This window comes from Anser anser (assembly GCF_964211835.1).
Source record: "Anser anser genome assembly, chromosome: 12".
NCBI lineage: Eukaryota > Metazoa > Chordata > Aves > Anseriformes > Anatidae > Anser > Anser anser.
Genome location: NC_139733.1, coordinates 23,324,070 through 23,536,042, shown reverse-complemented (window position 1 = coordinate 23,536,042; position 211,973 = coordinate 23,324,070). Strand labels below are relative to the sequence as shown.

The 211,973-nt window shown below is 50.0% G+C and overlaps 2 protein-coding genes and 1 long non-coding RNA gene across 20 annotated transcripts; all 3 read left to right on the top strand.

Moving 5' to 3' along the window:
* The first annotated feature begins 8,642 nt into the window (after positions 1–8,642).
* SRGAP3 (SLIT-ROBO Rho GTPase activating protein 3) lies at positions 8,643–117,318 on the top strand. 14 transcript variants are annotated; one of them, XM_083795225.1, is made up of 23 exons: positions 8,682–8,803; positions 47,017–47,131; positions 56,574–56,766; positions 62,085–62,247; positions 71,141–71,203; positions 78,527–78,712; positions 79,489–79,617; positions 90,309–90,530; positions 91,016–91,117; positions 91,355–91,552; positions 92,926–93,010; positions 94,096–94,123; positions 97,794–97,896; positions 100,156–100,216; positions 100,641–100,718; positions 102,036–102,170; positions 105,508–105,613; positions 105,883–106,110; positions 106,785–106,864; positions 109,811–109,991; positions 110,370–110,519; positions 110,897–111,224; positions 113,386–117,318. In XM_083795225.1, exons 2-23 carry the CDS (start codon positions 47,110–47,112, stop codon positions 113,800–113,802), a joined length of 3,258 nt encoding a protein of 1,085 aa, XP_083651351.1. In that variant the 5' UTR covers positions 8,682–8,803; positions 47,017–47,109; the 3' UTR covers positions 113,803–117,318. The 14 variants fall into 14 exon arrangements, 12 of the variants coding, with proteins under 12 accessions (XP_083651352.1, XP_083651350.1, XP_083651351.1 ...); XM_083795222.1 differs by lacking the exons at positions 8,682–8,803; positions 47,017–47,131; positions 97,794–97,896 and adding exons at positions 33,626–34,012; positions 34,431–34,521; positions 99,434–99,464; XM_083795218.1 differs by lacking the exons at positions 8,682–8,803; positions 47,017–47,131 and adding exons at positions 33,628–34,012; positions 34,431–34,521.
* A 2,510-nt stretch (positions 117,319–119,828) lies between these two features.
* RAD18 (RAD18 E3 ubiquitin protein ligase) lies at positions 119,829–187,310 on the top strand. Of its 5 annotated transcripts, none has more exons than XM_083795231.1 (15): positions 119,837–120,362; positions 128,873–129,002; positions 133,756–133,864; positions 137,898–137,979; positions 141,870–141,931; positions 143,385–143,455; positions 151,377–151,732; positions 153,951–154,050; positions 156,750–156,934; positions 158,887–158,963; positions 159,676–159,736; positions 165,341–165,475; positions 168,748–168,907; positions 178,744–178,806; positions 186,400–187,310. In XM_083795231.1, exons 2-15 carry the CDS (start codon positions 128,881–128,883, stop codon positions 186,497–186,499), a joined length of 1,683 nt encoding a protein of 560 aa, XP_083651357.1. In that variant the 5' UTR covers positions 119,837–120,362; positions 128,873–128,880; the 3' UTR covers positions 186,500–187,310. The 5 variants fall into 5 exon arrangements, with proteins under 5 accessions (XP_083651360.1, XP_083651357.1, XP_083651356.1 ...); XM_083795230.1 differs by having other exon boundaries at positions 186,397–187,310; XM_083795233.1 differs by lacking the exons at positions 119,837–120,362; positions 128,873–129,002; positions 133,756–133,864 and adding an exon at positions 135,969–137,689.
* A 9,592-nt stretch (positions 187,311–196,902) lies between these two features.
* LOC310880153 lies at positions 196,903–206,024 on the top strand. Its single transcript, XR_014571486.1, has 4 exons — positions 196,903–198,191; positions 200,291–201,128; positions 202,716–204,796; positions 205,886–206,024. It is a non-coding gene; the product is annotated as an uncharacterized lncRNA (long non-coding RNA).
* The last annotated feature ends 5,949 nt before the right edge of the window (positions 206,025–211,973 follow it).

Below are 211,973 nucleotides of genomic sequence, written 5' to 3'. Positions count from 1 at the left end.
TTATTGTCCTAAGCAGCACAGCAAATTTTAACAGGATCCGAGTCTCCTCTGCCAGGTGAAATTTAGCTTAAACGGATAAGTGAGATCCTCTGTGATCAACCTTTCTCCAAGAAGAGATTTTTTTTTTTTAAAAAAAAGGGCAAAAGCCCTGACCGTTTTCCTTCCCCTCCTTTCGCACATTTGCAGCGCTGTGTGGTTGAGCCATGAAAGAGAGGAAGGGCTTCCTCCTCGGGCGTGTTTCACTGAGAAGGGGTGCTTCAAAAAAAAACCCCAAACTTTCCACTCTCATTTCAGGAAATGACACTGTCGTGCTGGAATTTACAATGAAGCTGTGAATGTAGCTGGAGCCCGGGGCTTCACCGGGAGAAGGCCCCTTTGGCTGGCTTTATTCAGCTCTAATGAGAGGGCTGAATTCTCCCTGAAAGGCGCGCTTTCCATTTGGCCCCCTTCCTCCATCAATTGCTGTCACTCCGAACAGAAGGCCCTGCGTGCCGCTTCCCTTCAGCCTGTGTGCCTCGCCGGGCTGCGCTCCGCAGAGGACACGCTGGCCTACTAAAACGCGGCTCTGAGCCGCGGACAATAGCGCTTTGTTGGGCGAAACACTGAAGTCGCAGTTTCCCAGGCTGTCCCTTTCTCCGCTGCCGCTGGAAGCCCCTGGCGACGCGGAGCTGCGCGGCCGGGCACCGAACAAAGGGGCGAGGCCTTGGGCGTCCCTGAGCGCCGGGCCCGGCCGTGGGTGCCCGCGGGGCGCTGCTGTGGGGCAGCGGAGCGGGGCCGGGGGCTGCTGCCTGCCAGGCCTCCGGCCGCGGCCATCCCCGCGCTGCCGGCACCGTGCCGCTGCCCCGCAGCGCTGCTCAGGGCTGCTGGCGGAGCCGGAGCGAGGGGTGACGGGGTGAAGTTAGAAAAAGAAGACAAATGTAGGGTGAATCTCTGAAAAAGTCACCGGTGCTGTGCCCTGCTGTGCAGCGGTGCCACGAATGCGGGAGCTCTCTCAGGTCGCGCTGGCCCGGCAGCAGCGCGAAGCTTTGCGCCGATGGGCGTGAGCGTGCCGCAGCGGGGCAGGAATTCCAGCGCCGTTTGCCAAGGAGCACGTGGGGTGTGCCCGGGGGCTCGGTGGCCCGGAGCAGAGCCACTTCCATCCCGGTGGCCCCGTGCCCAGCCACCCTCCTGCCCCAGGCCCCTCGCTGCTGCTGGACAAGCCCGGCCGTGGTGCGGTGCGGGGTCCTCAGCAGCCCCTGCTTCTGCGCCCTGCTGGCAAATACTGTCGAGCGAAACGCGCTGTGCCCGCAGTGGATTCAGGCGCAGCGAGCGGGAGCGTGTCACCGTGCGGGTCCCACGAGCTGCGAGGGGTCTGTCCCGCTGGTGGCAGGAGGGGCGCTGAGGGGCAGCTTCACCCCGTCCCCGCCCCCGTGCAGAGCTCCCAGTGGCTGCGGTGGGCACACGGCTGCAGGAGGCTGTGGTTATACGGTACGGATCCCAAAGCGCTTAAAAATACAATTAGTAAGTTTGCGTTCCAGATGGAGAAGTAGAGACGATGTGGGACTAAATTAATTGCAGACAATAAACAGCAGCGACCCAGATGTCAGAAAGCAAGTCGGTGCCCCACAGCCACTGACACGTGAGAGCATTTCTTTGGCTGCAGCTGGGCTCTGAGGCAAACCATTTCGAAAGGTCTGCGTGGCAGAATGAGCCCAGGAACTGCTGTCATCTGCTTTCCCATGCCTTGCTTTCATGAGCTACCATGCTGTCTGTCTCATCCAGAAGGAAAGTGGTAGGAAAAGCTGTTTCTTATTTATAGGATGCATAGTCACAAGCAGTCCTAATCTGCAAGGTGCAGAGCCAGTGGTGATGTAAATGGATCAAGGAATAGCTGCATCTTGCATGTGCTAAAAACGAGCTCAATCCTACAAAAGAAAATTGCTATCATACAACCTGCAGAAAGCAGCTGAAAACATAGCTCTTTGTATGATAGGCTTAATGTCTGCGGGATCTGGCCTTGTATCTGTAGTCATTGATACTGCTAAATGTGATTGATTGTTCATAAACAGTAATTCAGGGATGATAAAAAGACATTGTTAAAAGAGCAGCAAGCTCCTCCTCTACTGCAAGTTCTTTTTTTGGTCTGTTGCTACAGCAACTCTGTACTAAGAACAAAGATGACAGCAAGATATTAAATTTTGCAGCAACTCAATTGACTCTTGATTTGCCTTCTTTTTTGCCTTCAGTAACTGAATCCTACTCCACTAATTGTGTTAGATTGCAGATAGAAATCATGCCTTCCTGTGGCAAGAATTCCTGCGTTGCCTTTTCTTCCTTCCCCTTAGAAACCAATTAAATTGAATTAACTTACTTAAATCCAGTGGGTGATTATAAATGCTAGATTTCTTGGGTTTATTTCCTTTACATGTGGACATCACGTATTTTAAGCCACAACTCCTATTCTTTACCAAAACCTCCAAAGCCTTAATGTTCTTTACAGAGAAACAAGCAGTTCCTGGCAAGTCTGTTTTTGTCAGAGTACAATTCACGCCAATGCCACAGGTCACAGACGTATATTCAAAATCACTGCGACAGAGGTCATCTGACTTTGTGAGTGTTAAAATCGCCTTTAAAGGAATAGCGCATTTTTGTTCCATTTTCCCTACCCCACAACCTCCATTTCTTTCAGGGCAGACCATGAGAAGGTCATTCTCTGTACATTCTCTGTGTCTTTCTGGGTTCACTTCTGCACGTGCGAACCCACCAAACCCTGGCACGCTGCAGTATGACCACCGGCCCCCACAGTCCGCCGTGGAACTGCCATCTCCGGAGTCCCAGCCCTCAGCTGCCTGAGGCCAGGAACCTCTGCAAGCAGAGTGGTAAACCTGAGCCACTGGAGCAAATGTCCCGTCGCTCTGCATTTGAGTTCCCGTCAGCGGCGGTGCAACCCGCGAAGGGCGCTTCTCTGGGCAGGACTCCATGTGCTCGCTGCCGTGGCAAATGGACGCAGAGTGACGAGAGCTTGCTGGAGCTTGCCCTCGGTGACACAAAACTTGCACTGCTACTAAAACTCTGAGGGACTCCCGGGCACAAGTATCTGGCGGAGAATAATAGCAGCATGCAGTGTTGGCAAAGCATGGGTCAAATGCCGTCAAAACAACAAATTCAATCAAATTGCTTAGGTTTGTACCAAAGCCTTGAAGCCCGGGGCAGCCAGGCTGGCGTGCGGCGTACCCGTGCCACGTGCGTGTGGAAGCTGTCCCTGCCGTGCAGGTGTTTCTCCCGGGAATGCGGCCGTGGGATTCCTCACCGCATGGAGAGGAGAGAATGGGGCGGAAAGGAAGAACAGCAACATAAGGAGAAAGGGGTTGACCTTAGCACATTAAATGTAACATATTTACTTAACTATTAATTAGATAAATTATTAATAACAATAGAGCTCTGGCATCCTCAGGTTCATCCTGCTGTGCAGAGGAGTGACTAGCCCAGGCAGGGGTCTGTGCCACTGAAACTGGTGGGTTTAGTACGAGATTAAATCTAAGGAAGCAGAGCAATAGAATGTACTAGAAACAAGGTTCCTCTGTCCTTTCCTTGAAAGTTGTTGTGCAAAAGCACTTATTCGTAGGGTTAAACAGTACAGGGACAAGGACTCCCACCTGTCCCATGTGCAGGACTTAAATAGCTATGCGGATTTCAAGTGCACGCCTTGGGTATTAATTTGCAAATGGCAGTGTTGTACAGACGATGCCCTGCCTAGAGAGGCTGAGACAAGCAATGCTCTCATCTTCCGCTGGGACGCCTCTGAACATCCCGCCCAGGGAGGGATGGTGGGGTTGTTCTGAACGCTCACGCGAAGGGAGCAGACCTTCAGCCACCTCTCACTGCCGCCTGCCTCCTCTGCGCTCCGTGCGCCTGCTTCCCTGAGGAATAAACTCTGCATCGCCAACAGAATCTGCAGGTCGCAGCAGAGAAACGAAAGTGCAGCTTTGACCGCATGGTCTCTGTAATCTCCCTGAGGAAATGCGAGGTAACAGATCTTTTGCAGGAAACTGTTAGCAAGAGACCTTTCACAACGGCTTAAGCAACATGCAAGGCAACTTTGGCCTTGTATAGTTACGCCAAATTCTGCATACATTATGACTCAAGCACCTTTTACAGGAGAACTGTAGCTACTGGAAAGAATTGCTGTTGGCAAGTTGTTTATCATAACACCTCACGCTTTTAGTCACAAATAAATATTCTCCATTTCTTAGTGATTTGAATTATTGACCAGTGCAATGCTAAATTCTGCTGTTACTACAAAGGCTTAAAAATGGTAACAGTGAAAAACACAGGTACACAGGCGGGCTCATTTTTGGAGCTCTGTTTTGCTTCTCTGGATATTAATGTTTTTGAAGATGCTACACTCCTATATTTGAAGATATCCTTCTACTTCTCATTGAACTGTTGGAAGCCCCAAGGAAAAACAAAAACAAAACCCAAAACAAACTTCCGGGATGCTTTACCTGAAGAAGAACATATTGGCTCCCAGCTTACATCCTCCTACACAAGCTGTTTGGAAGGCAAAGAAGCCCTGCTCAGAGTCCCTAGTATAAATAGGCTTCTTACCAATGGACATTAGTGAAGGTAAAATGCAATTCATCTGGAGAGTAGCTGGTGCTAGCTGCTTATAATACTTTGCTGCAAGAAGTCTTGCTCGGTGCTGTCCACAGAAGGATTCCCAGCGCTGCCGACGCGCAGGCTCGCGGCCGTCGTCGCAGGGCACAGAACTCCAGCACAGGCCGGCCCTGACGGGACCGCCGGCCGTGGCAGCGTGGCTCGCGCCGAGCATTGCTCTCGGGACAGCTCGTAGGTCTGTGCTGGAAAAGCTGCAAGAAAGGCCATGATCGAAATGATAGCAATTGGCTTCTGGTTCTGTTTTTGTTTTGTTTTGTTCCTCCCTCATCTGAGCATCCCAAATGACTGAAGAACGTTTATAGCCTTGCAGCCTCCCAGAGTTTTCACGTGGAGAACCTAAGGCCTGTAGGAATCAGGATTTGTCTGCTTTTTTTCTTTTGTACGCAGCTATTTTGGGTACATCCATACAGCTATGTCAGTGCCAAGCTGCGATGGCACTCTACTACACAGATAAAAAAGGGCACGGAGAGAGGACTGGTTCTCTTACTTGTTAACATGACAAGATAACAGAACTTTGCTGGCAGAAAAGAGTACATAAGATTCTCAAAACCAAAGGTGATGTAGTGTGGTGCAAACAGCTTCCATACTGCCTGCCTCCAGCTGGTTTATTTTTACACTGGGAGATGTTTATACGGAATTTTTTCCAGTGGTATCGCCCTGCAGATATACGCGGAGCAGACAACCACCAGAGCTGGATTCTGGTTCCCTACTTGACATTTTGTAGATTTTATTCCACAGATGATCCCACTGACATCGGCGGTGTCCCTGCGTGAGCCGTGACGCCAGGCTGGGCTGCTCTCAGCAGGCTGGTGCCGGCCACGCGAGCCCAAGGACGAGCCCCATCTCCTAAACTGCAAGAGCTGCGGCTGCCGAGCCGGGGCCCACGGCGGCTTTCCGGACGGGTCTCGAAGGGCCCGGCAGCACGTGGGAGGTGAGGGCCGCCCCCTGCCCAAGCCCCCTCACGAGGATGAGGACGTAGCAGCGCATTCCGCCTCCCGGAGACCTCAGAAGGCAGGGAGAGCAAGGAAGCTGTGGGGCCACGCGGTGCGGCGGCCACGCGCTGGGACAGACAGCTGGCGGCAGCGAGCAGCTGTTGGTGGGTGCGAAATACGCAGAGGGTTCTCACAGACACGTTATCGTCTGGGGCAGCTCAGGCTCGGCCTGCCCTGCCCGCCTCGGCCTCGCTACGGCCGGCGCTGGCGTGGCCAGGGGTCGGCCCGAGTGCGGCAGGACTGCGTCCCCCGGGAGCGGCGTTCGCCTGCTGGTCTAAGGCAGCCGTGCACGCGGGGAGCGAAACACTTACAGTCCAGAGCTGGCAACAAAGAGTGCAAGGCAGCTTCTGCCTCAAGAATTTTCCTTAAATTAGGAATTGCTTTAAGCGAACATTACCTCTGCTTCCTGAGCACACACAAGGCTACTGCCCTGGAAATAATCTGCATTAGCCTTACTGGAGTGACCACGTTGCCATAGTTACTGCTGGTTTCTCCATACCTCGAGCTTGAAGTATTTACTGTGATTAAATCCCATCCCATTCTTTGTGTAAAAATTCTGCGCTGAAGGTGTCACAAAGTGAATTACAATCTAATCCGTCCTTTTAGAAAGCTGTTTTAAGTAAAATTTCCATAAACAATCTCAGACTGATATGTAGCAAAGATCATTGACTTCTGGCTGGATTATTTGTCTTCAGGCATTGGTGCTTCTTTATTTTTAGTGAGATTTAAATAACAGAAAATCATGACTAACCTAATTTCACGTTTGCTTTTTTCCTTACACCTTTGTATTGCAGATTATTTAGATAAAAGATGTTTAAGACCATAAGCTTGAACTAATCTGGCAAGAAAATCTGTCCAGTGACATAGCTCGGTGGTAGAAAATTTTGCTACTTACTCTCCTAGTAACTGTGAACGTTGCAGGGAAAAGTAACTGACACAGGGATGAATATTTAAAAAATGGCCCATACTTCTCTTTTCCTGCCTGGTTGTTTGTTTTTTGGAGGGGGCGGGGGAGGAGACAGAGCTCTGAACTTCAAGGTCCCGACCATACCAGCCTTTGCTGCAAAGGAACACAAAATGGTAGTCTTTGTACTAGAAAAACATGTAATTGTTATGTTACTTGGCTTTCCTTGCTTTGGGAAATTACATGGCATTGTTTCACACGGCAGACCCTCGTTTCACTTCCCACGTGCACTCCCCCCGGCGGCTCGGCGCTGCTGCAGGAGGGTGCCCTCACACCTCCCGGTGTCCTTGGGCGTCCCCTGCCCGGCCCCGTGCCAAGCAGCGCCCTGGGCGCCCTCTTCTCAGGCTAACCCCGGGCTGGGGCTCAGGCTTTGGCGGGGCAGCCCAGCCCCCCGCCAGGCTTCCCGGCAGGTAACGCAGCAGATGTTTGCTGCTCGCTCAGGTTTCTGCCTGCCCGGGACGGATGCCGGAGGCAGCCGTCGGTGTGGGGCGAGGGCCGGGCTCTGCCCCGCGAGCCCCCTGGGCCCGGGCGCTGGGAGCCTGCTCAGCGCCCCAGGACCGCCGCCGGTCCCGCCAAGCCCCACCGCCACAGGGCAGTGCCCCGCTTGCAAAATGCTTCCGATTATTCCTCTTTCTCGCTGGAGTCGTGCTGCCAAAGCCCATGTTTTTGTGTGGAGCAGGATTTACCGCCTAACTCGTGCTTTTGGAGCAGCAGACAAATGCTCCGTCTGAGCGGTGCCAAGGAGCAGCACATTAATGGTGGGGATCGTGCAGGTTCTCTGTAACAGACCGAGGTTTATCTCCTGAACCTTTGGCTTGGTACGTGATTTATTAGGGCCAGTAAAATGCCAGAGACACTCCCATTTTCTCCTTTCTTCAGCTGCAGTGTCTTAATACTTTCTCCTTTTCGTGTCTGCACCCAAACGCCCTAGAACCAGCTCAGATCCCTGCCCAGCCTCTGCTCCTGAGGTCCCTCACACATCTGGCTGTGGACAGAACCCACTAAACAGAAAGCCTTGCGGTGTTCCCATTTCGTACAAAATAGCGTTGCTTTTCTGTTTCCTTTATCACAGCCACTAGAAGCTTGGTAGATGTGATCTCTCTTCCATTTCTCCCACGTCAGCTGTCGTGTTTTGTTATACCAAAATTCGTCACCTGAGCCACGTGAGGTGAGCTGGAGATGGGTTCATCTCCCAGGCAGCTCCCAGCACAAAGCGCTTCGACTCCTTGTCCGGCTCCTGCGCTGTCTGGGGCTGCGAGCCGGGCGCCCGCCCCGTTACACGGTGACGCGCCGCGCTGCCGGCGGGCCTGTGCCCCGTCCCACGGCTCCCAGCGCCGCCGAACTGCTCAGAGCAAGGCGAGGTGCGCACGGCAGCCCGGCACCACACGCCGCGGCGGCCGGGCAGCGAGGCGAGCGCTCTCCTCCCGGTGCCGCAGACGCCGCGGCCCCCGGCCAGGTGCGGCTGCCCGGCCCCGCGGGGCCTCAGCGCCCTGCTCCTGCCGCGGGGCCTTCTGGGTCTGCCGCAGAGCCCGGAGCGCCGGCCGGGGCTCGCTGGGCGGTCCGTGCGGGGGCCGCTCCGGGCTTCGGGAGCCCGCAGGGCGCCCGCAGCCGCCCGGCCTCGCGCGTTCGCCGCGCGCCAGCCGCCAACGGAAGGGGCCTCGTGCGGGGCAGCGCTGCGCGAGCTGCCCCTGGGCAGAGGCGAGCAGCTGCTCCCGGCCCGGCCCTGCCCGGCGCTGCCCCACCCCGGCCCCGGGCCCCGCCGCGCGCTGCCCGCCCGTGACGGGAGCGTCCCCCGCGGGGGGGCGGGGCCGCAGGTGCGGGCGGGGCGGGGCGAACCGATTGGCCCCGCCCCCTCTCGGCCCCGCCCCGCCCCTCTCGGTGAGGGCGGGGCCGGCAGCCGGAGGAGGGGCGCGGCCGCCCCGCCCCGCCCCGCCCCGCCCCGCCCCGCGCGCGACCTGAGCGCCGCCAGGCCCCGCCCCCCGCCCCGCCCCGCCCCGCCCCGCGCCGCTCCCGGGGGCCGGCGGCGCCGCTGCGGGCAGGGGCTGGGGCCGGGGCCGGGGCCGGGGCCGGGGCTGGGCCGGTGGCGGCGGCGCGGCGCGGCGGGGCCGCTGGGCCTCCCGCAAGATGTCCTCGCAGGGCAGGTTCAAGAAGGACAAGGAGATCATCGCCGAGTACGAGGCGCAAGTCAAGGGTGAGCGCCGCCGCCGGGCCGGCCTTTGTGTGCGGGGCCGGGGGCCGGGGGCCGGGGGCTGGGGGCTGGGGGCTGCAGCCGGGGGCCGCTCGGGGCTGGCCGCGGGCAGCCGGCGGCGCGCTCCCGGCCGGGCAGCGGGGGCGGTCCCGTGCCGAGCCGTGCCGTGCCGTGCCGAGCCGTGCCGCGGGGCCGGCAGGTGCCCGGCGGGGGCGGCGGGGCCGCGGCTCGGGGCCCCCGGGTGCGGCTCCTCGGGCCTTGCCGCCGCCCCCCGCCCCGCTCCCCCCACCGCGGGGCCTGCTCCCCGCGGGCCCGCTGCGGGGCTCCGGGGCCACGCCGCGCGGGTCCCGCCCGCGGGGGGCCGCCGGCAGCGGGGCGCTTTGTGTCGGGGCGCGGGGGGCTGCGCGCCGAGCTCACGGCTGCGGGGGCCCCTCGCGCCCGGCGCCGGGCCCCGAACCCGTCCGTGCCGCAGCCGGAGCCGGCAGGGCCGGCCCGTGCCCCCGGCGGGGTCTCGCCGCCCGCGGTCCCGCAGGGCCGGTCGGGGTGTGCGGCCAGGCAGAGCAGCGAGCCCCGCGCTCCCCGCGCGGCGGATGCAGGGCTCGTATCAGCAGCAAGCCGCTGTCGCTGGCTGCCCTGCGATTTCATGGAGAGCTTCGGTTTGTGGCAGCAGTCGGTACCGTAACAGCCGGTAATTCTGGCAGCCGATGGCCGTTCACCTCCGTGTCCGGCGTGAGCACACCTGGCTGCCTGCTCAGCGCCTTTCCGTTACCGTGTCCCCTCCGGCTCCCCCCGCTGCTGCGTGGAGGGGGCTCCCGTGTCCTTTGGGTTGGTTGCTCCACAAAGGTATGTGGGCGCTACGCTGTTAGGTCTCTGGTTAAGACCAAATTAATGACAACTAAAAAACAGCTTTTCTGAACGTTAACCTGTGCATGCGTAAACTCAACTGCATTTTCTCTAGAGGTCACTTAGCGCGTTGGACCCCGAGCTCCATTCGGTGATGCCTTGTCTTCACGTACCCTGCTTTGGGGAAGCAGCTGCGTAAATCCTGCAGTGCAGTGCCAGATGGAAGGGTTTTGGGGAAGGGGCTGGTGTTGGTTTTGTGCCATTGTTTACTTCCTTGCGTTTCAGTCTTTTGTAGTTGGCTTTGAGGAATGATGTAACAGTCACAACACGCTCTGCTCAGTGCCAATTACCTTTCTGCTTGTGTATAATTTGGGCAAATTGATGTTATTGCACCCTGCAGTTAAGCAGATGAAATATTCTTTTAGGCTGCGGTGCTGCTCTGTGCTGTGGGAGGGGAGGGAAGTCGCCTGCTTGCGCTGCGCGGCCCCGCGTCGCCGCGCCGTCCGGGCCAGGTGTGCTTCCCGGCTGCAGGCGGGGCTGCGCCTGGTCTGTTCCAAAAGGTTTTGCTGCAGACGTCGCTGATAGTTTTTGTCTTGTTGTTTGTAACTGGGATACTCATTTGCCGTGGTTCTTGTTGGCCTGACATCTGTCGTGGCCTCATGGTTTCCATATGCTGGGTCCTTAATGCCGGGGGTATGGGTAAGCGTGGTTTATTGCACCGCGGCGATCGCACTTTGGGCCACTTCTCTGGGCAGCAGTAACACAGGCAGACTTTGCTGGTGGGATCGTAATAATCGTCTTGATGCTATTCTGTGACTAATTGCATCTCCAGAAACATCCACGTCTGAGGGCACCCGCTCTGCGTTTTCATCTGAGTAACAGTTGACTGAGGTGCGGACGGGGTTTTCCGGTGAGGCAGGAGCAGCTCTGTGCCCCGTCGGCTCGTGGCGAGGGGGCTCCGGTGCCCGAGGTCCCGCTGCCAGCCGGGCCAGCCCCCGCCTCCCCCCTCGCCCGGCTGTCGCGCTGGGGTAAACGCCGCGCTCCAGGCCCGCCGCAGCTCTGCCGTAGGCTGCGTTTCCTCCTCGAGGAGGCAAACGGAGCTGGGCAGAAACACAGAGCGAAACACCTCTGCCGGGCCGCTGCAGGGCCTGAGGAGCGGGGTTCCTTGCAGGGCCGTGCGCTGCGGGCGCTCGTGTGCCGCCAGCGTGACACGGCCGCCCGCGGTGTCGGCGGGGCTGGCGCAGGGCTGCTCGGCCTCCAGCCTCCCGGTGCCCCGCGTCGCTGCCCTTCGCCTGGCTCCGCCTGGGGATTCCCTGCGGGTCGCCGCTGTCCCGGCTGCCCTGTTTGGTTGCCCGGGGGTTTAGTCCCTGTTCTGGTCTTACCTAAGCCCGTAGTGCCCTGCTGAAGAGTTACGGACACCCGAATCTCCTGAGAACGGCTGAAAAGGAAAAGAAATGGGGGAGGGGGAGGAGTGAGAGTGAAGGAGGCCAGCGGAAACGAGATGTTGGCACAGAACAACTGACAGATGAAGATGATAAAAGATGAAAACTTGAGGAAGTGCTGTCTTGTAATGGGGGACGGGGCTGAAATCCCAGCACGGCGGCGCTCCCCATGGCGCGGCTGGGCGAAAAGCAGGGGGAAGCTGGAAAACCCCACACGTGAGCTGCGGGGAGCGCGTCTGCGTGGGTGCAGGTGAAAGCAGTTCGCAGTGGCGCTGCCTTTAAAAGGTGTCGGAGATAGAAATGGCTGGGTCCTGGCCTGCACGGTCTGCAGGGCACTCTGCAAGGTGTCCAGTGGCGTGCGGGGGGGTCTCGCGGGGCAGTAACCGCCTGGCAGTGCTGAAATGCAGAAAAACTGGGCTCTGCGGCTAAAGACCTGACAGGCAACTAGGCATAACATGGCAAAAACATATACATATATTGCTTAGAGTGATTTTTTGGGAAGTTCTGCTGAAAACCTTCCTGCTTGGGCTGTTGAAGAGCAGAGCAAAGGCCCCGAGCAGGGCGTGCAGAGCGTGTCGATAAGAGCGCGCAGCTGAGCCCTGCCCCGACCTCCTGCGCTCCGGGGCGCTGCAGTGCCAGTAAAAATCGATGAGTCCACACTTTGTGTGGGGAGCGCGATTGGCGTAAGTGGAATTTAACTGGTGAATAAGCGTCGTGCACAGGGGTGATTTATCAGCCATGATGACTCTGTATCTTCTTTCCCTCTCTGCAGAATCGTATCTGCTTTTCTCGTGGCGGGAAGGAGTCATCCTGAAAGTGCTTTGAGCAGATAAAGGGTGCGCGGCGTGTGTGCGTGCGCCTACGCGTGCACAGGGGTCGGGGCTCTGGTGGGGAGCGCTGCCTGCTGGGCACACCGCTGCTGGGGCTGAAAGCGCGGGCACGGCTGCGCGTGGCACGGGGCGAGGCAAGGCGCCCGAGGCTTTGGGCCGCTGCCTCTTCGTTTTAGGAGTGGAAATACCTAATCATTGCTGCCTGGGTGGCTGCTGCAGGCTGCCTGTCCTGCTGGCTCTCTGCAGCGTGTGCCATCTGTCTGCGGATGGGGACCTCTCTCCTCCACCCCTCCTGACTCCGTTCGCTGCCGACAGGCACGTTCCCGCGGCGCGCTCCCTGCTGTCAGCTGCGTCCCCGCTTTCCCTGCTGCTGCTGCTCTGCATCCTGCTTCAGCTCTCAGGAGGTGAGAGGGCTGGCAGCAGATGCTTGTGTGACGACACAAGAAAGAAGGCATTAAGTGTACTTTTTAGGAGGCAGGTTTTCTTATTTGTCTGTCTTAGATTCGTGGACAGGAATGGTTGCATTAAAAATAAATACTAATAAAGATGTGGCCACATATTTACAGCTACCTCGGTGAAGCTGCTTGTGGAGTATTGAGTACAGGAGATCCGTAGACGCGTGCTTTCAGACATACAATTTTAATTGGTCTATCTGGGCAGAGTGATAAACAAATGTCTTTTCTTCCTCATTACTGTCAAATGCATGATTTGTTGCTCTAAATACGGCAAAACTAACCAGTTTTAATTATGTAGACGGAACCGTCTATGGTAGAGCATAATAAATCTTGCAGAAAATGGGGCATCCTGTTGATTGTCTCTTAAATTTCATACTGCCTTCTGAAGCTATTTTTTTAACCCCAGCAAAATTCGGGTCGTTGTGCGATCTGTTTGGTTGTTGTGGGCAGGAAGGCTGCTGTGATTCAGTAGCACCCCGTTCTGTTGTACGGCTGGCAGGTGCAAAGCATCCGCGGTGATCCTCAAGACTGTAGGCTTCAAATGGCACGTCTGGCTGCAAAGTGGTAAAGAGAGTTTCTCGTGCGTTAAGGACTCTTAGTTGTTGTTTGAGTTGCGAGTAGATCTAGCGTTTTGATGGATTTAGCATGCAAAAATATTAAAAAGGTTTACAAACCCGGGGCCAAAGAGAACCAAAGTGGTTTTCTTCCCCATTTTCACAGGAGAACTGCAGGTTAGGTTAATTTATCATTGCTTGTTAGCTTCATTGTATCTTTCTATTGCAGCAGCTGCATCCTTTCTTTTATGTATATTCTCGTTTCCTACCTTATGGCCTCCCTCCATTTTGCTCAGAGAATTTTGGGAAAACTTCCGTACCAGCCTGTTTTCCGGGATTATGGCTTGCTTAGGTGGAAAGCTCGGTTGCGCTTGGAGAGGCATCGAGGCTTGAAACTCGACAGCCCAGATAACCTGGCAGTTCTGTGCAAAAGAGAGGTGAGTTCCACCCTCTGGACTGTCCTGTACATAACTGCTAAACGTTTGTGGAGCCTTACTTGGGGAGCCATCTGCAACAGACAGAAACGAGATCTGATTCATTAGAATCAGCCACGGGACTTCAGAATAAGCACTCGGCGTTGCTCCTTGTTCAGCCGATTGCAGTGCAGGTTTGCTTGTTGTTACCTGCCATTTATCCGTGGTGTTTCCTCACTGGGGTCTGATAGTGTGGTGCTGACAGATGGATTTCACACGGGACCCCACCCGCCAGGGCTGGGAAGGCCACGTCTGGAGAAGAGCAGAGACGAACGTGTATGCAATTTGTAATAAAGATTAATTGGTGGTCTCTAATGGGAACAGATTGAATCTATCAGGGATGTTTCCTGCTACGCTAACGTCCAGCGTGCATCGGCAGAAGCTGGGACAGTGCAGCTGAACAATCAGGCTCCTGCAGGAGACTGGAGCCGACAGCGGTGTGCATCTGCCTTGCCGAAAGGCTGTGGGGTTGGGCCTGCTCCGCGGTCACTGGGAGAAAGAGCCAGCGGCCCACGGGGCCTGGTTAGAGGTGTGTGTGTGGGGGTGCCTCGTATCTGTGTACCTGTCCGCATGTGGCCAGGTGCTCTCCCTGCCAGCTCAGAGCGTGGGGACAGTACTGGGTTAATTGGTTTTGAAGGAAAAGATGGACATCACTGAAGTGTTTTTTCCTTATCGTACACAGCTCTTCGGCACTAGCAGTTTTTGAAGCTCTTTAAGCAAATGCTGCAGAGTGCCCCTGGCAGGGTGAAACAGGGAAGCGTCGCTTTTGTTTTGAAGATGGAGGAGCTGGGGAAGGGACGGGCGATGAGTCCAGGTGCCCAGGTGTGCTGCGGGGCTGTGCTTCCTCTGCCCGCACCTCGTCGCTGCCCGCAGCCAGGTTATGTGCGCAGGGAGCGGAGGCTGGGCTTCTCGCCACGTCCTGAGCTGGAGGGGGAAACTGAAGCACTGGGTTAAAGCTCCGTAGTGTGGTCTGACCCATCGCAGCAGGGCAGGAGTGGCATTTAGCAGCGGGACCGAAGCCTCTCTGTGCATGGGGGATCCTGTCTGAAATGGAAGCAGGAAGCTGCGGGCCCTCGCTGGCTGGACGAGGGCTTTCCGCCATGCTCGGGCATGATGGTGTGTGGCTCTGTTGGCTTTTGGATTTTCTTTTCCTTTGGGTTAAAAAGAAATGTCTTGTACGGATATGGATTCTTCTGTCCTTCAGACCTTTGCCCACGGGAGCAGCCCGTCCCCGCGGTGGTGGCTGTGAGCTCCAGGATCAGCGCTTACTGCTGCGAAGGTCCCGCCTGGCCTGGTCTTTGTTCATGGGGGTCTGAGAGGAATTCCCCGTGTTCTGGCCGAGGTGGTGAAAATGATCCCTGGCAGAGACAGGGAGACCAGCACGGCCTCCGCAGGAGAGCTTGCATGCTTTCATTGCTTTCGCTGCCCTCCTCTCGCCGGGCTGTGGAGGGGGAAGCTGCATGTCCCCCGCGCCCCCGCTGGCCAGGGGCACACGGCGAGGCCGAAGTTTGGGGGGGCCCACCAGGCTCCTGCTGCCACGGCGTGGCCTGAGGCCTTCGTGTCCCTGGGCCCTCGCTCGGGCTGGGGTGGCCTCCGAGGGGGTCTGGGGGCAGATGGGGCTGTGGGGGCGAGACTGGGTGCTGCCGTCAGAGCCCTGCTGACTGCGGTCCGTTCAGCCTTCATGTCACTGACTTTCTTCTGAAGCTTGGGAAAAGTGAAATCCAGCACGGAGCCATGCCGTGGTGAAGAGGGCTCCCTTGGGCTTTATCCTGTTTAGGAGGCCTGCTTTATGCCCTTGAGCCCCTGCCTCGGGCTCAAGGCCTCGTGTGGAGCCAGGGGTGGGCGCACACACGCCTGGAGCACCCTCGGCAGCTCCTGCGAGGTGTGTGTGTGTGTGTGTCCTCGGGAAGGCGTCCGCGCCGCGAGCCTCCGCCCCGGCGGAGCACAAGCGCTGTGGTCCTGCGGCGCCTCTGCTCAGTGCCGTGCCCTGACAGCAAGCAAGGGTGTTCTGAGCTTGTAAACCCAGTCACTTTCTGTTTTAGTAACTGATGGGTGTCTGGGTGTAGTAGGTGTTACTTATCAGCCTGCCCTTCTTGTGATGGTAATGGAAACCTCTTGCAGCCCTTCCGCACGGCCTGCAGCTAGTCCTGGTCCCAGGCGAAGAGTTTTAAGGGCTGTAACAGTGCAGCACCGAGTGCGCTTCGGGCAGTTACCAGGCGTTTATAAGCCTCTGCAAGGGGTATATTTGAATTTCTGTGTGCACGGTTTCAACATCTGTTGAGAGCAGGATTTACTCCCATTCTGCTGGCCCATTGAAAGTGGGGGAAAAAACCCAACCCTTTGAACTCTTAAATTTTTGTTGCCTGAATTTGGCCTTGTGTCAGTAGCTGTTTTCCAGCACACCACCCAGCAGCGACATCAGTCACTCTCTGAAATGCATTTTCCGACTTCAGAGGCGTTCATGGACCTGACGTGGCCAGTGGCTGCGCGGCTCAGGCGAGTAACGCGTGGCTGCAGGCTGGGGGGGCAGCGACGGGGTGTGGGTCACTGCTCTCCTCCAGCAGGTAGTGTGGAGTGATCTCCCCCTTCTTACAGCCTGGATGCCAATTTAATCCTGAATGTTCGTTTAATCCCAGAAGGCTTTTGCTATGCTGCCAGCAAACCTTCCTCTTTAAAAAAGATGAGTGTTTCTTACTAATAAGCATTGTGCTGTTTGCCCCACCTCTGTGTATTTTATTAGTATGTATCATAGCAGCAAGGGAGGACATAGAAACGAATAAACAGTATGAGCCCACGCATTGACAGTGGTAATAATAGTTTATGGCTATCACTGATGACCTCCTTCGGGTTTCCAGTCTTCTCCCAGTGCGCCTGCTTCGTGCCTGCAGTTGTTGGATGCACTTTAAGCTGTTCACATCTCCCAGAGCCTGGCTCGTAAGCTGTTCTCTGGAAAACTGGCCCGAGCTGACTTATTTTGATGTCCCTTTTCTCACCTCTGGAAGGCAGCTGCAGTGGTTTGGGGAGAGGCAGCTCTGAGCAGCATATTGCAACACACAGTTTTAGGAGAGGAAGCGGAGTATCAAAATAAAATTGCTGGGGAAATTACAGGGTTGTAGCATTATTCCCCAGTCTGGGATGGAGTCGGTGTGACAGGAGTGGTGTGCTTCTGAGTGCCACAGTGCTGTGAGGTTGTGAGCGATGGCGAGCGCTCAGCACCTTGGTTTTAGAGTTCATGTGAAAAATGGCACCATCAGCAGCACAGCATCCCTCATGTGCCAGGCCGGGGGATATACAGCCTTGTTATTTATCCCAGCATTGTCGTTACTCATCAGTGAGGAGGCAGCTGTTAGGATCCCGTCCATGGCAGGGAGGGAGAGGCTTTAAATCATCCTCTTTGTTTTAAATCATGCACTTTCTGTTAAATCATCCTTTTTATTTTAAGTCTTAGCCTTTTTTTAAAAACAAAGATATGTAAAGAGGTGTAGTGTTACAATTCCAACGTGGAAATCGAAGCTTCTGTGGTCGTGCTTTCTGGAAGGCTGGGCCCCAGGTTTAGCTCTGCGGGCACAGCCTTGTCGGAGGGGAGCAGCAGCTGCGGGGCAGCTTCGCCTGTGCATGCAGGCGCTGGTGCTGGCGGGTTTGTTCGGGTGTGTGGAGCGGTGTCTGTCCGTCCGTACTGACGTGACTTCCACAGTTTGGGAGCCCCTGCTATGGGAGAGGTCAGGAGGCTCAGGGCTCTGGGAACTGGGAGAAGGGTACGGCTGCGAGATTCTTCTGCTTATGCATCTGGTGCTGCGGCGCTGCCTTAAAACATTGTGCCACCCTAATTGGTGGACACTAGTGACAAAACGGTTTCTGTTAACTTTACCGATGTCCTCCTCTGAGTGCTGAAGCCGTGCTGACATGCCGGGGAGGTGCTCCATGACAACACCGAGTGCTGCAGGCTCTTGGGCTGGGCGCTGAGAGTTTAGGAAAATTGCACAGCCAACAGCCCCGGGAAAGAATTTGCATTAGTGTCTGTTACTCTTCTTTCCTTTGGAGCTAAAGAATTGCTTTGAAGAGGGAGGGAAGAAAAAAAGGTTTTACTTTATCACCTAGGCCTTTGGGAGGATCTGTCATGCGTGCAGGGATTGCAGTCACTTGTGCATCTTACTGCGTAAAGAAGCTCTGTAAGGCATTGCTCTGTCTTGCAGGCAGCTCAGCTTTGCAGACGTTCTGACAGAAAAAGATGGAGCTTCCGTGCACGCACCATTCCTACAATTCCTTGCTTGTGTCTTCACTGGACAGGCACAGAGGAGAGGGGGTTGCTCCTTAGGAGAATCTCTTTGATTTTTAGGTTTGTTCCAGTGCCCTGGCCTCTGAGCATCAGGGGCCTGTGTACAAAACAAACGGCGAAGAGGGGATGCAGCTGTTTGGGACCGCTCAGGGCTGCAGCTCCTTAGGGCAAGGATTTTAACTGGGAAGCAGTTGGTTTGGTTATTATGTAGACAGCAAAGCTGGCTGATTAGGTGAGAGTCAGTGTTGTTTTACTGTCTGGTAAGATAAAATGCTTGAAAAGAAAGCGGAACACACATACACTGGAGTCCCCGCTTTCTGCTTTTCTTTCTTCAAGGACATTTAGCTCTGGTGCTATAATTTAATCACTGACGTTAGAGAACAACTTGTAAAAGAGTGAGAGCCAAGGGTGAAGCTGGTGGTGCCGTGGGTTCACGCCGGTGTTGCAGCATGGACGCGCGGTGGCTGCGGAGCCGGGTGGGGACGTCTGTTCTGCCCCGTCCCCGGGGTGCTCGGGCCGCTCGGCGGAGGCCTCGGGGCAGGAGGATGCGCTGACAGCTGGTGGAGACACATCAGGCCTCCCAGGAAAGCATTGCTGCGGGCAGCCGTTTCTGCCTCCGTGCCCCTGGGAGGATGTGGTATCTCCCCTGGGGGACAGCGTGCCCGACGTGACAGCGTAAGGGTGGGCAAGTCCCGCTCTTGCTAAGTGCTGTTTGGAAATGACTCGGCTGCTGCCGAGCACAGCTCCTCCCGGAGGGCTTGAGGCGAGTCCCCCCGCAGGGGTGAGCTGCCTCCCGTCAGTGCTGGCACGTGGTGCTCCGTGCCCTTGATCGCGTGCCAAAATCCTTGCCGGCAGGAGGAGTCACGCAGCGTACGCTGCGAGATTTGAAAACAGTCACAATGAATCCTTCGCCTTGCTGCTTGTACCGCGGTCACTGAAACGTCGGCCTCGGCCTCCATAAAGCCAAAGCGGGGAGTCTGGCAAGGGCCCCCTCCTCGGGGCTCCCCTTCCTGCGGTGGAAGGCCTCGCTGGCTGCCACGGAGAGCGGTGCTCCAGGGACAGCGCCGCGTACAGGAGTGCTGGTCCCTTGCTGCGAAATTGTTTGTACGTTGCTGCTCAGTAGGGTTCAATCTGCCGAGTGTAGGCTGGGGCATTGTGGTGTGTTGTGAGTTTGCAGTGCAGCCTAATGATTGTTTCTTTTTGGAGACGGGCACATTTTTAAAGGGCTGAGTACTTTTGCAGTCGATATTATGCACAGTTAAGCATGCTGAAGTCAGCACAATCAGACATCATGCTTCAGGGTTGGATGTGATTGCTGGAGAGATCAGAAAACAATTTCTGCTCCCGTGTAGAGCATTACACAATTGGCTGGATACGTTATAGCTTCCCCTGCAGCATCAGAGTGATGCTCCGAGAGAGGCCGCCGGATTAAATAACACCGGCGTTTCTGTAAATACCCATGTAATTGATTCAAAATACGTGCGAGCACCGAAGATTTGGTTCCCCTGCTTCGAGAGGCAGGCGGGAGCGCGGCGTCGAGCTCTGGGGCGAGGCGGCGGCGCGGGCTGGGGCAGGAGGGCAGCGCCGGGCGGCAGGAGCAGGAGCCGGCTCCTTGAGCTCTGCCTCGCGTCTGAGAGACGGAGGCTGCTCGGGTGCCGGCGGTTTGCTTCCCCCAGGTGCCCCCTGCAGTGCCCCGGCGGCCGGGTGCTGTGCGCGCTGTGGGATTTGCCTTCAACCTGCTGCCGGGGAGGTCTCTCAGCCCCCGGGCTGACGGCGGTGATGGGGCTCCCGGCGGCCCCGCCGCCCTCGCCGGTGAGCTGAGCGCTCCCAGCCGCCGCTTCCTGTTGTCGAGCGAGGGTGCAGGCCGGGGCGAGCGGCAGGGACGGGTCCTCAGCCCCGCCGCGCCGGGGACGTGTCAGCGGGTGCTCCGGGTTTGCCGCGGCTGCAGCCTGGGCGTAGACCCATCGCGGGCGGGGAGACGCGAGTTCTGTAGGTGCCGTACCGACACCCCGGTAATTCAGGACAGCCAGCCTTGCTCTGCTGGGAGCTGGGGCGTTTCACACCTCGGGGCAACCGGAGGGTGTTTTGTGGCTGGGGCTGCCTGTGTACATCCGCCAGAGGCACGGAGAAGAGGGTGCTCGTGTCGGTTTTCTGCAGCACGTGGCTCCCAAGCGTGCTGTGCGGGTGTCAGCACCTCCAGCGTGCCCAGAGAAGCTCGGGCAGTTGTCATCCCAGCGTCACGTCTCCGTGTGTGGGAACTCTTCGAAATGGCTGTAGCAGCCATATATAGAAACCCTGCAAGATGAACCTTTTACTCCGCTGGATTTTCCTTAGACCACTCTTTATTTTAGTTTCCACTGAATACAGCCCATGTTTTGTAGGGACTTTCATATTGCCCGTTTGTTTTACTACTGAAGTGAATGGAAATTCTACTGCTGTAATAAATGAAACTGGGAATTACGACAGAGGTTCTAAGTGTATTTTTGGGTAGTTAGGGAGAAACCTGAGGAGGTATGGTAAAAGCTGAAGAAAAATAAAATAGCAGTGTTGAAGCATTTTTAACTTAGAGCACACCGAGTGAATCGGGAATCACGGTCTCAGCAGCAGGTTCTTACAAAGCCTTTTTGTTTCTTCTAACACTCTACATGATGGCATTCCAAGTGATTCATGTTTTAAAAGCAGTTTTTCCTGTGCAGCACTTCTCTGCTCTTGACCTACTCCTGCTAAAATCCCTAAAGAGACAATAAGCAAACATACTGTAAGTGAAAATGTCATATTTATAAACCCCTGCAAGTGAAACCATAACACAAAAAGTATTTACATAGCCATTGTTCTTGCGGGATGGCAGTTGGAGGTACTCTGCTTCATACAAGAGGTCAGATCAAAACTAAGGGCGAGGAGAAGAAAAACACACGCGCCTTCTTTGCCTCTCCTATCGCAGGCAAGTTCTCGTCCATCTCGGGGCTGTGCTGTTGATGTGGTTCCCTACAGCTGCCGCGGAAAGGGGCCTGTGTGTCACTGCCGTGCAGATGCTTTCCAGCGCAGTGAGCCGGCTCCGGGTCGGGTGGGAGAGGACCGTACGCAGACGGCTTGCCTCTCCCGAGGGCTGGGGGCAGGAGATAACTTCGCAGGTCGCAAAAGCAGAGAATAACATCTTTAGGAATAAACTTCTATTGGGAATTTTAAAAAAATGTTCAAGAGGCCTTCTTGGGGATTACTTCACACAAATTCATAGATAGGAGTGCTTGTGTGCTGTTCGGGAGCACCTGGGGAAGGAGGTCAGCGATGCCGTCTCTGCAGAAGAGAGGTTTCATGAAGGGGGTAGGTAGTGCTCTGAGGGTTTAAGGCGTCGTATTAACGATGAGGCACGCCAGCAGAACTGGTTCCTTGGGTGAAAGGTGGTGAAACAGGGCTCTTTTCTCAGCCGCAGCAAGCTCCTGTGGAGGTAGTCCAGCTGCTCTGAGAGCTGGATTGCACAAAGCAGCGGCGATGAGCTCCGTGCGAGGGCAGCTGCTGGTCGGGGCAGTAGCCGTGGGACTTCCCTGGGTCCCGCCGCCGTGTGAGAGCAGGGCGCCGGCCTGGTCACCCAGCTGGTTCCCGGAGCACTGAGCCTCGCCAGCGTGCCGGGGGTTTGTCTGGAGGCTGGTCACGGCGCTGGTGAGAGCGGTCGCTGCAGCGGCCTTCTGCATGGTGTGGCTCGTGGTGACAATTAAAAAAAACAAAAGGCATTTATGGCCCCCGACCTAACTCCTAAGCCTGCAGAAATTCATGATAGCAATACGCCCTTGAAAGAAAGGAAAATCTCCAGTGAACACTTCCTCAGCTTTTTTCGGGCATTACCAGACTGCGCGTGCCCAGGACTCGCGGGAAGGAGCCCAGCTCCTCGTCCCCAGCCCCGTCCTTGTGTGCAGCCTCTCAGAGTTCCCGGTGTTTAACGCCCCCTGTAAGCCTGCCCCCAGGTGACTCGGTACCGGCCCGCGGAGGGACAGCGGCTTGGCAGGCTCTGGATGCCCAGCGTCTTTGCTGGGGCTCCCGTGGCGACTCGGGTGGGCGCGAGGCATCTGGGAGGGGGCAGAGGCCGCGCTCTGCTCCGCGGGCGCTCTGACGGCTCTTCCTGGCTCTTCCCTCTCCTGACGGCTCTGCCCGGGCCGCCCGGGGTGGAACCGCTCGTGTGCCGTCAGTGCCGCCCCCCGTGCCCTCCTCGGCTCTTGGCCTTGCCGTAAAACTCATTCAGACGCTCGTTGGGGGAGCTCGGCGCTCTTTAATCGTTGTTTGTCATCGGGGGAATTGCTTGTTCTAAAACCAATTACAACCTGACAAAACTGATCTGTCTTATTTACAAATACATCCATCTGGTCGGGGACTGCCTGCTAGCGCTGCCAGGACAGCGCAGGATAACACCGGGCCGCCGCCGCTGCTGAGCTGCTGGAGAGGGTGCCGGCACCGCCCAGAGCCGCACCGTGCCTTGTGCGCGTGGGGTTTGTGGGATAGAGGGAACTCATTTCTAAATTAATAACAAATTCTGTGTGACGTGAAAGTAGAGAGAACCTGGAGTGCCGGAGCTCACCGTCAGCTGGTGTGTGCGTTACGGCCGGGGCCGCTGATGCTGAAGGCGGCTCGTGGCTCCTCCGGGTGCCGGTACTGGGTGGGCCCCCCTGCGCGGCGCCTCGGGGCTGGCGGCGGCTGCTGGCCCCGGAGCAGCGCGTGCTGCGGGCTGGCCGGGGCTTCGCTGCGTGCTGGGGGCTGCTGCTGGAGCCAGGCTGCCTGCGTGGGACACGGCCGGGTCGTTCGGTCCTCGTTTTCCAGAGACCTGCTTGGTGATCGACGGAGGGCCGCAATCCTGCTTGCAGGCTGCAGCCTCCTGGCGGGCTTCGAGCACAACATGGGCAAGGGAAGCAGGCAGAAGTGTGAGGAGTGAGACTGCTGTGTCTGTCTGTGTGTGTGTGTCTGTGTGTCTGTGTCTGTGTGTGTCTGTGTGTGTCTGTCTGTGTGTGTCTGTCTGTCTGTGTGTGTCTGTCTGTGTGTCTGTGTGTGTCTGTGTGTGTCTGTCTGTCTGTGTGTGTGTCTGTGTGTCTGTGTGTCTCCGTGTTCCTGGAAATCAGGTTTGCAAAGGCTCAAAGAAAGGACAGAAATGGGTGACTGGTGTCAGGATGTTGGAACTTAAAAGCCATCACGACTGGTAGCCAAGGCAGTTTCAGGCTATTTTAGTTTTTCCGTGAGCGTTCGGTTACAGCTGAAGAGAGACGCGAGGCGCTGCGAACCAGCGCGGGTCTCGCCCTGCGGCCAGCAGCGTGCAGCCGGGCACGGCGCAGCTCAGCGGCGTTCCCTGAGCAGCTCTCCCTCGTTCGCTGTGCGCTGCCCGCAGAGGGTGGGAGGCAGGCTGGTGCGTGTAAACAGATGTGGCAGGAGGGAAAGGGGGAAGAGTTGCCCCCTAAGTTAAGTAATTAAAATCAACGTGAGGAGGTTGGAGGTCAGTTATTGTGAACAACGTCGATGTGACAGCCTCGGGCCCATTTTCGTTTGTGATGCATCTGGGGATGAGCTTTAATGCTCGTACTTATAAACCCCTTTTTGCCGGCCGGCTGAATAACTGCAGATCGGTAAACCAGCGCGAACTGTAATGCACAGCTAAATCTGCGTTTGGGAACCCGGTCCCCACGAGCTGGGGTTTTCTCCGTCACCACAGCAGCCCAGCGAGCTCTGCAGCAGCCCCTCCTCGCAGCACAGGGCCCTGGCGGTGCCCTGAGGCGGGGTGCTCTGGGGTTACGGGGTGCTCCGTGGTACGGGGTGCTCGGGGGTACGGGGTGCTCCGGGGGTACGGGGTGCTCGGGGTTATGGGGTGCTCGGGGTTACGGGGTGCTCCAGGGGTACGGGGTGCTCTGGGGGTACGGGGTGCTCGGGGGTACGGGGTGCTCGGGGTTACGGGGTGCTCCGGACACCATCAGCTCTGGGGCATGTCACTGCCCGGGGTTGCTGCTTGGGGTGACGCTTTGCTTGGCAGGGGTGTGGGCTGCAGCCCCCGGCCCCCCTCGGATCCTTTGGAAATTTGTATCGGATAAGGACGTACCGCTGGGTGGACAGCTAAAAGCAGGGGGGAAATGCAGAGGAGGACGCAGGATAGCGGCGGGGAAGGGGAACTTGCCAGCATCTCTCACAAGGCCAGCTTTCAGCGTGCGTCAGGGCTCAGCTCTTGGGGCTGAATAATACCGCATTTTCTGTTCCTTCTCTTCATGAGAAGCTGCGCATCCGAGGTGGCTGTGTCCCACGGGGTGGGTAACACCACAAGGTGGTCATGAAGATGTTGGCTAACCTCCTGTTTCTCTGCAGTGGATCAGCACGTTAGCTTTGGCTGAATCACCGCAGCCCTGCGAACGAGTGGGTCTGCTTGAACTTCCCCAAGCAGGCCAGAAGCGTGGAGGTACTCGGAGTAAGAGATTCTACACTTTAGCAGTGGGGGTTAGTTCTGTTCACTAGTTTTAAATCTAAATAGAAAACCATTTTCTTTGAAACGTAATTATATCTCTGTATAATACAGCTGTTCTTCATCCAGTAGTTATTTAAATATCCTAGCTGGAGGCAGCTTTTTGGACACTAATTTATGCGTAAAGGGATCTTGTGACATTTTTTGGTGGGAGAGAAAATAATCTATTAACACTTACGGTAAAATTGTTAGGGTAAAATCCAGACATTAAGAAAAAAGTCACTTTGCTTATAACTATTAATACAATCTCTGGCTAAATTTACTTTTGTATTTGCTTATGACTTGGCTGGACAGTTTCCCTACCTTGTTTATATTCAGCTTGTGTTTGAGTCACAAGACTCAAGTCAAAGGCTTCTGAAGTTAAAGGGAGATTTTTGACTGAATTCAAGGTTTTGGCATCAGTCCCTCAAAAGACGGATGCATAACATTTATACTTCTGTTATTCCAGGGAAACATTAATGCAGGACCTTCCACCTTTTCACTAACGTGACAGCATTTTTATTTATAACTTACATTTTAAAAACTTTTGAGAAAAGTCTAAATCTCTGTTTTGATCTCGAAATTACTTGACCAGTGTTAGAAGAACACGGTTGTTTGCAGAGGTCTCAGATGTTTTCCTTCATGCTCTTTGCCTCCCCGAGTTTATCTGTCCGTACCCTGCTGCCTTCCCCGGCTTCAGCATATTTGACTTAATTAGTTCCCCGAAGGCCATTATGTGCTATGTCTCCCCAGAAGGGAATGAGCACAAGGCCATCAAAATGATAAAGGCCTCGAGGCTGCTCTGGCTGTTGTTTTGCATTCACACAGGAAGGCGCGCTCCCTGGCTCCTGCCTCCTTGCCTTTATTCCCGGTGCGGGAGCAGCCCGCGGCTCGGGGGGAAGCTCCCTCGGCGGCCGCGTGCCCGGCCGGTGCCGGGCGTTATCGCCCTGCTCGCAGGGGGCTCCGGGGTGCGGGGCGAAGGCAGGCCTGGGGAGCCCCGAGCTCCGGGGCAGGTGGTGCTTGGCCCAGAGATTTCTCCCCACCCAGCTCCGCTATCCCGGCCGGCATTTGCCCCTCGGTTAACAGACCGTGCCTCGTTCCCCCAACAAACTCGCTCTCTGCTGCCTTCAGCATTTCCCAGCAGCTCAGACGTCTTTGTCAGATGTTCATCTAATCTATCAGTTAAAAACCTTCCGTGACGGGAGATCTAACAAACATCCTCCTCGGTTAGTCTCTTAACTCCTTCTGATTAGACCACTTTTTTTCCCAGAGTTTAAACTAAAACGTATTTTCTGAAAATGAAAGCTGGCTTCATGCGTTTCCCCGTGTGCTTGTGAAGAGCAGTTGGTTGGCCATCCTTGTAAAGCAGCACTGCGCTGCGCCTTACTGCCGTCCTGCCTTTCCCAGGCGAGCACGACTTTCCTCTGGAAAGGGAGCCGTGGACACCGGAGCCGTGTTTTTAGCACACTCTACTTTTACCAGCTAGGTACGACATGGATCTAAGCCGAGCATGTTTTATTTCTCCTGTAATTCAGATTGATGTGTGCTGAACAGAATAGACGTCCTCTGGGGAAAGAAACACAACACACGCACAAAAGCAGGTAGCTACATGGCTTAAAATGTTACTACTTTGATATTCAAAGAATTAAAAGGTGGTATAAATCTCCTTTTATACTCGTTACTATTCTGTGACCCAGGGGGGGAAATTTGAATCATTTTTGCTGGACCAGATGAGTAGGTTTCGCTGTGATGGATGATGGGCAATGCTTTCACAACTCATCATTCATGGAGGTGCACAAATGGAAACGCAGGAGTGCCTCGATTCATCAGCACGTGCATTTATCATCTCGTTTACAGCAGCATCATTAGTTGCATTGGCTGTTGTGCGCTGTGTGCTCTGGTGACTCGGTAAGAAGTGAAATGTGGCCTGGCCTCCGTGGCTGGAAGTTACACGATGATGAAAAACGAGCAGCTTTTGGAGTAAGCCTGCACTTGGAGAGGAAGGGCAGCTCAGGGGAGCACTGTGCCCCAGGGCGAAAATCGCTTCAGAGAGACCATTAAACTGTTATTAGAGTCCAGCCATATCCTAGGTGAAGCAAGCAAATACTTATGGTGATCCTCTACCCGAAATGTTTGACTGACACTTTGAGGGCTTTATGTTCTCGGGCAGGAGCAGCTGATAGACCAGCCGGTGCTGCCGGTCGGGGGGAGCTCACCCGCTGGAGAAATGGGCCAGCAGGAGCCCCGTGGTGCTGAGCAAAGGGAGGCCCCGTGTCGTGCGTGTGGCGAGGAACAACCCCAGGCCTCGGCACAGGCTGGGGAGACCAGCTGGAAAACGGCTCTCGAGAGGAGGACCCTGGGGCCGTGGCAGGAGGCTGACCACGGGCCAGCAGTCTGCCGTGGCGACAGGGCAGGCCGGCTCACCCGGCGCTGCGTTAGGGAGGCTCGTCGGGCAGGCCGAGGGAGGTGGCCGCGGGCCTTTCCCTCCGCTCAGTGCTCAGCACGGCGTCAGGTGATGACTGAACACGAAGGTGGCTGCCCGGAGGGGTTGTCGGGTCCCCGCCCGTGGGGACTGGGCCGGAGGGTCTGCGGGGACCCGCTGGTGACTCTGGAGGCCTGTGGGTGCTCCTGGCTGAGACGAGAACTCGTCGGGCTGCACGTAGCCAGGAGGGCACAGGTCTGAGCGGCTGCTGGCTCCCCCCGCACCTGCAGCCTCCTGCGCATGTGGAGCACGTTTCCTGCGGGGCCGGCGCTGTGCCTCCCCGCGCTGAGCGGGGTGCGCGGATCGGCTGCCGGGGGCCGCCGCGGCCCTTCCCCCTGCGTGTTGTGCCGCTTCAGTGTCGGGTCATCGTCTGGGAGCAGAAAACCACCAAGCTTCGTGGTGGAGGAGCCGTGGCACGCTGCTGGCTGCCTCCCCCCGCGCCCCTTCGCCTTCTCCCCCAGCACGCGCCACGCTGGGTGGCTGTCGGCAGCTTCGGGCCCGCCTCGCTGTTCTAGGGGAGATAGGGCAAAATTATGGTGCTGAATAGTTTCGAAGTACTTTAATGCGGCTTGGAGAACTCATGCTTGAAAAAAAGTCATGTGCCAAGAGCACCTTTTAACATGATAAAAACAGAAGCATTAAATCTCAGAGTGAGTGTGCGCCACAAAATCGGTTCAGTATGCACGGAGGATTAGAGGTGCATCTCCCAGTGCAGCAGGAAACTATATTTATGCCTGCCGCTGATAATCAGTTGTTCTTTCCTTAAAAAAATAGCTACAGATTACAAATGTAAACAATACTGAAATTGGTTTCCTGCTTGCTTATTTAAAGCATGATTGAAATTGTCAGTTCAAATCAGTCTGCTCAGATCCAGACTGTGACGTGGACACTCGCAGCTTTGTGGCTGAGGATGTTTTTAAGAGGTGATTTTAGAATTGGACCTTCGTAGGTGAGTGCCTGTTCCAGGCAGCTTCTGAGACCGTAGGCTTAGAGAGAGCGAGGTAGGCTCTGGCTCTTGGTTTTTAGGTGTGGGGGCATGTGTGGGGAGCGGGGGTGGTTTTACATGCTTAGTAACAGACAGAAGGAACAGCAGGGAGCATGATCTGAGGGTGTTTCAGCCTCTAATAAATTTAGTGAATAGTGTCTGATAAAAATTCATAGACAGACTTGAGTCTCTTTCTCCATCCTGCTTCCTGACGAGTTGACTTACTGTACCGTATTTATAATTCTATTTGGCAAGGAGATGTGCCTAGGCAGCGCAAATATGAAGGTCGTGTGTGGCTTTGGTTTTTTGTTTTCCTTTTTCAAAAGACAGGGGCAACAGTCCTTTTAGATGCATTATACCTTTATATGTTAAACTTTTTAACATGTGCACTAATAAACTGGTGATGGGCTGGGTTCCATCTGGATTTAAAACACTTTACAGAATTCACTAGTATTTGTCCTGTCGTGATGCCAGAACACGTGTCACGACTTTGGGGAGGGAGCAAGTGCAGTCTGGGGGGAGCTCCAAGCAAGATTCCCACATTTGTGGGTTGAATGAGATCTTTACTGGTGGAGCTTCCTACCATTGCTAAGGAGGCACTGAAATGTTTCTTCTTGTTCTTTTATGCCATTAAATCCAACCGGCGTGCTGCGGGTCCCTCTAAAACAGTGCTGTGTGAAGCTATCCAGTGTAACAACATTTGACGGAGGCTGCAAACGTTCAGCGCTCGCTGGTGGCGGCGCCGTGCCGTGCCGGGGCGGTGTGCGCAGGGCTCAGCCTGCGGCTCGAGCTCCTTCAGGCAGCTCCCGTCGGACACCGCACGCCGCGCTTCGTGGGCTGGACAAGGGGAGCTCTCCAGAGACCTTCTCCCCCAGCTGGTGCAGGGCCCCCCCTCGCTTCATGCAGCTTACGCCTGGCTCCTAGGAAAGGCAGACCTGGGCCAGAAATCCCGGCCGGCGGCAGCAGCGGGAGCTTGCCTTGTCTTGCTGCCGTGCTGTTTGTGCTCCAAAGCGGTAACCCCGTGTGAAACCGGAGGGGTTGGAAAATGCAGCCCACTTCGCCACTGGGGTCCCCAGCAAAGGCTGGCGGAGGCGCAGGCGTGCGCTGCCACCGAGGCAGCTGGGTGGCATGGGGGCCGGTGGGGTTACTGGGGAGAAAGTGTTGGTGGCTGCGCTCTGCAGGGCCGGTCTGCGCTCCTTGGGTGCAGGCGTGCTGCGGGGGGGTCTTGGCTCTGCTCCGCGAGTGGCGCTTGGTTACACCAACCTTGTGTCGGACAGCACCCACTGGCACCTGCGTCACGGAGTTACTGACGGATGTCTGCATGAGTGCAACCTTCCCTTTTCGTCCTCTGCCTGGAAATAGCCTCTTTTTCTTGGGGATGTCTGCTTCATTTTCTCGGTGATACCTTCTTCCTCTTTTTTGGTAATACTATGTATTTTTAATAATACATATTCTTACAGCATTTGGCTAACGGAAAAACAGTATTTCTTTGGCCACTGTAAGATCATGCTTCAGACAAGGAAGCAGGGACTGTGCTTCTGTCATTCTCTGCCGTATGGAGGAATTCGTCACGCTTGCAATAAGGACACAGCTGTCCTCTGGGTTTCTGTGCCAGTGCTCAGTAGATGCTCTTTTAGCAGAGAGGGTGTCATGAGGAGGAACTGTTAGTGGCAGTAAAACTTAGCATTTTGTCCTATTTTGCATTTATTAGCATGCACTAATTATTCATAGAGATAATTACCCTTTACCAGTTCACATTAATTTAGAGTGCTTCTGAAAAGCAATCAAGAGGAGCAGGGCATGATAATACATCAAAGTGAATAAGAATATGGCACAAAGGAAATATGGCGCATTTTAATGTAAGAGACCATGTCAAGTCACTGTCAGCCTTTTCCTTCAAACTGTAATTATTTGAGCTCAGTTTGATGGTTGGTGCTGAAGGCCACCAGTTAAAGGCATTCCCTGTTCCAGAAGTCCGTCCATGCTCTTCACCTCATGTGTGTCTTCAATAGGGAAAAATGTTATCTTACGGGGCCACAATATGGAGACGGACAAAGATGTGGTAGGTCATTCTGCCATTCAAACACTGCTTGCCTGTCCCTGAACAGGCGGGTTTGGATTCTGGGTTGCTTGTGTTGTCAGGAGCATCTGAAACTTGGGACTGCAACAGAGTCTTGCCTGCCTTAGGCCACGGGTGGGTGCTGAAGTCTCCTCTCCGCTGCCACGTCAGTACGGTTGTCTGTGGTGGTGCAAACAATGAGCAGCAGGTTTTGGCGCGACAGGCAGATCGGGGCGTTTTGTTTCGGGTGGTCAGACCTCACTAGGGGGCCGTTCGATGGTACCCTCCCTAGGTCATCGGTCTTTCCTGGCTTTGAACTGGGCAATGAACGTGAAAAACCTGGTGTCACATGAAACGTGTGTCCCAAAAATAAACACAGAGCTTTTTGCTCTGAGCTGCAGTGGGTAGGTGCTGTTCTGAAAGTCACATGCGATGTGATGTGATGAACCACCGAGGCAAGGAGGGCCTTGGTAGGCAGAGGAGGTGAGTGAATAATCCTTAGAGAAGGGCAGAAACGGCAAGATTACGTCTAGGTCAAAGGACAGCGTGAGCAAAGGTGTACGGATGGAGGCTTCAGTGCTCATACGCATTCTGGAAACAAAGAATAATGGCCTGATCCTGGCTTAGTGCTCAGTACGCTTCAGCAGGTAAAAGCTTTTCTCAGTTCAGTGAGATAAATCTCCTGTTTCTCCAGTGAGCTCGACGCTGTCCCAGTGAATGGCTGCTGCCAGCGTTCGGTGGGCTGGCGCCGCTCTGCAGGAGCGCCCGGGCAGCTTGCCGTGGCGTTGGTCAGTGCTGGCTGTTTGTAGCTGCACTGATTGCCCGTGAGTATGAGTGTCTGGGAGAAGGAACGGCTCTTGCGCAGAAAACAAATACCAGCGAGTTGTGTCGCGGATGGTTCCTGGATTGGTTTGCTGACATTAACAAAATCTTAGTAACTCCGAAGAGATCTCCGTCCGGGAGCCTCTGTCAGTGCGCTGGTCACACGCCTGCCGGGCGGGGAGGCCGCCGCGTGTCAGCCCGGTTTGTCTCAGAGGACGCGGTGCGGCAGCGGGCCGGGGCCGCTGTGCTCGGGCCGGGTTAGTGCGTGCTGCTGCAATTCGTTAGCAGGCGGTGGCACGTCCCACGTTCGTTATTGGTCTCTAAATAAGTAAGTACCGCCGGGGTATTGGTTCACTGCCTCATCTTTGTGCTGTGACATGCAAATAAGGATGCTGTCTGGAACGGTGTGCTATATCCGGAGATGTGCTGATCGTTCCGCCGCAGAGGCTGGTGTTAAGAGAAAATCACAGTTATTGTGCGATTACAGCCTTCTGTTTATTCCCAGCCTCGATGGCAGGATGTAATCATAAAATTAGGAATTCGTGTGAGGAACGCTCAGAGCGTGTTTTCATCTAGGTACAAAATTTTACATTAAAAAAAATAAATATCTGTATACAGCATAAGGATACGAGGGACCTTGGGTGACCTTGACATAAAGGCTTTCTCTTCAGTGTCCGTAGTGGTCTCCTGAGCCTTCCAGACTTCACCTTCCCAGCTCTTCACCGCTGCGGCAGCGGCGTGCAGGCCGGGGGCTCGCCGGTCACACCGAGCTGCCCGGGGCTGCCTGCCCGGGAGCGGACATGAGGGGCTGCAGCGCCTGAGGGGCCACGGGGCCGGGGCCGCGTGTGCCAGAAGGTGCCAGGAGCGGCGGGCAGAGCGCTGCGGGGGGGGAAGGAGGGCACGCTCCTGCGCTGCGAGCTGAGGGGACGGAGAGCAGATGGTGCAGGGGCGGGGAGGAAGCGTCCCCAGCTCGCGTGCTAAAATAACTCGCTGCGATGGCGAGCCCGCTCTGCGTCCCGATCCCAGCGGCACCCAGCCCGCTCTGCGTCCCGATCCCAGCAGCACCCAGCCCGCTCTGCGTCCCGATCCCGCCGGCACCCAGCCCGCTCTGCGTCCCGATCCCAGCAGCACCCAGCCCGCTCTGCGTCCCGATTCCACCGGCACCCAGCCCGCTCTGCGTCCCGATCCCAGCAGCACCCAGCCCGCTCTGCGTCCCGATCCCGCCGGCACCCAGCCCGCTCTGCGTCCCGATCCCACCGGCACCCAGCCCGCTCTGCGTCCCGATCCCGCCGGCACCCAGCCCGCTCTGCGTCCCGATCCCAGCGGCACCCAGCCCGCTCTGCGTCCCGATCCCAGCGGCACCCAGCCCGCTCTGCGTCCCGATCCCAGCGGCACCCAGCCCGCTCTGCGTCCCGATCCCAGCGGCACCCAGCCCGCTCTGCGTCCCGATCCCAGCGGCACCCAGCCCGCTCTGCGTCCCGATCCCGCCGGCACCCAGCCCGCTCTGCGTCCCGATCCCAGCGGCACCCAGCCCGCTCTGCGTCCCGATCCCGCCGGCACCCAGCCCGCTCTGCGTCCCGATCCCAGCGGCACCCAGCCCGCTCTGCGTCCCGATCCCAGCGGCACCCAGCCCGCTCTGCGTCCCGATCCCAGCGGCACCCAGCCCGCTCTGCGTCCCGATCCCGCCGGCACCCAGCCCGCTCTGCGTCCCGATCCCGCCGGCACCGCGCTGCTCGGGGCCAGCTCCCCGCTGCAGGAGAGGCGTCTGTACAGCAACCGTGTGGTGGGCCCGGGGCTTCGCCCGTAGGGCAGGCCAAGCTGTCAGGGGAAGAGATGGCACCACACAGATCTTAGTGACACGGATTTGGGCTAGTCGATGCATGGAAGAGCCGGAGTTACGTGCGGAGCAAAGTAAGGGGTGCTGGCCCAGCGAGGAGCTGGAGGATGCCCGTTTCTTGAGAGTTGGTCCAGGGTGGGGGCGATCAGCCCCTCGAGGGCAGAGGGGCACGGTGCTATGGAGCGAGCAGACGTGCCTGCTGCGAGAAGCGGGGTGAAGCCCGCTGTGATGCTGCTCGCCGGAATAAAAGGTGATGAAGTGATGTGCACAGAGAACTCGGGCTCCGGGAAGGAGAAGGGAGGTGAGATGGAGCCTGCCGGCGAGCAGCTGCTTGCTGGCTGGAGAGGGGTGCTCACAAAGAAGCTCTTGCGCCGAATTGTGCAGTTTTAGGATGGGTAAAGTTGTGGCTGATGCCTTCAAGACAAAAACCAGCTAGCGCAGGAAAGATAACGTGTTTGGAACTGAGAGTCTAATCTGAATAAATAAAATGGAATTTGGAATCTTTTAATTATTTCTGACAAATAGATGAGGTAAGTGGGATAGATGTCAGAGCAGCCTGTGCTGAATTCCAGCAAATGCTGTTTGCTCAGCTTGACCCGTGTGCTGGAGCAGCAGCGCTTGCAACAGAAGAGCTGGAAGTTGGGAAACCGAGGAGAACGCAGGAGGCGATGCCGAATGGGGGTGCTGAGGAGGGAGCTGGGAGGGCTGACCGACCTCCCGTGGGCTCAGCGGGGAAGAACCGGGGAGCAGACGGGTTTGGTACTGACTCTTCATGTTGCACTGCACTGAGAGCACCCCTGAGGCTGCCCATGCGAGCAGAGGTTGCAGGATCGAGTGTTGCCATCGTTTGCCTCGTTGCTGCAAGGCTCCTGTGAGAACCGCAGTTCGGTGCTCGCCTGTGGACCCTGGCACGCGGCCTGTGCGGTGCCCTACGGCCAGGGCAGCAGGGGTGGGAAACGTGCACATGGAAAGGGAGCAGAAGCCTTAAAAAAATAAATAATGAAAAGAGTCCTGAAGTTGGGGAGAGGACTGGGAGATCCCTGAAAGCAATCTTCAAAGTAAAGCACGGAGCAAAACAAGGAAGTACAGCGAACATTAGATAAATGGGAATATTTTGACTAATCCTCAAGGCTTGGGATTTGTGCTCGCACCAAGGAGGAGCGGGGGAGAAAGGAAGAGAGCTGTCTGCTCTCCTGAAAAAACTCATCGGGGAAGCTGGAGGCTGGGGATAAGGCATGGTACTGCTGTGATGTGTTTTGCAGCTGTCTGGGAGGTTGGAGCGCTGCCTTTGGGGACAGCTCAGATTTCCTGCCGTAGCTGGCTGGGGAGGCACATGAATGCTGAAATGTGGGCTTGTTTTTTGAAAGCGTTGCCTGGTCTTAAAAACAGTAATGCGTAGGGTCCGAGCAGCTATAGGCGTGCCGATACTTGCCAAGATTGCGGCAGCAGTGGTTTTAACGTTAAGTGGGCTGCCGGGGAGGTCGCTGCTGGGGAGGGCAGTGGCGCGGCGGGCGCGGCTAATGCGTGCCTAGAGAGCGCTTTCCTCCCTGGTGTGCTGAATGTTGGAGTTTCTAAGGACTCGTCCAGAGGAAGCACTTGCTTTTCTGTTACCCCTGCTTTACTTTAGGGCTTTTCCTTATGGTGAAAGCGTCTGCATCGCGTATTCTTCCCTTGTTGTGCTTTCGCTGGCCTACGTAAGTAAGCGCAGAAAGCCGGGCCGCCTGGTCGCGGCGCCCACGCGCAGGGCACGCAGCCCAGGTGTGCCGGCACCTCCCGGCCGTGGTGCTGCCCTGCCGAGCGCCGATGGCCCGAGTTCAGCGTGGGCGTCGGTCACCTCCCAGCCGCGCGTACGGCCACCCGTGTGCCCGCCGTGCGCGTGCCGCGGCTGTGCAGTCGGGAAGGCGTTCGGGTGGTTTACGCGCGCAGTTGCTCTCGCCGAAGGAGCAGCGTGCAGGTGTGACCGCACGTGTTCTGTGTGAGGCAGATAATTTGACAACGAAGGGCTTCCCGACCTCGCGCGTGAGTTTCTCCTGCCTCGCCGTGGTGGCAGGTCTCTGCTGGATGGGAGGTTGTAGCGTTTAATGACTGGGAAACATTTTGGTCCTCCTGCAGGGAGGTGCGTGGAGCAATCAGCGGCGTTCCTGTGCTTGGAAGCGGAGCTGGCTGGCAGCGATTTTGGAGCAGTGTGCCTTCGTGCTAAGTGGTGGGTGTGCGTTGAAGTTGTCACAATCGCAGCTGACAATTCAGGAAGATAAAGGGAAAACAGTGTTTTGATGTGCTTTGGCTATGGAAGATTATCTGGCGATACAGTCCTACAGTGTGCCGTGCGAGATGTTTGTTTGCGGCAAGCTTTGTTTACACATCCGCCTCTGCTGCTTGGGGCGGCCGTCTGCAGCCGCAACCTGCGGCGCGTGGCACAGCCCCGCGGCCAGCAGGTGGGCTTCCCTGCGGGGCTGTGCCACCGACGTGCCTCCCTGTGCTTCCCAACCTCGTTTCAGTGACGTGGGCTCCTGCACTTCCTTTTAGTCTTCATTTCCAGCACTGTTTCACCCTAGGTGAAACCCGTGGCTTTACAGAGAGCGGTGCCCGCGTGCCCCTGCAGCCTGCCAGCGCGTCGCGGGGACCAGGGGCGCTGCTCGGGGCGGCAGCAGGGCCGCGGGCAGTGCCAAGGGTGCTCAGAGCCCCCCGGCACTGGCTGATACAAGCCAGGGGTGTTCTGCCGCACGCGGGGCGCAGCCAGTTCGGCATCGGCGTGGGGTTCCTCCCTGCGCTCCCTGACCGTCGCTGGGTCCTCGAGGCTCCTCCGAACGCGGTTGCGCCGTGGCGCTGCGTGGTGCCCGCGCGGGGCTGGCCCCGGGTGGCAGCGGGACTGCGAGGGTCGCAGGCGGGGGGAGCCGTGCCCGCCTGCCGCTGCGTCTTGCTGAAGCTTGAATTCCAGGTGGGCGGGCAATTCATTAGTCCCTCTGCAGCATCGATGCAGATTGCAGCCTGAGCTTATTTTAGAAGAGCAGAAATCAGGAGCAATTAGCAATCTGCTTCGGAAGGAATTTATAAAAAGCAGACGCCGGCTATGTCGCATGCAGAGCGCGGGGCTCTTCGCTGACTTTCCGGCAGCGTATCCCCCCGAAGTCAGAATGGCATTTACGTGCTAGCGGCTCTGCCGACAGCCGGCAGCTGAAACAAAGCAATTGCAAATAACTAATATGGGAGTTCTGGGCTCGCTTTTTTTCTCGTGTGTTTTAGCTGCGAGGTGCAATTTCGCAGTCTGAGGTGCAAGAAGGGAGTTCTGGCAGCAGTGCTGCTCAGGTGTGTGCAGCCTGGGGCTCGAACAGGGCTGCACAAACAGCTGAAGGGCACGGGCTGCTTCAGGCTCTGCTGGGGTGCCTGTCCCCCGCGCTGCCCGGCACAGAGCTCGGGGGGAGTCAGGCAGTGGGAGTTCGGGTTGACACTGTGCAGGGTGTTTGAGCGAAGGCTAGATCTGCTTCTAGGTGGTTAGAAACAAAGGCTTCAAAGAAACAAATTAAAATCTTTATTTGCTTCACCCTGCTAGGATGGCACATTTTTTTTTCTCTTTAAAGGCAGTGTTATTTGATTTGTACCTCAGTCAACCTGAAGGCCCATTTTTTTTTTTGCTTTGAATGAAGGGATATGAATTCAAAGAATCCAAGACTTCTGCACATCTGAGTGTGAGCGGAAAAGAAGGAAGGTGTTTTCTTTTTTTCAACAGAAGGAATGCTTACATCCAAATCTTGTCTTCCTTGCAAGTGCGATGAAAGGACAGCATGGCAGGAGAGCCCTCCAGAGAGAGCACTGCAGACATTCGGGCTATGTGCATACCAAGTGGATACAGTAAAATATTTGAGGGATTATTTTCTAGAAGTGCCGGACACCTGCAGAGCCAGCTGACTTGAGCCAGAGCTGTAGCTGCTGGGAGCACACCCGCTTCCATGGTTCTTCAGGGAAACCCACGCCTGTTGGTGCACATCGGTTGCATGTGCCTGCTGACTCGCTGCCTCTTGTGAGCTGCCCTATTACCTGTGTAGCTTTAATGCCCTTTGTTGTTTTCCGGGTGGGAATTTAACACTTTCCTTTCGCTGCTGGCCTGGGGAGGGGTCCGCGGGAGCGCGCCCGTGCCCTGCAGTAGCTCGGGGATCTCTGCACGGCGAGGCAGTGCCAGGAAGAGGAAACGGGTGAAGAGTAAGTACAGAAGAACCAGCGTGGTGGGGGGGACAAAAGCACAGCGTGCATCCGTGCCATCTCCCTGGCGAAGACAAAACAGGCACGAGGCCGACCTGGGCGCTGCAGCGCTGGGGCGCGTTGGCCAGCTGGAGCTGAACTGACCTGGGTGCGGAGGCGTCTGTCCTGCTGGCGTCTGCTCTCCGCCGGCCCCTCCTCCTCTTGCTCTCGAGGATGCATTGTCTGGGAGGAGGAAGAGCTCTGTAGGGACAGGATATTTCTGTGTTTTCATTTGTATTGTTTATCTATCACCAGCTGGTTCTGTGCCCACTAATAAGTAAAGCCTGGGATGCTGGGGAAGATGGTGAGAGGAGACAATGTGCTTTAAGCTGATCTTCCTGTTGGAAGGAAGTAACGCGATCGCTTCGTGCCACAGGAGCTGATGACTTGCACAGAACTGAAGTGCTGAGGGTGATTATCCCTCTGCTTTGTGGGTGGCGGCTGCGCAAGCCAACGATCCCAACGCAGAGCACATTATTAGCCTCCAGTTGAGCCGTCTGCGGCCTGAAACATACTCAAGGTCTGTGGTAGATGATGGAGTCGTCATGAAACGGTGAAGTGTGTGTTTGGGATCCTGTCTGGCGTGGAAAGCCCTGGGCGGTGTGCTGGGACACGCTGCCTGTGCTGGGAGCCCCTAGGTGAAGACTGGAAGAGATCAGGGCCCCAGACCAAACCTGTGCTTCATTTGGTTTTACAAAGCCGAAAGTAAAGTCTGTTCACTCCTCATTCTTTCCCGACCAGTGCCTGCGCTCACAGGCTGAGGCTGAACATACAGGTGCTAGGGGAGGGCTGTGCCGGTTCTCTCCTCTCACAGAAAGGCACCGAGGATGAAATTCCTCCTTATCTTTGTGGTTCCTTTCTGCAGTTTCCAAGCTGGCTGGGCCTGAGGACAATGTTATTTTATTGGTCACGGCATGGTTTTCTCTTTCTTATTCCAACGTTACCTATTTTCCTGGAAAGGAGCAGGAGTGCAGAGGAGTGTCAGCCTTGGCCTGACGTCTGGCCGAGGCAGCAGGAGGAGGAGGAGGAGGAGGAGGAGGAGGAGGCACCGTCGGTTCCCCGGCAGCGGATGACTGCGCGTGGTCGCGTGTGCCGCAGGGAGGTCTGAAGGGCGCGTGCTGATCCAGGCAACAGGCAGCGTGCGATGTGTTTTTGCTAGAATCACACAGTGGGGATAATTCACCAAGAGGACGTGAAGGAAGAGCATTTCTAGGTGATAAGGACATGCTTCAAGTGAAGTACCCTCAGCCCCTGGCGGTGCACAGGATGTTTTGGAGCGGGGGCATGATCATCTTGCAGGGGTCACTCCGTGCCGCCTGCTTCCCCTCCGTGTGGGTCTGTGCTCAGCAGTTACGCTTCCTGGTGATTTGGTTTAATGCTCTTCCTGGAAGATACGCCCATTGCTTGAATTTCCTAGGAGTCTGCCTTGCAAACCTTCCTGCTCAGCGTTTCACTCGGAGGCTGCACAGGGAGGGTGCTTTAATCGCGGTTCCCACATAGGGCGCACGGGCGGCAGCCCCGCAGCGCGTGCTGCTCGATGGCCCGGCCGTCCCCGTCGGCAGCTTCCCTGCACGCCCGCGGCCTTGGGCAGCGGCTGTTGTCAGACATGGCAAGGTCTTCGTGCTCCTGAATTGGAGGCTACTGTTCCGCGGTTTGTTTTTACTTGTCATTTTCTGCGGCCTTCACAGATCGTGAGCCGTTTGGCCTTGGTGCGAGGCAGGAGCGCGTTTGCACGGCAGAATGGCACAGCTGGGGGCAGGAGCAGTGGCGAAGTGTGAGGAAACAATCTTTTACCGATCTGTAAAATTGGTGCAGTAACCCTTTCCTCCTCCTCAGAGGCTGTGCGAGGTTTGTATTGCTGCAGTTTGCAGGTTGCTTGGAGATGCTGGACGAAAAGTTCTCCGAGGAATTACTGCGTATTACTCATGTGTAGGCACAGAGGGGCACGGCGCTTGCCTCGACGAGGGTCGTTCCGGTGGATTCGCGGACGCGCAGAGCTCTCGGCTGCCACCGGCGCTGGGGTGACCGGCGCAGACGTGGGGGCTGCTCCGTGCTGGGGCTGCTCCGTGCTGGGGCCGCTCCGCCGGAGCCTCGCAGCGCCCCGCACACGGGCACCGCGGCGGGCACCAGCAGCCTGCCCCTGCTCGGCTGTGAAGTTTTCCCCGCCTGGATTAAGGAGTGCGAGGTGCTCGAACGAGCCATTTAATGATCTTCTTCTTTATTCCATCTCGGTGGCTGGGGCGTGATTCACATTCTTGTACAGCTCCCTTTCTTTCTCAGTTTAAATACGCTCTCTTTTGCATTTTAATAGCCCAAACCCCAGAGTTCTGGTGACGGCAGCGGGGGCATTCAGCGCATGAAAGGCGTCCTCCGTCTGAGCTGGCCGGGACAATGCCCCTGGACTGAATGCGCTGGGTTGTCAGCGGGGAAGAAGGGGCGGCGAAGCCTCGGAGCTGCTGCACCCCGCGAGGTTTGCGGCCAGAATGCCCCTTCCCTCCGGGGGAAGGCGCGCCATCTGCTTTTGTGGCACTTCCTTTTGTTCTTCTTAAATCTTGAACAAACACAACAACCAGGCTGTTTGGCTCCTTCTTTTTAATGCTTTAACCGGTTCTTATGGGTGTCTTGCTTCTTTCTTGTATTCCTACGAAGAAGAAGTAGAGGTGGAGGAGCCAGCTCCTCGGCTGTGCGGCTTTCCCCCTCCCCTTCGTGTTCCTGTTCCCGCAGCCCTCACGCAGGAAAGCGCCTGACTTCGTAACCTGGCCTTGCTCCTGTCCAACAAACCGAGCCGTTCGTGTCCTCTGAAAACCGATGGGTCTTGTGGTTGTCGCTGTTTCTTTTGTCAGACTTGCACAGCAGCACAGGAACCTGTGCGCTGAAAAGCTGTGGCTAGATGCTAGATGCACCTACCCCAGCACAGATTTGGGGTTGTTCTTCACAAAGATCTTTGCAAATCTCTTCAAAACCTTTCAGCCGGGCCTGTTCTGACTCGTTCTCTGCCCCTTTGTAAACTCCACCGGTTTTTCCAAGGTGGCCAGAGGAATGTTTTCCTGTAGCTTTGGCCAGATCTGAATCAATGTCTCGAGCATTCCTGCTGCTGGATCTGTCTTCTTCTGGCTGCGTTTAGTAAGGGATCGGCCTAGCCTAGGCTGGGAAGTGTTTGCCTCGCCTTCTTTGCTGTGTTTATTTCGTTTTGTTTGTGCAGATTTGTGTTCTGTTAAGGTGCTGTTGTTGCTACATCAACACGCTTAAAAACTTTGGGGACTGTTTCCCCCCCCCGAAAGGCGGAGCTGCAGCGGGGCTCCCAGAATAAAACCCGCCTGGGAAGCAGGCTGGTGCGCTCGGACCGAACTCGCTGCGGTGCGCAGGTGCTGGTGCAGGCGGGGTCCTCTGAGGAAAGCACGGAGGGTGCTCAGGAGTGTCTGCAGGCCGGGGGCTCGGAGGTGACTGCTTTCTCCAGGGCTGGTGTCCGTGGGCTGGTAGGAGTTCGGCTTGTTTGGAAACAAGACAAGGCAGAACAATAGCCGTGTCTTGCATTGCCGAGTGTTTCCTTGGGCTCGTTCCATCCTCAGTCCCATAAATTGCAGCTCCCGGTATTTCAGCGTAATCAATGCAGGGCAGCGTAGCCCAGACAACAAAGTGTACCAGGGAGTAAATGAGATTTACGTCCTCCGCGTTGCTCATGGTCAGACAAAAGCGGAGACAGCTGTAGCCGATTCAGTCCGTGGGTAACTTCGCTGTAATTCACGGGGGTGCCTGGGCTGCCCCTGGACAAATGCGTGCCGTGCAGCTGCGTCCTCAGCGCAGTGTCCCTTGTCGTCAGGGAACGCTTTTCTCCTTCACGCAGGAAGTTCTTGTGCTGTGTCCTCACTGCTGGCTCTAGGAAGGAGAAGGAAAGGAAAGATGGAGACAATGGGTGGTTACAGGGGTGGTTCAGTAAAGGAAAGACGTGTCCGAGTCGAGCAGGATGATGAGAGGCGTGTTGGGGATGGGGCACCAGCAATCTCCTAGCTGGCAGCAGTAGGGCACTTGCTGACCGTGCTGGTGTGCTCAAGGTGTGACACAGCTGTGGAAGCCGGTACCCGTGTGTCAGCGGGGCTTGGTCGTTGCTGTCCGTGCCCACAAATCGCCTCCTGGTTCGTGGCCAGCCGGTCTGCTCGGGGGCGTGCGAGCCCAGCGTGCACAGCACACGAGTGATTTGTAAAGGCTTCGGCGTGACGTCGGGTGGGAGTCCCGGCTGCCCTGCAGTGAGGTGCTGCTCGTGGCCGTAAGGAAGCCCTGCGGTGCTTGGGCTTTGCCCGGTGCTCTGTTGTGAGAGCGGCCGACTGTCCTCCTCGGGCTCCTCCCGGCACGGCTCCGGCCGTGCGATCGCACCATTTCCATCCTCCTCCTGCAGTAACCGCCAGCTGCGAGGCGGGTGGCACGGGAGCTTGGTGGGGAGCACGGCCCCTCGCACGCTGGGGGCTGCTTCCTGAAAGAGTTTCCTTATTTTAAGTTCAGATTTGAATTTTGGGTTGAAAACGGAAGAAGGAGGGCAGAGGTGTTCTCCGTTTCTCCCCCACGATCCCGCTTGGCGTGTCCCTTTCCAGGGACACGGCCGGGTGCCGTGGGGGCAGTTGCTGGGACCCGGGCGCCCCACAGGCGTGGGGAGGGCGGGCAGCACCGGCAGTTTGTGTGTGTGTGAGTGGGCCCGCGCTGCCCTCCGGGGACGCTCCGAAAGGGAGAAACCATCGGCTGGGGGAGTGGGATGGCATTTTCAAGGAAAATGATGGAGTTCATCCTCAGTAACCGTGCTCACCTAAACTCTTCTGGCTGTGTAACAGCAGACCCGTTTCCTAAACACTGCTTATCTCTACGTTCAGGGAGACGTATGTTCTTGCTCCTGCTTTCTTTAAAAAGTAATAATTTAAAAACATAATCTGCAAGTCCTGTTCTTTACTGAGCTCCCACATTCATATCCCAGGCTTGGTGTCAGGGTCTGAGGTCCTTGTGCTCATTTTTACATTTTACAATACATTTATGTGAGCTTTGGCTGTGCTCTGTGAGGTACCAGACTAATCCTCCTTCTGGCTGGTCTCCTTACAAAGCAGGAGAAAACCTGAAAATACGTGCTTTAGCTGCCTAAATTTAGCCCCGAAAGCTTGTCTGGTCTCGGCAGCAGCTCATGGTAAACCACAGCTTGAAAGCGACGGTCAGCCGCACCTTCAGGATCTCCGAGGACGTGGGTGACTACCTGCTGAAGGGGCTCTGGTGGAGCTCATATTTCTCTTCCTGCAGAGAGGAAGGGAAAAGAACCAATTCAGGTTCATTTTTTAGTTTTCTGTGGTATGCAGTGAAATAAACCAGACCCTACTCTGGATGCCAGGCGGTCTCGGGAGTTACCCCAGGCTGGGTCTGAGGAAGCTGGCTGCGGTGCCATGCTAATAGCGCGAAGAGGGTAATGCTCTGGTGAAAAATCGCAGCGCATGCAGGTTCTGCTCTGTCGCTGCAGGTGTGATTTTTGGCCGGTGCAGCCTCCCCAGCCCTGGGTCCCCTCCGAGCACAAACGGGGGCTGGCCCGGTGCCTCCCGGCCATCTCGCCGCGGCACAGCCCGCGCGTGCTGCTCGGCGGGGCTGGGGTCCGGCCACAGCCCGGGCGGTTCCCGGAGCTGCTGTGTGTCACTGCTGGCCGGCGTCTCGGTGGGTTCCTTTGCGCTTTTGTCCGTTTCCATTTGAACGGTTGCATTGCCACTAATGTATGTCCCATATTGCCCAGGGACTGCTCCAAAAAGTAGCTGTATTGTAAGGCACCGTTTAAATGCCTTCTTGCTGTAGTCCCTTTGGGCCAGGCCCCACCTTCAGCAATCCTGGGGTACTCCCGGAGTATCGCTGGTGGTGCCCACAGGCTCGGCCCCTGCCAGCAGCCCCGGGGGTTGCAGTGCCCAGGGTGTGCAGGGAATGACGGCAGGGCATCGATCCCCCTGGGACGGGCAGCTGATGTGATGCACCGAGGTGGCACCTTCCCCTGCAAGAGTAAAGATTCATGGCTTTAAATATATATTGCCGGCTTCATCCGCTGCTGTGGGGGTTGTGTGTTTTGAACCCAAAGCACCGCTGGCATCCCTCCTGCTCTGGAGGAGGGGGCCTGGCCGTTGGGTGCTCCCTGCTGTCCCCGTCCTTCGCTGTGTCCCTCCCTTCGCCCTTCCCCACCGTGTTCCGGGTGTGCTGCCGGGCGTGCTCCTGGCGGGGCGTTGCGAGCCCTGTCCTGACCTCCCGGTGCAGCGCTTGTGCTTGCGTTGAGCTCTGCTCCGCGTGCCCTGTAGGGACCGGGCGTCTGGGCTTCTCGCTGCCGCCCGCAGAAGGGCGTGCGCGCCCGGGTGTGTATGCACACGTGCACACGCACCGACCCCTCTCCTGCTCGCTGCGTTACCGCCCGGTTTGGAGGTGTGCTTTCTGTGCCAGAAAGCTGTTGCAAAATCCTGAGTCATTTCTGACTGACATGGCAGTTATTGTTAAGAAAGAAGGAAAATTACTCTCCAGAAAGAATTCCTGACTACAAGAAGGAGGGTATCATACGGTTGGCTTTTCTGGACAGCTCACAAGTTTGGCCAAGGCTTGTTGGAGACTGTAATCAAAGAAAACTTCCTTATGGCGAAGGTAAACTCGATATTGTACAGACTGAAAACTGGACTTCTGAGAGCTGACGGGCAGCTGGGCCGTGAAGCAGGGGTTTTGCTGGTCTGCCCCGGTTCGTAGGTGGGACTGAGCTCGCTGGGATGAAGCACTGAGGAGTGACTCCCTGCTGGGGGAGGACAGAAAAAGCCTCTCTTGAGGGACTTCTGAAAGCTGCGGGATGCTGCCTATGTCTCTCAGAACAGCTCTGATCCCTGAATGCCTCTGGTGGGGAGTTTGGAGTCAGGTTTGTGCAGTTGGCTCCTCTTCGCATCAGGCCCTCCTGCCTCGTATTCCAATGGAAATGTCTGCAGTTACCTTGACAGAGCATGGATGTTTCTTCAGTTATTGGAAGAAAGGGTATAAAATGACTAAATTCCGCTTTATGTTTTTCCTCTCTTCTCTAATAATGCTGAACATCTTGCCAAGTTCTTTAGAAAACAGTGTAGTCATCAGCGCATTGGATTCATTAGGGGTTGGCATTTAGACGCTCAGTATGTGAGAGCTGCTGACGCCCCATGGAAAAATTTGCAGTACGTTCACTTGAGGACCAGTTTTGCTTACAGATTTATCTGGGTGTTTGTTTGTCTATGCTTGAATTCATTTTGAAATTTGAAATTCTGTTTCTGTTTTTAAATCAAACGTAATTGCAACACACCATTACATTTGTTGTCAGACAGTCCTGATCCGTGGAAAGTTTTGGTCTTGAGGCTAGGCTGGAGTTAAGAATAAAATACTTTTTTTTTTTCCCAGTTGCTGTCCAAGGGAAGCAGGCTTTCCAAGCAGGGTGAAGTGGTGTGCATTTGGGCATGCTGCATAATGGGAGAAAACCGGGTGCTTTGCTTCGCTCAAAACTTGTCCTGCATTTCTGCTGCACGGTGCCGTTGCAGCACGAGCAAGTCTGTTTCCAGCTGACAGTCGGCGTGCGAGGAAGGCGTGCTGTCGGTGACTGCTGCGGCTCTGCAAAGCCCCTGCCGAACGCCACCTCCCCGCCGGCCGAGCAAGCGCTGCCGCGTACGTGGTTCGCAAGCAGAGCAGGCCGTGAGCAGCAGCCTGCGAGATCCTCGGCCGTGGTCCTTCTCCGTGGGAGAGGTTTGACTCGTTTAAGTGCTTGACCGGCTTAATTACTTCAAGCCTCCATTGTCGCCACCTCAGCTTTGATCTGTGTTCCCCGGGAGCTGTCTGGAAGCTGCCCCGCTCTGCCTTTGTTCCGTACATGAAACGGGTGGTGCTGTGGGGAGCATCTCCCCGGCTGCGGAAGGGCTGAACGCCACCCGCCTGCTTCAGCAGGCCTGCAGCAAAGCGCCGCTCTTGTTGGGGGTAGGGAGCCCTGCCCGGGGGGGGGAGGCTGCTGGGAGTAGGCCTGCTGTACGTGAGGATTTCTTTCGCCCCGCTACCTGGAGCGGGGGAGAGGCGTGCTGGAGCACCTCCGGAGGCTCAGACAAGTCCGCTCGGCGTTTAAAGGCCCATCAGAGCAGTGCGACCTTGGGGGTGCTGTGACTGTCCCAGCACATCGTTTTGAGCAAAACCGTGTTTTTTTAGGACTGTTCCTACATCCCAAGTGATGGTGTTCCGATACAAGAACTGGGCATGTTCTGCTGTCAGTTGTCTTCTATTAGTACTTTAATTCATAAAATCATAACTGTATTTAGCTCCTGACAGGGGCGTTATGGAAGGGAAAGTGTAGAGCTCCAACTCTCATTTCAGCTCTGCCTTGTCAGAGACATCTGGCATGACGAGGACTTGCCCAGCCCTGACCCCATCCCCCCTTTTAAAAAAATTATTTTACAAAGCTTTCTTCAAGCCAGCAGTTTTCTTGTGCTCTGGTAAGAGTGCTTTGGTTTGAGGCAGCCAGTGGCTGCAGACCAAATGTGATGCTTTTTGGCACGTACAAAGCAGGAAAAGGATGATTGTTTTTCCTCCAGGATCCTCTCTCACTGGCAGCCTTTGCAGCAAGCTCAGTCAAACCTCTCCTTCCTGAAGTAATGCCATGAAACGGGGCTGGCATTTGGCTTTCTAACACTAACGTTGCAGAACACAGACACTGCAACGCATCTGCTGTGTGCGGGGGAGCGTTCGTTAGGAGGCTGACTAACGAAGTGCATCTCTGAAGCAGGAAGGACACAGTTGTACTGGGGCACTGGTGGTAGTTGCAAGAAGGTGTTACAGGCAAGGCGGTCTTAAATGTGCTTCTGAGCAGGAGGCCAGAAGTACAGCCCTGCGGTTCACTACCGTTCCCTTGTCACTTGAGCTTGGATATAAAAAAATAAAGTTTCTCTTTGTTCATCATTTGTTGTAGTGCTTATTTCCTTTCTGGCCTATAAAGAAGGCTAGTAGACGTGCTAGCGCAAAATGCTCTGAAATTCTTTGAAGGAAGAAACAATGATGAGAAAGAGATATTTTTAGTAAGATAAGGCGAACGTGAAGCTTCTTTTAACCAGAAAGAAACGAACGCAGTTTCCTGGAAGCTGGATCTGCCAAAGCAGCGTGATGCCGCTTTGTCTGTAGGAACAGTGACAATCACAGGTGGCTTTTACAAAATAAATCACTTTTTGCCCCAGATCTGTTCCCACCAACTTTTCTTTGGCGTAGAGCACTCCTGTCTGGCTTCCTGTGTGCCTGCAGATGGCCTCGGCTCGCATGCTGTTAGGCGCAGAGCCCGTGGCCTGCAGGGGAGTGGGAAGCGAGGTGGCTGCAGGCAACTGCTCTGGAGCTTCCTCGGCTCTGGGTGTTTCTCCAGATCGCCGTGCTGACCGCAGCTCTGGTCTCTCAGGGTGCCTGGTCTAGTTCCTGCAGGCTGGAGGGGAGGGGATAGGAAGAGGAGGCTGCGTGGCTGGCAGGGCTTTCTCTGCACGTGGCATTCCCTGTTACGGTGCCGCTGCCTGGGAGCTGGAAGGTCGCACGGGCAGACCTTTGGCTTCCGTCGCTTCGCAGAAAGCTGCTGCGTGCTGCCCCAGTGCAGAGGCGTCGGTGTCTCGGTCAGGGAAGGCACGGACGTCTCCCTGCGCCCTGCTGACCAGCGGTTGCTCGTGGGTGTGCGGAACCTGTTTGTACAGGGATGGAGGAGCAAACATCTCATGAAAATGGTAGCAGTGCCTGCCCCTGCCGTGCGCTCAGGAGGCGCCGGGCCCGCAGGGGTTATGCCAGGTCACCGTTTCGGGAGTGCAGTGCGACAGACAGAACGACACCCGTGGAAGGTGCCGGAAAGCCATTTTATGCCGACTTTTACCCATGCTCCACTTGGACCTCTCAAAGGTGATGCAGGCAGCGGGAGTTCGTGTAGCCGCTGGTACGACCGTCTGACTGCTGTGGTAGCTGTTAACAGAAAAAGCCTAACGATGGACAGTGAAACTCTGAACAGCAGGCCCTGCTATGCACGCGTGTACGTTGATGTCTGCGTGCATCCGTCAGCAGGGCTGCTGCTCCAGGAAGTGTGGCTGGTGGAAAAGAGCTGAGCTGGTTTATTTACCGGCTGGTTTGTCTGCGGAGGCGTTAGCTGTGCAGGGGAGTCTCATTAGAAACAAACCCGGTAGGTAACTGTGGAGAGCAGGGCGGAAAACGAGCCGTGAGCAGCAGCTGGAGAACCGCAGCCGCGTTGCTTCTGCGGGGAAGCCGTGTCCCAGGGCACGGCGGTGGCGCGGAGGCTTGCGGCACCACGCGGGAGGCACGCTCCTCGTGGCTGCGGCCTCGTCTGGGGACATGCTGTCCCCGGCCTCCCCGCGCCCCGCGGGGCCTGGAGGGCAGAGAGTTTCTTCTGAGGAGGAAACTACTCGATTTAAGATCTAATTTCACACGTTTTCACTTCCTTTTTCAGCAGTAACAAGCGAGGAGGTTACCTCAGAGCCCAGCACAAGGTGCCCCAAGAGCCCCCCGTGGGCAAGAAGGCACAAACCGGCTGCGTGATGTGATGGAGCCACCCTCCGTCGGAGGTGCGCCTGCCAGCAGCCTGTCTCCTGCTGCACCCGCCTAAACTGGGGATTAAAGAAATGCATGAAAAAAGTTGAACGAAAGACAGCCAATGCTATAGGAGCTGGTTTTGGACTTGAGCAGTGTTTTTCTTCCCTATTTTTAAATTATTTTTTAAAATCCGAAACTTCTAGCTTTAGATTAAAGGCATGTCTCTTTGTGTTGCTAAGAGCCAAATATCTTGGCTGCTTCTAGACAGGATTGCTAAGAGCAGCACGTGTGAGGAGGGAGGCATGTTTACTTGCCTGGAGCCATTTGCTCTGCTCCTTCCCTGAGTCTCTCAAGCGCATTCAGCACCAGGGCTGCTCCCGGCCGGCTCCGGGGCGCTGCAGGAGGAGGTGCAGCTGGCAGGGGTTTGGTGCAGGTGCTCCCGTCTGTGTAGCTCCAGTGGCCCCACTGGCATTTTAATTCTGAACCAGGCCTAGTGATGCGTTGGATCGTGCATGCAAGGGCTCTGCCGGGGGGAACGGTGCATATGGTTGACAAACAGGATGGCAAAGCGCTAGAAAGTATGTAAGAGGCGATTCTGTGTGGAAGAGGGTTGGGTGTTTAGTGAAAGAAAAACATGCGCAATCTGGAGGAGAAAATGAAAGAAGCTTGGAGTCAAGTAGCCCTTGCAGTGTGTTCCATATTTGTAGAAGAACTGGATTCTCCTTTGAGTCCAACTTGCCATATTATATTTGCAATAAACTATTGGGTCTAATCCCAGTGGTGGGGAAAATAATGGTTTTTGTTGCCAAGCATATTTTCTCACTTGTCTCGAATCAGTGGGGTGAAACATATGTTACGGGAATGACTCTCCTAGACTGTCCATTTTGAAGATCAGCTGAAGACATTGTTCTCCTGGACAGAGAGTTCAGCATCTTCTCAAGCACTAAATTTCCTTCAAAATCACCTATGTTCTTTGTGTTTATTGTTCAGGGCGGTAAATGCCGCAGCTCTCGGAGATCTCTGAGCCTTAGAGGCGGTTCTCTTTTTACAGTGTTTAAAAATAATATTGTAGGTATCTCTTTTTCTAATGCATTTCTGAGCTTTTTTGCAAGCGACCTGGCTGTCTCAGCTCTGGGCTGCGGAGGACGGTGTGGTGCAGGCCAGAAGAGGCCCGGTGCTGCCGCTGCTCTGCTCCTGCCCAGGGGACGGGGCCAGCAGCCAGGCCCAGGCCTGCTCCTGAAAACCCATCGGCGCTGAGTGCCGTCAGCTTGGTCCTGCCGCCGGAGGAGGAGGAGGTGCCTGGCAGCCTTCATCGCACCCCGTTGCTAGAGAAACCCCGCTTTTGTCCTCTGGCATCTGAGCAGCTGCCTGACGCCGAGCCTGGCGCTGGCGGGGCCCTGCCGCGGGGGCCCGCCGACAATGGGACCTCCTGGGGAAGGAGCGTGCTCGGCCTCCCGGCTGGCGAGGCTGACTCTGCTGGGAGGCCCCGCGGGGCGAGACAGAATCACAGACTTGTAGGGCTTGGAAGGGACCTCAAGGGATCGTCGGGTCCAACCCCCAAAGGACGGGCAGGTCGCTTCGGCTGCAGCATCGCTGCATGGCGGGGACCGGGCCGCTGGCCTCAGGCTTCCCTCCCGGCTTGTGCTGAACTGTTGTGGCCTCTCAGTTTCAGTTCAGGCAATCGACCCTCATGAGGTTTAACTTTCAGGCTTCTTCCACTGTAATTTTTTTACCTGCTTTTCCCTGTGTATGATTGGTTTTGCTTAATAAGCCTGTCCAAAACTTGTGATATGTTGCTCATTTGTGGACTTTGTAACAGGTCTGTTTTATTTCAGATAAATTCTGAATTACTACCGTAGTCAAATTCCTCATTAGAAATTTTGCGTAGATAAACTTTGTGAGAAATGCCTTCTTATCGCATTTCTGGGCCAGTGAGCGGTCTCTAGAACAGACAGAACTATTCAGGTATGATAACTCCTGCAGAACATAAAGCATTTCTGGAAGGTGAGGTGACCTGCCAGCACATGCTGGTAGCAGTTCACGTCTGGGGGGATTATTGCTTTTTTTTTTTTCAATTCACTTTTCTGCAGATGAAAGTTGCTCAGCCGCTGTGGAGGAGGGAGCAGTGTTTCTCTGCTTGGTGAGTCCATCACCAAGGTTGCCTTGGTTGGAATTTCCCTCGTTCTGCCCTTTGCAAATGCTCTAAGCCTTACTCAGGGGTGTTTCCTTCTGTGTTTCTTATTACCTCATCTCCCCGTGAGACCATTTTTTTTAACCCTGGATTCCTAAAGAAGCCAAGCACAGGCTGTTTCTCTGCATTCATGTGCAACGCCCACCAGTAGCCTTGGTGGCCAAAACCAGGGTTCTTGTATCTGTCTTATGTATGGGATATTCATGAGAAGATATGGCTGGGGAGGAACAAAATGTCTCAGCTTCCTCCACAAACCAGCACCAGGAATATCTCCCCCATGAGCTCACTCCTTACTAGACAACAGAGAGCTCATATGGGTCAGAACAATCTCGAGTGCCCCTGCCAGGGACAGCTCCAGGGGGCACCATCTGGAGGGGCTGGTCCTGCTCCAGTGCCCGTGCTGCTCCCTTTGGGCAGCAGGCTCTGTCGGGATCTGGCTGAATTTGTCGCACTGGGGTAAATGCATAGATCGTTGTAAAGGTGCGTTGTCAGGTTGCGAGCTTCGTGTTGAAGGTACAGCAACAGAAAGCGCTGCTATTCGTGTTATCTGGTTGTTTGCCCTAAGGTGAGATGAGGAAAAGTGCAATTACCAACAGTAATTCTGCTGTTTAGCTTACAGTTGTTTCACTCAAACTTATTTCATTTTTTTTGTCCAAGATTTTATAGTTTATGAAGAAACTAATTTTTAGAGTAGATGTCCATGGAAAAGTAGGGTGCTGATCAGCTTACAACCATAGCATCATTTAGGTTGGAAAAGACCCATAACATCATCAAGTCCACCCTGGATTTTGTGGATGTGTGTTTGTTTCCATTGTGGTTGATGTCAATTAAGGAGCCTGGCCTTTATCAGCGTTTGAGGTAAGAAGCATTGGAGCCAGGGGTTACTGGAAGAGGGAGAGACTTGCAGAATAACTTCTGGAGAACGTGGTTGTCTCATTTACTGCATTTGCTAGGATGAAATCCTAGCTGCATTGAAGTTTGTGGGAGTTTTGCCACAGTTTCAGCCATGGCCAGGATTTCAACATCATGTTTATGAATTTCTGAAACTCAGAGTTCTCTTGCCCAGGAGAATATATGAAATATATGAGAACACAGTAAGTGAATAATAACAGATACCACTGGTAAAAGTTGCATTAGACTAGCAGCACTCGTCTGGGGGTTTCATTGTTAGATTAAAAAAAAATAAAAAGGAAAATAACCTTCAGTAAACTGAGGGTGGAACCGGTGGAAGTAGCAACACGTTAATAATGAACTGGAACTGAGCGTACTGTGTTCATCTTGACCTCTCCACACAAGCATGTTACTTCTAATTTGAATGCTCAAATTGGCCACAGTTAGTCACAAAGAATTTTGTTCTTTGTAAAGCACTGCATCATCTGTGTTGTCAGAGGTATGTTATTTGAATGCGTGTAATCGCACTCTGGCTCTGTAAATCCTGCCAATATTGTCCTCACTGGGGAAGGGATGAGATGAGCAGTCTAGGATAGGAAAAAATGAGATTTAACCTGATCTACTGGCCAGCATGTCAGCATCAACCCAAGCAGCACTGTTCTGAAGCCTTGAAAAAGCTAGAGAAAGTGCCTTTTTTCATTGGCACGCCCGTGAATACCAGTTTCCAGCCCAAATGCAGAGCTCCCTCAAGATGGGAGGGTTGGGCTTACTGTGACGTAGTCGCGCTGGCTCCAGGATTTCTGAAGGCCCGTGTCAGAAGTCAAACACCAGTACCTCAGATTCAGTTTGTTGCATTGCTGGTGCGAGCTGCCCTCACCGAGGGCCGCCGCAGTAAGAGTGGGGCTCAGCCATCGTCGTGCTGCCGGCCCCGTGCGCCGTGGGGACAGGGAGCAGCCGCAGCCACCGGGGCCGGGCAGAGCATCGCTGTCTGCAGCTGGCGTGGAGAGAGCCACCGTGCCTGGGGCCGCTGGTAGCCAGAGAGAGCGCTCTTGAGACGGGCTGTGTCAGGAAAACAATGACAAAAACACTTTTCCCCAGAGATCTTTCTCCCACTTTGTGCAACGGACCTTGCTGTTGACATTGGTTGAGCTCTGCCTCTGCGCGCTGGCATTGCGGAGGCTGATGTCTGGCAGAAGATGTCTGAGCAGCTGTAAGTCCTCGTGTGGCAGCGTGGGAGCAGCGCCTAATGTTACAAAGGCCATATCAGAAAGGATTGCTTCCTCTGTGTAGCTCTTTGCAGTTGTCTGTATTAGCACAGTGTTCTGTTGCAAGCCATGCACAAGATTTCAGCCGGGTTCAGTTTTGTAACTGGGTTGTAATAATCGCAATGTCAAAATACAGCTCCCCCGAGCCCCCGGCCTCCTTCCATCCGCGTGTAGGCCTGCCGAGGACGTGCTGCCCAGACATCCAACCCAGCCGCTGGCCACGAGCAGCTTCACATCCCCACCGCGGTGTCATCGGCTGCCATCCTCAGAACAGCGACATCGCCTCCCACGCCTCCTGCTGCCTGACCTAGGACACTAAGATTTTTTGATTTCTAACCTGACTTTCTTCATGGCCAGTCTGTTCATCTCATGCTAGTACTCTGATTTAAATCACCGCTTTCTTGGGGCTGTTTCTACTCCCCTTGCTATATTTGTACCCTACAACTGTATACCCACTCAGCTGTCAGTTTTCTGAAAGGTTTTGAATAACTCCAAGTTTTTGGGTTGTAGATTTTTTTTGGGTTGCAATTTTTACTGTTGCCATTCATTTATAAACCCACCGAAGCTTAGATGTCCGAGGTTTTTCTTGTAATAAGATTTTCTGGTAATCTTGGATTGACCGTGCGATCTGTCATCCGGGCTCTGCAAGGGCCATAGTCCCCTGCCTGGGGAGATTCAAAAGTCTTGGAGGCTGAGGTTTTGCCAGGCTAAAACTGGGCGTGAAGACACCAGTGTTCCGTGCTGCCTGGTGGGGTGTCCTGTCCTGCCCCGTCCCGTCCCTTCCCGCTGGCTGCCCCTTGCGCCCGCAGCAGCCTGTCCTCGGGGAGGGCTGCGGGGCTGCCCTGCGTGCCCTCTGAAAACCCCGTCCCTGCTGGCATCTCCCGTGGCCGCGTGCGTGGCCTAGCAGTAACGAGCAGTCAGCGGGTGCGGAGTGGGGTAAGTAATTTGAAAATAGTTACCAAAGCCAAATCACCAGGACTTCTGAGTACAGATGTTCCGTGTCTCGGCTGGATTAGCAGTCCTGCCGTTCGTCTTAAGCATTGTTGCTGTGCCTTCGTTTGCCAAGGAATTTTGTTTTCTCCGATATCCCTGCCATTATATTTCAGAAGAGCTGAGGAAATAATTTGTCTTGCTTTTTCTGCCTCTGATTCTGCATTTTAAATAGCAGGACTGCTCACACTGCAAACTACTTTCTTATGAGCAGAACCAAACAAACTGGGGAGAAGAAGCAGCAAACGTGGAAAGCCGGTTGTTCAGCAGAGTTCAGGGGAACTCGGGGGGCTTTCTAGCACATTGTTGGTAGAACAGCTCATTTTGGCCTTCTTATTTGGCACTGTTTGTGATTTCATATATTATGTATCAAATTGTGGGATTATTTCAGACAAACTAGTGTGGAAATGTGACCAGCCACACAACTTTCTTAATGCTTTGCTTTCTGCTTTTTGGCAAACGCTTTTAGCTCTTCCTAAAGCAAAAGTTCCTGTAAATTTCATGTTCAAAAACACAAATTGTGAGGCAGCTATACTCCTGGTGGAGACTTGTGGTGTTTGTGTTTACGTCCTAATGGTGCTGGATAAAAGCCAGAGTTGGAGAGTTTTTGTAGTGAGGTTTGGTCGTCATGGCAAGGAGCCTTTTTTCATTCTAGCAGTGAAAGCCATAAGCGTGGGGTTTAAAATTAAATAAATAAATGTATTTTTTTGGAACCAAGACAGGGTCCAAGCCAAGCTTAGGCTGTGTCTTTGAGAAACGTTTAGCAATGCTTAGAAGGCCAGCCCGGGTACTGGCAGGAGGGGTGCTGTCGCGGCGAGCTGCGGGGTGGAGGGGACGGTCCCTGAGTGGCGGTGGGCACCCGACGGGCTTCCAGCAGCTCGGCTCCTGGTTTGTGGCCTTCGCTGTGCCTCGAGAACGTGAGCTGTCCTGTTCCCAGTTGCCTGTGCTTTGGGCTTGTCTCGCTCAGATCTCTTCTAAGAAACGTTTCTTCCGTGAGACAAGTCAGCCGAGTGCCTGAAGAGGGCTGCCTGCTGCCCAGTGACAGGAACGCAGTTAGCCGCCTCTTCCCGGGGGCGTCCCCGTCTCCCTAGCCCTGTCCCCCAGAGTTCAAGGCTTCGGGGTCAGGCACCGAAGAGACATTTGTCTGATGCTGAAAATACAGTTGGCCCTCGGTTGAAAATTGCAATTAAAGGGCTATTAATCCCCCCGTGGCAGACGGGACTGATGCAGCTTGCGGTATTGGTCAGAAAACGCTTGCGAGCAGCGCTGGGGGAGCCGGGGCAGTTTGAGGCCTGCACGCTCAGCTGGCGCCCGTCACGGCGCACCCGGGGCGCTGGGTTTTGCCTTCGCTGAGGATCTCGTCCTCCTGCCCGGCTCCTGGCCCCGAGGGAGGCCGCAGGGCATTGGGCGCCATCGGCGAGGCTGGGCCCCAGCTCCACCTCGAGGCAGGAGGAAACGGGTGTCCTCCGAGTGCGCTGTGTTCCCTAGGCAGCAGGCATGAAGGGTGGAAAAAGGCTTTTCTGCCGGCCTGGATTTTTCATTATTATCTGAAAAGGCTACTTAAAAGCAAGTGCATTTTAATTGAAACGAGGGTGCCTCACACATGCAGCAGAAAAGTAACTATGGAAGCCGGGGAGCAACAATGAAGGCTCTGTCAGGTGCTGTGCTCGTGAGCGACTGACTCACGGAGACCTCTGGAGCTCTGAAGAATGTCGTTTTCTGTGTTTTTGCTGCTGTCTTCTGCATTAACGATGCCAGTAACCCTTAATTTTGTTTTCTACTGCAAACCTTTTCCGTTTAAAATGCACCACAAGTCCTAAGGGTCAGTGGCCGTCTCCGCCTGTCTGTGTGACAGCTCAGAGCTGAGTGGCTGCGGGGTCACAGTTAATGGGCTCTCGGGGTCTGGAGGGGCCGCTCTCTGCCACTGTGTCCTGAGATGGCGCTGGCCTGGGTGAACTTGTGCAGGGGAGCTTGAAAATGTCACAGCAGTGCCTTACAGGAGTGGGGAAACAGCGAAAACTCCGCTGAAGACAGTCGAAATGTGCCTCTCTGATGCCCAGATGACCAAGAGCACCCTCGCTGCAGCCTCGCTGAGGTGCTGCTTGTCACTGGCATCTGAACTGCCGTGAATGACTGCTGCCAGAGACGAGGAGACATTGTCGTGTCAGACACAAAGATCAAATGGGCAGCAGAAGCTCAGATCTGGGAAAAAAATAGGGAGAGGCAGGGAACTGAAAAGATTGGAGAAGCGTTATTGATATTCTTTGTATTTCTGTGCATTGCCGTAATTGTTAAGAGCTGTTCTAGAAACCACCTCAGGCTGTAATCCTCTATGACGAGAGAACTAGAGACCAAATTTGTGTTTAAAAAAAAAAAAATCTATATCAAACTTGCTCAGCAAAGCAGAGAGCTGTAAAGCAAGTCCTGTGTTGGCACCAGCAGGGGTGGGAATGTAAAATCCATATGGGATGTAATGAAATTTTCACTGACCTTGTGTGGGAAGGAAACTCTTGTCAGCAGGGAAATGTGAAGGTTTTAAAAACGTTTTGTTACGAAACTGGTACCTTAGTATCCTGGAGGAACGTAGCAGAGATTTTTAGGAGGCTTAATCCACAGGCAGTTACCCTTTACCTCCCGAGCTCCGGTGAATGCCACCGCTCGCTGCCCAGGGCTTGGCTGCGGACGGGTGCGTGAGGAGCAGCGATGTGTAACCAGGCGTGCTTAGCCAGGGAAGCCATTTCCGAGGAGCTCTGCGGATGACAGCACCAGCTTGCCATCTCGCATCCTGTCCCTGCTCGGCTGGAAAGCTGGGGGCTGTAGGAAGCCACGGCTGCGTAGGTGGCCGTGAGGTGTCACAGCTCAGAGCAGGCTTTCTGATGACAGCAAAGCTGCAGTGCTGTGTACATGAGACCTTTCTGTAAAGCCTGGGCTGGTTTTCAGCAGCAATTGCAGTCCCAGCTACCAAGGACAGGACCAGCCTCCAGGTGTGACGACTGACTTCTGTGTTGCGGAGCCCAGCTTCCCCAGGCGTCGCGGTCCATCTCTGTAGCAATACCAGGGTTAATATTGCCCCGCGGCGTTAAAGCGCCCTTGCCCCCCACGTAGCAGAAGCAGCAGTGACGCGCTCCGGGTGCCCCTGTGCTGCTCCTGCAGAGGAGCCCTGCAGCACCACAAGTCGCGCGTGGGCCAGGCCGCGGGGCAAATCCCAAAGAGGTCGGCGTGTCCTCAGCACTGGCTCTGTGTGGGAGCCCAAGGGGATCCCACGGCAGGTGACTGATTAAATTTGGAGTTACCTTTCTGTTTTCAGCACACTCATTATTTCCAAGGAGCTTTTGCTTTTAGGTGACCTTCATGCAGCCTGCAGCCTCCGGTCCCGTTCGTGCCATTGCTAAATGAACCAGTAATGAGGTTGCTGCAGGTGTCCTTGTTCCTGCAGCTCTGAGCTCACCTGCCAGGCTCTGAGTGGCTCGGTGTTTGGTATGTGAAGGGATGCTGAAAAAGAACGCATTCTTACCACAGCAGTTTTAACCTCCTCCACGTGGGATCCTTGCAAATCTAAAGAGCTCGGAACTGTCCATAAATTGTTTATGATTTCAGTCAGTGCTCTGCATGGTTATTACGTAAAACTTTGTCAATTCAGCATCCAGCATGGAACAAGGATTGCTGATGTGCCACTGCAGCCACCAGCTCCGCAGGGCAGGGGGTGAGGAGGAGTGCCTTTATAGCACCGGCTTTCTGCAGTTTGTTGTCAGCTCCTCTGGAGATGTTCAGGTGAAAACCAACAGTGTGTTGGTTTGTAAGTGAAGAATTCAGAATTTCGGGTAGTAATAGATAAATTGAAGCATCGTTGTCTAGTTTCAAAAAGGTAGTTGAACACCTCTGAGGGTCTGTGTACTTATGCAGCTGTTTATTTTGACAAAGAACAAGTTTTTAATATGAGACTGGTGAATGAAATTCTTCAGCTCTCACTTGGAAAAAAAATCTGTTGACTTTATTAAGCCTTGAATTAAGTCTGAGGCGCGGGAGGGAGCCTGCTCTAGCAATGCCTGTGAGATTTCTTCTAAGACAAGACAGACAATCCTCCCGTGAGTGTTTGTTGCTTACGCTGTATTTTCTTTTCCTCTTGTGTGCATTCAGAAATCCGCACTCAGCTGGTGGAGCAGTTCAAATGCCTGGAGCAGCAGTCGGAGTCGCGCCTGCAGCTGCTGCAGGACCTGCAGGAGTTCTTCCGCAGGAAGGCTGAGATAGAGCTGGAGTACTCCAGGAGCCTGGAGAAGCTGGCTGAGCGGTTCTCCTCCAAGATACGCAGCTCCAGAGAGCACCAGTTCAAGTAAGGAGGCGCTTGCAGGAGCAGGGGGGTGCAAAAGGATGGGCCAGGACCTGGTTCAAGCGCTAGGTTTGATAGTTTTTCCAGGACTTTCGCTGCAGCAATACTGACCTGTGCTGCTTGAGTTGGACTTGCTAGGTACTTCTTTGAGCAGTAGAATAAAAAATATGAATTAGGGGCTTGGAAGGAGTCATGGCCCTTGTATTTTTTTTTAAAGGCTTGAATTCGGTCTCTGATTTGATTGTGTGAATAATGGTAGGGCCATTTCATAAACCCTGGTTTCTGTGCGCAGTCCAATCTTTCAGTGTCAGAACACTTCACACTGCACATAGATCTGCTTACAGGCTCAGACTTGGAAGCAGCTTCTGGAAATCTAATTTATTACAGTTTTTTTGAAAATGAAATATGTATGCTTTCCATGTAAATATTTTAAAACAAAGCTTTGAAATAGGACGTTTGAGTTGGATCTGGAATAGTGTGAAACTCAAACTGATGATGAAAATTATAAAATCCACGAATGTGTGAACGTGTGCAAGTTTTCAAAAGCAGCCTCTCTTCAGTGTAACCACACTTTAAAACTTGGCTAAAACGAGAGATCCAAAAAAAGGAAACTCGAGGCAGGATCTGAGCCTGGAGGTGAGCGGGTTTTGCAGTGAGGATCTGGAGTCTGTGCTGCTGGTGGCTGGGGCTCCCAGGCTCCCGGCCACGCCACGGTCCTCTCGGAGGAGCTGCTCCCTGCTCTCCTGCTCCCCCACGGGTGTGCCCCCCGGGGCCTGTCGGGCACGGCAGGCTGGGGTTGCAGGACGAGGCTCCGTGAACACACGTGCAGTTTAGCAGCCGTCAAGCTCTTTGTCGGAGCAGCTGGCCGCCTTCCTCGCGAGGACCGGCCCTCCCTGGCTCTTCTGCGGGCACGGGGCTCCTGCTGGCAGCGTGAGCGGTGCCCCCGTGCCCTGGCCGGTGGGGTCTGGGTGCCAGCACCACACAGCAGCGCCTGCAGCACGGAGGCTGGTGCTCCCTGTGGCTGGTTCCCCTGCAGCGCTTTGAAATTCCCTGCCTTTGTCTCCCTGCTGACAGCTGCATCCGTAAAGTATTCTTTCAACAGGGAGTGTGTCCTTTGCTGAAGATGAAACTGGTGTAATTCAACCCATTGGCCAACAACTACAGCCACTTTCCTAGAAAACAGATTTTTGCCTGTTGGATGCACTTAGCTTGCTAGCCCCTGGCACTTTACGATCTCTCTAACCTCCTGTGATTATTTTTTCCCATTTCAGCCACAACAGCAGCAATTTCTGCTGTTACATTACTGAATCCTATTTATTCCATATTACTAAATCCCATTTAATCTGTTTACTCGGTCTCTCTAGTGAGCAAGGATTTACTGTTGTCTTATGCATAAGTCTGCTCAAAACGAATTGCCGTTCAGGTTCTGTCTGTCCTTTTTGCAGCTGACTGCTGCTTGCCAGCTGTGTGCTGCTGTCTGGTACGTCAGGGATAATCCTGGGGAAGGAGCTGTTGGTTTTGGGCTCACAAAGTTGTTCTGCTTCGAAAGATGGGCACCTGCGAAGGCCACCTGTGTGTGTGCCTCCTGTCAGGTGAGAGCTGTATCAGGGCACTTCTGAGAGAGCTGGGGGCGTTGCTTATTTTAGGTAAGATGCTAGAAACGTGCTCTGTACCGTGCAGCATCTGCAGGTGACAGCGATTCTCCACTTCTATAAAACACGCAGGCCCCAGGGCCCAGTGCTTTGCAGTGGTATTGGTGGCGTTAATAGGGTCAGCTGGATTTGGGCACGCTTCTGCCCAGTCCTCGGATGCCTCGCTCCGTTTCAAGAGAGGGACACCAACATTTTCTTTCCAAACCTCTTTGTACCTACCTGTTAGTAGGTTCGTCTGCACTGTGGTCATCGCAGAGGAAGGCACTGCCCTGCCGCGGCACGCGCCCGCTTGTCTCGGAGCAGAGCCCGAGCACAGCACACCCCGTAGGAACACGTTGGTGTGACCGAGGGAAGCAGTGTAGGTGAAGTGTTGGCAATGACTCGTTTCAGCTGCCTTGTTTGGTGGGTCTCAGCGTGTCCCTGTCGCACAGGGGTGTTCTGCTTTGGTTGTATCATTTTTGGAAATTTTGATTTGCTTTAATACTAAATAAAATGCGTGGGAAAGCAGCGCAGGCTTGTTTTAGTGTTGTTGAAATGGAATGTGTCAAGATTAGTTGTTCTCCTTATGTGTGAAATACTCACGAAATTTCCCTCAGAGGAGAGTTTTTCTGACCACCTCTGGCTTCCAGGCAGGTCGGGGGCTCGGGTGCCCCTTGGATGCTCTCTCCCGGCAGAGCCAGGCGTGGACGTGCTCGCTCTCATGGCGCTCTGGCTCCGGGGCGCTTCTGGGTTTCCCAACCCGACATGTGCTGCAGTTCATGGAAGCCTTTGTTGTCTGCAGCGTGGGCTGGATTAACGCGTCGGTAAATATTCAGCATACATGAATATTTTCATGTTGTGCACAGACACTTCATGTTAGCATTGGATTTAAAACATTTTCTCCAGCACTGTTGAGCGGACTAAATGCGATGTAACAGATTGCGTGGCAAATGGGCTCTGTTCTGAACGGAAAGTGACAGCTGTATTAATAGCACGAAGCAGAAAGAAGAAGCAAAACTCCCCTCGCTGGCAAAGCGCTGAAGGGATTACTCTCTCCCGCTGACTTCACTGGTTTATCTTAGGGAAGAGGAAGGTTTCCCATCTCATCCAGACCAACGGATGGTGAGGAAAGGTGCGCTTCTGAATTACCAACTGGCTCTGCCAGGCTTTGGTTGCCTTCCAAGAGCCCTCCCTCTCCTAGTGGCCACTAAATGGCTTGCTGCTCTTCCCCGGCTGCTGCGAGCGGGCCCCTGCCAGAGGCACACCTGGGGCCAGGCTCCGCAGCGGGTGCTGCTCGGGGCCGCGGAGCTGCGCGGCCGCACGCGTGTTCTCCCTGGGCACCGAGCTCCGGGGCTGTCGGCCGTGCAGGGCAGCTCCACGGGCTGACACAGAGAGCGCGTCCCAGGCCATTTCTGCTGGACCCGTACCAAAACTGGGAGCGGTTCCAGGCACACCCGCCTCAGCGGCCGAGTTACAAGGTGGGTGCATTGCTGCAGGTCGGAGTTCACCTAGTCAGATGCAGCAGTGATCGAGACGTGAGGGTAAGCAGGTATTGCCCTTCAGCAAGGGCCAGCGAGAGTCACGGCGCTGGGGCAGGGGTGGGTTGGCTGGAGCCAGTTACGGGGTTCAGCTGATAGGCTGCAAGTCGTTATGCCAGGGTAATTAATTCACCTCCGGCTGGTGCCATATCAGTACTGTGGTTGGGACAAGTCCAGCGTTCAAAATAAAACTTGTCACAGTATTACAGATAAACGGGTGGCTGTAGTCTTACTTGTCTGAGATTCCAAAGGTTGGGGAGATTGTGGAACTGCTCTAAGACTTTGCTTTCTCCCAAACAGTTAGGGCAAGATCTAGCCACCTGGTTTAGTGACAATGATCGCATTGTCTTGTGTGTTTAACTTCAAGGCTGTTTACTTCTGGGATAACGCACAGCTTGCTGTATGCGTTCAGTTAGTCAGGATGCAACGTACTGCCTGATGTATTACCAGACCTTTCCCCTTCCGCTCGCAGTGTAAGCCTGCAGTTCAAGTTGCCTCATTCACGAGTTGTTGTTACTAACCAAGTGAAGCGTGAAGCTCAGGAAGGGTTCACACATCGCTGTTGTGCCTCCCCGGCACACAGATGCTGCTGGCTGCGTGCACGTACCGGGAGAGGGAGGAGACCCGAACGCAGGATCCGTGTGGTTGGGTGCCCCGGTGCTGGCCGCCCCTCTGCCCTGCGCGGCTGCCGGTGGCAGGGTGCTGGGGTGGCTGCCTGGGGCGCTGCCTGCAAGGGGCGGCGTCGGCTCCAGCCCCGCGCTCTGGTCCGGGACCGGCGGCGGTGTTCTTGCAGCAGGGTGCCACGTCCTGGCTCCCAGCCCGGCAGGAGTGGGTGACCGGTGCGTGTGTGATTTGGGGCTGACTCGCACGTTTTTCAGGTCCCCAGACCTGTTGCCCAAAGCACCCGCACCGTGTTGCTGTAACGTTGCCGGTCAGCCTTTTGCAGCCCGCGCCTTTTTAAAGCACGGTTCTGGAGCTGCGGAACAGAAAGCTCAGCAGGTGAGCGGGATCCCCTTTGCTGAGGTAGGGCAGATTGCATACAAAGATGCACATATTCCTTCCGTTGAGTGGGGTGAAGTGCAGGGCTGTGTCCAGGGTGAGCATCAGAGCATCCATCTCCTCTGCACAAAAGCCTCTGTCCTGCCCTGGAAGCCGAGGGAGGCTCGTAGGTAAGGATGAAGCCGTGGGAGGGGGAAGCCTAGGGCAGCAGGTGTGCATTCCTTGGCTTGATCGAAACCCTTGCGTGTTGTACTGAGAGTGGGGCAGTGCCTGCACGCCTCCCTGGGGCCCTGTGTCCCGCCTGAGCTGGGGAGGCTGCTCGGGAGCTTTGGTCCTGCAGTACTGCGAGGTGGGTGCTGGCAGAGAGCTGGTGCCTGCGAGGCGAGGCCCTGAGTTGGGCTTTGTGGGTGGGAGCCGCGCCGTGCAGCCTGCGCCGCAGGGAGCCGAGGGGCTGGCAGCCAGGGCGCAGGGGCTCGGGTGGAGACGCAGGGCTGCGCCTTGCAGCCGGTGTCGCCTCCGCTTTGCCGCGTGGTTTCTTTCTCTGCAGTGACGAACATGAGACTTGTGGTGCTGTTTTTTAATGAAAACTGCTTCTCTGCAACGTTTGTGTCTGGGAGATGGAGCTTGCAGAAAAACAGGATGGCCTGGGACTCGCAGTAGGACTGGTGGCTGGCAGCACGGTGTGGGATATCACGCAGCAGTGTGGTGGTGGTGGGGATGGGTCATTTCTGATCTGAGCAAATCTGAATAAACACAATGAGACGAGAGTCACCACTTTTTTCCGCCCGGTACATATTTACATTGTGGCTGTTACAATAAACCCCTGCACGCCGCTGAAGACCTCACACCGATACCACAAAAATACCTAGTAGTGAGCTCAGAGATCCAAACTATCGGCGTCTGATGCAGAAGAGCTGGAGGAGCGGGCAGGCATTGTGTCTGCTGCAGGGTCAAGTGCTTGGCCGTCTGCTGCAGTGGTTTCTGTGTGGGGAGACGAGAGGAGCTCACGCTTTTCTCTGGGGGCATGGTGAATTCTAGCAGCTCTGTGCTGTTGAAGAAGGCAATGTTAATATGCTGACAGCGTTCATTTGAAAATCGTGTGCCTTCTTGACTTGTCTGCTTGACATTTTTGCTTCTTTTCAAATTTCCCTAGGAAAGATCAGCACCTGCTTTCCCCTGTGAACTGCTGGTACCTGGTTCTGACACAGACCCGTCGAGAGAGCAGAGATCATGCCACCCTGAACGACATCTTCATGAACAATGTCATCGTCCGGCTGTCGCAGATCAGTGAGGATGTCATCAGGCTCTTTAAAAAGGTAACCCCAGCTGTGTTGGAGAGCCCTGCACAGGGAGGATATGTCCTTATGTTTTAGGTGTTTTTTTTTTTTAAAAAAGAAGTCTTTTGTGAACTTCTACACAAGTTGGAGACTTTTTTTTGAAGATGGAAAATGAATTTACTTACTGGGCATTTGAATTTTTGAGACTGCGTTTTCCCATATTTTTGGCATGGGAGTGTTTAACGTTATAAAACGCTTGGAGAAGTCCTAGAGAAAAGCCAGACTTGAGATCAGTTGGAGAATAGCTGTTTTTGATCGTGGTCCAGCAAGGCAGTGGGGATTAGTCAACAGAGAGGGAGTCAAAGTTGCACCCAAAGCTGCAGCCAGCAGTGTTGGTGTCCGGGCACAGCCTGTCCCCTCTGCCCAGCAATGGTATAAATGGGTATAAGGAAGCCAGCGTTGTTAAAAAACAGAGAAGGGTAATGAGACTTTTTAAGAAGTGTACGTCACCTCTGGTTTTCTCACTGATATAGGAATTTGAACTCTGTAACGTGAAAATGTAAAACCATAGTAAGGCAGGCCAAGTAAAATTCTCAGAGGCAACTTGCTGAAGAGATGGAGCAGGGCGAGCCCTGCGGGGTGTCTGACTCTGCACAGGAGAGGAGCTCTGAAGTCACTGGTTATCTTGAAATTTTAGCCCAGCTGGACACTAAATTTAATGTGATATTTTTGTGGCTAGTTTCCTCTAGTTTATGTATCTGACCTAGCAATTAAACTGCAAGGGCAGGTTTGGACTTCTTCTTCTGATATGGGATGTCGTCCCTTTTCCCGTCCTGGTTAGTTCTAAGCTGGTCTCAATCTCCCTCCCATTTGCATTTTACTCTGAACCCAGTTTTGAGATGTGTATTAAGACTATCCTTCCACTTCATAAGACTGTGATAGTGCATATTGTTTTAAACTGTAGGACAAATCCAGTCATCGCTTATACAAGGGCATAAAATGAAGTATTTTGACTGTGGTAAGTCAAGCTTCTCCCATGTCACGATGAAGGTATTTCATCCAGTCAGCAGGAGTATTTCTTTGTTTTTCCTCAGTCCTCTCCCTTCTTCCTCTTTTCTGATTTTAAATTTTAAGACGCAACACTTACATTGTGTGGAAGTTGTTGCTCCTTTTTCATCCCTCCCCCATCCTCTGCTAAGTGAGGTAAAGTAGCACCGACTTCATCTGCAGCCTGCAAAAGCCAGCCCCTGCTTTTAATCAAAGGGAGGCTTTGCAATTGGGTTGCGGGGATCAGTGATTTCACTTGCATTTGTCCCTTGAGGCTTAAATTGTAACAGGACTCACATGTCCCCAGGAATAATGATCAGCTAAATCATTGAAAAGGCTTATTTTGTGTCATCGCTTGCCCTTAATGTGGGTAGGAAGGTTGACATTTTTGGCGATATGAAGGTTATTTTTTTAACCTATTGCATACTGCGCCCAAAGTGGAATCGGGCAGCACTTTGCAGCAGTGCTTGGTGAGAAACGTGTGGGAATAAGAGCATCTTGATAAAAGGCTGTTTCAGGCATGCAGTCCAGCCCTGCAGCTGGTGTTAGATTGCTCAGAGCAGGCGTCTTTCAGTATTTTATCCAGTCTGGCTTTGAGTATAATGACTAAAGCTCATCAAGCGCTCCTCCTGGGGAGGCTGTGCCGCACGGGGCTGATAGGCAAATAAAGCACCACCAGAAGGGTTAAAGGCATCCGCGTTGTGGTTCAGCTGTTTGGTTTTGTTGCAGATTGCTTTGTGATGGTAAATTAGGGTAACGTTTTTTTCCAGAGATGTCACTCTTAATTCCTCCTATCTAGAATTTATTAATGGGTTGTGACATGCTGCGGGTGCGTGGAGGAACTGGAAGGTTTTGTGCGTTGTGCTTCCATTATGTAAATGTAAACAATCGCAGCAAAGCAGCAGCTACGGAATATCTGGGGTTTGAGGATGGGCATAATTGAGAAGCAATCGATCATCGCAGTGGTAATTTGCCAACAAAGGTGCTGAGTGCTGAGATGCTTCTCCCGTGATTTCCCCCGATCTGCTCGGTGCTGGTGTGGGCCCTTCATTAGTAAATTGGGCCTTTGTGTTTTGTTCAGCTCCACTCAAGCGTTGTGCCCTCCCAGTGACCTGCAGCGTACGGTCCCTTCCCTGCCCCTCATCCTGGCGTTCACCATTCATCGGCTGGACGCGCGTTTTGTGGTGAGCAGCCAGAAAGCCTTCTGGAACGACCCAAATCCAGGAGAGGAAGAAGTGTGAGCTCGTGGGGTTAGGTTTCCAGCGTGGGAGCTGGGGCTGGCTCAGTCAAGTGCCTACAGGCCTGACCCCGCTTCAGCTGCGCTCCGTGTGATGGTTGTGCCGGCCGCCGCTGGCCTTGCGGAAGGTGTAAGGTGATTATCGAACTCCAGAGGAGAAGGTGATGGCTTACGGTGCTCGGATCACTGGGGAATCCGTTCTTGCAGGCTGTGGCTGTGTCTGGCCAGCCGTGCAGGTCGTGTGGCTGCAGGTGCACCTCCGAGTTGCAGCGACAGTGGCTTTGCCCTGAAGGGAAGCTGCGAGCTCCTCTCAGCGTTGGAGAGAACACAGCTTCCCTTCCGAGCCGAAGGCTGCGGGTTTCTTCTGCGGAGGTTCAGCTCAGGCTGGTGACCTTGGCATCAGGGAGTTTGCCTGCTGCGTCCCTTCCATATTTTCCACTTCCTTCTTGGCTTAGTAAGTGACAACTTTGTTAGCTTTGAAAGTAAGGAGGAAGGCTTGTAGGGGAAAATGCAACCCCTCCTCTCATTGTTCGTTTCTTTTTAATATCACAGAGCATTGTGAAATAGAGGGAAAAAAAAAAAAAGACTACAGCCCCTGGGGAATCAAGTTAGACTGCAAGTTGTAGAAGTCCGCGGAGGACTCAGCAAGGACTGGTTTTTCAGGACGGCGACGAGGTTTAGGGTTTTGATGAGGTTTGGTGGGGTGGAACATGAGTGTTTTTCTGCAGCCAGAATTTGAAACTGCTCCTTCCTGAGCATTTTTACACAGAGTCAAAGAGAAATTATAAAACCAGATGTCATGTTGGTAAATCAGTGTACATCACTGAAATCAATGGACCCACTTTGTCCATGGGCACTGCAGGCAATATATACCCAGTGTTGTGGCTTTAAAGCATTTATGTTTTTAAGTTGTTAGTAAGGTGATCCTGATATGTGGAAATAGCTTTTATTATTATTATTATTTTAATTTTATTATTATTTAAATATATATATTTTTAAGTTGAAAATAAAAAAAGAAACTGCTGGCCCTAAGTCACACAAACACACACAAACAAAACAAAACAAACAAAAAGAAAACCATCAAAGCTAAGTAAAGCTTAACGAAAATAGAAAAATAGGTGGGGATTGAATTCCTAGAATTGGCAGATACGGTTAAGTATAGAAGCAACAACTTTTAAAAAAGAAGTGTGCACTAGTACAAAATACGTGCAAAAGTGCCCTCATTTCACATGCACACGTACGGTATGTGCATAAATGTATTTGTGTGTCTGTGTGTCTTTGTGTATTACAAAGAAGCACTGGGAAAAAGGAAGAAAGCCATGAAAAGTCGCTGATAAAACACGAAGGCACCACTTGATTCAGACAGCACCTGCGCTGTAAATTGCGAGGGGCAGAGGACGTGTTGGGTCGGTGCCTGTCAGGATGCATTTGCACTGCTTTCTTCCTCATCCCTGCTGTTGGGGAGGTGGGAGTGCCGTCCCCCAGGTCCAGCCCCTGCCCTTCTGCTCTGTGCCCGGTGGCATCAAGTGACGGAGCACGGCTCTGTTGTGACACCTGCATCAGTCCTGAGTGAGGCACGCTCGGCTGGGTGGTGGCAGACGGCAGCGACGCGTTTGCTTTGCAAGGACAGAGGCCTGCAAGTCCAGCGCCGTGGGTAGTACGTGGGGGGTCCGGCTGGCATCGGCTGCGTCGGGGCACAGAGGGCATCCCCTGGGGACGGGAGCTGCACGGGGGTTACTTCGGTCTGCGAGGGTGCTGTGTCCCCCCAGCTGCAGGTCTGGGAGCAGAGGCTTGGAGAACTCCAAGGAAGAACTCTGCCTGCCTGCAGGGGCTCCGTCGACACTGTTGGCACCATTTTTGTTTAAGCACAGTGATAAATGTCACGTAAGCAATCGTTAGCCCTTTTATTGGCCTTCCTGGTATTTTTGAATCACATCCGAAGAAATCCTAGTTTTAACTGTGGAAACTTGTCTCCTTCTTGTGCACGTGCAGAAAAAATGTACTGAACTGGGGGATTCATCCAGAGGTCGTCTCAGGGCTGGGCTTAGAGATGCCTGTAACTGGTACTGGTAAAGAGAGGAACCATGTGTGAAATGTGAGTTAGGTCCGGATTTGGACTTTAGTTTTGTTACAAAAGAGGCAGTTGTTCCCGTCTAGTGATTTTTTTCTTCTGCCTCTCCTGGTTGTGGAGGATAGGAATTCCTGTCCTTTGTGATCTGGGTGCGGGGTATGGCTTGGCTCATCCTTTGAGCTCATGTCACGCAGCTGAACCCCTGCAAACTGAAGCGTAGCAAATAGCAACTCACTTGGGCAAGTTTCCTTGGAGCTTCCAGTCCGAGTTGCGTTTCTGGTGCAGGAGGAGATTATTAAGGCAAATATTAGCGTAGCAATAGGCAGGCAATAAATGGAGATGGTGAGGCACGTAACCGCGGAGATCCGACTGAATCCCTCGCTGGACTGCATGGTGTCCCCACAAAGCCTTGCAGCACGTCCTCCTGGCGAGCCCTGGGCACGGGACGCGCAGCGGGGCCGGGCAGGCGTTCCCCCGTCCTGCCTCCTGCTGCGGCTGCTGCTTCCCGGCACAGGACAGAAAAATGCATGTTGGAGGCAGAGCATTGCTCTGTCCGAAATAACTGTGCCGCGGTATTCCCCAGCGTGAGATTTAATTACGTGCCATGACAGTGAATTTAATTACGTCCCGTACTGCGGTGCCCTGGATGGAGATTTAATGAAGAAGTGGTGTCTGTCTGGAAGGGAGTTCTTTTCTTCTTCTTTAACACAAGTATTCTTTGTTGTCCGTAGTCATGTTGCTTCTTCCTGTCACTGTGTCTGCAGCAGCAGGGATTTTAATAAACCTGCTAAACTGAAGGAATTGCTACCCCGCTAAGCGGCCGTGTTTTTTAGTGGGAATGGCAGGCATAAAGCAAACAGCTAAATTAGAGTTTGGGTTTGGTGAATGGTGCCAGGGAGCTTGAATGTGCTGCAGGACGTTTTGGCTTTGTCTCACAGAAATATACAAATGTAATTTGTCTGTTACAAAAAGGGTGGACAGCAAAATAGGAAGGGAGGTGAGTCTTTCGGCTTCTACCTGCCAGAGTTCAGGAGAGGCTCCAGCGCTAAGAGGCTGGATGCTGCTCTCCTGGGTGCTGGGGGGCTTTTGACCATGCCGAAGATCCCTGTGGTCCCCATCAGTGGCTTCCAGAGACCGGTTTACAGTGTCTATAAGCAAACAGGTCCTTAAATGTAGTACACACCTGTGGTCCCTCAATGGCAATGTGACTCATGCGCATGCCAACTGAGCCATTTTTTGTTACTCTATTTAAGAGTCCAAAATTAGGTTTGAAAATTACAGCTTTGTGGACTTCCCCACAGCCCTCCTGGACTGCCCCACAGGAAACCTGGGGCAGAGGCAAAAGCTGCAGCTGGCTCTGGGCCCTGGCTCTGGCCACAGGCCTGGCCTCCGCCGGCTTGGGGAAGGGCTTGGTTCAGGCCCCGGGGGCTTAAGTTTGTGCAGAGGGGTCAGTGGAAGGGCTAGGTGCGACTGCTCTGATCCCTTACAGCCGTGGGGTCTTCGGGTCCGAGAGCCCCATCTCTACAGACCCTTAACTAAACAAGTCGTATCCTGGAGGTCCCCTTTTGTCTGGGGGCGATGCGCGCTTCCGTTAGCGCTGTTGCTTATTAGCAAGCCACAAGTGAGACTCTCGAGATGAGCCAGTGAACGCTGGCTTTGGTGCGAGGGGAGAGGGGCTGGGCTCTCCTAGCAGATGAGGTTTCCAGATGGCTGGGGGTACTTAGCACCTCCTGCTAATTGGCATCTTCTTGGCACCTCACGCGAGTGTGAATGGGAGCAGCATGCATCAGTCCTGGCTTCTCAAGATCTGACTCTTCCAAGTACTCTGACACTAATTCACAGATAAACTATAATTACTGCATAATTCGCTGAATGCAGAGTGCTTCTAATCTTTGGTTTGCTCACTTCCCTCTTTGCATTAAATTCTAACTTTTAATAATCTAAGGTTAAACTTTTCATGTGTGTAGGTTGGCCAGACCTCTGGGTCATCACCTGTCCAATAAACCAGCCAGCTGGTTTTTCTGACTGCACAAAGACGTTTGAGCTTATTTGAGAAAAATCTGAAAGAAACTTTTTTTTTTAACTTTGTTTTGTGTTTTGGTGGGGATCTATACTTAGTTTAAACGCATCTTCAAGTTACAATTAATGTTTCCTCGCCAAGCAAATTCCACAGAGGGATTCGGGGTGTAATTACGAGGGAAGGCAGGAAGGCAGTGCATGCACATCTGCAGCAGCATCCAGTCACTGGGTCGCTGAGTAGGAGCTGGCTTGGTCTGCAGCCAGGCTCCAGTGAGCAGCAGCTCCCCCCGCTGTGGTTGCTCCCGTGCAATGCCGTGCCCGTGCTGCAGGAGGTAGGCGACGAGGTCTGCTCCGTCCTGCTGGGAAAAGGTGGCAGTGCGGCTTGACAAAGGTTGATAAAGGGATTTCAACAGAAAAGGGGGTGGAGGGAGGAGGATGCCATGGGCTTTTAATCTCGCAGTGAGCTTTATCCTAAGCTTGCTGAACTTCGGCTGTTGTGAAATTGGAAACTTCATTATATAACCGTGGCACGGTCATTTCATAATAGTGTCCTGCCTGAGAGAGGCTTTGGTTTGCTCAGGTCAGATTAGTGAAAATGAGCTACTGAAGACAAATAGAAGAGGGAGGTTAGGTCGTGGTCGAGGTGAAAGTCAAATGAAATACTCAGGCTAGGAAGCCCTGATAATCTTCATTCGGAAATACCAGAGTTGGTGGGAAATTGCAAGCCTAGCAGCAGGTGTCTTTAATAAACCTATCCAATCAAGATAGATTGACGGGTGGTGCTGGATGGCTGGAGGCTGTGAACAGAGATGATTAGTGTGCCCACGGATGTTTATGGTACGATTTAAGTTATACAGGAGGGTTCATCTAGTGCTAACACACAGCCAGCTCTGTGAGGAGAACGCGGCAGCCACTTAACCACGTTCAGTAGTGCAGATTTTGTTGGCAAATAGGCAAAGTCAAGCTGTAACACACTCTTCTGGCGGTAGAGAAGGCCCTGCTTTCGTGCGTGCTGCCAGTCTTCGTGTGAAACAGGTCACCGAAAGGGAGGAGAGTACACATGCTAGGGCCACACGGGGAGCTGACTGCGGACTGGAAATAAATTTTGCCAATGGAAGGGAAAAAAAAAGATTGCTTTCCAGTTTCATCCCTGTGTGCTTGCAGGATACATAAATTAAATTGTATGTGAGGTTCTGCATCATGGGCTCGGAAGCCCAGGTTGGGTGATGCGTGGACAAACGCAGACCACAAGTGAAAATGCAGCAATTCTGGAATAGCACGAGGGTTTGCCGTACTGCCTCTATTCGTGTTTGTAATTATGCATTTTAGTTTGAAAAGGATTTGTAGAAAATTAAAGGAAATCAAAATGCTGGTTTATTTCTAAACTTCACTGTCACAGGCAGATTGGAAGAAGAGGCCATCTGTATTTTGGTTTTAATGTTTAGAAATGGAAAAAACAGAGCCCAGATGTGGATTGGCAGCCCTATTGATGCTGTCTTTTCAGCTTCTGGAGCAGGAAGGATATTAGACAGGATTTGTGAAGTGTCGTAAATAAGGCCCCTGGGGCATTTCTCATGCTGCGGGGCTGTTTCATTAAAAAAAAAAAAGTCTGTAATTAAAATGTGCATAGTTTAGTTAACTCCAGTGCAGAGCAAGGAACAGAGAAGTCGTGTGTTTGCCAGGGGAGCCACGAGAGGGCAGGTCTCAGAGGGGCAGAGGGCATTTAAGGCAGGCATTACCAAAACCCAGTTGTGCTGCCAAGGTCCACCCACTGCATTGTAAACTGAAAGAAGGAAAGAAAAACCCTACAGGCATGAAAGCAATGTGAAAAATGCAGCTAGATAGTGGCGGCATAAATATGTTGCTGTGTTTTTGTTCTCTGTGGGATGGGTGTGAACGCATTTGCTGGGGATTACCAGGATTCTCTTGGACGCAGGAGCTGGCTGGGCTTGGAACAAACCCTTCTGGCTTCACAGGGATCGGCTTCGCCCTCGGTTTATGAAAGTCGGGGGAAAACAATTCCCCGCTTCCTGCCCGGCCAGCTTGCCAGCGTTCGCGGGCTGCGTGCCCGCTGCCGGTGCCGCGACGTGCCGCGACGTGCCGAGCCAGTGCTCTGCCAGCGCTCAGAGCCTCCCGCGCGCCTCTGCTCGTCTCGTCAGGAGAAAAGGCTGTCACCGTGCCTCCTCCCAGCCTGAGCCGCACACTTGTGTGGTTCCCGTTCCTCCTCTACGTGACTTCTGTCTGCCTCCGGAGTTTGTTGTGGCGCCCTTCAAGGGAAGTCCTCCTAGGCCTCGTTGTGCTGGGGCCGCGAGCCCGTCGCAGAGTGCCCGACCTGCGCGGGGCCCGGCGAGCGCCGGAGCGGGGCGTGGGCCGGTGGGGTCGGGCTGGCACAGCGGGGTGGTCCTTGGGAACCGTGCCGGGGGAACGGGATCTGGAGAGGTGCATGGGATGGTCGGAAGTCCTCTAGTTTTACTGCCTGCTCCAAAATGTGTTTTCCTTTCCAAAATGCACGTTGTGAGCATAACGGAGTCTCAACCTTTGCTCTTTTTGTCTTCCAGAGCAAGGAAATTGGCTTACAGATGCATGAAGAACTCTTGAAAGTCACCAATGAGCTTTACACGGTAAGTGATGAACTCATCCTACTCACGTCTAACCTGTGCAACGAGGGGAGCCCAGGAAATTGATTTGTTAGAACAAAATGTCTGTTAAGCATTACAGTTACTTTAGGAATCTCTCTCACCTTTGTGCCATCATGCAGTACAACACGCTTACTAGAAACATTTCGCTCTTCGCTGGTTTTGATGGAAGCAGAGAAATTCCCAGCTGTCCTGCAGTGAAGAGCTTCCATGTCTTCATCAGGCAGTGGATCATGCCATCTAACTGTGTCACTTGAGCACAAATAGAGATGTCTTGGGCATGATCCAGGATGATCCCTGGTGTCTGCAGTGTTCTCACCGGCTCTGCCTTCTACACAGTGTTGCCCCTTTCAATTTTCGCTTGCTTGGTGCCTTCTGCCAGGTGCTAATGGCTTTTGAGTTGTGCTCTGAGTTGTCAGTGCTAATTTGTGGCTGAAACTTGACCTGCTTATGAGTCTGGTAGCCTGTGGATGCTGGCTGAACATACCTTCTGCTGATGAATTCACAGAACTTCTAACTAGCATGTGCTCCCCTTCATCTCCCTGCTCTGAGGAGCGCTTTGGTGGCAACGCAGTCTGTGCCTCCAGATGAAATCACATGCCGTTATTCAGGACATCGCTCTTCAAGTAGGTTTTCATAGTAAAAATCTTTCTGTTGCTTCTGTCTCTTGCCCCATAGGATTTTGTTTTATTTTGTTTGTGCTTTAGGTTTAATGAAGCAATATAACATCTGTCTTATATAGGAAAGTTGAGATTATACATACCCGTTCTTCAGTTGTAACTGTTACTGGTACATAAATTACATTGTAGTAGGTTTACTCCTAAACAATGATCTTATTCCATCTTTTTGAAAAATAGGCCTAAACAACAGACCATGAGTGATCGTACTTGAAATTTCTGCCACAAATCTTCCTCTTAATAGTTTTTTTTCTGCACTGGTTGTTGAAGGACTCGGCTTTTGTGAGTCCTGCAGTGGGGGCGGACAGCCAGGTTGGATTAAAAAGCCTGCAGGAAGGTTGGGATTGCATTGTTGGTGGCTGAATGTCACAAGGTGTGTTAGCGCTAGTGACTAATCCAGATTAATTGCAGCAGCAGCATGGCAGGTGCAAAACAAAGTATAACGGGGTTGGGCTGACCTTGGTGCCTGTGGACCGGTGTCCTCGTAACCCACATGTGGGACAGGAGCATCGCTGGAAGCACACAGTTCAGTCAGTCTGAGCTGGGGGCTCAACTGCAGGAAAAGGAAACTGCAAGGAAAAGCTGAAAGTATAATTTTGGTCCTCTTGGGTCTGTGGCAAAACTCACCTTCAGAGGAACTGAATTTTCACTCCATTTACTGCTTTGCTCCCGCATGCAGAGCAGAATGTGTTTGAATGGTCAAACAGACTGGAATGGGTGGACGAGCTTTGTGTTTCTTTTGAGCTGACCTTGCTGCTGAGATAACAAAGCAGTTATGTCACAGAATCACAGAGTGGCTGAGGTTGGAAGGGACCTCTGAAGATCATCTGGTCCAACCCCCCTGCCAAGCAGGGTCACCTAGAGCACGTTGTGCAGGGTGGCGTCCGGGCAGGTTTTGAACATCTCCAGAGAAGGAGGCTCCACAGCCTCTGTGGGCCACCTGTCCCAGTGCTCTGTCACCCTCCCAGTAAGGAAGTGCCCTCTCATATTCTGGGTGCAGTACTCCGGGTGGGGCCTCATGAGGGCGGAGTAGAGGGGGACAGTCACCTGCTGAACGGCAGCACAGCCCTCTGGTGTACGTCATCCCGCTGGAAAGAGCGTGGGGAGAGACAAGCTGATTTCAGAAATCACGGTGAAATATGAAGGAAAGGAGGCCTTATCAGGCAACCAAGATCATCTTAAATCTCTTCAGTACAGACCAGCTCTCCTCCAGTCCATGTTTTTTTGTCCTTGAGATACCCGGTGGAAGAGGCCTAATTGCATGCTTGGCTTGCAGGTTGGTCCACTGTGGTAGTGCTGTTTTGGGACATCTTTGGGGCTGGACTGATGCTGGCATGTTCATCACAACATGTTGTGTACTCAGGAGCTGCACGTTCAATAACTGAGACTCCTGACAAAATCAGGTGCAGAATAAGGACAACTGGCTCAGAGATGCAAAGCTTATTCTTGTAAAATGTCATTCATCTGTAGGCCGCACAAGGAAACCATTTATCTCGCCTATGGCTGAGCCATGTATCCGTAGTACATTTGTGCCCTGGTTAGGCCGCTTTCTCGGGCTTTGAGAGGAGAACTCTGTGCAGCGTGTGGAAACAATATAATTTTTTACAGGCTTCTGAGGCATTCACTGTCTCAAACTTAAGCCAAAATAACTAAATTCATTTTAGTTCAGCCTCGTTGCTGTTTTGATGCAAGTCACCCTGCAGACTCTCTCTGTGGCAAGACATAAACCCCCCAAACCACCCTGATTTTAATTAAATAGGAAGCAGATGACTTTCATTCTGAAGTAGGAGTACCTGTGAGCAGTTTTGTACAGGAATAAGCTCTGAATTAAAGCCAGTTTCATTAATTTGATTCTTGTTTATAGACTCCTGCAGATCGGTTGTCAGGTTAGAGTCTGCAGAGGTCTGGTGTTCTTGTATGCCTCTGCTCAGGGGCCGCTTTCCCTATTGTAAGCGTTTGCGTTTGAAGAATTCAGGCCAAAATTAGGGTAAGAAGAAAAAAATGGCCCCACAGCAACGTTCTAGTAGTGTTTCGTGTAAGCTCTGTGTAACGATGTGCAATTTGATGTGTGGAAGTAACGACGTGCCATTTGATGTGTGGGACTCAGCCGTAATGCAGACAGGCTCTAGCTGAAGGCGGCACACTCAGGTTCGTGTCCACACTGTGATACGAACTGGGGTGATTCTTTGTCAGAAGGTATTACGGAAGGGGATTAATAGGTGTGAAATGAATTGTATTAATTAGAATAATATCTGCAGATTCCTTACCCAGGTTAAAAATAAGCCGTCAGTCTTTGTGTGCCAGCATGAACTGGCTGGTGGAGGTGTTCCCTTCCCGCAGCGAGCGCTGTGACGTGGCAGGCCGTGCCTCCCTGCTGGGCAGATATTTTCTGCAAGGGTCGTGCTGCAGAAGTCACTGACTGGCTCACACAGCAGAAATACAGTGGTACATCGTGCCCTGTTACACCACAGAAACCCACTGAAAAGGCCTTGATTTTCTTTCTTAAAAGAGTGGTACTGCTGCGTCGCGGGCAGGGAGGATGGCAGGCGGTGCCTGTCGGTCTGGTGGATGCGCCCCGTTCTTAGACCAGAGAAGAGGGGAGAGGGGTCTTGGGCTGGCTTTCCCGTACGGCTGTGCTCACCTCTGCCGTTTGGGGCCCCTTGGCCTCAGGAGGGCCCAGGGCTGCACTTAGCAGGGGTCAGGCAGCCTCTGGTCTGACTGCAGTTGTGGGTCAGGACCTAAGGATGAGCTGTTGGGAAAGATGAAGCGCCTCCAGCTGCAGACAGCAAGCAGTACCATTTATGGCTGGTATTTTGGCAGTGGCCTTTATTCAGAACTTGTTATTAACATTGGAAAACAACTTGTGTTGTTAAATAACTAATGAATATTGGAACATATTTTTCTCCTTCCACTGCAGCTAATTAACTTATTTGCAGAACAGATCCCAGGGACGCAGCTGTGGCAGTTTTTCTTTATGAGACAATAGCACAGGACAGGGGCAGCGTGACTTTGTTCCAGGCGCTGGGAAGGCATCAGGGAATTGCGGATCAAAGGGCTGATTGCTGCAGTGCGGGCAGACCTCATTCAACATTAAGGCAGATATTAAAACAACCAAAATATCCCCTGCATTTCCAAGCACGGGCTGCGCTACATGGCAGCAGACGAGGAGCGCGGTTGGCAGCGAGCTGTTCAAGGTGTCCGTGGCAGCAGTGTGAGCTCTGAGGTGTGAGGGGGGCGGTTTAGCCGACGGCCGTGCTCAGTCCTTCGCACTTTGTTAAAGAGACCTTCAGGGAAGCCGTGAGCGTGGCTCCCATGGTGCTTCTTCAGGGTCAGGCAGGGAGGAGGAGGAAGGGCCTCTGTGGAGTTCCTCTGGCCATCGCAGAGCCGCAGGGGCCTGCTTGGGGCTGCCGGGGCCCTGCGGGGCTCGGAGCCGGCGGCACGGCCTGGCCTTTGCCTCCCGGTGCGGGAGCCGGTCCCGTTGGGGGCAGCCGGGAGAGGGCTGTGACAGCGCGAAGGTCGGGGCTGCGGTGGCCTGGGGTGAGCGCAGGCAGCTGGTGAAGTAATTAGGCTTTTCTTGTTAGGTAACTGGGTCGTAACCTTGAGATTTCACAGAAATTGTGCAAATTGGTCCGTCGCCCAAACGCTGGGCTCTGCTGTTGTGTTGCCTTCTGGCCTCTCTGGGTGCTGGAGAAACCTTTCTCATTACTGCCAGGCTGTGCTGAAGTGCGGGGCTTCTCTACTTCGCTTTCCTCTGAGTTTTTCACAAAAAGGTGGTGGCAGATGATAAGGAGGTCTCAGGGAAGCCCTTCGGTCCTTCTCCTTAGGAAGAACCCAGAAAGTGCCTGTTTGATGTGTGTCCTGTGATGTTCGCTGCCAAATCTGCAGTTTGAAATATGTGGCTCGCATTTGCAGGATTTTGAAACTGACCATCTCAGAAATAAGGCACAGGCCTTTGCTTGCTATCCCTTGCAGTTGCCTAAAATTATAAATCCCAGAGCTGGCGCGTTTGTGCAGTCTTTGGTGTGGCATTTGGAGCTCATTTGTAGCTGACGTCTGTGCTTGGTGGGAGAGGCGATCCCATGTTTCAGCCTCAGCTTGTCCAGGCTGAAAGCACCGCAGTTTGTGCTGACAACCGCAGCTGAGGAGAACTCTGTTTTCTTCATCCAGGGTTGTGTGAAGTTGCTCTGCATTTGTGGGTTCGTGCTCCTTTTTAACTCGGGGGTCTCTGACCGTTCAAGGCTGCTCTGGCAGTCGTGGCGTTGCCGTGCGTTGCTGGGCTCGGTGCTGGGCCGCTCTTCTGGAGCCCAGGGAAACATCTGCCTTGCAGTGCTGACGCTCAGCCGACATCTGAGGGGAGCGTTTGCTGAGCGAGGAGGGCATCCTTTTAGTTCAGCTCTGCCTTCGGCTGTCTGCCGGCCGGCGCTGGGTGTGATGTGACCACACCGTGCCTTCTCTGCCCTCTAGCCGATGTGCCCCCTGCCCGTGGCACAGGCACAGTCGCTGTCATTGCGGTGTGACAGCACTTCTCTTGCAAGGGATCAGTGTTGTCCTGTTCCAGTCAGAGAAGGAGAAACGTTGAGGTGGAAAAGCTCATCAGAGGGCATGGTGCAAGGACGCTGCGTGCAGCCATGGGGGCACAGGCAGCGTCCTGGCCCCTCCGACGGCAGCCACAGCGGTTCTTCTTCCTGCAGCGCTTGGTCGCCTTCAGCGTGTTAAAGTCTGGGTCCTGTTGGCATCGTGGTAATCGGTAAAGGCAGAATGAAAGGTACAGTTCTGTAGTAGTTTGAACAATTTGATGTTGTTAAAGCCTTTGTGTAATGGTGCAGAAAGGGGAAGGAATCAGGATGTTTGCCTGTGGGGTTACCATCTGTCCTTAACCCTCATGGCAAGAGAAGTTATTTTGGTTTCAGTCCCATTTGCAGTCATCTTCCTTAAGGTGTTCTAGCAAACCCAGTTGGAGGCTTCAATTAATTTTGCATTGCTAGCTGCTTGTTTGCAGGGGTAAACGTCAGTGCTCTGGAATACCGTCAGTGTCTGGGGGTCTGCTTAACTAGCTTGAGTTTGGCTAAGTCCCTTTGAGAGGCGTTGGACCATTCTTTAAACCTCTCAGAGGGGCGCCATCAGTTGGTAACTGCCTGGTGGTCTTGCTCCCCTCTGATGCCTTCCTCGCTACGGTGACTAACGTGTAGGGTGAAATGTTCATAAACCTCGTTGATCTGAAGTTGTATTTAATCTTGGGCCATTTCAGGGGAATTCTTCTGTGAGATTAAGTCATATGATGCTACGGAGAAAGGGATGGAGTGTCTTCAGTAGATCAAACCCTATTACGGTGTCATTACTGTTTTAGACCTGATGGCAATGACCCACACCCTGCTGTGCAGGCTAGTAGGGCTGGGATAGGACACCTTCATGTGCGTGATCATGTTCGCAGCAGTGACTGTACGTGATAACTGGGAGAGCCCTCATCGCAGCTGTTGCCACAGCTCCCCTGTGCTGGGCAGAAGGCTCACCAAAAGGCAGGAGGCAGAGCCGTGACGTGCCCCAGCGAGGAAGCAGCAGCACCAGTAACAGCTGAGTTTGTGGAAGGGGAGGGGCACAGGGGGCTGCTGCGGTGGGCTGCCCTGCGCCTCTGCTCTGTCCAGCCATGGCATCCACACCTGGACCAGCCCCAGGCCCATTGCTGTCAGCGTCCAGGCACTTAGCATGAGACCGATCTTCAGCGAGAAGTCAGGCATCTCGAGCCTTGTCAAGGCAATGTGAAATAAGACATCCAGATCCTGAAGGGAGATGATAAAAGGGGACAATGTGACTAAAGGCATAAATGGAGAAGAGCAGATGCATTCCTCTTGCCGGCTCTATTAAAATGATCACAATGTGCCCTCTGGGCTTCTGTATCTGAAAGGAAATTCTGTAGTAGAAGTTGCCTTGCAGGAGTTTTCCTGGCAATAGATCAGTATCGTGTATCCAGTCACTGATGGCAAACTTGAATTTAGGGGAAGAGGCATTGCTGCCATCCACCCTGGCACTGACTGTGCTTACTGGCAGCAGTAAGATGGGAATTAAGTGATGATAAGAGACAAACTCCATTGCTGCTTGAAAACCGCAGCTCTTCCACCTTCAAGATGAGGTCTGTTGTCAGAACGGTAGAACAGGGATTTATTTACTCTATTACGTTGATGGGTTGGCTCAGTAAGTTCAGGTGTAGGAAGAGAGGAGATGGGCCAAAAGTAGCATCAGGGTGATTGTTGCCTCTTCACAGTCTCTTGTCATGGAGACTCTAGTCCCAGCTGCAAAGCGCTGGAGGTGATTTCTCATTTCCCCACAGGAAGGGGAACAGTGCTCTTTGAGTGCAGGTGTGTGCTGGAGTCATGTCCTAGTCTGTTCCTGCAGCAGGGACTGAGCGGGGTGTGGTGGTTCTTACACCAGCACTGTGCTGTTTCAAAATAGTGATGAGGTAGTTTTGTGATAGTTTTCTCCTCACCTTGTTGTTCCTTAATGCCAAAGTGACCTCAAACAGCCCTGGCAGAGCAGAGACTGTGCTCCACGCCACCCACGGCTGCTGTCCTCACCTCGCGCATTGATGCATCCTCTGGTCATGGAGGAGGTGACTCACAAAGTCTCGTTTCCTCAGGTGATGAAGACCTACCACATGTATCATGCGGAAAGCATCAGTGCTGAGAGCAAGCTGAAGGAGGCAGAGAAGCAGGAGGAAAAGCAGTTCAACAAGTCAGGGGACATCAGTGTGAATCTGCTGCGGCACGAGGACAGGCCTCAGCGGCGGAGCTCCGTCAAGAAGATTGAGAAGATGAAGGAGAAGGTGGGTGAGTGGGACGGGTGGGGGAGCCAGGCGGGGGCTGTCTGCGGGGCTCCCTGTGCAGTGGGGGGAGTTTGGCTCCGGCCCATTTCGTTTACAAGTAACACCACTCCAGCTTCTGCAAATCCTCCCGGATGTTGGAATCTCCAAAACTGTTTAATTCCTGTGTTAATTTCTGAGAATGAGTGATAGCTTCCTCAGCTGGGAAGCGTTCTCATGCGTGTTGACCCAGCACTGGCATTTTGTCCCCCAGCAAGCCTCTGTGAAGGGTTAATCTGTGCTAAACCTTTAGACTAGTGATCTTTCTGAACAAATGCCCCAGATCCAAGCACATCTGCTATTGTACAGAGTCTCGAATTCTGGGCCCTGTTCTAAATTCTGTAGCTTGGGCCTCTGGGCTGGATTCCACTTTGATACAGCTGCATAAATCTGGATTAAGTCCAGATGCATGTCAGCATATCTGGGAGGAAAATTTGGCCCTCTAATTTTGATTGATGCCAAAACCTCCATGAACGTACAGATAAGGAAGAACAGCTGTGCTTCGGATGCACGGGGTATGTCTGAGCAGAATGCACTTCTTGTGCATGGCTGATTGTGTCTGCGATGCTCAGATGTGCTCTCCTCCAGCCTGGCAAGGGTGTCTGTTATCACACCTGATACCAAATTTTATTAATTAACCTGTCACACCCAGGTTCTGGAATGCTGTGGGGCCCTGCAGGAAGAGAAGCTGTGTAAGGAGCATCCTATTTATGCTCTAATGCTCCGTTTTACTTTTTCAGAGACAAGCCAAATATTCTGAAAACAAGCTGAAGTGTACAAAAGCCAGGAATGACTACCTGCTGAACCTGGCAGCCACCAACGCAGCTGTCAGTAAATACTACATCCACGATGTCTCCGACCTCATTGATGTAAGTGCTTCCTCCCTCTGCATGCATCCTACTGTTTTTTTCTCCTGACAAGTGCACAGCTAAGTCTTAGGCATGGTTTGGTTCTCAGATGCACTCTCACTTAAATGCACTTTCACACGTACATGATGGTAATGAAGGGGGATTTGTCGGGGCTTTAAAATATGCTTAATTGAGGCCTGATAACGTGCTGTAAACTTGGAATTTTTTTCCCTGTGTTTTTTTCCCTTGCAGTTACACGCATGCATTTGACTTCCCCCTCAGCTGATATAGGCATATATGGGTAGAACTGGAGCTGCCATTATATGGGAGTCAGCCTTCTCTGAATTTTGTGGTGGCCACATGATCACACAACAAAGTAATTGATTTTTATTTGTGCTACGTAGAACCTTCTGTCATCAGTGTCTGGAAAAAAAAAAAGATGGAGTTTTTTTGTTATAACTGCATGGTATGAACTGGCATACATGCCAACACCTTTGTGAGTGCATAAGCAAGGAGTCCAGATTTGGATCCAACTCTGTGAGTCAGGCACCTGTAATACACAGTTACAAACTAGAAACTGCTTGAATGTTTTCTTCATCTTTCATGTCGTATCACAAGCATGTTGCGGTCTGGTTGTCAGTGTATATTGTATTGGTTCTTGCTTTGGGACCGTGTAGAAACAGTGCTTTCCTTCACATTAAAGTGACAGCTTCATATCTGTGGCTCTCACTGGGTAGGATTTCCTGCAGCTGTAGCTTTTCCAAGTTCAGAGTCTTTGGAGCAGAATTTGCCATGGGGCAAGCCAGGTGATCCTGAGGTTTCCACCTAGCACGTTGATTACTCTGCATTTCAAACAGATGCTCTCATGGAAATTGCATACATTTTCGTTTTTGTTGTTGAAAACAGAAAAAAAAAATCTTTCTGTTACACTATATGCAGTTTTTATCAGTTTGAATAGGTGCTCAGCACTCTTTAGCTTTGGAGGCAGTTAAGACGTGGTGGCACTTAAGCACACGTGGAAGTGCTTTCTTAGCTAGGGGCAGCACTTGCTGAGTTGAATCCAAGTGTTCCTTGCACAGCGTAGCCTCAGGGCAGTGACTCCTGGAAGCAAGTTTTGTAGTGATGACAGGAATTGAACCTGTGTGTTTATCAGTGACTCCTACAAGCTGCCTTTAAATGATTCAAGAGAAGGGTTTTCCATCTCTTCCTTTGATAGGTGTCTTCATGGTGGTATAGATTGCACTACGCAGTTTCTTCCTTCTGAAGTTGCTTCAGTGAGCACATAAATAACTAATCTTTAAGTACCGGGTTAGCCTTCTGGCTTCATCATTACCTAAATGTATAATTTAAAAATGTGCTGCAGTGTTTATTTTTTTTCCTAACCAACTAATGTATATTTATTCTTTCAATCATTAATTAAAATAAGTCTGCTGCAAACCCCCTGAGGAATATCAAGATTTTAAGATACAATAAAACATGTTCTTAGTATGTCCTTATTCTCTTTATTTAAGATGTGTTCAGCCATCTTAAAAAATACACTGAATAACTCAGTCGTGGAAACAGTTGAACAGCGAGGTATGATAACACCTTGATTTATTCATGGGGTTTCTGGTTTTTGTTGTGTATTTTCTCTCCCTCCACACACGTACCCTTCCCTCCTTCATTTTCTTTTTATTTAATTTTATTTTTGTGGAGTTTTCGAAACTTAGATTTCCTGGAGAGTTGATGAATTCCAGTTTAGTTCTGGCTGTTTATATTATTCCTCCCAACTTTATTTCCTTGTGCTGACACTTCCACTGGAGTCAGCATATGGCTTTTCTTCCGTGCTCCAGGAGTCCCTTCAGGGGACTTTAACTAAAGTATCTTCAACTGTGTGCAGCTAAATTCCCCCCAGTTACATATCCTCTTAACCAACAAAAACAAGATATTGTATGTGTGAGTGGTATGTGGGTGTCCTAATTTTAAATCCCCGAAGCGAGAGCGGTTTATTTGAACAGACTTCTATAGAAATTCACTATATTTTGCAAGAGCATGTCATGAAGGTTTTCAGCATGGTCCAGAAGAAGGGAATCCCCTTTAATGCATTCCACTAATACTGAAAGCAATGGAAAGAAAAGACAGCCATCAGAGCCAGCAACATTGCGCTTTCTGTAGGTGTGTAATGCATGTAAAGGAAAGTGGAGGAAAGAGGTGGTTTTAGCTGCGATTTTAAAGTTAGCATTTTAATCTTAGTACATTTAACAGTAAGAGGATAGTGCCTCTCACTCTGGAACCCCAGTGTTGCTTGCAAACATCAGGTCTGTGCCATTGGAGTATGCTGGGCGTGGGCCACCCGCCCTTTGGGGATGGTGTTCCCCACGAAGGATCCCCGATGATGTTCCCCACAAGGGATCCCCGACAGTGTTCCCCACAAAGGATCCCTGATGATGTTCCCCACAAAGGGTCCCCGATAGTGTTCCCCACGAAGGATCCCCGATGATGTTCCCCACGAAGGATCCCCCTGTTGTTCCGTGGGACGCAGCAGAGGGGCTGAGGGCAGGGAGGTGAACTTGGCCTTCGTGCCCGGAGCCAGCAGAGCGGCTTCGGCAGGGCTGAGCCCCGGTGCTGGGCGCTTTGCCCGAGGGGAGGAGCGAGTCTGGAAAAGGAGAGTGATTGTGAAGGTGCTTCAGGGTAGGAATATTGTTTTGTTTCAGATTGCAATCTGGCTGGCCGTGCTTTAATGGGATCCTAGCAGGGTCGGTGCGTTGCGGTTATGCTAATTCTCCCAGCTCCTCCAGCCTGCCTCGCCAAGAGGGATGATTAACGATGTAACGGGCTGTTGTTCTGGGACACAGGGGGTGATGGGGGCTCTTGCACACCCTTCACATCAAGCACAAATTGCCACGTGCAGTTTTTTGATTTGTACGCAAATCTGAACCGTCAGAACAGTGGAGCAGCTAATTTAGCAGCATTTTCCCCAAATCCCAGATGGCTTGGTGTCATCTATTAGGCACAGCCTTGACATTTCTTCTGCCCTCAACATCACCACAGAATAGTGACTTTTATAACAAAGCCTTTCTGCTAATCTCCTGCTCTGGTGAAAAACGAGGTCCCAGCTGCTCTGGGAGAGCAGAGAGTCCTCCCAGGGCTTCGGTTTTAATGAGAAATGTAAAACTCGATCAGAGGAACCGTGAAGTGGCACAGGGCGTGTCTGTCTCCTTCTGTCTCCAGCGGCCTTTTTGTTTCCTCCTTTAGAAAGGAGAAAAAGAATATGGAGACAGCTCAAATGAGACTTGTACTTAAAGTACACTGCTTGCCTCTTCCCTTGGAAGAAGCACGTTTATATCAAAACACCTGGGTTCTTCTCTCATTTCTGCCATTAACTACATGACCGAGTTAATCTCTTTGGTCGTGTATGTAAAGTGGAGATAAAGCTGTTACCCGTCTCTATGGGGCTCTGTGTGAAATAGCTGTAAAATATTTTGAAGTGTTCACACAAAAGATAACCCTGGATTTAGAAGGTACGCCGTAAGGATCGGTGTGAATACAAGCCGATCCACCACGCTAGTTCAGGCTCTGTTAAATCACTTTGAAACGCAGCTTGCCGCCCTGTAGGTCGGTGTATTTGCCATAGCTGAGACAAACAAGCAAGCAAAGGAAAGGAATTCTTAGGAATTTAATATTACTGCCAAATTTTTTGGACACTAGGAAAGTTAGCTGATGGCATCGCCATTTTTCTTACGGTCAGGTGCTGCTTAGCCCAGAGAGGAAACAGAAACGGCCGTCAGAATTGCTACGCCAGGAACCTTCAGTTGGGTTCACTTACATCACAGTAAAGCTTTGGGTAGTGCAACAACGTAGAGGCCAGAAAATGGAACAGAAAATACCTGTGTGTTGAAAAGAGAGAGTAGAAGGAAATGAAGGGGGCTGTCTGTCTCCAGCTACTGCTGGGGACTGCAGGGTTGGGTAAGGCTGCTGTCCCTGCGTGAGTGACGGGGCGGGTGGCAGGGCGGCTGGGCTGCTGGACACCCGGCTGCCCTCGTGCGCGTGGGCTGGCCTCCTGGGGAGAAGGGGTGCTCAGGGGTGCTGAGGCCAGGTGCCATTTCAGTAGGATCTATGTTTAGGCATCTCTTGCCGCTCTCCTTGTTGTCGTTTCCATCACCGGCTAACTGCTGGGGCACCTCTGTGCCTGCAGACGCAGCGCGGGCAGCAGCTCGGCTGGGCAGTGCTCGCCCCAGGTGGTGGCACGGGGACGGCTCCCCCTGCCTGGGGGCTGCACGCGCCTCCGCTGGCTTTAACAACGGCAACTGGCTTGTACGAGTGGAAGGTCTCTTCTGGGGGGGGCTTGAAGCCATTTTTCCAGCATAAAGAGCCTTTCAGTTGCACAGAGGTACAGAAGTGCTGCCTACGCTGTCCTTCGAGCAGGCTTTCTGCCAGGTGCTGGGCTGCTGCCAGGTGGGTTTGTCACGCAGGCGCCATGCGAGGCACAGCCGCCGCTGCACCGTCGCGTGGAGCAGCCTCTGTGGCTCAAACCTCTCCGAGGGACGAGTGCCTGTGCTGCAGCTTGATGTACGGTACGCCTGCAGCTGGGAGATCTGGCTTCAGGGCACCTTGAAATAGTCAACAGCGCAGCAATAAAGAGAATAAACAGCCGTCATCAGGAGGAACTGGCGATCTCAAAAGGCTCGGTGCACTTCACTGCTGTGTCCGTGCTACCCGGTTCCCTGCAGAGGAGGCCGTTTGGGAATGCTGCCGGTGCCCCATAGCACCCGAACCAGGTGCTGCGGCGAGTGGCGGTGACACACGCGGGCATCCCAGGGCACGTGCCGGGGGTGCAGGGCTCGCTGGGGTGCCTGATTTCCCGTGGTGCTGTGAGTCAGAGTCGAGAACAAAAATCTCAGCTGTTGTGGTTGCAGAGGTAACCTGTGAGCTTTAGTGCTGTGACAAAGCATGCCTGGCCTTTCGGAGAGCCCCAGGCAGCATCTCTGGAGCACGGATTGCCCAGCCAGGACAGAGGTTGCCAGTGGAAGCAGGTGATGAAATCGGAAATAACTGGTTTGTTAAGGGCTTTATGCATTGTAAGAGAATAAATGGTTAGGTACGTATGATCTCTGTCAAAACAGGGCTTGTGTGGATGAAGAGGAGGGGAAAGAGGTGTGCTTGCTTGATTTTCTTTCAGGAGTTTGGCATCTTTTGTTCGTATACTAGTACCCTGCTTTAGTGAACTTACATTCTAATTCTATATGCAGGTAATTAATAATAGCTGCCAGAGCTACCCATTTGTTAGGGGAACCGTAAATCACGGTACTCTAAGAACAATGTTTTTTTCTAAGCTGTTCTTAGAGCACTATATTAAACTAGCAGAATCCAACCAATACAGATCTCCTACGTTTTGTCTGTCCTGGCTTTACTAATATGGCAAATCTGCATTTTTTTGCAGACGTTTGCACCTAGTAACAATTTTTTCCTCATGTGGACACTGGACATTGAAATTGGCTTGCTAAATTAATTAAGCCCTTGTGCTGGTTGTTTTATGGCTTAGAAGTATCGTGCAGGCTGTCAGTTTTACTGCCTGAAGATAGTGAGCAGTCTTGTCCGATGGACCTTGCAGTTTGGTACAAAAAAGCAGCAACATTCCTTTGGAAAAAAGAATTCCCTCTCGATGCTTTTTGCTGCTGCTTTTCCCAGTAGCTTGAAAGAATAGCCTCGAGGTTTTAACGTCCTTTAAAAGATTAATTTACCAATGAGTTCATCTTGGAAAAAGAAACAAAACAACACACACACAAAAGCCCTAAGAAAATGTACACAGAAGAGGGGTTGCTATAGAGAGATTAAGGAGCAAAATAAAATGTAGGTTAAAAATCCTTCAGAAAGAAACCCGCTCCAGGGACCATAGAGTTAATTAACGATAGCTAGATTTTGAAAAGGACTACATAACGTTCGGCTCTGTAATATTTGTAGTTAAGGAACCTTTGATTAGCAGTAATCAAATCTCACGCTTCAGGGTGTGAGTTGATTACGGTGTGTCGGGAAGGATCCCGTCCTTCCCCTGCCCCCACCCCTCTACATACTCCGTTCACATTTGGCCAAGGATGAATGGGGTGTTCAGGGGGTTTTATGTCCCCGTGGCTGCCTCAGGCAAAGCATTGAACTCGATGGACCAAGACTGTTCCTTTGGAAGAGATTTACAGTAACTGCTGGTAGTTGCAGGCCCGGGCACGGCTCGCACTGGGGACGCGATCACCCAGTTCAGGACGCGTTTTAGAAGGACGTGTCAGTGGGCTGTGGCAGAAAGGCAGCCCGGTGCACAGGCCTCTTACTGCGAAAGCTTAAACGATGGGGTTAGTCTGGGGCCTGTTGCCTTTGTATTCAGAACAGGGTGCTTTCCAGGCCTGCCGCTGCTTTGCCGTGGCGGCCACCGCCCGCGGGCAGCCCGGGTGCCGCAGGGCTGTGGCGGGGCCCGGGGGCGCGCTCGGCTCGTGGCTCTGCTCAACGGCGAGCTGGCCAGCACACGGTGGGGGAAACATTCACCGGGGGCAGGCAGCCCTCCTGAGGGTTTGCTTCTTCCCATCTCTTCTGAGCAATTATTTGTGCCCGCTGGTGCGTCTCGCTGCTTTCTGCCTTCTGGCGCGGTTTGATTTCCAGTGCTGTCGGAGCCATCGTACAGCGTGCGGAGCCGGTTTGCTATGGGCAAGTGTTTCTGTGCAGACATCTGTCATCGTACCTTGACCAGGACACCTGTGTAACCGAGATTGTTTCAGTGCTGTGTTGCTTTGAGGGAAGTGCGGTGGCTGTAGGCTGCAGAGGTGCAGCTGTTCCCTTCTCTGCGTTGTTAATACCCGACAAGTAACCGTTCTCCACAGAAGTGACTGAGACAGAAGCAGCGTGTGCTCCCTTTGGACGCTCCTGCTGGGGTCTGAAGATGCTTTCAGGTGCAGTTAGGCTCTAGTGTGGTACCCGGCGTTATCATGGCCAAGGGCAAATGTTATCCTGGTAAAACGTGATTTCATGCTTTGCAACAGGCAGGTTAAATATCTTTTAACCAGTGAGAAAGAGATGGATGAACTGGTAACTTAGACAGCATTTCATTTTTTCTACCACTTCAGCCTTGCTTATACAAAAACCCTCATGGTTTGCCTGCCAGCAGAGCGATTTAGGGTCCCGCTAGCGTGGGGTTCGAGGCCCGCGTTCAGCGCCCTGCTTCTCACCGGCTTTCCTCCTGACCTTGGGCAAACCTGCCCATTTCCCTGAGCCCCAGAGGCACCGTGCGCGCCAGTGGCCGTGCCTCGCCTCGCCTCGGGGCCGCGCTGGGAGCGGGCACCCTAAGGGCGCGGGGCCGGGCGTTGGGCTGGGGAGCTGCCGGGAGGAGCGCGTGGAGGCAGGCGGCAAACTCGGGCCGAGTGTGCCCAGCTCCCGGGGCTGAGCTCCTCGCCTGGCCCCTGCTGGGCAGCTCTGCTGGGGCCGGGCTGGATTTGGCCGCGTTCACGGCAGTTTGACCGGAGCCAGCTTGCTTAACCTCCTGGGTCTCGCTTTGTTTCTTCGGTTGAACACTGTAATATTTCCAGCCCGTGCAGGGGTGTTACGAGACTTAATGAATTAATATATGAAGAGCTTTGAGCTCTTTAGATGAAAGGCACTGCAGAAGGGCTAAGGATTATTATTTGTGCTTCTAATTTATTTTCCATCAAAGGGAATGAGAGGGGTGAGAAGATGCCATTTGTTCTGGAGCTGGGAGCAGGAGTTTGAAGTCTTTTTTTTTTTTTTTTCTTTTTCTTCCCTACCCTTTGTGTGTTTCCCTGAGAATTGTGTGAAAGTCCGTGCTCTGCCTTTCCTTCTCTGGGCACCAGCGTGTGAAGCACCAGGCATGGAGCTAATCGCCAGAGACTTCAAGGGCTGCACCGTGCTAGTGGGGTGGCTGCCCTGCCCATCCGCAGCGGCTGAGTGCTGGGCATTGCCGACAGCTGCTAGCTTCAGCATGAGTCCTGCGTTCAAAGTAAAGGAAAGATTTCACATTGCATTTTTATTTTTTTTCTTCCAAAAGCATCTGACATTACCTTGAGCTCTGTCTCCTCAGACTCTGTGGCATCCAGTGATCTGCCTTTGTAGTAGCTCTCTTTCGGAGGCTCTGGAAACTCCCAGCCCGTGACAGTGGCAGGTATTTTCTCCTGGCTTTGTTTTCCAGGCGAGCAGCAATCATTTTCCAGGGAGCAGAAGAACGACCGGGGCAGGTTTGGAGGGGCGCTGAGAAACCTGTGCAGCCCCGTTCGGGGAGCAGGCCTGCAGTCGCCTGGTCCCGGCCTTTCTTCCGCCAGGGCAGGTCCTGGCCCTGGTGCCCTGCTCAGGACAGCTGCCCTGGGGCTGCTCCTCGGGGCACGCCGACGGTGGTAGAGCTGGGCAGGCGCGGTGCTGCATCGCCTCGGCTCCCGTCCGTGCCTGTGCGCTGCCCCAGGGCGGTCGAGCAGGAGTTCGTGCTAAAACTGTCCTGTGGGTGAGACTCACGGTGCTTTGGCTAGGTTTTGCCCCAGGTTCACCCCAATTCCCCAGGAGCTAGCTTTTTGTGTAGCTTGCTGCTTTATGAAGGCAGAGCTGTACTAGTCCTTAACTGTCCGTATTTTCAACTTATATAATTAGAAGTTAAACAGAGGCAGGATAACTAGTGGATTATGACCGTTCGATCATTCCTGCAGAAACCCCCATTGCTCCATACATGGCTTCAGCTGCTTTAAAAGACTGGATGAGGACAGGCAGGCCGTGTTCGTGTATCTGCAAGCAGTTGTCCGGTTTTGCTTTTACTGCTTGTTTTAGCACAGACTAAGCCAAGTACAACTCCGTGACTTGATCTGAGCTGAGGGTTGTCTCTTCAGATGGGCAGGAAGAACGAGATGACTTCTTTGGCTGGAGCTGCTTGTGGCACCAGCTGAGTTTTAGTATTTCACTTCAAGTTTATCAATACTGATGTTCTGATGCGGAGTCACTCTTTGTGCCTTTCTGCATTGGTTAAAAGTAATTCCTGTGGACGCTGCAGAGCTGGAAAAGGTGTCCCTGACACGGCAGCCCAGGACAGGGAGTCCTGTAGCATGAGATACGGCCCGGTGGGGTTTGGGAAGATGGCTTAATACTGCCAGAAGCAAAAGGGAACCTGGTAAACGATCCGGGTTCTAGGAGTGTTCGATTATAGCTCAGACAATGAGGATTTTCCACTTATTCTTTAATTTGTGTGGCAGCACAGCTTCATAGCTTCTCTAACAGAAGTTGTCCCGTGGCAGCTCTCGTGCCCTGGGCTGGCAGCGTCAGCGCGGTCCTGCTTGCCACGGGAGGTGTTTCTCGTGGGGTGCCTGTGTCAGCGGGTTTTCCCCTCTGTTCCTCCTGCGGACGTCTGCGGCCCGCACCCCTCCTGCGCTGGGATGCGTCTCTGCAGCCCGCAGCTGTGTGCGCAGCGCCAGGTCGGGAGCTGCCAGTTGGCTGCGCTGATGCGGGAGTGCGGCGCTGGGCTCTGCCGCTGGGCCTTGCTGCGCCGGGAGGCAGAAACAAGCGTCCTGGGGACATCTGATTATGAAACTGCTAGCGATGGATAAAGCCGTAACTGTCCAGCTTTGTCCTCTCCCGGGAGCTTCAGCCCTCTCTCACGTCCCAGAAATAGATGTGCTGTGTTTCTGGATCGCAGCCCTGTTGTTCCGCTGCAGTCTCCTTGCAGCCCCTCTCGCCCGGCTCGGTCTGATGCGTTCTCTCCTCCTACTCCCGGCCCTCCTGTCTGTCTCGCCGTGCCCCTCCTTTCCCTGCAGAGCCGCTGCTGGCATCCACATCCTGGGCGCTTCGCCGGGCCTGCCTGCGCCCCCGCTGCGGTGCCGCGGGCAGGGGCTGGGGGTCGCACCCAGCGGCGCGGGGGCTCACTGCCCGCGGCTCCCACACGGCTCCCTTGGGGACTGCGAGGAGAGCTGCTGAGGGGTGGGTTTTGCTCAGCTGTGATTATGCATTCATAGCAGCAAGTCCCCATGCTGTTGCTATACTTAGCATGCCAAACTCAATTATATTGAGAAGAGAGTTTAAAAGCAGGCTTTTGCTGCCAAAATACTGTACATTAGACAATTAGCTCAGAGTTTTATCATTTTCTCCAAGGTGAACATGAGGGTGATCAGTTATGCATGAGAAACTGCTCCATCGTGACAGGAAGGCAACTTGCTAGCCGGGACGGAAGGGCTTGCACGTACTGCAGGGCATTTCTCAGGGCCACCTTGCTTGAGCACCCGTCTGTATTCAATAACCTGGGAAATGGTTTCTTTGCGTAAAAAGTACCTGCAGGGCTGTTGCCAAGGTGAGAAGGGATGCCCTGGGACAGTCTGCGGTGTGGGTCCTCCAGCCCTTTCTTTTCTGGGGACCTCTGCAGGGCGCAGGAGAACCGTGCTTTTGCCTGATTTTTAACCCTCTCCTGCCTGAGCACCACCCGTGTCTTTCCCTGTAAAGCCAAGGACACTAAACGCTAGTGCTGCGGCGAAGGTCCTACGCAGGGTAGTTGCACCATCCGGCTGTTTGTGCCCCTGGTGCCTGTTCTCCCGCAGTCTTCTTTTCCTTGCCTTTTCATGTAGTATCGCAGTATGCAATTAAATATACCCCAGTACAACAGCGCTGATGTTTCCCTGGGCCATACGCTGCTTTCCTGTGTGTTTAATGTGCATGTGACCCTCCAGAACAGTGACGGCAGTACTTGTGTGATACCTGTGCTTGGTGTTTCTCAGTGCTGTGACCTGGGGTTCCATGCCAGCCTCGCTCGGACATTCAGGACTTACCTGTCTGCAGAGTATAACCTGGAAACCTCCCGCCACGAGGGCCTGGACATCATCGAGAATGCCGTGGACAACCTGGATGCGCGGAGTGACAAGCACACCATCATGGACATGTGCAACCAGGTCTTCTGTCCTCCGCTCAAGTTCGAGTTCCAGCCCCACATGGGGGACGAGGTACTGTGCTTGCTGCCCAGGGCTGTGGGGCTGCCTCGCAGCCTGGCCCGGGCTAGGTCTCTCTACCGTCACCATTACATTATTCCTTCCCTTTGTGTTCTGTCTTCACATGCTGCTATTCATGTTTCCTTTCTTAATGAGACATTTAGCTCGTTAGGGCTCCTCCTTTCAGTGTGCCTCTTGCTCCTTGCCTTTCCCAATTAGAATGCCTGTGGCTTGATCCTCAGCTGAACTGCCCAACAGATTTGTAAAGTGGGGCTTTGATTTACCTGCTGTAATTGGAAGACTTCAGAGCACAGCTTTAAAATGCTGGGTAGAAATGCTTTGTGCTGGCACAGGTCCAGGGCACTGCTGCTTAGAAACTGGGCCACGCTTCCCTGGGGGATGTGAGGAGCTGAGAGAATCGTTTAGGTATTAAATGCGTGCGTCTGGTGGATGCGTGACCCACTGAATCCTCTCCTGTCTCTGGCATGGCTCTGTCCCAGGTGTGTCAGGTCAGCGCCCAGCAGCCTGTGCAGACCGAGTTGCTGATGCGGTACCACCAGCTGCAGTCGCGACTGGCCACCCTCAAGATAGAGAACGAAGAGGTAAGGACTTGTCTGGGTCTCGTGAGCGGCCTCACAGGCAGCACTGCTCAGCCCGTGATGCAGGGGGTTTCCTGGTGGGGTCGGGTTTGGGATCCTTCGGTGGCGGCGCTGAGGGCTCCCTTTGCAGCTCATGCATGAGTGAGCCCAGTATGAGCTGCTTGTTGGCCAGTTGTTTTGTCTGAAGATGAGGTGTTTTCCAGTCTGCTTCAAGAACACGCTGTCTTCTATGTCTGATAGGTACGAAAAACTCTGGATGCCACAATGCAGACTTTGCAGGACATGCTGACAGTGGAAGATTTCGATGTTTCAGATGCCTTCCAGCATAGCCGCTCCACCGAGTCGGTCAAATCAGCTGCTTCAGAAACCTACATGAGTAAAATAAACATCGCCAAGAGGAGAGCCAACCAACAGGAAACTGAGATGTTCTATTTTACAGTGAGTCTCATCTCATGTGATACAGGACACAAAGCATTAATTGCTAGGGCTGAGTCCCGTTTTAAATGCTCATTAGTGAAGAGCAAGAACCAATTCAGTCTCTTCAAGTATTTGTCTTCTGTCTGATTTGGGATTGGAATGCAATTCACAGTGGCAGGGCAATGCATAGGGAATGACAATTCAGTGTCTGCCTTGATTTTGAAGGAGCAACTGGAGCAACCAGTTGTGACCAAAAGCTTACAGGAGTCAGCAGGAGTGGCTCAGAACTGGGCAGCAGGCTCCAGCCAGACTCAGAGTGCGTCGCCAGCCGATGGCCTTTCCTGGAGGCCTTCACTCTTTTGAACCATTAGTCAAACCTTGCTTCTCTGGTCTACACAGCTAAAATCTGCCCTTGGCCCTGGGGATGAACTAAACAGTTGTTTGCATCTCACACAAGTGCTGTAGGAAGCTGTGATAGCCTTGTTTTGCTGCTGTGTGTGTGTGCCAGGATAGAGGCAGCTGTGCTGTGTGTGCCCTGCAGCCTTGTCCAGTACTTCACAGCCATGCTGGTCCTAAGGTTCTCTGTTATAATACTTGAAGTATAAATAGTAAGACAGCAGCTCAGCAGAAGTACCCCTCATTTAAATGTGGTTACTAGGCTAACATTAATAGCATCCTGTGATAAATATGTATGCATAGGAAAGCTTCTAATTTCTCTAACAGTGCTATTATTCCAGTTTACGGGGGGGTGGGGGGGAATCATTGACATTTTTGAGTTGTGCTTGTTTTTGATTAATTTTGCAAGAATTTGTGATTTTTCCCATCTTTTTTGACTTTCATTTTCTACGTCTGATTCCCTTACTCCTCGTCCATAAAATTACTTGCTCTGGAGTGTTACTGGGCGTACAGCAGTCTGACAATGGCACGGGAAGCTGTGCTGCACAGTTTGTGTCACCCAGCTCACAGTGTCTGCCTGCCTGGGCTGGGCTGGGCTGGGCTCCCACACTGGGTGTGCTCGCTGCTGCATCGCTTGCGTGCACAAAGGCAAAGCCCCCGTCAGTGCAGGGAAAACCTCTTTGATTTTCCAGCCTGTTCTCAGAAGCCTGACAAAAGAAAGCTTGCTTTGAACTCTTTTCTTTGGAGCTCCTCGCGTTCCCATGCAGGAGGTGCAGCACCAAGGAGACTGGGCTAATAAGATCATCAGGACTGGGGCTTGGGCAATGAGAAGTGATTAGAGTGGGCTCCATCCTGCGGTGCATCTGACGCCTCGTTTGTTAGAGCCTGACAGCCTCTCGGAGTCCCTGTCAGTAGCCCCAGGCAAAAGTGTACATCAATTACAGATGATTTTTGCTGAGAGACTTAACCCACCTTGTTTGTTTTGTTCTTAATTCCAGAAATTTAAAGAGTATTTGAATGGCAGTAATCTTATCACGAAGCTCCAGGCTAAACACGACTTGCTGAAGCAGACTCTTGGGGAAGGTGAGTTGCGGAGTTAGGTTCAGAGAGAAATGTCCCATCAACTCTGGGAGTTGTGCAAAAGCAGCTGTGGAACGTTTTCACGTGGAAACTTTCTGAATTTCTTCCAGGTCATGGGATTGTCCTGCTATGTAGACATTCAGCAAATGCTTAGCCCAGAAATGCAGAATGCTGTGTTTCAGCATGAGCTGATTCTCCTTAGGAAAAAATCTGGGTTTGCAAAACACTTGTGTGGAATTCTTTGCTTTTTCAGCGAGGAATTGGCTGCAAGCTTGCTTTCTGCAGGTGCCAAGGGAGAACAGGAAGGAGGCATGTGAAGCCAAATGCTTGCTTTTATGTGCCTTAGAAAAAGGAAGAATAAATCAGCTTTCTTGGCCTTGGGAGAAATAAACAGCATGTGAAATGAGTTTAGTTTTTTCAGTGGATTGACAAATACTTTAAAAAATGAACAGATCTTATCACTGGTAATATGCTGCCATTTATATGAAATCCAAGCACTAAAAATACACGAAGGGAATGAGAATATTGACAGCCAGAAGAGCGTCTGCCTGATTATGATTAGATGGGCTGTTATCTCATAGGAAAAGCCAAGGAGCAGAATTACTCCGCTGTATTCAGATGCTATTAGTGGTCCTCCACGAGGCAGTTGGATAATCTCCGCAGCCTCCCCGGGGGCTTTAGCCCTTATCACACTCCCCCTTTCCTGTTTGAATTTGGCCAATCCCCAGCTAGTGTAAATGAGCACTTACTGCAGAGGACCTGTGGTGCATCTGGTTATTTTTTTAAAGATGAGCTTCATATTGCAAATAAACCTTTAATGTCAGTGGGAATAGAAGATGCTTTCCCTCCCTTGTGACTGAGCCTTGGACTTGTAATGTGCCTCTTAGAGGAAAGGGTTCGCATGGCAACCAGCTCGGCATCTCCTGCAACCTGCAGGGCTTTCAGGCTCATTCAGCTTTGCCACAAACAATTAACTCAGGGCTTACAGAACCAGAAGCAGGGGCGTGAATGCTTTTGCATCTGTGTTTTAACAGTGATTTTCTGGTGACTAATGTGCAGACTTGATGGAAACTTATGTTTTTTCATAGGTGAAAGAGCAGAATGCGGAACAACCAGGTGAGAAGTTTCTTCTATTTCATCTGCTTTTGGGAAGGACCTTTAGCTCGTGCTGGCAGGAGGAGGGTGGTTTTCTTTGCTGCTGATACGGCTTGGTGGGGTTAAGAGTCAGCTATCTTCTAGCTGCCCTGTGCTGGCAGGCTGGAGGGTGGGCAAACCCAGGCTCTCCAGATCGCTGACCTGCTTCTCGGCTGTATTGCCTAAAGTGGAGTAATTAGGGTGATGACAAACAGGCCCTTGTTTTTGCTGCAGTGTAATTTCTAGCTGGCTGGCTTGGAAGTGCCTGGAAGTGCTCTGTCAGCACGGTGCGCTGCAGTGTCTTGTCGGCACAGCTGAGGTTGTGTTGTGTTCAGACAGTGCAATACAAGTGTGCCCACCTGCTCCCTGCCATCGCTGTTCACTTAAGGACTTTGATACGTCTCCTGAAAACCTCTCCCAGCTCTGGCTTCTTTACCCAGGAGCACAGAGAGTGTTTTTATTCTTAGACTTTCATCCAGCTACAGCAGGAGATATTGCTAGGGGTGAATGTAGCAGGCAGGAGGCTTTGATCTGTGTCCAGTCCATAAAGCATCTCCACAGAGCTCTAGTGGCTTGCTCTGAGTGTGCTGGTTTCCGAACAGTAAGACACAGGCCAGCAAAGCCTGCAAAAATCTCCCCAGAACATTCAGAACCTCTTTTTGTGTCATCTTTTTACAATCCTATTTCAGCGTTTAATTAAATTTGCAATACCAGAAAAAAAAAAAAGAAAAGACATTCCATGTGAGAAATGCTGAAGCAGATGGTGATGACTCGATCTCTGGGCTGCCTTTCCAGGCAGGAAAGAGGCTGCCTGGGCAGAGGGCAGAGGCCAGCGGGTGCCTTGGTCTGCCGCCTTCTGGCTGGGGGTGGGCCGTGCTGCCGCTGCCAGGCTGAGAGCGGCGTCAGAGCCGGAGCCCGCTGGGGCTCCAACGCGAGGTAGGGAGGTGCCATTGGGACAGAGCGGCCTTTCGAGCCTGCAGTGGGCAAGAGAGTGGGGACACGGGCTGAGAAACCCAGACATCCTCATGTCTCGCCGCAGCAAGATGTTCCAAGGAGCTGCTCTTGAGCGTGCTAGGAGAGGTGCCTGCCTATGGCACTGCTGGGTGCCCTGGGCGGGCGGCTGGCTTTGTCCAGCCCGGTGCTCCAGGTCCCCTTCGGATCAGCAGTTACGGCAGCTGCTCCCTCCCTGCTGTCGCTGCCTCCCCGGGGGGCCCCAGCAGAGCCGCAGTGCGGGGCTCTCACGTCTTCAGCGCCCCAGTGTTCGCCTGTGCTTGGCTGGTGAGCTGAGCTCTGGTCCTCTGGATGCACCACGCAGGGTTGTCTGCAGAGCTGGCAGATGAAAGCACAGCGAAACAGCTAGGTAAAATCTCACAGAATTTGCTCTTGAGTACTTTCTCAGGAGTGGGTGCCCGTGGACTGGTGGTGTGTGTAGCAGGCCAAAACAATCAAAGGAATGAGTAACAGCCTCCTACATGAGGGATGATGGCACAACTCCCTGCTGCTTCTGTTTGCTTTTGTTTCAGTATTTGCTTTTACTTCACAAAGGAAAATAAACACGAGACAATCTCCTCCTTGTGCACGGCAGCACTGTAAGCGCGGTCAGAACAGCCTTCCCACCACACGCAGCCCGAGGCCGCGCTGCTCTGGCTGCCTGGCTCCAGGGCATCACCCAGCGAGAGGAGATTACACCGCAGCAAACGGCTCTGGGTCCCTTTAGTTTGCAGCACACGGCTGCTCAGCTGAGAGTCATGCGGGCGCTTCGCTGGGCAGTCATCATTTCTGCTCCTCAATTATCAAGAGCTGTGAAGTTGAAGGAATGGTTATAAGCTGTAGGAGTGTACAGTCAAATCCTTTATTTTAATTAAAGGCATCTGATTAAGGAACCAGAGGATTGCAATTGTCACCTTTGAATTGTAGCTCTGTGTAAATCGTATGTGTCCATTCAGCTCTGCAAGAACTTTTGCATGAAGGCTCCTAGCACTCGTTTTCATTTGCAGTCATGATCTGTCCTCTGCAGACGTTCATGTAGCCTGGGGATAGAGGACAGATCAGAAATCACTTAGAGAATTTATGCTATTTTTCTCCCTCTTCTAGATCTGTGTACTTGAGTCTTAATGTCCTTCGTTATCAGAAGAAGAAATCAAAATGTAATTATCATTAATGGAAGCAGCCCTCCAGACTCCTGATCGTAGCACTAAAATGTTACACGTTTCCATGGCTGCGTTACCAGAAGCTGTAGGTGTCCGTAACTCTTGCTGAAGTCAGGAGGGTCTCCGGGATCTGTTCCCTCAGACCGAGGCCCGCAGTCCCCAGCTGGTAGGGGTGGGGACACACCACTTCCCCATGTGGGTGCCTGCCCTTCTTGTTCCTACACAAGCGTGGGCGGGTTTGCTCTCGTGTGTTGTGTGTTGTCTGGGCTCACTGTCTTGCTTGTGTCCTGGATTCCTGGCAACTTCATGAATGCCTGCCAGAGGGACTAAAGACCATTCGCATTCCTGAGAATGTCTCCCAGACAAGTTAGCTACAGAGGTGTTCCCACTGACCTCTTTCGGACAATCTCTGAGCAGAACGAGGTCCATTTAGGAATAAGTGGGATTGTTGCAGGGTTTTCCAAGGCCTAACCGTGGTTTGTTTGGGATATATCAAGGAAGCAGCAGTTGAGCACTGTAGCTGCTCTTCGTGCTTTTTAAGGCTGACAGAGCGCTGAAGTGGTAGAAATAGAAGGCAGGTGTTAAAATTCCTGCTGAGCACCAACACCTTCATCTTTCTTCTAAAATGTCATCCCATGCACTAGCACAAACACTGAGCAGCAGTTGTAGCTGGCATCTCGGAGAGGGAGACCTGTGCCTGCCGGGTGTGGGTGCCGAGGGCAGTGCTGGCCAGCTGTGTTTAGCAGCTCCGTTATTCTCTTGCTTGAATGAAGCCAATTCTGCGTGAAGAAAATTCCTGATCCCTCGTCATTCATTCAGGCTGAGGTTGCTGGTCTGCTTACTGCTTTGTCACTGGAAACAATTGTTTTTTGTGGCATGATCTAGGAGCCTTCAGCACACCTGTAGAAATAGGCAATTAGATGCTGTGTGACTGCAGCAGAGGTCAGTGCCTGTCTAACAGGCAAACACCGGGAGATTACAGGGATGGAAAGTAACAGGCAGGTTGGCTTGTCGCTGTTAACTGTTTATATTATTGAGATTAATTTGAATGCATTCTTGAATGCAGTCCTGACCTTGACTTGAACGTATGCACAGCTTGTACTGAACAGCCCTGACTTTGCTCCGGGCTGCCTACACGTTAGCTCCGATGAACACTCGGGCACCTTCCAACCGTATCCAAGCTCAGCTTGGCCTTCGGGATCTGGAAAGCAAGGTCACCTGGCAGTGGGTCCGACGTTAGTTAGCACCAGGGCTGCCTGCCCTGGGCCGTGGCAGGGCTTCGGGGTAAGCAAAGGGCACGTCCCCAGGGTGACACCGAGCTCCTTGTGGTGTCAGCCGAAGGGAGAGTGGCCACAGAGTGCCTGGAGCCCGTGCCGAGTCCTCGCAGCGGGGGTTTTCTGTTTGGTTTATTTTTTGTTCTCAGTCATAACCGTTGAGATCTCACCCGTTCATTGCATTTATGTTGGTGTTTTGTTGATTTCTTTTGTTCCATTTTCTCCCAGGCCCCCATGTCTTCCCCCTAAGCCACAGAAAATGAGGAGACCTAGGCCTCTCTCAGTCTATAATCATAAACTCTTTAACGGCAATATGGAAACGTTCATTAAGGTACTCGCTGGCTGACAGTAAGAGTTTATGAACGCTGTGAATGTAATGGTGGCTTTCCTGTCCTATCTGCTGACTGCTTCCTTCCTCGGACGGGGCTTCCCGGTCCGCCTGCACCCACTCGGCGCGGCCAGCGTGCGCTTTGCCTCCGTGACGGTTTCTCCCCGTAGCCGTGCTCGCCCGCGGCACGCTCCTCACCCGACCTGTCCCGGGACACCCACCCTGGGACGGGGAGGCGGGGGGTCCCCTGGGGGCAGCGGTGGTCTGACCCGGGGGCGGCGGGCAGAGCTGCCCCCTCTGCCCCGAGCCCCCTCGGCACCGCCGGCAGCGGGAGGAGAAGCTCAGACAGCGAGAGGAACCCGGCCGGCCCTCAAGGCGCCGTGCCTCGAGGGCAGCGTGGAAGGGTGCAGGAAAAACGCCCTTTTAACCTCTGACAATCCTGTAGACCTGAGGTTGGGAAACCACTGATGATTAAACAGGTTTTTTGAGGTGGATTTCCCAGGGATGTGCCCATTACTTGCTCAGCTCCAGCCCCGCGTGGTCGGAGCTGGCAGGGAAGCGTAGGGTTGTCTTCCAGTGCTGGAGCAAAACGGCTGTCGGGTGGCTTCCTCCAAGCCATCTCTGATAGCATGCAGCCCCGGTAAATCTTGACCAGACAGTTTTCTGTATTTAAGTGGGGATGAACTCAGCCTGACTCAGCTGATCACAGCGCGGTCCCAGGGAAGGGGGCTTTTGGCCCTGCTTGTCCCAGGAAATTACCCAAAAGGAGAGGTTTGGGGAGAAAGATGAAGAGATTTGGCCCAAAGGATGCATCCAGTTGTCTAACCATTGGTCCTCTTGCACTTTGCTATTGTCTGGTTACTTGAAGGATTTCTGAAGGAAGCAGTGCCATTCCAATGTGCGGTTTTAAGCCTGCAGTGGGGGAAGTTTTAACGGCAGTACTGTAGGAGACAGCAGTACGAAAATGTTGGATTAGGTAAACTCGTAGGCATTGCCTGGCTCTGATTTATTCTTTCAGTGCAACCGTAAGCCTAAAAGCAGTATTTATAAGCAGTGCCCTGTCACAAGTAGTACACAGGCCAGTAATCCCGTTAACACTTGCAATGGTTCCATATTTGAACTGATTTCTCAAAAAGCATGCTCAAATCCCTGCTATTCAGTATCACCGAGGAGGAGTTAGCTGCAGTGGAAGGAAGCCCTGTGCCAGCTCCGGGGAGCCGCCGGCGAGGGGCACGGCCCCGGGCCCCGGCACGGGGCTGGGCGGCTGCTGGTGCCACCGGCGCTGGTCGTGGCGCGGCGCAGGCAGGGAGGAAATCCGAGAGGCCGCTCCTGGCCGCCGCCGGGCCTGGGTGCAGCGCGTTGCCCACGGGACTGGGGAGGGCGGGCGGGCGGGCAGCCCGAAGGCTGGGGCTGGACTTTGCTAAGCTGCCATTGCATTTGAGCGTTCATGGCCTCCGGAACAGATACTTACCTCTAACTGAACTCATCCTTGCTTAATCTTTTCTTTTCTTCCCGCTCTGCTGCTTTTTTGTGTTCTCAGAGGAAGGAGGAATGCGCGAACGAGAAATCAGGTATTTACTGGAGGCCCGTCTGTGAGACGGAGTAAATTAACCAGAGAGATGCAACTGTACTCTACTGGAAAAAACAGCCGAACAAAGCCCCTAAGGAAAATAAACATCCACTTATGAAGGCAGGCACAGCTCACGTTCCCCTTGGCTCCTTCCATGAGGGGCCTTGCGAGAAGCAGCTTTGAAAGAAAAGCCAAAACCCATTGTAGGTTCAGACCCAGGCAGTTCATTTCACACACTGTGGCGTTTTTTTTTTTCTTCTTTTTTTTTTTCAGCATCTGCTGACAATAGCTCTTCCTTCAGGTAGAAATACTGTTGTGAGCTCTGTTACTGGAAGCTTATTTCATCAGACAGGTGCAGTGCAAGTTTTATTTTGACTCAGCATTACACCTTTGAAATGGAATAGCTGTGATCCAGTTGCATCAGTCCCCTATCTCAACCAGATAGCGAGCAAGTCTTTGTCATACACTTTAGTGAAAGCTTTTTGTTGTGAGTAATTGAGCGCACCAAGTGTATTCAGCAGTTAGATGGCTTGATGTTTGTAACGCCTCCTTCTCTTGCCTCTTTCTCTTACTAAATTCAATGGCACTGATTTTTCAAATCTCTGTTTTTGCGATCTTTAATGCTTTTTCAGTGCAATGTTATCAATCCACCAGTAAATTTTTAAATTTTTACTTTTTTCTCTTTCCTGAAGGATTCAGGACAAGCTATTCCACTTGTAGTAGAAAGCTGCATTCGTTACATCAACTTGTATGGTAAGTTAATTCAGTAGTATCAACAGAGAAACGTCCTGCAAAGGTAATTAGGTACTTGCAGTTAGCAGTGAAATACAGAACAGATGCCCTCAGCCCTTGCTACGTGGGCTCAGGTTATAATTACAATGGTATTAACTGTGATGTAACATTGGATGACTGACAAATATTTAGGTCTTGTTAGTACTTATTCAGGTTAAATTGTTTGCTTAGGCCCCAGGCCAACAGGAGCTCTTCGGCACTTTGATACAGGTGGCCTTGGTTGGAGAACACGAGCAGAAATGCCTCTCGGTAGCCTGCTCGGTCCCCTTCTTGCTCTCGGAGCCTTTCTCTCTGAGAGCATCGACTTCTAGTTTCTGCTGTTCTTTACCAGAAAGTACTGTGTGGCAGTTAGGTAAAGCTTTTCAAACGAATTGTTCTTTTCCAGGCCTTCAACAACAGGGTATTTTTAGAGTTCCTGGCTCCCAGGTCGAAGTCAATGACATCAAGAATTCCTTTGAAAGAGGTGCGTTGGCAGGGAGTGTGGGTACAGCTGGGATGGCCGTGTCTGACCCCCCTGCCTGTGCCTCTGGGGGGCAGACGCTGTCGTGGGGGTGTCAGTGTGTGCTGACCTGGAGCACTGGATGTTTTGTAAATCCCATGCTAAAGACCTTTCTGTGAAGAGAAACTAGGAGGTTTTCTCTTCTCCTAGATACCCTAGCAATGTATCTCCAGCAATAGCAAAGAGTTACCTAGGGAAAGAACATCAGAAACAGGGAGGTGCAGAAATCCTTTCCCCAGCCTTTACTTAAAAGCATGGCAGCCTCAGATGAGAGCCATAAAATAGTTTGTTGAGGATCTGTTTTCAAGCAAGAGTATCAGAGAAGGTAGGAACATTATTTCTCTGCTTCTGAGCGTGTATTTAATGGTCCAACAATATTCATGTGGTATAATGACATCCACTGCTCTAGCTGGTGGAGTACAGTAATCACATGGGGGTTGCGTGGATTTTGCCTCCTTCCTGCAGTGGTTTATCACAGAAGGAGCAGCATTGCCACGTGTCTCTGGTGACGGTGTTAGTTACAGAACTCCTAATAATTCTGTTGGGAAAACACAATCAAAGGTGTAAGGCTGGCAAGTCAGAGCAGAGTGATCCTGCTGTCACCGAGGAAAGCTGAAGCTGTGAAATGGGTGTCCGAGTGAGGAGGGTAACGGCGTCTGTGGCGCTGAGCTTTCAGCAGCTTTGGAAGGATCAGATTGAAGGTGGCCAGGCCAGTGAAAAAGGTAGTGGTGGGATTTCCAAAGACTGGAGGATTTGCACATCCAGTTAGAGGAATCAGGATCCAAATCCTGTAGCTTTTGAAAGCCATTTATAGATTTAAGTTGATAAAGTGCTATCCAGAACTCTTCGGTCTATTCCAGAGGCACAACTGCATGCTCTAGGCAAGCCTGTCTTCTCGGGCTCACCTGCCATAACTTAGATCTATTCAGCTCTCCGAGCTGTTGTCTTAAATGCAAAAATGCACTGGGATGGAAGTGGTGAAATAGAACTGATGAATAATATCTGCACCTTCAGGAAAGGTTTAACATCTCCACAATAAACTACATACCCTGGCTTTGTATAGGTAAGGCTATCACATATCTTAGCATGATGCTGTGTAATGAAATACCTTACTAAACTCTTCTCTTGCTGGGAAAATGCAGTTACCATTCTACAGACAGGAGGGTTTTCTGAGCTGGGGAAATTTTGGTTTTCTACTGAATTAGGAAAAACCCTTGCTGTGTTAGTCCAACTTGACAGTAAAGCTGGAAATAAAAACTGTTTTTATTTATAACTGGGCAGGTGAAGATCCCCTTGCTGATGATCAAAATGAACGTGACATTAACTCAGTGGCTGGAGTCTTGAAGCTCTATTTCCGAGGACTGGAAAACCCCCTCTTTCCTAAGGAAAGGTTTCAAGATTTGATATCTACTATAAGTAAGTATATGTGACATGACTTCTTGAAGAATAGGTGGGACAAGGGAAGCTAGAAACAGGGGGCAAATACACCTGTGTTTTGCAGCATATGCTGTAAGAAGGGCTGTAGGACTTCAGTGGAAGTTGTGAGGAAAAGGCATTAAGGATGTGCACTAGCAGCGGCGAAGGTGAGCAAGAGGTAAAACACCTTGCTATGGCTCCTCTAAAGCCTTCCTAGTACCATGAAGATCACCCAAGAGTCACTCTCAGGCTTAGGTTGCTTGAGGGGTCATTAGTTGCTTGAACATAGCGGGCAGCTGGCTTCCTGCACAGCTCCCTCCGCATGTCCAACAGCTGGTCCTGTGCTCCCATCCTGCGCTCCCATCCTGTGCCATGCGGCTGTGTTTGCTGGGATCCAGCTGGGTTCTGCTGCTTTAGCTCAGTGTCTTCTGCTAAACAAAGTAGAGGTGAAATAGCCATCGGCTACTCAAAAAGCTTCTCTGTGGTGTGAGGTCTGCAAAATTGGTTTCAACCTCGCTCAGTCAGCTGTTCTCAAAGTATTTGCTGTTTGGTTTTCCTGTCCCAAGGAAAAACAGAAACTGCTTCGGGATGTGAACAGAGGTGGAAGTTGAGCTTTTTCATCATGAAATGTCTAGGGTTGATTTCAGGGGAGAGCCTGGTTTCTTGTTCTGTCCTGAATTCTGCTCCCAGCACCACTCATTTCTCTGCAACTGAAGAAACAAATATCCCAGCTGGGCTTTATTTCTCTCAGAATCTTGTAGCGATGACATTTATTTATTGGCAAGTCATGGAAATTGCTCCCCTAGGGCAAAGGAAAAAGGCAGAATGAATTCAATGCTTCAGAGATGATGGAAGAGGGTGTTGTGCGCTTTGGCCGCAGGATGACTCTGTGTTACAAGAGAGGTGCTGGGCTGTTTGGGGGTTCGAGTGTCGTTCTGGGGGTAGCTTGCGGGGGGAGGTGACTGGTGAACACGTGCTAAGTCCTTCGTTTGGCTTTCAGTGCTCCCTCCCACTTTTAATGTCAACGTGCATAATTACTAGGGACTTTAGCAACGTCAAAAAAGACAGATGATATCTGGAGGGGAATGACGCAAGGATGGGCTTGTTCCAGAAGGAGCAGAATGTGCTTTTATCTTTCAGGAACAGTTGTTTTATGTAGTAGCTTTAGGAAATTTGCTGTTGCCTTTCACTTTTGATGTGTAAAACAGCGCTGCACACCTGTAACGCGGCAAGCCAGGGAAGCTCGCTCTGCACTGGCTGCGTGCCCCAGACAAGGAGTTTCAGTCTGGCCGGTGAGGTGGCTCCGGCTGCCCACCCGAGGGACTCTGCAGCACCACGGAGAGGAGCCTGAGAGGGTGCCGTCCGCAGCGGGATGGGACGGGCCCCCTTCGGAGCCAGGAAGTGTGCCCGGTCCTCAGCCATGTGGCTATCTGTGTGCTCGCAGATAGGCTTGTGCTTTGGGGCCATCCCCGGGCCGTGAACATTTGCACAATTTGCTAAGCTCTTGGAAGCTTTTCATTGCAAACATAATCGGTTTACTTTCTGGGTAGTATTTTCTCCTACCATTTTTTTTTATTTTTTTTAAATTTATTTTAACTTTTCTTATGTTTCTTTTCCTTTTCTGCTGCTGTTGCTACGTTTAGATTAAGGATAGTTTTAAAATGCTTTAAGGTGCTGCGTTCCCACTAATCATCTGAGCTTAACTGCTTCTGGTTTTCTGTCACCCAAACACAGGCCGTGTGATAGGTGCCCAGCCGCTGCTTAGTGAAATGCCCTCCACGCTGTAAGATATTCTGTTTTGTTCTGTTCCTGGGGGGAAGGTTAAACTCAGCTGAGAGGTTTTATTGGACCAGGAAGCCAGCGTTGCTGATGACAATGAAAGACTGTTTTTTTCCTTTCACTTGACGGGAGACTGAGAGTTTACATGGAGACATTCCTCAAATGCACATGAGAAATAGATGGGTAGAAAAGGCACTTGGTTTGCAAAGGTTCACTCAGGGGTGTGCCTGTGTTATAAAGTGATTGATGGTTACTCCATTAATTCCTCTGAATTACAGCCAGTTGAAACATTTTGCGAAGTGAAAAAAGGCAAGTGCTTCAAGACAAGTTGTTCCTCTGGGTTTCAGAACAGATACCTATCGTAGTTTTTATCCAGTGTTTGTTAATGTGATTTTTTTAAACAAATGTATTCTTAAGTAAAACCAAACTGAAGAAATAGCAAGCCCAGTAAGCAGTAACAGGGGATAAATGCATTCTTCAAAAGGAAAAGATTTCCAGCGTGGACTTATAAAGATTGTTGAGCCGAAGCCCAATTTTGTTCAGAATTTTCAAAGAAATGGCAGCCCAGCTACATGTTGTCAGGGAATTTTATTTTGATGAGCAAATGTCAGAGTTTGAACCAGCACAGTGCAGTAAGCAGCTCTCCACTGGTGTGGTTTGTTCCACGCATCTGAGGCTGGTCTCAGGAAAGCTTTGGTACTCTGCCGGCTTCTTGTAAAACAGAAGCCAAAGAATTCAGTATCTAGATAGCATATTGAGCAGATACGGGCTTCAAAAAAAAGTGGCCTTGGGGGCCGTGTGGTGCCAGCACCTGCAGGAGCAGCGCCGAGCCCCCCGTGGTGGGAAGCGGGGCCGGGCCCTTGCAGCTCCTGGGGGCTGGCGGCTGCTGCGTGGCGGCTCCGGCGTGTGCTGGCGCGCTGCGTGCGAGGCTGGGGTGTGTGCAGAGGGCTCTGAGCGAGGGATCTGGCACTGAAAGCAAGACGGCTTAACGTCACCCTCCTTCCAGCTGAAGGAAGTTGTTTTCCTTTAGCAGCTTTGGGCTTTGTGCACTGCTGTGGAGGGGAGAAGAGAATCTTAAAGTGCCAACTCAGATTAAATCCCTATTAAAGCCAGTGGGAGACTTAAGCAGAAGAGCTGAGGAGGGCCTGATGGTTAAACCCATGAAGGAGTAAAGTTAATAAAAACCTAATTTTAAAATCTGGACTAGAACACCAAACAGGGCACCATTTTCCAGTGCCATATTTGACTGAAGCTTTTAAGAGATGGGGTAGTTGTTGAGGAATTAACTAAATGTATAAGCAGGCATTTTAAAAATGTAACCGTGGACATGTCTTTATTTGCTGTTTAAGCTAAATCTTGAACATACATATGAATTCACCTGTGGAAGAGCAGTATGATTCTCTACTTGCTCCTAGTGCCAAACCAGTGGATCAAATTGGGAAAAGTACTATTGTTTTCCTTGCATAGTAGGCTACTAGATCTGGAACAAGTCCCTCTGGTGCTGTGTTGTCTGGTCCTAGGAAGGTTTAAAGAAGTGCTTTCTATCCGTGTGTTCCAGAAATTGAGAATCCCACCGAGAGAGTGCATCAGATTCAGCAAATCATCATCACTCTGCCCCGGGCTGTCATCGTTGTCATGAGATACCTTTTTGCTTTCCTCAATCAGTGAGTCTCTTTCTTTTTACTCTCTTTCACTAAGTTGTTCATGTCTGCCTTTTTTCAGGGCTTCCCTTTCTTTGTTGCATGAATCATTTTGGTATTGCCATGGAGAATTGTATTTTGCTTCTTCCTCAGCCTTGCCTGACCGTGGCAGTGTGTTCAGGGGAGGTGTGCAACTCAGTGATGATTTTTGGGCGATGGGGAGTTTGGCGGGAGATTTTTCTGAGCTGACAGGGAAAGTGGGCACTGCACTTCCCTAACACTTGTTTTTGCAGCTTGTCACAGTACAGCGATGAGAACATGATGGATCCCTACAACCTGGCCATCTGCTTTGGGCCCACTCTGATGCACATTCCAGATGGGCAGGATCCGGTGTCCTGCCAAGCCCATGTCAATGAGGTCATCAAAACCATCATCATCAACCACGAGGGCATCTTCCCCAGCCACAGAGAGCTGGAAGGACCTGTCTACGAGAAGTGCATGACTGGAGGGGAGGAGTACTGGTAAGGAGTGGGGGCAGAACTTCATTGTTTGCAGAACTTAGCAAAGCCATCTCCCCTCCTTGGGGTTATCCTGCAATGTAAATTAAGAGTGAAGCTGTGACAAAATGCAGGGCTTTGCCTTGATTCCTTGTAGACAGAGAATTAACTCCAGCTCACATGAGTATAGGAGAAGGGTTCTGGGGATCCCTGAGAGGATGGTGTATCAAGAGGGCTTTGAGGAAGTTCAGACTTGATATTCGGGACATCTGAGCCCAGGCTGAGCACAGCACTGGGGGGAATTTTTCTCTCTGCAGAAGCAGCATGCCTTTTTACATGTATTTCTGTTAAACGTTATGAATTAGGTGTGCAAAAGTTGAGGATAAAATGCTAAAAATCATTGTGAATGAGTGAGTGGAAAATTTTACTTCTTATTTATGCTGATTTGTTTTTCCAAATATGAGTAAGATGCACAAGCAACAGAACATGAAGTTCTGGGCCTGAAGGTTGTGGTGCAAGTGTCTGCTGTTCTCAAAGCAAGTACAAAGATCTGCTGTGATTTAAAATGAGTATCTCAGTCCCACAAAAATGAAAAGCAGAACTCCTTGGGGCCAGATTTTCCCTCAGCTTAATTTTGCTAATTGTATTGAGAACAGAATCTCGTTCTTTCTTTTAAAGCACCGTGTATTTTATTTCAGTGACAGCCCCCACAGCGAGCCAGGCACAATTGACGAAGTTGACCATGACAATGGCACGGAGCCACACACCAGTGATGACGGTAAGCACAGACATCAGCAGCAGAGAATTGGGTCTGTGTTAGAAGAACTATGCATGCAGGAAAGCACCGTGCCCTTAATTGCATTCAACTGGACTGGTGCCTCTCAGCGTTAGTGGTGGATGATGCTTGTAGGTTTGGTTATGCATACTAACATTACTTGTAGGTTTTCGTCATAGGATGTGCATGGACCTTCCCTGCAGTCTGACTCCGTGGGAGGATACAGGGGTTGTTTTTATGCAGCTGTTCTATGAGATTCCATTAATACCATATACGACTTTTTTTTCTTCTCCTTGTCGTCTTTCCTTACATGCCGTGTGCTGGTAAGGACTGGCTGTGTGAAATGGCTCATGAGAGCCAGGGGGGAGCCAGGGGACTTACCTGTGCCTGGGGACCAACTCGGCTTGCTCTAGGCCCTGGGATGCCTTGTGGGAACAGAACTTCAGCTCAGCAGCCCCGTTTAGAGTCTGTTCAAGAGAGGGAGTCTGCTGACTTTGTCAGGCCGTGGATCATATCCTTTCAAACAGCCATCTTCTTGGCGAAACCAAAAAGAACCTGTGTTCAGATTGCGGCACCCTGCTTTTGTTCCCAGTCAGTTCTGTTTCCTTTGGTGCTTTGGCACCCATGTGCTCATTTTTGCTCATGTCAGACCTGTGGAGCTGGCTCTGGAGGGCAAAGCAGGACATGTTGCGAGCTGGGAGCATGCGGCTGGTTGCACCCAGCTGTGCATCCTCTGCGGCTGGGTGTATCAGTGTCTCACAGCACTCTGGAGAAGCTTCCTGCCCAGCTTTCTGTAAGCTGGTGTCTGCCCGCACGTCTGTGTAAACGAGCCATTTCATAGCTCTCGGTAAGCTCTGAAGCTCATGTTGATCACAAAGGTGAGCACGGAAATGGAGCGCTGGCAGTGTCGGACAAGAAGTGTGTTCGTTACAAAACGCGGTGCCGGGAGCAGAGGAAGGCGCCGGGCTGCCTTGCCCCTGGAGGAACCTGCAGCTCCGGCGCAGCGTGGGAGCAGCTGAGCTGGTGCTGCCGAGGGACAGCAAATGTGCAGCCACGTGGCAGCGTTTTGTCGTGGGGCCTTGCTGCTTGGACGGGTGCTGCGGAGCTGGACACCTCGTTGTGTGCCTCTCCTGATGGCTGCTGTTCCCTCGCCCCCCGCCCTTGACAAAACGCTGGCGCTGTCCTGAGGCTCGCCGGGGTGGCAGGAGGGCTGGCTGGCCAGCTACCACAGGGGGTCAGACAGCTCACGGCACAAAACGCCCTCCACGCTTTTGCATGCTAGGAACAAACGGGAGCCGTGAGGATGAGAAGATGAAGGGGGGAGAGCAAGCTGCTATTTAGCCAATTTTATGCTTGGGTGGTCACGTTAATAGCTCTGACTGGAGTTTCTGGGTGATTAACTGTAGTGCAAGTGTGGAGAAGAGGAGCTTTAGTTTGTGAATTTCCATATTCCTTCTTCTCCTCACCTCGTGCACCCTCCCTGCTGTGAAGCTCAATATCTTATCAGGGCTCTGAAAGCCCTTCACCGTGTGTCCTCGAGAGCGTTCTGCACTGATCCTGCGCTGGCAGTCCCGAGCACGGTGGGGTTTGCATTGGTGCAGACTCATATTTTAAGCTGAGGAAAACCTGTCTGCTGAAGCAACCTGTCCGATCTCAGACAGAGAAGGGAGTATGGTTCAGATCCAGTGTTTCCCGCGTCCTTTTCCAGTGGCTCCCCCTCTGCACATTTTGTGGCTGAGCAGAGCGGTGGGGTGCATCCTGATGCTGAGCCCATGGTTCAGCGATGAGGCAGATGTAACAGATCAGTTTTCCCTATTTTTAATGAGAGCATGGCAAATCTAAAGGAACTGGGCTAATTTGCTCTGTCTAGCAGGTGTCCCAGTCTCGTTAAGTCCCCATGAGGGTTAAAAGCAATCGGGTATCTCAAACAATGAAGTTAGACTGTTTGCGTGCCAGCTGTACTAGCTGTTAGAGCTAGCTGGGTGGGGGCAGCCTGCTTTTTTACTTCAGTCTTGGAAGGAAGTGAGCATAGATCTCTCCCTTCCCATCCAGAGGGAAATGCTTTCTGCCTCGCAGCCAGTCACTGCAGCCGTTCCTCTACGGTTCAGTGCTCCCAGCTGGAAACAGATCTGCAGAAGAGCTGTGCCCCTCCATGGGCAGCTAAAAGCAAACCAGGCACGTGCTGGGGCGTGCCAGCAGCTCCTGCTGTGACACCCTGGGCCAGGGGCTCGGAGCTCCCGATGTGCTCACTGACCTCCTAAAGCGAACTCCTGCCTCAGCCCGCTTGAAATTTAGGCCCTGAGCTCCCAATTTGTAAATCCTGCAAATTTGTAAAATTTTGGCATTTGGTAGAGTTTAAATCAGAAAAAAGTGTGAGGTAGAGTGCTGGGAAGGGTCTGCAGATGTGAATGAGTTTGTGGTGCTGAGCAGCTGCCCGGCCAGAGCCGGTATCACCGTTTCTGTGGGGATCCCCAAAAGGAGATTCATTATTCATCAATAATTCAGGCCAAACTGCCTCCAGGATAGGGGAGGGAATTGAAGAGAAGGTAAATGGGGCTTTGATTGCTGTATCTGACACAGCTTGACAAGTTCCCAATCCGGAAGATAATGGGATTCTGTAACCAAAGAAATTACTTTGTTGGAAGAAAATATGAATGCAGTTGAGGATGCCATATGCACACAGAGAAATTTCAGCTGCTCCCCATCTGGTCTGCAGCTTTTTGTGGTTGCCGGTAGTTTGTGAGTTTGAGAGAAATTCTGAGAAGGCTGGAAGAACAAAAGGAATTGATCAGTCTAAAAATAAGGTGGTTTGTGCTCCACGTAAGATGTTTTTGGAAAGCTAGGGCAGCAGGATTAGAGCTGTTCAGGTGAGGTGGCTGTTTCTGGGATTTATTGTGCCCTCATGATGGTTGTACCGAACTTTTCTGCTTGTGCTTCCCTCCTTTGCAGAAGTGGAGCAGATTGAAGCCATAGCAAAGTTTGACTACATTGGACGATCTCCACGAGAGCTGTCCTTTAAGAAGGGGGCCTCACTCCTCCTGTACCATCGGGCCTCAGAAGACTGGTGGGAAGGGAGACACAACGGCGTGGATGGTCTCATACCCCACCAGTACATCGTGGTGCAAGACATGTGAGTAAAGGCGGTGTGGAGACTCAGGATGTCAAAATCTCCTACCTACGCAGGGTCCATCTTTAGCTACCCAAATAGGTGGCCAGATTTTCCTGGGTTTAATGACTTCTGTGAGAAATCTGTGTCTGTTCCTGTATGCCTCTCCATGTATTGGCTGTAGATTGTCTGTAGTTCAAGCTGGTAAAGACAAAGACTAAATACTGTACTTCGTGTGCCTAGACCCCGTCTGTCATTGACTACTCAAAGCGGCTCGATGCAGACATAACATTGGTCTTAGCCTGTGCAAGTACCTGGCATTGTTCACTGCTTGCTCTGCCTCTAGGCAGGTTTCAGGGTCCTTTGCACATGCCAGCCTGAGAGGGTTCTCTTTTTCCCCAGGGATGATGCTTTCTCCGACAGCCTGAGTCAGAAGGCAGACAGTGAGGCGAGCAGCGGGCCTCTGCTGGATGACAAAGCCTCCTCAAAGAACGACATCCAGTCGCCGACAGATCATATTGTGGACTACGGCTTCGGCGGAGTAATGGGCCGGTAGGGAAACTCTCTTTTTCCTGCAAACACAGAGGTGGTCACGGTCACGTGCAGGGAGAAGTCAGTGTGTTGTGCAGGGCCAGACAGAAGGGAAAGCTCCACTGTGTTCTGTGGAATAATGTGAGCATGGAAGGGGTTTTCGTGTGGATTGCTAACGTAGATCTTAACAACTAAAAAAGGTACAATGCTGTCAATGCTGTCTCTTTCTTGGCACTGGCTAAAATGTCTGTCTCACCTCTTGCTTTAGCCTTCTGGAGCTGAAGGGCTTGAGTTCGGTTTGACCTGACTTTTCAGAGCTGAGAGATTGTCTTACAGCATGCAACCAGATGCTTCTATCTGACGGACGGTGACCTAGTCTTGTGATGAATTCTTTGCAGAGTGAGATTGAGGTCTGACGGCGCAGCTATCCCTCGCCGTCGAAGCGGGGGGGACACCCACAGCCCGCCCCGAGGGATGGGTCCTGGCATAGACACTCCTCCTCGAGCAGCTGCCTGCCCTAGCAGCCCCCACAAAATACCTCTAAACAGAGGCAGGATTGAGAGCCCCGAAAAGCGCAGAATGGCGACATTCGGCAGTGCAGGGAGCATCAATTTCCCAGACAGGAAGGCCTTGTCTGATGGCCACCCGCTGAGATCGACCTGTGGATCGACTAGACACAGTAGTCTCGGAGATCAGAAATCTCTAGAAGCAGAAGCGCTTGCTGAGGTAAGAGGGTTGTGAAGTGGCTCTCGGTGCCCAGGGATCCAGAGGTAAAATAAAAGTCACTGGGTGAACACTGCAGAGCCCCTTTCATCTCAAAGCACTTCAGAGTGATGGTGCTGTTGTAGCTGTGATGATTTAAAGACAAAAAAGAGCAGCCAACAGCCTTCCTGCTTTTTCAGCTGTATTGGTGTGTCTAATAAGAGGTACTGCCTCTTCCCACAAACCTTGTTGCTTTGAGACAACAGACAGCAGTGTTCGATCCACCACTGAGATGCGCTGGCAGCCCCTAGCTCCCCCAGGGAGGGAAGTGCATTATCTTCTTCAGGCACTTCATAAAGGGGAAAACCGGATCTGTCAGATCAGGATTTGGTAGATGCTCAGTGCATGGAGGAAAACATTTCAGGTTCATTACTGGCTGTTGGTAGCTAGGACCTCAAAACGTTATCCTAATCACAATAGGATGCCCCCAGCTATTCATCAGCAGCAGCAGCATTCGCCATCAGTTCCCCAGTGCTTGTTCCATGCATGTTACCTCAGCATAGCCTGCAGGCCTCCTCTACTCACTGCTCGCTGGGGGCCCTCAGCCAGGCTACACTAAACCTATTAACGTGTTGGAGTGTGGCCCTCCACGGAGCAGACTGCCGAATTTTCCGGTGTCTCAGTGTGGTGGGGCTGTGCAGAGCCCCCAGTTCCAGCATTTCCCAGGCTGCTGGCTTTGTGCCGCGCTCAGCCAGGAGCGACGGCGGTGGCACAGCCAGTGATGCCCACGTGGAGAAGGGCAGCTGCTGGGGACACCGCTGCCCACCACAGGGAAGGAGCTTGTGCGGGGTTTGGCAGGTTGTTATGTGTAGAATCAGCTGTTTTCAGTGGGGTAATTAATGGTAATCGCAGAAAGAAAGAACTTTTTACTGTCCTGTCTGCTTTTCCACCAGTCATGCTCCTTGTTCGCTTGCTCTGCAGCACGCTACCCAGCTTCTCTGTTTATCAAGAGCTTACACTTGGCATGAACAAAATTACAAAGTTCTGGTTGTAGCCTAGTGCATATCCCAAGTGGGGGTTCGAGCGGGGGCACCACGTCAGGTCTGGGGCAGCGTAACTGTGGGCACCGGTCCCTGGGGCTCGGCTGACGGGCAGCGGCCTCCCGCCCTGCAGCGGTGCCCGTGCTGGTGACTGCCCAGGGCCCTGTCTCCCCCCGGCGGGGCAGGGCAGGGCAGGGGGTGCCTCCGGAGGAATGGGCGAGTGTCCCGTTTTGTTCACTTCTCGGTTTTGTTTGTTGGTTTGGTTTGGTTTCGTTTTAGAGCTGCGGGAAGCATTCTCACCCAGCTGATGTAAATAAATATTTACCTTGAAGTCTGTAGGACCGCTGAACTTGGTAGTCCTAAGGCTTGGCTCTGGGAGTTTATTTCCACTCATTTTCTGCACAGTTTAATATAATTAATTGGAGCTAACTTGATAATTAATTTCCTTCTACTGAACATTACCTGAGGCTTACCAAGTATGCTGTATACGTTAGAAAAATGAAGGACTTGTCTACACAAGGACAGTGAGCAGAGTTAACTAGAGTTAACTTTTTAAATGATCGATTCAGTTGACTTCAGTCACTTTGCAGATGGTCTCTCTGAGTTAAAGTTGCCTTAATTCGGTTAAGGCTGAAATAGATGAAGGCAAATTAGGGTCTCTTTATTTCTGAATGAAAAGATCAGCACTACAGTTTTAGGCAATTTACCTAATTTGCTTTAAATTGACATTTTTCACTGAACTGGGCTCCCTTTCTGGCAGATCTCTTTGGGCAAACCCAGGGATGCTCTGCCCCAGGACCACGGCCCCGGTGGTTTGGGAGGTGCCACTGGGGGGGGCTGGTTCCTGCAGGGACCGGTGGGCAGGGTATCGGGGCTGGTGGCACAGCATCAGTCCTGGCACACAGCAGTTGCTGCTGTTGCAGCCGGTGACCAAACTGCCACTGACTTCAGTCAGTGGGTGCCTTTGTGCTGCCAGACTTTGGGCTCCGTATCTTCTTCACCAGCTCCTGCTTCGCCCAGCAGCCTGAGAGACCCCATCTTTGGTCAGCCCCCCAGCCACCCCCCAGACACGCAGACACTGGGACAGGGGCATCTCTGCGGGGCGGGCCGCGATGCTGACCTCCCTTTCTCGGTGGTGTTCGCAGGACATCGAGAAGACCATGAGCACAGCGCTGAACGAGCTGCGGGAGCTGGAGCGGCAGAACACGGCCAAGCAGGCTCCCGACGTGGTGCTGGACACGCTGGAGCCCATGAAGAACCCCCCGCTGGGCGCCGCCAACTCGGAGCCCGCCAGCCCCCTCCACACCATCCTGATCCGCGACCCCGATGCCGCCATGCGGCGCAGCAGCAGCTCCACCACGGAGATGATGACCACGTTCAAGCCGGCCCTGTCGGCCCGGCTGGCCGGCGCGCAGCTGCGGCCCCCGCCCATGCGGCCGGTGCGGCCGGTGGTGCAGCACCGCTCCAGCAGCAGCAGCAGCTCGGGGGTGGGCAGCCCCGCCGTCACCCCCACCGAGAAGCTCTTCCCCAGCGGCTCGGCGGATAAATCGGGCACCATGTAGGCTGGGCGCGGGGAGCGCCGCGGGGCGGGGGGAGCGGGGACGGCGCCTCCGCCCGGCCTCGCTCGGCCAAAGGGCGCGTCAGCATCGTGCTCACGAGCAGACTCCCCGGGGGAGTACCTGACTGGTGGCACGCCGAGGTACGTGTGTGTGTGCGCACGTGTGTACGCGCACACCCCCATCCGTGTGGAAACTCTTCCCAAGCTCGCAGCCCTGCGGCAGGAGACGGCAGGTCTACATGTTGTCACTGGAGAATACACATTATATGTAGAAGTATATATTACAGAAGTGTACAGAATTTGGTGACTTTTTTTTTAAAAGTAGATTTACCTCAGAAACTGGCTCTGAAACGTCCTCGCTAGAGATGCTGGGTTGTGTTTTTTTTGTTGTTGCTTTGTTTTTTTCCCCCCAGGCTATTTGCGTGTGCGTGCGTGGAAATACATTGCAACTGTGTGTCGAGCAATACAAGGCCAATCCTGAGAGTTATATTCTGCAACTCTTGGCATTCAATAAGAAAAAAAAGGAAGATACAATGGGTTTTATTCACTACTTGGCCTATGGAGAAGAGTTGAAAATACATAAATGACAGCAGTGTTCGTCAGGCCGGCTGGGAGTCTTCTCAAGCCGAGTCCTGAGACTCCTTCGTGCGCACCGTGACGGCCCGGCCGGCAGGACCGGGCGCTCCCCAGGCTCTGCAGGGCGAGGAGCGTCGCTGCTGCCCCAGTCACAGCGCAGCGCTGGGGGGGCGAGCGGGCTCCTCTGAACTGCAGTTTTCTTGAAGACTTCAAAATGAACAAGGACTGGTGACAGACCTGTGGTAAAGCATAGACAGAGTAACTTATACAGTTCCGAGATGCTTCATTTCACTTTCCCCATACACTTTTTTTTTTGGTTTTGTTTTTTAACTAACGAATATCTCAACAAATGGGACTAAACAGGCAAGGAGGCTTTGGTACAGTAACGTTCCTTTATTTAAAGTTGCACAGCAGTACACGAGGGTCTTGATTCAGATTGCGTCTTCTTGCATGAAAAGCATGAGCCATATTTGACCATATCAGATGCGTAACCGATCTGATGGGGTGATATTTTGCACTTTCTGTACTGTACTATATAATACAACAGTTTGAGTTTATGCAAAATAATTTACATTTTGTTTTTCCTCTAAACATTTAACCCAGAGAAAAAAAAATATGCAGAAAGAGCTGGGGATTGCATGGTATTTTGTCTGATAACCAAGTCTCTCTGTAATGCTGAAATCAAGACACTCTGTGCTTCTCCTGCAGTTTTTTTCTTCTTGTACAGATTTCCACGCAGTGACCTGTGCTTTAATTTGGTCCCTTCCACGTGATCACACGCAACCCCAGCGCGAAACAGGCCATCGTGAGTCTCAGCTGCACAGAAATCTGCGCTAACAGCTCCTTCATGTCCATGCCCTCCTCTCAGTATCTGACTTCTGTCTGTCCCTCAGCAAGCCCTCCTGCCTCATCCAGCGGTCATCTTCCCCCGTCCACAGCTTTTTTTCTCCCGTCAACCTCCTCTCCTCTCTCCGAGCCCGCGGGCCGATGCCGGGCTGTGCTGTCACAGCGCGCGGCGCCAGCCCCGCCGGGCAGGAGGGCTGCTGCTTTCTGTGTCCGGTGCACGAGCATGTGTCCCTGCCACACCTGCCTCTGCGGCTGTCTCTCGCCTGGTCCGGTCCGTTTATGTATCGCTGTACTTGCTTCAGTGCTGGAAAGTAACTGTTAAAATGTAAGCTGTACAAAATATAGGGTAAGATTAGATGAAAGCCAATGCCACTCACCAAATCTTTGCACTTAGTAGATAGATCAATGTAAAAAGTAATGTTAAAGAAATAAAAAACCAGAAACCTAACCTTTCAGTGTACAGTGTGGGGGAAAAAGTACTGTATGTAGTGGTTCTGTCATTGTTCCTCAGTATAATGCTATAAGGGGAAATGGTGTTTACGTACTTGTCTATTAACATAGTTGACATTTGTAATTACCGCAATTAGTTCATATTGATGTTTATTTTTCTTCATAGTTTTTCCCCCCCTTTCCTAAACTTAGACTAACCCCGAGGTCAACGCCTCTGTCATTATGGGCAGCAGATGTTCACACAGTCTGTTCTAGCAATGAACCAGCAAATGGGCTCTTAGGGGAGGGAAGAAACCCACTTGGCACGAGAGTTGTGTATTCGTTGCCAGTAACTTCTTTTTTTTTTCCATTTAGTTCTTGGAGAACATTCACTTTGCCAGTCGTCTGTTTTTTTTATATACTTTCAAATATGACTTGATAGCAAAACCATGTTTATTGGTTTTTTTTCCCCTTCTTTTAAAGATACGGTACAAATTCCAGTGTTTTTCTATTAAATTATTGCCTTTTGTTTTCCTTTGTTTTTTTTTGTTGTGGGTTTTTAATACAATTGTTTTCTTATCTTTAAGTGCCTTTTTGAGCACCAGAACAAATGCTTGGAATTAATGTACTTGGAGCTGTACACATCATGATTTCCTTTGTACAGTTACGTTGTGCTGTGGGTGATTGCTTTTAAAATCCTTTTAAATTTTTTTTAAAGAAAAGAAAAACCAAGACATTTTGTTGAAGAATAAACTACCCCTTTTTAATACGGTATTCCAATTGTAGTTTTAACTACTGTAAATTTAAGGGGGAAAAATGTATTTTTCTGTAACTTGGCACAAAATTTAAACACATTGTAGGAGTATCATAACTGGAACCCACTCACGTTTTATGAGTGACTTTATCCTGATCCTTGATACCTCTTTAAAGGCTCAAAGACTGTAGGCTTTAAGAGTTCCTAGAGCTGTTCACTCAAGCTGTGAAAATTTGCAGCCTAGCAGCGGTTAGGGGACGCCGGGCAAGCCCCGAGGAGGAAGAGGAGGGCAGCTCCACGGGGTTGTTTCTCTGCTGTGCAGAGCTGGTGCCACCCTCCCGGGGGTCCCTGCGGGTCACCCGGGACCGCGGCTGCCCCCGCCGAGCTGCTCCCGAGGCAGCTCCGCGCTCGGCCCAGGTGCCCGGGCCCGGCAGTGCCGCTGCAGGGCCGTCGTGCCCCGGCCCCTCTCTTCTCTGCGCTGGCTTTGGCGAGGAGTGCGAGCACGTCGGTCCCCGGGCGGTGACGGCAGCGCGCTTTCCTTCCTTAGGCTGAAGTACACCCGACAGATCACTTCTGTAAATCCTGGGCTGTGTTATTTAACTAGCAGTGTTGTGGTTTTCACGGTGCGGCACTAGGTGTCCCGAGTCTGATCTGCTTCTGAGTGGCTGGGTTGCGTAGTCTGAGGGGTTTTTTGGTTGTGCCAGGAAACCTTAGGACCCTGCTGGTTGGCTGCCCTTCCTAACGGTCGTCGTCCTCCCCTTGGGTGTTGTCTCTGTAACGTATGGTGAGATGCCGTTCAGCTAGAGTGTCTGATTGGGTCCTCTGTCCTGTATGCTGATGATGCCATGTAGATGGAGCCACTGGTTGGATGTGGACTCATCCTGTTGAATAAAACTGCTTAACTTTTCTCAAAAACACCCGTTGTGGTTTCAGAGTGTTCACCGCCTCGCTGCCGTCCCGGGAAGCCGCGTGTGGCTGGCGCCGTGTCCCTGTCCCTCCTTGGCGTGTCCCCGCCTGGTGCCGGTGGCTCTGCCAAGCTCTGCGTCTCCTCCCCGACCCCATGCTCGGAGCTGGGCCTCGGGGCTGGGCAGGGGCCCCGTGGCCTCCGGGCTGCTTCCCCTGCCCGTCCCGCAGGCAGGCCCGCTGTCGGTGACAGTGACTTACCTGACGGTGGGGTGCTTGTTTAGATGAACCGCTGAGAGAACAGATGGACGCTTTCCTTTCAGCTCTGGACATATGGTGAAAATACACAGGGAAGAAGATGTAGGCCAATTAAAAAAAAAAAAACACACCACAAACTCCATGTGGGTGTAAATTCGCACATTTCCATGGATGTGGGAGGACCTGTGCTGATTTACACCAGTATAGATGTACCCTGCATTCCTGAGCTCTCATTTCTTCTTTATTTAAAGTGCATTTCTGGAAAAAAAATACAAAAACCACCAAATGGGCACACTCCCTCTGTTACTTGACCCAATCTTTGCCTTGATGTTCCCTGCAGGAATTGGGGTGCAAGAAGGGGGGGCCCTGGGGATGCCGTGAGGCCGAGCTCAGCCCTGGGTGTGCGCCTCCAGCCCCCGCTCCCCCCCAGCACCGCCACGCGCCCCCTGAGACCCGGAGCTGGTGTGGGCTGGCTCATGTGACTGGGATGGGAAAGGAAAGAAATGGAGAAAGATCAACGAAATAAACCTGTTAATTAAAAGGCGCTGAACTGATGGCAGTTTAGGCTAAAGAACGTGTGCAGAGCATGGTGCAGCAGAACGTGTCCTGCTCAAGCTTGAGGCCTGAGCAGCCTCTGAGCGCTGGGACCAGACGCTGACTTCTCCCCGAGCGCTGGGGCCGTTCTGGCAGCAAGAGGAGTGCAGGGATTCATCAGGTTTTCATCACTGGCATTGAGTGTCACCTCCTCAGTCCTGGCCCAGATTTGAAGTCAGGCCGTTGTCCTGCCGATGGAAACACTGAATACATTCTGAAAGACACGGTGAGTCTCTAAGCCTGGGGGAGGAAGGCGATATTTAGGTGGCCTGTAAATGCTCAAAAACATCCTGCGCGGCCCACGTGGGGACGGGGATGTCGCTTGTGCCTGTCCCATGGGAGCACAGGGCCAAGCCACTGTCCCCATCAGGGCGCAGCATCCTGGGTGAGGAGACCTGGGCTGCAGAGAGGCAAAGGTGGGACACACAAGGAGCACTTTCTGGTTCCCTGTCCCAAACCATGGAGTTGAGTAGGGCTGTGCTGTTGTGCTGGGCCCAGAGCCCTGTCAGGGAGACGTTTGCCCCTGCCCCTGTGAGCAGGCTTTGTGCACGGGGGCATCCGCGCAGCGCTCCCCTGCTGCAGCCTCAGCATCAGCTGTGCCTCCCCCTGCTGCCACCTGATGTATTTTGGGGGGATCATGACTAGATCGCCTGTCGCTGCTCCTACGTTTTCCCCAAACACTTCACTCTGTAAGCACCTCTAAGCAGTTTAGCGCATTAGCACTCGCTTGTGTAGGAGTATGAGATTAGTATTTCTCTTGAAATGGAGAGAATTGCTTTGGCAGCGAAGCACTGAAAAGAGCAGGCTTGCTTTCCTTCTGAAAGCCGATTACGTGTGCAGTAATTATCCCCGGAGGGGCAGAGGGGGACGGCGGGACGTGCTCCCGAGCCCCTCCGGCCGCTGGGCTCGCTGGTGCCGGGTGGGCACCCGGAGCTCCGTGAGGGGCCGGTGGTCGGTGGGCCTCTGCCCGTGGGGCTGCCGCCGCCCTCAGCACGCGTACGGCTGAGGCCACGCGGGCCGCCCGTCCCGCCGCCGTGTTTCTGCCGTCGGGGCGGTCACTTCGTCAGCGCTCCGTGCCCAAACTCCTTGGTTTGGTGAGCTCGGGCACCGCCGGTGCCAGCGCTGCCTGTGCCCGGCTCCCCCGAGTGCCGCTGTGCAGCCCCCCGCCGAGCCCGGAGCCCCCTGTTGAGCCCAGACCCCCCCGCCGAGCCCAGACCCCCCGCCAGGCCCGCAGCCCCCCGCGAGGCCGGGGCCGGGGCCGAGCAGGCCGCCGAGGCCCGGCGCTGGCGGCTCCGCGCCCAGCAGGTGGCAGCGCGGCCACGGGCTGCGGCCGGCCGGCGGCCTTGGGCTGAAGATTAAATTAGCCCTCGTAAAGATTTATTAAAGCTCGGTGGCTGAGGCCGGGGAAGGTATTTGGATGTGGGCGGTGGCCCAGCTCCCTTCCCCGGGATTCGCGCTTCCCCTGAGAGGCGCCGCGAGCCGTGGCGGCGGGCGCAGGCCGGGCGTTGCGGCAGCGCTGACAGCGCCCTCGCCCCCAGAGAACAGCCCCCGGCAAACCCCGGGGCAGGGCCGCCTCCTGTGCTGGGCTTCTGAAGCACCTGAAGCCCATCAGCACACCTGGGCAGAGATCTGTTCCTGCGCTTGAAGGGAAGTCATTAAGGGAGGGCGGGGAGGGCCGAGGAGGGGGCTTCTGCCTTCGCAGCGTAGGTTGGTGTAAGTGCACCTGCTGTGGGCTCTTCAGTCCTGCACTGGGAGGTGAAGCCAAAACAGGGGGAAGCGAAAGCAGAAGAAAGGACGGCTCTGTGCAGTGCTTCGGGTGGTGGGAATGGCCGCCCAAACAGCGGGACATAACTCCAGGCCAGGCAGCACCCTGTGCATTTTTGCCCCCTCCTCTGGAGCGTGGTGCAAGCCCATAGCCTTCTGTCTTGAGCAAGAGCAGCTCCTGTCCTGTCTGGAAAAAAGCCAAGCGCAGATGCGGGCATGCGGGGAAAGGAGCTGAGCCTCCCAGAGGGGCTGTGCGGGGCTGTGCCCGCCATGGGGGGCAGGAGCCTGGCTCCTTGCACCGCAGCATTGCCGTGTCCCCGGCCAGCAATGCCCGCGTGGGCTGCGCTGTGTTCACCTGGCTCCGTCTGCCAGCTTCTGGCAGGCTTCCTGACCGTGCTGAGCAGGAGAAAGTGGACCCTGGAGCAAAGCCGTTCCTGCAGGTATGCTGTTGATGAGCTTTTTCCTTTTTCCTTGTTTTCCTTTTTCTTTTCTCCCCCTGGCAGTTCACAAAACAGAAAGGGTGCTGTAGGCACAGGGAAGGGCATTTGTGTGGGTGGGAGGCGATCACCTGGAAACCAGAGCATCGTTTTCAGATGGCATTTCAAGACTTGAAGTTGGTTGAATCGCTGGGGACCATTGAGGAAGAACTCATGTTATTTTTGGGAACAAATCCTTCAATCTGTCTCTTGACTGGAGCTGGTGACACTTTTATTTGAGAGAGGCAAGGCTTTAGATAAAGGTTTCAAAGCACTTCACAAATGAATTAAAACTGTTTTTGAAAGATGGGCATTTTTATCTGCATCACGTTGTAGACCCACTCAGTGGCTCCCATTACTGCCATTTGTACAAACACAAGAGATTACTCTGGGCCCAAAGAGTCTACGGGCACCAAAGCAGCAGGAGGCAGCTTGTCCAGGGCCACATGTGGTGACTCACGCCCACGGGAATTAATGTGATCAAGACTTGCAAGCCACAAGGGATCTAGAAAAAAGGGCAGTGTGGGGCAGAAACGGAGGTGTGAAGGAAGGGTGAGCTGGAGCAGCCAGGGTCAGGAAAGCTCTCGGGGCAGGGGCTGCAGAGGAGGGAGCCTCTTCTGGTTCTGTACGCAAGTTGTGCGCAGGAGGATGAACGGGGTCTGCGTGGACGGAGCGGTGCCATGGCTGCCGGGGTGCAAAGCAGCAAACATCAACAGCGGCCGCGCTGCCAGGGCCGCTGCTCCCTGCGGGGCTGGGGTCTCAGCGGGACAGCACCAGGCAGTGCGGGGACATCCCCGTGACATCCTGGGGACATCCCTGTGACATCCCTGTGGCACGGACACGGCCGCTGCTTGCAGGGGGGGAGCCGCAGCAGCACCGCACTTCCCTTCACTGCAGGGCTCGTGATACAACATGAGCCCGCTCTGAAGCACTGGAAGGAAATCTTGGCCTCCTCCACTGATCTTTTGGATAATTAATTGCCAAGAAACACTCTCAGGGTAATTTGCCTTTTATTTAGGTGGATCCAATCATTCAATATTTAGGTGGAGCCAATGGTCATTCACTGCATGTGCTTTAAAGACGCACCTAAGGGCAGCCTGTCAGTTGTAATGCTCATAGATAATGAATGAAAAGATGACACAGAAGTGAAATGGAGAAGAAATGGTGGTGGAAATTAGATTGATTAATGCTTTGAACCTGGACTCAGAGTGCGGCAAGTGCTTTCAGTCTTGCTGACTGAATTAAATAAGCCAAATTAGTAATATATTTAATTTTTTCCTCCTGTTTAAAGACATCAAAGTGCTTTTAGCAAATGAGGTGAAGAGTTTTCATCTATGTTTAGAGCAAAAATGGAGCAATGTGCTGTGGCACGTCCAGAGCCTGCGGTGATCTCATGGCACAGGGCCATGCATCCCATCCTGCCCTCTGTGTGGCCTTGCTGGTGATGCAGCCGTGAGCCGGGGTGGCCCCAAAATAGCTCTGTGGGTGCTGCTGATGGTGGCTACTGCACGCGGGGCGGCACACAGGATGTGTGGTGGCTGGGGGCGTTCACACTCAGTGGGTGCGCAGCCCCTGCGGGGCGGTGGGACGTGGTGAGCTGTCAGTGGCTGTGTCCTGCCCACGCCGCCCAGCTTTGCTGCCAGGTGGCTTGCTGTGTGTCGACAGGGATCCGTGTTAGTTGCACCCACATCACTTGTGGTGGGGACTCACCCGTTTCTCCCTGATGCCTTCCACGTGCAGCATGCTTTGCTTGCAGTGCTGCGGTCCCCAGCAGCAGCAGCCGGCGGAGTCCTTGGCATCGCGGGGTGGAGGCCGAGGCTGTCCTCTGCACCGCACGGCCTGGGGACATTCCCTGGGGGCACACGTTCACCCCACTGCGGAGAGGGGAAAGCATCTGACAGATGAGGTCGACTCTTGAAACTGGTAATGCGCTCTTCAGATGGCAAATTGCCCTGGGTTTGCCTGGAGACAGCTAGGCAGTGTGGGGAAAACCTGGCACCAGCTAGCACCGCTGTGGTTTGTGCTGGGTTTCAGCGCATTCTTTTTTGAGTTCGAATTGCTTTATTTTTCTTCAAACGTCTCCCTCCTGCTCTGGTGCGTGACCAGAACAGTGTCTCCCCAGGCTGCCTCCTTTCCCTCTGCCCTCCAGCCTGCCTGGCCACTGGGTCGGAGCTTGCCTGCTCCGGCAGGGAACTCGTCTGCTCCTCAGCTGGGCACTGCAGGGCGCACCCCTCTGCAAGCGAAAAGTAAGAGTTTTCCCCACTTCTGTTAAAATGAGAAAAGGAAAACAACAAAAAAATATTAATATACCCCTATAGACTCACTCTCTGTGGAGACATTGGAAACCAGATTTTAGCAAGCTTTAGGGATTGCAGCATTATCCATCTTCTGTAAATACTGCAGAGCTGTGGAGTTGGAAACGTGTTTATGATTGCGGCTAGGGCTGAAAGACTCATCAGCACTGATGGCACGCGGAATCGCTTCACTGGTTACCCAGCTGGCAGACAGCAGCTGTCCAAGCTTTCTGCTCTAAGTTTTTCCTGGGAGCAAAGCACAGGATATGGAATTTGCAGAAGTATTTAAACGCACATCGAGGTAAGGGTAGCTGTTGGAGGTAGAACAGCATTGCTGCCTGCCATAAAGACCCCTCCTCCCTCCCCAGAAATCCGAGACCCATGGTCGGAGTGCGTTGATGCTACTGAAGCCGTGGAGTTTGTGTCCTAGCATTGAAGCACCAGCAGTGGGGCAAAACTTATCCAGACCTTTAAAGCTAATAATGCATGTGGCCAGCACCCAAAGGCCAGGCACCCACCTGACTGCTAATTCTGACCCAGGCACCCACCTGACTGCTCAGTTTGCGGGGACACCAGGCCTGGGGCCTTGGGAGCAGCACGGCGAGGGTGTGAGGGAAGTACCAGCGGGACAGCACGTGCGGAGCTAACGGAGCTAGCAGCCCTGCGTTTGTTCCGTGGCTTACAGGCACTCTGCAGGGCTTGCAAACAGTGCTCAGCTTTTGGGACAGCAGCCGGCTGTCAGGAGGGAGACGTGCTGTCTCGGGGTTTCTCCAAGCGTTTTGCACCGGGGTGTGAGCTGGCTTCAGATGCGACCTGACGAGGTGCGAGCTGTCTCGAGGCCGATGCACGCTGCGATGCGATGCACCCGCGACGGAGCAGAGCCCCACGTCAGCCATTTCCTCCAGAGTCCCAAGGCTCTGTGACAACAAACAACCCAGGGCAAGGCGTCACTCAGGGAGCCTCCAGGGTGAGACGTAGTCTTTTTTTTAAGTAAAAGATTATTTATTTATTTATTTATTTATTTTTAAAGCCTTACATAAGTCAAAACATCTGCTAGTGCATGACTAATGCACCCCCTCCTCCCCCAGCGCGGTGACACAAGTTCACAGGAATTATATAAATGGCTGTTTCCTGTAAGAAGTTATACGTTGTTCATAGGTCTTTTGGGGACAAATCTCACATTCAACAGTCCATTAGCTTGCATTGTTTACAAATAGCTTTGAACCGAACTGATTAATGCACTCTGCTGCCCAGCCTGCGCTTCTGACAGGAGGTGAAAGGGACGAAGTCAAGCCCTGCTGCTGCCTGAGGTGGGCCGGCACGGCTGCGAGGCTGCTTTTCTTCCCACCAAAGCCAGCCTGCCCGGGACAGCACAGGTTTCTCAGACCATGGCCTGTGGGCACGCAGCTGGCAGGGCTGGGCTGCGCTGCCCGGGCACGGGAGCGCTGTGCTGGGGGTGCGGGCACCCTGCTGAGCTGCGCCTCTGCTGTGCCCCTGGGGGAGATGCTGAGTCTGGTGTTAACCAGGTCCAGCAGGGCCTTCGCTGCCGTAGCGGCTGCTTCTGGGCCCTGTGGTGCGTGTGGCCCTGCTGTGGCTGTGCTCTTGAGCGGGGTGCCGGGGCAACGGGCCTTCGCCAGCCGCCTCAGGGGTGCGGGGTGGCGGGGACGGGCCCCAGCACCGCCAGCCGGGAGGAGATGATGTAGCTGAGGGTTGCGTTGTTTTAGTTCAGGGATGTGTACTGGCGAGCGCCCAGAAAGCTCCGCTACAGTTCATTTGCCTTCTGGAAAGTGCAAGGAAGTAATTTAAAGAACTGCCAGCTAAACCGGCCGTGAGACGCGATTTCATTCAGGCTGGTGGAGGAGCAGGAGGAGGATGAGGGGGGCGCCAGGAGCAGGGTGCTGGGCTCTGTGGTGCTGGGTGCTGGTGCCCCACCTGCCCCCCACCGTGTCCTGCCCAAGCGCTGCCGCTGCCCTCTTGGGTGCCGTGGGGTGGAGGGCGGATCACTTCTGTGCTGGTTGTTAGCGGGCATCTTGCTGGGCCTTCTTCCTTGTTTCCCAGAGTGGATGCCACAATTCTGGTCATTCTGGGCCAGACCTTTGTTTAGATTAGTGCACGTTGACGTGTCGATGGCAGAAGGGTCAACTTCTGGACCTCTCAGAAGAATGGGCTTTAACTCCTGAGCGTTCTGTCCTTCAGCAGGGCACATCACCGTGGTGCGGTTCTGGCCGTCCGAACCACCCAGCGCCTTCCACGCAGGTGCAGGCCCGAAGGCTGCTGATGGCCGCGACACGTTCTCGACAGGACGTGCAGCGCTGGAGCCGAGCCACGGGCCCTCGTGGTTTTGTTGGCCAGATGGAGGGAGAAAAACAGAAACAGATGTTGCAGAGAATCCTAGTTGTTGTCGTCGGGTTTGCTCTCCCCCCATGAAGAGCAACCCAGCCGGGCCTGCGGTGCGCGAGGGAGCTGCAGCTGCTCCTCTGTCCATCGCTACCTCGCCACGGGCTGGGGAGGAGGCCGTACGGCACCGAGGGTGCCCAGCCGCCACAGCTGGCAGCGGGGTGCCAAGGAGCCCCCGAAGTGCCGGGGCGGCACTCTGCCAGCGCTTGCGCTGCGATGGGCTGGCCCCTGCCGGGTCACACGCCTGCTGGTTTGTTTAGCTGTGCACAGCGAATGAAGCCGGAGGCTTTGCAGAGTCTCCTCCTTGGATGTCTGTTTTAGGGAGCGGCTGACTTTGAGAAAGCACGAGTGGAGGCAAATTTCTGCATAAATGTCGTGGAATTACACCTACTTTTTTTTTTCTGACAATTTGGTCTCCGAATATTATTTTCTATGAGCTGTCTCTTCCATGTCCTTGAATATTGATCCCTGGGGATACTGATCCTCAGAACAAGGCAGCACTTCTGTAGTTTAATGTAAAGCTTTTCTTATGCAATGTGGCTTCATAAAAAAGTTTGGATCTCAGAGGCTTGAGGACTGATATCGCTCCATGAAGTTAAGACAGGTCTGCTTAGAGTTTGGCTTTGCGGCACACCTGTGGTTTGGTCAAGTGTTGTTCTCTTTACAGAGAGAGACTGGAGTTGTACCAAGAGTGCAGGATTTGAAGAGAGTTACCAAAGCTGTAGCAAAACTGGAGATGGAAAGTTATAACTTGAGAATCCTAGGCTAATGCCCTAAAAAGCCTTTCTCCTTTGGCAGTAGATAGTTCCTTAGATCTTACATCCAACCTTCGGTTTCCTTTATAATGTATTTCTGCTCTACAGATTTATGTGTGATGTTTTGATCTCTTTTTTTGTCTCCCTTATATCTTGGGATATTTTCCAAGTTGCTTCCTAATCAGACTTTTAAATTGTTTTTACTATATTAGCTGACAAATTCAGGCAAACTTGAAGGTTTGACATTTTTAGAGTTCTAAGTCTTATAATTTTTTAGTGAAAGCTGTGGAGTAATTCCCAAATTGTCTGGGTAAAAACTAAATATAATTTTATGGGAGTGACATTTTCAGGGGGATTAGGAGATTGAAGATAATCGAGAAAATGTTTTCAAATTGCAACGTTCAGTCTCTGCACAAAGCACTATCAGATTTAGAGTCTGGTTCTTGGAGCTTTGATTACCTCAAATAGCATTTTTCTTCAGGAGAAAAAAAAAAAAGGTTTCAGCGAGGCCTTTGCGGATGCCAGCGAGCGGATGGGACCGGCAGCAGGTGAGGGCGGCGGTTCTGGGCTGGGGCAGCAGCGAGGGCCCCTTTGTGGAAGCTGGAAATCCTCAGCTGACAATGGGCAGCGGAGTTCTCAGAGCCCTCCCGCATCAAGGACGGGCCGTGGGATGTAAGCTGTCGCCAGCAGAGATCTGCACGGTGGTAAACCCACCCTGTGAAACGACTCCGTCTTCTCCCATTTCCTCAATGTTAACGTAATCTAGTCTTTTCTTCATTTTCCTTTAGTGCTTACCACCTGTCATCCCTCTTCTTTTATCCCATTAGATGTTTGCCAGAGAACTGTGCTTTACTCAAAATAGTAGTAGAAAGACTAGAGTCACTCCCATTGCTTTTCTCTTTCAGCGCAGGACAGTAGGCAATGTTGTTTACTAGGCTCCGGTAGTTTGGCTTTTAGTCTATTTTGCAGTTATTCACCTGCATTTCTCAGTTTCTGACTGCTGTCAGCTGAGCCATGGAAAGAGCAGCTTCAGTGGTGAGGCTGATTAATGACGACAAATTATGCAATCTAGAAAATGTGTCAGCCACTGAGTGCAGGATGTCTGATGGGCGGAAAATCTCATTACTGATCCGAGGAGAATGGCCAGACACCATTTCATTCAAAATAAAAATGTGCAAATCAGCCACAGTGAAAGGCCGAGCTGTCTGAAACATGAGCTGTTTATATTTTATTACAAATATGAAAGCTGAACCCATTTGATTATAAATGATGTCACATCCTGGGGACTTGTCCTGGACGATGGTCTTACTTTTCCAATGGGAAATTCCTGCTTGTGGCTGTGAGAGTTGACAGTAGGGTGCATCAAGCTGAGCATTCTCCAGGTGCGAGCAGCCCTCCTCCGCCAGGCTGCCTCGGCTGGACCCGTGGGGGCTCCAGCAGCAGCACAAGGAGCTCTGCTGCAGAAAGCGATGCAGAAATTTTCCCGTTTGTTGGTCATAATTCTTCTCCTCCAAAGCTGGAGCTAATGGACTGGTTGAAGCCACCCATCTTGTCCTCGTTTCTGTGGACTCTGGCACTGGCAGTGACCCTGGTATAATTTAGAGCCAGCATTTAGGGTACTCACTGAAGAAGTATTTGAAAAAAAATAATACATGTGGCTTTTCTGGGCTTGGTTCTTTTTAGCAACTAATAAATTCACTCAGAAACAGCTTTTATTAGCCCCAAATTAGTTGTAAGTTCATTTCAATGACCCAGACAGCATTGGTTGGGGTTGGGGAAAAGAGGAAAAAAAAAAAAAGAGGGGGGGAAAAAAAAAAGGAAAAAGAAATGACCCATGCAGGTGATGTCTGCTTGCACAGGGTTTGAGAGGCTTTGTGCAGGTGCTGGCAGCTGCGCTTGGCTCCCAGCCCTGCCGAGGGGTTTCTCTTCCTCCTCCTCCTGCGTTCCCTGTGCCTGGGACGCCTCTGCTCTTTGTGCCTGAACTCCTCCTAAAAATTCTCCAAATAGTAGATTTTTCTCCCCCCCATAATTTTACATTTAATTCCCATTGAATCGGCACCTGGAAGCAGTCCTGGACTCTTAGATCTACCACGTGCAGGAAGTTTTCTGTGCAGGCTGAGTTACTGACATTTATCGTCATCCCGAAAGCAGCTCGCATGTTCGCTGCAAGTACCACAAAGTGGCCTGAGCTGTTTTTTCTGCAGGTGCTCTGGTTATAAATGGCTCTTTTTCTCCGTGTTCAGTTTCACTGCTAATATATAAATCTGGGCAGAGAAAGGCTAAGTTGACTGGGAGCCAAAATTGCCTGCTCATAGTTCTTGTGTTCTAGCTATTTTACAACCCCTTTATTTGATGAGCAGCAGTTAACCCAGTAAAATGAAGAGATAAATGCATTGTAGATGACATATACAGCTGCATTAGGAGCAGCGAGAGCCTTTGCCGAGGCACAGTAAGCAAAGCTGGGATTCAGGGAAATATATCTTCAGTAGCTGCTGGAGACTCATCAGCATCTTGGCGAGACGATGCTGGAAGCGCTGGGGACCGCTGCTGTTTACTAACTAGCGGGCTTGCCGGGGACAAATCACCGCTGGTGGCGGCGTGGGCTGTCAGGAGGGGCACGAGGGATTCATGTCCTCGGGGAAATCCAGGCAGAAAGTCCATAATGAGCTGTGCTCTTCGTGGGGAAAATTGTATTCCTAATTAAAGTCAGAGAGTGCTTCAGGGGGTAGGAGCCCGGTGAAAAGATAGTCACCGTCTTGCACTTCTTAGTAATCAGTGGTGGGAAAATAATCAAACGTGTGATGGAGCAGCAGCAGGTTGGGGAATGATGACTTATCCACGCGGAAAGTGGCCTCACGGCCACCTCCTTCCTGCTGCTGCGGAGCAGGGGAGGGGAAAGGTGTCTGGGCCGCTTCTTCTGCAACAGCCCCCGCTTGCTGCTGTGTGTGGCTGCTGTTTCTTTATTGTTCTTTTAAACACTGAAATTGCTTTGAATGAATTTCCTGACTTCTGCTACATCTGTTTCCAGGTGTGTGAATGAAGTTGGAGAAAGTCCTTCAGTACGCAGAACCACTGCTCAGACACGATCAACACCCAACTGCGGAAGTTTTGAACTGTCCAAGAAGTGAAGATTTTGGAAGTGGAGGTCTCCCCTTCTGGTATGTTAATCCCACACAGCATTTGGGACATTTTCTTGTCTTCCTCTGGAACACTGCATTTAGGTTACTGTAAGACAGAGGTAGGTGAGCCGCTGCTCTGCTCTGCTACGAGATCTGCTGCGTTCGCAAGGCGGCGTGGGCGCTTGGTGGCTGCTCTAAGTAGGCAAAACGTAGCTGTGTGGTAGAGAGAGGTTTCCATGGATTTTACCCCAGGAATTTACATGAATTTCAGTAAACCTGACCCTTGGCACCACTCTCCTCTCCCAGTTGCTGCCTAATGCACCACTGAACGTTTTGTTTCCTTGGTCTGGTGCTGCTCTTGGTGCCAGAGCAGGGAGTTCTTGCCCATGGCCGGGTGGGTGTGCTTGCCCCCAGGCACTGGGGATGGACCAGGGAGAGCTGTGCTGCCCCAGCACTGCGAACGCTGAGAAGGGCTTAGTATTCAGGAACAGGAAGGTGTTGATGCAGTAAGAAAGACAGCAGCAGAATGAACAAAGCATAGTCTTCAGCAAAAGGAGAAAGTCCCAGTGATGAGCATTTCAGTGGCTTATCAACAGATGCATGAGACCAGAGGCAAGGAATAATTTGTGTACAAACTGTGCTCATGCCAAGTCCTTCAGCTGAAAAAGGCTAAATCTATGCAGGAAAGCTGAAATGTCAACTGAGAAACACTTCAATTAACATATAGATGTTTTTATCTTCGTATTTTATTTATTTTGTCCATTTTTCCTCTGCATGAGCATGCAAAATGTTTTTTCCTGTTTGATAGCTACTGTCTGTTACCTTAATTGCAGCTCTTGCTGGGGTTGAATACAGAGCACTGAGCGTTATGCGCACACAGGGACATGTAACAGTTCCTAGGAAATCACTGAAAGAAATTTAGTACTGGAAAGTTAAGTAAGCTCATGCTGAGAAACAAAGGGTCTTAGCTCTGCCTTTCCTGGTGTTTGGATGCTAATTGTAAGGTCTTTCTGCTAGTACTATTTCTCAAAAGCATGCAGCAATCCTTGCTTTTCTATAAGTAGCTAAATTATTTTTGTTCAGCTCTTTTTTTTTTGGGGGGGGAGAGGAAGGACTTGCACCTAGGCTGGGAACTAAGCAGCCAAAATTATGCTCTCAAAAAGCTGGTAAAGCAATGAGCTGCTGGAGATGATCAACTGAGAACGAAAAAAGGACCTACCATCGGGTCTAGCTCTGTACGCAGCTTATCAGTTCTACAGTTGTTGTACTGCAGTAACTTGGAGCTAGTGAGATTACTTGTGATTTTCATAACAATTATTGGATCAGAATCAGTGTCTAAGGGGAGGTGACTGTGTGTGCTCAGACAACGGCTCGCTAACGTCAACGGGCATCTGCTGCGGCAGAAGACCAAAATCAGCAAGGGCTCGTTCCTAGCTCGTCTGTTATTTGAATTCACACCAGTCTCTGCGGTCAGAGCTGCGACGGGTTAATGTGCTGCCGGCTCTCTCCCCGAGCTGTCTGTTCCACAGCCACTGGCATTTCACGCTGCCCTTTGGCCCGATCCAGTTAGATCAGCATTGGTTTATTACGAAATGCCTGGAGTGATTTTACTCACTGTGTCTATCTCCTAACAGTTCAAGAGAAAGTTTAAATATTATTTCTGGCTGCTCCAGATGCTAACTCTAACAGCTTTGCAATGGAAGTTTCCACGCAGCTCTTTAGAGCTGTAACATTTTTTCCACTGATTTACATTGGCCCAATCCCACTGAAGGAGACGAACAGTTACATAAAAGAAAGGATTTCGTTTATGCTTTCGAGGCATTTCTGTGTGAAATGACCAGATATTCTTGGACCTGTGGCGTGGATAAACAGCAGTGAAATGGAGCTGAATGCAGCTCAGCGTGGTGCTACCTGCCAGTATAACCTCTGCCCAGGGGGATAAGGTATCTTTTGACACATGGGCAGTGAACACTGCGACTAATGAAAGGCGCTCCCCTGATGTCTTTGGGCTTGAAATGCACTGACCAAAACTCTCTGCACTGCTCCACCCGAGCTGGTGCAATTTGCTTGCCAGGGAAATGGTGGTGGGAATTGTCATTAAACTGGAGGCTGTTAGTCAACGGCAGGAAGAAAAAAATAGCACCTCTGAATCAGACTCGACTGCCAAGTGCTTTATAAGTGCTCATAAAAAATAGCAAACAAACATTTCAAGGCTGACTAAGCATCCCCTGCTCAACGACAATTTGATACTCTACCCACTGTGAAATCAAGATCAAGCCTGGCCGAGGTGGAGCTGTGCCGGATCTCTCCCTCGGGGAGCAGCAAAGGCACCCGAGCGGGGAGCACAGCCCTGCCTCCAGCCCCGTCTGCGTCCCCCGCAGTGTGTCCGTGCTGCCAGCCACGCGGCTTTCACCCCTTCATCGTGTGCTGCTGCCCACAGGTCTACCGTAATGCTCGCTTCCACACGTGAGAAGGATGTCCCCGCATAGTTGCTCGGGAAGGAAGGGCGCTGTGTGTCCCCGCAGCAGCCGAGCAAGCTGCCCGAGCTCTCTCGCAGCAGCCCGTGGACAGCCTGCGGTGGGCGCAGGAGCGAGCCCCGCGAGAGGCGCATCGATCGCTGCAGCTCCTGACCTTTCCCGAGCCCTGCCCGGGTGTCTGCTCCCCCACCTCCCTGGTAACCCGGTTAGCTCGGTCTGGGCATGGACACACTGCTGTTCCTGCTCAACAAGGGCTGAGAAAGGGGGAATTCATTGCTGCATATGGTTTAATTTGTTTGTTCCTCTTGCGAGGAAGAGGCAAGGTGTGATTAAAAGGAGCTTCCCCAGAGTTTAGGCCTTTGTGTCCTGTGCAGAGAAGGGATTCACTTGTTCGTGGTTGATGTGAATGGCCTGCGGTACGGATCGTAATCCAAAGGTGTAACTTGCCCGTTGCTCTCCAAGCAATGATCCGGCATTACAGCAGGTCGGGGGCAGCGCGCTGAGGCTGGCTGGGGGCAGGAGGTGCTGGGGCTGGCAGGGATGCCCGAGGTGCCCGCACCGCCTGCAGCTCCGGCTCCTGGCTGGCAAGGGCCGCACGGAAACGCAGAGGAGAGGAAAGGGGCTGGAGTGCACAAGTGTCGTGCAGTGTCGGTTCGAAATGTCGCCCATCGATTTGTAAACTGCCACGAAAGATGAATTGCAGTTTAAATTGGATTTTGTAAAAGCAGCCATAAAACATCTTGCTTTGCAATGCCATCTCCTTTATAAAGTGCCTCATTGTGCAAAACGGCCCCGATGCTGCGTGCTTCAGACCAGGCTGTGTATGGCTGCTCTCCGGGGATTCTTCAGTTTGCTCGCGGTACTCTAACCTGCCCAGGTCACAGTGCTCCATGGAAATGATGGGGAGGCAGAACACCCCATGTCAGCATCACGCCTCTAACCTCCGGCGGTCCTACTCGCTTCCTGGTGCAAGGCAAAGGTTGCTGCAGCCCAAGCCAGCACCCTTCTTCTGCTGCCCTGCCTGGCTCGGGATGCAGCGCGGCACTCCTGTGAGTGCCAAAAGATGCCGGGCTGCCCGGCGTCACAGTGCAGATCGCTGGGGCGCAGCCTGCAGAACGGAGGGACTTTTGGTCAGGCTGCCATACCCAACCCAACCGCGCTAAACATGTAGGACAGCACTGTTCCCTGACAGGCATTGCAAGGAAGCAAATAATTAGCATTCACAAAGTCTAACTTTCCATTCTGCCCCATTAATTGAAAGCTTAATTACACCATTTAGACAACATCGGATCAATCACAAGAATGGGCCGCAGCATTAGCTTAGCCAGCAGAACAGCCCCTTCTCTGTCTCTGCCACACCAGGAAGCTTGTTTGGTCAATATTCCCTTCGCCAAGCTTGCAATATGGGAACAATCAAGCTATTTAATCAGTGGTTAAAGGCTGTAAACATTTCATGAAAAGGCTTGTAATTTTTGGTCTAATATATTATCTCATTACAAGCCTTCTATTCATTTCAGAAGGAATTTAATATAGCGCTTGCTTAAATGAAGGAGGTCCACATTTGAGAAATGACCGTGTTAAAAGAAAAAAAGGAGTGCCAGCAGTGAATGAAATCATTGGCAAATCGGAAGCCCTGCGGTGTCCTGCCAGGGCACATCCTTGCCTCCCATGGGCGTGTGGCCAGGGCAGGTCCACGTGGAGGTGCCTGCGCTTCATCTGCGGGTGTGCGCCCGGGAGCAGCTTTTTGGACAGTCGCCTCTCCCCGGCTGCACCCCCAGCGGTCAGCTGTAGCTGAAGGCTTTGTTCTCCAGGCAGGAGATGCCTTTCCAGGGCGTCTGGCAGCCGGTATCGCTGCTGGGAAGGTCGTCCCTGGGGCAGCGTCCTGAGTTTCCCCGTGTGCTGCGGGGATGCTGCAGGCAGGGTGGCAGTTTCCAGCCTGCACCGCTGCCTCTGTGAGTGCAGCGCGACCAGTGAGGGGGCAAATCACGACGGCTGGGAGCCCTTTGCCACCCCTGCAGCTGGCAGAAAGGCTGACTGCCCTGGGAGCCCCCGCCAGTGGAGCCCTAGCGTGGCAGCTCCGTGCTGCTGTGCAAATTGCTCGTCCTGTGCCATTGTGCAAAGTCCCTTCTCTCGCAGGAATGACCCGTGTGGGACTTTCTGCAGAGCTCGAGGCCCTTCTGAGCTCGTGCATTTCATGCCCTTTGCTGCTGCTGCTAATGCTGTTAACTAGAAATGGTTCCTAGCCTCTTTCATGTGGAGTTCTTCTCTGATGAGCTTCTACCTCCACAAAATTTGTTCTCCTGCTTTCTCACCAGTCTTGAACCCGGCCGGTATTGCCACCAACCAGTATTTTCTTCCCTGGGTGAAAAGCACTTACGGGAACTCATTTGCTGTGTGCTGAGGACAAAGCATCTCGAGTTCACGGTAAGATACATCAACCTTGGGTTTTGCTATTTATGTATTTACTTCTTTTTTTTTTTTTTGGCTTTGCTTTCCTTAAATTAAAAAGATTGAGCAGGGTCTTTTACAACAATGTAAGCACACTTCATTCCACGCTGTTCTTCATCACATGCTGTTCTCAGCTAAAATACCAATAATTAAATGGCACACCTGCTGGACAGCGAGTCCTTACGGTGCTGGCAGGCCAGGCGGTGCCGCAGTGCCCACGCTGCCCAACATCACTTGTGTTCTTGCCATCGATCTGCCTGGGGGCTAAGCGCTGAGCGCTGCTTGGCTTCGCTGGGTGACTGACCAAGGCTGCTCCAGGTACTGAAAAAGTGTCACCTCCTTGCAATGAAGACTCCTTGAAGCAGAAATGCTAAAATTTCCTCAGTGCCTCCTGTCTCTGCAAAGGATATGATAGAAGACAATTTTGCATAATCTTGTTTGACTAATGCTCTTATTTTTAATGAACCGTTTCAGACTGCGCCTTGAAGGAAGAAGGCAACAAAGGAGAAAATTTCCCACTTCTGATAGCTCATTCTGTCTCAAAAAAGAGAAATTTGGCAAAAGTACTAGACATTTGCTAGGAATTAGATATTGACAGCGAGTATAGGAATGTCCCAGATTTCCTGCCTATAAAAACAGAAAATGCTGTCTCTGTTTAAGGAATATTAAGAAGATATACACATCGTATTAACGTAGTCCTTCAAATATTTATGTCCTAGTCTTGCAGATGTTAACACGTTGTGGTCTTGAGCAGATCCTGTGGAGGTCACAGAAAGGTGTTTGTACTCCTCCAAGAACTGTGGATGGAGAGCCCAGCATCTCTGCTTTTGTGGGAGTTAAGTTCTTAAAGCATAACAGGCCAGGCCCTAAATTTTCTGTCTTAACACCGAGTACCCTATTGTGGTATTTAAAAGCATAGATAAAGATTTAGCTTTGTAAAATGATACCATATTTCCAGGATGAACTTCTTAGTAATTTATGTGTCTCACTTAAATTCTTTTCTTCAGCTTCATGCCCGAGAATTCTCTCTGCATTTTTTTATAGTCAATAGAAGTTCTTAACTAACGGTGTGGGTGATAGTGACAATTAGTGGAAGATTAAGGCAGCCAAATTGAGTATACTCCAGAGAGACCTTGGAGCCCAGCTTTACACGCTTCTTTCCATATGAAACTTTAAACATCGGACTGTTAAGAAGCACTGGTACTGCGCTTCAGAAGGGGGGTGTCTAAAACAGAAGTGCAGCTCTCACAACTGGAGTTACTCTGCTAATTCCTTCTGATTCTGACGTTGTAGAGTGAGTAGGTAGGTGCTCTTTTTTTTGCTTAAAAAGCTTGCACATAGCATGGATGGAGCAGGGGAAAATGAGCCCGTACTAGAAGGGCTGATTTAGAAGGAAATAGATTGCAGATTCCTGAAAAAAACATGCTTAGTGTTATGGGTTACTAATGTAATAAATGTCACAGAGAGGTTATGTTTTACTTGAAGCATAAAAGTAGGGTAGAAATGCCTTGCTGGACACTGAAAACACATCCTTCTACCTCTGGTTGTGCTTCTGAACTATGGCGTTTGTATTTAAGTCTTCTGTGTTCAAACCTTTGTGACTTGCTACATGACGAAGGTTGTTCGTATTGATTAAATATATATACGTGGATTTGTATCTCATAATCTCAATTGCTTACAAGACTTTGCGAGTAGAGCAGGACAAATATAAATTACTGATGTGTTCAGATGGTATTGTATTGTAACGTTTCTGGGCCAGACCTTGTCTTGGCTAACTTGCATTGTCGGATGAGGTGTTCAGACTATCTGCAGTGGTAGATGATAGATTTGAAATGCTGTTATTTTGCTTGGCGTGGTGCATATTTAATTCAGACTGCTATTGAAAGGATTGCTCTGTTGAGGGCATCGTATAGTGGTCTCTCAAGAGTTAGTACTTCATGGTGGGATTTTTTTGTTCTAAAATTCTCAACATCAGTCTGGTTGAAATCAATAAATTACTGCCAACTCTGACAAAAGTGCAGAGTTGGGACAGTGTTAAATGTTTTTGAACAATCACACTCGTGGTGTTCAGGCTCTTCTCTGTAGTTGGGAATGACATGATGAGAAACTTTCCACTCCTTTAAATGTTAAGGAATCTCTGAGAGTATTTAAAAACAGTCAGCTGCAAATGTTCTATGGTTTGGGTGTTTTTTTGAAGTACAGCATGTTCTTCTTCAGATTTTCATCCAATCTACACGCTCGTGTCCCAGACTTGTCTCCATGGTTCATTTGTGTCTCTGTCATAAAGCACGTGAAGTGACACACACATATGAGAGGCAGATCTTTGTGGAGTGTTTCATTTTAAGAGTGATCTGCTAAGGGCAGCTGAACACAAGCTGTTTGTCCGTCAGAAGACACAGAAAATCAACAGTTCTGCAGGCAGCCTTGATGCGAGAACATGATTTGGGAACAAGAACTTTGAAAATACTTCAGTTGTGTGTATCCAGCTGGGATCTGTGTAAAACTCCAATATTTTCTTTGTCTCGACAGTATGTATCAACCTAAGTAGCTTTTGGGGATTTGCTTTATGTCAGGCTACTCCACCTCTTCCTAAGTTTTCTATACGTTTCTGCCTGCTAACTTACAGAAAAGCAGGCTGGCACGTACTGGTATTTTAGTTCAAGCGAACATTGCAAGGAGTTGGAAGGAGGGTCTGCGTTCTCTGTTTTGGTCTTGTGAGTATAATAATTTCTTGTAACTTGGTAGTTCAGCAACATAAAGCAGTTTAATTCTGCTCACCAAAGTGCCAATAAAACAGTGGGAGGTTTCCCACGGAGGACCATTACTGTCGTCATGAAGTAGGCGTCCTCGGCTCACTTCTGCTGCCAGCATCCCCGCATGCTCAGGCCGGCTCTTAGAGATCTGAATTGCACCGAGACAGTGCAGTTTGTTTTGCAATTTTATCCTATGTGACTTTGGCAATGTACTAAGTTCTTACAAACTCCTGGACAATTATTTCACCTTCAGAAAGCACATCAGTAGCGCTCAGAGGTGATCGCTGCCGTTTTTTTTTTCATCCCTGAAACTTATTTTTAGGCTGGGTTTTTTGATGTCCTCTTTGCGGAGACTGAAACCCCCGACCTGGCCTACGCCTCGCGCAGCAGCGATGGTGGCGACGCGCATCTCCGTGGGCACCCAGCACAGCCCCGCTGGCGGCCGCTCCCACGCAGAGCGCTGGTGTGTACCCGCACACACAGCGGGGAAGCGGGGCTGGTTGTGCCGTGAGGAGGCAGGATCACGGGGTCCCGCTTGGAGGGGACCCACGGGGATCTTTCAGCCCGGCTCCGGGCCGCCCAGGCCCGCCCCGAGTCAGGCCGTGTGTCTGAGAGCGCTGTCCGGGCGCTCCGCTGGCTGCTTGCGGAGGGCAGTAAGAACTGGGTCGGTTAACTAACGAGGAGGAGGCCAGTAGGAGGCTGCTTCTCCAGGCCGTACTGACACACGGTCTGAGGTGTTTTAAAGCGGACGCCCCGTGGGGGCTGCAGGGGGGCCGTGGCACCCAGCCCGCGGCACCTCCCGCACCGCCGCCTCCGCGACGACCGGGGCGGGCGCTGACCCCGGCCCCGCGGCTCCCTCGGCCCGGGCCCGGCCCCGCCGCCCCGGACTACAGCTCCCGGCAGCCGCCGCCGGCGGAAGCGCGGCCCCGCGGCAGCGCGGGGGATTCGGACGCGGCGCCGGGGACGGAGCCGGGCCCGGCCGGGCCGTGCCGCCATGGCGCTGTCGCTGCCCGAGGCGCCGTGGCCGGCGAGCCTGTCCCCGCTGAAGGTGCGCGAGGCGGCGGCGGGGGAAGGGCGGGCGGAAGGGGGGAGATGGCGGCCGAGATGGCGGCGGGCGGGCCTCGGGCGGGCCCTGCGCGGCGGGGGGCCCGGCCCGGCCCCGTGCTCGGTAGGACCCCCCCGGCCCCCCAGTGCCGCCCGGCCCGGGGCTGGCGGTGCCCTCGGCAGCGCGCGGTGACCTCCGCGTCTCGTTGCAGGCGGTGGACGACTTGCTGCGCTGCGGGATTTGCTTCGACTACTTCAGCATCGCGATGATCATCCCGCAGTGCTCGCACAACTGTAAGTATGGTACTGCCTGACAGTGCCAGCACGACTGTAAGCATGGTACGGCCTGACAGTGCCAGCACGACTGTAAGTATGGTACGGCCTGACAGTGCCAGCACGACTGTAAGCATGGTACGGCCTGACAGTGCCAGCACGACTGTAAGCATGGTACGGCCTGACAGTGTCAGCACGACTGTAAGTACGGTACGGCCTGACAGTGCCAGCACGACTGTAAGCATGGTACGGCCTGACAGTGCCAGCACAACTGTAAGTACGGCCTGACAGTGTCAGCACAACTGTAAGTATGGTACTGCCTGACAGTGCCAGCACGACTGTAAGCATGGTACGGCCTGACAGTGTCAGCACAACTGTAAGTACGGTACGGCCTGACAGTGTCAGCACAACTGTAAGTATGGTACGGCCTGACAGTGTCAGCACAACTGTAAGTACGGTACGGCCTGACAGTGCCAGCACGACTGTAAGCATGGTACGGCCTGACAGTGTCAGCACAACTGTAAGTACGGTACGGCCTGACAGTGCCAGCACAACTGTAAGTATGGTACTGCCTGACAGTGTCAGCACGACTGTAAGTACGGCCTGACAGTGCCAGCACAACTGTAAGTATGGTACTGCCTGACAGTGCCAGCACGACTGTAAGCATGGTACGGCCTGACAGTGCCAGCACGACTGTAAGTATGGTACGGCCTGACAGTGCCAGCACGACTGTAAGCATGGTACGGCCTGACAGTGTCAGCACGACTGTAAGCATGGTATGGCCTGACAGTGTCAGCACGACTGTAAGTACGGCCTGACAGTGTCAGCACGACTGTAAGTATGGTACGGCCCGACAGTGCTCGCACGACTGTAAGTACGGTACGGCCTGACAGTGCCAGCACGACTGTAAGTACGGTACGGCCTGACAGTGTCAGCACGACTGTAAGTACGGTACGGCCTGATAGTGCCAGCACGACTGTAAGCATGGTACGGCCTGACAGTGTCAGCACGACTGTAAGTACGGTACGGCCTGACAGTGCCAGCACGACTGTAAGTACGGTACGGCCTGACAGTGTCAGCACGACTGTAAGCATGGTACGGCCTGACAGTGTCAGCACGACTGTAAGTACGGTACGGCCTGACAGTGTCAGCACGACTGTAAGCATGGTACGGCCTGACAGTGTCAGCACGACTGTAAGTACGGTACGGCCTGACAGTGTCAGCACGACTGTAAGTACGGTACGGCCTGACAGTGTCAGCACGACTGTAAGTACGGTACGGCCTGACAGTGTCAGCACGACTGTAAGCATGGTACGGCCTGACAGTGTCAGCACGACTGTAAGTACGGTACGGCCTGACAGTGTCAGCACGACTGTAAGCATGGTATGGCCTGACAGTGTCAGCACAACTGTAAGTACGGCCTGACAGTGTCAGCACGACTGTAAGTATGGTACGGCCTGACAGTGCCAGCACGACTGTAAGTATGGTATGGCCTGACAGTGTCAGCACAACTGTAAGTACGGCCTGACAGTGTCAGCACGACTGTAAGTATGGTACGGCCTGACAGTGTCAGCACGACTGTAAGCATGGTACGGCCTGACAGTGTCAGCACGACTGTAAGTACGGTACGGCCTGACAGTGTCAGCACGACTGTAAGTACGGTACGGCCTGACAGTGTCAGCACGACTGTAAGCATGGTACGGCCTGACAGTGTCAGCACGACTGTAAGTACGGTACGGCCTGACAGTGTCAGCACGACTGTAAGTACGGTACGGCCTGACAGTGTCAGCACGACTGTAAGCATGGTACGGCCTGACAGTGTCAGCACGACTGTAAGTACGGTACGGCCTGACAGTGTCAGCACGACTGTAAGCATGGTACGGCCTGACAGTGTCAGCACGACTGTAAGTACGGCCTGACAGTGTCAGCACGACTGTAAGTATGGTATGGCCTGACAGTGTCAGCACAACTGTAAGTACGGCCTGACAGTGTCAGCACGACTGTAAGCATGGTATGGCCTGACAGTGTCAGCACAACTGTAAGTACGGCCTGACAGTGTCAGCACGACTGTAAGTATGGTACGGCCCGACAGTGCTCGCACGACTGTAAGTACGGTACGGCCTGACAGTGTCAGCACAACTGTAAGTACGGCCTGACAGTGCTCGCACGACTGTAAGTATGGTACGGCCTGACAGTGCTAGCACGACTGTAAGCATGGCCCGAGCTCCGCGAGCCCTTCGGGCAGCTGCTGGCCGTGGCGGCATGCCCTCCGCAGGGCTCGTCCCCTCCTTGTCGCCGTGCTGCTGCCTCCTGCCCCGCGGCGTGCCCTGTCCTGTGGAGGGTCACTGCATACATCTGTGCTGGCTGAGCGGTCGCAGTCTGAATTTACCAGAGTTTTAATAAAAATCATCTGTTGGCATGGCTTGGGAGTAGGAGACAAGCGAGTGGGTCATTTGTGGCATGTCAGCGGATGGGCAGAGAGGTTGTCCTTCCTTCTGTCCTCTGCTCTGTGGAGTTCACAGTGAGTGTGTCTCGCTTAACGTGCGCCTTGCCGCCCATTACGCGCAGAGCAGGGGTGGCTGTGATGGGCGCGTGTCCTCCTGGCCTTCTGACTGCACTTAAGCCTGACTTGGTGCTCAGGTGGCAGCTTCGGACAAACAGGTAGGGCCAGATAGGCATACGGAAATGTTGGGTGGTTTGGCCTTCATCTCTCCCAGGAGATACAGGACTGGAGAACGATCCTGTGGGCCTTACGGGCTGGCAAAATCCTCTTGCGCCTTATCCGGATGACAAAAAACTGTTGAAAAATATCCTCATCGGATTTTCTCTCCTTTAGCGTTAAGCAGACCAGTCATCATATGGCTGTTTATTATTTACGGGCATGCAGTGCAGATGTTACTGATCCCGTACGTCCTTTACAAAACTTGTAGCTCTCCTACTTGCGGTTTGGCCAGCAAGGATGTTTCCCAGTGTGGTATTGTAGAGGGGCGATTTGGGACAAAAGCTGTGAAGAGGCCACCAAATTTTCTACGTTGGTTATTGCTGCAGCCTTCTTCTGACAATACAAGCACTTCTTGTCTGCATTGATGCACTTAAACGCCACCTTTTCCTAAAGTCCTTCATATAAATATCTTTAATAAGATCGTGAGGGCAGAGCAGAACACAGAGCCGTGTGGCAGAGAGCATTAAGTGTTACGTGATAAAATTTCCCGTGCTGCTCTGCCTGCCTCAGGCTGATATCTGCTGGAACATGCTAGCAAAGTGGTGTGCTTAGTCAGCTTAGGGAAAAGTACACTGCCTTTTCTCTCATTAAAATAAATACTTATAATTGATTTGTTTGGAAACAGCAGCGCTTCCTCTTCCTTATATCAAGGAGGACAAGGTGGTCAGGCAGTGAAATTTACTTTTTTTACTTGACAAAGCTATAGTTGTTGGAAATGGGAAATTTAAGGTGGGGAGCACTGGAAATGCTCTACAGCAACTGGTGTTACATCCTGCCTGTGACACGGCTTGGTTCAAAGGCCTGTAATTCAAAAGAATGGTGGAAGTGAGCCCTCACTAGTCATTTGGGGGAGCAGTGCAACGTGCTGCTGGGGACTGGCAAATGTGCCTCGTTATCCCATAGCGGTCGCACCAGGCTAAGGTTGTCCTGTCCTGCTTTAATGAAACAAAAATGCACTTCTGCTCTTGACAGTGGGACTGAGATTACATGTTGAAAGATGCTTGCATAAAGATCGCCATCTAGCAAACCTATCCATATTTTATTCTATGGAAAATGGTGTATTTTCAGTATTGGTGTGTTGTGGAATATTCTGCATACACTGCATAAAAAATAAAATATACTAACAAGCATGTGTTGAATGGCACTTGAAAGAAGGTCTGTTTAAAAATGATGTATTTCCTTTTTCCAGATTGTTCCCTTTGTATACGCAAGTTTTTGTCCTACAAAACTCAGTGTCCAACATGCTGTGTGGTAAGTGTTTTTTTTCCTTTGTTGTTGTTGTTTCTTTTTTGACCAATCTTGGGATCTTTTCCCTTTGGACTATGGTAAATAATTAACTGTGGTCATATATTACCACCTTTCCTTTGCGTGAGCAGCTATTTGGGCAACTTGTGGTGCTCTTATACCTGAAACTCTTCTATTTCAGAGATACTTTTCTGTCAGCATAGGCAGAAATACATGTAGCATCAAAACTCGGTTTTGGCTCAGAACTGAGTATAACATCTGTCGTGAAACGTTTAGTATTGTCTCCTGATTTGTTAAAATAAGCCGGCATTTAAAATGCGAGTGCTGAAATTTAAGCTTTGCATTTTCCATGTTTGAGTGTCCTCACTTCCAGTTCCAAGGCACCCTTAGAAGTGCCCACCGACGACCTAGTGATAGAATGCACCGACAGGACGGTGTGGCCTTTTGGGGCGCAGAGGACTATGTTTCACAGCCAGGAGAGGAGGCTGTGAAATGAAAATTATGAAAATTAGGTTAAATGTGAGGGGCGCTAGTGACAGGTTTGGCCTGCTCTGTGGGTAGGTTATTATTACCAGCTGACTTGAAGGCCTTTTCTGATTAAGGAGCACAGAATACAATTTATTCTAGGCCTTAATCTAGCTTTTCATCTTAAGCCAACTGGGTTTTATTGAATTCCTAAAAATGATAGGCTGCCTGAAAACAATGACTGGTGCTTCAAGAGTACTGGCAAAATAGAAGTAATTTTCTTCTGTGTTTCTAAAGCATGTAAAAGACTAGACTAGACTGGAAAACAGATCTATCTGTAACTTTGTCAGTTCTTAAAACAAGTGCAGACTGATGTATTTTTCTGAGAGTACATTTTACCAACGCCTTCTTAAAAATCACAGAGATTGATGTGAGCAAGACTCATAAATTTTTTTTATGACAAAAGAAGAGAGAAAACCAGAGAGATAAAAATCAGAAATCTTTTTAAAAGGATGAATCAAATGCATAAAGCCATCTTGTAATTCATCTTTTTATTCCATTTTCACTACCAAGATTAGCATTTTCCTTCATCCGATTTCATTCCTTGTTGCTTAAGGTTCCTTTCACGTTCATGGGATCCTTGTTTCGTTTTTCAAAATGATTAGAACAGTACTACGGTAAAGCGCTGATGGAGACTGGGCACACTGGATTTTGTTCTTTAACTTCATGCTTTATTTTTTTATATTGGTGATCATGTTCCAGACTTACAGTGCTCTGGCAGTTATTTTAGAAGTTTTTCAGGAAAAAAAGCTTATACTTTGTGCATCTTTATTCACATAGCAATTTCGGTGGTTGGTGATTGAAGCATTGATCCACAAAACAAATTATTGGTCACTTGAACACTGTGTGGGTATTGCTGTTTTCACTGTATTTGATTGTTTTTTTTTTTTCCCTTTTCTTTCTTTCCTTTTTTTTTTTTTTTTTTTCTTAATAGGCAGTCTCGGAATCTGACCTGAAAAATAACCGGACGTTAGACGAACTAGTAAAGAGCTTTAATTCTGCAAGGTATTGTGTAATTTTATGAATGCTTTCTCTGGTTTGGCAGTTTGAAGGGCAGATGTGGCTGAATTTGTTTGTATTAATTCATACTTTGTGCAATATTCAGTGTCTGCATTTGTACTAGAAACTGAAATTGTGTTAGCAAAAAACAGAAAAGATTCTAACATCTATATTCTAATAATAAAGGATTTGATGAAGACGGTTTATCTTCCAAGACTTGAATGCTACAAGACTGTGTTACCTGTATGAGACACAAAAGATCTGACCATATAATGTGTTTTGCAAACATGTATAATTAAATTGTATAGTGAAAAATCAAGCGAAGTGGTATAAAGTTATTATCTTAAGATTTGTTGTTAGATTTTTTTTTGGTAGATCATCTTTACAATTTAGATTTAAGGCAGGTGACTGTATTTGGCAACTTTATTTATTTATTTTAAGTGTCATCCGAAATGATGTAAAGATCGGTGTGCTAATCTTTGTGGCATACTAACTACTGAAATCCATTCATCCTGGTAACCAGCTATACGCTTAAATTTTACTTCTGGCTTCCTTAGTTCCTTTGCTTAAGGCCGATGCCTCCTGAAATCTGTGGGAACTTTTTGTGGTGTTCTTTATTTATTTATTTTTTAAATTAGGGTTGTAGCATTTGCCAGTAACACCCTTAAGGTACATGCCTGAAAGTACTTGGTGGAAGAGTTGCAGCCGTGTAATGATGGTTCAGATACTTGTAGTGACCTGCCACTTGCCAGTGGAGGAAGCTTCCTGCCTCTCGTCACCGAGGCAGCAGTCCACGTGGATGAGCAGAATGAGGAGAAGTGTGAGGAGTGAGCAAAAAAAATCCAGTGTGGGAGAAATGTCAGATGAGTGGTTGCATGTCTGGAAAACTCCTACGGTTTTTCAGCTGAAGGTTACGGTCCTCTCAGGTGATGTGTGGAGTCTGTGTAAGCTCATTTCACTTTTGTTTCGGGTTAGTTGCTTTGTTAATTACAGTCTCTTCTGGCTTGTAGGAAGACAAGCAGAGGCTGGGAGTTACCTTATGTGGTGAAAATGATGGTAATAAAGATTTTCTTGTAAGATCCTTCCTAAATGCGCATGGGAAATTCTGAACAGAATGACTTTGTCCCGTGATAGTGGTCAGCTTGCGAGGGAATTCCCTTGGTGAAGTCATTGGATAAGAAAAATGTACGTGTTGAGGGACAACACATGGGAATCTTCCTGGATTAGAGAAGTAGTGGAGTATTGTGCTTTCACCTACTTTTCTGTTCATTTAATTTACTTTTGATCTCCTCATCCCTTTAAAAGACATTGACAACAAAATAAGCATGACTTGGTAAATGCTTACCGCAGTAGATACGATATTTCTGGTATGATCTCTGTTTCCTTTTGGTTAGGAGCAGCTCTGTGATTTGCTAAGCGTTTTACAGCTATTCCTATGGACATGAGAGACAAATACACTATCATCTATTTCTCTGAAATGAACCTGGAGCTTGAAATCAGTGGGATTCTTGGCTTCATAAGCGATACGAAGCATAATTCATGCCATGGCTTTGTTTCTTAAGAGAGTTGCTATGTGATGAAGAACTAATCTTCTGTATGACCACTATTAGATTTAATAGATTTTATTTGAAGAATTGAAATTCTGCAGTTCCAGTATTTTAGCTTGAACTCTGTCTGTGGTGTTTCCTACTGATAAATGGATTACTATTTTTTTGGTAACGTCTAATTTTGCAGAGAACGAGTAGTGCTGACTTGGATCCATTATGATAATGAATCTTAAACATTACACTTTTTTGACTGCTTTAATGGATCAGTATAAATCTTACCAGAGTAGTTTAATACCCGTTCCTTTTGTGACTTGGAGTTCAATCAATTTCTCAATATAATATCGGATCAATAAACCTAAAACTGTGACGTCGTGTTCCTTATTGGAGTGTGAGGTGACAGTGCTGGGGCTGGGTTCTTCTGGATCTCGCTAAGAAATGCCTAATGGCAAATGGCTTACTAAGGTAACTGCTTTAGTAAGACAAAAGAAGAGGAATATAGACAGTGAATAAATCTTACATCGCTTCAGATGCTGGATGCCCTGTGTTTTTTCTTCTCTCAGCCTGATACTGCATTTACTCTGCGGGTGGTCCTGAGTTAGGAGAATACTTGACCAGACAATGTTAAATGATGAGTATCGTTAAATCGCAGGGGCATTGCTGGTTTCTGCCCTAGAGATGTTGGTACAAGATGGGTCTTCTGTCTCCCACCGTCTTCTTCCCCATCTCACTCTTTGTTTCTCTTCAGCCCTCCCCAAAACAAATCCAGACCCCAGGGTCTGATTTTTGAAGCGTGTGAAGCTCTCCAAGTCCATCCTGCCTTGATTTTGAGCCTCAGGTAATTTAGCATTTATGAAAATCAGGCTTTAAATCTTTTCAGCATTTCAGAAAACGCAAATGCATTTCTTAAGTCAAGCCTGTAGGGAAAGAAAATGTTAATGTTGCTAGTACTTAGCAAAGCAAAAGCTATGCTCCAAGGTCAGCGCGTGTGTGGGAATGGTAATCATTCTAAACAGACCTGAATGCTGATCCCATTTGTACTTATGCTCAACATTTAGCTTGTGCACGAGTGTTTGCAGGATGAGAGCCCTCACGGTAATTTGTGCTCAGTTGTGCTCGGTGCGTGTTGTCTTAGGAGTCCTTCCCGTGCAAGCCGATGCAAGCCCTGATACTTCCAAGTGACAGGGAAGGTGTCTGTGGCGTTCCCGGTGGCCCGTTGGTGTTGTGTTCTGTGCGAGGGTAGAGGAGCTGTTCCGAACTGGCTTTATGGGTCAGAACTGCCCGTGTTGTGTTCAGGAACACGTGGAGATACCGAGCAATGAATGTGTTAAGGGGGTGCATCGCTCTGATCAGTATAACCCGTAGGGTGTTCTAGTGGGTGCAGGGCAACCTTTGCTTGGTTTTCTCTCTGCTTGTGCTGTGGTTTGTGGGCAGAATCTGTCTCTTTGGTCAGGATGGTGCTACTGGTGCAATCTTCCTTTAGGAACAGTGCTTTTGTGAGTTGCGATGAGACCAGTCGCTTCCCAAATACTAGGTGTAAAGATTGGGGGTTGTTTTGAAATTAATTCCATTGTCTGTTATTAAAGAGATTATTCTGATAGAAATTGTCAGTTTCTATATCGCATAATTAGAAAATTTAGAAATTAGAATTATACTTGCATGAGTAGAAAGCTAGTCATTGCTGAAAGAACAATCTGTGCTTTTTTCTTACGTGGGGAAGAAAAATATGTTTTTACTTTCAAAGTTATAACTTAGTTTTTTTATCAGGGTTACTTGCAGCTAGTGAGTCAGAGGAATAAACACATCTACTCCGAATGCTCTTAGAGTGCAGGTACTGTCATTTCTGAAACACTGATGAATGTCCAGGAGGAATGCAGAAGGAATTTCAAGGGGAGGACAGCCCTAATGCTACTAAAGGACAATTTCTGTGTGAGTTTTTCCTAGGCAGATTTGCAACCCGATCTCTTCCTCTAAACTAATTTGTCTGGAAGCATTGGATGCCCATCTGCTTTCTCCGCTTTATAGCTTCTTTGGCAAGGGAGGAGTAAGCTGCCCATAAAATGGGAACTGGGATCTCGATGGAAGAGAACTCTGAAAAATTCTTTGTGGGTCTTGCAGACTTGCAGAATAAAATTTAGCAAGACTTTTATATTGCTACTCTCTGCTAGGCATGCTTTAGTATGCATGCTAAAATGAGTATCCATTTACAGTTATGCCTAAATAACAGTAATTCCCTGCTCTAACCCACACCGTCTGGTAAAGAGGGTGGATGACAGAGAGGCATTTGTGTCGTGGTTACACCAGTGAATAGAAGGACACACTAACATCTTGTTGGTTCGTACTTCAGTCTTCAAAAGGTACTCATGCTCTTAACTGGGGCTTGTCAGTTGTGACACATTTATTGATTTTTTTGCCAGTAAGGTAAAATTGTATCTGCTAAAACCTTCCCGAGCTGATTGTCTGTGTTAAATTCATAAGAGCATATAATGGATAATCTAGGTAGAAGTAATCAGTAAAAACTGCATGCAAAATGCAGAGCTTTCTAAAAACGGTGTTGTGCTGTCCTGACGTTTGCCAGCCCAGTCGGTTTCTAGGTGAGCTGTACGATCTGGGGATGGCGGACAGTGGGCTCCTCTGTTAATCTCACGCATTCTCCTGAGTCTCCTGTCTTTTTCTCTGTGATGACAAATGAATCTCCAAACGTAATTGTGCTGGCCAAAGTTACGTGAACAGCACCTGTCAGAATTCGTGTGAATAACAAGAAATTTGAGCAGTTCTGCTTTGGCGTTCAGGAAGGGGAGCGGTGGCTGGCGGGGTAAGGCCGGGCAGCCAGCTGGGTGCTGGTGTGCAGGGCCACTAGGTGTCATCCCGCGCCGAGGGACCGCCTCACAGCCAGCCCGCCTGGACTTTTCCCTACCATTTTCAATTTAATGCTAGCATGGTCTGTGTTTTCCCACCAAAAAAGGCATAGAGAGACTTGGTGTGTTTCGGCAAATGAGTTATCGTGTTCTTTTCTTAGTGTCCTTTCCACTGATGCTGTACCAAAGTCGGATCCCTTCAGAAAATTTCTTTAGGTCCTTATCCTTCACGTCAAGGAATAATTCCATAAGGTTATTTGTACAGCAGTGGTGTAATTAAAGCAACCTTTATTATCGACTTATTGCTAGGATAGGTTTTGGTTTTTGTGTTGTTTTTCTGTTTCCTCTCTCTGTTTTGTACCAGGCCATGTTGCGTTGAGAGGGCTGTTACAGGCACTGACGTTTGGTCAGAAGGTTTCTCAGTTTGGGCTGCCTCCATGCAGGCATTAACTAGCTGCACATGAAGCAAGACGGTCTTTTACTTGGGTAGCCCATCCCGCAGCTTCAGAGCCGCTCTCCCCGAGTTGGGCAGCCTGTCCTCTCGCACAGGGCGAATCACCCAAACGCCGAGCCTTGCTAATAGTGAGGGCCCCGCGGCCTTGCCTGCGGCTGCTGCCCGCTCCTGGTGGCAGGCAGCCCTCGCGCTCCCTCCAGCTCTGCCCTCAGGCGATCGTTCAGGCTGCGTTGGAATTGCTCAGCGACTCTGATTTCTTCAGCCTGCCCCAGGTTTTCACGCAGGCAGCCTACCATTAAAGCAGCTAGTCAAACCCAACACGCGTTCTTCTGGGGCTGTAGTTTGTTACCTCCGAGTCAAAGAATACCGTGCTTTTACCTGCAGCGCGGGAGGTGCTTCATACGCCACTCGCTACTGCCGATGGCCCCAGACAGCGATGCTCTGTCTGAACTTTCTGGCACTTTTGGAAGATAAATGCCCCTGGTAAGCAGCAAGCACGACGCAGGAGTGGGACGTGGCTGCGCCAAGGCTCGCTGTTCGTGTTCTCACTCAGCTAGCTCCCGAGTTTCCCGTGAAGCTGATCCTATGACAACAGTAGCTAGACCACTCTGTATTTGGGTCAGTTGGGGAATTAACCTCCCTAAAAGCTCCCAGTCCATATCTAGGCATGAGCAGACAGAACAACATAGTTTTGCTGCCACGCTTAATTGGGCTTGTTTGTACTGCAGAAAGTCAGCGTCTTGGGATGGCTGCGAATTGCTGCTGACAAATGTGGTCATTAAAAGCAGTAATCCAGGAAACTTCAACCCCAAGTCAGGCTTCTGAGTCCAGCTTGAATATAACCACTGCGAAACTTTAAGTGTGCTGAGCTGATTATTCTGTTCATTTATCAAAAATCTATCTTAAACTGGTATAATTGTAGGGACACCCAGTGACTTAGTATCTTCTCAAAACATTCATGTATACAGAAAATTATTCATTAGGTATTTTCAGACATGATAAATCTTTACCTTAAATGACATAAAAGTATTCTAAGTAGTTACCTGAGGCTCAAACATCTTCAGCTATAAAATCTGAAAGCGCAGCTGTACTTCATACTTAGTATGGGTTTTGTGTCATCGTGAAAGTGCAGTGAGAAATAATTTTATGGTAGTGTACATTCTGTAGGTGCATCACTCACGGTCTCTTACTTTTTTTTCTTTTTTAACAGAAAATGAATAGTAAGCTGAATTAGGTCAACTCTTATTTATCCTTTTTGAGTTAAGAACTTTGCAGGCTGAGAATGTAGACCTGTGTGTCTTAGGGGCAATCCCTTCTGTTGTGCAAACATCATGGGAACAGTGTGTTCTCGCTGGGCTGCAGCGCGCGGTTTGAGCTCCTTTCTCTTCAGCTCATTGCACTGGGTAAGCGTGTGGATGTCCTGAAATAGCTGATACCTGATCAGGTATCTCATGCCATATGTGTGGTAGAACAGGAAGGTCATATATATGGGAAAGTCATATGGTTTGGGGAGTTGAGGGGGGCACAGAAATGAAGCTCAGCTCCCACAGCTGTTCTCTTTCCAGAGGCTTTGACACCTCAGATGGAGTGAATTGTCAAAATCAAAGCTGTAAAGTCACGGCATTTCATTAGCGAGCATGTACAATTGACTCTTTTTTTTTTATTGTAGGACTTCTGCTGGTGCAGTGGGCTGGGGCTCGGCAGGTGGTGGTCGTGAGAATGGCAGCAAGGCAGGAAGGAAGCTAGTAATGACCTGGGCAGCTGTGCTCGTGCACAGCTTCGTGCTTTGTGTGCTTGGAGGGCTTGGCAAGTGCCTTGTGTGCAGGTTGCTGAGGGAGGATTGAGCAGGAAATTAAAGGGGATTAGGTTAATGATTGCACATGTACTTTTGCTGGCTCTTTTTGGGTGGATGACATGAACTTCTTTGTGACCCTCAGGATGTGGAGGACTTGTCAAAGTGTCGGTGGGTAAGCATGGTGCATGTGGTTTGTCTACTGTTGCTGTGGGTTGGGAAAGCCTTCCTTCACCTGTGATGATTCAGGAGTGAAAGTGAACCCTGAGGTATGTGGGCAGTCTAGACAGCTGCAGTGCTATGCAGTCTGCGTGCCAAGAATGCGGGCTCTGGCTTCATTTGGCTTAGATTGATCCGTGTGAAATGCGTGGCAAAATAAACACAACTCTGCAAAAAAAACTGGGGGAAGTAGGAGTAAAACATGTCTTTGAGATCTTTTTCAATTGTTTGAGTAGGACAACAGGCTTTGTAATTCTTTGCATTAGCTCAAAGCTAGGAGCACTGGTGAGACAGGCAGAAGAACAAGCCTTCTGCTCCTCCCGTGTTCCTACTGATAAAACACGAGTGTATTTATTTGAAAAGAGTCTTCTGTTTAACTGGCATCTTTATGTTTGCTGGCCCTGGGGAAGGCGGGGAGTGAGGTGGAGGAAAGCCACACATACAAGAGCAGTCGGCATGGTGCTGGGGATGGAAGCAGGCTGTCTCTGCGGATGGTGGTGTTTTCCCTGTACTTTGAATGAGAAAAGAGTGGAGACTTTGTGCCCTTTGGCTGTTCAGCACTGAATGTGTAACATGGACTAGCTGAGGCTACCTGACGCCGAGTCTCAAGAGCTGACAAGCGTGCGGTTATCTTAGTGGGATTCTGTTGGGCTGGGTAGCTGTGCTGCTCGTGGAGAGCACGGAAATACTTCCTGGTAGGCCCTGTGGTTTCAGGAGCCACGGTTATCTGTGATCTTCAAGAAGGGGGGAAAACTTTGTTCTTTATTGTAGTCTGTGTGATGTGTTGACACTCATTTCGTTAATTTTGCAAAATGTAATTTATTTTCTTTGAAAATAGGGAAAATATTTTTATATTCTGCTGAGCATGGCAGTACTGAACTATGATGCTTCTGGTTTGCGTGGGCGAGATGATTCCCAAGTGCTGCATGTTAGCAACTGGACAGTGAGGAAGGAATGGAGGAAAAACTCCAGCTGTTTTCCTTCTGTTTTCTTCTCAAAGAAAAAGCTAGCAATGCTGTTAGACGTAGCTAACTGCATGCTGTCTTTTGGATACTTCTAGGCAACAGCTGGTCCAGTTGGTCCTGGATACTCCACTGATTTCATCTCCATTGGCCTGTAGCAGGCCTTCAGCTGGCAAAAGCCACGTTAGGACTCCTGCGTCTTGGCCAGTTTTAAAAGAAGAGGTGCCAGTGATTGACAGTTTCTTGAGAAAGGAAAATGTTTGCACCCTGACAGAGACAGATGGTCTGGCAGAAACAGATCGGAAGGTTTGCAAAACTGAGAAACATCATAACCTCTGTAGCAGCTCTGCAGAGGCTGGTGGCAAAGACAACGAAGTGGGATCACAAGAGAGTTCTGAATGCACCAAAAGTCATGAAAAACCTTCTACGTCAGTGGTAAAAGTAGTCAACAAAGGTGAGATGATGAATTTTTTGTTGTTGTTCTGCTCACTTCCCCAAGTCCGTAGCTGCAGCTGGCTGCGTGCATATAAGTACCATCAGCCTGTGGCATGCATCTCTTTTCTGCATTGCCCAGATTTGCACTTAAAGCACGGGCGTGCTCAGGTGCTTCCTGCTTAGCTGGACTGGTTCGTTCAGACTACTGCTACAAGCATATTCTTGATGAGGAAGTTTGGGCTGATGTCAAGTAATTAAATTGAGTTTGACTCTTATAGATTCCTTTGTATTGTGTAACAACTCTTTTAAAAACAAACAGAAAAGTTGCACAACAGATTTATTGAGTAAAAAGTGAAGTCATTTTCTCTTTTCCTTCAATTTGATGAGCAGACAGACAACACTGATACTTGTTGTTCTCGTATATCCTCAGTAACCATAAGCAAGGTATTTTACATTTTGTTTGCTATTTGAGGGGTACACCCCCAATCAAAACGATCATGGTTTCAGTTTTGTTAATGTTCCTATTCATACATTTTTCAGAAGAAAGTAATCTGCTTTATTCTCCTGTAATTGTAGATTAATTTATTGAAGCATGTAAACGTCCATTTATACTAATCAACTGCAGTGAAATGACAGTATCTTCTTAATTTTGACATCACAGCAGGCATCTTATTTAACTGAAAGTCTAATAAAATCATAGAATATCCTGAGTTGGAAAGGACCAACTTGGAGTTGGTTGGAGTAAAATTTTGATACTCAATAGTTCATGTTTATATATTCTTCTGTTTAACAATTTATTTGACTGAAACTTGGGAGTTCATATTTATTCATTAGCTGGGTAGAATGTAATACCGCCAGAAAAGGAGCCATATGAAAATGGTATCAGCCTAGCCAGAAGGTATGTTTTCTAGTTTTATTAATCAGACTTGCTCCCATTAGTAATTTTAAACTCATATGAAATTTTCGCTCTCATTTATTCTTGAGCAACTGAAATTTTCACTTGCTGACCATTTTATGACCTTATTAAACGCTCAGGTATGCATTACATTGAAATTACTTCAACAAGTGCAAAGTAGTTAGTCATAGAATATAAATGAGTGATTCCAAATGAGGCAGTGCTGAAGTTCTTCTAGTAACTATTAATTGTTGTGTTAAGAATTGAAGTGTAAAATTCAAATACAATAGTTACGAGTAGTCTATTATTTTGTTATTTTGCTAAATGTCCTAGTTAATTGTTGTAAGTCAGGAATTATAAAGCAGCGTTACCAGGTAGCTCTGAATTCACACATTTCAGTGTTTTTGCTAGGTTGTGTTTTGCTTCTTTTTAAAAATCCAGATTGATTTTCTAATACAGAGGATAATGGTTAGAGAATCTGTCTCATGCTGTTCATTTAACGTTACCCTTTTGTTTTTTTTACAGAATGTACAGAATGCAATTGCAAAAGACAAATATTTTAAGTCTGTGTTTTGACTGTCATTACAGGTGGCCTTCACAAGTACTTCTTGCAAATCTGATGCAAGAAGAATTCTGACATGGGTGGGGTCAGTTACAGGGCAGTTGTGAGTGAGTGAAAGTCACAAAATTGAGTTACAGGCACTTTAAAAAGAAAGGGGGGATGGACTATGAAGCGTATTCAGATCACAGAATTCCTGTGAGGTTAACTAACTCATGTATCGATGTGAGTTTTGAGACCCACAGATTTGAAATATGGAAACATGAAGTTAATATGAATAAATTTTGGGCTATACTGCTCTATCAAAATACAACAACCTCTTAAATATGGGAGTGGAATACTGCAAAAATGAAAGGGATTATCACAGAAATAAGCATATGCTTATATTGGCAGTGCTAGGTTAATGATTGGACTTGATTATCTTAGTGGTCTTTTCCAACCTAGATGATTCTATGAGTCTGTATTAGTCCTTAGGGTTCCTTGTAGTATGCATGTTGTTCTAGATTTTTACTACAGTTTTCATTTCCTTTGATTGCAGGGAGGAAGATGAGATGCATTCTGATATTACACAGAAAGGGGAATAAGTGCTCGGGAGTGAAAATGAGTGCTAAAAATGAAGGTTCTGGACAAATGTGCCAAAACTTTTTTTTTTTTTAAATACCATAACAGCAGAAACCTGGAATTCTGTGTTTGCATTTTATTCAATCAACAGTTTTTCTTATGAAAATACTTGATTTGTGTTGTAATATACATGCTAGTAAAACCATTCTCCCTTGCTTTCAGTGGAGTGTCCTGTTTGTGGGGTTGCTATTCCAGAGGAATATATAAACAAACATCTAGATAGCTGCTTGACCAGAGAAGAGAAGAAGGACCGCCTTAGAAGGTAAGAAACATCTCAGAACTTTTTGTGTGCATGTAGCTATTGTTCTGCACTGCTGAAATAAGAAACATTAGTTGATGGGTTGTAATAATATAGTGGATTGTGCTTGTTTCTTGATTACCTGTAACATATGCCAATGTAAAATCACTCTATGAAGATTATAGTGGTGATTTTGCTCTTTCAAGGAAGTATTGTGAATTAGCAACTGAGTTACTTTTTTAGTGGCAGGATAGTACTCGGTAATGTTTTAAAGAATTTAACATGGGAAGTAAACCTAGTCTGTACATGATTGTCATCAAATTTCTGCTCACTAGTATTACAGTTCTATTCAGATAAACCTTGTTCCCATTTTTCACTTGGTAAGTAAATTAATTCCTGATTCAAATGGGCCAAACAAAAATTGCTTCACTAGCTGTCAAGTTAAAAAGTAAAAATTGTGCCTCACTCTGCTCACTGTGGTTCTCTTCCAATGACTCCAGTTAAGGTTGCTTCCTTTAAGATACTAATTTTCATAAGGTTTATGCGTGCCTGTGACTTTATGCTTCCATCCTAGAATTTGTTATAGTCTCCATGTTCATGTCAGAAGTGTAGACTTCAGTCTTTCTTACTTGCTAGCATAAATTCAGGCCATTATGACTTCTGACTGATCAGACTTGACAACTGTGAGGGACTTTTACTCTGTGCAGTTTTACTGCCTGGTAGTGTTACCAAGTCCTCTGAACCTTAAATTAGGAAGTAATTTTATGTAGGCTCTAAACTTGCTCAGTGATGCTTAGATTGCAATCTATAAGCTGAAGGATTTTTAAGATGAATAAATGGTAAACTAACATGGAAATCTGATGTTACATTTTAATTTTCATTTGGGATTTTTTTAAATTTTTTTTTACCATTTTCATTGTTCTTAAAGAATGAAAATAAAAGCCAGCTCTTCGGTGTCAGTCCCATGTTCCTAATAGAATTTTAAATTTTGCTTGTTTTGTCTAGACTTCTTGGACTTTAGGAAAGTATCATGCAAGATCCTGATACTGGGGGATTGGATCTTGTGTTTTGAGTGTGGCTTTGGCAATGTATTTATTTTATGGCAGTGTCGTTCAGGTTTCAGTAACAACACACCTCTAGTTCTTCTCTGAGGAATTACAGCTCTGTTTATTCTCAAATTAGGAGCACATGGCATACCATGTTAGCAGTTGGGCAGTATTTCATCAGAACTGAAAATTTAGTCCCCCAAACCTGGACAGGCATAGTTATAACAGGTAAACGTGTGTTCAGAGAACACTGCATTTTTTTTTTCAAGAATGAAAAAAAGATGTTAAGATTCAAAACTGTTATGAGCTGTTTTCACTTAGCTGTCTGCTCGCAAAGCTGTCAGCTGTATTCTTGGTCATGCTGCTGGCGAACCACAGTACATACAGAACTTTTTTAGGAGGTTTCAGAATCTTTAATGAAAAGATTAAATTATTTTTTTTCTATTTCCCAAAAGAATCTGCAGCTGTGCTGCAGATTCTGAGACTAAATGATATAAAATAATGACAATTTTTGCTTAGGACTTTTTTTTTAAACTTGAGATTTATTTGCAGAATGATGAGCTAAAAGTGCTAAATAAAGTTTTAACATCTCTTGCTTTCACAATAGAAAGCTGTTAACTTCTCTGTGATTCAGAGCTGTGCAGCTAAATTTTATTTTGCTTCAGGAAGGAAAATGTCTATAATGAAATGCTGTTCTTCTGTAATTAGAAATAAGTTGGAATAAAGCATGATTTAAGTTGAAAGTGAGTGAGATAGTAGATGGATTTCAGTGCCTTTGTTGGCTAGTTTATATTTTCACTGGGAGACGTAGAGAAGACTGAGATATTTTGTGCAGAAAAACTATTCTGCTCATTTTGGATAATAAAAGTTGTGGTAAGATGTGAATTTTTTGTGGCAGTTTCCTGTAATGAAGATGTTTCCCAGAGCTGTTCTAGGAACGCTGAGTTCTTCTAACATATGGCAGTGTGAAGGAGTAAATCTTGTTTTTAGACATTGTTCATCTGAGAGCACTGTTTATGTTTAATGTCATTTTCTATATTACTGACCTATCCTTCTGTCAGATGGGAACTACAAATTTGCTTTCAATTGCATGATTGTGTCTTTATTGAAGTCATTTTCATAGAAAGATGAAAAAATCTCATAATTCAAGTTTGGGGTTGCAGTTTTAATGCTTTTAAAACTTCCCCAACTAATTTGGGTAGGACATGGCCAGTATTTGTCTGGAAAGTCTTTATGTTTCAGCAGTCTGAATTCAGCACAGTTCCTTTGCAAACCAGACTGAACATCAGCCTGATCCTAATGAAGACGAGCAATACTGAGTTTGCTGGTGTGATTTGAAGCCCTTGCTGTCAATATCAAAAATGGAGCTGCAGTACTTGTTACTTGGGAAGTGGCGTTTGCACAGTTCCCTAAAGGCAATCAGACGAGACCTCTTGCTTTTTGTATGTTTGAAATGTTCTTTTTGGTAGATGGAAAAGCGTTCTGTCTTCCTAGAGCTCTTGCTGTTGCATTAGTCGTACGTTGTGTGATGTGCCGTACGTCAGTCATGGCTGAAATCACTCCTTCAGATGTTCCTTACCCAAAGTGGGTGAAATGCCCTGTAAAAACGCAAGTCAGTATTTGTGTTCTTACTAGAAGTATCAATGAAAAAATGTTTGTTTCCTCTTCCTTTTGCAGTTCTACTCAGAAAAGGAAACCTATGCCTAAAGTTGTTTACAACTTGCTCTCTGATCGTGAGTTGAAGAAGAAACTAAAGGAACACGGACTGTCTGCCCATGGGACCCGGCAACAGCTCATTAAAAGACACCAGGAATTTGTGCACATGTATAATGCTCAATGTGATTCTCTAAATCCCAAATCTGGTAAGTTAGAAATTGTAGGAATGTTTTTATCATCACAAACTCTTTGTATGCATTTCTCTTTCTTTTAGTTCACAGGGTAGGAACAGGCTGGTTTAGGTATTTGTAATGATTATAAGATCCTGATTTTTTTGAAATCATGAATTTACTTGCCAGCTCTGGGCTTGGCGTGTAGGAGTAAGCTTACGAGAAAAGCAACCTTGCAACCAACACTACTTGCTTTTTCATTTTGCTCCTCTAAACATTTTAAGAACTTGAATAAGAACTAAAGAAAGATTAAATCTGTAAGTGACTTAGGTGCCAAGCACCACCACTTGGTTTGCGCCTGAGCACATTTGAAAATAAATATTGGTGCTTTTAAAAATTGTTTTCCAGGACTTCGGGAAATCTCTGTGTTGAGAACCAGCACATACAATTAAGATTGCGTTCGATTTCAGCAAGTTTTAGGTTTATATTTCATTTCAGCAAGACTTAACAGGGATAGAGTCTTAGCAAGTTTATGCCTGCAAGAACAGCACTGGTATCAGGATGTAATGTCAGCGATTTATGCTGATCTGGCAATGCAGCTAAATCCCCTTGGAGCCCCTTCCCGAGTGCCCCCAGAGGCAGCAGAAGAGGGGTGGCTGCAGTAGGTGCTGGAGGTAGGCAGCCCCCGGCAGGCAGGCCGGCAGGAGCCGAGCAGCTCCGACGCCAGGGAGGAACAGAACGGTCTGCTCCTGCTCGGCGCTGGGCTCGGGGCGAAGGAAGGGCGGCACGACCCGGCTGGTGCTGCTGCCGCCATGCAGCCGGCGGCCGCGGGAGGTGGGCGCTGCCTCGGCTGGAGCCTCCTGCCTCTGCTGGAGCTCAGCTCTGCCGTACGTGCAGCTCTGTCAGCCTCTTGATGTGCTGCGTGTTGCCCTTCTGGGGGTGATTCTTCACTTGATGCTCACGATGAAGCAGCAGGGAGGCCCTGTCTGCATAGGTCATCCAAGCTAGCTAAATGAAGTTTCACGGTGCGTTACACGGTGCTTTGGCTAGGATCCTCTAAATAAGGCAAAGCTCTCACTGAGTTCTGCCTCCATACCTATTTATAAAGGGTGAATTATTAAACTAGCATTTAGGATGCAGACGTGCATTTTTGATGGTAGCAGTGAACCTAAGGTCACCGTAAAATACAAATACCTGAGCTTCTGAGGAGGCACAGGTGCCAAATTCCTGGATTTTGCTTAAACCAGTTTTGAACAGGTTTTACTCCTTCACAGCATAATAAGCTTCTTGTTCTCTGGCAACTTTACTCTCTAGTGGAAGTGTTTGTTTTAATAATCTGTGTAGCTACCTAGTAGCTGTTTGAAAATGATTAAGTGTAGAAATATGTTTGTAAAAGTAAATGTCAAAATAAACCATGCAGACAGTGTTGTGTGTGTTTATATGCTTTTGAGGTGTCTGACCTAATGGTTAGGGTAGGTTGTAATTCATGCCTAGACTGTGGGTTTTGGGTATAAGCCTGCAGACAGATTTTTGTTGCCTTGGAAGGTAGTCCTCGGAGGTAAAAATAAGATAAGTGTATTTCATTATTTTTTGTTTAAGGACACATTATAAAATGGAAGCTTTTTATAAAAGACATGCCTGTATGCCACAGATAGTGTACAGTGTGGTAGAGAAAGATTCAAGTATGATGTGAAAAGACTACGCTTTTCTGTCAATTTGGTGTGGAGGAAACGTGAGCACGAGGGCCGAGGAGCTGCAGGAGGCAGCTGCCAGAAGCGCTGCCCGGCGCTCGGCGTTGGCAAATGTCCCCCGAGTGCTGGTGTGAAACCTGTCAGCTTGTAAGTGCTTGGGATCCGAGCCCGAGTTTCACTGTTGGAAAGCTAAGGCAGGTTTGTCTCCGTGATTGAAGTTAACAGTAGTTTCGTTTAGTGCTGGGAACGCTCTGACATCTCCTGTTTTAACGATCTGTTTGTTGTGTTTTTGAACAGTTGCAGAGATTGCTAAAGAGCTGGAAAAGACTGAGAAGATTCGGGTTCAGCTTGAATTTAATAAAACTGGAGAAAGTGTAAGCTAATTGTCCTTGTTCCCAAATGGGGGGATGGATAGGATAAATCGTAGTGTGGGCACTGAGCGTGTTTGCCTGTCGCATTATCGTGGCAGTTCCCAGATTCCCAGACTGCGTGTGGGACTTTGCATATACCATCTTCTAATCACGACTTTCTCATATCGGTCTTTTGTCATGGGCAGTTCTTAGTATACTGCTGACGTCTCTATGTCCAAACCACTTAAGTAAGACTTTTTTTTTTTTTTGATTACAATAAAGATTCTGGAGAAATGTTCCCCTTGGTCATACTGGAAGGTTTTGACCCTCCATGGTAGTGCGGGGAATATTTTGCTTCCTAGAATTCTCTCGATTTATCTAACAAATTCCTCGTTTCCATATTAGCAATAGTGCCTGTTCTTTTCCCATGACATATGATACTTTTGTGACTTTTGGTGCACATTTATTGCACAGTATTAGGAAGTACTTTATGGCCCACACACGCTGGATGTTACACGGGGTAGTTTGGCTTAGGCTTGTTGTCTTTGTGAAAGCAAAGCAAAACAGCATATATACGTACTTTAAATATATATTACTTTCTGCGGATGAGGTAGTAAGAGTTAGTGGGTGGGGGAATGAATGGCTGAGCCTTTGTCCACTTAAGTCTGTAGTTTTAAAGTTTGCAGCTTTATCAGCTTTTTCTCTTTGTAAATAAACATTCATGTGATTTCTGTAGAGCTTGACCTTTACAAAGGATCAGACAGAGGAAGAAATAGACAAGATCCACACCGGATATCGTAAGTAATATGCAAGTTTCACTTCATTTTCCTCATTAAGTCATCTTTTTATTCCCTCTGTGCTAAAACACACACACGGACGCGCACCTGTTTATTCCCCGTGTCCATCAGTTTAATAGATGAAGGAAAAAGCTGAAAGTTCTCTTATTTGGGCTGAAATTTCCTCTTTGAAACACAGTCTCTGTTAAGAGAGAAAACTCACTGCCAGGACGGGGTAAAATTGAGGTGGAAGTCTCCCTGACCCACCTCCACTTATGCACTTTCTGCTTACCTTCTGGTCCTCCTACATGTTCGCTGGATATAAAGAACAGCAGAGTTTTCCTGTCTGCCTCCCCGGATGCACAGTGCATAGTTGTGTGGTTTCTCTGGGAACCCGTGGGCAGCTGGAAGGAGCAGAGCTCTGGAAGGACTCCCTGAGACCCAAGCAGCGCTGGCCATGTGGGCGGCAGTGTCCTGTTGCTGCCCAGGCTGCTGAGGAGTTCTTTCAGTCTCCCGCTCGGTGTAAGAGTCCGTGTGATTCTTAAAACACGGGTTTTGAAATACAGAAAAGCAGTTGTGACTGCAGGCAAAGCTGATTGTGCTTTGCTTGAGAGATTTCACCCTTGTTTGTGCTGGGCTTTGTGTTTTTGTCTCTCTGCGGAACCATGTAACCAACTAACCTCTTTATTTGTGGTTATTTCAGAAGCAAAGACTCTTGTGAGATTTAGATTGCAAGACTTGCATCCTGTTTTGGTAATTCATTGCTGAAATTGCTCACGTAAACTGATTTTTACAGGTGATTTGTGCTTTTGTTAATCAGGTTTTAAATAGCATTAATTCATTCTTAGCTCCCTAATGTTGCCGTATTATTCGCAGTTTCTTTCCTGCTGTTACCCACTCATTTTGCCTCACCTGCACTGTGCTTGTACTCTCAAACGTGGTACTTAGCCATGGAACACTCGAACAATATTCAGTGAACATTAAGCTTCTCATCTTTTGGCCATGGAGGAGCAAAGCAAGGAAAGGACAACTTGTTCTGATTATACTTAAGGGTGTATTTAAATCTGCGATATGGTCACATTTCCTGTGTTTCCTTGTGTTGCTTCAGGCATATAAATTATTCCATAATGCAGCTAGATTTAGTCTTGTTGATTTTAGTCGGGTTTCTGCAAAGGCTAAATAAGGACCTAAATCTTCAGCAAACTTTTCCCTTGCTTTTTGCTGCTCTTCCTGAGAATATTTTCTTTCTAACTGTACAAACTGTTTGTGGTTTTGAATATGAAACATTCTCCACTAATTCCAAGTAACTGGTTAATAATTACTCTCTTGCTGTGCAGAAGTCTCCAGCACTGTAATGCAAAAAAAACAAACCCCAAACAAAAACCCCAACTCAGCCAATAACAAAAAACAGACAACTCCCCCTTCCCACCACAACAAACAAACAAACAAAACCCTACAAACTGATTAATTCCTCACTTAGGTATTTTTCTCTACGAACCTTTAATAGCTCTCTAAAGACCAAACCCGAAGTTCAGTGACTTGGTCGACCCCCAGAGCAGAGCAAATGCCATGCAACTGACCGTGAGTGCTCTGCTCATTCAGGTCGTATGGAACACGGTTTGGAAATTTATCATCATTAAGTGAATGAATTAGCCTCAGGAAGCTGAATTGAAAATCTAAAATTAAAAATTATAAATTCATAGGAAGATGTGTTTTAAAAGTAGTAAAACATGGTGAACAAAGAGGTAAATTTTAGTTCGTGTCAGCAAATTATTTCACGTAAAAGCAATAGGGAAAACATTGGCTTGAAAAAAAAGTTGTGCATTAAAATTAGAGGACAGTTAGAGGTTAAAAGAACCTTCATCAAATGCTTTTTTTGGTGTTGTCTTTTTGTTTTTCCTGGACTTTAAAAAGCTTTATTAGGCAATAAAGACTGTTTTTTTCCCTTTTAATTTGCATCATGTATATCCTAAGTCCCTAATTTACAGCTGAATTAATTTAACTCTGACATGAGTTCTGTGAATAAAAAAAACAAAACAACAAAAACCTACATCCTTTTTTTGTGTGTATTTCCATACAAAACACACAACAGAGTGGAGCTATAAAACAGCCTTGCTGAAAAGCAAGGTAAAGCAGTAGGGATAAAACCCATTTTTTTTCTGAACTTCATTACAATTTTCCAGGCTATTGGCAAATTGCAAATTACCCCGTGTTGTGTGTGTTTTTTTCTTTTTTCTTCTTCTTCTTTTCCTGTATATGAAGTGTTTTTGAAAGACCAATTAATATTTTGGCTTGAGGAACCTGTGGTTGTTTTATATACTAGATGGAAACTGCTTGAGCAACCGCCAGAGTACGTTCCTGCAAGGTGCAATTAACTGCATTGTCCTGTGCAGCAGCTTCCTTCTGCTCCTTGGGAATTCACTAGCAGGCAATGGGATGTTTTCCCTTCAACCCAGTGTCAACTTCATTCTGCTCTTTTCATGGGCAGGCCGTTATTTAAAGAGTTTTTTTTTTAATGTGTATATATATATATATATATACACACACACACAAATAAAATACAGATACATTTGTTCAGAAAAATTATTCTGCTGCTCTGTGTATGTCTTAATTTGCAGTGTGATTCAGACGCTTACTGATTTATGTCTTGTGTTATAAATATTTTTAATTACATCTGCGGTGGTTTTGTTACTGAAATACCCATAGTTTTACAAAATGTGCGTGGTGTGTAGTTTCAGCACAGCTGCGATTTATGTTGTATCTGAACAGTGCCTCGGATTGCCAGGACGTTTCTTTTTAACTTGAAAATCTTTGTAGTTACAGCATAGAACAAAGCAACAAAAAGTAGTAATACTGGAAAAACTGAAGCACCAAAGGAATTACCAATAAATGTCCAGTGCTTCAGCTACAAGCATCCAGGACAAGAGCTTTTTATTAAAAGGAGTTGTTGACCTTATGTGGTGTCTTCAGCTACGCAGAAAGGGAGTAAGTTTGAAACAGTACATGGGAAAATCATTTAATTTTTTTCCTTGTGTGGGGCAGAACTCGATATCATTCTGCCGTAGTGTTTTTCCCCTCCTGTGGGTGCAGCAGGGGACGCTGCAGGTTAGACGCAGCGGTTATCCAGTGCAGCGCTGAGCGGGTGACGGCCTGTCCTCGAGGAGCTGCCCTGCCCCGTCTCCGTCCCCATCCCATCACTGCCGGGAAGATGTGCCGGGCTGCAGGAGGCCGGGGGGCCCTCAGGGGAGCCAGACCCTGCCAGAGGGTCAAGGCGTGCTGTCCTCGAGCTGCTTTACGTTGCCCAGCGCAGGGCGGACGGCAGAACAGCAGTCTCCTTGCGGGCTGCGCGTGCACTGCGAGCCCACTGCTGGGGTGCTGGGGGGAGTGGGGTGGTTCCTCCTCGCCCCCAGAATCCTCAATTCCGATTCAATGAAGAACTGGAAAGCATTCCCTAGCGAGGCTGGGATTTTATAGTCAAAGCAGCTTTGACGTCTCCGCGGCTGGTGGCCTGGCCCTACTTTGGAGAGGCAGCAGGGAGCGTGCAGGAGGGGTTGTGCGCAGCTCGCCTTCTCGTGCCTTGGAAGCAGTGGCTCTGCCACAAGGACGTTCACGATGTCCATCAGGCCCTTGTGCCTTTGCACAGGAAACGTTTGCAATGCTTTCTCTGTAGGCTAAAAGTTAGGCTAAAGGCTTTAGCCGAATTAATCTATTTTTCTCAAAAGGACAAATCTGTTTCTGAGAGTGAATTTTTTTGAAAGTCCTTCCAAATACATTAATATTTGCTGTCTTCCCTGTAACATATCGATATAAAACCGTGTATGGGCTGGTAGACTTTCATGCTATGCTGGCCGTGGGTAGCTACAGACAGATACGCTGTTAGAGGAGAAATTGGTGTATTCTGTAAGAAAAATGATGTGTTGTCTTCGTGCCCGGTGAGTATGAGGAAATCACAACATCTGTCTGAGGAGACCACGTATTTTCCCAGCCTCTGAGTAATCTAGATAGGAAACAACACTGCTTTGACTAAACAGCAGAGGATGCTGAATGACTGAAAGGGCAAAGAATATGCGAAAGAGCAATTAGCTGTGATTAGAGGATCTCAATCAAAAAAACCCAACATAATAAGCATGATACAAAGTCTTCAGAAATTGCTTTAGTGCAGAAGCAGGGGAAAAATCCAAAGCTACGTTAAAGCAAGTAACAGAATAGCTGTGGGATTTCACTCATTCTCTGTAGTAGGGAGGATAAGCTCTATAATAATGTGATAAAGTATGAGGTGTGACAGCCAGGCTAGCAGTATGGGGGTAGCATCTTACATTTGTTAGATGATTTGGAAAAGTGCACTTCTGGGAACATGGGACTTCGCTTGGGCTTATTGGTCAGCGGGGTCAGTCACATACCGAACGGTCTCGAAAAGCAAAGAACTGGGATTTTGGATTCCATAAATCACAACTGGAAGGTAAATCACCATAGAATAAGAAATTTCAAAATTCCTACATGGGCTTCCCTGCATGTTAGGGTTGGGCAGCTTGTTCCTTTTCGTTCACAGGTCGAAGGAGTCCATGTAATTAGCCTCTGTAACACTGCAGCGTGCGGCTCCAACGACAGCTCTGTTTGAGCCTGTCGCTTTTGAGAAGTGCTCTGTTGGAGTCCTGGCATACCTCCAATTTCCAGGACCCTAAAAGAGAAATGTGATTAGGTTAAATTGGTAGATTTTTAGGAAGAACGGTCAAACTGGCTCACTGTTGCGGTTAACTGAGGACACCTCTGTCAAGCAGCAAGGCCAGCCTGCCAGATCTGCGGGGTGCTATGGGGAAGAAGACGGCACTAAAATGTTCCTGTGTAGTTGGCATTTGTGTATGTAGTGCACTGCAAACACCGGAAATCCTTTGCTTTGTAATCCTTCATTGCTCCCAGCAGTAACCTCGCATCGCAGCACCGAGCGGTTCCCCAGGCGGTGCAGCCTGTGGGCTCGGAGGCGGTGAGCAGCCAGTCCCCGCGGCCACGTCCCCCATCCCGGCTGCACCCAGGGACACACGGAGCGCTTGCCATTTTGGAATAGATGCTTGGCGTCTCTTGGCAAAATGCTTTGAAATGGCAAGCATCAGTTACACAGGCCTCTGAGCATCCAAAGCTGGTGGGTTTTTGCCCTGTGAGTGACGCAGAAGTGAAAAATATGCTCTTAATTGCAAATGATTCCGCTGAGCAGCATAGACCCTTATTCTGATTCAGGAGAGAGATCATGTGTGGATGCAGTCCTAGTGTCCAAAAGGAGTTGAGTTCTTCATTGATATTAGAAGTTATTACAATGGTAATTGAAATAATTTCAGGGAAAAAAGAAACAAACAAAAACAGATCTTAAGAAACGAACACAGTTCTGCTGTGTGAAAAATTAAGTTTTCATCTGTGCACGCGTTCCTGACTACTGGGTAACCAAAAGCGTAAGCACAGATTTGGATTGTTAGTAGAATATGACACTTTTTTGCAGTAACAAAAATGTTTTTAATTCAGTATTTTGTGTTTATTTCTGTTCACAGCCTTTTCACTTCTTATGGTGTATACTTCAGAAGTTCTGTGGCAATGACCAGTCTGCTTTTTGTATAGTAATGCACTGTTGTCTTTCAGGAAACAAGCACAGAAGTGAATTTCAATTTTTAGTGGATCAAGTAAGTAATCGGTGGAAGAAAAGTGGTAAGAGGAAAATGGAGAGTGCTGAAATCAAAGAAGAACCAACTGTTGAAGAATTGCCAGCAGGCACAGGTTAGTAACGTTGTTTAATGTAATCATGTAATCCCTCTCCACCACATGCCCCTTGACCCATACTGATAAGTGGGTTTCCTGAAGAAATGTTCTTTCCTCCCTTTGTTCTTCTCCCCAGTCCTTAAGGGAAAAAAGAACAAAACATAAAAATCAAACAGACCTTAAAAAGATTGACTGCCGTTGATTCTAATGTGATACTTAGGCACAACCCATAATAAATGTATAATTGGATTTTAATGTGATTGTGCATATGTGTGTTGTATTTAGATGCATAATTTAAGTAGCAGGTGTAAATGGGGACTTGGGTTCTGATGCAAATCCACCGAAGTATCTTTGAACTGAGGGTGATCACGGACATTGCCTGCCCTCCTGTTTCATGACTGTGATAAGGAGTCAGCAACTGGGAACTGTGAAGGTGTTTGTGTGGATTGGGGCAAGTGTTTTTTTTGTCTTCAGGTTGAAGGAGTAAAATATTTCAGAATCTTTAAGGATGTTTAAAGAGTATGTTGCTTCTCTCTTTTTTTTTTAAACTTGCTTCATTTTGTATTTATACCCTTTAATACAGTGAGAAGTGGGAATGCACAGCTGCAGTTACTCACTTCTGCAGATGTGCTTTATGAGTTAGGAGCAGCACCAGCACATGTTTATTATTTTCACTACCAGCAACACCGAAGAAATACCCCTGTGTGCTTTTATCTTATTCCCTATAGGCTTTTTCAGTCTCATTTGTTTTATGGTAGTGCATGCTGTGGCAGTGCGCATTTATCTTTGAATGTATGATTTAGATCATTCCCCAACCTCGTATTTGTGGAACTAGAATGTAGTTAGAATACTGAACTTCAAAGAGAATCCATTGGCCAGAGTTGGATGTGTTGTTGTCTGTATCCTTGGGAAAATGCGGCAGTTCAGTCTGCACTGGCCCTCACAAATCCCTGCCCTTCCTGAGCTGAACTGAATTAGTCTTTGGTATGTGTCTGTTTCCTGTGCTGTCACCTCTAGCAGAGCTCTCAAGAATAAAAATAAATGAAAATACCAATAACGTAGTATGAATTTTATCCTTATCATTTCATGCAGACCTTGATACAATGCATAATCCTTTCCATATGAAGGGTAAAAGTTAAGGAACTTCAAGTTTATCTCATTTGACATAATTTACAGTGATGTCCCTCATCTGTAGCAGAGACAGAAGCAATGTGTGATTAGATAATGGGATCACAGACTGAAATACTAATTTCTAGCAATGATCTGTGGAGAGGTTGGCTACTCTGAGTTCCTTGCAGCTTCCATGCAGCCTTTTTCTTGTGCCCTGAACTGTAAACTTTGAGAAGCTAAAGTGAAGCCACACAGCTTTTCCAAAAGAGTGCTCAGGTAGAAAATAACTAGATCCGTCCTATCACCCTGTGTCGTGTTGGCTTAAGTAGACAATACCACCTCAGATGGTTCTGACAAATCTGCAAAAGATTTGTTACACTTTTTGTGCACTGAGCTTTCAATAATCTTTGAAATTGCAGTTTCTAGTTCTATGCCAAACGTCTTCACCCGATTGACTCTTTGTAAATCACTTAAAAAAACAAGCAAACAAAAAGAATATTTAGGGGTGAAAGAACAAATGGCTACAGCCCGTTTCCTCCATCATCTTTATTAACAGCAAATTCCTTTGTATTAAATTGGAAATGATAACATTGGAAGAAAGAAAACCAGCAGTGAGTTACTGGCTTGCAATTTGAAAGCATTACTACTGAGAAGAACAAATTCATATGCATTCCTTGCCCGCTGTATTTCATGTTCTCATAGAAGAACATGGTAGAATTGTACAGAATTAAAACATATGTATTTTTTTTTGTTTTAAACCTTTCTATCTCCCATTACTCTTTACTGTAGTATTGGTGGATGTAACTTAAACCTCTCACAAAGTCTAGCTCTATTCTGATGATATATTAATCGTCCCTTCCTGATTTACGTGATTTTGATTTGCATCTTTAAACTTAAATAGTTGATTTCCAATCTGTATTTTGTAACTATTAAACGTACAGGTTTTGCATTGCCTAAGGAGGGTACTGTAAGAATTTGATAAACATTTCTGGTACACCTCTTTTGGGTTGCATTACTGCACAGGGCCTTTGCTATTTTTAATACGTTAATTCCAGTAATGTTACATCAGTTAGACAACTGACTTGCTGTCATCTGCTGGTTGTTTTCAACAGACAGAAATACGCTCCTGCTAATCAGTACTCAGCATAAGGGAAAGGACAAACCCTAGCTGAATTCAAAGCTTGTTTAGCTTTTCCACATTGTAATTATAGTTCTGTTTGGCCTCTTCTATCAAAAACAATTTCTGTAGAGGTAAAAAGGTTGAAGTGGTTTGAGCAGCAATGTAAGTTAGTTCACAGAAGTCTTCTGCCCACTCTCAGGGACTGCCTTGATAAGGATTATCAATGAGTTGAGTCTCGGTATGGTTTTAATGCTCCTTGCAACTGTCTACTTAAATAACTCATTTGCAAATATCTGTGGGTAGGACATAAAAGCAGTTTATGTTTTTGTATTGTGCTTTCTAGTCCGTATTTATTCTCTCTGTGGAGAGGTAGAAGGCATCTTTTGAGAGAACTCTTGTTCATCTTTTAATAGATAAAAACATTTGATACAAAAAAATAGAATGGTTTTACAGTTTGTTAGTTGTGTTGTCTAGAAATGCTTTTTCCTGTAGAGATAAATGGAAATGACAATTATATAGATTAACATTTAATCTTTCTTAGATGCGTAAGGAAAATAAATCATGTTTCTTTTGTTGAAAACAAGCTTATTAACTTGGTCCATAAAACTTTCAAGCTATCAAGCTTATGCAATGGGTGAAGTGAATTGGTAGCAAGAACCAGAGAGCATAGCTGTCTCATTAAGTGTTTGCTAATTTCTGAAACAGTTTCATCTTATGAAATGTGACAAATATCCTTACCCTTTAATTCTCTCTTTGTTTGCATGTGAAACTCATAACAATGGAATGTTTCTGTTTCAGTCTCTGGTTCTTAGAGGTTGCTTTTTGTTGTTGCTTTTTTGTTGCTGTTGGTGATTTTTTTTTTTTTTTACTGCAGCAGGAAAAGAAATTAAGACCTTTGAAACAGAGTTTGGGGAAGGAAATAAGTGGGAATGAGGCATTGGTTTTCTAATATTTTTAAAACATTTGTTTTTCTTAAAATCTATCTCCAGACTGCAAAAAAATTAAACAATAATATTTTGCTTTGTTGTACTTGCCAATCTCTACTTTTTTTTCTTGGTAGGAGAAGATCTTAAAGAGCATAACTCTACTGCCATCCTTGGAGAAGCCCAGATGCTCAAAGCAGAAACTCCTGATGGCAAAAGAGGTGACCCGCATTCTTCAGAGGAAGGCCAGAGATCAGTCTCTCCTGCATTCTCACAGTCATCTGGATCAACAAGCAGGTTAGTGAAGAAGAATTTATTCCTGCTGGTTTGTACTTGATTAGGTCAAATATGGAAAAACTTTGTTAGTGATGTTGGGCCCTATATATTTATATTCTTCATCAGAGGGGTTCCTCAGCTGTGGTTACTGGTTTACTCTTCTCTGTCTGCTCAGTTGCTTGAGGGCTGCAGCTGAAATAGGAAACTATTAAGTGAATTCGGAATGTAACGGCTTGGTAGAGGGGTGATAGTGCAAATGTTCCTTTTGGAACAGAAACAGGGAGCGAAATGCCTGTTGGATCAGGAGAATGTTTGGTGTTTCTTTTTTACTGCATCATCTTCCCTTCTGTTTGAGAATTTATTTAGAGAGGACCAAAATTTGATGTAACGTAAGTCTTTTAATAGCTCTTTGAGCTGAATAGTGCTGCGAGAAATAGAACTTAAATGACCCGCTACTTGCAGTCACTGGTAGAACGTCACTGAAGGCCTAACATCCATTCACTTTCTTCATGTATTTAATTTTGCTTACTGAAGTTTGCTTTATTCATACAGGAAATGCAGGATCAAGAAATGCTTTATAAGCAATGTGAGGTTTCATGTTTTTGGTAGCTCAGTGATGATTTTATAGAAAAGACACCCAGCTCTTACTGCTGATAAGGTGTATCTAGTTTTTGAAGATAGACTTCATATCTGTTGAAGATATTTACTTCATAATTTGCTATCTAATACTTTACCAATTGTCAAAGAAGATGATGATCAATGCTTAAACATCCATTTGCAATACCTGATGCTATGATCCCCGTTTCTGGAGGAAAAGGGAAGAAATCACAGAAAAGAAATATAGGATAACTGTTTGTTTGGTATGTGTCTAAAAGCAAGCGAGCTGTTGCCATTCTCTAAGAAAGTAATCTCGCTGTCTTACTGATAACAGAAAGGAGAGAAGGAGACACCCTTTGCAGGTCTGCATTATTAGGAAGAGAAAGGTTGCTTATGTTTGGAAGTGGAAGATAATGAGAGGAAGTAGCTGAAGGTCAGGTAGCAGATGAACAGTTTAACAGCTGAGCTAGGAGTAACATTTTCTCAATTTCCCACATATTACATCCATAGTATGCGCCTCTTCCTCTTTGTTCTGCAAATATTAAGAAGAATACAGTGCGTTGCTTCATCAGTGTTTATTAAAATAACAGTTTAGTTGTTGAAAGATTTAAAAGAAGCATTTTTTAAAAATTCGTTTTGATTCACAAAGTGTTTTTAAAAGTCAGCAAGGGGACTAACGTTGCCTTTCACCAAGGTAAATGTTAAAGAAACTGTGAATGAAAGCCTAGGAAGATACTGGGGAAACAATCAACTCGGTGGTTACACTAGCTGTGTGTGAAGCAGCATGCTGAGCAGCGGGCACCCTTCACTTAGAAGGGAAGAAGCTGGCCGTGATGCTGTGTTCCAGTGGCTGCTTTTACACGCTGAAACCTCAGCTTTCCAATTCACAGCTTGGCCCGTGGCTGTTCTGCTGCTGACAGATGCCTCTGGGGAGGCGTGAGGTGGCTGGAGCCTCACGTTTGGTCTGTGTAGCGGTGGCGGCTGGGAACCCAGGCAGAAGCTCTCTTGCAGGGCTTACGCAAGGCCAGCTCCTGCAGGTTTGTACTGGATGTCACGTTTGACAAGTGCACAGATGATAGATGGAACTGCCTCATCTTCACTGTGCCTGCTGGTATGGCTGCCCAAGAGCTCTGATTGTTGTTTCAGTTCCATAAAATAGATCCCCTTAGCTTGTTTTTCATCCAAAATCTGAGTGAGATGTTCCTGTCCTTCACTGCTTTACTCAATTTATTTTTTTGAATGCAAGCCAACCTTTTGGCATTAAGGACCTTGGAAAATCTGGAATTTTAATCTGACAGAGGGAGGAGAAAGTTTTTCTTTTATTAGCTCATCCAAGGAATCATTAAATCTGTTTCACTGCCAGTTTGGTGTATAAAGGACATTCTGAATGACCTTCCCTGTGGCCTTTGACATTACAGTTAAATTTTCATTCTTCACCTTTCTCTGTTGGCAGACTTATCCTAAAGTCTGGATGAAAGAGTGCCTAAGAGACGGTAGGAAAGTTTGCTAAAGGATATTAGCATGTAGCAGCTACTAATGGTTTGAATGTACTTTCATGAAACAAGTTGGCAGATTTTGTTGGAAAGTGCATTTGTTTGCGTTGTGTCTGGCTCGAGGCAAGGTTGTTTATTCCTTCGTTTTACGTATTCACTCTTTCTGAGTGAAGTATTTCCATAGATTTCTTGAACCAAACACAGAATCTCACAGTTGTAAAGACCAGTGGGTATGCATCACAGATACGTGGACCTTCTTTAAAAAACTAAACCAAACAAAAACCAAACCAAACAAAAAAAACAAAACCAAAAACATGCTTAATAGCTCCCTGTGGTTTTCTCTTAAATTCAGCTCCTGTGGAACAGGAACAGAATTACCAGAGTCTGCACAGAATTGTTTTTTCACAATCTCGGTGGGATTTTTTCTTTGCTTTCCTACTTTGTACATACACCACTCATACAAACTAGGGGATATTTTTATTTATTTTTATTTAAATTTAGGGCAGTTTGCTTAACCTTAAAAGCTAGCTACTGCACCGCTCAAGAAGTTCACCGAAGAAGTTCAGAAGTTTTCAGAAGTTTTTTTTCTATAATATTCTGTATTTTTTGTAACTCTCTGGCTACCATGGGGTTAATGCTTTAAGTTTAATGAAAATAAATGTAGCACAAAAAAAAAAAGAAAAAAAAAAGAATGGTTTAGATTTGGGGGGGTGTCCAGTACCATTGCGCTATTGTAACAAGAAATGGTTTTCTGAGGCTTACATTTTATTTCTGATAATAAGAGGATATCCTTTGACAAGGGTGAACTTTTTTCACATTGAAATGTCAAAACTTGAAATATATTTGGAAGTCCAAATCTGTGTGCTGTACTTTTATGGAGAGAGCACTTCTAAATGGAGGGCTGATACTATGATGGATTAAAAGAAAATTAGGATTTTGGGCAGTGTACAGAATATAACAGAACAGCCTCAAAGTGAGAGAGTTGACACGCTTGTTCTATAAGACATGCTGCAAGTAAATTAATGATTTTTATATTTATATATATTTATATATATTATATAAATATTTTATATCTGTTGTTCATAAGAACTTCTGCCTCTTTTCAATCTGATATGAATATTTGAATTTCTGCATTGTGCAGCTAAGGGAGCAGTTGGTCAATATTACAAATTAATACGTTTCATAGTAATCACTACTGTGCAGGTATTATCCAGAAGTCGTTACTTTAATTGAAAAAATGAAAACTTTACACCTGCTGGAGAAAAGGTACAGGCATTGATCCAGACATGTTTGGTTTTTGCATAAATTGATGGTCACAGCAAAAGAGCAAAATGTTCATAACAAATAAGCAGCAAAACAAAGCCTTGACCTCTAAAACATATTTTTTTAAAGCTATGAAGTTGTATATAAAGCTTTCATGGAACTTTAGTGCTCCATATAAATAGTCCCACTGCGTTCTTTTACTTTCTGGGACTGAAGCCAAGTTTTATGCAACTGTTTAAACAAAAGGAGAATTAAAAAGAGGCTAGGTAGGACAATGATAAGCCAGTTAATGAACTGTATAGAGGAAATGTTCTATTCAAAGGATTTTATAAAATTGGGATAATATTCAGTCATTAAAAAAAATTACTTCTCTTTAAAACTTTGGCGTTAGAAGAAAACGTCAGTTCTTGATGATTAGAGTGGAGGACTTGCAACAGTTGACAATCTATGTTGTTGGCCTCGTCCGAACGGTATTGCGTCGTACGATGAAACACAGTGATTTAATTGTGAAGCCCTGGCTGAACGGTGCTATATCTGTAGCTTGTATAAATCTCTCTGCCTTTGGAATATACAGAGCCACTGCAGCTTCTGCCAGGCGAGGTTCTTGCCCAAGCAAGGGGCCTCATTTGCAGTAAGTGGGGCTCTCTGGCACTAAGCTGAGACGCTATTGATCAGGATCTAAGACCTGCATTTAACTCCTGGCTTTATGTGCTTTGCCGAATTTGAGCTTCAGTTCATCAGCTGGAGTTAGACGTACAGGGAGGGAGCTGTGCTTCAGTTGCCGTTAGTCGGGAGGTCCCTGGATGGCAGCATCCTCTGAAAACCTCTCAGCAGGCGTCGGCTTGTCAGGGCGCTGACAGGACAGGACAGCTGAAAAAGCTTTGTAAGTTCCTGCCCTGGCAGCTGACCCAGTCTGGGTTTGAAGAAGGCATTGTCCTGGTCCCTGGGCTGGCCATCACTGGCACGTGAAGGCAGTATATGAAAACTGTTTTCATCGGGGGAAAAGCTGTCTTTCTCAATTCTTAGTACAATTTTGACTTTAATAAATCTTGTGCTGCTTTGGCTCAGAGAAGATGAATAGAACGATGTTAGATGGGAGCAGTTTATCTTTGATTTTTTTTGGCCTCAAATACGAGGCCGTTGTGGAAGGATGATGATACTTCTCTGCTATGTTGTTAATTCATACCTTTCTTCCAAAAACTGTGAGCCATAACATATGGGCAAAGAGCTGCGAGGCCTGGCAGACAGTCCCGGAGAAGTCATTTCAAACAGTAAGAGCCGATGGCCTCGGATTTGTGCGGGGGAAAGTCACTGCATACGGCGTGTGCCCAGGGACATCAGGCCGTAGTCACAAGTCTGTGGCCAGACTCGTAAGGAAAGCAGCCAAGAGTGATCCGGCAGATCTTTTCCCTTTCTGACGACAAAGCCTCAAAGACATGCTCTTGAGCTGTGGAGGAGGCTGTTGACAGCCAAGAAAGCCTGGAAGAAGTCAAGGAAAACACTGGTACAGCAGAACCCACGGAAGGTTTTGTATGGATGAGGACCCTCTGTGGGGAAGGAGTCCCGGGAAGGTCCAAGGCTGGCAAACCTGCTGTCTTCCAAAGACAGGAGGATGAAGCAGAGCTCAGTGGTGCCTGGGGTGTGTGGTTACAAGAGGAGGTACAGGCAAGCCAGGGAAGGCTGTGGTAAGCAGCTGCTCCGGGATGTTACACAAGACTTACGGCCCCTCCAGCAGCAAGCTAATGCTGTTTATCACAGGCAGACTAGGCTCTTGGAAGGGGAGGTGGAATCAGGATAGGAAGGTTGAGAAAAACTATTTTCCTCGCTGCTTGTGGCTGAATATTCACCTTCAAATGACATTGGTAAATGAAAGATCCTGTAGTTCATGCTAGCACCAACAAAAAAAAAAAGAAAAAAAAGCACCATGCACGTGCCAGAGCTAAGTACATAATGCACGGCAAGATGGACTGATTAAAGGACACTGGCTGTTCACCATGCAGCCAAGAAGGAACTTAATCTGCCATAAAATAAACAATTCAAAGAGACATTTGCTCCTTTCATTTTTAGAACGAGACATGTTATTCACACTTACGTCAGCTTTCTTCTCTCTATTTTAAGGTGGTGTGCTTATATTAAATTTATTAAAAAAGGGGGGGAAGAGGAAGAGTAAAATCCAAATGATGGTCTAGAAAGGAATAGTTTACTCTTTGTTGTCTATAAGTGCCCAGAAGAAACTAATCTGGGGTTGGGGAAATGCTTGTCAATGGAGTCATGATCTGCACTTTTTTTTCAACCTGTAGACATGAATGAGTCTGAGAAATGAAACCTCTTCACAACCTGTCACCATGTTTGTCAGCCTTTTACATCTTGAGCAGTTACATTTCTTGAGTGCTAATGGTTTTGCTATGTAAATTTAATATTGATGGTCAATATTCTTTTGGGGTAAATATTAAGTATTTCAATAAATAGTTCAAAAATGTCTTTTGATTTTTTTCAACAAATGTCTTTTGATTTTTTTCAACTGTACTGCATGTTTAAGACTTTTAATTAAACAAGTTCCCATCTGCATGTGGGGAAAAAGGTATATAATAACTTCAACTTAAAATCAAGAGATCGCTTCGTCTTTTTTTAAAGAAATTACTGTTTAGTAGAGACTAGATACAGAGAATTATTTTAGTGAGTGACTGTCTTGATCGATGGAATTGTTTGAAGAAATCCTGAAACAAAGGACATTTTAGCCACAGCTGGGAGGTTCATAACCCTGCAGCATGTTTTTGTACAGTTATGTGCATGTATCCTCAATCTCTCAGTACAAGTACAGTGCAAGAGTTGGTTCACTGCGAGGCTCTGATCGCTCTTGCATCGATAGCCCGTTTTTATACACACATACATTCTAAGGTGGCAAGTAATTCCAGTGCATTTTATGCTCAGTTTTTAAAGTTTGGTAGGCATGAACTGTGAAATACACATGCAAATTATGCACGTGCATAATTATTCTGAGTGTTAGCCAAATCTTTTCACTTTTATTGTTTTGCTTGTGACAAACAGTGAAAAATGATAATAAGAGTATATTTTTCAAGGCAAGAAAGTACATGATGTTCAGGCATCAAACCTGTTCTTTTTCTATTTTAGGGGACTAAACACACAAAAATATCCCTCTACCTCTATTTTTAATGTAACCGGAGCATGAAGAGAGGATTCAGAAGTATAACTCATTCCTTGGACAGCCAGCTTGTATACTGAAAATGAGTTTTTGACAGAATTAAAATTTTCAGAGTAAAAAAAACCCACTAGATTTCAAAACTTTTCCCATCCACCATTGTTTTTACAATGTGCTTTACCATGATTTTCCTTTGAGTGTCTCATATTAGATTTAGTGATGAAATAAGGAATCCTGCTGCGTCCCAGGGTTTCCTGGCCTTCTCCCCAAGCACTTGTACCTGGGGTTGGGATTTGGGCTGCATTTGCTCCTCTTCAGGTATTGTAAGTGGTGGGATTATTTCATCCCTGCATTAATTATGATTGTTCCCTATATATGCAGTTACTGCTTTTAATTTTAGGTGGCTTTATTTCCAAATTAAAAATGCTCTGTTGAGTAACGCTCGTAATTAGATAGATTTATTCAGCAGTTCATAAAAGTTCCTAGGGAACCACAGATGAGTTTCTAAAATCGCGCACACAACTTTAAAATCCATTTTGTTTCAAAATAATGTTCTCCATATGGCACCAGAGCTTTGTGTATATTTTCAGATTTTTTTTTTCTTTTTTTATCTTTATGACTAAATGCGTGTGTATTAAGGGTTTCTGCTAGTCTCCACTGGTGGTGTTTTTCTCCCTTGCAGTCCCATCAGCGGCTCAGCAGTTATTGCCGCAGTAACTGCTTATAGCTCATCTGGCGGATCTGGCTTCGGAGGTGGAATGGGCAGCAGGAGGAGACAAATGGGTAACGGAGGAAAAAAACCCTGCCAAAATATAGAAGTTGCATGCCATTTATCCGTTTCCTGAAACAAAGCAGCAGGAGCACAGGGATGGTGCGCGGGGCCGAGCAGCCGCCCCGCCATGGGCTCTTCCTGCAGGCTGTCGAAATCAGGCCGGGGTCACTCGTAGCACACCCGGAGCTTTGTCAGCACGGTCACGTCACTGCAGTTCTCGTTCTTTGTAGTGCTTCAATTCCTATCTTCTCTCTCATGATGCACCGCTATGAATATCAAGTGTTCTGGTTAACCTCCAACCCCTCTTCTCAAAAGTACTGCGTGATGAGCGAAGGCGTTAGGTAGGCTTCTCCCCTACACTAGGAATACAGGAGTTGAGTACAAAGCAGTTATTGCTTTTTAATTCATAGTTCTCCAAAAGAGATAGTGTGAAGGCAGGCATCTGTAGCTCGTAAAGCGTGCCGTTTCCCCTGTATTTGCACAACACGGCCTTCACCCCACAGAAGTGGTGTCGTGAAGGTGCGGTGGGCCTGCAGGCCGCGGTGCTGGTGGCGGAGGAAGGCCGAAGCGGCCCCGGGGTGCAGGCGGGCACTGAGCACCTTCGGGTGCCCTCGTCCTGGGGCTGGAAGCATGGCTCCCGCTGCGGGGAGATCGCTGCCGGCGCCTTCCGTCTAGTCCGGGGCTTGCTGTTTGTTGAAAATTTTGGGGGGCAGAAGCATCGTTTGTAAACTCCAACAGTTGTTCTTACTGTCAGGGCTCTGCTTGCTGTGCTGGAATTTGTCCTGCGAGAATGAGGATTTGGGGGCTGTTTTTCTTGCTCTGTTTTAAACAAACACAAACACTGTTATCTGTGTATAAAGTTATGACACTGGGGCTGTATCTTCACAATATTTGTCTGCTGGCTTCTAGCAAATGGGATTTTTTAATTTTTTTTTTTAAACTTTTAAAGCAAACCCAAGAAGACTGGTATCCAATTGCTGGCCTATGGTTTACACTAAAATCTCCCAACTGTTTGTGTAACATAGTTTGTCCTGTAATTTCTGATACAAAGTCTAGACTGTTTGAGTTGCCATGCACCTTCTTGAAAGATTTCCAGAAAACATTTTCTGACTTGTTGGTTGATATCCCCAATCCTGTGACTTGACAAATATTTGGAAACTTCACAGCAGTTTATATCGTGTAACCTGAGCACACAGTAAAAGGTATTTATAAATAAATGACCAGAATATTTTGTTCACTTAATTCAGATTTTATTGAAATACGACAACACTTTCTAGTTTGTGTTTGTTTTTTTTAATATTAAGCGTGTGATGTCTGACTTCACTGAACTCATACTTGTAGTTAAATATGTACAGATGTGTGCATCTGTGTGCGTTTGTGTGCATACACACACACACGAAGGTAAGAAATGATATCATGCACCATCATTGTTTGGTGCATGGATAGAAGCAACCATGTCATGGTAGTCCTCTGAGGAAATTTGTTAGACCAATTCCTTTAGGAATTGATGTAAAGCCGTTCTCTAATTGCAGCAGGAAGTAAGCCAGCTACTCTTTATGATTCTAGACTGTTGTTTAGACTCTTCCAGTGAGTGTTGTATAACTCTTCACTACTGGAAAAGCTCTAAAAATGCATTTAAATTTTATATAGGCCTAAGTGTTTATAGCAACAAACTAACTGTAAAGACTTAACGCATTTGTATGCTTGGTCTTACCCAAGCAGTCTGAGATGACACTTTTGTCTCTCATTACTGCGACAGTTTGAAGGCTTGCTGAGCACTGACAGCAGTTGCTTGGTTTTCTTGTTAACCAGTTTGGTAGAGTTAAGCTTCTTGCCATAACGTTTGTAGTTTAGGGTTCTTTCAGTTAGTTAGTTAGTTTATTTAGAGTTACCATCTTTAAATCTTTTATATTGAAGCTTCTCACCTCTAGTACCGGTACTGAGTTGATGACCTGATGTGTTCTGTATTCTGTGTATATAAATATTGAATTAGCAAAGAAATAGCTTGCTTTTTGTTAGCATGTAAAATTGTGTATGAAGGTGAAAAAATATTTAATCTTTTCAAATAATTAAAAAAAAAACATGCTGACAGTCTTGACAGTTTGGCTTCTTGTCACTAACAATTTAAATGTTAATTTTTTTTTCTTTAGCGTTGATTTTTTTTTAATGGTCAAAATGTAAGCTTTCCCCTAAGTTTCAAGGCTGAAATAGAGGTTGAAAGTGCCTTTACAATTTTAAATGTTGTACTTTACCCATTGAGGTCTATTGCAGATCTGATGAGTGTAAATATAAAGACATTGTAGTTACCAGCAAGCAAACATGTACAGAGAGACTTGTCTTGTATGTTGAATAATGAGACCCAGTAATAACTCTGAACATTACATGAGGCAAGGACTGAACTTTTTGTGCTGTGCTGTTGGTGGAAATTATTTCCCATTGCCAGTGCTGCGTGGAGGGCCTGTCTCACCTACAACTTCTGCTGCCGTTGCTCCTACAGAATTAATAGTTTTGTCTGGAGACCTTTGGTGTAGGTGCTGCTAAAATAATTTACTTGTTTTATGTTTCCTTTCAGCTCCAGTTCAGATATTTTGAGAGATCTGGAAGAGGCTGAGATTCGTTCCGTGTCATCTGACAGGTAAGTAGAAATACATGGGTGGAAAAGTCCATGAGGCTGATTTCCAGCCTCTTCCAGTTTATGGAATCCTATATGTTTTCAACAGAAGAGGCAAATGCCACTGAAAAGTCAGGTTCATGGAGAATCTCCACAGTTATGTAGTTTGTACAGAGGATTTGAATCGCTGGAAAGTAATGTATGGATGTTCCAAGAAACCCCAGGTCACTAGTTGAAAATCATTGTTCTAAGGTGTATTTGAGTATGTACTTTTTTTTTTTAAGAACTGATTTTTATGGAAAACTGAAAAAAAACTATCTTCTATTATATATAAAGTTATATTGTTGTCATTCTTACCTACATCTCTATGTGAGTTGAACATCCTAGAATTGTAAGATGTATTTTGATTTACTTCCGTTTGAAGAGAGAAGAGCACGTTCTTGTTTTAAAATCTTAATATTTTATTTTTTAAAAACAAAAACCACCTTCTGTTAGTGGTAATATGTAAAATTTGGGTCTAGCTGTGCAAGTTGCTGTACAAAGAAATACTGAGAAACTACCAAAGATTCCTGAAGTGACCCAATGAAATATATGAAAGTGAAGAGGAAGTATATGGGTAGATAGGTGGTGGGGTGAGTGAAGGGATAATGAATTTTGTAGTAGTGTAGTGTTAGATCAGCTGCCAAGTTTGGTAGTTTTTGTACAAAGGAACAGGGATGAAGACTGATGGAGGCTGCAAAAGTAGTACTGACTACCCTTGCAGTTGAAGTTGGCTTGATCTGGAATCTCTCTTTGAATATCACATCCACTTTGGTACTTGATCTTAGGAGAGCAATGAGAACTGTTTCACATTTAATTCTTAGCCTGCTTTTTAAAGAGTATTTATAACACAAATTTCTCTATCCACTATGTACATATGTGGTCAGTAGATTGTGATGTCTCTTAAAATTCATGGTTAATGACATAAGTAATATTTGAAACTCAAAACGTGTGTTTAGACGTCTGATGGATATTAAGGAGCATTAATGGAAGCACTGACAAAGCCTTGATTACAGTGGTGCCAGAGGTGAATGCTGAAGTGCATCAGTGGGAAAGCAGAAAGAAATCATTAAGGGAAAGTGAGCGGTATTTACTGGAAGGACACTTACAAGCTTACTGTATTTTGTAGTACCTGAAAGTAACTCATTGAAGACGGGCAGTGGAGTATAAAATACTTGGCTGTGTGTATTGTAGGTGCTAGTCATAGTTCCCCTGGTGATGGTCATCTTGATGGTGTTGCTATTTATCAAGAAGACAATTGGCAAAACTATTTTCTGCAATACTACATGATGTGCCATTGCTTAAGAGTTTGGCATTTGTTGCTTCTTGCGTGGTTTGGAAGAATGTTTCGTAGTGGAAGACAAAACAGGAATATCAAATATGGAAACAGTTCTTTAATGCGGTGTTTCTACTCAGCAGTATTGGATGTTAACATTAGTTACAATATGCATCCACAGCAAAAATCATTTGTCACTTTGATAATTTTCACCACCCCAAAAACTTCTCAATCGTTTGTTGTTTTTATTTAATTGAGTGATAATGAAGTTTGGCCAAGCTGGTAAGTGCAGATGAATGTTAAGTAAAGCAGATCTACACATTTCATTAAAGCTGTTGTTTTTTTCTTTTCACTGCAGAATGGGATCTTGCAGGTAGCAGACTGGTACAGTAGGTGCACGGTCAAATGAGAGCTTTGCTCTGGCAAGCTTAATATGTGAAGGCATAGGCCAGCATACCAGAGAACATGCAGATGGTATATTTCATAAGCAGCACAGATTTTTATTTTTTTTGAAGTTGAGTTGTGCCAGAAAAATAATCTCTCTTTATTTTTGTAAGAGTAAATAATTGGATATTTGCAAAACAAACGATACGGAAATTTCAGCTTCTGGCATTGTATTTTAATGTACTCTTGAACATAAGATAATTAACATTCTGCTTTGGAAAAATGTAGGCACCAAAGCTAGAAATGAGCTGAAATTAAAACAGTAAACCTAGCCTTTCGCTAAATGAGATTTCTGCTTCGTTCTCTGTCCTAAATAAATTGTTCTTGCAAGGGTAGCTGTACTTTGCAAATTTACAAAAAAAAAAAAAAAAAAAACCCAAACCAACCAAACAAAAAAACACACAAAAACCACACAACAAAAAAAAAACAATCCTCCCACCTCCTCCCCCAAACAAACAAATGAACCAAAAAAAAAAATCAAGAGGGTGTTCTTTGTAAAGTGGCAGAATTGGTAGTCTGAGTGTTGTTTATCTTGGCTCTGTGTTACGTTATAGTGTAGCCTTCCAAACACTTGGACTAATGGCTTTGAGTTGCATTACTGTCTTGCACCTGGAGAATATTGAACATTTGCCAAAGGATGAATATTATCAGAACTAAGATTTTTTTTCATGCAGAATAAAAGCCAGTGGCTAACGGCCAACTTGAATTTCTATATGGGAATGCCTTTTCATTAACCGTTTGAAATTTCTTGCTGAGTTTGAAAGGTGTAGTGCGTTTGGTCTAGGTCTGTATTTGGCTTAGGATCACGTGCAAATTTCGTACTGAGGAGAATGCATTTAAATAGTCCCGTATTCTCAGACTTTTGCATCCTTTAATATCTGTAAGTCCCAAATGACATTTGATACTAGGGGATGACAACTGAAAATCAGAAAATGTTACTGTGTGCAGCCCTGGAGAATCTCACTTTTGAGGTAAGCACTGGTCTGGCTGTGAAGCTTGCTGAGGCTTCTGTCATGGCAAGGCCAAGGAGAGGAGCCTCTGTTTGGGTATGGATGGGATCAGGGCGAATACGTTCCTCTATACTTTATCACTATGTAAAACACAAATCCTTATTATTGCTCTTAGTTTAGCGTACAAAAGGACAAGCTAATATTGCTCCACAGTGTGATCTTAAGAGCAGGATTGCTTTGTTAACTGAAATAGAGGGAATTGTTTTCCACATGTAGATGATTTGTTTTTATCAAATGCGATTTTTCACTACTCTTAGAACAGTACCTGCTAGTTCCTGTTTTTCACACGTGGGATTTGGGGTTTCTTGTGTCTCTGGAAGGGTTAAATTCAAGTTGAGGCTCCAGGGGAAGAAATGTGAAGGGCTGCTCTTTGCTGAGCAGTTTCAGCTCGGCTCGGTGGTTTTACTTCAGCTGGGGAGCGCGTTCCTGGGAGCAGGGAGTCGGAGCCGCCGCTGAGCCCGTGTCCCCCGGCTGCCCGAGGGCTGTGCTGGTGCCAGTCACAGCGTGGGGAATTTGGGGGAAAAACCTCCCTTCAGCAGTCCTGTCTGGAACCGCTGGTGGTCTCTGTGGTGTCGTGCTGATGGAGCTTGCTCGTCTTCCCTTTTCTCCCACTTGACTGAGCCAGAAGTTTATCAGGTCGGGGCAAGACGAGCAGGGCTGGGTCGTTCCCCTGGCCGTGTTTTGGCGCTTCCCTTCGCAGTGTTTGCCTGTGGCCCTGGACACGTAACGGGTTTCTTAGGATTTTGGAGTGAAGGTCTCTAAAAGAGAATTGGACACTGGAGGAAAACAAGCTTCAAACTCGTGCTAATGCTTTATTCTCCCTCAGCAGAAGAGAAAATGGCATAAGTCATGGCACGTTTGGATCTCAGTTATGTCTGTAGCTTCAGTTTCTGAAAGAAACCTCTTCTGCAAAAGTTGGTCACGCCGTAACAGCTTCTCTAGCTGTAGTGCGTCTCCTCGGGTGGGGAGATGTGTGTTCAGACGGGAAGTTCTGAACCTCTGCGTGTTGTGCGTTTTTCAGTGGATACAGTGATTTCCTGAGCATCTTAATTTACATGATAGATCTAATAAAGAAGCAATAAACATTCAATATTCTGCATTTAAAATAAATTGTGTATTTTATGAAGCGCTTAATGAAAATTGAGGCATTATATAAATTCCCTAGAGACTTCTTTGATTTCTACTAATTGTCCTATTTTGACACAAAGAGATTAGAAGGTAATACTCAAAAAATAAACCCAAGTATTATTGTATGATGTACTTGCTATTTATTTGTGAAAGTGCACAGATGGAGCAGATTAGGGATATTTTAGTGGCAATTCGGAGCATATTTTTAGCAAAACTTCATCCCATTCCTGAAACTTACTTATGCACAATTTCAGTGTTCTCAGTGCTTTCAAAACTTTTTTTTCCCCCTTTCTTTTTCTCATTCTCTGTTAAGAAACAAATCCACTTGCTATGGAATAATGCTATAGGGACTACATAAATTCATATCACTCTATCTGATGAAATTGAGGCAGTGTTTCAGGTTCCAGTAACCTCTAGGTGACCACTTAATGAAAGTGTTACGGTTCTGTGATGTGCATGTTAAATAAGTAGTGCATGACTGCCGGCTGAACTGCAGGTTTTGGTGGGCTCTGTGGGCAGTATCAAACCTGAATGCCTAAAAATTGAAAGGTTTTATAGTGACTTTGCTATTCACAGCTCACCTACAGCTTTTCTCGAGAGCTTTTAATGAAATTCCAGAGATGAAGCCTAGTGGATATATTTCCTATATGACTGTGTTGCGTGGAGAAATAAAAGTAAACAAATACATAAAAGGACCACCAGTCATTACTTGTTCTTTGTGCTTTGTTACAATGAAAGATCCCTGTCTACCTCAAAAATGTGCCATGGTGTTCTGAGAAACAAGTTTACTTCATCCCTAAGGTACGGATGGCAGCTTTTTTTTTTCTTTTTTTCCTCTTCCCTCTCAAGTGTGAGATGCTAGAAATGTCAGAGTTGGGGATAAATGACTGTGTAGTGTGTTGTCAGGGTAGTTTTGTCCCTGACCAAGCCAACAACATTATTACAAAATGAACCAAAAAACACGGGAAGGGATCTAACTTTCCAAAGGATTAAAATCTGCACATTTCTGCACAAGGCCAAGCACATTTGTTTTGTCTTCTTAATATTGGTGGCACTGTGCCATGGGACAAGCAGATCAAAGCCTCAGAGTACAAAAATGTTCTTATCCTAATTAAAATGAATGTAAACCAAAGCTGAATCTATTTTAAAACCCCTTAAGAAACCAATCTTTTGTCCTTGTTGTACAAGGAGATGTGCTTGGTACCTGCCTCCCGTTCCCCAAGTTGAATAGATGTACCCGAATCAGTGCCTATTTCTCCCATGAACCGCAGTTTTTACTAGTCTGTGCTGCTGGTGACAATGTTTTTGCAGAAATATTGGTAGACAAGTGGCTTTAAATTCAAGCTTAGAAACAGTGGAAGGTTTTAATCCTTCAGATATAAATTAAGTTCCTGATCCTAAGCAAGCATCTTTGTTCAGGTAAGTGTTAATAGCTGAGGCATAGAAAACTGAATCACATGTGACCTACATGCAACTACTGTCAGTGAAAGAAACGTTGCTTAGTATGCTTTTAGCTTTGTTTAATGCAGTTAGGTTTTGGAAGAAAGTTTCTTGGGCGGTTCGGTCGGGCTGGTCTCCCCGTCGGCAGGTGCTCTGCAGACGCAGGAGCTAGCTGTGCCGCCAGCTGCGAGGCTGGGAGCAGTGCCCGCCGGCCGCGGGGCTCGCTCTCGCCTGGGGGAAGCTCTGTGCCCGGGCTGAGGCTGCTGGGTGCCAAGCGTGTGGCTGCAGTGCTCCAGCTGGCTCGGAGCGGTGCGGCCGTCCTAGCAAAGTGCCCCAGGATGGGAAAAGCAGATGTGGTTCCTGGGTGGTGGATTGACAACTTGCCTGACTCGGTACGACTCTGCATCCTTCGTCCCTTAATGGCCAAAGCCGTGCGCTCTGCAGGGTGGCTGGCGTGTCGCTTCCACGTGTTTACTTTCCCTGCAGAAGGTGCTTCTGCGGTGTCATTCATCAGGGGCTCAGCGATGACCCAAACCACAAAGGTAAATTCTCCTTTGCTCTGCCCTGCGTCTGCAGGGTTGGCGGGAGAGGCCAGTTCTCCCTGACTTGGTACTGACGACACGGCCCACGTACCGCACACCGGTTGGGTGTGAGCGATACAAAGAGCACCGGCTCCCTTGGCTTTGGTTGCAAATAGCTGCTTTAGAGCTTGGTTTAAAGGAAAAAAACAACGTTTGGATGATGGCGCTCTTAAAACATCTGTGCATCAGTTTATGAATACTTCCATCAGCCTGTGTGTTTTACTTTGGCATGGGGCTGCCGCTGGCAGCGCACCGCTGTGATGAGATGTTTCAGAGAACTCGGTCCTTGCATTTGCATTGAATTTAATTAATGGAAAACTGTGAACTGTGGCAGAGAAAAAGGTGGCACATAATGAGTTCTAGCTGATACCTGATTTCACTGACTTTTAAAACCTTAGCTGCTTCTGGGTTAAAATGAGTGATCCTTTCCTCTAAATGGGTGCAGGGGATCAAAATTGGGGAATGGAGGGGAAAGCTGAGAGGGGAAGGCTGTCGGCTTCTGTCTTGATGCGTTACAGAAATCACACGTGTCAGATTTGCAGTCTGGAGGACTGGCTGGGGCCGCGCAGGGCGATACGCGTGTGCAGTCTGTGTAAGCTTGCTGAGCGCTGCGGAGCTGTGGGTCTTGTTGCACTCCTGGCTGCAGAGGTACAGGCTGCGCCTCGGTGCCGGGGTGCCGGCTGAGCCTCCTGGACGTGGTTAATGACCTCAGAGAGGCAAGAGCTTGTTTCCATCTTGATGCTGAACTGAGCTGTGAAATGCAAGTTGTTGCTGCTAAGCTGTGCTAGCATATATCTTGCTGCAGTCAACAGGGACGCAGACATTGGCATTTGACAGTTTTCCATTGTTATTTTCAGTTGTGAATTTCCAGTTTAAGCCAAATGAATAGTCCCCATAGGATGTACTCATCCTAGCAAATGGTTTAAAAAATAAATAAGATTGTGTTTGTAAGGAATGTTTAATTAGTAATAGCTATTGATGGATGAGAAATATCTTTCATGTCAACACTACGTGGAGTTTCAAGCTCTGAGGCCGGCTGATGGAAATGAGCTGCTTAATTTAAATATGGCTAGTTTGTATTATTTAAATTAGCTCTGTGACTAAAAAGAAAACACTTCTTTGAGTTTCCAGTGGAGAATTCTTTGTCCATAATGAGAAGAACCTCTGGCGAGGGGAGCCTGTTCAAAGATGGGAGTCCCACACGCTTTCCTTGTTGGGGATCCATCACCATCCCACTCGTCCTTTCGCCCGGTGGCTGTGCCGCTGCAGATGACTGTTTCAAGTAGATCTTTTTGATACGACGTACTCATGGCTTCGCGGGCGCCTCTTCTCTTTTATGGATAAAGAACGTGCAAGGTCGCTGCTGCTCCGTCCTGCTCCAGCGCGGTCTGGTGACGGAGGAGAGGCGAGGAGCGCCCTGTGCGCCCTGTGCTGCCGGTGGCGGGGCGTGCGTCGCTGCCCCCCAGCGCCCGTAGGCACGGGGCAAACCAGTGCCAGGAGCGTGTTTGGGGGACAGGAGAGTGCGTGGGTGCTGTCATCCTCGAACAGAGTGGTATTTGTGTTCATCACACCCAGTAACACACCCGGGTTGTGTGTGCGCCTACGTGCTGCTTGCAGTGCTTTAATACAGCCTTCAGTACCTGCCACGCTTAGAGCATCTCAACACCAAAACCTTTTTTTTTCTTTTTTCTTTCAGCAGCCGTCTTCTGGATTTGAGAGTTAACAAAAGGAAGTCGTGTCAGTCCAGGCTGCCAGGAAAAGATCAGCTGCTTCCCAAGAGTAAGCGGAAGAAGAGCTAGTGTTGCAGGCCTGTGGAGCTCAACAGTGCAGAAGGATTAAGACTGAGAAATAAATCTTAGTTTTTTCCTGTTTCCATTGTATCTAGGTACTTAATATTAAGTGCTGAGTTTTTGCATAACTGTCATTCAAACTGCCTTAAAATAACCAGATGAGTGCGCTGACATTTTTTGTTAGCAGCACTGTATGCAATTTAACTTCAGCCCTGGGATAGCATACCGGGCTCCTGCTCAAGACGCTCGGTGAGCTCTCCTGCGCACTGTGCCGCAGCCAGAGGAGAGGATCTGTGCTTGGCCCTGTTCCTGCTCGCATTGAGCAACGGCTTGCTCTGCCCTGCTGCAAGTAACTGTGGGACAGCGCTTCGCTCGGGGTCGGCACGTGCTTGTGCTTCTGTTTTCCAGCTTGGCTGGCAGGGACACAGGGGGGACAGTCCCCAGCTCTGCCCCAGAGCGGGATACTTTGAGGCTCTGGCTGCACATGACTGTATGAAAATCCTTGCTCTCTTAAAATAAGAGGGCATGTCAGAGGAGTAACAGATTTTTTTGATTCGGTATAATTTGATTTTTGTAAGTGGAATAAACTGTTAAACCATTTCTGTTCTACAGGAATATGCTGGTTTTGAATATGCCCTTGTAAATATGTTCATTACTGAATGCCATTATTTCAGTTCAGTGCCCTTATATTTGATACCTGTCAATTTCTTTCAAGTATTCTATCTTTAGAATAAATATCAGCCTTAAAAGGTCTTTTTTTCTTAGAAGATGATAGAGCTTTGTAATGAAATAAAGCAATATGAATTAAAGTCAACCTGAACAGCGGAGTAGATTCTTGATTACTTTGCATGGTTTGTATTTTGCTTACAAGCTATAGTTTTAAAAATGGTGTTACTGAACTCTAAAGCTTTGGTTGTAGCCTTTCATCATGAACATTGTAGAGAAAGCACAAAATCTATGTAAGATTGAGGATTGTGTGTCTTTTGACTTTAGACTATGGCTGTAATTGGGACTACGCATTTTGCTTTCAAAAATATTCTTCCACGAGCTGCGGAAGCAGGCAGTATTGTTGTTTATACCTTTTGTTTTTTTTCTTTGGTGCTGTAATTCACTGTCATACACAAAATAGCCTCAAAAAACTCAGTAATACTAGAACATAAAACATGAGATTGGCTATAAGGAGGGATGTGAATATACCTCTAATATGATTTGAAGCTATGCTTTTTGGCCTTATGTTTGCTCAGTTTACACCAGTTGTGCCTGTGTGTAGCTCTGAATCTGATGCGATATAAGTGCATTGTAGTTTGGGACGAGTCAAAAATGCCTTTTGTGTGTTAACGCAGGTGCAGTAGCAGGTGTTTGAAATGCAGAATCTCCGTCTTGGTTTTAAAGCCCAATCACGAATTCAGGCAGCATGGGCTGTAAGGCTGAGAGCCTTTAATGCAGCTTATTCATTATGGGATGACCATCTTGCTGAGGTCAGCTTGAAAATTGTAGTCTTGCTGCTGTGTACTGCCTGAGGTCTTTATCTCTGCTGAATCAGCAGGGAAAATGAAGGTCCTGCAATCCTTAGCTAAGGGGAGCTCTCCTTTTCAATATTTGTATCAATAGCAGATACTTCTTGTTTTGCTTTGATGCCACTTGCAGAGTTAAATCTGAAGTTTAATGGCAATAAATACCGATGTGAGATGAAAACATATTTCCATATCCAGTAAGGATAAATACTCTTAATTCATGAAGTGCTAGAAAGTACTTACAAAAATCAATACAGAAAGTGGATAAGCCATGTAAGTACACGCACTTGTCTTTTCATCGCTGATAGGGAGCAGTGTGAGGCCTTGGGAACTTTCCCCTGGGGTGGCTGGGGGCTGGCAAGAGATGGCCAAACTGGTTGTAACTGGGACAGAAAAAGACGAGAAGCTGGTTGGATAGGCCAGGAGCAAGCTGTGTCAACCCAATCAAAAGAAATTTGAAAGGAAAAGGGAACTGACATACCGGGTTGAGTTAAAACCTGTGGAGCAATGCACAAGCTGCTCCGTACAGGTGAGTTAAAACCTATTCAGCGATGCACAAGCTGCTCCGTACAGGTGAGACACGTTGCTGCCGGGGTGCAGTGGCCCCCGCAAGGTGCGAGGCCTGTGCCTGGTCCCCAGCCCTTCACTTCTGCCACTGGGGCCAAGCAGGCGGCGTTCGGGTCTCTGGGGTCAGTTCCTTCAGCTCATTCAGCCAAATTTCCTCTGAGCAGGGAGCCGGAGTTTGATCCTCCTTTGGTACGTTTCTGAGGGTTCTCTTCCTGCAAGCCCCGGCTGGGTATGAGGAGACCTTAACCTTCACAGCAAGTTTTTAACCTCCCACAAATGTTTTGGATTGAAACCCTTGTGTTGTCATTTGCAGTGAACCACAAAGTGACCTGGTATCCTCACTCTGCAGTGGGATTTCCCCAAAGTGCTGGTTTTAGTTACAACAAAAACCCAAATGTTTATTTCCTATGCCCATCTCTTTCACTCTCCACAAATATAAGCCTCAGATGTTTATTTTTTATATCGATTGTGGCATTTAATGCTGACACTGCTCGCATCATCCGTGTGGCCGTTCAGCTGGTGCCTGCAGCGTGCTGCGTGATGCTGGATGCCACATCGGAAAACTGCCTCTGCGATTGCACACCAGGCAACTGTCAGCCACCTGCTGATCATCGGGTGAGACAAATCGCTGCTGCTTTGATCCATCCTGGCCGGTTCATGAAGCACCTTCAGGTAACGAAGATCTGGGTTGCAGTGCAGGGGAACGCCAGTTTCCTAACACTGAAAGTGGGATGAGATGTGCTGCCAGCGCTTCCCCTGGGAGGAGAGCTGCTGCGATTTGGACAGGTTTCGGATCAGCCCAGAGGACAACTGAAGCAGGTGCGGGTCCGTTTCTACAACCCTTTGCCTGAACTATTCCTGAAAATAACTCCCTGAAGGTTTTGGAGCTTAAGGGCAAGCCCCGGTACGGGCAGTAGAGGCATAAGCACCCTGAAATACCCACTCAGCTGGGTGAGCCTCTTGTTTGGAAAGCACTTGCAAGTGGGTGCTTAAATGCACAGAGGGAAATATTTAGCCATTGCTGGGTGAATCCGAGAGGGCAAAAGCTGTGTCAGTACAGCGCCGTGCCACAGTTCGCTGTGTGCGTTCAAGATTTTCTGCTGATCTTGTCATTTCTCTAAGGAAAGCGCAAACGTACACAAGAATGGCAGAGGTGAGCTGAAAACGGTGCCATCCTTTAAGGGAGAAGGTTCAAGTGAGAGGGTTCTGATCGACTTATCACTGGGGGATTTCTTCCCCCCTCGCGTTGCTGTTCTGTCCGGTCCCTCAGAGGCAGAGCTGGGTTAGCATCCTGGGCCAGCCCTGCAAACTGGAGCCTTCCAGCTCCCGGGCACTTGGTCACGTTCATTAAATCATCGCAATGATGCGTTTAGGTGAATATTCAGATAACTTCTCATCTCTGCTGCCAATTGGTTGGAAGTGTTTACTTTTCATTTCCCTTTATTCCCCTGCCATCGGACATACTTTATGTAAAGCGTAATTTTGGAAGATTGCATTGTTTGCTAAGCCCAGCCCGGTTTGGGGCATAGCAGGACAAGTTGCTGGTGAGTACGTCGTGTTCCAAGCAGGAGCTCTCGGGAGCTCCCTCGCCCGTCCATCGCAAACGCCTCTGACTCATGTGAACCCCGCGAGGTCTCAGCCGACAGCTCGTAATGCTCGGAGCTGGCATTTCTTCTTAGCAACGTGGCTGGGCTCTTCCAACAGACAACTCCACCTTGGATGGGTGCCGCACCTCGGTGGCAAGGGCTGGGGTGGGAGAGGTCCCCCCCAGCAAGGTCCCCACAGTGAGGTCCCCGCGGGTGGGGTCTTGGCCACAGCTCCGCACCGCGCCGGGGCGTCGGGGCTGCTCTCTGCACGTGCTTCAAAGGATCCCACCTGAAATCTCTTTTTTAGGGTGTCTCCAGGTGCAGGATGTGGGCTTGAGTCGTCATGGAAAATCTCTGTGTCCTTCGCTGTATCACAGTTTGATCACTGATCGTTTAAAAGTTGGAGCTCCCAACGATTAGTAGTTTATCAGTGGCAAAGCTGCTAACAAGAAAACTTCTTTGCACAAAATTGTGTGAAGGCAGATACATGGAGGAAGCTAAGCTGCAAGGCAAAGCATCATCAGGAAGGTTTTAAGAAGGGAAATCAAATCGATAGTTCAGGCAAGTTTGCTGTTGCATAACTATGAAGGCCTCTGCCTGCAGCACAGAGCGCTTGGTTTGCTGTAAGCAAAATAAAGCTATCATTTCTACCCGACTAATACTATGTGTGTGCACATATGAGCATGCATACCCAAAAAGGCCCCGAGGAGCCTTCTCTTTCAAGTTGGAGTGTGAGATTAAATGAGCTCCTAACTGACAATTGTTTTCCTAATTTTACCTTATGATTTCTATTTGCTGCCAACTGTGTTTGCGTGCATGCTGGCTTTGGATGAACATCTGTGCAAAGCTCTTGTTTGCTCCATAATTGTAAATCATTTGTGCAGCTCTTCACTAAACCAGATGCAGAATTTCAGGCTTTTGCCTGGGTTTTTGGGTTGAACTGGAATTTTGTGTTCGCACACACTCAGAATATGGCTGTGACAAGCTGAGCTCCTGACAGCGTCTGGTGTCTTAATCAGGAGGCCTTCGTTCCTGCAGGCAGCAAAGAGAATTTCTACTTTGAGATGCAAGTTAATAAAGTATCATGGGAGTCAATACTTACCCTCTTTTAATGATATAAGGTCAAATATATATCCTCAGTAAACAAAATGCACTTGTTTAAACTAGCAATTTAAGAAGGAATTTAGAAATTCAAAACGAAGCAAGAAAATGGCAATTTAAAATATCTTCTGTGATTGTAATCTGGAGTGGCTGGAAACCTTTTTGCGTAGTCCTCGCTGCAGGAAAGTGCTCCTGCAGCAGGAAATCCTGTGTGCCCGTGTGCGTGCAGGGGCTGGGGCAGAAGGTGGAGACCATCACGAGCTTGGCTGCCAGCAGCCACCCGAGCACCGGGCTGCGTCCACCGGCTGCTGCAGCGTTTGCCACCGGGGGAAGAGGCTGCGTGAGCCAGAAGGAAATGCATGAGGCAGTGCGTGTTTTCCTTGGGATATATTTAAGCCTGAAGATGGAAACAGGCTTCAGAAGCCTACTGGGAGAAGCTGCGATGCCTTAACATTTAGTGTTGGAAGGGTCCAGCATGAAAGTCATGGGGAAGAGACTTCATAGCTTCAGAAGTCCCTACCGAGCGCGTGCTCAGCTATTGTTTTTCCTTGGGAGTGCTGGTGTTGTGCTGGAGGGAGAGGAGCCTCCCCGACAGGCTTCTGAAGGGGAGCCGCTGTCAGCAAATGAGCCATTTGCAAACGTGTTTTAAATCATCGTTTTGATATTTTCTGCAGGCAGCTGGAGACCACTTCTACAATGCAAATAGTCAGTGTGCATCTTAAAGCAAACCGGTAGCGTTGCCATTTTCACCAAATCTTGAGTGCTGCTTCCTTTTTGCATCCACTCTGCCCTGTCATTTGTTTGAAGGATGGAGGTTTAATAGCCCCTACCCCGAGCCTTAATTACTGTGCTGCGTTAAAAGCCAAAAGGGAGGGAAGGACTCACAGGACTGGGACACGTAATTGTTTTGTTCTCTCTAGCAGTTGTTGATCCTCTGTGTGCAGATCTTCTCTGGATGTGTTCTGCCAATTTCTCCGCAGCAAGTCCCCTCTGAAGCATCAGCCTTATGCAACGCCGTCTCGGCATCCCACGGGAGCCGCGCTGCACGCACGGCGCGGCGCCTCTCCCCGTTCGGCTGCAGGCTGGGGGCCGCGGGCTGCTCCGGCCCTTCCCGCGCCCTCGTGCCGCTCCGTGCGCTGGGCAGCCCCGCGTGGCCCCGCGTCCGCTCGGCAGGGTCCAACCTTTATCAGCCCTGCTCCTGCAGCGTGCCCCCACGGGATCTCAGTGTGAAGATACTTACCTTCTTGAGCAGCCGGGTGTTGGGAAGGTGTCAGCTTTTGATGGAAAGCAAATACGTCCTGCCAGCACCCCTGAGGCCTTCTCCTACCGGCAGGTGCTGGGCAAGGCACGGAACTTCTCCGTGCCACCGCTCACGCAGCCGGGAAGCCGGTTTAACCCCCCCTGCGCGTTGGAGCTGAGGTGTTAAGCTTCGCACGATGGCGGCTTGGAGGGCCTGTGTGAGCAGAGGATTTCAGCACATTCGGCGAACGCCCCTGCAGCCAGGGAACCGTGCGCCGCGGGAGCGCTCTCGGAAGCGGAGCCCCGGTGGGGTGGGAGCCGGGCGCAGCGGGGACACGGGGCCTGCGGGGCTGCGGGGAGCACTGTGTCAGGGAGGGAGGGAGGGAGGGGGCCCTGGTGTGCCCGCGGGCGGCACCTCGCTTCCCGGCGGCAGGGCACACGGGGCCACAGGGAGGTGCGGGGGGGCCCTGCCTGCCCCCGGCCACCGCAGCGCTTCGTGTGACGGGGCCGCGCTCCGCAGGGCCGTGCCGCACGCTGCGGAGTTCAGATCCCGTTTCTCCCGCTGTGCCGAGACACGCCCATGCCAGACAGATTTGGCGTGACCCAAGTGTAATGACAGGATGTGCTATTCCTGCTCCTTTTGGAGTTCTTCAGGAAAAAAAAGCCAACTTTCCCACAGATTTGTGCGGAAAGCATTCGAACGGCTTCCAATATGTCTGGTGGGTCAAACTATGCTGAAACAATCTGCCGGTGTAATTCAGTGTATCTACAACTGGGAGTAATTTACCCTGGTGGTTTTATTTCTTTAGCTCGTTTTTTGTTGTTGAAAGCATCATTATGCAAAGGCATCAGTTTTGCTCTTGACTTGTTTCTGAAACGGCAGCAGATGCTGTGATTGAGCTAACCGGCAAAGAATTCTCTCGCCTTATTCAGCTGAGAGCAGGCACCGCTATGATTCATGTGCTACGGGAGCTGTTATTCCTTTCTCCAAGTTAAATAGATATTTGTTATTTTGCTGATCTTTGGACCAACGGAGGTGCTCAGAAAGATGGTAATTCATTAGTTTAAAAAGGAGTTTTCATCTTAATAGCGGAATCTAGGGAAAGGGGGCTCTAGAAAGTCCCACTGTTTTATTTTTGCTAGATTATTGCAATATTTAGGAACTGATCTTTTAGCCTTGATATTTTAATGCTGTCTTTTTTGACCTCCCAGCAGCAGGAGCCCGGTAAGGGGGCGATGCTGGCTGCGCGGGGCTGCCGTAGCCTCGTTGCTCATCCCTCGGCTCCCCTGCCAGAGCCCGCGGCCCTGGCAGCCGGCTGGGCATGCACAAGCGGCCGGTGTCGTGCAGAAGCGCAGCCCCCGTGACTGATGGAAGTACTGGTATTTAGACACTGGCATTACTTTCCTGGCTCGCTTACAGGAACAAATCAGTTCGTTTCTGTGCTGCCTACTCCAGCAGTTAGCGCCCCAGGAGCAGACGGATCTGAGCGCAGAGCGGGGCAGAGCACCGCCTGTGCCTGTATAAACGTGCCCAACGAGAGCACCGGCCGCAGCTGACGGCCCCTGCGGTGCTCCACGCCAGAGGCACAGGAAAGGTCCCGCGGCTGGCAGGCCACAAGGACCGCGGGACGTCTGTCTGTCCAGCTGGGGAGACTTTGCGTGTCCTGACGCAGTCCCGACAGCGCCGCGCCGCGCGCCCTGTGGCCACGAACAGGGAATTCCTCATCTGCTGCCGCAAACTGCGCTGGTGCTGCAGAGCGAGGTGGTGTGGGCCGACCCGAAGTGCCAGCTTGGGTTAGACAACTTCCCACCACGTACTTTTACCTCAGGCTCATCTTCAGCGATGGCAAAGCTGAAACGTTTTCCGGGTGCATCGTTTTATCCCGGCTGAGCAGCTGGCTCTGCGGAGAGAGGCGGCTGTGGCCTGAGAGCACGTAAAGCCAGGAGCCGCTCCCGTGGTCAGAGGGAAACTGGGGAAGGGGAGAAGTTTTGGGTAGGAAACAGGCAGCTGAGCTGTCCGCGACCAGCAGGCTGATGTCCCACGCTTGTCTGACAAATGCTGAGCTCTTAGGTGACTCTGTGTGTTAGGCTCTCATTACCAAAAATAAAGAAAAGAGAAATTATCAGAATTTACTAAAACCATTCGGTTAGAGAACGCACACCTGCGACTAGGCACTGAGCAGTATTTTAAGGCTGTTAAGTCAGACCTCAGCAGTACAAATGATTGAACACTCCAATTTTCCTTCTCATTTTAAAGCAAGATTTCCCATTAATGCTTTCAGCCTTTATCACAAGGCCATAAGCAGTTGGCCATCAGTGATTTGTTGGTTAGGACAGGTTTAAATCATCAGAATAGTCTTTTGCTGATGCATAGGCGTTGCTTTCCTTAAACCTTGCTTTAAAATCTGGTCTCTCCATGCCGTGCACCCGAGCACCACGCTGCTGAAGCTGGGGGTGGCGGCATGCAACCCCCGCCAGTCCCGCTGCCGCTGGTTGCCAGTTGTTAAACACCTTGCTAAGACGTACGAGTGTGCGCGCGTGCTTCTGTGGAGAACGTGAGCGATGGGAGGGATAAATGCGGCCGAAGGGAGGTCAGTACAAGTCAGGTTTATCTGGTGTAAAGGCGCGCTTTATGCCTCTGCTTTGAGTTTGCAGCCCAAAGGCACTGGAACAAGGGCATCGTGCGGCCTCTGCGGGCTTCTTCTCCCCAGGTAAGATCCACAGGGGTGCAAGAAGAGGCAGGTATCCGTGGCCGTGTGCTTGCAGGGACTTGTGTCGCTGCCTGCCCCTTGTATCTGCGGGCCGGGCAGTGGCACAAGGCTGGGTGCCTGCCCAGAGAGCCGCAGCAGCGCCCAGCGCGTGAGAGATCCCGCGGTGTCTCCATGGGCTGGTAGGTGCTTTGCAAGACATTTCACAGCCCAAACATGTTAGGAATAGAATATTTTGTTTTGTTTTGTTTCTGGGGGTTTCAATTGCTGGCGTAAGCCGCGTAGGAAGCCCTTCTTTATAATGTGACGGAGAGCACTGCAGTAATAAAATAACTTCCTTAAAAATAACATTTCCCCCGCACGGCAGCAGAACTGTGCGGCCACCCCCTCTGCAGCTGCTGGCATCCCTAGCTGAGTGCTAAATCTTTACAAAAGCCTTTTAAAATCTTTTTCAAATAATTGCCTTATTAAATACTCGTACCTCCTGATTACAGCTGAGCAAATAACTCACAGTGACTATTTTCTGGAGGGAGGTTTAACCATGCTTTTTCTCACAGAACTTCCACTACCACCTCATAAGTAACTAGCAATTATTTATCGTTCATGTTGGTTCACTGGATTTTTAAATGCTGTATTAGCTTTTGCTCTGACAATCAGTCCTTAGATGGGTCCTTGAAACCAATTCATTGCGATATCGAAATCGGAGCTCTGAGAGAGGCACTTCTGCCTGGAAGTACTATCCACAGCGACGTCGCTGTTTGTCTTCTGCAAGTGCTTGTTTGCTCTCCATTAGTGGTATCCGCTCTTATCCCGCCTCTGCTCTCCAGAAACAAGAGTGCAAGACCCTGACTTGATCTCAGCTGACGGCGTTTCAATGGAGCCCGAAATGTAGATGGGGTGCTGAAGGGAACCACCTGCAGGATTTCCCATCTCTGCTGCTGCGGGTGCGCGTCGGTGAGGGACGGGCAGGTAGAGCCAGAGGTGCCTCCATTGCGGCTGTGAAATAGCATCTGCTCTGCAGGAGGCAAAGCACATGAAAAAACACATCCTAGCACTTCCAAGGGTCTGTATTTTAGAGGGCCGGTGGGGCCCTGGGACTAACGGTGATAATTGCTGCTTTTAAACACCCGACGACCTCCGAGTCTCTGAATAGCCGCAGTGCGGTTTCGCTGTCACGGGCAGGGCCACTTACAGCACAAATTACTGAAAATTACAGAAGAAAAAAAAAAACAAAAACAAAAACCACGTCCAGTTCTCAGTAGCTGGACATCGGTCAGAGTGGACACTCCAGCGGGCTGTTTCCACCACAAACGACTGAAGCCCCTCGCAGCTGCTGGGGCTCTCGGCGGTACTCGGCCGCGCACCGTGCCGGGGCCGTGGGGTGGGCGAGCGCCTGGCGGGGGCTCGGTGCTGCCCGGGGCCAGACCCCGGCCACGGCCCCTGCGGGAGCCGGGCGCTGCCACCCGCACCCCTGCTGCTGGCTCGGGGTGGTGACGGGCAACACGGAGCCGGGGCAACGTCCCCGGTGCGTGTTCTGGCTCTGTCCCGGGCCCTCTGGTAGTATCATGCGAATTGCTTCACCGACCCAGAAAAATTGGGTGGGTTTGTGATCCATTCTGTTCAAACACCGAGATCCCCTCGTGTAAGCTGCGGGCTGGTGGTAGTAGGAATCCAAAATCCCGCCTGGGGTTGTGCTATAAAGTTGCATAGACTTTTTTCCCCATCCAGCTGGGTATAATCTTGTTTTCACAGCTCAGTCTGTTCCCTGCAAGTGAACGGATCGAAGTGTGGGGATTACATTTGCCGTGTGCTTGGGTACATGGACACTTTCCCAACTGCTCTTCATTGCAGAGGGATGAACCGCAGGCCGGCAGGTTCCTCTGCACAGGCACTTTCTATTTATTTTTTTTCCAGCAGGTTCCTCCAATTCCCAGCCCAGTGTCCTGCGGAGCAGAGACCACAGCTATGTGAACGGGACTGAAACAGGGTGGGAACAGCGTAATTCCCTTGGGGACACCGCGGGCCAGGTCTGCCCAGCTTCTGGAGGCTTTTGGGGGCTGCAGCTGGGTCCAGAGAAGCTGCCCATTAACGCACAGTCCCACTCCTGGGACAGGTCGCAGCCCTGCTGCTCGCCCAGGGACACGGATGGTCCAGGTGTGACGGCGGAAGGTGAGCCCAGCCCTGCTCCTGGCAGCTTGCTGGACCTACAGGTGGGCTGAAAAGTGGGTCCATCACTTTCGTCACCACCTTTGGAAGGCTCCAGTGCGATATGTTGTCACCTACACAGCGCACGGCGGCTTGTCTTCTGGCTGCCCTCTGTTAAACAGCAGCAGAACAGCTGTTAGCAACCAAAGCAGGGAAGGGAGCAGCAGGGCGGCTGTGTGAGCACCTGCACCACGTCACGATTCATGAGCTGGGGGCTCGTTTTCGCAATCAACTTCCACAGAGGGAGCAGCAAGCCACCAAAATCCCACGGACACCTAATTTTGAGAGCACAGCTGGGACAGCTTGCATAGATAAACTGTTATTGAGGATCCCTGTGGGGAGATCCCCATCTTCCAGAAGGAAAGCGCATGCACGTCAGCATGAAGAGGGGATGGCGGAGTGAGAAACCAAACGCAGACATCAGGCCGAGCCCTGTAAACACCTGAGGCCACAATGAAGAGGCGTAAATAAAAGCAGCAAGACCCAAAGCCCGATGATGGCAGCAGCAGTGTCACTGCTGTGCTGCACTGGCAGGCTGCTGGGATTCGTACACCTGCTGCTCACAAAACTGCTGCTCTCACCAGCGTCTGAGCGACAGAATCACCACACCCAGCATGGTGTTTAGAGTATTTTGGGGTGACTTTTATTCTGTTTAGTGCTGCTGGAAAACTGATTGACTGTTTTTTGTTTTTTTTTTTTTTTTTGGTGCCATTCATACCAACAGCTGAAAGAGGGGTATTTATTTCAGTGAAGCTCTTAATGACTGGAAAGGAAATGAGTCGTAAGTAATTATAAATAGCTGCAGAGCTAAATGCATGTACAGATTCACTCACTGCTGAGACATAGTAGTTTTTCTCATGAAAATGCCGTCTTGCTCCTCAGACAGATTCCTAAAGCCACCTTGCTGGCCGGGCAATGCGGTGCCCAGGCACGGTGTCAGCTCGGGGTGCGATGGCCCCAGAGGCTCAGGCGGCCTCGCAGGGCCCTCGGGGGACCCACGAGCGCAGCCACGGCGCTGCCTTCATGCAAGACACTTGGGCCTGGCCGTGTTTTGGCTTCAGGGGAAACCCAAGGGTAAAGCTGATGCTGGCTGGAGCAGTGCTGGGGCCTGGGTGTTTGTGGGGATGGCTGCCACAAAGGAAATAATTTATTAGTAAAAGCGCTCGTAAACCAGCCCCATTTACAAAGCAACAGGCTTTGTTTTCAGTGGAGGAGCAGCAGCGTGGCAGTGACTCATTGATGCTTGGTGGTAGAAGCGAGCCTTTGAGAGCTCATAAAATCATCACCGAGGGGTTTAGTGGCGTTGCGGTGCTGCGTGCCGCAGTGCTGCATGCCGTGGTGCTGGGTGCCGCGGTGCTGGGTGCCACGCTGCAGCTTCGCGGCGGGTCCTGGAGCCACCAGCCCCGTGGCCTGGCTGCCGATTGCTGCCCGGGCAGCCCGCGGGCGCGCTGCCCCTGGGGCCTGGTACAGACCCTGCTGCCCAGCGGGTAACACTGCAGGAATTAGGAGAAACGAGGAGCCTTTTTTTGCTTGCACTGCCTCAGTTTTTCTGTAGGAAACTGGAGCTCTCAAGGAGTGACTCTGACCTTGCAAATTGAACTAAATCAAACCCATCTTCATTTGGCGTAGCGATTTGGGTTGCTGCAGCAGAGCAGCAAGAGCTGCACCCCGAGACCCCCGGAGGCTCGGCCGAGCCCGTCCTGTCCTCGCTGCTCTCCAGGGAAGAGAGCAGGAAACGCGCGTCTCGGGCTGGAGCAGCAAGCCATGAATGGTCTTTCTGGGAAGTCATGGTTCCTGTTACCAAACCCCAGCCCTCTGTAGCCTGGGATAATCTAAGGCATGTGTGCAGGCGAATGCGAGAAGCCTGTCCCTCCCCCTGCAGTCTCATCCCACTCTTCCATAACCTGCAGTTTCTGTTTTGTGATGATAAACAGAGCATCTGCCTGAGAACTGAGAAAGATTTTTTTTTTCAACATATTTTTTAGAAAATCTAATTTATAGAAACTTAAACAAGGCTGTCTGAATAGCTTTCACAGACTTACACAAAGCTTTAGCATGACGATGAAATTATAAAAATACTTCTGAACATATTCATAGCTTTGACTATAACATATATAACTATATAACTATATAACTATATATATAACTATATATATAACTATATTTGACTATAACATATTCAGCATAGCTTTGGGGTGATCTTTGGGTCTATGAAATAAAAACAGATAATAAGAAATAGTCTCCTTTTTGAAAAGGATAATATCAAATTATGTTTAGCTTAATATTTAAATTAACTAACATTCATATACATCAAGATTCCTTGCTTTTAATTCATAGGATCGTAAAATAAATACTTGAGCAAAGGAATTCTGGTTGAGAAACTTGGAATGTGGGAACTGTCTTTTCGTGAATTTGTGCAATCTGAGCACTCAGCATATGAAGGTACAAAGTATGTTTGATTATTAAGGTTACTTTGCATGCCATGATGTAAAGCATTGCTGCCTTACCTACAATAAACTCACCTCAGCAGCTGTGTGGTTGGAAGAGAGATGTTTTGCCAATGCTGCTGTTTCTCCCTCATTGCTAAATGTGTGCCAGTGCTGGGGAACATTTTGTTGTTTCAGGGGTTACTAAAACCCATTTTATTAACTCAAGAATATGACTTGGTGAGTAAATAAACACACCCACAAACTAGGCTGAAAGTACCCAGAAACCTGGTTTCCAAGAGAGAGACCAAAGTTATTTTGAAGACTCGACAACTTGCGAAGTTGTCTGAATGTCCAAAATTGTGTCATCTTCAAAATTTGGATTTTTACATATATGTATATTTTAGCAGCCACATCTTGCATTTGATTCAGTGTTTTCCCTTTCACCATACAGCTTCTTTCCCCCAGCTTTGCCAAAACAGCTTGCTGGCTGTTTTTTTAAGGGCCAAGCTGGTATCCTACTTGTAGGGTAAGGCCCAGAGAGGAACAAACTCGCCGAGCAGCCATCCGTTGTGGTAGGGCGATTAGAAGGGTGGTGCTCGGCTCCTCCTGAGAAATCTGGAGCGTGTTCCCAAAACATCCCAGACTGGAATGGTGGCTGTTGTGACGAGCATGGGAAGCGTGGATGCCAGCAGTGATTGGTACTGTCGTTATTGGGAGATGGTCTGAAATGTCCCCACTGAGCTCTGGCCACGTCCCACCCCGTGTGAGCTCAAGGCACTGATGGCACCTCGGGTGCCATGTCCCAGCCCTGGTGCTGGTGGCGGGCAGCACCGCTGCATGGACACACCACGGTGTGCACGCAGCCCAGTCTGGCAGCAAGCAGCTACCCCGGCTGGAATTTGGCACACGTGGCCGCGTTCACGGCTGCAAGAAGGGCCGTGGGAACCGCAGAGATAGCCGCAGCAGGTCAGGACCTTCCTCTGCTCCTCTCCAAAAGAACAAGGAACTCAGAAAATTAAAGGCAGCCACAGGGAGCGCGATGTAAGCAGCTGTTCACTTTATTGCAAGGACAAGTGTCTTACGTGACACATGGGAGCAAATGTAGGAGTGAAACAAATGAAGGGAAGCAAAATGAAACAGATGAAAACCCAACTAAATGGGGAAGTGTGCAATGAAAAGAAACTGAAAAGGGTGAAAGAGGAGCGAGATGGCTGCGAGGAGCAGGAGAGGACCAAGAAGAGCAGAGACCCCGTAAGCAGGCTTGAACCAGGCTGTAAGTACCGAATGAGGTGAGCAAGGCTATGGCAGTCTCCAGGGGCTGACTGCCTAAATTATTATCGTGGTTTCAGTAATTTTTGCATGTATCTGTTTGGTGTGGTGTCAGTGCAGTGCTGGAGGTATGGGGTTAGGAAGCATTTGGGATATTTTGTAGTATGGATGCACACCTGTACAGATACATTTCATATGGGTTACATCCCAAATGGGGCACACTTCTTAATTCTTTGTTTTGTGGAAGCATCTAAGAGAATGGCTTCTAGTTAGAAACAGTCAGTCATGTGAACCCAGCATGGAAATAAAGCTCCAGAAAACATAATTTATAGCAATTAGAAAGGACGGAGTCGGGTGGTTTCTCTTTACATGGCAAGACGTTATTTTTTTCCTTCTGTTCGCTCCCAGAGGGGAAATGCACAGGCTCACCTTCCTTTCAAATGTACTCTGCTATGGTTGGGCCTAATGGAAACTCCAGAAAATTTGGTTTTCAGCCATACTCCTCATCCTGAGCTACCCTGCGGATAGAATAACAAGCAGCATTTAATGGGAGCACGTAGAGCAGAGATTCACCAGGCCTGTGGTTTGCTCTTCTGGGCATATCTTGGTATTTTGGCTCTAAAGGGACAAAACGGAGGACTACCGTGGGAATTGGTCATAAAACTGGTGGAGCATTTGCGATCTCAGACCCCAGATATTGCACCTTGAGGACTCCAGTCACGGGGCTTGGGCAGCGCGGGCTCTGCAGGAGCTGCTCAGAGGGCGACGGCTTCTCCTTGCTCTCTGCCCACGGCCAGGCCACGGCGCCGCTGCCAAAGCCCCGGCCAGCGGCACTGCCCCGTGCCGTGTGGTGGGCACAGGCACAGCTTCACCCCGCGCTGGCACCAGGGTTGGAGCAGACTGCAGAAAACCGGGTCCCCGCTTGCAGCCCCCGGCAGGCACCCAGCTGCAGCAGCAGAGGAAGGCTCGCCTCAGTTCCCTGCCCGGCGCCTGCGGCCTGGGCCCGGCAGCTGTGAGCAGGCCCCGCGGCCCGGCAGGGCCTGGCACCTCGGCGCCCCGCTGTCCTCTCGGGGCTGCCTCCGCTCTCCTCGTGCTTCTCACCAGGTTCTGCAGCTCTTACCCCGGGTATTTACATGCTGCCCTTCTGCCTGGGGTGCAGCTAGGGACGCTTCCTTCCAGTGCTAAAATAAATAACTCTGAGCTTGTAAATAGGAGAGTCCTCTGTGGGTTGTTTTTCCATTGCTGGATAACTCAGTCCCTGACGGAGGGAATTGCCTGGGCGAGGGGCGAATCTTCCCATGCAGACACACCAGAGGCTCGTTAAGTGTGCGGTGACTTCCAGCTCTTTTGTCACGCCCCCCAGGGAAATGCTGAATGGCAATGATGTGGTGACCTTTAAATCTCCCCGCAAGCCTAGCATTAAGACAAAGATGTGAACGCAGGCTTCAGCACTCAGGGTCAAGAAGAAAGCCTGTTCAGCCTTGCAATTAGTGGTGTGTGTCTGTTGACCACCAGCCTTCTGTCCCATAAACAGAAAGTGTCAGTTATTCTGGGAGGTGTCGAGACACTTACGGTCTCTCACCATTAGTTATGTTCTTTCCTTGCAGTTTCATGTGTGGTTGCCTGGTAGTTGATGTCTTTCGAATGATTTTTCGGTCTTTGTGGCAGCTGAAGTAACCTGGAGGATGCCAGGAGGATGAACTCAGGAAGCACGGTCACTGGCAATGCCACTTCCCTGTGTGAAGCTGAAGGGATAAAGCCCAGATACATCTCAAAGGAGCAGGGGATTCTGCATCTCCAACAGTGTTGGATCCTGGCTTATAAATGCCGATGATTTATCTGAAGCACAGCTTCTGAACGGTGCTACTCTAAATAGACACAGAAGTCCCACTGCAGCATGTTTGATAGGAGCACAGAGCTACCCAAAGCAAAACCATTCTGCATTCCAGGAACGTTTCCCAGAAGAACAAATTATTTCTCTGCGGTGTAGGTATGTTGGGTAGGTGACTCATATATTGCCTCTGCTTTGAACAAAACTGTGGGTTTATATCCAACTAATAAATTCCACTATCTCCAGTCTGTAAACTGCTGCATCAAAACACCCATGCACCAGAACTGTAACGTTTCCATCGGTTCAGTTTTTGCAGACTGGGATGGGAGCCATTTAATCTTTTTCTCTGCAGGCCTGTACATCCAGCCCCTGCAGCCTCTAGAGGGGTGTGATCCCCACGGCGTCATCTTTTTGTTGATAAAATTAGTGTTTTGTGACTACTTGAATCATCATTTTCACCCTCACCGTGGCAATAACCATCCTGCTTGCTGCAGGATCACAGGCTGCGCTTTTGTCCCTCTCTAACTTTCTCGTTCTCCTTGTGCTCAGGATGCTGTTTTGCCTCCAGCGGTGGCTGTGGCTGGCTGCTCTGTCCCCCTGGGGCCCGGGGCAGCAGCTGCCGTGGTGCCCTGCAGCACATGCACCTGGCTCAGGTGTTTTGGCAGGCACAGGACCCGGAGGTGCTGGAGCAGCTCTGGTGGGGCTTTGGGCTCTGCAGTCCCTGCTCGTGGTGCCAGGCACTGCCGCCAGCATGGGCGCAGCGGTGTCCCAGGAGGAGGCACAAGAAGAGAACGCGGCCGACAGTCGATGGAGAGAGAAAATGGGGCAGTCGAAAAGGCAAGTGGTGAGCTCCAGGCACCATCCCCGCACACCTCGATGTTACTTTGGTTTCCTTGGGGTGGGGAAACCTCGAGCACACGGTGAGAAACCTGTGCTCGTTGGGAAAAGGCTGTCCCCGTAACCCGCCCCAGTGCTACTAGGGCATACGCATGTGTGAAAACCGCAGTCATTATCAAAATGTTTAATTTCCCATGAAACTTTTCATGGCACGTTTAATGGGCTGTACGGAGCCCGTGGGACCCCTGAAAGCTTGATGGATGCTGGTGACTCAGGTCCCCAGAAGCGTCTTGTCCAAGCTTGAACCAAGTGTCATATAAACCTTGCAAAAGGGTTTTATAAAGGGCAAAATTCACTTCTACTGCTGAAAGACATAGTTAGGAGCACAAAGAGGAATTTTTCAATTACGTGAGTCAGATTCTCCCTCTTGAATGTCTGCTCAATTAAAGAACTCGGTGACAAATAACATGTACATGCTGTGGAAATGGCAGCTTTTATAGCATCCTGAGCCATTCAGCAAGAGAAATGATCTCCCTTGCCGTTTTCAAACCATGTTGCTGTTGTTTTATGGCCTTTTTGTAGAAGCAAGTTTGGGCTTAGACTCCCATTTCCAAATTTTCATTTTGCTTCTTTGTGTTAGGTCTGGACACTGTTCTGAACAGGAATCTAATTGGTACTCTCAGGGTTAAGCGTACGAAGAATGACATGCCATGAAATCTTGTACTCCCCTTGTTATTTCCCATCTAAAAAGACTTGCTTCCATTATTTTCACACTTTTTTGCTGTTCGAGGCCCTGTTGGTCCAGAGCCACAGAGCCCCCGCTGCTGTCCTGCGTGAGCAGAGCCTTCCCAGGCAGGGGCTGTGGGCGCTGTGGGATGTCGCAAGCCTGCCGTGCTGTCCGTGGCAGCTCGCTCAGGGAACGCCGGGGTCCCAAAGAGACCGGAGGCAGCGGGTGAAGGAAGATGGAAGCACAAGTCCTTGTGAGGTTGGCAGAAGTGTGGAGAAAGATCGCGATTTCAGGTGCATGCAGGTAATGTTTTATTGTCATGTGGCAAAAGACAGTAAAGGAACAGTGAAGGTAGTGCCAGCTGAACACAGAAAATAAGGAGCCATTTTAATTCTGCAAAGCCTTCAGATGCTTCCTTTGGAGGTAAAAGATGACTGCTGCACTGGCAGAGGGGCTGCGGGGGCACTGCCTTCCCGGGGACGGTGAGCGCACCGAGCCGCCACAGGGCAGGGGGCACCGTGTATGTGAAAATAAGACCAAAGCATTTTGACGTTTGTGGGGTTTTTGTTTGTTTGTTTCTTTGTTTTTAAGTAGAGTAAACTCAAGTAGTTCCATTAAGGAAGAATTGAGTTACTCTGACTTCTGCCAGCAGAGATCTGGCTGATTGTGTTCCCTGGTGAAATGAGGGAAAATGAAACTAATCTGACCATTAGGAATAATTACTCAAAAAGAAAAATGACCAGGGTGATAATTACTGCAAAATGGATGGGGTTTGTGCACATGCATCCTGTACCTTTTGAACTTCTGAGGCACTGTGCTCCAGACCCAGCAAAACCTGAGACTATTTCCAAGCGTTGTGCTGGAATAAAGCAGCCCTTTTCCCCTTTTTGTTTCTGGGGCCGGACGGGGCTGTGCTCTCCCCATCCTGCCTCCACGGTACCATGCCAGCACAGGCAGCGGCTCTGCGCATGTTGTCCCCACTTTGTGCTTTTGTTCTTTGTTGCTAACCCCATGGGCTGGTTACCCTAGTGTGCTTGGGCAGGTATTATATCTAATATATCACTTCATGCACGGAAGAACCTGGCACTCGGTTCAGGCCCTGCAGGAAGAGGGGCCAGGTTCTCACCGTGCTTGGTGACATGTCCCCTGCATGGCCTTTGGGATGCTGCTTCTGGCCACGGGAAGGGGTCCCTGCATGCTTCCTCGGCATGCCGGGCACTTGTTGAAATAACAGTCAGATTCTGGACTGAAAGTGCTGCGTTCATTTGGGACGGTCATTATCGATAACTGGCGTTGGTTCATCGGCATGGTGTTCTGCACGTCTGCCAACCACATTCCCAGCAAACCAGTGTGTGATTAAAATGTTCTTTGTCTTTTTGAAGGTCACAGTTCCTGTCCTGTCCCAAACATGCCCTGCCCTTCTTGGTACATGGATTTATAAGTAGCTGAACAATGAACTCTGGAACAGCCTTGGGAAGTCTCCTCTTGACCTGGTTCCTCCTGTTGCAGCCGGGAGGAGCGACACCAGGAATGCACAGTGTGAGAACGTCTCAGCAGGGCAGTGACGTTGGTCGGTGCTGGGGTTTGGGGCCTTCTGGCTCGTGGTGAGAAGCCGAAGGCTCCCAGTTGAGTTCATGCGGTTGAGCGAGATCCCGTGGGCATTCCTCGCACGTGCCTCACTCAGTGCCCGTGTCAGGCACTAAGCTGAGAGGACGATGCGCCTTGGATGCGTGCATTTCAGGACAAGGCCACGTGCCTGGACTGCAGCTCATTTGGGGTTCAGTGGCCTGTCAGGGAGCCTGAGCGTTCAGAAGACATCCCTCTGGCCAGAACCCTCTGGGACATTCACGCACCTCTGCAGAGCACCGCTGCTGCCTGCTGCACACAGCACCGCGCCAGCCCCGCAGTGGAGCAAGGCTCTCCGCGTTGGTCCGTCAGCAACCCGCAGGAGAGTCAGCAACCTCCGCACCAAGTTCTGTACTGCCGAGGCTCCTCATGAAACCTGGGCCTGCAGGCTTCAGATGCTGGCACAACATCTGTGAACCTGCAATGTGCTCAGACGGTATCGATGCCTAGCCATGCATCAGTCGGTAAACTCTTAAACCTTTTGCGTTGGAGAACGAAAACTTTGCACAGGGTTTTCTCCAGGCGGTGGCAGACAAGCCAGGTTGCTGTTGCGTGGTGGACCTTGGAAGACATTGGTATGCAGGGATGAGGCAAGTCATCAATCCCACAACATCTTTGATCAGTGAACTGGTGTGGCTGCAGATAATTACAATTTCATTGAAAACAAGCTAAAGAGCCCTGCTACCACAATAATTGGAGTGTTAAGATAATGAAGCAATTACTCGGTGTAATAGAATAGAGACAGAACAGCTATGGCACGTTAAATACAGATATAAATCAAACTCTTTTTCTGACAGTATATTGAGATTCACTTGTTACATCACTTATTGTTGAAGTCACCATTTATAGTGTAAAATAGTTATCTTTGCTGAAGGGAGAGTGTTTGTATGATGAATATGTATGATGTGTTTTCTATATAACATGCCTGCTGTAAGGGTGTTCACTAACATTCTTAGAGATCTCTGAGTTTCAGAAACAGCTTTGGGATCTCTCCAGGCTGCATGTGGGTCCCAGGCTCTGCAGTAGTTACTCAGCCCAGCTGCTGGGTGGCTTTTGGAACGGAGGTGTGCTTGTTTCAGATGTTTTTCCTGTGTGCAGCCCTGGCTGGTGATGGAGAGACACTGCGTGGGACCGTGGGCAGCCGCCGAGGGGTCGGTGCCTGCTGGAGGCGTGCGGCACGTGGCATGGGGACAGGCACGTTGCAGAGACCCGCTGAGCTGTGTGACAAGTGAGCAGGACATGTGGAGATAAGTGGAAAATTGGCGTGCGTCCTGAAGCAGGCTTTTTTCCTCCCCTTTAGGAGTTGTGAGTCAGCACCAAAGGCAGGTGGTTTTGTTTGCACACGCGAAAAACCTGACTGCGGTGTTTGCAAATGTGAAGCAGCACTGGGGGCACAGGTGGAGGCTGCAAAGAGCAGATATCCCTGAAAACACAGAGGCTTGGGGAAAATGTGGTTCTGCTGTGTGGTGTCTCTTGTTCCAGCCTGGGAGGAGCAGGGTGCCGCTGTGGGGGCCCCTGGCCCATGGCCCGTGTGGCTGACGTGGCTGCGGTGCCATCCCCAGCCATGGGCACAGCCCTCGTGGCTGGTGTCTGCTGGCCCCTGGGGCCAGGAACCGCTCCTGGCTGCCTGCTGCTCTTCTCTCACCAGCCCTAATTTCACAGAAATTGGATAACGTAAGGGAAAAACCAACAAGCCCGAAGGAAACGCTGTGTGCTCAGCACGCTGCTCCCCTGGGCAGCTGCAGACCCCCAGCGCCACGTCTGGGACATCTGGGGGACAAGGAGGGACTTGCAAACCACGGGGTGTGGGACAGGAGTCACAGCAAAGAGGAGCAAAGGCAACAGCTAGAAGCTGCCATGCTCAGCAAAACCGGCACGCGGGCTGGAGCCTGAGCAGCGCTGCCTGAGCATCGCCTTTGCCTTGCACAGAGCGGAGCCGTGCCTCAGCCACTTAGCCCGAAGGGGGTGGTAAAGGCAGAATAAACACAATCATGCTTCTGAAGTGAGTAATCATCAGATAGGTTAATTCTTTCTCTTCTCTCTGGCATCTTTCCATGGTGTTGGTTTTTCACAGCATCGCTCATGTTTTATGGCCACCCCAACACCTCCCTGGTGCTGGCGGCTGCAGCGTCCCCGTGCTGCTGCAGACCCTCCCCAAGCCCCCAGCTGCAGCTTCCCCAGCAGGCAGGGGCTCCCTGCAGCTGCTGAGGGCAAAAGCCGAAGCCAAGGAATCACAGACACAACAAAATGTGCCCCTTTCTCCGGGCCGTAACTGGGAGCCGTGCGAAAAGGCAGCGCTTCCTGGGAACGAGGGGACGGTAAAGCAGAAGTCGTGTCTGATGGGGCGCGGGGGCCTGCCTGTTCCCACTAAATGGCACTCTGAAATGCAATTCCCACGTGGTTATTAAACGGAGCATGAGAGGGTGAAGGCTAATTAGTTTGGTTCTGTGCTGCAGATGATGGGGAGTTCCTATCAGACAGTTTTTCTGCAGGCAGGGTGTTTTTGGAGACACGAGGAATCTCCCCAGCGAGCACAGCCGTAGCTGTTCCGTCAGGCGCCTCCGAGTGCCAGGGCCTGGGGAAAATGCAGATGCCGCAGCCGATCCACTTCAGTGCTTAACGGAGGTTATTCCAATATTGCTTTTGGCCTCCAGCGGTGTCAGAGATTTGGAGGCAATAATAAGGAATTCACTTCTGTTTCACCACGGCTGGCTCTTTTTTCCAGAGCGGACCACATGCTCGCAACGCAGCGGATGTGCCGAAATTGCGGTGCTTTCCAAAAGGTCTGCGTTTGAGACAGAACCGCACTGACAGTCAGATTTTTCCTGTCTTTGTTTTGATGTTCTATGTCAGAAATAATATAATAGCAGCTGTGCTCTGTAGATGCTTTGGAGTCTGAACAAGATGACAAATGGTTTAATTTTCTGAAAATTGGTATAGGATCAGGTGATTTGAAAATTTTCCATCTCAACTTTTATCACTGGAAAAACTCCCTTTTCCAGTTAATGAAAACTTTTACAGGAAGTATTTGCTTTTATCAGCTAATGCTGACTTTTTTTTTATTGACTTTTCATCTCTAATGTCTGGTTGATTTTTTTACTTTTTGGTGGTTCTCATTTTTTAAGACAAAAAGGTAATATTCTCTCTGGCAAAAGCGTATTCACTCGCCAACGTTGTAATGGACCTTTCAAGGAAGCAAATCACCCCTCCAGTTTGTCGCACTGCAATTCAGGTCAGCGCAAGGCACCTTCCTGCTTTGGGCTGGTAGAGCTGCGGCTCTGAGCACAGCCCCGGCTCCTGCTGCGGGCTCCTCGGTAAAGATTTACCACAGCACTGACATTGGCAGACCGGCGTTTGAAATGTAGCTGCCGTGGTGAAGGATAAACGTTTGTAAGGGGCAGCTCCTGCTCCTGCTCCCTGCTCCTGCTCTCTTCTCCTGCTCCCTGCCCCGCAGCACAGCCTCTCGGGCAGACCGAGGAGGGAAGGTGCAGCGTGACCCCCGGGGTTACATGCGGCTCTGTAGGGTGTTTCAGCTCCTTTCCCTCAGTTTCTCTAGCACATCACTCTCTCTGGCTGCATTTTCATAATTGCAACCTGAGGCAGCAAATATGTTTCTCAAACATTTGGTTGAACTCATTACATTTTGGAAAATGCTGCTGCTGCTGCTTCCTTTAGATTACTTTTATTTTCATTTTTCTGTTTAAAAACCTCTCTGACAGGGTTGGTGAAGAGTGTTCGTGGAGTCTTGTCTGGAGGGGCTGCAGTCTCTGGCCATGGACAGATTTTTCCCCAGGTGCTAAATCAGCGAGGCGAAGCTCTGGGTTGGCCCTGCTGCCCCCGCTTCAGGCAGCCCGGGGTGCGCTGCCGGCTGCTGCGGTGCCTCTGAGCCCCTGGGCCGAGGGCTGGAGGGGCAGCACATGAGCTGCCGCCCTCCAGAAGACAGCAATTAGTAGTAAGTAATACTGTGCTTTCTTCACCAGTGGGTCATGCACCAAGTCCTGCAATCACTCATAATCACTTATCCAAGGGGAAAAGCTCCCTCTCTGCAGCGAGGAGCGGGTCTGCAGCCCGCGGCGCGCTCTGCCCTGCGGGTGGGTGCAGGTGCTTGCCTTGCTCCTGCTCTCCCCTTCTGGGCTGTGTCCTCTTGCAGGGTGGGCAGCACATTAGTCATGTAGCAGAGGCTTTGCGCTCAGAGCAATATCATGTGTAGGAAGCGGGTTGAGCTAAAAGGGAAATTTTAGATGCTGGCAGCAAAGGCGACGTTCCCGCACAGCTCTTGGAATTCAGCGCGTCTCTGGCAGATGAAACTCACCTCCGCTGGCTGCTGCCTGCTTCACTGGGGGCCCCCCGGTGCTGCACCTGCAGCTCTTTCATGGTCAGGATGCAACATTAATCCTAATTATGCAATCTGCCCTGAAATTCAGAAAGGTTTCTAATCACATTTAGCTTAACCTTTTAAAACTGGCACCTGATTTCTGGCTTTGGCCTCACTTGGTCTGGAGTATTTGATTCACAGTTAGAAAATGGAGTAATGGGGCAGGTAAAGCTGCATGCGCAGGAAGGCTTTGGAGCAAAAACTTTCCATCACTAAGCAGAGAGGGGAACTGGAGAAAAAGGCAGTAGCTGAGCAGTTTGGAGGCTCTGCATTTGGGATTTAACCACCCGTGGTCTTTTTGTGCCTGGTTCATCTTATTGTTATAGGCTACTTGCCTTTGGCTGTATGTATTGGACAGTTAATTTCATGCATATGAAGTACCTTGATGAAATCTCAATTAAACATCTTTGTACGTCCTTTTCCACTAAAAATGACAGCCAAAAAAACTCTTTTTGACTCTTCACCAGCTTTGGGGCAGACGGGCCATGGACACATCTCTTCTGGGCAGCGGAGGCAGAGGTGCTTTGAGGATGTTGGCAGCAATGAGTGCATGGGTCCTGGCCCCCCTAAAACTGACTGTGATCCTAATGGGTCCTCGTGGACAGGTACAGACATCGGCACGCCAGGACCAGTATGCAGGGAGGGAATTCAGCTGTGCTGTTTTAGAGGCTGTTGGGGCCCAAAGGTGCACAGGACCCTTACAAGATGGGGCTCTGCTGTCCAGGGCAGGCTGATGCGCCAGCCCCCTCTCATTCCATCACACGGGTGGGTCTGAAAATATCCTGGTCACATTGTGGGCTCAACGAGCGAGTTGTATCTGCATGTGGTTAGAAGGAACCTTGTTTTTAGGTTGACATCTGAGTCACGTCTCTTTTTATAGCCCGACGGTTGTGTTACTGTGATTGCAACTTCCAACCCAAACCCAGCGCCTGCTTGGGTTAACAATCCTCGTCATGCGGAGCACAAGGGAACATATTTTGCTCGTTTCCCAGAAAAGCGAGCGTCTCCTGGGGACGCTCTGCGCACTGGTTTGCTGTCCCCACCGGAGGCCCCGCGCAGCCCTCGTGGCCGGCGGCCCCGCGCCTGCTGGCAGCCCGGTGCTGCCCGTGGGGCTCGGCCGGGCAGGGGCTGGCACTGTGCCGCCGGCCGTGACGCTGCAGGTGAGCGCAGGTGAGCGAGGCAAGACAGCAAGGATGGCGTGCAGCACTGCTGTGTCTTCTGGCGTGCTAGCCCGAGCCCTTCTGAAGTTTGGGAGGATCCGACTGGGGCTTCCACTGGGTCTTGGCGGCCCCGCCATCCCCAGGGGCAGCTCTGTGATGATACCCGTGATCGCGGTCTGCCGGTGAAGTCATGCAGACAGCGGTAGTAACGTACCTGTGCCATGAAAAGAACTCAAAGGTTTCCATCAGATGCACCGGGGGCTCTCATGTGGCTCTCCCCCGGGTTTTCCTGTTGCCGTTCAAGCTCCC

Excerpts from the sequence above, each read along its gene's own strand:
- RAD18 (XM_083795230.1), top strand. The coding sequence starts at position 128,881 with ATGAAGTTGGAGAAAGTCCTTCAGTACGCAGAACCACTGCTCAGACAC. Across the intron at positions 137,980-141,869 it reads CCCGCAGTGCTCGCACAACT|ATTGTTCCCTTTGTATACGC; the intron begins GTAAGTATGGTA and ends TCCTTTTTCCAG. Across the intron at positions 141,932-143,384 it reads AGTGTCCAACATGCTGTGTG|GCAGTCTCGGAATCTGACCT; the intron begins GTAAGTGTTTTT and ends TTTTCTTAATAG.
- SRGAP3 (XM_083795218.1), top strand. The coding sequence starts at position 33,878 with ATGTTGGAGTTTCTAAGGACTCGTCCAGAGGAAGCACTTGCTTTTCTG. Across the intron at positions 97,897-100,155 it reads ATATGGAAACGTTCATTAAG|GATTCAGGACAAGCTATTCC; the intron begins GTACTCGCTGGC and ends TCTTTCCTGAAG. Across the intron at positions 111,225-113,385 it reads AAGCAGAAGCGCTTGCTGAG|GACATCGAGAAGACCATGAG; the intron begins GTAAGAGGGTTG and ends TGGTGTTCGCAG.